The sequence below is a fragment of the Echiichthys vipera genome, assembly GCF_963691815.1.
Source record: "Echiichthys vipera genome assembly, chromosome: 2".
Lineage (NCBI taxonomy): Eukaryota > Metazoa > Chordata > Actinopteri > Perciformes > Trachinidae > Echiichthys > Echiichthys vipera.
Genome location: NC_139827.1, coordinates 24,144,602 through 24,380,193, shown reverse-complemented (window position 1 = coordinate 24,380,193; position 235,592 = coordinate 24,144,602). Strand labels below are relative to the sequence as shown.

Below are 235,592 nucleotides of genomic sequence, written 5' to 3'. Positions count from 1 at the left end.
GTTTTAATAAACTCTGTTTGCTTTGATTTATGTGTAGGGACTGATATCTTGCTACTGCAGGGGCTTAATGCTATTTTGAGCAATATTAGTGGATAAAAAAGCTGTTTAGTTCAGTGCTCTGCCCTGAGCTACTCAGTGTTAGCCATGTCTGGCTGTTAGCAACTGTCCAGGATTTCTCTGTTAATAGCTGATCAACGAAAAAAAACGCCCGATGGCTTATTTGATGTATATTTGTGCTGAAAAAAAACGTGGCATGCAAATATGCCAGAATTACACTTTAATGTATGTCATTATCCAAACACCAGTGGTCGGTTTAATCTTAGGCTGGTGTTTAGTGTAAAACCAGTTTTTACAGTCATTTTGCTGCTAGATTAGTCTCGAAATGTTTGACTATTTTAAACCAAAAAAAAACAGGCTAACTGGACTAAAAGCCATGTTATTGAGGTGACGTTAGACATTGTCTAAAGTCTGATTAGCAGTTAGATCTAAATCAAAGTCTATCTTTGTGAAACCGGCCCCAGAGCAGTGTGACAAGGCAGCGTACTGTATGTTACCATGGTGATGCACCCTGCTTTGGAATAAAAAATCCAAGTGAATTCATTAAGTTAAAGCCTTTTCTCAAGGCTGCAAATGTAGCAACAGACCAGCACGGTGACTAGTGATAAGGCTGAACACTGTGTGCACTGTTTTAATGTCAACATGCGCTCTCACGAAGCCCATGTTTGTCAAGCTTCTATATGAGAAAATAGCTTTTATACAAGATATATGTAAAAAAAAAATACTGATGTTCATTAAATACCACATAATGAGTTGTCTTTAATGAGGTATTTATTTAAATCCTTTGTGGATGTCACTTGTAGCTCGTGCAATGCATTTGCATCTATATATAAGCTTCATAACTGAGGTTTCTATGTGAGACTTATGTCTACAACTCAGTGTCATAACAACCGCAGCAGGGATTATGCATCCAGAGATGCACTACCATATGGAAAACAATCACAAACAAGCTAGTTGTTGAATTAAGTGCTAAAATACATATCAACATATCAAGCAGTACTGATTAATCATCATGTATTTCTAAAGCAGGTTTGTGGTAATTAACTATGTTTAGAAAGCTTTAATGGCCTCCATGCAGTGAGGAGAGCGCAGGAACCTCGGGAAGGAGTCCTTCGCCATCAAATTGAAGATTCCGTGCTGTGCCTTGTTGAATGTATCTGCACACGGAGACTCCATCACACTCAGCAGTGCTTCCCTGGTCTCAGCGTCCAAGTTTACCTGGAGGGGAAACCCATAATCAGAAGGAGCTCTTGACTCTTTATCCTGACTGCACACACCACACAGTCCTCTCCACCAACCTCCTGTGGAGCGTCAGGGTTGATAAACTGGCTGTAGATGCTGCTGGACTTTTTTTGCAGGTTTGAAGCAGAAACCCGATAGTCCTCACAGGCCAGCCAGAATTCGAGGTTCTCCTCACTGAACTCTGAACGCAGGAACCCATGAAACGCCTGCAGAGCGGCTGCGAGATAGAGATGGATGGAGGGCAGAAGAAGAATCCAGCATAATTTGACTATAGAAAAGTTCTTCATAAAACCCAACCTCAAAATATCCAAACTATCTTTTTAACTTTTTAAAAATCAACCCTGACAGCACCTCTTCAATGAGGCGATCTGAGTGAGTGTCAATACTATCAATAATTGGTCAAATGTTGTGTAACAGTAACACAAGTACAGAAGAGTCATAAAGTCAGAGAACTGCCTCAGTAACATCAGCATGGCTTGAGTTTGCTAACATTAGCCACCAAAGCTACTGGGCATAGAATTCTTTCTTTCTTTCTTTATTAGGATCCTTAAATGGCACCCGCGGCAGCATCGGCTATTCTTCCTGGAGTACGACATACACACAACAAACACATAAACATTCACACTTACACATAAGAAACATACATTAATACATGGCACAACAATAACAAACAACGGCAGCTCCCTAAATATAAACAAACCACAGAAAGAAAATCTTACAGACATTTGACAGACATCACCATTTCATTATTTACTTCAGTACCTTAAATAAATTAGTGTAATACACACAAAGTAAATAAATACTTTTTTTTTTTTAAAACAAATTAATAAGAATTAACAGTTTGAAGTGACCACAACCATTCACTTCAACTACTCATACAGATATATCCACTCCAGGAAAAAGAGTAGCCTACAACCACAACTCCATTCAAACTGAAAGCCAGTCCTCTTCATAGACTAAATATGTGAAATCATAACTCATATAAATTCTGAGAGAAACTGTTTTAACAGTGTTTTAAACCAATCTTTGTTACTTTCATCAGCATTATGAACGTGTAGAGGCATTAACATTTGCAAGAAGAATATATATATAGTCCTCCTTTTTCATATTGAATCATAGTTTTGGTCAGTTATTTGTATCAGAACAATTGGGTATGTGTATTTGTACTGAAAAGCTAACCACAGTAATATTCAGTTGCTGTTATTGCATAAAATCATTGCACCCTGCAGAGGATGACATGACGTGCTTGAGGATTAGTGTGGTATTAACAGAGACATAAGTGCTGCAAGATATTAGCATAGAACTACCTGCTGTGCAAGCCTAACAGAGCGTCATTTCTTTTTATTTGCATAGTTATATCAGGAGGATATTTTGACTTGTCACAGTAGGTAAAGCACAGGTGTTACTAATAACATTAACGGTGGCTCTGGTCTATGCAGGTGTCCCAAGAAGTCAAGACAGTGTGACAGTGAGCCAGCATGCAAAGGGCCCTGAAACTGAAGCAGTTATAACTGTAAGAAAATCTACACATCTTCCGCTGCAGGCTAAAAACGCATCTCTTTCGACTGCACATAGGCTCAGAAGATGATTTGACTTTTAAAAAGCAAGCGCTTATATGAAGCCCTCTATAGATCAGCTTATTTGAAGCTACCACACTTACTTAATGACTTGCTCTTCTGGTTTGTTCCCTAACTGTTGAATGCACTTATTGGAAGTTGCTTTGAACAAAAGCGTCAGCTAAATGAAATGTAATGTAATGTAGTGCAATCTATTTAATTGTCATTTTAGTTACAATCAGTCAAAGAGTGATCTAAAACAATGGTGAATTACCATACGACCCATAATTTGCTGCTATGCTGAGAAATTCATTTAAGTGTCTGTAGCAACATTCCCGCTCTATTAGTGACGCGGTTGGTGACTAAAATCGGGAACTTAAAACTTCTGAGTGAGGCTCGCTCTTATGTGTCTGACCCGCGCGGGTCCATTTTATCACAGCTGACTCACAATGGAGGATCAACAGACTGAAGAAGAAGGCCGTTCAACTTCCAGTCCAGAGAAAAAGAAACAAAAAACGAAGTGAAGAAGGGCAAATAAGGATAGCGATGAACTAGGGCTTGGAAAACACAAAAAAGACAGAGGAAAGGAACTCAGGGCGATGAGGTCACAGAGACTCACCTGCAGTAACATCTTACCACCAAAGAGGCCGCTAAAAACAACGTTTCTCAAATCTTACGGATTATAACTTTAAAATCCAAACTTTATTAATTTCATCATTTACACTTGTGATTTTCTTGCTGTCACGTGTCAGACTGTCTTTTGAACAACACACTGACTTGAAACAGTGTAAAAAAGGAATCAAGGGTAAAGCTTTCTTACCTTTGTTGTTAAGCAGAGTTTCCAGGTCTTGGAGAGCTTTTCCATCCTGAACCCTGAGAAGACAGACGCAAACCATAAACATTCAGCTTCAGTGTGATAACTGGTCGATGAGTGGATTTACTTGTTTGAAAAGTGGGATTCAGTAGGTGTACTTGTGCTTTTGGTGCGCCTCAGCCAGATGGCTTAGCATCACCCGCATCCCCTTTGCCCTGAAACACATGTATAGCACTTTATACAAGCAATCAGGGAATCACTGATTCACATAGAAAACATGATGGATGACCCAGTTGTATACTTACTTCTCGAGGCATGAGGAGGGTAGGGAGGAGAGCCCCTTACACATTGGGGTGTGTAGTTTGAGAGAACCTGCAAAGATAAAATGAACAGACCGAGCTGTATTTGATTGTAGTAGTCAGTCACCTCCCAGACTGTGTGCTGCTCTTATATAGCCTACCTGTTTGCTCTCAGATCTGTCAGTCTGCCCGCCCCCCCTGCTTAAAGGCCACGTAGGGCTGTCAACAGGAGATGGAAAACAAGTCAGCACATATAATAGGAAAATTAAAGCGGGGGCGGATGTCATTGTGTTTGTGTGTGTGTGTGGTCAGGCATCATTAGTTGCTTTAAAACTCTGTCCTAAACAAAAGTTAGACTGACCTTTAGAGTGTTTAACACAAGTGAATGCAGTGATGATGGAGGAGCAGGTGGGCTGGTAACATCCCTCATCTCTGGAGAGTCTGAGGACCGCAGGAGGGAGAGTGCTAAATGTTGACACCTGACAAGATCTTTAAATACGGCAACACTGCAACAACGATAACAGCACAGTTTTTATTTTGTTCTTTTACATGTTTTGAAAGCTGCATATGTGGCTCTCTGCACTCAATGCATATATCTGTATGATGTTAAATCTAATAAAAAACAAAAAAATCCTCAAAATTCCCACATCACCTCCGAGCTCACTATTAATGCCAGAATCTGAAACATGTTATAATTAACAATGGTGGAAGAAGTATTTGGATCTTAGTCCCCCTACACTCCTCTTAGAAATGTGTTTTACTTATTGTTCCATCACTGGGACGTTTGACCGCCACTGTGCTTAATGATGTATGTGCTCAGTTCATATTTAAAGTTTTTAATATATGGTTACACTCATCATCATCTGGATGGATCTTTCGAAGGACTTCCCAAAGCAAACTTGAAACAAAACAAAAAAATTGTGCAAGACTAAAAAACACAACAACAAGAATGTTTTATTTATTTAAAAGTCAACAGAATAAAATATATTTAAAGAGAATTGCTCTGGTCAGAATGATGCACATTAAACCCTGTTAACAGCCCTGGTTGAGGATTCTGTGATGTTTATGGAAAATAATAAACAAGAAGTGGCTGAAACAAGACAAGAGCAGTCGCCAGTCACAGACTGTGTACAGTTCATATAGTGTATATGGTCTCCACAGACCAGCCGTACCACACAAACACACACACATCTGACGCTTGGCCGTCTGCAGGATTCACCAGCGGGAGGCGGCTGTGTTTCTCTCGCTTCCTGCTTCCTCAACAAGACCCTTTGAAATCAACAAGAAGGACCGATCACTAGTGGTTGACACAGATACCCCGCGACCTGCTGCGGACTCCAGTCCGGTTCCAGGACGGACTCTCACCCTGTAATCGGAGCTCCGGGACCTCCCGGTTCCGCTTGAGTCCCGATCCTCTGCATCCTGCCATGGGCCGCGGCTCGGTCTGGAGGTAAACACTCTCCGAGTGAGTCACAAAATGGTCTCATGGGTTTTGTTGCGAGACCATAATAACGCTATCAGTGAGAGGATCGAGTTAAACGCGTCCATAATATGGCCTATAAAAGCTAGATTGCTCGTGCATGTGTCGATCCGCGCGAGCTAGAACGGTTTAATATGGCATTATTAAAATAGCCTATCGGTAATAATTTCACCAAACATCAGTTTTTACTCTACTCCACAGTAGTCTATATTTGGTGAATCAAGACATTTTTCTGGCTTTGAAAAATGTGATTTTACCTGTTTGACCAGTGGCTTTCCAACATCTGTATGTCTTAAATGAAGAGGGCTTACACACAGAGAGACATAATGTTATAATAAAAAACAGACCTATATTGCAACCTGACCTTTCAAAGCAAGCTTGTTGATTCAATTGTAATTGCCCTTAGTGCCCTGTCCAGATATGTCCCATGTTATAGGACAAAGTAACACAGGAACACATGTAACCCAACCAAATATAATGGGATCTCTGACATGTCTAGACCTGCGGTTTCTCAAATGGCTTGTTTTAAAGCAAAGCTATGCCAGGAGTCTACTAGTTGTGGTCCTGTTTCAAACAGGGAGGGGGAAATGTCCTTGTCCTATTTGAATAATTGTTGGAGCCTAAACAGGTTAATTAAAGGGAAATTAGTGTAAATAAATTAGAGGGAAATTAAATTGGCATCAGATTCTCTGCCAGTAATTATCCTCATCTCTTCTTGGGGCTTCTCGACAACAGTAGATTAACTCACCCAAATCACCAACTGAACTGTTGGTGGTCGTGTTGCATTGTGGGTAAAAGGTGCCAGGTTTTGACAAGGAGGAAGAGTGAATGTGTGAATAAACAAGACGATACATATCTGTCCTGCTGCATCCATTTTTTATTGATTTTAATAAAACTGTCTGTTGTGCACCTGAAAAAAAAAGACTAAAAATACTTCTGTAGAAGTAAACTCGAGCTTTTTATCAACTTGAGCTTTTTATTCAAGTAAAAGTGTAAAAGTACTTGTTTCAAAACTACTTAAAGTATAAAAGTAAAAGTAATGTAAGGAAAAAATGCCATTTAGTACAAATGTTTAGGCCGGGCCACAGCCCCACCTCCCTAAAAACATTTTTCTAAAGGCCATAATGACCATTAGATTATATTAAAATGTTAATGTTTTGAAAGCCATTAGCTCGTTGAACTTCGGTGCACAGAGCTGGCAGCACATTTGAAAGTTGTTTTTGCGTCCAACCATTTAAAAAAATTCGTCAAGGTACGGCCAGGGCTGTAGAAGGGTTGGCTGGTCTTCCTGGCTGCCCGCCTCTCTGCTGGTGCTTGGTTGGGACATTGCACACAGTTCTCTTGAATATCTGCCACGGAAATCTTCGTACTAGGCTACGTACTGTACGCCTGCTATTTCCTCGCTGGAGTGTACGTGATTTGTGTCATGTGCAGATGGATGTTGATCATATACAACCAATAGGGTGTCGGAGCGACATATGTTTATACTTCTCATCCAACCACAATCAAATTCACTCTATCCAGATGGCACGATTTATCTGGATAGGGTTTTTTTACGTGTGTGTTTTTTGAATATATATAATATATATTCATAACAACATAAAAATACAGTGGTAACATGGGCATCACATTATTACTCATGTGTTTTTATAATGAGTCCATTTACCATTTACATACCAAGGTTGGATTAGATTGATTATACTATATACTATATAGGATTGTTCTGTCTGTCTGTGGGGACTGAAATTATGCCCCTTTATCCGCTCAGCTGACTCTGACTGGCTCCAGTTATGGGACACCAATGGACTTGGTTTCCTTGGGCGCACTGCCAGGACAGCAAATCCCCCGGTCCGGACCAGGAAAGGCTGAAGCGTTGGGCTGAGCTCTTTGATCAGCTGGACCTCAACAAAGATGGACACATCGACATCCTTGAACTGCGGACAGGGCTGGCAGGCAGAGGGCTTTCCAGAGGCACCCTGGAGAGGGTAAGACAGCACGACACCTGGGTCCCCTGCAGTGGCATGTAGGGCATGGGTATAGTTGATTATATCAAGGTATTTAATTAACTTCCCAATGACAGTGTCCTTAGGTCAGATTAAAGTAAATCAATAAATGATCCTTATATTCTCTACTTAAACTGCGTTAACCAACGTGCACACAGGGATAGTGGCCGGTTGACCAGCCGAGGAGGTGGTTTACAGCAGATCCAGAGTCAGCTAGGTTCCGATTTTTTTTAGGATTCCTGTGTGATTGGGTTAAATTTTATCATGTGACTGGGCAAAACCAATCCTATGGTTTAACCTGTTTTATATATATGTGTGTGTGAGAAAGAGAGAGAGGAACCTTCTCTAACAGTAGATCAGAGGACCCAAAGATATTTTCCTTTCCTTTCATTTTTTCATCATGTGGGACCTCCTTTATCCTTCCGATCTGCCATTTCTGTTTGTGCAACAGCAGAAGTCAAAACCATCAACAACATAACTTTATTGTGAAAACACAGTCTGTCTTGCCGGTCAGTCCGTGTTTGACCTTTTTGTCTTGGCAAAAAGTGTACGGGTAGCCAAGAAGACTGTCACTGTCACACTCACACTCCATGCCATGCTGCTAACCCCCCCCCCTCTCTCTCTTTCTCTCTCTCTCTCTCGCTCTCCCTCTCTCTCTCTCTCCCACTCCCTCTCCCTCTCCCTCTCTTTCTCTCTCTTCTCTGTGTGTGTCTATGTGAACTTTTATTACTCATGCTGTGGGGACGTAGACATCTCTTGTGTGTGCTCCTCTTATATAGCCTACCTGTTTGCTCTCAGATCTGTCAGTCTGCCCCCCCCCCCCAGACTGACAGAGTGTGTGTGTGTGTGTGTGTGTGTGTGTGTGTGTGCGCGTGCGTGCGTGCGTGCGTGCGTGCGTATGTGTGTGTGCGTGTGACGTAAAGGGCAGAACGCTGTCTATTTTAGTACGAGGGGCAGAACATTGTAAGATGAGAAGGATAACCTTTCTCCTGGTCCTACACTTGATCCCTTTTCACATATGGATCACTGTCAGCATTTTCTTCTGTACAATTTCTGATTAGTCAATAAGCATGTCTCCTGTTTTACTCCTCATTTATTTTGTGTAGAAGAAAAACAAATCTGCTACACAAAAGTTTCTTAATTTTCATTATTTTCAAAAGTTTTCGTAAGCATTGCTATTTTTCTGTAAATGTTTCTTTTTTGGGACTCCAACAATTATTCAAATAACACCAAAGGACTTTTTTCCTCTGCAGCTTAACACACCACAACCAGTAGACTTAAGCAACTGTGACGGGGGTGACAAATAGACAGCTTTGCTTTAGGGTGTCATAAACCAAGAGAGTTAGGAAACCACTGGTTTAGACTACAGTATTTCAGAGACTATATTATATTTGGCTTGGCACACTTGTTGCTATTAGGAGCAGACAAAGAGAAGCAGCTCAATGTCTAGGCACATTACTTCCTCACAAATCTGTCTCATTGTTTCAAGTTATCAACTTTATCTTTAAATGTTTACACTGTATATAATTAATCACTTTCGCACCTTTGTTTTTCATTGACCTTGCTGTCTGTGTTTTCAGATTGTGGAGGCCGGGGACACGAATCAGGATGGAGTACTGGACTTTGAAGAGTTCACACAGTATCTTCACACCCATGAAAAACAGCTAAAACTCATGTTTAGAAGTCTGGACAGAAATAATGACGGTCTGTAGCAGCCAACAGTACACAGTTGAAATAATAATTGATGACACTCTTCAAAATGTTCATATTGTGGTAATTTGAAAATCTTGACCATGCTCTCATTTCTCTTTCTTTTACTGTGTGTGGCTGGTGGATATTTGCAGGTCGGATAGATGCAGCAGAGATCCAGCACTCACTACAGACCATTGGTGTGGACATTAGCCTTGAGGATGCCACCAGGATTCTGCAAAGGTCCGCTTATAGTAGTTGATATCTGATATTACATCACATTAAGATCTAAAGTCAGAACATTTACGAAACTGGATTGGATATTAACAACTCCCAACACTGAACATTGATGCGTATTACCTTCATTTATTTACACCTGGGCTGTTTTATGATTTGAAACTACAGTGTAGTTTCTTACCTTGCCATAGACTTCAGTGACAGTAAGGGTTTCAATTCAATGTGTTATATATAATGGAGCTTAACGGTATAGCATAGTAGCTCAGAAATCAATTCATAAGAATAGTCACACCAACAGCCAAGGTACTATACAATCAAGACTTCTTCCTAAAGCTGGTCTCTAGGTGTTTTGAGTAAGTGGTTTGTAGTTGGAGTTTAACAGATGACTGTTGACATGACATCAACATTTCACTCTTTATAAATGCAAAAAAGAATGGATGAGTAGGTCAAGAGGTTTTTGTGATGATGGTAGAACATGGCGGTTGCTCAAACAAGCCCAGTATGATTCTTTCCACTGTTTATTCCTCTTTATTAATATTATTATTGTCTGATTGTTGAACTGTATTTTTAGAGCTCAATATTTGTCCTTTGACTTCAAGTAGGTGCTGCGGTTCCAGCTTTAGTGTCTTGTTTTAGTTTTGTACGTTCAGTTACTCTGATTGGTTAAGAGTGTGGCAAACCAATACGTGTCATCTCATACAATGTTATACTGCTGAGAGTTTCCATTGCCATTTCCACATAATTGATCCTATCCTCTGTAACTCAGTGGGTACCTTAACAATTCTAATAAAGTTCATTACTTGTTTATGTGTTTGCCACTCAGAATGGACAAAGACGGCACCATGACCATTGACTGGAATGAGTGGCGAGACTACTTCCTGTTTAACTCTCTCAATAACATGGAGGATGTAGCACGCTGCTGGAAAGGTTCAATGGTGAGGTCACACACCTTGAGCAAGAATAGCACTGTGTATCTCAAAATGATGACATGGTTGGGTTAAGCATCAATTGCTTCAATTTTCTGTGAAGCAATGCTTGGCAAAGAAACACACAATCTCTGCAGTACTTCCTGTCGTATATAGTAAATAATGGAACACTTAATTTAACAATAAATAATACCATTGCTTACTGTTCAACAAAGAAACACATGATTTTAAGAGGAAATTGGTCTCTAGAGTTTGATGTGTGTGACATATTTCACCTCTGACTGACAAACGCCTTTTTTTACAACTCTTTCTTTCTTCCTTTCTCTCTTTTTATTATTATAATATCGGATCCCACTGCATTCGTCACGGTTTCAGTAGATATTGGATATAGGTGAGCAGCTGACAGTCCCACAAGAATTTTCTGAGGAGGAGAAGAAGTCTGGCTATGTCTGGCGGCAACTGATGGCTGGAGCCGTGGCTGGATCTGTAGCGCGGACTGGGACTGCCCCCTTGGACCGCCTCAAAGTCTTCCGACAGGTCAGTCAGCGACAGTTATGATCTTGTCTCTTAGATCAGCCTGAACCACATGACCTTTAAAGCTTTGTGTGAAAGTTTTCTATTTATCTTTGATTGGCAGAGATCTTTGAGATGAACCTTCAGCAGGCCATAACTGCTTTACACAAAGTGTTCCTCTCTGACTCTGTTCCACCAGGTTCATGGTTTCATTGATTTCAAAGGGAATGTGGTGAGCGGTTTTAAACACATGATGAAAGAAGGAGGACTGCAGTCGCTGTGGAGGGGCAATGGAATGAATGTGCTTAAAATTGCCCCAGAAACTGCCATCAAGTTCGCAGCTTATGAGCAGGTGGAGAGAGCTTCCTTTACTGTTTTTATGCACTTCCGAACGTCCATTTTTCTCTGATCTTTCATCTGAATTATTCTCTCTTTCTCTCACCTCTTACTGTCTTCAAGCCTTTTATAACCATTTATCATTCTCTTTCCAATCGTTTGGGTTAGGTTTTTTTTTCCTTATTACTAACTCCATAGTCATTTGCCCAGTTAAATGTTTGTTCATTTTTGGGAAACATGCTAATTTGCATTCTTGTAAAAATTTAGATGAGAAGATCAATACTAGTCTCCTGTGTTAATGCTGAATACGCTATAAAGCTACCTGTGTAGATGCTAGATTGTACCCACTGAATGAAGACACAGGGAAACTGTGCTGGTTTAAACAAAAATACTGTTATTTTAACTTCGAAATTATAATCTTATATGTAACGATATGTAACCTTAACCGTACCAGCACTTACATAGCTTAGCTTAGCTTAGCATAAAGACTATTTGTTTGCCTGTAACTTCCTGGAGTTTCCACTGGTTGCCTGGCGACAACAAAGTTTCCAGGAAGTCACTGCTCCAGGCCAATTAATAACCTGCTGTAAAACCACAAAGTGATGTTTTTTTGTATGGACCAAACAAACTAAATATTATATGCTAATTAATGAGCTTCGGATGTGTTGGTAGGTTGATTCCGGTACCTTTGAACAGAGCCAAGCTAGCTATCTCCAGTCTTTATGCTAAGCTAAGCTAACTGGCTGCTTGCAGTAGCATCATGTTTAATGTACAGAAGAGAGTGGTAACAAGCTCATCCAACTGTCAGCAAGCGGAAAAAGCACATTTGTCCAAATGTCTGACTACGTCCTAGAGCAACAATCCATCTATTTTCCATTAGTTCTATATTATCATTTGTCAAATTATGTTTACTTTAATCTTTTCCTTTGCTCTATAACTCATAGATCAAGAATGTGATGCGTAGCAGAAATGAAACAAGAAATCTGAGGGTTCATGAGAGGTTTGTTGCCGGCTCTATGGCTGGAGCTACGGCTCAGACAGCTATCTACCCAATGGAGGTAATATCAGGGTAATACACACATAAAAACATTCATATAGCGTCAAGAAAACACGTTATGGTTAGCATGACGAATGAAATGATGGCTGTATTTTCTCTTTCTGTTTCTCCTTCTTGTTTCCTTTGCATGTCGTCTCTTTTCCCCACAGGTGCTGAAGACCCGCCTCACACTAAGAAAAACAGGTCAATACTCAGGAATAGCAGACTGTGCCAAACAGATCCTACAGAGAGAGGGTGTCGCAGCCTTCTACAAAGGCTATGTGCCCAACCTGCTGAGTATTGTCCCTTACGCCGGCATCGACCTGGCTGTCTACGAGGTCAGAGAAACATAAAAGCACACAGCTGTCACAGTGTATCTCCTTGGTGTTAACCTTCTTCTCACTCTTTCTATTTCATAGACTCTGAAGTTTTCCTGGCTGAACAGGAACAGAGGTATAGCCGACCCAGGGGTCATGGTGCTGGTCGGCTGTGGTGCTGTTTCCAGCACCTGTGGACAGCTGGCAAGTTACCCTCTGGCACTGATCCGCACTCGAATGCAAGCACAAGGTCAGGATAACTGTGGTCATATGCTAATATACACAGGTCCATGTCAAATTACAGCAAAACTAAGCAAAGCTTGTCTTAGTAAAGTTTTAAGCCACAGTGATGCTCTTCCCTTCAGTGCTCCTTGTCATTGATTCTCAAAGTCCCTTGAAAGCTACTGGAGGAATACATTCAAAAAGATACTCCCTCATTATGCACTGTAAACCAAAATCAGCTCCGACATCACACTTCAAATGTATTAATATTCTAAATTTCTCACAAGAAAATTCAACAAGCATTTGTTTGACTTTGACTTGCTTATCTTCCTACATACCTGTTTGCATACAGGTGTCTTAAGATCAATTTTCTTGTATAAACGGAAAGCAGAGTTAAACACATCAGCCCAAAATCTTCCATAGTTGTTCAGCAGTGTTTAGATCTGATAACTGCAAAGGCCATATTTAATAATATATTAATTATTATTAATTAATATATTTTCCCACTTTTCAAACCATTCATTGACCCTTGACAATGACACCACTTCATTAATGTTTCCCTTTAATTCATTACCCATATATTTATACAAAGGAGCATGCTAATTTTCCAACCCCAACACTGTAAAACTATGAATAAAGGACCCTACCAATCATTTAGTCATATGAACATAGATTGTGTATACCGTTACTTACTGTTTTCAAAGCTACTATAATGACTTTATACCTCCTCTTGAGCCATTGGTTCATATTTATTTCAGCATGCTATGAAAATCTACTTATCTAAGTGTCTTACCAAGCAATATATAAACACAGAGATTGTGAAAGTATGAAAAAACTTGTAATTCAAGGTGGACTTCATAGCTTTTTACAGAAGCTTTCAACCGCCTCCTATGGTCTGCTGCATTGGATAGAGTTTGCTCCAAAGAAATAGAGCAGACATTGAACTGTTTGTGCAGGCATTTGACTAATTCAAGAGAAAATGGCGATTGTTGTTAGTTGTTCTGGTGACAACACACATTCTTGATGACTTATTGACCAGGAATCAGAAGCAATTGAATCCAGTAATCATTAATTACTCTATAGCGGTAAGGCAGTGGACAAAAGACGCCTATCATACTACGCCTTTGCTCGTTTGTCACAAAACCTTACTTCAGTTAGTCCGGCCTAACCCTTACCATCTAACCTTAACCACTGGAGGTCAATGCCTAACGTCACCCATCGAGCGAGAGTTTCACAAATCTTAGGTTAACATCTAGACACAGCCCTACAACAGTCACAGTTCTTTGCGATGGCAGTGGTATACACAGAAATGGCCGCCACTCTGACCATCCTGCTATGTTGAGTTGAATTTGAATATCCGTTCTACTTTCATTCTACTTCTGTGATTTGATCAGTTGTCATCATGTGGCCAAAGTTCAATACGTGGTCAAATGATGACAACTGAGCCTTTTCCATCTGATGAGGAAGACCCTGAAATGCACTTGAAAATGAAAGCTCTGTAAAAAAAAAAATCTAATAGGGGAATCTTTAGGGTTGTTTCTTGCATTATTATAAAATGTTGCTGTTCAGGAACCCAGCTTTTGTCTTGAATATTGGAGCATCACTGAACGCACCACACATACTGTACATACTTACGTTTTTAAGATGGTCCCTGCTCACCACCAGGATGCTCCCATAACTTAGTTATCTACAAACTTACTGTTAGAATCAAGAGCAAACATGACTTCTGTGCAATGGCACCAGATGCCACAGGTTTGCAGAGTCACATGTAGTGAGGTGTCATCTTTTTCTCTCCGCTCAGCTTCAGTGAAGGGAGCCCCTAAACCCTCCATGTTGGCCTTGCTTCACAACATCGTGACCCAGGAGGGTGTGTCCGGACTTTATAGAGGAATTTCCCCAAACCTGTTGAAAGTCATCCCCGCTGTCAGCATGTCCTACGTCGTCTATGAATACACAAGGATAGTCCTGGGAGTGGACATTGAGGGTAGGAGGGGTGGGAAAGGGAAGGGGTAGAAAATGGTTAGATGGTTTGCAGTGGCTTTCAACTACAAGCACGCACAGGCATTGCATGAGGAAATGGGCCTTGACTGTGGATGAATATGTGGTCCTGTGATCGCAAGTTTTGAGTTTTCAGGATGAGGATGATGGGATGGAAAATAAACCATGAAAGGAAAGAGAAAAAAAACAACAGATCCTCATAAATTTTCCTCACATTTGAAGGGCCTCACCTGACCTGGGAGCTGCTGTGATGAGTCTCCCGTGTGATGAATTGCGCTGCAGTTGTGTGAAAGCTAATCCACTAGTCTCCTGCTACTGCATAGACTTGGACAGATGAAGACTTGCATGAACTTGCCTGCGAACGAGCGAGTAAAACCAAACTTGGAAGCCATGTTACATGTCTACATTACAGCATTATTTTATCTCCTAGGTGGAATATAAAGAAGATGCAGAATTAGGATAGGAGGACGGATCTTAATGGAACCTGAGGTCGCTGACCTGAAGAGTCTGGGCTTTGATTGACATACCTTGAATAAATGTTACAAACACTAAAGTACAGAAATAATTGTAGAACAACAACCTGAATCTAACTCTCGAATGACAACTGATACAGAGGATGGAGAAAAAAGGAAGAGACACTATCAATCTGAGTAAAGCACAACAAAGGACTTCAGATTTTAGAGGAGTGGAACTGCCAATGCCATATCAAGAAGCCTAGAGGATTCAACCTCTCATGCAAAATGCTCATGTTTTTTTTTATAAGTGTTCCTATGTTTGAAACACATAACAGGGTCCAGTGCCACACCTTTTTTTTAGAAACTGTATGTGCACAATGTGCAAGTTTAACACTGTAGTATAGTTTATATTTTGTCTCAACAACAAAAGAATAAGAAATGATATTTTAATGACAATGAACATTTGTGATGTCAGTATTTATTATGGAAATGTGCTGATAAGTGCATGTATAGTGCTACTTTTGTTAAATAAGGACTATGAAGAACTGAAATGTTGAGAAGTGGTAGACACAACTAATATTTACCAACATATCTATGAGTACCAATCCTTCTCTATTAATTATCTGCTACTCAGCCCGATTGCCTGCAGTTGCCGTGCAGCTGTAACAAAGGACTTCATGTTCTTAGTGACTGTTACATAGAATAGAATAGAATTACTTTAATGATCCAAGACTGGGAAATTATTTTGTAACAGCAGTAGTGGGTCAGCAAATAAACACTTTGTACATAACATAAATAGAATCCAATATATACATAGTGTATATATACAGTGCACAGTGTGCTATAAACAATAAACAATAATAATATATACAACAAAATATGCAAAATATACTATAACAATAATAACAATAATGATATATACAACAAAACAGTGGAGAGAGCAGAGTTCTCTGTCAGGCAGAGGTGAGAGAGTTATTATATACAGTGATGGATTGTGGCAGGAAAGATTTCCTGTATCTGTTGCTGTGGCTGTGCAGTTTCATAATAATACAAACAAATGCAACTATAATGGCCAAAGGGACAACTCGTATTCAGTTTGACCTTTTGGTCAAACAAATACTATATTTTATATATATATATATTTTTGTTTTGTTTGTTTGTTTGTTTTATTGATGTTTATTAAGTTTCATTTTAAAAGCCTCATTTAAAAAAAATGTTGCCAAAAAGTGTCAAAGAAATAAATGTTGATTGGCTAAAAGGACAAATGAGTTTTATTAATTAATGGACTTTATTACCTATAGGAATGCATATCATTTATTTTATAGACATTTTCATTGCTAGGCAACTGCCTGAGTCCTTGTTAATTCCTGTCAGTTGATGTCATTCACATACAAGAAATAAATGTGAAGTGTTTGTGAAGTGGTTAATATGGACTCAGATGAATCACTTATCTGCTGCCTTTCATACGTTAGTAGGAGTACTATTTTTTTTCTTCCATTGTTAAATGTATTGTTTCTAAATAATAAATGTTATATTTTGTTTTTTCATTATTGAAAATATTCAATATAAACTTGTCTTTTCTTACATGTCCAGAGTTATATACCATGCAAAAAAGTATTTCTAAATGTAGAAACAATAATGACATAAATTAAAATGTACAAAAACAGTAAAACATAAAAAAAGAAATGAACAATAACAAAACCGTATGGGATCTGCTAAACTAAGGGAGTAAATTTGAAATGCCAAAATAATGTAATAGTAGCCAATTTATATTTTTGAGTTGTAAACATAGACTGTGGTTTTAAGTTTCCCATTGTGGTCAAATGTGATTTAAAATCTGAATCTTTAAAAATATAGTTTGTTCAGCTAAATCATTTTATGGATGTATAAACACAGTCCTGTCTGGGCTCCACTGCTCCTCCTGCCCAGGAGGTGGCGGTGTTTCTTCTGTATAACGTTGGACGGCAACACCCAGAAGTGTAATCAAGAAGAAGAAGAAGAAGAAGTCGCGGGGGTTGCAGATTCGTTGATTGGCTATTTTAAGCAGGGAAGTTTGCCGGCGTGGTAAGCAGCCCTACGCACATTGGTTTCTCCTCGTACGCTCTTGTTTAGCCTTCCCGCTTCTGCGCAGCTCGACCCGGCCGAAGCTACCCAGCCTGGCCCCTGTGTCTCTTTGCCCCTTGTGAGCAGCATGTCTGATTACGGCGGTCTACCGACTAACGGAGTCGGCGCTGGGATGAAAAACGACGCTTTTGCTGATGCAGTTCAACGAGCCAGACAGGTAATTGAAGCGTAAGGTCCGAGAGACAACAGGCAGCGAGCTAACGTGAGTTAGCTGGTGAGAAACTGCAGCTAGCTTAACTACCCGTGACGTTCGCTGTGGGTAACTAGCAGGCTAAGCTGTTAGCTGTTAGCTCAGCCATTCATTTGTCTCACACGGTCGCCCGGTTGTGTAACGTTAGTCAGTTGAGATGTTTTGCGGGGTGGACTGAGCAGCGACTGCAACACCGTAGGTCACTCTTTCGTATATACATGTATGAATTTATTTTTATATCGCTAAATAAAACCACTCGTCTCCACCGGTATCATTGAGTTAAATGGACGCACGTTAACGTTAGCTGCTTCAGCTAAGTTAGCTCCGTTAGTGATCGGTACTGTAGTTAACGGCTCCGTTAGTGGACGTTATTGTAGTTAACAGTTTCAGCCTGCTCCATGTGTAAAACACCATTTTAGAACAAATAAACAATACACAACATTGTCACGGTACTAGGATTGCCATGAAATAAGGTTAACTGGCTGGCTGTAGTGGTAATTAGCATTAACGTTTCATGGACAAAAGGATGGTAATCGTTAACGAACTCAGCGACTGAGGTCTTTTTCGCGGTCATGAGTGAGTGTGATGCTCACGTTACCTTGTGGGTCTTTGTCATGATTATAAGCATTACCGATCACCACCCGCAAACTCAACTTTATGTATTGAACAGGTGCATAAAACAGTCAATTTTGATTTTAATGTGAAAAGCTAAAACTAGAACTATTTATCGAGATTAATAACTTATTTGTTTGAGCTTTAATCAAGGTGTTGTGAAAGCACTGTTTGGGAAATGGTTGTATCTATTTTATTTGTACTTGTGTAGAAATGCTAAAGTGGTTCTCCAGCAATTAAGTATTGCACTTTCATAAAGATGAGGCACTTAAGACCGATTCAAAATAGAAGCAGCTATGTCCATACTATCGACCCCCCCCTCCCAAAAAAAAAAAAGAAATAGACCCTGCACTTCCCATAATGCAACTCTTAGACCCTCCGTGCATGGTAAATCCATGTCTTCTAACTTTGTATTCTCCAGGCCAAGATGACTGCTTACGTGTAGTGTTCCTTCTGAGTACATTAATCCTTCTCTCTGTGGAGTTCCACGTTAAATGAGATAATCATTCTTAATATTCACTTTTTTTACGGTGTATTGCAGCCAATTCATAGAACGTCTGTTTTTCTAGATTGCAGCTAAAATCGGTGGAGAAGGTGTTCCCTCAGTGAGCAACAACGGAGGAGCTGAGAACTATCCATTCACAGCACAGAAACGATCCCTGGAAGAAGCAGGTGAAAAATCAGCACAAACGGGCAGTTTGTATGAATTTTAGTCCACATTGTAGACTCACTTTTCCTTTTGTTTTCAGATGAACCTGATGCCAAGAAGGTAGCATCACAGGGTGAAATTGATTCTGCATTGTGTACGTTAAATCACTACTTGACCTTATTACAAACACTCGTGCAGTCCAGTTTCAAACCACTCACCATATTTTCCTTCTCATACAGCTATTGGAGCTCAGCTGGCCGCCCTGTCCCAACAAAGGTATAGAGTTATTTTTTTTATTTTTTTTTACATGAACACTGTTGGTGCTTGTAGTTGTGTCATATATCTGTTTGTTTGTTTTTTAAACTTGACTGCAGTGTCAGGCCCTCCACAATGACAGAAGAGTTCAGGGTGCCTGATGGCATGGTCGGCCTCAGTAAGTACATGCACATATGTTTCCATAGACTGTGGTTGTTACACATGTTCAAACTGAAATCTAAATGTCTTTCCTCTTGTCCGTTAAAGTCATAGGCAGGGGAGGTGAACAGATTAACAAAATACAGCAGGATTCTGGCTGCAAGGTCCAGATTGCGCATGGTGAGATATCTGCTAACCCCACATTTGTGAAGACAACTAAATATAATTGGTTTTCCAGCTTCTCTTTAATTGATACACATTTTCATATTCCTTCACAGACAGTGCTGGTCTTCCAGATAGAAGTGTTTCTCTGACTGGGTCACCAGATGCCATAGGGTAAGTTTGTTTTTTCCATTTAACTATGGTCCTTCCAGGCTTTTTGGGGGTACTACTTGATCTAAATCCGACGCCCAAAAGCATCTGTATCCCTTTGTTTGCATTAATGGGCCAGTAACGAGTCCTTAGTCTCCATCTCTATAGGGCATAGTTTCCATCTCTTAAGCGCGTACACGTATATGCAGCCCCACTAACCATACATGGCTAGATGGCTTATCTGTATGTCTATATATCTATTTTTATATCTATTGTTGGAAAACTTTTTTACACTGCAGTAATAGTCCATAATAGTTGCATAAATCTTGATTAGTTAAGCTTCCTGATGCTATTAAGCAGCGTGAAACATGCTGAAGCACGTAATCAAGTAAACTATAATAAATGGTAAATATAATCCAAAATGACTGCAAATTATTACTTCATTCAACCATCAACACACAACAAAAAAACACATTTGAAAAAAACAACATATTTTTGGTGTGATTACTTTTTGCTTTGATTTCTGATATTTTACAAACAGGATGTTGTAGTGGGACTACATCCCATAGTGTACTTATAAGTGCACGTGATTGAATACGCAAATTAGTTTTTATGTCCCACCATTGTCTCAATGCACTGGGTGGCTGTTATGCGCATCAATTGGCTGGGGAGGAGAATACCAATGTTATTCAAAGCTGCTGGTGCGGCTACTACTACTGCAAGCGGTATTTTCTAGGGCTGGACCCGAATATTCTACTATTTGGGTATTTCTTTGTTGGGTAGGTAAATGGTTTTCATTTTTTGTGATTTAGATTTTTTTCTCTATACTATAGAAAAACATAATCCTTTTGAAACATTTTACTTAAACAATGGTTTTAAGTAAACACAGTGATTCAATTTGTGCTCAGTGTAAGAGCCTTTCCTGCATCATGCTGTCATTTACAGTCACATTTCTCCCCTCATGCTGGGGCTGGGTGCGCGGTGTTCTGAGAGAGGAAGCCTGATAGCCTATTTTATAGGCCTTTACAAAGTTAAACCCCAACTAGGGTTCTTACTCTTATCTTAATTTCTACCCTATGAATAACTGATTAGTGGAAGGTAATGATGGTTGACAGCCTGAGAGGCTTCAGTGAGGGCACAAAGGTGTCTTAACCACTTCACTGTTCGATAAAGACACACACACACAAAAAAATCTAAAGTTTAGAATAGTGTGACCCATTGACTTATTTACTATAATGCTACATTAGCCGTGTGTCCTCCCATGGTTTCATCACCTTTTTGTCATTTACATTTGCTTCCAGGAGAGCCAAGGCACTTATAGATGACATTGTGTCAAGGGGTCACGACACACCCAATGGGCAGTCAGGTTCCATGCAGGAGATGATCATCCCTGCAGGCAAGGCCGGTCTTATTATAGGTAAAGGAGGCGAGACCATCAAACAGCTACAGGTAAGAGTCGCAGGATACCCTGATATAACCTGATTCAGAGTTTTACTACACTGTAAATATCGAAAATAATTATGAAACAAAGTTCTGTGCTGATTTCTAAAACTACACTGCAACCACTCAACTTTATAATGTGTGTGATCAATTTGATATTTCTCTCTTAAATCTTAGGAGCGGGCTGGAGTTAAAATGATTCTTATTCAAGATGGATCCCAGCCACCTAACGTAGATAAACCCCTACGCATCATTGGAGACCCCTACAAAGTGCAGGTACTCTTTAAGCACAGTGGAGATTGTTTTGGCCAAGTGGGAGAGGTTTTATGCCACTATTTACCCTTCAAATAATTGTATTTTGTTGCCTTTTTTTTCTTAGCAAGCAAAGGACATGGTTAATGAGATTCTACGAGACAGGGACCATGCAGGCTTTGGAGACAGGAGCGAATATGGATCAAGGATGGGAGGAGGAGGAGGAGGAGGAGGAGGAGGTGGAGGTGGGGGAGGAGGAGGAGGAGGTGGCGGCGGCGGCGGCGGCGGCGGCATTGATGTAAGTAGTTAGTCGTAACTGGGATTTTTTTCTAATCTAAATTTATCTAAAGACCTTTTTTTCTCAGCTTGGTCATATGAGATATCAAAATTAATTGATTAATACTGTACATTAATAATTGAATGACTGGAATGTCGTGTGTGAACGCATGTTTACCTTAATTTTAATTAATGGGTGAGACTCAACTGCTTTGAGCAGTTATCACAATTTTCTTTATAATTCTACAGATAGCTGTGCCCCGCCACTCTGTGGGAGTTGTAATCGGCCGAAGTGGGGAGATGATCAAGAAGATCCAGAGCGACGCTGGAGTGAAGATACAGTTTAAACCAGGTGAGCTCTCAGACAGTTTCTGAAGTATTAAATAACACATTAAAATCTAACTCTTGGTCGTCCCCTTTGCCTAGTGTTTGTATAGGGGATGGAGAAAACGTATATTTAATAAATAAAAAAATGATAAATGTATTGATTTTGGGGTTATGGAAGTTTTTAACCATTTGGTTGGTAGGAAAAAGATCACTTATAGTTATATTGTCTTGTACTTTTTGTCTTCTTTATTGTGCTGTCATTCAAAGGCCTTAACATTTCCAGTTAAGATGATCCTATTGTTTTCAGTCCCTGCACATCCCCCCACCAATAAACCTGCTTGTCCTTTTGTCATCCCTTACAGATGATGGGTCAGGTCCTGATAAAATAGCCCACATTATGGGTCCACCAGACCAGTGTCAGCATGCTGCATCAATAATCACTGACCTGCTCCAAAGCATCCGTGCACGAGAGGAGGGTGGACAGGGGGTAGGTGTTTAATTTCTTTAAATAGTTGATCTTGTACTGTGTTGATGGCAGAACACAGAAACAGGGCTTTGCTGTGGAAAAATGAAACCTAATGTTAGGTGTGTTTCCTCCACAGGGACCCCCAGGTCCTGGTGGTGGGATGCCACCTGGTGGGCGTGGACGAGGTAGAGGCCAGGGAAACTGGGGTCCTCCGGGAGGAGAGATGACCTTCTCCATTCCTGCGCACAAATGTGGGCTCGTCATTGGCAGAGGAGGAGAGAATGTCAAGGCTATCAACCAACAGACCGGTGCATTTGTGGAGATATCTCGTCAGCCACCACCAAACGGTGACCCCAACTTCAAAATGTTCATCATCCGAGGGTCCCCACAACAGATTGACCATGCGAAGCAGCTTATAGAAGAGAAGATTGAGGTATGTTCGTGACTCACAGCAGGAACACACAGTTCAAACAGCTGTCATAAGATAACACATCCTCTTAACTGATTGAGTTTGAATGTTTTCCCCCTGTTTCCAGGCTCCACTGTGTCCAGTGGGCGGTGGTGGTGGTCCTGGTCCAGGAGGCCCAGCTGGCCCTATGGGTCCCTATAATCCCAACCCTTATAACCCAGGGCCTCCTGGTGGAGCTCCTCAGTAAGTTCACCCCACAAATAACACTTGAATGTTTAATGTCCCTTCACAGGGGACTGATGCAAAAGCAGTTTTATATGTGTTTAAATGGCTATGTCCTTCTCAACAGTGGAGCTGCGCCTGGTGGCCCCCAGTACTGTCCTCAGGGTTGGGGAGGTAACTACCAACAGTGGCAAGCCCCAGGTCAACATGACCCCAGTGAGTACCTTATTTTGTGTAATGACTTCTGTACTTAGCTTGTTTTTCTAACTGTTATAAGGTATTTTGTGATTTGTTTTTGAGTGTATATATGTTTTTATTACTTAATTTATCCTTTTTCACCCTTGCTAGATAAGGCAGCAGCAGACCCAAACGCAGCATGGGCGGCATACTATGCTCAATATTACGGTCAACAGCCAGGGGGCGCCATGGCAGGCCAGACTCCAGGAGCCCCTGCAGCAGCAGCACCAGGGGAGCAGAGCCAAGCACCACAGGCCCCTGGGGGCCAGCCAGACTATACTAAGGCTTGGGAGGAGTACTACAAGAAGATGGGCATGGGTAAGTGAGATCTGAGACTGTTATATGTATTTGAGCAAAGTGTGAGCTTTAAACTACTAGCGGTATTACATTTAGTGTTATTAATATTACAATTAGTATGATTAAAGTAAGTTATCAGTAGTATACTGTGACATGAAGTACATGGCTGTGTGTGTATCCAATACATTGTGTGCCTTGTTCTTCTAGCCCAGCCAGCCGGAGGGGCTGCACCTGCTCCTGGCGCAGCACCAGCACCAGCACCAGCACCAGCCGGAGCTGCAGCAGGAGGCCAGCAGGACTACAGCGCTGCCTGGGCTGAGTACTACAGACAGCAGGCGGCCTACTATGGTCAGCCAGGGCAGGGGCCTGGACAGGCAGCTGCTCCCCAGCAGGGACAACAGGTAGCACATCCATGACCAGTGTTCAAAATTAACTTTGTAGCTGCCATGGTCTAGTAAGCTAAAAATAATTGCCTGCCAAGAATACATTCACTGGCTAAGATATTGAATATCTTTGTATATAAATGTTTCCCCCAACTGTTTTGTGCCTTTTTTGTATTTAGAATGAGACACTGACAGAATATATATATATATATATATATATATAAAAAATGCAAATGTTTGTTTTAATCGCTTGCATTTTTTTCCCTCTTCATCTTTATTTAAAGATCCCCTCCACTCAAATGTGTTTTTGTACTCTAAATGTCTGACTATACTGACTTGTTTCTGTGCAAAGTATGTCACTAGAGAGCCGTTTTCACATTCCTCTACTAAAGGGGGAGATGTACTTCCCTAACCACCTTATAGTTGCTAGGTCACAGATAGGAAAGCCAATTGATGTCTCAATACGCAAAAGCCGGGGGAAAAAACGGGAACTTCCAGCACAGAGCTGACTGTCGTTACAAACAGAAAAGCATGCCATCATCGTAGCTGTCAGCCACAGTCTGTTACAAGCTAACACACTAACTGCATTTACATTCTGATAGTCTTCTAGCTGCTGATTTTGGTGCTCACCAAACTCTTCACCTGAGTCTGAATGACTGTGAAACTATCGCAAGCTGGACAGAGCCAGGTCTCTTTAATCATTCTTGGTGCCAAATAAAGATAAGAGGATTCTAGTGAAATGATTGTAGCTTAGAAAACCAACCATCCAGACAACTGTTATAGAACATGCAAAAACCAAATGCATTTAAAATTTGCTTGTGTGATACCTACTGCAAAAAAAATTTAGCACTATTTGGCACTTTGAAGCTGTTAACCCTGCGTGAAACTGTATATCCATATACTTTACATACACCATATTGAGAGAATTTTTACATTTCCTTACAAAGCAAAGACTGATTATATTTTGTCTGTTTTTGATTTCAGGCCCAGTAAATGATTGGCTCAGTCTATTGGACGGTTGCGATGGCTCTCTGGACTTGTTTGTTTTTTCTATCAAGAAATTTCCTTTTTGGCTTTAACAAGACAAGACCATGGTTTACCCATCCACCCAGACATTTTCTATTCCAACAGTTTGTTTTTTAAAGTCAAAATTGAAGAAAAAGGGAACACATTTTGCCCATGCATTGAACAAAGCACTAAATAATTACTTGGGTTACTATTCAGTTTACCCCTTCACCTCACCCACACCCTGCTCATTTTATATAAAAAAAATGTGAAATAATAAGCGTCTTTGTTTGCAAGCTAGCACAACATCTCACCACTGACTCAGATTAAAGTAGTTTTTCCCCTTCAATTTCCTGAGGGTAAAAAAAACTGTCAAGCAGTATTTTGAATATATTCAGAAATTATGTTTGTAAGGAAAGAAATGCAACATTTTTGCCCTTTTTCTTGTTACTTTTAAAACTTTTTTTTTTTTTAACATTCCCAGTCTTTAAGTTGCAGGTGTATTTCTCCCTGCTATCATGACTTATTTTAATTTTATTCATTGTAATTATTTTCCTAAAGGGGGGGTTGTGTGTGTCTGTATACAGTGTATGCTACTGAACAGAAAAATGTGTGTAAGTTGGGTGTAATAAGACACAAACTGACCGACAGAATATAGGTTGTTTGTTTGTGTGTGCATGTATGCGTCTGTGTGTTTGACTGCCCTCGGTTTAATTTCTCTCTTCGTTGTTCTTTTGTTGGTTCCAGTAGGTTCCGTTACTGTATGCTGATTTTTTTTTTTTTTTTTAGATGTTATTTTTTACAGCTTGTTTTTAAATACTTAAAATAAAACATTCAAATTGCCAGTCTCCTTCTTGTGTGGTCATGAGTAGCATCGCGTGCGTATCAGATAAATTCTGAATCTGATTTTCTCATACTGGAAGTGACCCATCGGACAGACATGCGTGGACCTTCTGTCGTGGTTCCCCGCAGGGTGTCACCTCTGTTGTGCCCCACCTTTGTTTTGGTTTTGATGGATGTGTCCACCGGCGGGTGAGCGCAGTCTCGTGCAGCCTGCGGACCAATCGCGACAGTTCGTGACTGCAGCGAGGGCCGACAGTTGAGAGGGAGATGGCGCCCAGCTCGAAATCAGAGAAAGACGACAGCAAACAGAAAGCCAAAAGGAAACACAAAGACCATGTCGTGAAGCTTCTCATGCGCGGGAAGGTAGGCATGGACACACAAAAGCGTGTGGTATGAAACACGACACGAGTGGTTCGTAAATAATGTGTATTGTTTTCAGGAGCTAGTTAGCTGCTAACTAGCTTGGAAACTACGTTAACATCAGGCAGGTGGCTAATGAGCCGATGCAACTATGAAAACCTGGAGTCCCCCCGTGTTTCCAGCAGTGTTACTCAGTTGTCTCTTTGTGTGGTTTGCTAACATACCCGTACACTCCTGAATGTAAATGAACAGTCTTCGCGTGCTAGACAAGTCAGCTTACATCTTTGTATATTGTAACGTGAAAGCTTTATCGGTGTTAGCTTTAGCTAAACCACAACTGCACAGATCCTAATGTATCATAAACCCTCAGATATAACACAACACGTGAATATTTAACCTTATACACTGCTGATGTATGTATGATGTTTGCGTGCACGCACCTTGTAGAATAGTTAGGAGTGTTACTTTGCATGTTATTGAATAACGCGGAATTTACCGTCTAGTTTGTTCACAATCACCACCGACAAGGCTATCCCACCACTATACTTCAACTTCCGTGTCGTCTCAAACATTTGCATGCTTCATGTTGCACTATGTATGTGTTCATTACGTGGTCTCCCTCTGAACCGACTCTCTCGCCGGTCCTGCAGCTGTCAGGACAGTTTTCTCAGCGCCTGTTCAGGAAGCTGCCACCCCGAGTGTGTGTCCCATTAAAGAACATTGTCAGCGAGGAGTTCCTGAGAGCAGGGTCAGTATGTGTTATAAGTACCTTGCTTTTTACCGTGGACTGTCATTCACCTTGGTGTGTGACTGTGAATCAGGATTGTTGACTTGGGATCCAGCTATCATGTGCACTAATGTAACTTTTCTTCTCCTCAAATGATTATCTTAGAGTGGTACAGGTCCAATACAGATGCTTTCTTTACCACAAATTCAACGTACCTCGCTGTGATCATCATTTTTGTGTAAGACAGCATGAGGCCAGGGATTGCTTCTGTACTACAGTAAAAGCTGCATCAGTAGCCCCCCGCCATGTCAGAATTATGTGCCCGTCTATATTTGTCTCCTATATTTTATATTTGTCCCAATGTATGGTACGCAGCCTTATGTCTGTATATTTATTTAAGTATGCGTATTTAGTGTCTATTCTGTATATGTCTACCTGTCTGAGAGAGGGAATGTCTGTCAAAGTCAAATTCTATCTATATGTGCATACCTGACCATTAAAGCTGGTTCTGATTCTGATGTAACTGATAGTGGAAACACTCATTTTATAATATTTACTAAGAAACTTAATTTGATATGGTACTGTCACCTCATGGCCAATACCTTATTTGGTTTATAGGGGTACAATTGGTGCCAGGACTAATGTGACGCATCAGACAAGTGCATCCTTACCTGCTAGTGAGGATTTATTAGGTGTGATATTGTTCCATCCAAGGCGTGTATTACAGTGGTGTGTCACCTTGGTTCCAGACATGTCTTTCTTGGCTTCACTAAATGCGGACGCTACGTTCTGTCCTACACCAGCGACTATGGAGAAGATGATGATTTCTCTTTCTATACCTACCATCTTTATTGGTGGGAGTTCAACTTGCACAGTAGACTGAAGCAGGTAAAATAAAGAAAGTGTACTCACTAGAACCTTAATGTGTTCAGAAGATTCTTATGATGTGATATCTTGTTCTCTGCCTCATGTCTGCTTTTTTTCTCTTCAGGTCCATCATGTACGTTTGTTTGCAGGAGAGGAAATCTACAGCGACCTGTACCTGACTGTGTGCGAGTGGCCAAATGACCACTCCAAAATTGTCATCTTTGGCTTCAAGTAATACATTAAAATGAATAAACAATATCAATCAACAGCTAGATAGAGGTGATTGAGTTTAAGAAATGTTGTTATTGCATTGTGTAGGTAATGAGTAATTTATGTGTGTCTGTGCCTGTCAGTACACGCAGTTCAAGCTCCGTTCTGATGAATTTGATGATGAGTGATGAAAATAACAGAGACATCTACATCACTATTGCCTCCATGCCTCCTCCTAAACCTTGCTCCTACTGCTGCCCAGTTCCCTCAGCCACTACTATTCGCACAGGTAAACACATAGACACAAAGAGGGACTACTTTGATGTTCTCTCTGCCTCTGTCTCGCATTCTCCTTCATCGGACACCTTTTTTTTTTCTCCAGGAAGTGGTGAGTGTCTAGAGCATGGCTATGTGCTCAACAGCAGGTACCAGGTGGTGTACCCGTTCCCCACCTTCCAGCCAGCGTTCCAGCTGAAGAAGGACCAGGTCATCCTGTTAAACACTAGCTACTCTCTGGTGGCCTGCGGGATCTCACTCTGCCCAGGTAACACACATACACAAATAGCAGCATCAACACAGATCTTTATCCCTTCTGTTTCTTACGCCTAAAATCAGACTATGCATTTAAGACCATCATATGTTAGACTTTGTTTCCATTTACCCCCTGAGAGGGTCAGATTGGGCCATTTTGAGGAGGAACTCAATTTGGTGGGAGGATGGACCAATGTCACACCAGGTCAACAGAGGCCAGACAATTCTGACATGCCAAAGTCTGTTGTTTCCAAAAGGCCAAATTGGTTTTGTTTGGCACACTGATGAAGATAAAATAACTAATTGTTGATGTTGTGTAGCTGGATTTCAGCATCTCTTTGTATGTCTCACGCAGGTAAGCAGGATCAATCATCGCAGATCCTCTACACAAAGAGAGCAGCTCTGTCAGGTCAAGTCTCCACGTCTATTTCCTCCACCTCCTTGGCCTCCTCTTCCTCACAACCTCAGGGATCTCCCGAAAGCCGGCCGCCACCTAGCAGACCTGCTCCAATTCCCTCATCTCCTAGCCAGTCACAAGCAGCTGTGCGAGCCCGGGAGTTTGCAGCTGACCTCTTCAGGCGGGCCCAGGGGGGAGGGAAAGAAAACGAAGGCACAGCAGAAAGGACACCAGCTGGGGGTGGTGAAAAAGAGGTAGTACAGATACCAGAAGACAAAGGGATAAATGTAGAGAGGAAAGAGGAGGAGGATTGTAGAGAGAGGAGGGAGGAGGAGAGTCGGTCTAGTTTACCACAAGCGTCGACATCAAGTGGGAGCCACAGTTTGCCACGGTGCTCTGAACAAGTGATGTCTCCCGCCTCGTCTTCCTCATCCTCTTCATCCCCACCGACCCCATCCTCATCCCAGGAGGTCGGCCCCAGCGAGCCAGGATATGTCAACTATTCACGTCTGCATTACCGCCTCCAACAGCCAGGGGCAGCAGAGCAGAATACAGGAGGTGCAGAAGGTGCAGGAGGTGAGAAAATGAGTGAAAAATAACCCACGTCAGGTCAAGTGAGACACTGCTGAACTACATTCTTCTCTGTTTCTGTCTCCAGGTTATGAAGACGATAAAGTTCAGCTACCTTTTACAGTCACTGACCTTAAAGGACGGAACCTGCAGCTGGTCACCGGGCCCCACAGTGGCCAGGTGCGTGTTTGCGTCAGTGTATCTGTGGCTGTAAATTCAGAAATACTGGAATATATACAGCATATCAAGTTGCCCTACCACAAAATACTGGAATCAATGGTCAATAATCAGCTGAAGGCATTTATATTAGCAAACATCAGTCGGGTTTTACAGGAAATTCTTGCACCATTGCAACTCTTAAATTGGTTTAATTGCTAGTTTAGACATTAAAAAGCTATTTATTTGACAGAAATCAATGTGTGATAATCGAAATGACCCAGTCCCTGTTGTTTTTAATGTGGGTTAAAATGTTACACAGTCTAACAAAATATTCTTGCCTGCGTCCAGACCTTTGAATCTGCCCACTTCACTGACTTATTCTCTGGCATCATGACTTGAAACAGCGGATTCTCGATTGAAAAAGCAATCTACCAAAGAGCTTCAAAGGGGGTCTACGGATTAGCCTATCAGTGCCAGGGGCAGGATTAACACGTTTGTTGTCTTCTCAATATCAACCGGCATTTGTTTTTACTTTGCTCCGCTTCACTTAACGGAGATTGCCGATCCTCAACCAGCTCTGTATCATAACAATGTTGGCGGTACATGCAGGCGTAAAAGTTTGCGTCTTATCACCTTACGTACCCTGCCGGCAGAGGGACAGCGGAGGGACACACACTGCAGTGAACTAAGCTGGTTCAAAATCAGCGAAGATTCCCCTTAAGAGCACAGCAAAACCAGTATGTTGGCATGGCTAAGCATTAGTGTTGAAATTTACTTTAGATTCAAGGGGATACGCTGTTCTCTAGTGATTGGTTAGGGAAAATCAAAATCTCCCTCCCCCATGGAAGTCAGTCAGAGTGGAGGCAATGTCAGAGTGAAGATGAAAACAGAGTCTAACGAGTTGACATTTGTCTGTGATCAGGTGAGAAATATTCTGCAATCTCATCTGAAAATCAGTCTTAATACTTAATAGCGTGTGTTACCTTCCTGTAACGGCGAACAGAGCATTTATGTTCAGTTATCTACAACGAAAAATAATACACATGTGTAAATAGTGAGGGTTTGTTTGTTCTCTCTTGCAGAGTGTGTGTGTGGAGCAGTTGACCCTAGACTTCGAGTATCTTATCAATGAGGTGATCAGGAGTGATGCTGCCTGGGCCCCTCAGTTCTGCTCCTTCAGCGACTATGATGTTGTGATATTAGAGGTCAGTACACACACATGTCTAAGAACAATGTTGAAATTAAACAAAGTTTTCAACCACTGTAGTTGGGATTGCAAATAAGAACTCTCATTAGACCCGCATTGGGTTCACTATGATCTAGGGATGTTAATAATTACCCGTTAAGCGACAATAAAAAAAATAGACCGATTAATGAACGGTTAATGATAGATTAACAAGGATCGGCTATCTGATTCTTACATGATCACTTGAATTGCCCAGGACACAATTGTTGATTTTAGAGCACTTGTTCTCTTTGGCCTTTACATTTATGGATTATATTGACTCTTTTATCAGCAGGTAAAGTCAGGTTATTTAATTAACTCCCAGGTGAATTCAGCCTTTTACATACCGTATTTTTCAGATTATAAGTCGCAGTTTTTTTCATATTTTAGCCGGGGGTGCGACTTATACTCTGGAGCGACTTATGTGTGAAATTATTAACACATTACTGTAAAATATCAAATAATAGCCCGGGCTATTATTTATGTCAGTCACGTAAGAGACTAGGCGTATATCAGCAATTGTCACACACACGTCAACCAATCAAAACTCGGCGGGGGCGGGTCATGGCAGAAGTGCATTGTGAAAAAAAGATGCTGGTCGGCGGTTGAGACTTATACTCCGGAGCGACTTTTAATCCAAAAAATACGGTAGATCACAGAAACATGTTAAAATATAAGCACTTCCTACTTTTACATAGTGTATTTGCTACACTAAATAGATTGTTTCTGAGCAGAAAAGAAGAAGGAAGAATAATAAAAAGAAGAAGAAGATGAATTTTAACCTGTTGTTGTGTATGATGTATCAGGTGTGTCCTGAAACCAACACTGTGATGATCAACATCGGTCTGCTGTTACTGGCCTTTTCCAATTTAGATGAGGAGCACTGCAGGTACTAAATGAACGCAAAGCATTCTTCGGCCCTGCATCTTTTTTCTGGTCCCGCTAAGTTTGCTTTTCATTGTTTTTGTTCCCAGGCCAAACACGTATCATTCCAACCTGCAGGTCAGCTGGGACCTAAACACTGGTGTTTGTTGCACCATGGGTGTTGGTGACCTTACAGAGGTCAAGGGTCAGACCAGGTGAGGAGCTGCCCCACCACCACCACACACACACACACACACACACACACACACACACACACACACACACACACACACACACACAACTTTCTGGCTGTGCTCTCTTTACTTCTGAATTAAAGGTGTCAATCTGTATCTCTCTCGTCAGTGGGAGTGTATGGAGCTCTTACAGGAAGTCCTGTGTAAACACAGTGATGAAGTGGTTGATTCCTGAGAGCAGCTCCCGCTACATTAATCGCATGACCAATGAAGCTCTACACAAAGGTGAGTTGTATTCGCATTTGAGCACACATTCAGTGTCCTGATATTTAACACACACGGATCTAGATGTCTTTCTGATTAGTCTAGATTAATCCATGTCAGAGGTCAACAATACAACACCTCAAGATATCTGAATAAAATAGGGTTCTGTGGGTACCTACAAGTCTCCCCTTTACAAAAACAGACGTTTTTTCTGCCTATTCTAAAACGGTATATTTCAGTGGTTCCCAAACTGGGGGGTGGGACCCTGACAGGGGTCTGGAGTTATAAAAGTGGGGGGCATGTCGAGGTTAAATATATGCGTGATTCTGCACTACTGGCAAAGCGTGGACAAGTTTGTGAAAGGACACACAGATACACAGCTGTTGCAAATACAACCAGATAGAGGTCGCTTTCTGTTGTCCTCAGAGCTAACGTTACCGACAACACAGGACACGCCGCATTTGTTTTAAATCAAGCTGCACAACGGAGACGGTGATAACATATTTTCTGTCCGTTGATTTTCATATGAACATGATAGAGCCGGTCAGGCAGGCTCTCCAGTCACTGGATCCAAGAACCAACTGTAAGTATCCCAGTGGAAGACAGGATTGCAAAGCAAAAGCAGGGCTTACAGGGAACCAATCTAAATGGCAATGCCAGTGGTGTCATTTTTCTATAGCCAACATTGTGCAATCCGCATTTACTTCATAATGATGAGTTCAAACCGAAAAGTTGTCTGTTGTCACTTTAACTTAAGATAAATTTAGGCTCAATCCTATTTCACCTCTCGCCCCTCGGTTTTGCTCGTTCACGTGTAGGGGTGTCTCAATTCCCTTTGGCATTGAGGGGGAGGGCTATATAGCCCTCCAAACAGAGATTTTCCAGACCAATGCTCACAGGGCTATTATCAATAATTGTTATATAGAATCCAAAGAAACTAATGAAACGCATGCGTTAGCTTGTTGTGTAGGTAGGCAAACTACAAAACTTTTTTGCAGTCTTTGTTTCACGGGGGAGGGGTCGGGATAAAAATGCAGCAAATGGCCGCAGGTCAGCTGCTCTAACCGCTCAGCCACCGACCGCCCCTTTTTCGACAATTTTTTAGCATGGAGGCGCTTGAAGAAGCACTCTCATCACTTATTCAAAATAATCGATAATGTCCTTTAGTTTTGTGTGTACTTAATTTTGTGATATCAGGAAGCTAAGTAGGACGCACATGGCGACAGGAAGGTGACAGCAGTGCTTAAATCAAGTCCTTTCACCTCTGATAGAATACGGGGATTTCTTAATCCCCTGTGAATTGGCCATTTACCTGTATATTACAGACATCCTGAGGTAAGAGTTAGACTATTTTACCCCACATTAAACTAATCCCGTCTGAAATGGCTTCAGTAAACCTGTTTTTTGGATTTGTGTTTGTAAATAACTGCATATTGTAATTTACTCACTTGTCTTCTCACTCTAGGCTCGTCCCTGCAAGTGTTGGCAGATAGTGACCGATGTACCTGGATTGTATTATGAAGAAAGAAGCGTGGAAGCAACAGGAACAAAAGCACAACACAGATACAAGTCAACATCGACAGGACGGAGCTCAACTTTAATCCGACCAAAACTGCACACGTTCAGTAATTGTGCTTTGGTAAAATGTAGTTCAACCCGTGTCAAATTTAAGGTGAACAAAGAACGCTCTAAATGCTGTAAAGATGAAGTTTTTGTTCATTTTACAGGTTTCATCTTCTTTTTTTTGCAATTGTGTACTGTATTGCAACCACCAAAACCAAGAGCTGGACTGAACGAAGACTTTTACTTTTTGATTTTTATACATAAACACGTATTGTTATTGTAGTGTGAGTGTTTCTGGTGTGTGTCTCTAACTGAACGCATCTGCACATGTGATGTTCACAAGGGGATTACAATCAGAGAATTAGTGTGTGTATGTATGAGTGTATACATGTTTATTGTGTTTGTAACATTTAAAGGTTCTGCTGCTCCCACGTTTCCTCACCTGGACCAGTTCAGTCCAGCTGTGTTGAATCCTAAAGCTGCAGTATTTAAAATGAGACCAACTGAACCCAGTACTACATCATTTTATTTTTAAAACCTGTCATGGAAGAAGAGGGTTGTTGGTTGCCATGCTGTATGTTTACTGGCATGGAAGTAAGAGTATGTTCTATTGGGATATTTTGTGAAAATAAAACATTTGAAAGTTTGTCAGTCTGTTGTATTAAGAACTGCACAAAAATACTCTAAAAATACTCTTAATGCTGATGGTAAGTTACTAAGCTAAAACAGTAAAAATATGTAATTGTTTTTCCTTGAACTGATTACTGCTAGACAATTGCTGTAGGCTAAATGGCCACTCCAGCACATTTTCACATGAAGTTCAGTTCACAAGTCATGAGATGTAACCCTCAGCCTGTAGAAACAGTCAAAAAATGTCTTCTGAGGCTCAGGAGTAATTTTCTAAAGTTTGAAAAAAATAGAAGTTATCTGTACTTTGTTTTTGTTCCAGCCTTCGTTTCAAACTGAAGGTGTAAGTTTCACATAAGTGGGCAATATAATGGGGATATAATACTTTCATTTTTAGGTTCATACTTACTGTTTCTAAAAGAAAATTACAGTTTTATTTTTCTCATACTGTCTGTCTGAATATACCTGTATTCACCAGATTAAAACATTTGAAGTAAAACTAGAAAATTCCGTAAGAAATTTAAACTGTGGACTAGACTTTTACCCGTTCTGATATTTGGTGCCCATCCAAATGCTACGGTCAAAAGTAGTAAAAGTTGGCTAATAGAAGTAAGAAAGGCTGTAGTAGAACATGATAGACCAGAGGTGTCCAATCCTGTAACTGACAGTTGAGAAACCTGTCCAGACAGAGGATGTGGTAGCATTTGTGGCATCATCAATAATACTCTATTGGCTCAAAATCCGAAAGTTGTATCGAAAAACCCATTTTACTGTGAACGACAGGAGGCTTTACTGAAGATGCTGACTTTAATGTTTCCATCAGCCTGATACAATAGAAAGTCCAAGCAAAAATACAAAGGGCCAATCACAGATCTATTAGATTTGTCCTGTCTTCTGTTTTCATTGGTCTCCGTCTCCGTCAATCAAAGTCACCTGTCAGCCCTGGTTTCCATGGTGACAGGCAAACAGCAATTTGTGTACACGGGTCAGAAAGTTCATTTAATGGAGATTACACCTCTCAAACAACCTCTTTTAATTAAAAAAACGTGAGTCCAATGTCCAAAATATGATTATCACCAGAGAGAAGAGACTCTGCTGAACACATTGATATGATTTTGATGTTTGTGGGGTCAAATATGTGAAAACCAGAGCAGGTTAAAGACCTGGCTGTCTGCTGGAATCAGACAATTTCTTCTCTCAGTTTGTATTGCAGCTCAATGAGCCACTGGTTGGTGCTCCTGTCGCTTGGAGGCTCATAGGGTCAGATGTGTACGCCTGTTTAGTCCCATAGTGACATGTCTGCGACCAGCACATATTTCCCTGTTTTGACTTAAATAGATTTAAGAAGAGTGAAAGTTGTGGGAGACTGAATATTTTTCAGCTCCTCCACTCTAGCTGTGATGTCACTCACACTCTGGGCCTGAACGCTCCACCACACACACAACCATTATAAAATCTGAAAATTGAACCAAACCAAAACTGGGATTTGTGAAAACCATGCTTGACATCAAAATGCCCATTCAGTCCAAAGAAGTTGCAAATCTCCTGACCTGTTTAAACTTTTTATCGGTTTTCTCGGTTAAAGTATGGCGAGTCTGCGTGGCCCCCAAAGAGGGGTGGTTTTCCCATTGTTGTGTATGTGGAAATTAGGCGTTGTTTTTGCGATTTTTGTGAAAACGGCTAGGCAAATCATAGCACACCATTCCCAATTGTTTTGCACATGTGTTGGCAACGCTTTCGAACTTGAATGGAATCAAAGTTTTAGGTGGAAGAAGGAGAATAAGCAGAATAAGCCTGGGCAATAATAGACCGTATGCTTTTTAAAGTCCACATGTTGCATTTAAACTGACCTGACTAGTTGAAGGGGACATATTGTGTTTTCATTTTCAGATTCATAACATGTTTACATGCCTTAATGTTTAAAACACACGTTATTTTTCTCATACTGTCTGTCTGTATATAGCTGTATTCACTCTAAAAGTTCTCACATGTTGCAGCTGCACCAGTGATAAGGTGACTTTTGCAACCAGTAACCAGGATTGTTTTCCATATCACAGTCACAACAGAACATGTAGTGTCGTTCTCACAAAAACAGGACAGTGAAGGTTGAATACAGCCTGAATGTTAGATTCCATTACACATCACAACTGTACAGAAGTCCTGACGGCTCGTTTAAAGACACAGTTTCTGAATACAGGCTGTGTGAATCTCTGTGGATTGAGAGTTTTGATACTTTCAGTATTTATTTATCACCTAGACCTGCTTTATAATAAAAAAAGGAAAAGGAAAGGAAATTTTAGAGCATAAAATCAGGATACCTCAAGCTCTGCTACTTCAATTTTAACCATTATTTAAATACTATGTATACAACAAATATGTCACCGGAGGACCCCTTTAAGGCTAAAAAGGTTGGGAACCTCTGGTGCAGGTGCTGTGGTCGAGCAAAGATCAAGAAAAGAAAAAAACATGAAGTAGAAAAAAATCTGACACAAGTGTTGAGAGCAATCACATCCTTTTAGTAAACAGTTAGAATCAAGCTACAAACGTTGATCACAGATTTAAGAACAAAGGTCTTCAGAATAACATCAAGAGGACCTCATTGAAAAAAGATTCAGCAGCACAAGCTTAGGTCATAATTTTCGATAATGGTGACATCGCAGTTGGCAGTTGGCAGTTGGTTTTATTTTATAGTCTGCTCGTATAGATAAACGTAAATATACCCTTGTTTCCTATTTAGAGCTCTTTGGTGGGATCTCTGTAGTCAGACTATCCTGGAGGAGGACGGTGCAACACCTTATAAAGTCAGCATCTGCTCATGCCACGTGAGGAGCTGCTGGTTGGAAAGGGTCAACATATTCACATGCTCGGTCCATCATCACAATAAAAATATAGTTGAATAATCTGGATGGTGGACATAGCACAACGCATTTCTTAAGGCAATAATGGTTAAACAACATACAAATCATTTGGATATATATGTGCTCACAAAAGGTACATTATATATAGGTTATCTGCAAAATGTTCAACATTGATACCCAGAAAATACACATCTACTTTTACACTACAAAAACTTTGAGATAGCTGGGACATCTAGCTGGTACAAAGGTTGCCATGGATACAGTGTATTAAGTGCTATTGGTTGGGTGGGATAAGCTTTGACCTTGTACTGTGGCCCATTCAATGAAGGTGTGTGGTGGTGTAGCAGTCTGACGTGTGTGTTTAAAAAAAAAGAAAGAATATTAACTTGAAAGAACGAATGGATGATAAATAGATGAAAGGATGGATGAAGAAAAGCAAACCCGGGCAGAATCAACACATCAAAGCATGGCAGTAACCATTACAGGGTTTTCTTTTTGTCACAGCTAGTTAAAGTTCATGACAACACCAAGACTACTTTACAGGACTTTCATTTATTTATCCACCAATACAGAATATATAGAGTACAAGCTTTTTTTTTTCAGGCTAGAAATCTCTCAAAGGCACAAGGTATCCGTTAAATGGTCAAATTAATAAGACATCACATGACGTAAATTATGGCGTCCACATATAGCTATAAACATCCATGTGCCAACAGAAATCCATGGTGCAGTATCATTCCAGATGCTACTCTTTAAAAATATTTGTATTTCACAGACAGTGGCGTTCTTTAAACTCCAGCTCCCCTGCATAGTCGTTGCTTAAAAAGGCATGGTATGTGATATTTTTGAGTTCAGAGTACATCGAAGAGTCTTCTTATCTCTCCACAGCAATCAGGTCAGTGGTTAAGGCGGGGCAGGAGGGAATTAAGAATATACATAGAGGTGACAAATTAAAGGTCCAATATTTTGCCCATGTTTAGGTTCACACTTGTATTTTTGGTTTCTACTAGAACACATTTGCATGCTTTAATGTTCAGAAAACACATTATTGTTCTCATACTGTCTGTCTGAATATACCTGTATTCACCCACTGTCAGAAACGCTCTGTTTTAGCGCCTGTCTCTTTGAGACACCCCCCCCCCCCCCCCCCCCCTGAAAAAGCCCAATCCGCTCTGATTGGTCAGAGTTTCAGGGCGTCTGCACCATCACTGCAGCCAGGAAAATGACTGCAACAGCACTGTAGCAGCACTTTCTACCTATATAAAATATAGTAGTGACATCACACCCGTACAGAAGTCCTGACAGCTTGTTTACAGACAATTTCTGAATACAGGCTGTGTGCATTTCTTTGTGGATTGAGTGTTTAGATACTTCACAGAATTCACATAGCACCTAGACCTGCTTTATAATTTAAAAATCTCATTTTATACAATATGGGACCTTTAAAGAAAAAAACAACATAATGTGTCTTAGTTAGGTGGGCCGCCAGAAAGGCATCAATGCATCTGGGCATTGATTCTACAAGTCATACCACCATGGATATATTTGTACATTGTTTTATATATATAAGATAAAAAAGATTCAATTCAATTTTATTTACAGTGCCAAATCATAACAAAAGTTATCTCAAGACACTTTACATATAGAGTAGGTCTAGACGACACTCTATGACTTATTCATGATTTACAGAGACCCAACAATTCCTCCATGAGCAGCAGCAAGTCGCAATATCTATATATTCATCCAGCAGTATTGCCCCCAGTGGCAACAAGATCCTCCCTTTTAACAGGCAGGAAACGTCAAACAGACCAGGCTCTATGAAGGCCATCTGTCTTGACTGATGATATTCCCTCATGTTGTTTCGATGATGAGCGATGTCTAACCTCTAATCTTAAACTCTGTGTTTATTTCCAGTCAACATTCCCTCTCATGGGACAAATCGACCCAAACCACACCAGCAAAACGCCCCCCCCCCCCCCCCCCCCCCCACACACACACACACACACACCCACACACACAGCATAATAGAGCCCCCGGATCCCCTAGCTGTAGGGGTCAAGCATTTAGGCTGTTACCTTTCTCTTTGTATAAGCCGCACATATGCCACTTGTTGAGACTATGGTGAAGGGTGATGGATGGAAAATCACTTTTTTCCACGGCATCGTAACCACTGTAGACCAGAATCTACTGAGCCTACTCTGCATTTTTATACATGCCAGGGAGCATGATTGGAGGTTAACTGCCTAATTGTAACATGCAGTGAACCTGTGTGGAAGCATCTGCATTTGTTTTGTTCCCCACTCTGGATTTTCCTTTAATTTGTCACCCATATGTGTATATATAATATTCTGTATACAATACAGTTGCATCTGGCCACTGGACAATCAGGGAAGGCACAGGGAACGAGGGAAGGTCTGTAAAATATCAGGTAAAGGCAAAGAGAAAAAAGATGGCAGCACAAAGGTACAAAATTGGCAAAGGGCTATCCCACTTTCTTACACACACTCGACACCAAACAAGCGTAAACAGGATGTCAGAATGGGATGACAGGATGTTGAACTTAAAGCAATGGCGTGATTAAGGTGTGTGTGTGATAGTTATTCAAATGAGTGGCTAAAGTGGTGTTCTGTCGGTCAGGGTGTGCAGACTAAAACTTGTCCTGGGCAGCTTGGCGGGGGGCTCAATCGAGTCCTTCTCGTCGTCGACCGCACTCAGAGAGCTGGACTGCAGCACGAGATCCCCGCCCTCGTCCTCGCTCTCCTCGTCCTCCTCATCCTCTTCTTCTTCTGAAGGAGAAAGGCATTGAGGTGACTTTAAATGACCCGTTCACAGAGGGACTTAAGACTGAACATACTTGTGAGCGCTGAAATTACCTTTCTCTAGATCCGGAGAAATTCTGCTCTTGACAGTGCTGGCAAACTGCAACACAGAGTAAGAACTGGACATTTATAAACATGTATCAAAAAATGCAGAATGCTACTGCATGACTGTATGTGCAGACACGTACTTCTCCCATGACCGCGATGGGTGTCACTCCTTTAGCCTGAGCCACTCTGTGCTCAATCAGGTAGTACATATACTCATCATACAGCAAGCGAATCAGGTGAAAGGAGCCGAAGCTGGCGGCGCTGCGCAGAGTCAGGTCCCGGATTACCATAGAGCTGGTGTGAAAGCAGACAATAAAAAGACGATTATCTTCAACATAAAACACAAATATTTTTGATGTATCACATTTTTCCCTTTACCCCTCACCTGTAGAAGGACCAGTTCAGAAGGAAGACCTTGGCAGCCTTTGGTAAGGCGAGAGGGTTGTGCTCGTAGGGCTTTAGGGCCTCAGAGACAACACTATCCAGCCAGGTAGCCCACTGCTCCAGAGAGTTTTGCTGCTGCAGAGTCATTTTAAAGTCTTGCTCCAGCCGCTGTACCACACGGTCTTCACACTGACATACCCAGGATGCCTGCTCCTGAGAGGGGGGGCACACAGGTGGAGAGCATCAGCGTTCTTCTCTGTTTCACCTCAAAACACCAATGTACAGTAATAGATAGTAATAGATGGGAGGGGGGAGACAGTGGTACGAACCTGTACGTTAGTGAAATCAACCCTGTTGAGGTCTGAGAGCATCTGGTTGATCTGGGCTGAGTTCTGGAGGACGGCACGGGCTGCCTGGGCCAGGTGGTTCAAGCTTGTATAGCGGCGCAGTGTCTGGGAGAAGGAGCCCACACACACCACCTGAATGAAAGAGGGAGGTGAAAGAACGAAGGGAGCCAGAATAAGATGGTGCAGAAAGGAGGTATAATAATGCCCAGTTCACACTTGGAACTTAAGGTACCATATTATGCTCATTTTCAGGTTCATACTAGTATTTTTCTAATAGAACATGTTCAAAAATGTTTCTTTTCTCATACTGCCCATGGCTATCTGAAACAGTGTTACAGTGTCCGTCTCTTTTAAGTGTAATGTCGGCGCAAAATCATCCCATGGTCTTTTTCGGCACTTATATATATCAAATTAACCATCAAGACAGTTTTTTTGGTGTAACGACTATTAACGGAGAAATCTGGGAGAGTCGCTAACAGCCGGACGTGGCTAACACTGTTTAGCTCTGGGCATTATAGTGAAGGCATTAAAACGGCTTTTTCACAACTAATACTGCTCAAAATAACACCAAACCTCTACAGTAGCATGATAAGAGTCCCTACACAGAAAACAAAGCACCAACCACGTAGTTAGTGAACCCAGAGTTTATTAAAAGAGTGTTTTGAAAGACTTAATGGCCCCTGTACCAGCTCCTCTCATAGTAAAGTCCATTCAAGTCGATTACCAAATGCAGTCCAAAAGAAAGGAGCCCATTGGTGCTCTGTTTTATGTGTAATGACTCTGATTATGCTACTGCAGAGGTTTGGTGATATTTTGAGCAGTAGTAATAGTAGTAGTGGTTAAAGAAGCTGTTTAAATGCCTTCACTGTACTGCCCCGAGCACAGTCCTGCTCTGATTGGTCAGCGTTTCTGAGTCTTCTGCATCTTTGTTTTCCCGTCTCTGTACCGTCTGTCATTGCAGCTGAGGAATGACTGTACAGTCATATAGTTGCAGTTTCTACAGTGAGAAAACTGCAGTAACATGCCTGGAACAGATGACCATATAAAGAAATCTGGTACATGTTGACGTGAGCTTGAGCGGGGAGTAAAAAAACAGATATGGGGTGTTCAGGATGGTCTGATATCGGAGGTTTTTGCTCACAAGGATTACTTTTACATGTGTTTACCTCATTATTTGAGGGTTTGGCCATGTTTAATATGAATATCCAACATTGTAAGGAAAAGGCTGCCATTAAGCGCATTCAAGAGACACCAAGGATAGACCATCAAATTTAATAAAAATTGCTCACTTGAGACATATCAGATAAATTGCAATGCCAGGTGTGAACTGTCTAAACTGGATCTACACGTGATCTGGATAGGATCTAAAATTTCTGCGTACATCTGGCCACTTAAGGGTATGAAATAGAAATATCTAAAAAAAAAAAAAAGAGGAAGGATGCTGATCTCTGTCTTGATATCTAATCAGAAGCATACAAATACCTTTATGCGAACCATCTCTTCTGGTATGTTCATCATGGCGCCTGTCAGCCAACTCTCCAGACTCTTGGCAAAGTTGCGGATGGCCTGAGTTAAGGCACCTGATAGAGTGATGGCGGTGATACAGGGAGCAGAAAGAGAGAGGGGGTTTACATTAGCATCTAAACATGCAGGTGTGTACTAGAAGGTGAAACCCCAGATAGACGCCTGCATGCTGTAAATCTGTCATTTAGACTTGATTAGCTCACTGAACCGTTTTACATACAGGCGTCTTACAGGTCTTGCTAACTTACTAGGGATGGGTCTCAGTACATCAGGGATGAGGATCTCCACCAGAGTCTGGTAGAGCAGGTTGTCGCACTCTTTGGTCCAGCCCAGCACTGGCTCATACTTGCACAGCACCACCAGGCACGATTTGGGCAGACGCTTCTCAGACTCGTTGTGCCTGAAGGAGGAGACGGACCAGTAATACTCAGTTACAGCGGTGGATGAGATATATACCGTATGTGCCAGTATTTCTTTCATTAGATGTGTATTAATGACACATACAGGTTGAGTGATTCGGTGTCGATGCTCTGGCTGAACCTCCAGAAGGATTTCCACAGTGTCTCCACGAGAGTGAACTGAAGGTTGACCATCACGTCCAGAATGGCCTGTGGGGGATCACACAGAACACCACAGAGGTGTCTAAACCGTCTTCACACTTCTGGTGCAATGATTACTTGACATTTTCATTGTGACAAATATTTTTATTAGTGCAGGGAGCTTGGCGTATTTTAGCATGCAACACTTATCGCATTGTCCAGAATATAAGATGACATTCCTTTTTTAAGAATCATTTTCAGAAAAAAGACCAAATCTTGTTTAACAAAAAAATTAGTATTTTCTGTCAATCCAATGTCCAATTTCAAACCCACAGTTCCAATGACCAAAACAAAATGAGTCTCTCTTCTCAAACCAGAAATAGTCCTCCTCAGGAACCCAGTAAACAAGCAAAATGATCGGTCAGTTTCAAATTATCTGTTGGTTAACAAAACCAACTTATTCCTTCTGCATCTAATAGATCAGTTACGTAAATCTCAGACATCGGAGTCTCCCGTGTTTCTTGGCTGCTTGACAGCTGTTTGACTCTGCTGCGTTAATCACCATTATCTCCAAATTGGCCTCACAACTCCTCCCAGTTGTGGCTAATTTTGGCCAACTTTTGAGCCACTTTTTTTCTGGGCCATCACTGTGTCTCTCCATGTTTCATTTCGCTGTAAGCTCCTTGTAGCTGTAACCTAGCGTAAGTTGGCTCTGTAAGCCATATCTCTTTAAACTGTGTTGTGATTTATTGCTTGTCATGAAAGGAACTAGTTTTAGAGATTTTTGGAGCCATCTGTTGTTGTGACTGTATACTGACATGTAACGCTCACACTGTGAATCAGTGACAAGCACTTACCTGGCCTTTAAAATCTAGACCTCCAAAATTAGATGACCCCACTTGTTCAGGCAGATTTCCAGGAGAAAAACACAGACTTATATTCAGGACAATACGGTATGTGCTATGCAACAATTGCACTTCAACTTTGACAGCAGATAGCTGTTGTAAAAGCTGGGTTTTAATAGTAACTACATTGAGGGCTAAGACTTATGCAAGTGGACAGAGAACAAAGCAAACATTGGTTGTCCATAACTGCCTACCTCACAGTGTTCTCTGTAGAGAGTCTGAAAGGCCTTGAGGTGTTCTAAAAGGATCCCATCAGGCAGAGTTCGATCTTGCAGATCAATGTCTACAAAGTCCGGCAGCGGCCTTGATGCCTCTGCACAAGAGACAGCAGTTGATTACAGCTTTTTCAAGGGGAGCACCAAGAATACTAAGAACACAAATCAAAAGTATTCATTTCTTATTGTATTGCTAGAAAACAAACTATGAACATTTTGTAGAGTGCAGGCTTTGCTCACCCAGAAACTGCTGATACTGTTGCACCTGCGCTGAGATATCACATAGTGCCCCCCCCTGCTGCTGACACATCCCGCCTGATGTCCCATTGGTGATCCCCTGGGCCTTCTGAAGTGGCTTTATCCTATTGGACAGAACACCCATCAGTTAGAGAGACAGGGTCAAAGGGAAGACACAGCATATGTTGTAATTGGAACACTTTAGACAGGCTGCAGTGACGTCATAAGCAAAGCAACGGTAACATCTTGAGTTATTATGGTTATTTGAATGGATCATCTACTACAAAGATGCACTGATGCCCTGTTCATGTTTTGGCACTATAATGTGTTAGAGTGATCCAATCTCATGTGGACAGCTCTCGATAAATGTGTAAAGTGTTGAAGACACGTTGCAATCCAGAACACCATAACTACAGGAGATGCATTTTTTAAAAGTAGTATTTGCAGTACTTGGACCACATGAGCACGAGTATGCTGCAAGGTGTGGATACCTGTTTTTCTGTGAGAAAGGCTGCTGCCTCATCGCCATGTGCTGCTGTTCATCCATCAGTCTAAGCAGCGGGGAACCAGATTTGATCCTCAGACCATAGTAGTGGTACTTAGAATTCCCTCTGAAACACAAACATTAAGATTTATTACAAACCCCGAGATACTCATCTAGCAAAATCAGTGTGCGTATGTGTGTGTGTTTGTGTACCTGGTTCCTAACCGTCGTGTACGAAGCCCCATGAAGACAGACCTGATGAGTTTGCCGAAGGATGCAGCGTTAACAGGTTCAAGTTTCTGCTCCTGGCAGTGCAGCAGGTAGTGGTAGTAGAGGGTGCAGCGAGGTAAACTCACTCCCTCCGCCCCCTCGTAGTTATCACACAGCCACTGCACCTAGATGGATGATCACAGAATTAAATTTTCTGAACTATCATGTCTGAGATTGTAACCAATACATTGTAACCAATACACTGTTCACTTTGAACTTGAGTACTCACAGTTGCAGGCGGGGCACGAGAGTTAGGGCTGGAGTAACTCTGTCCTCCTCCTCCGCCTGCTGCTGCTCCTCCTCCTGCTAACACATAACCTCCCTGTATGACGTAGCCCCCTCCGACCGCAACAGCTCCCCCGCTATTGGCTCCCGCCATTGCCACGGAAACAGACTGCGAGGTCACAGTGCCGGTGATGTCTGACTCAGAGCTGGGCGTGGCCTCGTAGTAAGAAGAGGAGGAGGGAGGGGTCTGGGAGTAGAGGGGCGAGTCGGAGAAAGGGTAGTTGCTCGATCGACTGGACAAGACAAGACGTATAAATGCAACACAGTTGGGTGACAAAGTTGCACGGTGGGTGTGATCAATCGTGTGTGTGTTTGTGTGTGTGTGTGTGTGTGTGTGTGTGTGTGTGTGTGTGTGTGTGTGTGTGTGTGTGTGTGTCTGTGTGTGTGTGTAAATCTATGTCAGCATGCACACAGAGCAGGCTCCTCTCTACTCACATGGAGGACGTGGTAAAAGTTGCATCGCCTCCCCCGTCCACATACTGCACCTGGCCAGAGTACACATGCTCCACCTGGACACCAAGCAAACAGGAGACTTAAAGCAGCACAACAAGCTGTAAACACAATTATGAAGTAAACACTAACAGTTTTACTTTTTTAAACATCCGGCTTGGGGCAGCATTAGCATTCATTTGGAGTTGTGTTTGTGTTCATCTGATGAAAACAAATCCAATATTCAGTCTCTTTTAGCTCTACTTTTTCTTTAACATAGGGGGTGTATACGTTTTTTATTTTTAGCTTTTTGGCTAGGAACAACTGCCGGCTTCGGCAAGACACATCATCGACCAGAGTGAGGAGCGTGAACCCAAAAAGAGATGTTCTGGGCTGTGATGAAACAATGGAACTACACATTAATACACATCGAGTCTGAAACAAACAACAATGAGAGGGGAAAAATAATAACAAGTATCAACCATTTTCTTTTAATGCTATTCACACCCAACATGTTGTTCTACTGAATAAAGAGTGCTATGCTCCATAACTGGGTCAAGATGGTTTTTGATCAGAGGAAAGTCCTAGTAGGCACACTTGTTTGACAGCTGCTCATCATTATTGTTATACATAAATGGAAGACAAGTGGTTGACAGCATTTCTTGGTAGACTTGATACGTTAAAGACAGGTATTGAAGGGGACATATTACGCAAATTTTAAGGTCCATACTTGTATTTTGGGTTTCAACTAAAACCTGTTTACATTTTTTAATGTTCAAAATAGACCTTATTATTCTCCTCCTCTATATTCACCCTCTGTCTGAAATGCCTGTCTCTTTAAGCCCCGCCGACCTCCTGAAAAAGCCCAGTCTGCTGTGATTGGTCAGTATTTCCGAGTCACGGCATGTGCGCTTTAAGCATCTCTGCGTCATCAATGTAGTAGGGGAATGACTGTAACGACCCAGTAGCAGCCCTTTCTACACATATATATATATATATATATATATATATTATGGTTGTGACATCACAACTGTACAGAAGTCCTAACGGCTCGTTTAAAGACACAGTTTCTTTAGTTCACAGGTTGTTATTATGGCAGCAGACGCCCATATACAGATAGTCTTACACAACCATAGTGTTGGCTGCAGCTATGCAACAGACTGGATCACACAAACACACACAAAATTATTGATTTTGTCAGAGGGGCACTAAGGGCTTTCTCTCCTACATCCGCCACTTTCTACCTGCTTGTAAAAGTGGACAAAGCTATTAAAAAATTAAAAAAAGCCAATAAAATGATCACATTAGGTTTACACCTCAATTGAATGTGTTTATTGTATACTTTCTCACATGGTAAGAGGACATCATTAGTATGTTTGATTACCTCCTGGTTAATGTCCACAGACTGTAGGTTGTTGATGTGGCTGGTCTGAATCCTCTTGGCTGCCTGTGACACCGCTTGCAACACTGACCTCTGCAGGTGAGTAAATCCACTGTGTCAGACAGAACTATGGGTTCTCAACCATTTGTTGTGACTTTCTCCTGGGTCGTCAAATGGCAAATTAATGGTGTGTGTGTGTGTATATGTGTGCATCTTACCTGTTGTGCGGTCTGCACTGGCTGGACCACCTGAGTAGGAACACCAGGGGCAGAAGGGCTGGAGTCTGACAGGCTGTCATTGGAGTGAACGGAGCCTTCTAGAGATGGCAGAGGGAGCGAGGTTTGATCAGATGATTGAAAAAAAATAAAACATCAACAGAAAAGGCTGCCACCATTAGCCCAAGTTTAGTACTCACGACACAGTGCTTCCAAATCGTAATAACAGCCACCACAGAACATACTATAACAAAATATTTATTCTTTTGTTCAGCTGAGGAGAGACTGATAGTGGGGAGGTGAATGAGTGTGTCTGTCCAACTCTGCTTTCATCCTTATATCTTGCATGTAGAAGGACAGCCTTGGACAGCTAATCTCCCCAGATGGAGAGAGAAATCAGTCCATCTTGTAAACATGCAGATCAGATGAGAGGGAAATGAGAGATACACGAGGGATGATGGATTGAGGGAGAAAACAGAGCATGAAGGGTGGGCGGGGGAGAGGGTAACTTCCTTTTATCCTTCAGGTAAAAAAACATTTTTACCTCAACTGTTTTTTCACCAGTCATGCTTCAACCTGGCTTAACCACTGTAAATGTACGTGTAGTACTTGAGCCAGTGTGACCCTGCACAGCACAGCCCAGCCCAGCACACAATTTAATTTTGCGTTATGATAGGTGAGGAAAAGTTTGAACTAAATGTTCCTTCACACCTGGCAGTTTGAAAAGCTATTAACTTTTTAATTAAAACAACTTTAAATTCCTCTCATATCACTAATAAAAATGTTATTAGTTGTTGAGGTTGCATAGTGTTTCCTACAGGCTTAGCTAAATATCTAGTCTGTCCTCTGTTTGGCGGCAACTTTTACACCTACATTTCTGTATTTGAAGGGGGAAAGGCTAATGAGGCTACTGAATGAACAAAATTGTTCTGTTCAAGTCCATGGCTTGATTTAGGTTTACCCAATCGTGGCGATTGCTGCTACTGGCCCAGAATAGTAGGCGTTCCCACATAGCCAACCAAGTCTTGTTGATAAAACAGGCATATTTCATACAGGTATATACATATTTTAAATTTTTTATCACGTTCAAAATTCAACTGTTACTTTTTCGATCGCCTATACATTGATTAAAGGTGCTATATTGTAAAAAGTGTTCATGTCGCCATTTTCCTGGCCAAAATAATTGCCATTCACAATATCATATCCCAACAATCATCAAAATATCCCTTTATACGCCACTAAAATAGACAGGATTTCTACAATTGTATGATGAGAAAGACAGTATGAAAAGATTCATTTAAAAAAAAAAAAAGATATCAAACATTACTTGATTACAGGAGCCAAGAAATGCAGTGTTAAGATTTTATTGAATAAGTAATTAATCGATGACTCGATATGATCAACAGGATAGGTTAATTGATAATGGAAATAGCTGTTGCCCTTACTATATAGTAAACTTCAAACTGAAGATTATTGTTATAATTTCTGCCAGGTTACCAGGTAAAGGCATGACGCTGTAAAGTGTACTCTTTCTTAAAATCGAGTAAGATACCGCCAACAGCAAGACTGTTCTACACAATCCCTGCTGCAAAATGAATTCAGATTAAAAAATACGCTGATATCATGAAGTCCCAGCCGAACAGAATTTTTCTTTTCTGTATGTTACATGATACAGTTTTGTGTGATTCAAAAGACGCAGATTATTACCGTATTACAACTTTGTGTATTGTTATAGTGTATTGAATGTAAAACTTGAAGTTAGATCACAGCCTGCTATCATCAATGTGAAGATATAGAACAAAAAAAGCACAACAGCTAAAGTGCATCGTCTTTATGGAGCATGATTACATAACTGTACTACGTGGAACCCAACTCTTTTTTTATTGCAGTCCATAGCTATATATGAGTAGTGCCAGATTTGAATAAGAACAGTTACGTAGCTAACTTAGTAGTCCTTCATGGGAACCCAAGGCCTGTGAGTCTCACTCCGGGTGAGAGTGCACAGTGTTACTTGATACCAGCAGACTAAAAGATCTACAAATAGAGAGCCCTAAAATATACGCACAGGTAGATACCGGTGTTGGGGTCAATGCTCTCTCATTCCTAATAGGTAACACTATATTTATTGAAAACGCTAACTGATTTCTTTATGACTGAGGTTTCTTTTTATTTATTTTTATTCACGGTATATAGTTAAATTAATTTGAACTAATTTCTAGAATTAGTTCCAAGCCCTGTAAACACACATTACATTCCATAGATACCGGCTTACCTAATTTTATGTACCACTGCAGGAATGGCACACTTAAAGCCATGTTGATGAAAGATAATAAAAAAATAAACAACATTAAATAGGCACTAACTCTCTATAAGAGCAACAGCAGCAGAGTACAAGTGAAGTCAGGTTCAACCATCAGCCATTCAGGCTCCCGCATTTGGGACTATGCTGCCTAGCAACCAAGTCCATCAGCTTATTTTGTCCTCATAATGTATCCACCACCCAACCAGCCAGGCAAACTAAATCAGATGTTTGTTTTTTTTTTATCCTCGTGGGACTTAGATCTCTGCTTATCTTTATTCTAGCCATCTAATCAGACTATTTTAAAACAGGAATAAAACTAGGTAGCGCTAAACACATGTAAGCTACATGACCAAGAAACACTGAGCTACAAACATCTTCATTATAGTCAAATAGTTACTAAAAATGTAACTCATAAATAACTCAATCAATTTGACTTTTTGTCTATAATGTGCAATGAAACAGTAAAAACATTACCATTAACCAGTAACCATTTTAAGTTGCTAGACCCCACAGTGACATTGTCATATTTATTGTCTGATCAACAGTCCAAATATAAAGATATTCGATTTACAATGATGTAAAACAGAGGGAAGCCAAAACAATCGTCAGATTTAAGAGCCTTGAACCGGTAAATATGTGATCTTTATAAATGAGGAGCAATTACTCTATTATCAAAAGTGTTGACAATTAATCTTGTGTCAATTAACTAAGGGACGAACACTGCTTGATTCTACTTTTATTTAACTTTCAAGAGATCATGATGGACCCTGGCATCTAATGCCAAGCATCTGTCGTCAATCTAAAAATGTATAGACAAAGGCAAGTAGGGGCCGTATGTGATTCAATGGTGGTATAGTTTCATGAGGCTGTGGTTATTGTAGAGGTCACAAAAGTTTAAACAGTGGGGTCAAGTTTTAAAAAACATACAATTCGGCTCAATAAATCCACAGGAGTCTCAGCCTTCTAGTCATACCATACAATTTATGCAATTAAAGACCAAAAGCACCCACTTTCATTCAGATAACTTGAGGTGCGAAGGGACCCTTTAAAAAAATGCCCATGCTTTTTTTTCCTTCACGAAAATGAAGCCTAACTTTAAAGTTTTATTTAGCCCACTTACCGAAAAAGCCATGCCATGGATGGTCCTTAGGTCGTCGTGTTTCATATTGTATGATACCAAAAACTTCACTCTAGCTGTAAAACAAAGCCTGCCACAGCCTCTCTAGTCCAGTGAGGGAAGCTAAAGGGGGGGTCGCAGCTTAATATTACATCAGCACTGGCCCCCCCTTCAACCCCACCCCCCCCCGAACTGCCGTTGCTTGCAGGACCAACTGAAGCTTGCTCAGACTACATGCCATATCATGCCCTCCTGCTGCTAGAAAATGTATTTTATGTGTGTATGTGCGCAGTATATTTTATGTCAGTATGTGTCAGTCATTCCTCGTCTCTCACCTGTTACAGTTACTATGATGTACTGGGGCGAGTTGCTCTGACCATTACTTTTTTGGGCCGCAGTGTGCTGGATTTCTGGGGTCACATAGTGCTGCGTAGGAGTCGTCAGAACCACCTTCTGGCTCTGGCTGGTTGGCGGCGCCTGAGAACAAAGTGCATCCTGTCCTGTTTTTGAGGCAGGGGCTGATTGGTTAGCCGATGCAATGGTTCGAGAGGCTGGTGGGATCTCGGACAGGAAGTGTGCCGTCTTTGCGGACGAGGGTGCGGTGGCAGCGGGTGTTGCTATGGTTACTGCATTGGCCTGCTGAGGCTGAAGGTCCTCTGAGTATCCAGAAGTTGCCATGGCAACCAGTGCTTTGAGGCACTAGCACTGTGGATAAAAAGAGGCAGCACTCATTAAGGAAAGTGCTACAAACGTACATAAAAACACACAGCATGTTATTCCACCTCTGTGATTTGGCCACACAGACCTAGTGTGTGTACGCTGACACTTGTGTGCACATGTTCAACATAAACCAGAGGAGGAAGTAGGGCCTTTGTCTGAGACTAACAGTTAGTGTCGAGCTCTTCCTGTTTGGTCCAGTATGAAACACAGATCTTAAACACAGTTAATAACACAATAAATTATATATTTCCCCTAAATGGTTAACTGACTGTGACCACCTAACTGACTGTCTGACTAAAAAATTGAAAACGTGCGACCATGGACAGTAGTGCCAGATATTACCACTCATATTAATCATTGGACCAGCTGTCAGTCAAAACTTTAGGCCATCCCACTGAAAGATAAGCCACTCCTGCGAACACCAACAAGGCAAACAAGACAACCCGATGATCACCCAGCCCACCGTGTACATGGGAGTGACTTGCCAAATACAATGTCAGACCAAAAACTTTTCCAAAGTCACAAAAAGATTATGTAACATACTACACTCATATCTCAGCGTTCAGAACTCAACCGGCTGAGTTCCTGGGCAGTTTCGTGTGCTTTTCTGTGTGTACCTTTCCCGCATAGCTTGCTTGAAAAGTGAGTTGAGAGGGCGAGAGTGATAGCTTCCCCAGCTAGCAGCTCACGTTGAGTTGTGACGTTAAAGGGGAGCAATAGCTAACGTTTGTTGCTATAGTTACTCGTGTTGGATAGACAGTAGCGTTAAATCCGTGACCGCGCAACAGAACACGTCTCATTTTATTTTAATCGCAACCGAAAGTGTAAGGAAAAACATTCTAACAAATGAGCTAGTAAAAAAAGTATGATTGCCACTACAACACACCCGCCATCTTGTGCTCTTATCAAAGATCTGACATCGCCATAACAACGGGCTGCGTTTGGAGAGAAGCTATCAAGCACTTTCATCACCGGCGAGCTCGAGCGATTTCACCTTAACGCTGACGGTTGAATAAACAAGCAAACATATATAATAAGAGAAACTCGAATGATAATTCTGATATAGTTTACTTTTCCACCTCTAGTTTATTTTAATATTGTCCTTTTAAGTCGTTTAAGTTGTTTTCCCCTTACATTTAGGTTGTTGTTGTTGACTCCCGTTGCTTGGTTCTTGTCGCCAGGACTACCGTGACTATGGCGCCTTGCCTTCACCGGGGCAACTGTTGCTAACCTCTTGTCATCGCCCCGCCCTATGCTAAATGCTGATTGGCTGAATTGGGAGGTGGTCTCAGCGTCAGTGAAATAATCTATCGTTCATTGGCTGACAGTCCCTGTCAGTCACTTTCACACCAGCCGAACGTCAAAGGACCACTTTTAATGTTATTTTTTATTGCTCAGAATGTCAAGTGGATAAATGGAAAAGGAAAGAATGGCATTTCGTGCAGTAAACAAATGCCCCTTATCTCTGCCCCCTCTCATATGAATAATGCATATCAGAATTCATTTCAATTCGATTTTATTTACAGTGCCAAATCATAACAACAGTTATCTCAGGACACTTTACAGAGTAGGTATAGGCCACACTCTATGACTTATTTATGATTTACATAGACCCAACAATTCCCCTGTAGAGTACGGTGGCAACGAAAACCTTCTCTATAACAGGCAGGAACGTCAGACAGACCCAGCTCTGTGGAGGACGGACATCTTTCTGCACAGGTTGGGGAAGAAGAAAAGGAGAGAGAAAGAGAGAAAAGACGGACAGATGGACAGAGAGAGACAAAGACAGACACAAAGACAGAGACAGACACACTTCCAGTAACTATAATAATATCTATAGTAATGTGAATATGACTTATATGTTATGTCAGTTAATACAGCAGAATAGTAGAAACAAGCACAGCTATGGTTATAGATTATAATAGCAGCAGGAAGCGTCATGCAGGACCACGGCAGCAGGCACCACTACGATCAGCAGAGAGCTGCAAGACGCTATCAATAAATGGGGTTTATTACCATGTAGGATTTCACACTAAAGGAATTGCCTTGGTGTTTAGTGCATATATACATAAGAACAGGAATAACTAAAAAAAAACAAAGATAAAAAGTACCATCAAAATATGGGTAAATCATACTTGATATTGTAAAACATTTAGGAGTTGACAATTTGGAAGTTTACAATTGATTTGAGTCACTGTAGTATCACCAGTCGGGTTTTGAATCTCTCTGTAGGTTGTGTGTGTGTGTGTGTGTGTGTGTGTGTGTGTGTGTGTGTGTGTGTGTGTGTGCTAGTGGCACTTATTAGTGAACACCAATGTGTAGCACCCTTGCTATCTTGGGGGTGAAAGGATGATTTCCATCCAATGCAGAGCAGAGCAGATAGGGAGATGGAGATTGTGTGGTGTGACACATAGCACAACCCAAATAATGTCAGGGACAGAAAGGCCAACAAAAGGCCATTGGTGATTAGATAGCCAAGAGCTCTGTTCACTGCACCTCTGGCATCATTTGCTACTTTATCGCAGCTTTTCTTTTTCTCTTTGCATTGTTGTTCCTAAAGGTCTCCAGTATTATCTCGAGGCATGACGGAGAATAGAGGTGAGTTAAGGTACTTCTCTGAGATGCTCAGGCCTATATAATGTAGGAGAAGCCCAGAGAGAAACACAAAACCACGCAGACATCTCAAGCAGGATTTGCGCTATCTACAGCGTCTTTTCACTCCCACCATGTGGAGAGCAACACTCTTGACCCTGGGCTTGTTGGTGGCATTGGTAGACATGGTGCGGTCCAATGACGGCCACCCCTCTTTCTATGGGGTGAAACTGTGTGGAAGAGAGTTCATACGAGCTGTCATCTTCACCTGCGGTGGTTCTCGCTGGAAGAGAAGTGTAGGAAACTCAGGTAAGAGTGCGTATTGGAGACTATCAATAAAACTTTATTTTTTATGATGTCATACTATGTTTTCCTAGGGTCAAATGCTTGGGTATGGCGGGGTAAGATGACCCTACCCTTAATTTCTCTTCTGACCAATAGATAGCCACAGATCTACTCCCACCACATGTACTGTATGACTATGCTCCAGGGAATTGTGACTTTTCATCTGGATTGCAGCAATTTTGAGGTTTATTCCACCAGAACTGTTTCAAGCTAAATGGATCTATTTTTTGTCAGTGGATAAAAGCGATCAATGCATTTTTTTAAGTTGTTCATAAAAAGCTTTGGTATTTATATGATTACGGGGGATTTGTGGGGAGAGTCATTGAATTAAGGTAGTTTATCCCCATGGAGCATATTGCCTCAAAATATTATTTTGTCAGATCTTGTATATATAAAACCATGAATTATATGTGCACCTTCATGTGCTATATATCTACATATATTTTATATAGTATTATAGTAAACTCACCATGAAGGAATGTCCTAAAACTTCTAGATGATCCATTAATGGGTTAGGGTTGGGATTTAGGTTTGTTTTAGTCAGTTACATATTTAGTTTTGAGTTCGGGGGGGGGGGGCTTCTGCCTCAGGCAGGGGGCATCTTGCCCCATTATTGAGGTCTTTACAAGATTGTTTTTACAACAAAACTGAATGATCTGCTAATGTATTTCTCCCAACAGTGTGTTGGTTTATGCATTATCATCATCTTGCACATGCTAAACTCATCCAAATATGTTTTAATTTAACCGTAAGTTTACTTCTAAGGGGAGGCATCTTCCTCTATATTAAAGGTCCCATATTTTTTTTCACAATTTCTGACATTTTATGGGAAAAAAAATATTAACCACTATTTCCCATATTGCAGTGATCAATAAGCCTCAGTATCAAATCAATATCTCCGTCCCATTTCGTAAAAAGTGAGATTTCTATGTCTATTTTATTATTATTATAAAGCAGGTCCAGGTCCTAAATTTTGTGAAAGTATCAAAACGCTCAATCCACAGAAAATGCACACAGCCCGTATTGAGAAACTGCCCCTTTAAACAAGTTGTCAGGACTTCTATACGGTTGTGATGTTACAACTTTTTATACAGATGTATAGAGAGAAGAAATATTCTCTATATTAATTATACCACATTTTAGGCTGCATCATAGGAATGAAATGGTCAACATTTCTGTTCTCCTAATTGAGCGCGACCTTGTTTGAAAGTGTAATGAATGTGGATGGATGAAAAGTTATATGCGCATAGATTATTTATATCTTCTTTTGCTAATATTAAAAATGTACACAGCTAACAGCCATATTTAGCATTACAAAAACTAGTTATCTGAGGCGTTATGTAAGTCAAATATTCTTTGATTTGTCAGAGTGAAAAAGGCCATATAAGTGTCAGAAGGCTCAGAAGATATGTGGCTTGTGAAAAATAATGTGTCCAATATTTACTTCCTAGACTATGGGACTAATCGGTCATAATCTGTCTGACCTGCAAACACTGGTCGAGCAGACTGGGCTTTTCAGGAGGGGGGCCTACAGAGCTAGGTGGTAAAACAGAACATTTCGTACAGAGGGGGGAATATAGGTGTATACAGACAGAAAGGAGGAGAAATATATTTGTGTTTTTTGAAAATTAAAGTGTGTAAACAAGTTCTAGGAGAAACCTAAAATACAAGTATGAACCTGAAAATAAGAATAATGTCCCCTTTAAGAGATTTGCCCTTGCTTTTTTTTTTTTTTTTTACCAGATATTATTGGAGAAGAAGATTTTGACCCATGGAAATCAAATCCCATCCCTCAACTGACCGGCAAGCAGGATCCTGCAGAGTCCCAAGTATGGAGAGATCAAACATTGAAGGAGGCATCTGTGGCCGCTGGGTTCAGCCGCTCAGATCGCTCACCAATCTTAGATGAGGTGCTGGAGGCTCTAAGGAGTGCAGATAGGAAAGGACGGGATGTAGTGGTCGGACTGTCCAACGCCTGCTGCAAGTGGGGCTGTAGCAAAAGTGAAATCAGCTCTCTGTGCTGAACCTTGTGTCTTAAATAAACATCTTGTCCTGTCACTAATGCAGAGCTCTACTCGTTTCCTATGTGATTCCTTGATTTCTTCACACAATTTCACATCCCATCCAACTCAGCTGTATTGACTATTATTACGAGAAGGTGAATTCAAAATGTGTTTATTGTAATTATCACATATTGACATGTGTTTAATAAAGCCTTGTGTAGTTGGTAAAAAAAAGTTTCTGTTCCTCTTATAAAAGAGACACGATAATATTTCATGATGTTGGGAAACTTCCACTTTTCTAAAGTTTCACAAATTCCCTTTTGTCAAAAAAAATTGAAATGAAAGGAAGTGGTAGTGGACTGTGAAGTGGCCTCATATTCACTAAATGTGCTGCTTTCTGTGATTTTACAAGGGGTAGACGCCATATGTGACACATAATTACAAACCACTGAAGTCCAGTATATAATGTTGGACTTGGTTGTATATTTTAGTATATTTAGTATAAATATTCTCATCCTCCTATCAGATCTGAAGTATCACAGTCATGTTGAGATATATTGTCATCAAAAGTGTCCATAACCAGCTTCACAATGGTAGCCAATTGTTGTCAGTTTGCAGTGGTGTTTATAGTATTGTGTCAACGCCCTGTAGCAGTTCCTACAGATCTGTGACACAGTAGTTAAGTTAAATGCTGCAGCTAACGCCATCTGGTGGTCAGAAAGGAAACACGACACAAAATGACTCGTAACATATGTTCACAGAATTGACATGTGATGCATGTCACTTAATTAAAAGATTTTTTTGAAAATAGAAAACACTGATACATAGTGTGTACAGCTTATCGTTTTTTCTCTCCAAAACTTTATTCAGAACAATTCAGTACATTACAACTTCTCGTAGGAATATTGAATTTGCATTTCTCAAAAAACATTATAAACATATTCAAAGCGACAAGGCTCTATTGACAATACATTAAGGTGTATACATACAAGTAAAATAAAGTACATACATAATAAAAAAAAGACTGAGGCAAATCATAACCTCTCCTGTCTCCTAGGTTTTTATACAAAAATAAATCAATGTGTGTGTTTGTGTCTCAGAGACGGTACACGCTCCTCGCAGTTACCTCTCCAGACGGTGTCTCCAGTACGGAAGCCGAACGTGATCAAACTGATTACCCGGCTTGATCGCAAGACATGCAATCTCTCTCAAATACCAGTTAGCATAGCAACCACACAGATCCCACAGAGATCAGAAGGTTGTACTTAGCTACACAGATCGCACTCATATATTATTTAATGTTAGTCGTTGCGGCGTAACGGCACTATTATCTATAGAAATATAGATCTACCACATCGGAGTGAGCAGGTAAAAATCTTTCGCGGTACTTTCAAGATGATGCTAGTTAGCCGTGCTAGGTGTATGTATGCGGCTGCTCTGTTATGATTAACAATGCGCTCCTTTTGTCTTCGAGACTTTGGTTACTAATGCCGATTTGACAGCGCAACGTGGCGACCTAATAGTTGACGTAAGATGTCGTTTTCAACCGTGTTTTGTGTGAATCTATGTGAAGTATCGTAGCGACGCTAAGCTAGCTGAATGAGCCCAGACATTAGCGTCCGTGCCGTCTGGGCCTCCTGTGGGAAAAGGGCTGCTCAGATCGCGATTTTTATTATATGTGGCTGCTTATCCATGTATATTTTAACGTTACTAACTTAATTGAAGACTGCGTGGTGGTACTTTCAGATTTCATGTAAGCAGAAGCGGAAACATGTTCATTAACGTTCATTAACGGCAGTGCTACCGTTACAGTGCAGATCGTTATTTTCCTCCAAAATCTAGTGAGATTAACGGTTTTGACAAGTTGTGGCTATTAATAACGGCAGCTATCGTCATCATGCTTACGTAACTTCTACGTGATTTGAGGAGTAACTTGCGTGAGTGATAAGGTCACAGGTGGGGGCAACGGATCATAAGAAAGAGAAAAATAATGTGTTTGTGTGTGCGTGTGCTTGCGCGCACGTCCGTCCTGCAGGATGGAGTGGCAGCCAGATGAACAGGGTCTGCAGCAAGTGCTTCAGCTACTCAAGGACTCCCAGTCCCCAGACACAGCGACACAGAGAGCTGTGCAAGAAGTATCCTTATATCTGTGTGTGTGTGAGATTGTCAGGGTGAGAGAAAAAGGTTTGAGATTCAGCTTCATGCATGAGAGCTTGTGTGTCAAAAGTGGTTGAACTCCTTAACACAGTCTGCAGAAACTGGAGCAACTTAACCAGTTTCCAGATTTCAACAACTATCTCATCTTTGTCCTGACGAGCCTCAAATCTGAGGGTATGTATCTTTAACAAGCTTCTGAACAGGATTGTCAAGTGCTGAATAACTCTTGCTTTTCCCTGCAAATATTTCTGTATCTTTTAAAAAAAATATATATCTTATTATATATGTATGTATATATATGTTCTTCCTCTCTGGCATCCCCCCTCTCCAGACGAGCCCACTCGCTCTCTGAGCGGTCTGATACTGAAGAACAATGTTAAGGCGCACTACCAGAACTTCCCTCCCACTGTGGCTGACTTCATCAAACGAGAATGCCTCAACAACATCGGGGACCCTTCACCGCTTATCAGAGCCACTATTGGTGGGTGTTTGAGTGAAAGAAAAAAAAAAGTAAAGCCAGTGTTGGCTGCATTTTCTAGACCTGTGTGAGTCAGAGTACTATGTAGGTGGTTAGACTTTTGCAGGTAATGTGGCTGTGTGGGAGTGAGCGCTGCATACTCAAGATGTTTTGAATGACAATGCAATGGCGAGTTAAGCCATGTATATGTATACAGTTTGCAGAGTTTCTGCTAAAGAAACTTGATCCTACAATGTAATTTATGAGTGCATGACCAAATGCGCGGCGTGAATCTGTAGGGGAATATTATTTTCAACGCGCACAAACATAGACTGTGATTGAGTGAGACGTACTGATCCATTCAGACAGTGACAGGACCATGCAGGAGCAGAGTCTGCCGTGCGGTGGGCTTCTGTCGCCAGTGGCACTCGCCACTAGAGAAATAGGCTACAAAAAGATGTAGGCTAGTCATCTGTGGCGCATAACAGGGTCAAATAATAACATGAATTTGAGGATTTAAGGAATGGATTATAAGTATTTGTAGTAGCTTTCTACCCAAAGCACAGTCTAATATTGCTATAAATCAGTTACATGAGTGGTTGGCTAATAACTTGAGGAAGTGTGGGTCACTTTTCAACGTGCAGCAGCGACTTAGACTGTCTGTCAATCAGCCAATCCCCCGTCTCTCTCATGATGTATCCTGATCTCAGACTGACTCTGGCTCACTCAGTCCCCCAGTTGACATTTGACGAAACAATTTAACTTGTTGCTGCAAGTTCTATAACTTTTGGCAGCTTATATAGATTTCTTTGTTGTTGTTTGGTTGTAAATATTTCAAGATGTTTTGTGTTTGATGCACTTTCTCATTAAATAGTGAAAAATTTGGGAAGACTCAACTGACTTGAGGGACTCGATCCCCAGCTCCTCTGGTCCACATGTCAAAGTGTCCTTGTGTCATCTGAAATGGACAACCGTTAGCGTGCTTACCGCTCACTGACCCACCAAAGGACTGCTGCTTGTTAATGTTACTTAAAAGTCCCTTTACCCCCGGGTGTTTAACCAACAAGCTAATGAGCAAATACAAGTTTTCAGACAAATTGTTGGAGGACCATAATGACAATAATAATTGAACCACTGGGTTAGTCACTCAATTCATTCTCTTGTGCTTTGTCCGCACCCTGTCTGTCTGAATCATGTTGCATTGATACAGCGGTAGAAAGGGGTTCAACAAACTATGAAGGTTTCGGTTGTGCTGTCTTGGAATGAAAGTTAAAGTGTGTCGCTGATGAAGGGACGATGAGGTCTTAAAATGTTGGTAAAGGGTCTTAAAAGGTATTACATTTAAATTCCTGCATCTACCCCCTACTTTTTGATACTTTTACAGTATATATATAGCACCTCGACCTGCTTTATAATAATAATAAAAAAGGCGTGGTATCTCACTTTTTACAATATGGATGAAAAGCCTGATTTATCCTTGTGTAACCTCTCTATTATCTATCATAAAGGTATCCTGATCACGACCATAGCCTCTAAAGGAGAGCTGCAGACCTGGCCCGAACTGTTGCCCCAGCTCTGTAATCTGCTCAACTCAGACGACTATAACACCTGCGAGGTAAGGCCGCACACAATAATTGCTTTGCGACGGTAATGCGATAATCATATTTATGCCTGCTCCTTTTGTTTGTAACGTTCTTTCTTAACGTTTTTCTCCGTCTTTCAGGGTTCTTTTGGAGCGTTGCAGAAGATCTGCGAGGATTCGTCAGAGTTGTTGGACAGCGATGCTCTGAACAGACCCCTCAACATCATGATCCCCAAATTCCTACAATTTTTCAAGCACTGCAGCCCCAAGATCAGGTCAGTGACACATCAATCTTTTGCTTCCTGACTGCCACATATTTGGACTTTGACTTGAATCATCAATATACATCCCACTTGCTTGTCTTTCTTTCAGGTCCCATGCTATAGCGTGTGTGAACCAGTTCATCATTGGTCGAGCTCAGGCTCTGATGGATAACATTGACACCTTCATTGAGGTGAGCACTACCATAATTCCAGCCATTTAAAAAATGTATTGAAGCTGTAACGGCACAAATCCCTCAATTATGCTCATTCAAAACAATCCTTATGATCACATGATCAATCCCATCTCAGAGTATGGGTGCTCTCATCATGATTTTTGGGGACGATCGGGTCTCTGGAAGCCATGGATACAGATCACATGGTCTATTGAAAGCCTTTTTTATCATGTAGCATTATTTATTTAACTAGTCTAAAAAACTTTGTATATTAGGTATTAATAATAAGAGATGAGAAAGTATCCTTAATTGACAGCAGTTCATTTTAGTGGCAGTCAACATATGCAACATATTCCACTGCCTTTGATAATAATCAATAATAAGAATGTGTCATTGCATTAGAAATGTCCTTTGTGTTTATTTTAGACAGAAAAATCGTATGCATCTTCCACAACAAGGTCCTGCAAATATTTCACAATAAAAGCCTTGTGTTAACAAATGAAGGGGATCGGTACAGACACCGGGGGGCTTTTAATTCGAAAAGGAAGGAAGTGTTAAATTTATTTTATTTTTTTTATCATGCCTGTGACATTAACTGAAACTGTAGTGTCGCTGGTATGATGTCAATACGACTTTCAACAGATCATTTTTACTGTCTGTTTTTGGGATAAAATGAATCTGAATCTGAGTCACGCTGCTCATGTGGGCTGTGAAGCTGCGCTAACTTGTAAACACGGGCGGTGAAATGAAAAGCAAGAGGTTCAGCGACTTAGGCTGTTGAAAAACTCTCTGAGACACCTTTAACCACCAACCAACCAGAATTTGTCTCACGTGTTTTACTCAACTGCTCAGCCTTTATAAAGACCACTGATCAAACTACAAGGTGTCCCAAAGAAATGTATTTAAAATTATTGTTAACTAGGTGTTTATTAAAATTAATGTGTGTCATATATATGTGTGTTATATATATATATATATATACATGACAAAAATGTGAAATATATATATATATATATATATATATATATATATATATATATATATATATATATATATATATATATATATATATATATATAAATAAATAAATAAGCATTTTATTTTTGTCACAGCCTGTTCTCAAACTGATGTCTGTTCTTATCCAGCCACTGCTGACAACGCGAATCAATCGAATCGCACACATCATAAATTGTCTTTGCACATTAACTGCGTTTTCATATTTCTAGTAGCATTTTAGAATGAATTTCCTTTTATCAAAGTGTAGCCATCATCTATTCCAATGGGTTTAATCTCAAAGAAAAAACGAAACATTGAATTATCAGCTGCTAAAGTATGTATACATATTTTTTGGGCCACCCTGTATTTACAATGAATATCGGCTGATAACGAATTTTGGCCGATCGGCCGGAGCACTCTTAATTTAAAGCATCACTTTCTAGTTTCATAGAGTTGAAGTTGGTTTTATCTTGACCAGCTAGATGGGTATTATCAATGGCTATGACACTGTCAAGATTAAATTGCGGCAAAGCATAACCGATTGAAGTGTATGTTTGGAAGTTGCTTCTGTTAACCCTCTGATATCCTTTTCTCACCCCATTTCTTATCTCCCTCCACGTATGTTGGCCATCCACTTCCTTTCTCTCCCTACTCAACTCTTTTTCTTTCCAGAGTCTGTTTGCACTGGCCGGTGACGAGGACAGTGAAGTGCGCAAGAATGTGTGCAGAGCTCTGGTCATGCTGCTGGAAGTCCGCATCGACCGCCTAATCCCACACATGCACAGCATCATCCAGGTGAGGGCGGGACTTGATCTCACACACCACTTTAAACACAGAACGTGTGGCTTTCTCCTCCTCATCATCGTCCTCCTCATCCTCCTAATCCCCTCTTGTTGTCACCAGTACATGCTGCAGAGGACCCAGGACCCAGATGAGAACGTGGCTCTGGAGGCCTGTGAGTTCTGGCTGACTCTGGCTGAACAGCCCATCTGTAAAGAAGCCCTGTCAGGCCACTTGGTCCAGTAAGTGCTAACATGCCAACAGGCCATCAGACAGGGTTAAGTTGATGGCAAGTAAGTGAATGAATTTCAGCTGAGTAACTGTATTGTGGTCTCTTTTTTTTTCAGACTGATCCCCATTCTGGTGAATGGGATGAAATACTCTGAGATTGACATTATTCTTCTAAAGGTGAGATACCACTGGATCATTCAGATGTTTCCCAGCTCCTCATAATTTTTCTCGTCTCTTTCTTTTTTTTCTTTACATCTCTAGTCAGCTTTCTCTCTGTTGTCCTACAGGGCGACGTGGAAGAAGACGAGGCAGTTCCCGACAGCGAGCAAGACATCAAGCCCCGATTCCACAAGTCCCGCACTGTCACTCTGCAGCATGAAGGTGGGGAGGGCGAGGAGGGGGAGGACATCGATGATGACGAGGACGACGACGATGATACTCTGTCTGACTGGAACCTACGTAAGTTACAGACACGCAGCTTTAGTAGTCCTCTCTGGTGACCAATGCTGCACTTGTTTCTCTTAATGTTTTTTTTTTTGTCTTACAGATTTTTTTCCACTGCATATATACACATGTAGATATATTTTATTTATATACTTTTTTTTGTACATAAAGTAACAAAGGAAATGAGTACGTTTACATATGTCTAATGACTGATTTATAATGTTCTCAAAGCAGATAAGCAATTAGAAAAAAACTATATTATTCCAGTGATTCCAAAGATCATCATTACACTTTCAAAGTTATCTTATGCTGATGGTGCTTTCCCCCACCAGGGAAGTGTTCGGCCGCAGCTCTGGACGTTCTTGCCAACGTGTTTCGTGAGGAGTTGCTTCCCCATCTCCTGCCCCTGCTCAAGGGACTGCTATTCCACCCCGACTGGGTCATCAAGGAGTCTGGCATCCTAGTGCTAGGAGCTATCGCCGAGGGTGAGACACAACACAGGCTTGCTATTGAAACGAAAGTGTACTTTAGTCAAATTAATTTACATTGTATCTAGGAATGTCCCAGTTGCCCAGCAACCGTCGGAGACACCAGGAAGTTATTGGTCCACACCAAAAAAGCGTCAGGCACTCAACCAATTGTTAAACTGGGATTTTTTTTTTTTCCCAATGTAGTTTTGTATGGATTAAACAAACAAAATGTACTGTGTAAATGATTGAGCTTTAGAGATGCCGGTATGTGGATTTGATTACTTGACACAAGAGTGACATTCATCTTCTGATCTAACTCTAGGCAAAAAGAGAATAAGCATATTTCCCCAAAATGTTGCACTTTTCCTTTTTAAGGGGAACCTCGCCTAAATTAAGAATTCCAATGTGTTATTTTCATGGCCGAGGAAAGTTCAGTCAATATTTGAGAACATGAGCTACTGAGTCTCAGATCATGAGTCTCTCAAAGCCAGAAACCAGAGAGACAAATGTCAGCAAGTATAAAGTCTGGAGCTGATTCATAGACAATGAATGTTTCTTTTATTTTATTTATACCCAAATTAACTTTAACATTCCCCTGGGGCTTTCAGTGTCATTTATAACATCTTACTTAATTATTTTTCTATGAAGTAGCTCTACACTTTATACTTGATGAAATCACACATTTGAGTCTTAGCACTCTGGTTTTTGGATTTGAGAGAGACTTCATGTTTACTCATATTTTGGACTCTCTCAGACCATAGGAATAACATGCATCTCATCTCATCATGCATTTTGAAAATAATAGTACATTTAATTTATATAGTACTAAAAAAAATAGAAAAAAAATCAATAACATGTATTAAAACATGGCACAGCGAAAGCAATACCAAAGTATATGTAATATAAAAGTGGGATAATACTAGTAATAAAAACTGTTTGTTGGTTGATAATGATGGAAACAATTTTAGAATATATAAAGCCATAAAGAATTATAAGATATATCAGACACATCAAATGACAATAATGTTAGAAATTGTTGGGAATAATCTAAATCAATAATATATTAAAAATGGGCGTAGTTCCCCTTTTTAAGACGTAAAAAAACCAACTCTTTTTTTGTTCTTTCAGGCTGTATGCAAGGCATGGTACCTTACTTGCCGGAGCTCATCCCCCACCTCATCCAATGTTTGTGTGACAAGAAGGCCCTGGTTCGATCCATCGCCTGCTGGACCCTCAGCCGCTACGCCCACTGGGTGGTCAGCCAGCCCCCAGACGCTCACCTCAAACCCCTCATGACTGAGCTGCTCAAACGCATCCTGGATGGTAATAAGAGGGTACAGGAAGCAGCGTGCAGGTGCAGCTCTTAGTTTTCACATATGTTCGAATCTCCTGTACTTTTCTCACTTTTCACTCACACTAACCCATCATCTCCTTTCTTCCTGCAGTGCGTTTGCCACTCTGGAGGAGGAGGCGTGTACAGAGCTGGTGCCTTACCTGAGCTTCATCCTGGACACGCTGGTTTTTGCTTTTGGGAAGTACCAGCACAAGAATCTGCTCATCCTCTATGATGCTATAGGAACACTGGCGGACTCTGTCGGACACCATCTCAACCAGCCTGTGAGCACAAAATGCACACATTCACACATCCTTTTTTTGTGTGTAACGTATTAAAAGTCGTGGTAAAGGACACACACTTGTGTTTTAGGAGTACATACAGAAGCTGATGCCTCCGCTGATAGCCAAGTGGAACGAGCTGAAGGACGAAGACAAAGATCTCTTCCCTCTGCTCGAGTGTCTGTCGTCTGTTGCCACGGCGCTGCAGAGCGGCTTCCTCCCCTACTGCGAGCCCGTCTACCAGCGCTGTGTCACCCTGGTTCAGAAAACACTGGCTCAGGCCATGGTGAGGACATGTTCTTTGCAGAGGAAATCTATGTTTTTGCTGCTGCTTTAAATAAATTACAATTTTATCTCAACGGCCCACTTCTGACCTTTTCTGTCCATGTTCTCTTCTGTATGTGTGTGTCACAGATGTACAGTCAGCAGCCAGACCAGTACGAAGCACCCGACAAGGACTTTATGATCGTGGCGCTGGATCTTTTAAGTGGCTTAGCTGAGGGACTAGGGGGCCACGTGGACACACTTGTAGCCCGCAGTAACATCATGACGCTGCTTTTCCAGTGCATGCAGGTGAGGAGAGCCTGTGTGTCTTAATTTGGTGTGTGTGTGTGTGTGTGTGTGTGTGTGTGTGTGTGTGTGTGTGTGTGTGTGTGTGTGTGTGTGTGTGTGTGTGTGTGTGTGTGTGTGTGTGTGTGTGTGTGTGTGTGTGTGTGTGTGTGTGTGTGTGTGTGTGTGTGTGTGTGTGTGTGTGTGTGTGTGTGTGTGTGTGTGTGTGTGTGTGTGTGTGTGTGTGTGTGTGTGTGTGTGTGTGTGTGTGTGTGTGTGTGTGTGTGTGTGTGTGTGTGTGTGTGTGTGTGTGTGTGTGTGTGTGTGTGTGTGTGTGTGTGTGTGTGTGTGTGTGTGTGTGTGTGTGTGTGTGTGTGTGTGTGTGTGTGTGAGAGAGAATATCAGCTGTGGCTATACCACTGCTGTATTAGCTTCATTCATCTTCAGCCGCTTGTCCCTGTTGGGGTCGCACCCTGGACAGGACGCCAGTCTATCGCAGGGCACATAGAGACAGACAACCATTCACACCTACGGGCAATTTTAGAGTCATCAATTAACATAACACGAGCATAGCATGTTTTTTTTTTTAATAACCAAGGCACTTGGAAAATAGTGAGAAAAATTATAGAACAGTAACCACTTTGTCAGAAGAGAAGATTTAAACAATGTTTTCTTAGAACTATAGGATTCAAAAATGAACAGGAAGTGTAGAGGCCCTTGCTTTGAATGACTTCAGCACATCTGCGCCCACAGGACATCACTAGTTTCTCACTTTCTGCTCTGGTTTGATCTTGGTCCATTCTTCAGTCTCTTCCACAGGTCTTATTATTATTCTTGTCCACCAGTTGTGAGTGGGCAGATTGTAAGTTCTGGACCCAAGAAAGGAAATTCAACCATTCACACTAGATCTTGTATGGTTGAAAAAATTAAAACATTTAAGATTTAAGAACGTCAATATCCTGTCGCACAATTCTTCTGCTCTGTTAACGGCGTGTGTTCACATTTGTCTTTGTTTCTCTGTCTCTTTTGTCCCAGGATACGATGCCGGAAGTAAGACAGAGTTCATTTGCTCTACTTGGTGACTTGACCAAGGCTTGCTTCCCTCACGTCAAACCGTGTATCGGTAATTATCTCACTCACATGCAGTACATGCATAATTTTTCTTCTTTTTTTTGTGATTACATTAAAAAATTTTTCTTATGTGTATTCCCTGCAGCTGAGTTCATGCCAATCCTTGGGACAAATCTGAACCCAGAGTTCATCTCTGTCTGCAACAATGCTACCTGGGCCATAGGAGAGATCTGCATGCAGATGGGTGAGTTGGAGCAAATCTCTTTTACGTGATGCAGTTATGTGCTTGTGAGGTTGAATATGAGATGCAGTGTATCAATGTGTGTCTCTATCAGGAGTGGAGATGCAGCCGTACATCGCTATGGTTTTGAACCAGCTGGTTGAAATTATTAATCGACCAAACACCCCCAAGACCCTGCTGGAGAACACTGGTACATGAATACACAGATATTTTTTTAATTTCAATTTTCAAAGGGAAGTGGACATATTTTACGTTTCTATGTAAGGACTGACAGTGCAGTTAGTGTCATGATACCACACACACACCATTCTAACAGCAGTCTCTCCTCCTCCAGCAATCACCATCGGTCGACTGGGCTACGTGTGTCCTCAGGAAGTTGCGCCCATGCTGCCGCAGTTTATTCGACCCTGGTGAGAGACTGCTTCATCTCTTTTTTTACATACTCTGCAGACATTCGCACTCTCACTCTCCCTGTCATCCTCTGTGGTCTAACGAAAAACACGCTAAAACTAATAGCAAAAATAATTAATGTAATTCAAGAGAGAGAAAGACAACAAAAAAAATCAATAAATAAAGGGGGGGGGTGTCTCTCTCCCTCCAGCAAGAACTGTCCTCAGCATCGTCAGGAATAACAGTAATACTAATGCTAATAAAAGCCAGAAGTGGGTCCCAGGTTTGGTGGAATGCTTCCAAAGATCCCCTCTGTGAAAACCTTAACTGTTGTGAGTTGGTGGAGAAACATGTTTCCATTTAAGGAGAATGTTACGTCCGGCGAGCAGGGTGGTAAAGGCCACGACACGTTGTGTAGTAATGGGCAGATTTTTAGACGGAGGAAGCCCAAAAACAACAGTCAGGGGATTTGGTTCCAAATTTGTGTTCAGAGCCTGTTTCAGGGTTTGAAATATATCGGACCAAAATTCAGCAAGACTCGGTCACGTCCAGAACATGTGTGCGTGGTTGTCTGGGGACTGCTGACAGCGGTTACAAGCATCACTGTGGCTAAGGTATATCTTAGCCAATTTAGCGTTGGTGAAATGGGCTCTATGGAGCACCTTCCACTGTAACAGGCCATGCCTGGCAAAAATCGAGGATGAGTGGACCACGTTTAAAATGTCCCTCCACTGGTCATCAGTAATGTCTACCCCAAAATACTTTTCCCATGCATTTTTAGGTGAGACAGTGGGGACTGGGCTCAGAAGAGCAATCTTATTATAAATGACAGATATCAGTCATTTGTGTTGTATGTTGAGAGACAGGAATTGGTCCATCTCAGCTTCAGGGAGGCCTGACATTCTTAAAATAAATTCTTGAAATGATTGGAATAAGCAAACAGTAAGAGAGAAACACTGAAAGTATAGCTTAAATCTTCTATTCTGGTAAAAGTAGGTCATTTCATATTTTGACAGTGATATACACTCACTGACCACTTTATTAGGTGCACCTGTCCAACTGCTCTTTAACGCAAATTTCTAATCCGCCAATCACATGGCAGCAACTCAATGCATTTAGGCATGTCGACAGGGTCAAGACGATGTGATGCAGTTCAAACCGAGCATCAGAACGGGGAAGAAAGGTGATTTAAGTGACTTTGAACGTGGTTGTTGGTGCCTGACGGGCTGGTCTGAGTATTTCAGAAACTGCTAATCTACTGGGATTTCATGCACAACCATCTCTAGGGTTTACAGAGAATGATCCGAAAAAGAGAAAATATCCAGTTAGCGGCAGTTATGTGGGCGCAAATGCCTTGTTGATGCCAGAGGTCAGAGGAGAATGGTCAGGCTGGTTCGAGCTGATAGAAAGGCAACAGGAACTCAAATATCCACTGGTTACAACAGAGGAGAGCATCTGTGAACACACAACACAACCTACTTTCTAGCAGATACGAAACAACAGCAGACGACCACACTGACACTTTATTAAGCACCAGGTGCACCTAATAAGGTGGCCGGTAAATGTTTCTTGGTAAGTTTGAGTTCATGTGCTTGTTATTGGCAATTTAGACAAAGTCATTGTGATAAAATTATCACCCAGCCTACTCTGAAGTCTAAGTTTTCTCATGTTTAGAAAAAGGACAAATGTCCTTTCACACAGTAAGATGGCATTACTACTACTTCTACTTTTTGAAATTGGTATTAGCCCACTTCTTTTCATTTCCTAAATGTTCTCTCGTGGACAAAATGAGAAAGTTGCATTCTTAGTAGTGACAGTATCAGGCCTAACAGCTAATAATCGGTTAATGATTGCATGCTGCAGGTGTACATCTCTGCGGAATATCAGAGACAACGAAGAGAAAGACTCTGCCTTCCGTGGGATTTGCATGATGATTGGTGTGAACCCAGGAGGTGTCGTGCAGGTGAGACATTGACTGAAAGCATTATGATATGGCCTTCACAGTCTGTATTTGGCTGTTAACCCACATATGTTTAAAGGCTTTATGTTGAGACCTTCTCACCTCATCCTCTGTTGTTTTTTCAGGACTTCATCTTCTTCTGTGACGCAGTGGCCTCCTGGGTGAATCCTAAAGATGATTTGAGAGACATGTTTTATAAGGTGAGGGGTGAGACGCAATAGTGTGTTGATCTTTTTTTCAAATAATACTGTTCCATCCTGCCCAGCCATGAGAAGGATACCTGTCCATAAGCTACCACTCCAGCATACAATGATTTGCAAATGCTTAAAAACCTACTGTATATTCATTTGAATACACTACAAAGACATGATATTTAATGTTCAAACTGATAAAAAATGTTTTGTTTTTCCCCCCCAAATATTCACTCATTTTGAATTTGATGCCTGCAACACGTTTAGAAAAAGGTGGAACGGGCATGTTTACCTCTGTGATAATTTACCTCTCCTTTTAACAACACTCAATGAGCGTTTGGAAACTGTGGACATCGATTGTTGAAGCTTTGTAGGTGTACTTCCTTCCCACTCTTTCTTGATGTACGACTTTAGTAAAGCGCCACACATTTTAATGGGAGACAGGTCTGGAGTGCAGGAAGGCCAGTCTAGTACCCGCACGCTTATACAACGCTGTTGTAACACGTTCAGGATGTGGCTTGGCATTGTCTTGCTGAAATAAGCAGGGGCGTCCGTGAAAAAGACGTTGCTTGGATGGCAGCTTATGTTGCTCCAAAACCTGTATGTACCTTTCAGCATTTATGGTGCCTTTACAATTGTGCAAATTACCCATGATGCAATGGGCACTAACACCCCTCCATACCATCACAGATGCTGGCTTTTGAACTTTGTGCCGATAACAATCTGGATGGTCCTTTTCGTCTTTGGCCAGGACGACAGGATGTCCATGATTTTCAAAAACAAATTTTAAATGTGGACTCTTCAGACCACAGCACACTTCAACTTTACGTCGGGCCAGAGAAGCCAGCGGTGTTTCTTAGTGGTGTTAAAATATGGCTTTCACTTTGTATGGTAAAGTTTTAATTTGCACTTGTAGATGTAGCAATGAACTGTTAACTGACAATGGTCCAGCCCATTAAACTCTGGGTTCACTAACTACGTTGTCGGTGCTTCGTTTTATGTATAGGGATACTTATCACGCTACTGCAGAGGTTTGGTGCTATTTTGAGCAGTATTATTGGTTAAAAAAAGTTTTGGATGGTTCAGCGCTCCACCCAGAGCTACTCGGTGTTAGCCATGTCTGGCTGCTAGTGACTCTTCGGAATTTCTTTAATAGGTTATCCACGGAAAAAATTCTCGATGGCTTATTTCGACGTACAGTATATTCATGCCGGAAAAACGGGGTGTATTTTTGCCGGATTTGCGCTTTAAGCACGGCATGGATCAACTGGGCCAAGTGTTAGTGAGCCCTTAATACATCTATCAATGGCGCTTTAAATAATAAGGGCCATCAGGCACAATAAAAAGTTAAAATATCAAATTAATTGTTATTCTTAACAGTGATCCTGGAGCCCGGGGACTTGTTCCCACTTTGCCCGGTTGATAATTCAGCCTTGTTGTATTCAATCAAAGACTCAAATGCAGGACTGTTGCCTTTATGAGGCCTAAAGGAACGGATGATGGAGCTGTTGAAGGATAACAAAGATAAAGAAAGAAGTATGGAAACTGGCTTTAAAGTGTGTAGTCTAGAGGATGTGTCTGAAGTTGAATTTCCCCCCACCTTCTGCCCCTTCCTGCAGATTCTGCACGGCTTTAAGGAGCAGGTTGGGGAGGAGAACTGGCAGCAGTTCTCAGAGCAGTTCCCCCCACTGCTGAAGGAGAGACTGGCAGCCTGCTACGGCGTTTAGATTCTCTACACCCACCCAAGAGGTAACCACGCAAACATCGTCATCCAAACGCAAATCACAGGTCCATAAATGTTCCTACTGAAGTTAACCTCATTGTTTCCGCTTTGCCTTTTATTTGTTCTCTTAGGTGAGCCAGCAGGAGGAGGGTGAATGGGAAACTCATCCATCTGTGTATTGCACTGCCCTGATCTGGGGGGAGGGAGAGGGACGCTATTGGCCGCTCCCCCTGACGGACGGACCCCACGCCCTATGTGTTTGTCCATAGAGGGAGGGTGGGCGGGTGGGAGGGTGGGACAGAGGGACACCTCTAGATTAACTAGGCAGGGACCCGACACAGAAAAACTAACTGGTAGGGACAGATAGAGAGGCACAGAGAGAAGGACATGGAGGAGAGACGGAGGGATAGACAAGTTAGGAAAGAGGGAGGCAGGGCGAGCGACCAGCAGAGAGGAAGTTCAGGGAAAGAGAGGGACCTGAAATGTGTGTTTGTTTCTGGGAGGACAGGGACAGTTGAGGTTTTAATGGGATTCTTAAACTCAAGAGTAACCGATAGCTTGACTGACAGAGACAGACCAACACAGACTCACACACATACACTTGCAGTACATGGAACTGACTGTGGGTGGCACTATCATTTAGACTTTTTGAGACCTAGAACATGTAGTTAGGGACAGACAGACAGGGGTATAAACTCTGTTCGCTTTCTGGGTGATATCTTTGTTTTCCCGGGGAATAGGATTCAATTTGAATTACTTCATCTGTAGTCACTGAATTCTTCTTAGCTGTAAGATAATCTCGCTATCAATGTTTCCTACCTTTCATTTTGACCAGAGTGCTGCTTCACAGAGCTATCCATCTATCAGAAATATTCCTGTCATATTTTCTACCTGATCAAAAGAGAGGGAGAGAAAGAGAGAAATAAGAGCGTGTCTTTCCTCATGGCTTCACAGAAACCGTTCCTCTAAGAAGAGAGGATTAGGGCTAACATTTGTTTTTCTCACCAGAGGAGAGTAAATCGTAGAAAGCAAAATCACATCCTTAGTTGTCCTCTTTGAGGTTTTGTGCGTGTGTATTTGTGTCTGTGTGTGTGTGTGTGTGTGGGTGTTTGTGTGTGTGTGTGCGTGTGCGCGCACATGTGCAGTTTGTAAATCCTCACTTTGGCATTCTGTGTTAACAGTGTGTGAAATATGTATTGTTTTTGATATGGTACCGAGCTAAAACTTGACTCCCACCGCAATGTCCTTGGCACCTGTTAACTGTGACCGTGTGTGTGTGTGCGTGTGTGTGTGTGTGTGCATGTGTGTGTGTGTGTGCGTGCGTGCGCACATGTATGTGTGTGTATGTTAATGTCTACATTCGTACTGATATCCATTTGATGCCATATTAATATCTTAAGTAAAACAGTGATTGGCAATGTCATTGTGAACTTTATAATGTTTTGAAATGGTCCATATTCTTTTTTTCCTTCCTTTTTTTTTTGCTGCTACTGATAATTTTTGTTTCTACAGTGGACTTAAATTCGCACAATTAACGCAAAAAACATTGTTTTTTTTAATAAATGCTACTTTCAGTGACGGTTAAGTTGTTTTTTTGCACTTTTTATTTTACCTTTTTATTTTTTGTATGGACTTTTTTTTTAACCTCACCCATATGATATGTCTTGACCCTAATGTCAGTGTTTGTCTTACTGTGTTGCACTGTGAAATTAAGTGTCTTTGACTGGCAAAAATTTTCCAATACTAAATGGCAAATAAAAACAACTCTGTGAAACTGGGACTAATCCGCACTTTTACAATCACTAACTTTGCCATATTGCTGAGGTGTGTGTGTACTTTTGTGATATTCTGCACGTGTGAGATTCTGCATGAGTAGGTGCGCATGAATTCCTTTTTGGCCTATGAGCATGTTTTGGATAATAAGATGGCATTCATGTGTCCACAGTAGGGGTGCAACTTAAAGGGATAGTTCTGATTATTTTAAAGTGGGGTTGTATGATGTACTTACCTACTGTAGGTGGCAGTCTGCACGCTCCAAAGTTTGGAGAAGCAGACAGGAGTACCATCACAGAACCTCCAAAATGTGCGACTGTGGACGGGGGCAGCAGCTAAATGTATTTTAGCCACCTAAAAAAAAATCTATTTGTGTATGCTATATTTAGACTACTTTCACAGCATTACCTTGATGTCAGACATCCCTGTTTTAGTTTACATGGGGAGAACTGAAGCGGTTATCTATGCTCTCATTAAAGCCACCAGACTATTGACAAAAACAATTTATTTCTTAGCTGGAAACTATGTTAAGATGCCGCCCCTGTCCACATCAGCAGTACATTTCGTAGCTTTCGTGCTTGTGGATAAAGATATTTGTACCTCATCCAACCCCACTTAAAAAAATCTGAACTATCTCTTTAAGTTTAGTTTGGAAGGGTGTAGCCAGCCCTAGCCTACTTTTGTGTGCATGATCTGTCTGTGTTTTCACTGCGTTTGTGAGTGAATGTGTGTGTTTGACATATATTTCAGAGTAATGTGATTGCCCTTTACACACCAACACACCACCTCAATTCCCAAGAGGAGAGCACAATATATCTAAAAATAAAAAAAAGCGAAGCGCTAGAACGTTGCCAAAGAGCGATAGCTGGTGAAATTTCAAAACACAATAAAATAGAGACAAGCTGCTATTTCAATATTCAATGTGCATAAAGATGATGTGAAAGTACGGAAAACGAAGGGCTTTTCAGGTTAATCGTGGAATATGATTTTGCCTTCAAAATTGACGACAGGGATCTATATTCTTTTCAATGATATTCTGTTTTCTAGCGTGTAGACATTTGGAAACAATCAGACACTGGCACTTGATTAGACCTAGACTGTGACCACTGAGATAATCATGAATCACTTCAAATACCAGACAATCTGAACCCCAGTCTAGTTTTATATCCACAGTCTCCTAGTTCAAAGCTTGTACGAGAAAATGTTTTTGGTTGCTTGTTAATTTTAAAAATGTTTGTGTGTGTAACTGAGTTTCACAAGCAGTTTTTGTATCTGAAGCATCAGTGTACATTTTCTTTGGATGATACTGTAGTAGTCTGCTTCAGTGACCAGATTTTTGAATGCAATGAGTTTGAGGAAAAGGAGTGTGACAGCTTTTTGAATACATGCAAAGACGATGGGAACAAAGGAGGTGAAGACCGAATGATCTTTTTTCTAAATTCTGTTAATATAATAAAGAGCATGATATTGTTGCAGTTTGGCAGACAAACTTTGGTACCTTTTTGGTTTTTCTGCAGGTTACTTTCACGAGTCATCTTCCTCCCTTTTTTTTAGAAGGTGTGAATGGAAATAAAATGCTTTGAGTCTTTTATATTATTTATAGTTTGTGTGTAAAATCTCTGAATTCTTAAAATAAATCATGTCATGCATGCTGAAGGCCAGATGTTATACAAGTCTGGTGTCTTTTGTGAGAAACGGAAGAGTTTGGGTATAGCCTACCTTCTAGAAAATAGCCAGGCCTTTTAGTTAAACGTCCACATGTAGAAACCATTTGATATACCAGTGGTTTAAAAAAATTCCTGAGTGGTGTGTGTGTTTAGGTTTAGGTGTGTACGTGAAAGTAGACACTGTAAATCTCTACACAATCAGGTGCAACTGAGTTATCACCTGCATCTGCATTTTAACAGTTTGTTTTATCCCAAAACTGAGCTACCAGCCGCAGCAAGTCCAGTCATGGGATATCACTGGAACTATGACTGAATCCAGAATGTGCTCGGATCACCTTCACAGGAAATCTGGCTTGACTTTTAGTTTAGACTTATAAGAGTATTAGACTTATAAGTCAAGATGCAAATTACAGCTGTATAGTTGTCTTTTTAAGATAAAGGACATTCACTCGCTAGTCACTATAACTGCAAATGTATGGAAGTTAAAAAAAAATATTAATCAAATCAAAATATTGAGAATAAAACTGTGGGTCTGTCAGAAGTCTCCCACGAACAACAGATCTTCATCTCCAGCACCATACAGTTTAACTACATAACTACAGGCTTCTGTTATTGTTTAGATCATCTTCATCTCTACAATATTAGGCTACTTGTAAATACCATGAGGCTCAGGGTGGAGCTGGGGCATATGAGTTCAGGAAAGACCTCTGTTTACATCCCAATATATCACCAATCATCCCTGTATTCAGGGATGTATAAAGTGAACACCAGTGTAGAGGGAGAGCCTTTGGTCTGGATTGTTTGTGACAGACTCTTGCATATGATATACACATTTTTTTAGTGCAGGCATTGTTTAGAGAGATTTTTAAAATGAGGGCATAGGAGCTGAAGATAACATCTATATGCCTTTATTGTGCATGTCCCTTTTTTATAACTGCTGTATAATCTGATATGAGCCGGCTTTTCCTGTTATGTAGGCGTTTATTTGGCCTTTTGTTCACTTTGGCCTGATTTGCAGTCCGGGAAAGGAGACCCCTCCTAAATGACACTGATGGTGGCCAAAGAGGATAGTTGTGATATGAATTAAAGTTTAATCATTTATACATTTGCAGGTCTCTTGTGTTGACCAGAATAAAAGAGAACCAATAACTTCGATCTCTCCCTCTCTCTTAAAGTAGCAATATCACACTGTAAAAAATGCTCTGTTCTAGGCCCTGCATTCAAAACTTACTACTTAAAAAAGTGTCCAATCAACAAAAATATTTTAAGTATCAAAAGCAAAAGAACAGAATTATTGCAATGCTACATCATGTATTGTAGTTCAACCCATAACAATAAATCATTTTCAAAACTCACAATAGAATTCATATAATAGTAATGTTGAAAGGAGCCAGTTGAGGTGGTTCGGGCATCTAGTAAGGATGCCCCCTGGGCGTCTCCCTAGGGAGGTGTTCCAGGCACGTCCAGCTGGGAGGAGGCCTTGGGGAAGACCCAGAACTAGGTGGAGAGATTATATCTCCACACTGGCCTGGGAACGCCTCGGGATCCCCCAGTTAGAGCTGGTTAATGTGGCCCGAGAAAGGGAAGTTTGGGTTCCCCTGCTAAAGCTGCTGCCCCCGCGACTCAACCCCGGATAAGCGGATGAAGATGAGATGAGATGAGATGAGATGAATTCAAGCAGGAACAAAAAATCACTTGTCTCACAGTAGACTAGCCTACAACAGGCTAGACTTTGCATGTTTCTGTGTACAATTTAAAATTTTGATCTGAGAAGTAATTAGAAACTAAAACAGTCAGATAAATGTGGCCTAGTGGCGTAAAAAGTTCAATATCTTCCTTGTGAAATGTAGTGGAGTAGTCTACTACAAGTGTTAAGTGTCTTAAATCGTACAATAAGTTGTTTTCCAATCAGCAGGATGCTGTCAGTTATAGCAACATGCTAGTTAGCTTAATATCTTGATAGCTTATTGTTATTAGAGGAGCGTACCTATGTTGCCCTGGTCCTATGTTCCCCCGCTTTATATGTGACCGGGGAACATACGGCGCTTTTTAAAAAAATAGAGTCCAATGCTTTGCACCGATAGGGGGCCTATGTTCCCTGGACTGTTTTTTTTCCACATTCAATGCCGAATTCCACGACCGTAACCCCTAACCTTAACAAAATGCCAAATTAAATCAGCGAAGGCAAAGGCTTAAGGAATAGGGATGACCTGCGTTGAAAGCTAGCATGCTGTTAGCTGATGATACAAAAATGGATATAACTTACTTCAGAGGGCAGTGTTGAGTGGAAAGGTGCAGTTAACTCAACTTAGAACCAGTAATTGAAAGGTTTCCAACTTGATGTCCCTGCAGCTTCAGCAAGTGGGGTTAGCCAAAGTAGGTTAGCCTACTATGATACATCAGATATAGACTGGGTCAAGCCGCTGACTTTCTGCTCTTTGCTTGAGTGAGGTAAAAGTCTAGAGGTGGAGGGAATAGAGTCACCTGTCAGATGGTGAAACCCACTCCCCAAGGCCGAATGTCGGGAGCTTCTCAGGGTCCTATATGTTTTTCCCAAGGTCAAATGTTCAAAATTGCCCTGGGTGAATATGTTGAAATCACTCACCTACAGCGTAAAGCCTATTTAACACCCAAAAGAGTCAAAATCAAAACAACATTTCAAATGAGCTGTACTCAACATTCAGAGCATTAATATAGCAGCAGACACTATTTGCTGTGTACAGTTATTGTGGAGTAATGGTCGTCCTGAGCAGATAATGAAGTCACTCTCCCTTTGTGTGTGTTGTAATCTGTTTTGATAGCTGGTCCAGACACATGTGAGTGCCTTATACGTCGGTATCAGACGCCGAGGACCATGAAAAGGCGTCTTTATTTGAATAGTAGATAACTTTTTTCAGTATTTCGAGCACTTCCGAATAATGGCCCACCCAACATATGGCAAATTTCACAATGTATTGATGACATTCAACTGTGGCATTTACACATGTTCAGAACGTTTAATTAACATTGTGAGAAGTTTCCACCGAGCACATTTGAGAGAAAAATCCTCAAAATGCTACAAGAGATCAGAGGGTCTACCATTTCTTTCCTAAGTCATCCATCGGAAACATTTCCCTTTATAGAAATCACTCTAACATTGAAGAGAAGCACTGAGGTGATCCAGCGTTATACATTTCACAACTTAGCCTCAACCATTTCCTCTGTATTTACATTTAAAAGTGATATACTACATTAAATTAACAAATGTTAACATAACCACTCAGCTGTGATGAGCTCATTGTAAATTGAAAAGACATGGAACTATGACTTAAAAAAAATAAAACCTACCCAAGTTACAACAGAAAATCACACAGAGTGCATTTAGGCTGTTCTAGTCACCATGGCTCTGACATGACTATGATTTGATAAAGAGAAACACTGTCTACTGTCCAGGCAATATTTGTACAGATGGTCTGCCGGTCTTTAATTCTATTGTTTAACACAGTGTATTGTAAGAAGACGCATCCACAGAACACGTCTTTGTCCTTATCGATACTATAAAATAAGCAATACTATTTAATATCTTACAATGTAGTTTTACACAGAGCAGAATCTAAGAACATTAGACTACTATGAATGTTACTACATTTTCACATTACTCTTTCTTTTATGTGCCTCTGTGAGATTGAGGTAGACCTACAGTACTAAGAGGGGAACAAATCCTAAATTAATAATTCCAATATGTTATTTCCACGGCCTAGAAAAGGTTATTAACAATATTTGTGAACACGAGCTACCCTCTCTCATAACCAGAAACTAGATAAGTCTCAAACTTGCGATGTCATCAAGTACAAAGTGTCGAGCTGCTTCATAAACAATTAAAGGGAGACTGATGTTTGTTTTGCTTTATTCTATTGTAGTGTTGTCTTAGTGTTATTTAAACATTCTCATATCATCAGAACATTACCCTGGTGCTCTCAGTGTCAGCTATAACATCTTTCAAAATTCACTGTCTATAAAGCAGCTCCACACTTTTTTTTGAGTAGTGCTGTGTCCATTCAGAGCGGGCTTAATGCTTGGTCCCTGGAAGAGCTTCTTGCAGTATTCTTGTTAACCGTTCATCCGATTGAATTCACGGTCGACACTGCACTCTCTTTGGGTCCTCAGCAATACACTTGCTATGTGCCAAGTCAATCGGATGATGTTGTTGATGAGATATGTGAAGGACAGTCATACATGGAAACAGTCAGAGAGGATTTCCTTAATAGTTAAATAATTGCTCCTAAGGTTCCACCTATTGACCAAATGGCACCAAACAGTACTAAGTTGTGCATTAACCCTTACCTGTTGTAGTGTTGTCATTTGTGAAACAGATAATATTCCCATATACTCAGAACATTCCCCTGGGTGCAGCCAACGCCACATTTTATACTGTACATGAGGGTTGCAAATTGTTCCTGTTTACTCATACTTTTGGACTATCTTAAACCATAGAAATAACATGTATGAATTTTGAAAATGGCCGTAGATAACCCCCTTTAATGTTACAATATGAACAGTGAAGAATCACAACATTATTCCTCGTTCCACGTCCCACGCTCTTCTCTTTTTTGTCCTCATGTTCTGAGGTCAGAAGCTGCTGAAGATCTCTTGTTTCTTACCCCAGTCCATAGCAGGGGCTCTCTTCTTGTTGCGGCTGGCAATGACCTTTTGTTTAGCCTCAGCAGCTGTGGGACTCAGACGCAGGCCATTGTCCATGAAAGGGTCCGAAACACGTCTGTCGTCCTCATCGGGGACCTACGATACACACAAACGTACATGTTTTACGCACGCGCTCACAGACGTTACTGTATTTCTCTCACGCCTCCTCTCTTACCTGGAAGCTCATGTCTGAGCTGCTGATCTCTGATTGGGTTGTGGAACTTCTCGAAGACTGGGATGCTGAGCTTCCATTGGCCCGGGGTTTTGGAGATGTACTTGTGATTGGCGAGTCTGGCAGCGTGACGTTTATGATTGGTGGATCTGTGGCGGGGAGTTCAATGGTCGGAGAGGGGGTGAGCGGGACACTTTCTGTGGCTAATTCATCCAGATAGACCTCTGTGAGAGAGTAAACAGACACACGTGACGCATACTGTCTAGAGAGTAAAGTATGTAGAGAGTACTGTAGAGAGTACTGTCTAGAGAGAAAAGTAGACGCATACTGTCTAGAGAGTAAAGTCATTTGTGTATGTGTGTTTAAGTGTACAATTTGACCTTTGATATGGTTGGCGGTGGGTGTGATTCCCAGTCTGTGGAAAAGCTCATCCGTCTCCTGGTCGGCCACAAGGAGGCGCACTTCCTCCCCTCCTACTTTGATGAGTGCCACTACCTCTGAGTGCCTAAGGCCATCTATGTTTACTCCGTTCACCTGACACAGAGAAACGGGAGACGTCAGAGGATACAGAAGCAGTGGAGGAAAGTAGAATCAGGAAGAGATGCAGAAACAATAATTGAGGACCTATTCAGACAGACAGGAGACAGCGCAGCGATTAGGAAGTAGCCCTAACAAAAAGCAGAGGAAGGTACAGTATGTCTTGCCTCAGACCAAAAACAGATAGAATGTGTGATTTGAGTAGAAGTGAATTTATTTGCATGAATTCCCTTCCTGCCTCAACACTCTTCCTCTACAAGCGCACATGTCTGAAAGCCTGTGACTCACATGCAGCCGCGCATACATGTCCACATGAAAAGACACAGCAACACAGCAAGCTCCATTCAAGATTATCCCTTGTGGTCTTTTCTTCCTTTCCACCTTTAATCAACACCTCCTACTCCCATCAACTCTAAACCAGTCCAGCTAATCTACTCTAATCCAATCACACCTCAAAGCATTGTGCAGACCTGATTAATATGGGGAGCGGTGGAATTGGTTTCCCCATCAGTTGCCTTAAATTGACCTCTGACAAGGGCAACGCATGGAGTCTGCATATATACTCTGAAAAAGGTGGTCACCTTATGCCCCATTTATTTCAGTGTGTGTGTGCTTTGGTTGTACCTCCACTAGTCTGTCTCCAGGCCTGATGTCTGCACTCTCAGCAGGTGAGCCGGGGTCCACTGAACGCATAAACTGTCCACCCTTCATCTTATCGCTATGTAAGTTGAAGCCATAGCCGTGTTCCCCCTTCAGCAGGTGACACAGACGGGGAAGGAGCTCAACTGTAGGCTCTGGTGAGGGATGCACCTGCAGCTACAATGGGACATAAATGAGAACTTTACAAAAACAGTGTTAAAGTGACATTATCATTATTTATCAGTGTGCGGTAATGCATTTTAAGTGCAGATTGATCTGAATAGTCCACACTGCTTTATCAGACAGAAATCAATGGCTGCTTGTAATAGTATCACCAATTCAAACCAATCAAGACTAGCATAGCATGTATTTGAAATTGCTTAGCAGTAAAAACTTTAAATATATAATCATTTTTGAGAGTGTTGTATTTGACTGCACTCTATTCAGCAGGCGATTTGTTAATTTTTTAACGGGAGGATGGACCTGGTTCATTTTGTTCACCTGTGACTAACAAACCTCTCTATGAATGAATTACCTGCCCCAAGCCATATAGTTTATAGAATATTATAGATCCAAGATGAAACTGACAGAAAGGCAGGACTCAATACTGCCTTTCAGTACAGTAATGTCACTTCAATATGATCAATCCAAGAAAACTGTTATTTAAAATATACAAAACTACTTAGTACAGTTTTTGTTTTACATCCTTGAGCACGTTTTTATAATGTTCAGCAATGCCCTAGCCTGACATTGCCAGAGCAAATAAAACACGAGTTCACAGATTTGTCCGGTTCACAGGCTAGAAATGCACACAGTCACATATATAATTTTGCATATATTTACCATGTTATGATATAAATTGATATTGGAAAAAAAGATTCTCATTAATATTGTAATATTGATTTCATATTTATCATCCAGCCCTACCACACTGTTAAACAGGTAACAAAGTGTATATTGGTGTGTCTGTATGATGAGGTAAGCAGGAGAAAGTGGCTGCCAGGATAAGCCTGTGGGCTAAGTGGATCTGGTAGAGAGACATTTGGACTAAAGCTGAGTGTAATGACCAACGACAAGAGTTGACACGTCGCATGACTCACCTGCTGACCTGACTCAACTGCTGACCTGACCTCTGCCTCTACTATGTACATGCTGGCTGTGTGTGTGTGTGTGTGTGTGTGTGTGTGTGTGTGTGTGTGTGTGTGTGTACGCGTGCTCTGTGCCTGGTCCAGGATAGTGGTTGTCTAGAGATGCCGTGACTGTGCCTTCATGGGTAAGCTGACCTGACAGATCTCTCTGTCCTTTCTGCTCCATCAACAATAGAAACGCACACAGGGTTGTGAGTGTGTATGAATAATATCAGACTACATCCCTGTCTGAGTTCGAGCCGAATCGATGGAACAGAAAATCTTGTCGACTGATTGCCATGGTGACAGGTTAGGTTGCTGTGGCCACAGGTCACCCTGTCTCCTGCTGGTTTTAAAGATCTCAGTTTAATTTGCTGGCCTGTTTACTATATTTAACAGCCCCAGTGAATTAACACACGCAGATGCACACAGGCTAAACACGCTGACATGGAAATATCTACTAGTTCTTTCTACAGATAATGTGTTTCCATGTTGTGGTCGTGATAATCAAGTATGTTAGTGCAGAAACAAGTCGATTCTTTGATTAGTTGATAGAAAAATTGTATTGCCAACTATTTTATAAATCAGTAATCTTTTAAGTAGTTTTCAAGCAAAACGATGTCAGACAGTCAGTGGTTCCAATGTCTTAAAAGTGAGAATTAGCTGATTATCTTTGTTTTTTTCATGATTGTAAATATATATATATATATATATATATATCTTTGGGTTTTGTCGTTTCTCTCCTTGAACTCTGTGAAGTTGTGACAGGTACTTTTTTACTATTTTCTGAAATTACATATTGCAGTTAACAATAAGCCCCAGTATCAAATCAATATCTCCCATTTATAGGTTCCATATCGTTAAAAAGTTATATTTCCATGTCTTTTCTTATTATAAACAGGTCGAGGTGCTTTTTAAATATACCGTGAAAGAAGCAAAACACTCAATCCAGGGAGAAATGCACACAGCCTGTATTCAGAAACTGTCTCTTTAAACGAGCCGTCAGGACTTTTTTCAGGGGGGCTTAAAGATTAAAATAATGTGTTTTTAACATTAAAATATGTAAAATAACAGTAGAAACCCCAAATACTTTATGGTTGTAATGGCACAGATTGTTTAACAACATCTGGAGCTTGCTTTTACTTAAAATGGAAAATAAAAAAAATTTTTTAGTTCTAAACTTTTTGAGTAATTGAAGTTTAATCAGGGAGGATATTAAAAGTGGTTTATTTGTGTGCGTGTGTGTGTGTTTGTGTGATCCAGTCTGTTGCGTAGCTGCAGCCAACACTGTGGTTGTGTAAGACTATCTGTATATGGGCGTCTGCTGCCATAATAACATCATGCAACAATGCAATTGCGTCTGTATTTACTTGTACAATGTGAATGTCACAAGACGAATGGCATGGGAGCAGAGATAACAGAGAGAGACTATGTGTGTGTTTAAAGACAGTGTGTGTCTTTGGTGAGCACTTGAAAAGCACAGGGCTTGAGTGATGTTGTCCTGCAATGAATATGCCACAGTGGTTTCCTGATCGAACTGCTGATCCTACAAAAAACAATCCCTAACATACATAGCACTCAAACAGTAATTTTACCTTGCAGAACACAAGAGTTTCTGGTCTACCCCTGCCTCCATCAGTTTATGTGTTTGTAAGTTTTGTTAGTTCCTAGCCTTTTAAAACATCAAAGTCACACAGTAACACAAACAAACTGATCGACCTGCAACTCCTGTGTTTTGTGGAGTAAAATTACTGTTTTTGTCAACAAAGTCTTGTGGCTTTGAGGAGATCATATAATGGCTTCAGTTCCCCCTGTCTAAACTTAAACAAGGCTTTCTGGCAGTAAGGTAAAGCAGTGAAAATATTCTAAATGTAGCCACTTAAACTGATTTTTGGTGGTTGAAATATGTGTGTTTAGCGGTTCTCCTCCTCCACAGCAGAGCATTGCTTAGCTTTGTGTTGAGGCTCCTGCCCGCTTCTCCAAACTGGGGGTGTTTGTTCTACTGTACTTACTATGGATAAGTACCTATATACGAATTGTAATCTTCTTATCTGCTCCTTTCCGTTCATGTTATTGTTTAAATGTATTGTAACTATGCATTGAATTTATCATTGTGTGTACAATGTAATGAATAGGCATTTTCATGAAAGGAACAAATAAACACATAAATACCTCATACAACCCTACCTAAATGAATTCTGAACTATTCCTTTAAAGTGCTCTGGCTTATTCTTAGACAATCTTTTTTTTTAGAGCTCAGAGAAAATACCCGTTAAAAGCCTTTATGTTGTGAGGCATATGAATGGATAAACAGTCCACGTGGGCCCTCAACAGGTCATCATAACACTGGAAATTATTTTGAAAATGTCTACCCTTTCCTATCGGTGTATTAAAGGGTCCCATGTTACTCCATGTAGAGAAGGTGGACACAATAACACCTTCACAATATAATGCTATCCATTCATTCATTTACAACAGATGTTTAATAATAATAATAATAATAATAATAATAATAATAATAATAAAACATTCTGGAATTTATTAAGTTATGTTTTGGTTCAAGCTCATATTTGCAGCCAGGCTTGGTTGTGATGTAATATGCTGTAAAGGTGATGCTGTAATTACGTATGATGTTGTTTGATCTGAAACTGTAACCAAAACTGATAAGGAGAGCCAGCCAAGGGGCAGCCTGTATTTACCCTGCCTTCGGCTAAACAGATGGCAGCTTGACGTGGGCCGGTGGTCCTGGGGATCCTGCATGGTTCACTTTGTTTGGAGCCCAAACACTGAGCCCGATCCTTGGCAGACAGCCCCCGGTTATTTCTACAAGTCAGGCTGACATTAAGACGTCACGGGTGATGTCTGGTTGGCACTAGTGGAAATTTTGTTTTTGCTGTGTCGCGCCTGCTGGCACGGCACTGTAGGAATTTAAATGGCTTTGTGTGTATTTTGTGTACATTTACAAAGCTTTGATAGTGTAGCAAAGACTGTTTCTAACCCATAGTAGAGTTTGAGATCGTTTGCCCTGAGCTGAATAAACTACACAAATAGTATGCAAATAGTTTGACTGTGCAACACTGTTATCTTAAAATTTGATCCCTCCTGTGTCTGTTTGGTACTTTCATTCCTCCCTGCAGACACTTAAAGCCTGCTCTGTCAAAACACATTCAAATTAAAGTCGAGCAGACAGGGTGACTGATCAAATCTGAACTCATATTAAACAGTCAAATGCAGTCCCTGCCTGTTACAAAGCCTTCAGTACAGTAGTCAAACTTTGGACAGAAACAAATCTCCTATTCTAACTTCTCTGAGAGAAAAAAGGATCGGATTTTTATGAAATTCCTGCTTAATTTGACTCTTTGGTTAACAATTCCACCTAGTGCCCACTTTATCACACTATTTTCCCAAATGATCATTCATTTTGACTAAACAAAACCTAGAGTTCATTGTGTTTTTGCAGGAAACACAGTCAGGTGAGCAGGGTTTTGTCTCTGCAGTCAGGAAGGAAAAAATCCTACAGCTGTAGGTGTTAGGTGTTTACACTTAGTTTGCACAAAGAGACAGCACTCTTTAAATAGTATATGCATGTGAAATGTTCATGCCGCTCAGAGACAACAGTGGCTCGTAAAGTTTGAATGACAGAGAAAGTTAAACAAAGGACAATAAAACCCACTGTTTCACTGTGGCGGAGAAACCCTTTTAAACCTGCTGTATTTATTCAGTCATTCACCGTTTATAATGGATCTTACTGCCAGCTGAATAAAAATAAAAATGTAATCAAGAACTAGTGATTATGATTGATTATTCTTTCAAGCCAGCCAATCTTGACATAAAGAAATGTCTCCACTTGGATGTTTTCTTTTGTGGCTTCAATTAATCTGCTAGGATTGTCTCTCCTTCTTGATGAACATGTGATTTGTGTTGGAATACCGAAAGCCTGTCCTTTTTAAAGGGCCCATATTGCAAAAACTGTCTAACTATTATTTCAATGTCTTTTATTTTACTGTATTATAGAGAAGGTCGAGGTCCTATTTAAATACTGTGAAAGTATCAAAGCACTCAATCCACCGAGAAATGCACACAGCCTGTATTCAGAAACTGTGCCTTAAAACGAGCCGTCAGGACTTTTGTACGGCTTTGATGTAACAACTATACTTTATATAGGTAGAAAGTTCAGCTGTCTGAGCACCGACTGTGAGAGCGCTGATGCAGAAGACTAGAAACGCCGACCAATCAGAGCAGACTGGGCTTTTTTCTAGAGGGGGGCTCAAAGAGACAGGTGCTAAAACAGAACATTTCAGACAGAGAGTGAATAAAGGTGTTTATGGTGTGAGAAATATAAGGTTTTTTAAAAAAGATTAAAGCATGTGAACATGTTTCAGTAGAAACCCCAAATTCATAAAATAAATTAGCATAATATGGGACCTTTAAAGTTTTCGGTCCCACCTGCTTTGCACTTCTTTGAGAATCCAGCCAGCAGGACAGCCAAGTGCTCAAATCCAGATTAGTGCTAGACAGACATCAGGTTAAAGAGTGTACTTTCAATGTCACACGCACTCTTAACACAGTAACACACTGGCTCTCTGCAGCCAACCGGGGACGCCAACAAGCAACCGCAACTTCAGAACTTGGACTCTTTCCTCCCTTTTCTTCTCATAAAAACTAGGCAGACAATCTATAAAAGCCCTCTACATTTATGTCATCTGACTATGTTTTTCTAGTGTGTGTGACAGGGTCTGTTGTATTGCTGTTCACCCTTACCTCTGTGTCCGTCGCTGTACTGGATGTCACTGAGGATCTCTTGACCTTGGCTTGTATGATTGTGGTTGTTGGAGAGTCTGCAGCTGGAGGGTAAAATGAGTGTGTGTAGTTGAGTTTGGGTGACAGGGGTGAGTTCTCTCTGGGTAAGGGAGATGTAGAAGGGGTGGGTCCGGGCGAAGGTGAAGGCCGAAGGGAGAGGGTTCCCATCTCAATGGCCAGGTCCTCGGTGCAGGCCAGACCAATGCTGCGGAGGTAGTCATCCGTTTCTCTGTCCACCACCAGCAGCCTGGTGCGGTGGGCAACTTCACGAATACGGCCTACCACCTGCATGGAGGAGAGAGGAGTGACAGACAAAAGGGAATAGTGTGGCGTCATCCAGTGCTTGTTGTTCACCCTAAACTGGCTTGCACATAGCATAGTTTTAGCATGACAGTGACACCCAGTCATTCCCATTACACAAGGCTCACACTGACCCATTTTAGTACCCCCCCCCCCCCCCCCCCCCCCCCCCATCTCCTCAGGCAAATGAAAAAGTGGTCTAACAGGTATAATACTCATTGTTTGTACCTCAGAGAGTATATGCACCCTTCCTGGCTTCTGTGGTATGTGATTTCTAAACACTGATTTTATTGAGCCATATCACTCACTTGATGGTGGGCTTCGTTCTCCACATTCTCCCCGTTCACCTCCACCACCCGGTCCCCCGGTCTCAGCCCGGCCAGGTCGGAAGAGGAGCCGGGCTCCACTTTGCGGATGAACTGTCCGCCTCTGTTCCTCTCCCCGTGCAGGTGAAACCCATAACCGCGCTCTCCTTTGGTTAGGAAACAGAGCCTGGGTCTGAGCTCGCTCTCCATCCCAGTGCGTCAATAGGGGGAAAACAGGTCAAAGTGTCTCAGGGGAATAAACAGGTGCTTGTCCCAAGAGTTGCGGGGGAAAGTCTCTGGCTCTTAATCCAACGTACGACTGCGCGCTGCAGTGCCCAAAAGATCATCATCATCTGGCATGATGTGAGTCCATTAATAATCCACAACTGTTTACGGAGCACAAATCAAAAACTAATGAGTGTTTTATCCATCATGCGAATTACAGGGGCGCAATTATGTACGCGCAAAAATGGTGCACGGTGTGCGTAAAACAGTCGCCAAAACCACGCGGACATGGGCTAAATCCCGTCGGTCGGAGGAATAATCCAGGAGATCGGAGATTAGAAAGATTTCCTCGCACGTAACACTTAATTCACCTCGTCAGCTGGGTGTGTATCCTCATTTCCGACCTGGTGCGAGTGAAGAGGCGTCAACAACAGATGCCGCTACGCCCCCTGCGGCGCACACCTGACGACGCAGCTGCAGCGCAGCCGCGATGTGCTGGCAGATGATTGTAGCCTGAGGCAACGAGGCTGTTGGTTAGGAGTTACACTAAAGGCATTATTTGTTTAGGGATGAAATTAGTTAGCAGCCAAGATACGTTTTTAAATGCGGCCAAGTATATTTGATCCTGTTACAGCTCCTCCAGAGAGGCAGACCCTGTGCGCCGGAGGTGGACCTGTGGCCTGGGAACGGATATCGTCCTTATCCGCCCTCTACTCCTGTCCCCACAGGAGATCGGTTATGTAAAAGGGGATTTAATGGTTCGTGAAATACGCTCAGGCTTACTTGCTTTTACGCATTTAAAAATAATGAGTCTCTCAGGTAATTCAGGACAGGTTTGAGGTTTGACATACGAGGCAAATATTAGTGAGGAGTTCAGCTACCCTCTGGTGGAAGAACTATTTAATTTTTTTTACCTGAGTGATGCAATGCCACAGCATAAAAAACTAAGCTATACGCTACAAAAATACAGTACAGAAATTTTGCATTTCAAGTCCTCCTCAACCCTGCTGATGTGCCTTTGAGCAACATATCAGATCCATATTTAAGAGGTGAAATACTGAAGGTCCCATATTATGATAATTTTCAGGTTAATATCTATTTTTACATACTTTAATGTTCAAAAACATACTTTTCTGCTGTCCTGCTGGTCTGATTTTCAAAGAAGTGCAAAGCAGGTGGGACTGAAAACTTTAAAGGTCACATATTATGCTCATTTTTCAAGTTCATACCGTATTTTATGGATTTTGGGTTTCTACTAAAACACGTTCACATGCTTTAATATTGAAAAAAACAAAAACTTATATTTCTCATACTGTCTGTCTAAAAATACCTGTATTCACCCTCTGTCTGAAATGCTCCTTTTTAGAGCCTGTCTCTTTAAAGCCCCCTCCCAATATCCCACTCTTGGCATCTCTGCCCCGTCATTGCAGCCGGGAAATGACTGTAAGGCACTGTAGCAGAACTTTTTACCCATAGTATAGTTGCCACATCACAACTGTAGAGAAGTCCTGACGGCTCGTTCAAAGACACAGATTCTGCATTTCAGTGTTTTCGGTTTTGATACTTTCAGTATTTTAAATATATTTTTATTTACATAGCCTCTCAACCTGCTTTACGATTAAAAAAAGACATCTTACATGTTACAATACAGGGCCTTTAAATGGTTGTCACTGGATCACTCCTGTCAAGTTGCCCTGAAGCAAGGCACTCATTCAGCTGCCAACAATATACTTCCAAGCTTCGTGCAAATGTGGATAGCAATAAATGTGAGTGCTCAGTCATCACCAAACAAAGCTACAGTCCAGTGTCTTAATATCTCTAATAGTCCTTTACCAAAGGCGACAGCTGACTTGTAGCAAGACAAACACGGGTGTAACTAATAACATTAGTATAGGCTTTGTTCCATTTAAATGTCCCAGTAATCCATGACAGTCAGGCAACACCAATGACACACCTAATGACCTAGTCATCATTGCCATTAACTACACCTGTGGTTGTCCTGCGATTACACGCCCATTACTTTATAGGGAAGTAGTATAGTTTAATAGTATTGTATAGGTCCAAACACGTTTTACTAGCTCTGAGTAAAGGATCTGTTATAATGTGCTTACTCTGCTGTTAAAGTGTACATAAATATTATGTAACATAATTACTTTCAGTTTAGGCAATGTTGCTGGGTAACATTATATTTACCAGCACTTTGCACATCATTTATTAGGTATTAGGTGTCAAGTTGGGATACATTTTAAGCAGTAACCAAGACTGGCTGCACAAATTAAATATTGTTTTTATAAATAGAGGCTGAGGTTGAACTTTCACTTTGGTTCTTTTTAATGTTTATATCAGCCCTTTTTAGTTCAATGACTAATTTGGACTAAGTTGTGACCAGCCAAGTTCCTCATTTGATACCACCAGCTTTTATGAATAACTAATTGAGCATACTTACTGCCTTTCAGTATTATCTTTATATTGTGTATTTAGGTCATGTTCTTGATCATTAAGCACACCCAGGTACAGTATTTAGGGGGGACTTAAACATTTAAATGCTTTAAATGAGTTTAATGTTGTTGTAACAAACAAGTTATGTGCTGGAATAAGCCAAACCTCAAGACATACTTTTTTTATTTGGTAATTACAAAATTAAGCACAAGAAGTACAAAAAAATTTGATCTCATATAAAGTGTAAACAGTGTAGTTATAGTGTCAAAATAAAATACTAAATAATATGTATATCTTGAACCAAAGTCAAGGTTTAGCTTAGATGCACGTTTTCAGTGTGTGCATGTATTGAAGTTTTCTTGTCCAACATTTGGCCACGCTCAGTGATAAACGTCGCTTTTTTTTCTCCTCTGTGTGGTGCGGGAAACAGGTGCGGGCAGCGGCTCCTTCTTTGTCCTCTCATATTTAACAGCAGATCCTTGTTCGGGCTCGGTTTTTGTTGTAGAGGAAGAGGTTGTGTTTGAAGACTGTGGGGATCCAGCTTTAGGCCTCTTTGTGGGAGAGATCTTGTGTGCGGATGGACAGCTGTGCTGGTTCAGACACACAGAGCAGAGAGGGTTGACGGGGACACAAACCTGCTGTCCGAAACCCACAAGCAGCCAGTTGATTTCACTCCACAGCTCCCTGGGACAGAGAGAGAGGGACATAACCATCTTATCTAAAACCTGTATGCATTGATTTAGAGTTCCTATCAGTCACCAGAGTCAATGATGTGTTGTATGTACCTAGGTCAGTTTGGGTGACTCTGATATTTATAGATTTGCTGATCCGTGTTAATCAGGTTGTACGGCTCAATAGTGAATTAGTTAAACTACATGGGGAACGAAAGTGCAATACAGCTGGTTCTGCCTCACATCGCAGACAGCAAGGTATGTATCTTAGTCATTGTTAAACAGATTGTACTCGTACTTTACTCAGTTCTATGAAGTTTTTACCTGTTGAAGGGCTGCTTAGCTGTGCAAAGAGGGAGAAAGAGAAGTGTGTGTGGCATAAAGAGAGGAGGTAGGTAAATGGTCAAGACGACCTGGCGAACTGTTAGGTCAGGGTGAGACTTGTTACCTGAGAACTTGACAACCCCCCCCCCCATTTCCTGTAAGTTGTTTTTGTCAAATGTACCTTGGGAAAGGTTCTGGGAAGCAGCATAAAACTAGAGCTGAGCTGTGCGGCATCCTTGCCCATGTAGCTGTTTAATTTGGATATAATGGACGCGCTGTGCTGCAGGCATCTGACGACGCGACCCATGGAGTTTGGCCGTTAGTCATGCTGTTACCTGGGTAACCACTCCTCCAGGGCTTTGCGTGTTTCCTCCGGGTTCTTGGTGGGTTTCTTGAGCCAGCCCAGTCGATTAGAGATACGATGCACATGTGTGTCCACGCCTAAACAAAAAAATAAAATTTAACACTATGAACAAACACAGTTTTGCATTTATTGCTTAATTATTGCAGATACCGTATACAGTATGTTATTTTTATTTTTCAATGCTGCAACTTTATCAACCTGAGATCAACACAAACACTGTGGTACAATGGCATGCGGGGATTGAGGTGGGATATGTTAAAGCTAAAGTCATATTTGCTTAAACTGTCACTATATCCTGACAGCACAATGAGACAGACAATGTGTAAAAAGTAATGTATCTTTAGCTCCATCTGCTGTTCCTGTCTGGTCCCAGAGCCCTCTCTGTGTGCTGCTAATCTGATATCTTCCTCCGCACCTGACCTACAAAAGCCACTCAGAGCCGAGGAGTCTCTGACGCAGCGTCAATGACTGCTCTGAACTCAACTGAGTTCAAACTGTGTCAGATCAGGGCAGTGCTGATCAAGATTGCGGCAGACTGGCGCTTGCATTTCAGTTTCCAACTAAGTGAATTCACATCGCTGTTTAATATAAGTGTTCTGTTTTATTTCATTAGATCTGTAAGTGGTCTACATGCTTCAGGAGTGTGCCCCCACCAATGCCAGAAACCTGGTCCCAGGCGATGTCCATAGCCAAGTGAGCCATCTTAGGTCCGACTCCTGGCAGGCTGACCAGCCCCTCCACGCTGTCTGGGATGTCCCCTCCAAACTGTTTCTGCAGCATGGCCGATGTCAGCTTCAGATACTTCACCTTAGTCTACAGAAGGGTAGAGGGGGAAACCATTCAAATAAGGTGCAAAACCCAACAAAGGAGGGTGAGAAGATGGAAGAACGGCTCCTGTTATACATAAAAAGAAGTGTGCATTACCCTCCAGAAACCGACAGGGTAGATGAGTTTTCCCAGTGCTTCATCATCAGTAGTGAGGATATTTTCTACAGTGCAACCGTGAGCTCGGAGCTTCTGCATCGCCGCTGCTGTCACCTGGTCCTTGGTCTGACTAGACAGCATGAGTGAAACCAACACCTGGAAACGTCTCACCTGTGCCGATAGAGACAACAACAGAGGGAACAGGATGAAACATTTTGAATTATGTAGGCTTAAAAAAAAAATCTAAACCACACCTACATGTGCCGGAGCCTCCGCGTCGTAGCATTTCTCTGCTCCCATGTTATCTACAGGTGCGTCACGGCCGCTCCTCATCTCACGGATGAATCCCAATTGTTTCTTCCAGTTGGGAGGTTCCCAGTGCTCTGTCTTCACCGCTGGAACACCATCATCGTTGTCATATTCCACTTTGAGCTGTCTCCTCCTGCGGCTGTGTGAAGACAACGGTAAAGTGTCCGTCTCTGTTTTTGGATGGCAACCACCTGAATGAGTACAGAGGAGAGAGAATGAGAACTATATGATCCAGCGTGGCAATACAGCAAGAAATAAACTACATTCCTCTCTTTAGGGAAGGCTTTAGGAGCTTGGCTGATTTAGGAGCTTGGCTGCAGAGGTTGGCCACATGCGCACAGTTTGGTCGGCCAATGTTTGAATGATGAGGCATGGCTCGCTGTATTTTTTCCAGTTCGTCCCAAAGGTGTTGGATGAGGTTGAAGGCAGAGCTCTGTGTAGGCCAGTAAAGTTCATCCAAAACAAACTCTGAATACCAACATTTCTTTATGGACTTTGCGTCGCGTATGCGGCAATGTCATGTTGCAACAAGACACTATCATCCCCAAACTCACTCCAAACCTGGAATAGTTTGTAACATTTTTAGCTTGCGGGTCAATGTTAAACAGTAGTCTGCAATGGGAAAAACAACAATAAGAAGATAGTCTGAAAAAAACATATAATTTGGTGCAGGGGGGAAACTTTTACTACACTGTTGTGTTGTTGCAATGTTACATGTGAATTGGGTAGCGCAATCGCATACAAAGTCAATGCAAAGACACAAATCGATGTGGATTCACAGCGGGTAATGTGAGCAACGAGAATCTAACGGTGCGACACTGATGATGCGAAATTTTCTCTGCAAAGCAAATTTTCTCGGCCAGTCTGACCACATTTCTCATCCCATGACTCGTCATTCATTTGGTGTTATTCTTATCACACTATCTGCATCAGGGCTTTCGCCTCTGCACCTTCATTACACCCGGGGAATGACTGTAGCAGCCCTCTCTACTTGTATAGTTGTGACATCACAACCGTACCTGGCGGCTCGTTTAAACACACAGTTTCTGAATACAGACTGTGGGCATTTCTCTGTGGCTCGAGCGTTGTGATACTTTCACAGTACTGAAGCACCTCGACCTGATTTATAATACTAAAGACATCTCACTTGTTTCAATATGGGAACTCAAAGTGACTGTTACTGCAGGACCCTTTAAGCATGTATGTCCTCTGAAATGTGATGCTGTTAGGTGAGATAAAGTCTGCAGCAGCCTTGCCCAGATCTACTTTTCTCGTGTATAGACCTTTTCAACGGACTTCCATTGCTAGGAAACAGCCTTGGTCCTTGTTAACTTCCTGTCAGTTGATGTCATTCACAATCTCTGCAACAGGAAATAAACGAGGGCAATTTTAAAATGTTTATGTTTACATCTTTGAAAAGGTCTATATACGTATATCTGTAGACGCAATGTGCTGATCACTTTGATTGTTGCAGCCATGGCAACTTCCCCGGCCTCTATGCAGAAACAATAGTGTCAGAGGTCGATAACTGAACTGTGGTGTGTTCACGTGTCTCTGTTCAGCTAGTAGCCTAATGTAAACATTACCCGTTGATAAGGGGGCCGAGGAGGGTCTTTGCTCGAAGATCCTCGCCTCCTCCTCCTCCTCCTTCACCTTCACAGAGGAAACTGGATCCACGTCGCTCCGTCTGTGGGTAAGTTTGGACCCGACAGAGGATGCGTGTGCGCGGCCAGCATTTCGATCACCACTCCGAGTGACAACAGACCTGCGCTGGGTGAAATAAGGAGAGTTCATAGTCAAACACTGGGCTACATCACACACTCTCGTGCGGTAGGGGACGCGAAGCATTTAGATTGAAGTTAGTTTTTCATTCGTAGTTTCTGGTCACGCGCATAGACCGAATGGTCACGAGCGGACAAGAAAAGTTCAAACCATTAAAAAAAAAGAAAATGCATGAAGGAAATATAATAATAATAATAATAATAATAATAATAATAATAATAATAATAAATACATCGATACAAAATGTGTTTATTTTAATACCATGATTCAAGTTTAACCTTATCAAAATAATGATGCAAGAGAATCAATGCAAAACTAAAAATCAATGCTATTAGTGGTTCATAACATTGTAACATGTTTCATGAATATATAAAACTAAATTATACATATGACTTGCTAAGGTAGGCCAATGTATTTGATCAATACAATTATGAGATTAGGTGTGGGCATTATGACAAAATACATCAGTGTACTCTTATGCATTTATAGTAATAACTTTAGATTTACGAAATAGTATTTTAAATACGATTAATAAAAAACTACTACGAGGGTTACAGGTCTGTGTTTTATAATTCAATTATAAAAATGTGCCAAATTAAGAAGGTGACAGCAGTGGAGTTCATGTGCTGCATATGTTTGACACGAGGAAGAGATGTAGCTGTGAAATATAAAGATGAAATAACCCAGATCTGGCAACAGGCATTCAGTGTGAATTGGTATTTTTAATCTACAAAAATCATATTGAAACAGAAGTAAATAACACTAAATAATAAGCACCCTTATCTTGGAATAAACTACAGGATCATTTCAAACTGGAATCCCTCATCAGCATGGACCATTTCAAAAGCAGGATTAAGGACTTTTTGAATACAATTTGCACATTTACTGTCTCTGAGCACTGATCTGTTTCTTTATTTGTAATGTTGTTTTATCATGTTTAGTTGTGTTTTGTTTTTGTTTTTAAATGTGAAACTTGTACGTGTTATGCTGCTGTCTTGGCCAAGACCATCTTGGAAAAGAGATTTTAAATCTAAATGGGACTATCCTGGTTAAAAACAGGTTAATACAAAGTACAAAAAAATAATTTAGCTAAATGACTATCTATCGGATGATGATGATGACTATCTATGACTCGTACCATTTAATATCTAGGACAGTGAAGCACAACATGGTCTTGTTGCCTCTTCTTGATCACAAAAATCACATGATGCTCAGCTTGTTTATGTTGAGTTTAGTTAAACAGTACAGAAAATCAGTCAGCATTTTTGTTGATTTTTGTTTCTTAGCATCTAAAACAGAGATATTCAACAGGGGGTCCGGGAGCCTTGGGGTCACTTTTGGAATATTTTTGAAATTCAAAACATGAAAATATGCATAACATTAATCCTAAACATATTATTAGAGAAAATAAATTGGCCTATTTGTGAAATTAAGAAACATTTCATTTAAACAACATTGATGAAAGGCTTACTGGCCTTTAGGTAAGGTATTAACTGTGCCTTCCACATGTTTAACATACAAACATGATGTTTAAACATATGAATATGTCAGATATTATTATTTTAATAGGCTATCTTCAGAATCAGAATCAGAAATACTTTAATAATCCCAGGGGGATATTGTTTTTGTTTCAACCTCTAGCTATACAAACAACATATTTAACAACAACAATATTATACAGATAACACATTTGTAAAAACAAAGTAGTGTTGTATGCAGGTTTGTGTATATATTTCCACAGCAAGACTCTAATGTATCTTGATTGGGGTGATCTTGACCATGCAACCCAACAAAATAACAAAATAAAATAATCAAGAGCTTGTTGTGTAACAGCGCCGCTCACAGGCAGCCTGGCGACAGTGCGGCCTCTGACTCCAATGACGAACGCACTTCAGCGTTAGCATGTTTAGCTGGCTGCTAGGTAGCGTAGGCTAACCGTTGGGTGGCGTTTAACGTTACGTTTTAGAAACACGCGTAACGTGCTACTATTCGACGATTAAACCGATTTACGATCCCACTGGGAAACAGAAAAGTGTAAAGGTAGATGTTTCGCCATTCATTTGTCATATTTTAGGGGTTAGCTTGCTCAGAACTACATTTCCCATAAAGCAACAGTAAAAACGTGTTTTTGTAGGAAGTGCCCCTGTCACAGCTTTAGTGTGTCATCCGGTTGTGGAGTGGGGGACCGAGGCTAGACAAGAACAAGCGTCCAGCAACAAATGCAGAGTTATATATTAATGCACAGTCGGAGACGGCCCTGTTGGCTGCGGATGTAGACGAAGCTGCTGAATGACACCGACAGCGACTCATCTCGGGAAAGGTGAGAGAGAGGGGGGTGTCTTTTGGAAAGCTACCAGACCTTGAGTGCCACAGAGGAATGCTAGCTCATGACAGGAAAGTAAAGCTAACGGTTCAGTAGCGCCATTATGCATTTCTTATGGTTATATACCATGTCCGTGTTGTCTGATGTCCACAGATCTAGTTAGCTGTGGTCAGGGGCTACCTTGCATCGGTGTTGTTGTTGTTAAGCTGAAACAGAGCAGTCGTTGTCTCAATGCTCCCCTCCCCTCCTCTCTCTCTGTCAAGTCCACGTGACAGAAAATTGTCCAAACCTGTTTACGCATTTGCAAGCTGGGACTCCAAACTTTATTCGCAGTCCAGTTACATAAAAAGACCATATTATTTACTCCTTTACCTCCATAAACAAATTCATTCATTTGCCCTTATCTATGGGGTTTAGTTCAATTGATTTGGGTCTGATGGGTTTGGCGTCAGACTGGGAATGATTGAAAAGTGTCTAAAGAAGTCAGTTAAATTTGGAAGAGGAGGTGTACTAGCCCAGATATAAACCCCATAGAGAATCTCTGGAAAATCCTTGGCGGCAAAGAAATGTCTAAGAAACCCACTACAGTTACCAAACTGTGGAAGAGACTGAAGAAGAACGGACCAAGATCAAACCAGAGCAGTGTGAGAAACTAGTGATGTCCTGTCAAAGCAACAGCCTCTACACTTCCTGTTCATTTTTGGATCCTATAGCCCTAAGAAAACATTGTTTAAATCTTCTCTTTTGAGAGAATGGTTACTGTCCTCTAGTTTTGCTAAGGTTTTGCTAATTGCCTTGGTTATTTATAAAAAAAAAACCATGCCTGTAAAACAGTGGTATAGCCACATCTGATATTCTATCAAATTCTGAACAATAAATATAGTTGAATTTTAGAATAAATCAAGTATTAATAATTTGTTAGCTAATTGTCATCTTCAGTGTTAATACATCACAGCCGTACAGAAGTCCTGGTTGCTTGTTTTCAGGCTCAGTTTCTGAATATGGGCTGTGAGCGTTTCTCTGTGGATTGAGCGTTTGGATAAAGTATTTATATAGCACCTCTACCTGCTTTATATAACCATCATAAAAGACATGGAAATCAGAAACCACACTTTTTACAATATGGGACCTTTTACAGTTTGGTTGTTACTGTAACTCCATCTAAATAAAAGCTACATCTGTGATGCAAAATTCTCAAATGTGTTTTGCTCTTTCTCCAGGTAGCTGCCAGTCCCAGCTGTGTAACCCATCTCCTCACAAGGTCGGGCCATGAATAAGCAACCAAGCAAGGAGAGTCTCAAGGACAAGGTGAAGGGGATCTTTGGGCTGGGACCCCCGCGGCCAGCGAGCAAACAGAGTGATTCCAGACCATCGGAATTTATCATTACGACGGACATCATCAAGGTGTGAAGAAACTGAGCATATGTGCATGTTCAAACTCACTGTGCTTTCAAAAAGTTTTATTTTGTTTATTATTTTATTTTGCATTTTAATTATAATAATTCATTTTATTTATATAGCGCTTTTCAGTGACCCAAAGTTGCTTACAGTGACATGAAAACAAAAAACAAAGGCAAGAAAGGGGTAATGACAGTCAGTGTGGGACAAGCAAAAGGCAGCACAAAAGGAAACCGAAGCAATAGTGGAATGTGGCGTAGATAATTATAATAACAGTACAAAAACAGAGCGAGTACAGAGACAGTTACAACGAGGGGCATGATGGCGATGAGGGATAGGAGAATGTAGGTGGTCTGCGGGTCTGATGGGGAGAGATGGAGGGGATGGCTGTGGAGAGTAGAGAGGGGAAAGGCGAGGGGAGAAGACGGGTGAAGGTGGTTAGGGGAAGGGGAGGTCAAAAGCTTGGGCAAAGAGGATTTTTTTTTGGCAGAATTTGAATATGGGGAGTGAGGGAGAGTTGTGGACAGGTTGGGGGAGAGAGTTCCATAGTCGGGGTGCTGATGTGGAGAACGCTCTGTCACTGAAGCTTTTCAGTCTGGAGAGTGGAACGGTCAGGGTGAGAGTGGAGGAGGGTTGTAGGGCCCGGGAGAGGCAATGGGGGATGAGGAGGTCAGATAGGGGGAGCTTTTGAAGTTGAGGAAGAGTATCTTAAAATTGATGCGTTGTTTGATGGGGAGCCAGTGGAGAGTGCGGAGAACAGGAGTGATGTGTTCAATGAACCGGGTGTGAGCGCGGAGGCGGGCTGCTGAGTTTTGGACCATTTGCCGTATGTGGATGGAACAGGAGGAGATGCCAGTGATGAGGAAAAGAAAAACCATGACAAAATCCCTCACTGTTTTTCAGGAGCTCCACCCGGACTGCGGTCTGAGCACCCGTGTTCGCATGATGAACCACGTCTGTGATCTTGCCAAAACAAAGAAATTTGAGGAGGCAAGTCTGATCTGGCTTTGCTATTTTGATAAATTCGTACATGTAATGTTTGTCAAAATCTCATGCATATGTTTTTTTTAGCATGCAGTGGAGGCTCTATGGAAAGCTGTGGAGGATATGCTGACTCCAGAGCAGCCACCTGAGGCTAGACATGCTGTCCTGCAGCTGCTGAGGGCCATTATACAGGGACAGGTATATAGACAGAAGACACACACAAGCAAATACGAAATGTGTTTATAGTTTCTGTCATTTCTCATTTCAAGTCCTGTTTGCTGTATATGTGAAGGGTGAGCGACTCGGTCCTCTGAGAGCCTACTTTTTCAAGGTGATCAGAGACTACCAGCCATGCAACGAGGACCTCTCTGATAGGCTGGAAGTCTTCAAGGCCTTAACTGAGAATGGGAAAGACATCACTTATCTGGAGGAGGACATAGGTAAAAAAAAAAAAAAAAAGACTTTGAAATGCTATGGAAAAGGTGGGTTGTATTAAATTGCATATTAGTTAGTTGTATTTTTTTTGAAGCTAATATGAACCACCTTTGTAGTAATGTTTTAATTGTAACTTGTAAAGGGCATAACTGGTCATTTACACACTTTATTCATCGGCAATACTTTTTCCGCTCTCGCCCTATTTTCGCCTCTCCCCCAGCGCGCTTTGTCCTCCTGTGGATGGACATAGGTCTCACTTCCGACTTTCTCCACGTTCTCGTAAATCTAGTGAAGTTCAACAGCTGCTACCTGGATCAAAACGTCTCCATCATGGTCCAGTAAGTCAGAGATACAGACAGATCTACACACTTCTGTTTTTTTGATCCAGAAAATGTTCTTAATCCTTTTTTTATGTTGCGCTCTCTGTAGGAAAATCTGTCTCCTGTGCAATAGAACAACATCTTCAACAGATATTGAGGTGGATATTTTTTTTTTCTTCTTGTTTTCTCCTTTTAGCTCCTTGCAGCAACTATAACTGCAGTTTGCAGAACAATCAGCGCATTCTTTGTTAAACCAGCTTGTTAGCATCCAACAGTAGTGACTGTTGTTTTCTGCTGGTGATAAGACACATTACTTGGTCTACTGTGTAAGACATGCAGTGGCTCATGGGCTCACAGGTTCAACAAATAATGTGGGAACTTTCTACATTTTTATCAAATGTGCAGTCACCTGTCGAAAGCTATTATATACCGTAAATCAGGTAAATACAAAAAAATATGGTAATAGCCATTCTTTTCACCAGTGGGAAAAATAAAACATTTGATCTTGCTATAAAGTATTTGTGTGTGTGTGTGTGCTTCCATGCGTTTGTCCAGGTGGCACTACAAGTGCTGGATGCGGTGGTGTGTTACAACTGCCTGCCCTCAGACTCTCTCACTGTCTTCATCATCACACTCTGTCGTACTGTCAACGTGAAGGAGTTTTGTGAATCCTGCTGGAAGGTGAGAGAGCACTCACACTTTTTCTTGTATGTGCCCTGATGTAAAAAGGCAGTATTTATAGCTGCCTCCTCTGATCTTCTCTCCTCTATTGTTTGTTGTCTGTGCTTATGCAGTTGATGAGGAAGGTGTTGGGAACTCACCTCGGCCACAGTGCCATTTACACCATGTGCCGCATAATGGAGGAGAGGTATTATTCCCAGTTTAAGCATATTTCCGAGCCTGCGGTGCATTACCAACCGTTCACTAGTGCTACGTTCACACTGCATGTTTTAATGCACAATTCCGATTTAATGCTAAAATTTGGTTGTTCATATTACGTCTTTAGATGTGGCCTGTGTGTGTGAACAGCTCACGCTCTTGAAGTGACCCGCATGCGCAGTTGATCGTTGATGATGTCACGCCGGTGATTCTGTGTTTACCGAAGCGAACATAGCAACTGCAACCAGACTTTATGGCTTAATGCTAAAAACTGTGTGTGGCGGCACCGCCTGCTTCACTGCTTCCTGGCTCCTGCCTGTGGCACACTTTTTTTTTTTTTACAAAACAGTGCAGAGCGGGTCAGAATGATGTCGAAGTCGCAGTAAATGCAACCTGGCTGTTCAGATTGCGGTCGCATTAAAAAAAATCTGATACTTATCGAATTCAGTAGCACATTTAAAAGCGGCCTAGTACTGATTTGAAAATGTCAGATTCAATGTGACTTGTGCTGTTCACACTGTCAAAAGCGAATCAGATAAGGGTCACATGAGTGAAAAAATTAGATTCAGGTCATTTGGAACTGCAGTGTGAACGTAGCCAAATGTGTTGAGGGGGTGTGGTTCTCCTGTTATGTGTGTCTCTCTAACTACATGCAACCTCCACCAGAGTGTACATGGAGGATGCACCATTGTTAAGAGGAGCTGTATTCTTTGTTGGGATGGCCTTGTGGGGAGCACACAGACTCCCCGCCCTCAAGAACACACCTACACTGGTTCTACCATCTTTCTACAAGGTAACAAACTTACACATATGGTACATGTGTTCTTTCCCAGTGTGTTGTGACAGTAAAAGTTACTGTTATTTTGGCCAAAATGATCTAATTGCTTAAATTCTGTGAAAATCTAATGCATACTTTTATTATAAAACATATTGTCCAGGGTTCAACTAATGATTATTTTCATTATTGAATAATCTGAAGCTTTTTCCTGTTTAATCTATTAATCTTTGGGTCTACAAAATGTCACAAAGCAGAGAGAAATGCACAATTTCCTGAAGTCGAAGATGAAACATTAAATCTTTTGTCCAAACCCAAAGATCATCACAGAAAAAATATTTTGGCTTAAAATATGATCAATTAATTAATCAGTTAACAAAGTTGTTGTAGATTCATTTTCTGTGCACAGACATATCGCTTAATTGTTTCGCCTCTAATATGGTCAATGAAAAATGTATTTTTTTCTGTCCAAACATTAAACTGTGACTTTGTGCTGTGAAATGTATATATTTACACGCATACTGCTGTGCCAAGTACAAAAGTGTGTGCCATAGGCTCAATCTTTCTTTGTGTTATTCATACTACAGAAATTTTCTATGAAGCAGTATACAGTGTGACTTTATCAGTTTATTCTAAGGATTTACAGAAGAGCAGAGATTGAACAAGTTAAGATAATTAGGAGGTATTCTTAAAAAACAAGATTATATTTTACACCATGACTGTAATAAATGAGTTGCTGTCTGTCCCCTGCCTCTCAGGCCATGTTGTGTGCCAATGAGGTGGTGTCCTATGAAATCGTCCTCTCCATCACCAGACTGATCAAGAAGTACGGCAAAGAGCTCCAGGTGGTCACGTGGGACATCCTGCTAGGAATCATAGAGCGACTGCTGCAGCAGATCCAGGTACACACACACACACACACACACACACACACACACACACACACACACACACACACACACACACACACACACACACACACACACACACACACACACACACACACACACACACACACACACACACACACACACACACACACACACACACACAGATTAAAATACCAGTTCTGTTTTAAACCACTGGCCTGTCTTACCTGTCTTCACAGACAATAGGCAGTGCGGAGTTGAAGGCCATCGTGTATGAACTGTTGACCACAGTGGAGGAGCTATACGAGCAGAACGGTTACCACGGCTCCACAGAGAAGTTCTTCAGTCTGGTGGAGAAGTGTGCTGACAAGAGACCCGTTAGTGCTTTTTAGTTTCCATCCCCTGGTGTCATCCTGTGTTCTCATTTGGCCCCCTAAAAAACTACTGCTACTCTTCTAATCTGAATCGTGTGTGTGTGTGTGTGTGTGTGTGTGTGTGTGTGTGTGTGTGTGTGTGTGTGTGTGTGTGTGTGTGTGTGTGTGTGTGTGTGTGTGTGTGTGTGTGTGTGTGTGTGTGTGTGTGTGTGTGTGTGTGTGTGTGTGTGTGTGTGTGTGTGTGTGTGTGTGTGTGTGTGTGTGTGTGTGTGTGTGTGTGTGTGTATGTGTGTATGTGTGTATGTGTGTGTGTGTGTGTGTGAGACAGGATGCGTCAGTGCTGACCCTTATCTCGTACAGAGCTCAGTCTATCCAGCCAGCCAAGGACGGCTGGATTCAGGGCCTTCACCGCCTCATGGAGAAATTCTTCAGGTAGGACGACACACAAAGAGGACAGTGATGATATCCAGCGCCTCTGTGACGAGATTGTGATATTTTATTTGTCACCTTGATCCCTGTCTCATCTTATCTCTGATGTGCCATGATCTTCCCCGCCCTTCTGTTATATCTCTTTCTCTCCGAAAGGAACGAGAGTCGCAGTGTGATCAGAATCAAAGTGCTTCATATCCTGTCCTTCGTTCTGAGTACCAACCGACAGCTCTACGAGGTCTGTATGCTCACGCATCCTTACCAACTGTCCAGTCCACTGTCACAGTTTTGCTGTTGTACACTGATGTGTTGCAAACTCTGACGTATATACCATTAACATTTTAATACATAAAACTCTTTGCTCTTATTTTCTTCTTATACTTTTTTGACAATTCCAGGATGAGTTGATTGAAATGGTGGTGATCCCCCAGCTCAGTGGGATAGCTGAAGACCGGGACCTGGCTGTCCGAAAACAGGCCACCCAGCTACTGGTGGACCTCGCTGAGAGCTGCAACACGCACCACTTCACCAGCCTGCTGGACATCATTGAGCGGGTACACATACACATTCACATAAGCACACACACAATAACAGATGTTCATGTTGTTTGTTGTTTGACATCCATGAGATAATTTAGTTCTGTCCCTACCAGCCACGATGAGGTATTCTGATTTTCTGTAGGTGGCAAGTCGCTCTCTGGTTTGCTCAGGGCCCCTGGAGGTTTCTGAGAGAGACCCCACAGCAGAGTCTCCTATGGAGGATGTCAGGACTGCAATACTGGGCCTACTGGAAATCCTGCAGGTACACACGTGGTGGCTGGATTCCCAAAAGTGACATTAAGAGTTATTTCGGAAAAAGGTCAAGCTTAAAGGATCTGAAATTTGAATATTCACTTTTGGGCCTCATGCAATAACCACTTCACATATTTGTTCTTAAGCGGCCTGTACGAGTGAATGAGTCCAGACCTGTCGTAGGAGTTATGTGCAGTTATCCAAACCTAAGTTTTTGTCAATAGATTGTATATGTCATTAGTTTGAAGCAATTTGGAATTTGAAAATCCTGTATAAATTGCACTTCATAATTATGTTGACATGACATTGTTTGATTGCGATTATAATGAAAATTTTAAATGTATTAACGATATCATCATTATGTAAATTGGCTGTTGATATTATTTTCTAACTCTACAATCTGAATATGAACATCTCAAACTGCAAAGCAGCTCAAAATATTTGATCTCCTCCCGTAGCAGTCATCGGTCGACTTGCTGTGAGGAGATATGTTTTTAAAAGAAAAGACCATTGGACCAGTTCTTCTTTATTCCAGTATTAGAGTGACAGTACGACTCTCAGGTGAAACGGCATAAAAAGCACTTTAGCAGGTCCCTTAACTCTTATGGATCTCTGAAAGCAGGACCTCAATGTTGAAAGGAAAATGTATTTTCACTTCAGTGATTTTAGATAATCATATTAAAATATATTAATGTAGTCTGCCTGATAGCCATCATATGTTTGTAAACGTAGCAGAGGATCTATTACCTATTGATTCAACTTTTGTATCTTTTTACCTAAGGTGATCAAGTAAAAGACATTTTTCCTATGTTGCAGTTGAAAAAGACATTTATCTATGCTTTATTTGTAAATCTGGTGATTAACCTGCATCTTTTCTCTCCTGGCAGAGCAAGCTTTACAGCCTACCCGCCAGTCACGCTAGTCGCGTGTACGAGTTGCTTATCAGCCACCTGCAGCTTCACTACAAGAACAAGTCCTGTTCAACTATCGCTTCCAGTATTAGACTACAGGTGGATGGGCGGGGGGCCACTATTTGTGTTTCCCTTACTCCATTTTTAACATGCATGCATGTTGACTTCTTTTTATTTTAACTTCTATTCTCTCATTCAGGTGTTCGACTTCTTCCTGATGATGCGAGCCGACTCTCTTCACCGTCTCGGAGTCCCCAACAAAGATGGGGCCATGAGGTTCAGCCCTTACTGTTACTGTGACACCGGGTGAGGATGCACACATACCACATTTGCAACAGATTTGACTGCTTCTGTTTTGCTCATTATAATCCAGTTAAAAAAATGTTAGCAGTACTGTTAATTGTGCCCTTTTGTTTTAGAGATCCAGAGAAGCGTGTCAGTGAAAAGAAGCCTGCAGGTTCAACATCTCCTCCTGCTGGCAGCCCCGCTCCCCCCACTGCTCCTTCTGCTTCAACAGCCTCAATACGCTCAGCGTGCCTGCCCTACGCACCTGCCTTCAGTGTCCTCCTGCAGTGCCTCAAGATGGTACACACAAAAATATTGTAACCAACTCACAGAAAAATGGTGTAAAAAACTTTGTGGAGAAAATAACTATCGCTAAATCCTGTAGCTTTATCCTCCTTTGTAGCAGGTTGCTTTGCTCTGCACACAGATGTACACTTGTAACAGATGGTTAAAGCGATTTCACTGCTCATTTAAAAATATAATTTAGACTTTTTTTTTTTCTCTTGTAGGAGACCGATTGGAAGGTGCTGAAGCTTGTTCTTGACAAGCTGCCGTGGACACTGCAGTACAAAGTGCTGCTGCTCACGTCCCCATGCAGCTTGGACCAGCTCTGTTCTACACTCTGCTGCATGGTAGGGCAAATAAGGACACATGAATGCAAATCTGTACTTCCAAGCCTGTACACAGTTGACTGTGCGTGCGCACACAGGACCAAATGTCACTAAACACTGAGGGTGTCCCCGGCTAAGAATTTACATGGTTGAATCTTAATTAGTTAACTGATTATTGAATCGTGTTTTTTTGCCTTCTCATTTGCAACACTGGCTTACGTTTTTCCACACAAACAAAAGACCCTGAATTGTGCCCAATGTGCCATGAGTGGTCAGTTATATTTTTACCCCCTTTAACTTTATGTAGAAAAATAGCAAAAACAACAACATTATTGGCCAAGATACATGATGTGACTATTGCTTAGCTGTTGTTTCAGACTAATTGTACAGCTGTTTGGTCACAGAATTGTTCATAAATTGAGAAAATACTTAGCGCTCTGCTTGTGCTATGTTCTTATGTTAGTGCTCTGATTAATAACTGTATTTCAATATAGACTGTATATCATGATTTATTAGGAGAAATTAACTCAAGCAGTTCTTTGTAAATCAGATATTCCTACCCCTGTAGAGTCCAAATGGACAATTTAACTGTAAGATTGGCAGTCAGGCTGCTTAGATCAAATTTTTAAATCGTCAACTATTCGGTGACACCCTTACTACTCGTTGCTCATTCCTTCGTCTGTGTGTTCGTAGGTGACAGATCGGGTGATCTCAGAGCGCTTGAAGAAGACCCCAGAGGGGTTTTCTCGCACTGATGTTCAGCTGGCGGTGGTTCCTGTCCTCACAGCGATCACCTCCTACCATAACTACCTGGAGCAGTCGAGACAGGTACGAACACACGTCCGTATAAAGTAATAGTTGACATCCCCAACAGGTTTCTAGGATGTTCTGAAACTTTTATGTTGGGTTTACTAAATCCAGATTTGGGCAGCAGCATCCCATTATGGCTGGTGTCAGTATACCAAACATATTTAACAGCCCCTTATGCACACATACATGGAGGCAGTTATTTCCAATGGAATGACGTTGTTAATTTCCTTTCTCCTCTACAGAGAGAACTGGTTCAGTGCCTCGAGACCGGCCTCATATACCGCTGTGCCAAGCAGTGTGTGGTGGCTCTGACAATGTGCACAGTGGAGATGCCTGATATCATGATCAAGCTTCTCCCCGCTCTTATCGTCAAGCTCACCCACATCTCTGCAACTGTTGCCATGGCATCTCCTATGCTCGAGTTTCTCTCCAGTGAGCACTGAAAGCTTTGTTCTTTTTCTTAAAAGTTGCTTTAGAATTACTGGGTGTTCAATGGCAGTTAGTCACATAAAGTTTTTCTGTGAACAGCGCGTATGATGTTTTCTTTCCTCTCTTTCATAGCTCTGGTGCGTCTGCCCCATCTGTATGCCAACTTTGTAGCTGAGCAGTATGTCAGCGTGTTTGCCATCTCTCTACCCTACACTAATCCTTCCAAGTAAGTGCTTGCATACACATTCATGCGTGTGTATTCTCAAACGCACAGATACACTCTGACCTGTTTGCTTCTTGCATTCACATCAGGTTCAACCAGTACATCGTGTCCCTGGCCCACCATGTGATTGCCATGTGGTTCATACGCTGCAGACTCCCCTTCCGCAAGGACTTTGTTCAGTACATCACAAAGGTCTGTGTTGGTTTATCTTCCTACATTTACTGACTTATTTATGACTTCCGATTTTTATTTGTAAATCTTAAATCAGGCACATATAAACACGTACAAATACATATGTAAATACGTAGAAAAAGAGGAGAAATATGAAGAGAAGGTACACGAGCATAACTCCTCGGTCATCAATGACATCAATGTGCTCTCACTTCATCCTAGTGCTTACTCATTTGTAAAATGCTTTCTTTTATATGCAGCAGCCTTTCTTAACTCTCTCACCGAATACTGTAAAGGAAACTCTCCAGGCGTCTTTCAGTTCCTGAGAAAAATTTGTTCTCCAGTCATTTTCAGATAATACCTCAAAGAAGTAGTTTGACATTTTGGGAAATATGCTTATTTGTTTTTTTGCTGAGTGTTAGATTAGGAATCCTACTTCTTGCCTGTGGGTTTAATATGAAGCTAAAGTCAGCAGGTAGTTTAATTTAGGATAAAGTGTGGACCCAGGAGTCCTGTGAAGTCCAAAAATCTCTCTGCCCGGCCGAGAAATTGTCTGGCACATAACATTAAAAAACAAAACAAAAAAACAACTTTAACATACTCAGGATCTCTTTTGGATATCTGGCTTCACTAACTCTAACACCCACGGTCGCGATAAGCCGTCACACGATGGTGGTTATCAACTCAATAAATCAACCTAGGCGTTCGCAATCTAGACATGAGTGCGTTCACTTGAAAGGGGCGGGCTTACGACATATGACCAGTCACAAACATCTAATACATCTATACTGTCTAAGTATAATTCATTTGACCAATACGAAGGAGTTAGATACATAGTCCAGGTGATGTGAAACTCTGTTACAGCTGCTAAATGCTAAATGAAAAACAGCTAACAAAAAAATGACAGACTGTTAAACAAATAGATTTATAATATCACTGTATAAGGGAAAGTAGAAGATTGCAAATAGGGCAGTGTATTAGTTGTACTTTAAAGTAAGAAGACACCCAAACCATTATAGATGTACATTGTCTTGTAATAAGTTCAGCTATTATTATTGATTATTATTGTGCACGTCAAACAAGAAAACTGTTTATCTTTTTTTTTAGTTTTCTCATTAATATTGCACTTATTTATTGCAGGCGGGTAAAAACAAACGTGTTTCAGATGAAAATGTTTGTTACAGTAAATATGACTATTTATTATTTCTATTATTATTTTGTTCCTTTTATTATATCACTGCCCCATCTGAAATTAAATGAAATGAATGTGTCACTTGTATAACGGGGGGTTTATACTTGCCAAAATCCATTTAAATTGAAAAATGTTGCTTCTTGTGTCAAATATTGATATGCGATTAATTAATTAATTATTTACAAAGCCCATAATACATTTTTTTAAGCGTGTCCCACCAATACTTTATATATTGTATATTTTGATACTATTTACAGTTGTAGCAGACCATGTATTGACTTTAACTACATTTCAGTTTTGCATCTCTATATCTTTCTGTTCACACCTTCTGTCTTTGCCTTCAGGGTTTGCGTTCCAACGCCCTGCTGCCCTTCGATGATGGTCATGAGCAAAGTTCATTTCGCGCCCGGAGCACCAGCCTCAATGAAAGGCCCAAGAGGTAAAACACACACACAGACACACACACACACACACACACAGACACACACACACACAGACACAGACACACACACACACACACACACACACACACACACACACACACACACACACACACACACACACACACACACACACACACACACACACACACACACACACACACACACACACACACACACACACACACACACGGAGCTGCAAGAGTTGGCGTACAAACCAGTTGCACAGCACAGCCCATGTGGCCATTGTTGGGTAAGAGGGTTGGGGTTCCCAGGGTAAAAGGGGACTGAGCATGACATGTACTGTGGCGTGATGGTTGCAGTGACTCCTCTCAGGTTGCCATGGTGATCATTAGTTAATTTTATTTTATTGTCTGTGCTTTTTACATTTTGAAATTATTTTTCTCCCACAATTTCTTTTTCTTTAAAATTCCAAATTCACTTATTATTCACTCACTTCTCATATTAAAGACATAGAGGGGTGGACAAAATAACAAGAACGCCTGTATAATATAATGCACTCTAAAGCAATAGCCCGACCGTTGATGGTGAGTTTTTGAGGGCAATCAGAGGTCGAAGCTTAGTGTTTGTGTGTTGTAGTGGATTGTATTATATTGTCCAGATGTTTATGTTACTTTGTCCACCACCTGTAGCATATAAAATGACCTACAGAGCGATAGCACAGGGAGAGATCTGTTTTACTTTCTCTTGCTGTCACATCTAATTGTCTGACTGTTGTTCATGACCACAGTAAATATGGACTCTACATGTACAGAAAGAGAAATACAAAATTCCTTTTCCCACACAGAGGTGTAAGTAAGCTTTTCTCAGCAACGCGTCATTCTCATCTGTACTTGGTGTTAATGTTGGTCGGCCGTTTGTGTCGCCCCAACAACCTGCGATTTAAAAACATCGAAAGTAACTCATTTCAACACAGTATAGAGGTTCACACAGAGAGAACAGGAGGGGGCTGACATTTAACCAGCTGAGACTCAGCCGACTAACTGGGCTGTGTCTGTACCACTCTGTAACAGTGTGCTGCTGTGCAGTTCTGCCAATTGAAAAAAAAAAGGATAAAGATAAAAATTTTGACATTTTCTTTTTGTTTCGGTGTTTCAGCGTGGGCAGAGATCTCTATGGAAATGACCATGAATGAAAAGTTTCGATGCACGTCTTTTTCACATGAAAACAGTATTTTGAAAAACTGAAGTCTTTCTGTAAAAACAGTATTTCCTCAGTGCACTTTTCGAAGACCTAAAGGAACTTTAAAAAGTACCCAATATAGTTTGAGACTACACTACACTCTCTGGATGGGCCATTCCCTAAATAATCTGTTACACTGCTTTCCCACATTGCTTCTTATTTTTGAGCTTTTTATCACTGTAGCTTTTTTAAATGGTTGAATCCCTTCTCCTACTCTGTTGTGCAATTACAAATATTTCAGGAAAACGTGAGCCACTCAGCCCCTTTTTCTCTTCACACGCCACACCTATTGGTAAACTCCTAACACCCTTATTGTCATTGCAATCGAACACACTCCCTGTTACAGCTTTTCATAGTGAATACAATGCGCCTATACTAACATCAGTTTCTACTGATCTGATAAGCCCACTTTCAGTGTTCCACATTGTGTTATCATTCTTCCAGTTATTTGCCGCTGTGCTGTTCATTGCTCACTGTTGGGTTGGAGGGCTGCATGTCAGATTTCATATGAACAATTTAACAATGGCCTCTTCTCAAACTTTGAGGCTAAATTTGGGGTTTCCAAAATCATTTGAAATAAGTGTAATGATTAGAGTATTTAGTCTAGAGTTGCTGTGCTCCAACCCTCAGGTTTAACCTATCATTTTCAGTTGGATGTGATGTTTTTCTTTTAACTTTCATTGTGTCAGGCCTCATCCCTACTACTTAACTTCTCCTCTACTAGTCCTTGGCTTCACTATGTACCTGCTGTGTCAAATACTGTTTATTTTGTTGCTCTCCTGAATACTTTGTGTGTATTTTGTTTTTCTGAGTAGCAGAAGTTGTTTTACCCGCTGCTAGCTTATCTGTTTTTCTTTTCAGTTTTGTTTAAATCCTTTCCCTCCGCTCTCCTATAATCTGATTCATAGTGTTCACTGCTGTTAATTTTCACCTTGTTTTGTTTTTCTTTCAATTCTTCATTTGACCCCCCTCCCCTGCCTCCTGCGATTGGGTGCTGCGTTGTGGTTTTGGGGGGTGGTCGTGTCATCCCGGATCCTTCCCACATTGCTCCTGGCCCTTCCCTTCTCCTGTTACCTTTTCCCCATTGTGCCTCCTACCCTGTGTACCCTGCCGCCCCTTCCTTCTGCGTGGCGTGTGCTCGGGTGACGATTCCTGCTGTCTCCTGATATACCTCCATGCACCCCCCCTCCCAAACCACCTCCACCCACACGATGACCAACCCCCTTACTGCCCACTGCCACCGTATCACCACCCTGGCCCGTCCCCTTCACCGTACGCCGTGGGTACTCATCACCGCCCAGTCTGCGGGCAGCGAAAGTGGCGAAGGCTGCTGCAACGGTAGCCAATAGCAGCAGCTCTCCAGTTAAAGAGCTGAGGGACCTGTCAGCCATGGATGCTTTCCGATCCCGCAGCATCAGTGTCTCCGAACACGCGGTCCGCAGGTTAGAGAAGAGCCTTCTGGGTAACCAAACAAAAAAACAACAACAACCTAAACACTTGTTGCTTCTTCCATGGGATGGGTGATGGGGGGTGTAGGGTCATGTCATGCGGGTCCGTTGGGCGGACGTTGGGTGGTTTGTTGCCAGGGACACCTGGAGCGGGTGGTGCATGCTGGAGGAAGGTTTGTGTGTCAATGTTTTGGTTTGTTTTGGGCTGCGATCATACACATGCTGTTTTTAGATTTAGGTTTTTGTGATTTGATTTTGCATGCAGTGTCTTCAGAAGACATCGGAACACATTTTTTTAATATTTGGTTTTACTCTAACACAGATTTTGCTTTTATTTTCATTCAATTCTTTGTCTTTGTTTTTTTTTGCTGGGTGTATTGCTGACTGGTTTTGATTGGCCTAACAACAAATTAATGGCAGGAGGGACTGGTGCAAAGCATGTGTATCCAAAGTGGTTGGAACTTATCCTGATTGACAACAAGTGCAACCTGCAACTTTGCCTCCCCTTTCCTGATGGGAGGACATTTTTGCTTCCTCGTCCAGTGACGGGGACCACAGCAACACAACAGCTTTGTTTGTTTGTTTGTTTGCTTGCTTGTTTTTCTCCAACATACACTCTGCTGCTATGACCATGGCAATCTCTTAGAGTTAGATTTTAAGACCAGCTGGGCTGATGTGAACTTTGAAATGTTGATTACAGACTCATCATCATTCATATCACAACACACATACACACAGCCTCTCTGCCTGACTATTCTTTATGCTTATCTCTGCTTGGCTGACTTGCTCAGTGACAGGTGTATGATCCAACATTACAGTTGTCAGACATGGTGCCTCAAATATGCCCTACCCTCCTGCCCAACAGATGGCAGCAAAAGCCCAGTACTTTTATGCTTGAAAGTACACTGTATTTAATTTCCGAGTGACACATGGTACTTGTCATACTAAACAACTGCAGTGTGGATCTGTTTAACCTGTTTCAACTGCTATATGGCTGCAAATCTACTATTTTCTCAAACAGTTTGGGGCTCTTGAATGATACCAATTAAGTGACCAGTGAGATTGAAGCCTGTTTTATGGTGGACACTTTTTTCCCCTCAGACAACATGAACATGTTTTAAGTTTTTAGACTTTTAAGTTTTTTTCTAAACGTAACTTGTGTTGTGACGTGCCTACATCCATACTGGCAGTTGCAATATAAAACACAAAACTTTGAATTCTTATAAATGCCATACCATTCAGCTTTAGTTTGAAATGCAATGAAATAAAGCATGATATTTATCAATGTCATAGACAATAGTAGAAAGCAGTGAACACACTCTATTTCAGTCATGAGTGTTTCATGGTCATGTTGTTTGAAGGGCATATCCACTATATTGAAGTGAAACAAATGAATCCTTGTAAGTAGAAGAATGGTAAGTACAAAATGCTTGGAATAGTTGTTTATTCACACGCTGGGGCTTGGTTTGAGTGAGAGATTTTTTTCTTTTGTTTTTCTGACAGAACTAATGGATCTGCAGCTGTGTAAAAACAAATCTATCCGTCGTCCGTTTCTTAGGATGTGCACATAATAATATGATGGTGGTCTTTCAACAAACCCAAGGCTCACTGACCTATCCGAGCAGAATGGGTTTTTTTAGGAGGGGGAGTTAAAAAGTCCGGTGCTAGAATGTAGAGTTTCAGATGTGCACATATACAGATTGACAGACAGTATTAGAAAAACAAGATGTTTTTTGAGCATTAAAGCGTGTGAACATGTTCTAGTAGAGACCCAAAAACCATGTTATAAAATATGGGACCTTTAATATCGGTTCCTTTTAATTTTTCTTCCTGGCGCATGGAAATAAATATAAATTCCCCCCAACCGTGATGAACAGAAACATCACAGTAGGAACAAGTCATCCCCAGAGTGTTGTTGGAAATTGCTAATTTTTAGTGTATTTACTTCTGAGAAGCGAGCCAACATGGCCTTCATTTTGACTGAAGTATCTCTTGAGCCCTGATTGAGATTGCTGTTAACATCTGTAAATGTGCTTTTAACCTGATTTTCACCACACACACCTAATGGTTGTCGTGGATACAAAGAGGTGCTACTCACTCTACAGTTAATTCTAATAAAGAGGTTTGGCTGCAGTGGAGACATTTAACACGTTCACTCACACACAGTTTCTACCTGCTGGCTCCTCTGCAGTCCTGTGGCTTACTTGGCATCAAAACATGTTGCACCACAGATCCCTTTTGCGTCTTATAAAGACCTTATCTGCATCTAGGGAAATAACCAGTGTGGCATGATAGCTTATGAGGCCGCTTATACCATGTCCCAGTGTGTGTCAATGTTTATGTGCTTGAGGAAATTTATTTATTGGTTGGTGTATTTTCTTTAACATTTTGTGTGCATGCAAATGTGTTGCATGTGATATTGACAAAAGCTGTTTTTGTGTGATTTTCTTGACGTTCTGCATTTCTCTGTCTGTGTCTGTATATCTGAATTTTCATTTCTCTGTGTGCACTGACGAAATGTAAAAATTGATCTGCATCCTGGGTGCCTCCCTCTCCATCCTCTGCCCTTCTCGCTATTGTTTACCTTACTCTCTCATATTTCCTTCTTCAGGATGCACACCTCAACCACCACCTGCAGCCTGGGCTCCGCTGATGAAAATGCGGTGACTCAGGCAGACGAGGGGCTGAAGACTGTCCACCTGGAGCTCACAGAGACCTGTCTGGACATGATGGCACGATATGTCTTTTCCAACTTCTCCGCCCTACCCAAGAGGTGGGCAAGGACTTGTTTTTTAAGCAGTTGTAGTGCAGTGCCTGTTTAGAGCGGGCCAATTGCTAGGCCCCCGGAAGTGCTGCTTGCAGCGTTCTCGCGAACCGCTTATCCAATCAACTTCACATTAGACACTGCACCCTCCTGGGTCCTCAGCAATACACTAAGATTCAAGTCGGAAGAACGGTTCTTGAATCATATCTGCTACATACACAGACAGATGGAGATTCCTATACTTTATAGTTAGATGATGCTGTTGTAGCACCACATATTTCTTTTTTAATATAAGCCCTACCTACAGCATTTGTGCAAACTTTGAGAGCTCTATAGCGAAACTGTATGGAACATCAAAAAAACAAAAAGGTACCTTTTCTGGGTTGATCTGGAAATGCTCTGAATCAAATTCGGTGATGATTGCTCAAAATTTGTAAGAGGTGTAGTGAAGAAAAACATTTGGACACAATTTAATATGGCAGTGTAGGCGCAGATGGCCGTGGCTTATATGGATATAGATTTGTATAGATTTGTCCAGACCCACAGAATCCAGGATAATTTTCAGAAGTTACAGCCCGCAACATACATTTTGTTGCTATAGCACCACTGTCTGGCCAAATTACACCAAATTCTACACAAAGCACGACATTGATAGCCTGTAAACCAGACGAATCTGCTGAACTCATGTTTCATTAGCTCTGGCAGATTTGTCTGGCCCTTCTCCCATCCAGACAGATTTACAGCAGCTTGAGACCTGATGGACCAATCACAACCGTTTATCTCATGTGGATTGGATTTAACACCATGGCTCACTGGAGTGTCACTGTCCAGTCTTCAGCTCCATTCAGTGCAGTTTTTTAGGCTCAAGAAACTCTGATCAAACTGTCAAATTAGGCAGTGCTGATCAAATATATAAATCAAGATTCTGTTACGGTTTCGCCTACTTCTCCCCAAAGATGTTTTCAGAAACACATTTTAGTTACTGTTTAGCTAGAAGTTTGTGACCTGGTCGCTTCATTGCTGTGATTTGTTGTAGGTCACGTTTTGTTTCTGTGATTGGTTATAGGTCTATCGAATTGCATCCATCCATGGCATTTAGTTCTCCAACGTTGATCACATGTCTTGGAAAATAACAATTAACTCAGAGGTTCCAGACTACTACGCATTTGCAATTAGTCTGATGATGCCAGGCTACGTCATTGGGTCCCCAGCAATACACCCGCCGAGTGCGAGGTAGATTGGATGAATGGTTCTTGAGATATGCAAAGGACACACTGGCACAGAGCTGATTTATAGTTAAATTATTGGTATTTGGCGCCTCACGGTGGTGATGATTGGTTGAAAAAGAATTGAGAGTTTGTAGCAGTCATGATATGAACCTCTTGTTTTCTTAGGTCTCCCATTGCAGAGTTTCTTTTGGCGGGAGGTCGCAGTATGACCTGGCTGGTGGGCAACAAGTTGGTGACCATAACTACCAGCGGAGGGGTCAGAACGCAAGCACTGCTAGGCCTGGACATGGCTGAAAGACTGGGAGGAGGAGGGGAAATGACGAGGTGAAGTGCGCAAAAAAAAGACAACAAATGTCTTATTTTTAAGTTACCCTAGTTGTGGCTCTAGGGATGTCAAATTTATTTATAAAGCACATTTAAAAACAACCCACGATGATGAAAGTGCTGTTCAGACCAGGGAAGGTATCTAATACCGCAAAAAAAAACCCCAGACATACACAGGAATGCACACAGCACACATACAAATAATCAGCTCAAGAACACATAACAAAGATCAGCCACGTCAGGGGGATTCAAATGCTAATGAATAATACATTTTGAGCTTTAAATTAAAAGAGTCGATGGAGGCGGCAGATCTGATGGGAAGGGGAATGCTGTTCCACAGTCTAGAGGCAGCAACAGCAAGGCACGGTCGTACAGACAAACAGGAGAACCCTAGAAATGGCTGAGGTCTGTTGGTCGGTCAGTTGGTCGGTCCACCACTGTGGTCCAGAATGAAATGTCTCAACAGCTATTGGATGGGTTGCCATGACATTTAAAACGGACATTCATGTTTGCTATTTCTTACACTTGGTCCTGCAGGTCAGATCCATCACTACACACCAGAATCACCAAAGAGGCTCCAGCCAAACTGGAGTCACAGTCGAGCCAGCAGCACAACAGAGCCACGCGCATACGTGTCCGCTCCATGTCAGGTAATAAATATTCAGCTGCTTAGCACGCAACACTTAGCTTCAGGACATAGAGCTTCCCGTGATACACCATTTGTTCTCATTATTTTAGACTACAGCTATGGTTTTGATCTTGAAGAGAACTTCCTGTTTGTTGGACAATACTAATATACTGAGGGATGATATGATGATATATATTGTCAAAAATGCCTATTTATTTCTTCGTTTCAATCATAGTGACGAAAACCAGCGACCGAACTGCATCGTGTTATGTTCTTTCATTTATAAGACTATTTATTTATTGAATTACCTAAAAACATGCTGTATCGTGATACAGAAGATTTTTGCCATATTGCCTATTCCTACTAAAAACTTCCAAACGCTATTTGCATAATAACTGCAGACAAAATCTAACAGCATTTGGCTGTCAGTACTTTTCTCATTAAAGCAATTTCGAAACATCTTTTGAAGAACAGACAAAATGAGCTGAAACAAGAGATAGTTAGGTAGCTTTTATCCACACATTTGTAGTCATGCTTTTATCTCTGCCTGCCTGTTATCTCATTGCTTTTTGACTGCCACCCACTCTACTCCTGCCTACTCCTGATACACGTCATGTACTGTAACTGAAGATTAGTGCCATTATTTATAATTACTCATTACATTATGGAATATTGGATGCATAATTAGACTTAATAGCTATGATCTTCCACACATTGTCTGTCTTTGTGTGCTTTGGATTTTGTGTCGGTAGGTCTGGATGACATATGAAATTATAACCAGACCTGCATATTTTATTAATGTCAATCTTTTTGGCCTTGTCAGTCTTCTTTAGCGTGAACAGTACATTTTGTTCGATCTGTCTGATGTACCTTTAAAGCCAGTCAGAATATCTTACAACTGCATATAATGTGAGGAATATGTGAGAGTTGGGGGAAGACAAATAATGATGTTGATGACCTTCCTTTTCTCATTCCAGGTGGCCACGCTCTACGTGCAGGTCCTGCTCAGAGCCTCAGTCCTCTGGTGTCCCCCTCTGAGGGCGAGTTAGCTGCTCCACTCTCTCCCGCCTCTGCCTCCACCCTGGATGGTCTGGGTCCTCCCTCCTCCACGAATGCCACCTCATCTGCTCCGCCGCCTCTCAAAGACAACCCCAGCCTGGCTGAGTTTGTCCCCATGCTTACACAGGGCTGGGCAGAGATCTTCATACGGAGACCATCTGGTATGCAAACGGCACTTAACAGAAACAACAGCAGCAAATGAATGAACACCAAATCTATTGATTTAACAGTTTGTATTCTACTGAGGAAAACAGTTAGTACAGTACATACAATCTGCATTTATCTTTCGTGTATATAGTAGGAGATTTTGAATATAGCCCTAGTCTTAGAGGATTGTTGTTTTGTTATTCAAAAACTGTGTGATAAATTTTGGTTAATGTTTGTTTTTTTATTACTCCGTGATATCTTTTCATTTGTTTTCTGCTATATTAATGTTCTGAATGTCAAGAACAGCTTCTATAACTACAAACTGAGTATTGGTAACACCATGATAGACCATTTTCTAAAGCATACTTTTCAGGCTGTCCTTGGTTTTGGTGTTTGACAAGATAAAAAATTAACTTGCAGTCACTTGAAACTTTCACAGGGTTATTAACAATGAGCATGTACTCTGCTTTAGTTTGTGCAATAATCTGACAAAAATTCAAAGTTACCTTAATGTTCTCTATGGTGTATCGTGTATATCAACCACATTTCATGCCTTTGCAAATTAATTTTCATACTATTCTGACGGTAATGTGAGTGGGTGCCTGGAGTTAAAGGATCTCAAAATCACTAACATGCTATGGTAAAGTCTCTCTTTGTCTGTTGTCACAGGTAACACGAGCTGGCTGATGTGTCTGGAGAACCCACCCAGTCCCTTCTCCTCAGAGCTTGGCAACATGCCGCTGCAGGAGCTCTCCACTGTTCTCATGGCCATGGAGGGAGTGAAGGAGCCTCCTACCCAAACAGCCAGCGCTCCCGCCAGCACTGCTGCTCCAGCACCAGCCCTCGTCTCAGAGCCGCTAACCCAAACACACAGTAGCGTCGGAGGGAAGGCCAACCTGATCCAGCGCTCCAACACTGGTGAGTAACAGTCCGAGGAGAGAAACATGGAAAGATCAGAAACTCGCTGGTGTTTGTTGGTGGCTGTTATTGATCAGTGCAGGTTATTTTTCCCCCAACAATCAGAAAAATAAAGACACGGCACTCCCATTAGACTTTTTATTGTCACATGGACGTTGAGGGGGCCATAAGTTCAGAAAAATGGCACTGTGTTATCAGTCGAATAAACACAACAGCACAGCTAGAATTTTTAGCTACATGACAGAAAATCATAATGGACTTATAAATGTAATGTTACGCATGAACGCATCCCTCCTTCCCGCCTGACTGCCTGTCTCTGGTCCCATTTATTCAACTGAGCTAAGTGCCTAATTGCCTGTACATACTTTATTTGAACCTATGGTGATCAATAGGCCAGCTTGGATTTGCTCAGGTCATTGATCGTCAAAGTTCACTGCTTTGACATATTTTTTGTCTATCAGTGAAATCTCTTTTTTTTTGCAGAAGCCTCCTGTCAGTGAAGTCTTGTGCTTTTGTTCTTTTTATTCATCTTCACGTTTTCTCTTTATTTACCTCAACTCATTTAATTTCTTTCAACATTTCTTCTTTTTGTCACTGCCTTGGAGATTTTTTCCTTGTTCTGATTGGTTCGTTGTCATGTTTTTTCATCCTCACCACCGTGCTGGTTTGTGATTGGCTACGGTGTGTTACTGTATGTGGCGTCACGTGCCACTCACCTGTCCCCTGGCGTCTCACCTGCAGTGGGTGGCTCTCTGTGGTCTCTGGGTTTGGGCTCTGCCTCTCAAGGCCCTCCAGCCCCCGGCAGGTTGCACAGGAGCATTTCCTGGGCAGGTACTGTCTACCACATGTGTGCCCCCCCCCCCCCCCCCCCCCCCTCCAGAAAACTCCTGGTGTAGTGTATTTCTTCTCACTTGCACTATACAGCGGTCTGCCATTACAAACTGGAAGTGACAATCATCACATGACTTTCATATATCGCATTTACTGGAAGTTCAAAATGTTGGATAAGGAAGTCATACTTGCTATTAACCATGTGAGATCCATAAACTACAATATTGCTCGCCCAATTAAATTAGGTTCAATAATTAATTTAATGTTTAAAAGGAATTTGACATTTTGGGAAATATGCCTATTTGCTTTTTTGACGACAGAAGACATCACTGTCACATCTGTCTATTCGATATGAAGCTGGAGCCAGTAGCCGGTTAGCTTAACTTTGCATAAAGATTTGAAACGGGGAGAAACAGCGAGCCTGAATCTGTCCAAGGGTAATAAAACCCAGCACATCTAAAACTCACTAATTATCACATTATATCTATGTTTATGTAATAAACAGAGTTTATACGGGTGCTGGAAACTTGAATTTTAGTGTGGTGTTTTCAAGAAGAAAAGTTGCTTGGATTTTTAATTAAAGTGCTTGAAGCTGCTTGGAATGTTATGTTATATGGGATGGCATCTATGATATAACAGAGAAGAGAAGATCTCAGAGACACTTAAAACAGCCTTTTCAGACATTTTTGGCTCAAAACAGCAGACTTGTTGTTTATAAGACAATAACATAATTTAATATGAACAAGTGCAATAATAAGTATGCTGAGTATTGTACTTTATACAAATATATAGTTTTCTGCAGATGTAAGCTGCTGGAAAAGCATGAAAGTGCAACTTGAAATGCTTGAAAAGTGCTTGAATTTGATTTTGGAAAAGGTGTAGGAACACTGATAAAAATAACTTTTGGGTTGCTATGCTATGCTATGGTAACCGTCTCCGTATCAATTACGTCTATTTCCCGAAATGTCAATTTTTTTCTTTCAGACAGATATGATGTGTCATATCACACAGATAACTCTGAGTAAAAAGCGGCGGGTCTTTTACACTACTAACTGTGCAAGTGAAGGAATTCAGCGTTTCTGCTTCACTCATCAGTCTTCTATTAACACAAGGAGGGAAGGTCCTCGACGAGAGATGCTGTAAACTTCCCTGCACTCGGATCGATGAGTCCAAGTTTTTTTTGTTATTTTAAATCTCCTTCCATGATTTTTTTTCTCTCCTAATAATGTTCTCTAAGTCTGTCACTGAAATATACTCCCAGGTTGACCTTTTAACCTTTGACCCTCTGATGTTGTCAACAGGAAAGCCCAGACCTAATCCAACTAATTCGCTCCTCCTTGCCTTATTGGTAGACCAGTAGGACGATGAGACATTTCAGTTTTGAGGGCCAACACTCAAGTGACCCAATTGCGTTGGCTTCTGCTCCTACTTTGAGTGTAAGGAGAGTTTGGAGGTACAGGACTTGGTCTGGGCTGCTGTTGTAGTAGCTGCAGTGTGTTTGGGCCGAGATAACCAACCAACCAAACAGATGCATGCGTCTTGATGGTGGAAAAATCAAGTAGATGAACCAGTGATGGATAGATGCTGCCTGCTGCATTGATCTTTTATCTCTGATCTCACTGTTTGTAGGATGTTCTGTATGTCATGATGTTAATGTTCGTTTATGTGCACACTTGTTTGTCTGCCTTTGGGGTTGTTTGGTCAACATCTGATTCTGTTTCATGTTTCCGTGATGTTTTCCATGATTCATTTCACTCATCTACTAGAATTTAGATTTTAAAAAGAATGTGCGAGAGGTGTCCAAATTGCTACTGACAGCTGTGATGAAATCAATCTGTGATGTTTGTTGTTATAGGATATCTCCCTGATATTGTGTGTGTGTGTGTGTGTGTGTGTGTGTGTGTGTGTGTGTGTGTGTGTGTGTGTGTGTGTGTGTGTGTGTGTGTGTGTGTGTGTGTGTGTGTGTGTGTGTGTGTGTGTGTGTGTGTGTGTGTGTGTGTGTGTGTGTGTGTGTGTGTGTGTGTGTGTGTGTGTGTGTGTGTGTGTGTGTGTGTGTGTGTGTGTGTGTGTGTGTGTGTGTGTGTGTGTGTGTGTGTGTGTGTGTGTGTGTGTGTGTGTTGTAGACTCTGTGGTGGTGCTGGAGGAGGGGTCAGGGGTCACCACAGCACCAACCCCATCTGATTGGCTCGAGAGTGAAGAGTTTGAGCCAATGACCTCTGATCCCATCTTCATGTCTGCGGACAAGTTCACAAAGACCCCGCCGCCTGGAATGCTCAGCAGGGTAGGTCGTTTGCGCTCTCTTGTTTTTAATTCTGCACACCAGATGCCTCATGCATCTAATGCTTGACTTAAACCTACAGCGAGTTATCAAAATACCATGTGTGCTACAGCATTGTTAGCAATACAGGCAGGAATTCATGTGGCTTTTTGTGGCTGTACTGTCTCTTCTAACACTAACAAGCTATGAAAAGATGAAATAATGGTTTACCACAGCTTCTCCACCACCTGTTGTTTATTTTTCAGCTGTTTACAGATTCAATGTCGCCTACACTCTTTAAGTAGGTTTCGGCATGCCATCACAGCCAAATGGAGCACAGCCAGCATTTCTATTCTACACCTAAAGGTCTCATACTGTACAAAGGGAGATTTCCATTTTTTTAAATTTATAATGAAGCAGGTCGAGGTGCTGCTTTATAGAAATACTATGAAAGTACCAACACGTTCAATCCAAAGAGAAATGCACAGAGCCCGTATTCAGAAACTGTGCCTTTTAAAACGAGCCATCAGGACTTTTCTACAGTTGGGTAGAAAGGTAGGTAGATAAGTAGAACGTGACACTAGAGGCCCTTGTTTTGAACGACTTCAGCACATCTGCGCCCACAGGACATCACTAGTTTCTCACACTGCTCTGGTTTGATCTTGGTCCATTCTTCTTCACTCTCTTCCACAGTTCAGTAACTGTAGTGTAGTTTCTTAGTCATTACTTTGTCGCCAAGGATTTTCCAGAGATTCTCAATGTGGTTTAGATCTGGACTCTGGGCTGGCCTTTTCATTGTTTCAGTATTCTTAACTTAAAGGAATTGCTGAACCTGTTTTGCAGTGTGACAGGGGGCATTGTCTTGCAGGAAAATTGCAGGCTGATGGGGTGACAATTGCAGTGGAGGTACTGCATCTTGCCGAAGCAGGTTCACATAAACATTTGCATTCACCCTGTCATGTAGCTGTACAAGAGGCCCACTCCTGCTGCAGAAAACATCCCCCAAACTATGACATGATATTGCTAAAGTTCAATTATTTGGGTCTGATGGGAAATATTATGTTGTCAAACTGGGAATGACTGAACACAATGTGGGTAAAGAAGTCAGTTAAATTTGGAGGAGGAAGGGTCCAGATCTAAACCCCATAGAGAATCTCTGGAAAATCCTTGGCAACAAAGTAGTGGCTAAAAAGCCCAAGAATGCCTAAGAACGGACCAAGATCAAACCAGAGCAGTGTGAGAAACTAGTGCTGTCCTGTGTGCGCAGACCTGCTGAAATCATATGTAGCAAGGGCCTCTACACTTCCTATTCATGTTGTTTAAATCTTCTCTTCTGACACAATAATTACTTGTGTGCCTTGGTTATTTAAAAAACATGCCTGTACAACAGTGGTATAGCCACAGCTGATATTCTATCGAATTCTGAACAATAAAAAAATAACAATATTTCAGAATAAATCAAGTATTTGTTCTCTAATTTTGATCCCTATTGTAGTCCTTTTTAAAGTCTCCCTCAGCCGTTTTTTTTTTTTAAAATCAGCTCCTCTAATCCTTCTCCTCCAGTCCTCCTCAACCTCCAGTCAAGATGATGAAAAGTCGACACTGGAGGAAGTGAGTGAGGGAGCGATTCCCATCGATCAGCCCACTATGGGTCCCTCCACCCCAGGCAGCCAGGGGCCCGAACTTCCCTTTCAGACCCACACTCAGTCCCAGGGTCATGGACTTAACAAGTCCAGCTCCTCTCCCGAGCTCCAAACCTTACCTGAAGCCTTCTCCAAGGCTGCTATGGAGTCAGAGACTCCGCCCGGAGACATATCGTGGCCCAGAGCACCGTCAGACGTCAAGCCCCAGCCCCAGCCGCCTCATTTTGAGAAAGAGAAGGTAGAAGGAAGCACAGGAGGGGACATCAATGGACTGGGAGGTCCGAGTCAGTCCGGGGAAGGCCCAGGTGTTGTGTCATCTCAAAGTGGAGGACCAAGAATGAGGTTGGAGTTTCCAGCAGCAGTGGCACAACCTGGGCCCATCTCCCCCAGCGGGGGCCACAGACCACGGGGTCACACCATCTCAGTATCTGCCCCCTCCTCCAGAAGGGAGAGGAGGACGGAGAGGGACTCGTACCACAGTCGACCTGGACCCAGCAGCACAGAGAAGATCTCTGGACTGAGCCCCAGGTACTCCAACGCTTGCATAAAAACAAACCGTAGCCTCTGTCGCCTGTTTCTGCCAAATAACTGATGCAGTTCAGTAAGCTGATCTCTAAAGTGGCAGCCTGCCAGTGACGAAAATTATCATGTTGTATAACCCACTTTTAAACTGAAGGATTGTTTGAGATAATGAAAAATTCAGAAATTGCATGTTTGAGTCCGTTACAGCACTTGAAAATGAAGAGATTATTAAACTGCTCCCTCAAAGCTGGAATGGAATATAGTCTATACATTGCTGTACATTGGTTCATATTTTATTACATTTCTTTATTTTTATGTTCATGCCATGTGAAAATAAATTCTTGTTCTTTTTTTTTTGCCTCCTCTAGCTTTGTCTTCCTGCAGCTGTACCACTCTCCCTTCTTTGGGAACGAAGCCAACAAGCCGCTGCTGCTGCCCAAAACTCAGGTTAGTTGATCTCTCTGGCTGACCTGGAATCTGCTCAGGCGTGTTTTACACAGTGTCATTTACAATGTTCACTCTATGGTAGGTGATTGACCGCGCTGTGAAGGTCCTGGACCAGATGCCTCCTTACGACACCCATAAGATCGGAGTAGTGTTTGTCGGAGCTGGTCAGGTGAGTACACTAGAACACTGACTGACTGTCTGGATTTAATATTTCTATCAGATAATTCTGACTTTACACCTTCATCCTCTCCACTCTATTCAGGTTAACAATGAGGTCGCCATCCTGTCAAACGAGTACGGCTCGAACCGTTATGCTGCCTTCCTAACAGGCCTGGGCAAATTAATCCACCTGAAAGACTGTGACCCAGACCAGATCTTCCTCGGAGGGCTTGATCAGTATGGAGATGATGGAGAGTTCACCTATTGCTGGCATGACGACATCATGCAGGGTGAGCATGTGTGTGTGGCAGGGAAAAGACTACATTCATAGAAATATAGCAATTATTTGTTCTCCACAGCCAGACTGCTTGTTATTAATGAAATCCTGTCTCTGCAGCTATCTTCCACATAGCAACACTGATGCCAAACAAGGAGAGTGACAAGGGCTGCTGCAACAAAAAGCGTCACATTGGCAACGATTTTGTCATGGTGGTGTACAATGACTCTGGAGAGGAGTACAAACTGGGCACCATTAAGGTACAGTACATGGGCACACACATGCTTATGTGTCTGAAATCTTCACTATATACTGTATTTAGTACTTCAACTCCAACCTTTTGTCATTTTTTTCTGCTAATAGGGTCAGTTTAACTTTGTAGAAGTCATTATTAAACCACTGGATTATGAATGTAACCTGGTGACCCTCCAGTGCCGCAAAGGTGAGCTGGTTACTGATTTTTTTCTCCGGTCTTGTTCTTTTCCACCCTGAGTTTTGTTGATCTTTTATTCCTCCTCATGCTCTCTCTTTCAGACCTGGAGGGCTTAGTTGACACAACGGTGGCAAAAATTGTTTCAGACCGCAACCTTCCGCTCTTGGTCAGACAAATGGCTCTGCATGCAAATGTAAGTCTTCCACTTATCTCTTCCTTTCTCACTTAATCACACCCCCCCACACAAACACATTCGCTCTTTGTCTTCCTGCAGATGGCCTCTTTGGTGCATCAATACAGAGCCAACCCCTCTGATGCTTACGCATCTAAGTGGCTGGCCAGGTTGCGGCACATTAAGAGGATCAGAACCAGGGTAAGAATATACACAAAGACGTGGTTCTCCATCACTGTCACTGCTTTTACTTCATGGTATTTAACATATCCCCCTTTTGCCGTCTCTCTGCTCTGGCTCAGGCCCAAGAAGATGCACAGTCTCGCTCGACTCCTGGCATCTCTCTCACCCAGGGACACTCACAGAAGGCTTTTCAGCAGAGTGTGGCATCCACTACAGAAGCCGCCGGACAGAGAAAAAGGCTTGTGTCCACGGTTGATGATTTCACAGATTTTGTTTAACATCTCTTGTCCTAACACACACCCACACACAACGACTGCAGACATGAACACACCTGACTTAGAGCGGAGTTGGGCTTACTTTGTATGGAAGAACTCAGCGACAGCGATTTTGACTTAAACCAATCGGGACTTTGTATTGGAAAACTTATGAGCTTCATGGTATCATAAAGGCATATTTTGTGATGAAGTATTGATATGTGAAGACAGTAATTTCTGCACATTTTTCCAAATGCTAACGCTTTGCACTTTTTAGGTCTAATCATGATGTTTCTAATGTGCTGTTGTTTAAGAACACTACGTTTGAGAGGTGTGTTTGTGAGTAAATGTGTGTAATAAAAAAAGTGACACGTGAATAAGGTGTGGAGTTTTGATTTGTGACCGCTTGATCGCACCATAAACTTGTGGCAAGGGGTGGGGAAATAACTACTAAATCTCTGATTTTAGTGTTCGACACCAAAACCATTTCGATATGCACAGTTCAGCTGTCAAACCCTTTATTCGACTTTGTCAAGTGCAAAAGCAAGAGAAGTGCTACAACTGCAAAATACAGATATGAGATACAAAGAAGAACATAGACAAATGTTTTCAAAGACAAATTTGTAACGTTTAAAAATGGAAATGCATTGTACGACATAAAGAGACAGAAGACAAGAAGGTGGGCTTTGGAGCTATGTTGTTACACGCTGTACACAGAGCAGGAATAAGAAGGCGTTAAGTTTTCACTGCTGAGCTTCCTGTGGTTCGTAGCTGGCATATTGTGAACAAAGACTTATATTAGTTAGATAGTTTTGGCTAGTGCTTCTGTTAGATTAGAGAAATGTAAAACTTTGGGGTTTGCAACACCAGTGCTTGACCTAATGCATATGCCACTGCAGCACAAAAACAATACTGATAATGAAAAGCAAAAATATATACACCACAAAGCACTGATATACAGAAATGTACACACACAGAAGAAGCAGGGTCTCTTTTGTACCTTTAGTGAGAGCCTGAAACCTGTGATTTTTTAAATGCAACTTCTTGGGCAGGAAAAAGGTGAAATGTTTCAAAATAAAAATAATTTAGGGTGCTAGCACTTTTGCTTCATGCTGCGTAACTGTGGGGTGTGATTGGTAAAGAGGCTGGTAGGCTTGTTAGTACCCTTTTTAAGATCCCTTTTAAAAAAGTCCCATATGCTTATTTTCAGGTTCATACTTGTATTTTGGGTTTTTACTAGAACATGTTTACAATCTTTAAGTAAAAAAAACCACATGTTTTTCATCCTGTCGGTCTGACTAAATCTGTATTCACCCTCCGTTTAAACGCTCCGTTTTAGCACTGCTCTGAGTGGTCAGCATCTGTGGCATCTCTGATTGTTGCCGGCTCATTTAGAGACACAGTTTCTGAATACAGGCTGTGCACATTTCTCTGTGGATCGAGTGTTTTGATACTTTCAAATACATGAAAATCTATCTTTTTACATTATGTGACCTTTAAAAACCCTTACGGACAAAACACATACCTCCCCACTTTTTGGCTGAGAGAAGAAATACAATGAAATCGGAAACCGACTGGTATGATTCAACCACAAAATATATAATTTCCTAAATAGGTTATTGAACACCTATTTCACCCCCAGTTTTGGTTTCCCTGTTTGTCTTTCTGGGTGAAGGGTGGGTTCCCTGAGATCTGCCCATTGGACACAGGAAGTATGTATGTTAATCAAAATAAGACATGAAAAACAGGAATGTTAACAAAACTACCAAGAGACCACAAATGTACACATACACACATGTGATTTGTGGCTTTAACACATTGATAATACTTGCTAGGATGTTTCTGTAATGTGTTAAGATATGCAATGAAAACTTGACACATTAGATTGACACGAGTTAAATATGGTATTCGATATCAGCTCCATTAGAAAATAAAGTGCTAAGTACAAAATCAATGAATGAATTACTTGGTAAAACTCAGAATACATACATAAGCTTTGGCAACGTTTATAGTTAAGATACAGAATGAGTGAAGCTTTCTCTTTTGGTTTGGACACCAAGCTTATTACTTTACACCACAACTCATCAAAAAAACAAAAACAACAATCTACATCTGAACAAAAGTGCTTTTACATCACAAGCATATTGAACACAACATTTTAAAAAAGATAATCCGACTGGGAGTCATTATAGCTTTATGATGGGAGAACTTGTGTAATTGTCAGTACTGTATAAGTGAAGGCAACTCCTTCCTCAACTTTTATCTTCAACACACGTCTGCAATGAGCATCATCTTATCCTTCTTCTCTTCTATCAGACTACTTGCTAACGCTCCTGCGCTACTTTGTTCTGCGCTACCGTCACCTGCTACACCTCATTCTTGTCACCACTTGTGGCTTCCCTTTATCTTTGTATCCTTTTTAATTTATCTGTACTTTTCCAGTATGGAGAGGACAGTTATATGTATGCACCCTGAAGAACTGGCTGCTGGGATCCCAGCAACCTTGTGTGTGTGTGTGTATGCTTTTTTCTTGTACCTCAGTGGGCTGAGGTGTACGGCACATTACAATTAGCACGTCCGTGCCTACAGTGTTATTTCTATGCATGTGTATACCTGCACGTCCATATCTGTGTGCCTGCATGCAAATTTGGGTTCATAAAACATGACTACTTTCAAACAGGCCACAAGTACCCATGGTGACCAAAATATACATTATAAAAATATCTAGACAGACAACATAACTGAGAAATCAACACAATTTCTTTCTGAGATACACACAATAAAAGGACTGCTTTCATTTGACTAAATCCTCAGGTGAGCACGCTCGTGCTCCTGTCAGTGACCCCGTGTGACCAGCAGGGTTGCGTGGGATCAATTTTTAGTCCGGGAAAATGAGGAATAGGAGTATTTCTGGGTTTCAATGTTGACCTTTGCTTTGCTGACTAAACCAGCTCAGTTAGCATCTGGTGACCTGCACCTTGTTTCTGAGAGAATTGAACTGGGATTTGGACAGATCACTTCAGTCTTATTTTATAGCTTTCAGTTCATCTTTCATCGCCCCGAACTGCTTGTCTCTGTGATTTTTCTTGTTTCCTTTCCTTCTCTCCTTGCTCTGGGTTTAGAGAGGGGCACCTAGGGGACAAAACCTGCTGTCCCCCTATTGTCCTCTCACCCTTAACCTTACATTTACTTTTCTTTTACTTCTGGTTGCACCCTCTATCCAGAGTCCTCAGGATTTGGGGTGTCCGGGGCCGTGCCTGTCTAGGTTGGGGTGCACCTTGTTTTTGAGGGGCGGGGGTTTGCGTTTTCGCTTGCGTGTAGGAATGGTGGTAGTGTGAGCTGGGTGGTTGAACAGGCTGGAGGAGGGGAGGGTCTCTCTCTCTGTGGGGGGGTCCCAGTCCCGGCTACTGGGCGTAGGGGCAGGGGTGGATGGCAAGGACGGGGTAGCTGCAGGGGTACATGGAGGTGCGGAGGGTGTTTTGGGCAGTGGGGCTTGAGAAGGGGGAGCGTTTGCTGATAAGACACAGAGAGAGGAGGTGTCAGCGGCAGATTTATCTGTGACTGGAGGAGGTGGAAATGCCATGACTGAAGGTTTGGCTGACTGCTGAGGAGCGGTTGTGTGTGTCGTGGCAGAGGCTGGTCTGGGCTTTAAAAAGGAAACAGGTGTGGCTACTGGAGTCTTTCTGGGATTGGCAGAAGTGTTTCCACAGTCCTTGAGAAGTTCACTTTTATCCGTCTTTTTCCCCTTTTTACTCCCTTTGTGTTTTTCTTTGCCACTCTTTCGTTCTCTCCATCCAGCAGAGTCCTTGTCCTCACCCTTCCTTCTCTGTCCTGCCTCGCTCTTCAGTCTCTGACCACCACTACCACCATCTCCTCCTCTCTCTTTCCCTCTACGCCTCCTTTTTCTCTGGGTTCGCTCCAGTCTACACTCGATGTTGTACAGATCCTCTGTTGCCATGGTGACGCGGTCAAGCTGTTGCAGCAGGGCGTCCAGGGTGGGGAGGAGCCTCCTCAGGGAGGCTTCGGTCTCCGCTCTCTCCCTCCAGCTGGTACTTCCCATCACCACTCCCGGACCGAGCCCCAAACCCAGGCCCAGGCCGAGTCCCAGGCCGATCCCCGGGGCTTCTGTCAGGCTGCAGGGGCTTGAGGAGGCTGGCCGCCACGAGGACTCGGAGCCTGCATCAACGCTGTCTGGGGTGGGAGGGGAGTCAGGACCGTCCAGCGGTGGCAAGCACAGGGACTTGCAGTCGCTGGTAGAGGACGAACGGGATGGTGGCAGCTCCATGCCCTCAAAACGCACCTTATGACGAAACTAAGAAGAGGTTGAAAGAGGAAAAAAGAGAAGATGGATTTGGGGACAGGTATGAGGATTAATGTATATCTTTCTAGATGGTACCACAGACAAAGCCACTAATGAAGCGTCTGTACCATTAATCTTAAAATAAAATCCTTCTGAAAATAGGTCAAACTAAATAATAGTTGTAGATATGAAAGAGGAAACGTACCTCCTTGGCCCTGCTGAGTCCCATCCACATTTTGAGCCGTCTGAGAAACAGCTCAACCATCTCGTAGTCCTGGAGATCCACAGCTGGACGGTACAGCTCTGCTCGTGCACGCCGGTAGTTCCTCAGTAACACTGCAGTGACCAACCACAGCAACATCAGCCGGAGCACGCCGAAGCTTGCGTGGAACACCAGTGCAGAGACGGTGCTAGAGGGGCCGGTAATTGTCCAGCTAGGACGCCATGATAGCAGACCCCGTCCGCCAGCTCCCAACAAAGTCAAACAAGCGGAGCTCACACTGCCGTAGCCGTCAAATACAGAGTTAAGGAGCTGGAGTGGAGGAGACAGCGGAAGGCAAAGTTTAACAGCTGATTCCTCGCAGTACTTCACAGGGAATCATACAAAACAAAGGCCAATAAATAAATATGTCTTAATCTGGACAGGGCACGGTTATTCTCATTTTTTAGTTCAAGCTAAAATCTGCTTCCAATGCTCATTTTATGAACCAATAACTCAGAAATATAGTCAGGTGCTTAAATGTGCACTTCACTCTCAACAAAAACAAATTCAAAACCAGTAAATGTCAAATTTCAATTTGTGGAGAGAGACAAATGCCAGAGTTATGTGAGGCATTTCAGACCATTTGGAGTTGAGCCAGTGTCTCGGTTCAAGCAAGTAAAGAAAACACTGTGGTATTTCAGGCAAGAGGAAAGGACTGCGTGAACACACTTAAAAGTCAAAACATTCAGTAGCACAAACATAGTTAGAGATGATCAAAATGTCTGAATTCTGGATTTTTAACATCTAGATTGAATTTAAAATGTTCTTAGTGTCAAAATATTTTGTAATTTTTAAATGGAAGAAAGTCAAAGACATTCAATTTGATATATATATTATGGCCTATTTATCTAAATGGCATTCAGAATGGGGCAAAGCTTTGACGGAGGAGGACCTAAAGCACCCCCATGTGTACTTTAGTAATTTAACAGACACTAATGAAAGAGCCTACAGCAATGTTAGCAGCTCTATGGTAACAAAACGTTGCTTTGAGTGAAATGCTAAGGTCAGCATGCTAACATGACATTATTAACATGCTGATGTTTAGTAGGCAGGCCTATTATGTTAACAGTGTTTATATTCTTAGTTTAGCGTGTTAGCAGGCTTACATTTGATAATTAGCATCAAAGACAAAGTATAGCTGATGGGAGTGTCATTTGTTTTGAAAGTATTTTACATCACATTTATATTACATTATATTTGGCAGAATGTGTTCGTCCAAAGTATCAACAAACGAGGTTGTACATAAGGACACGATGCTACATTGTAAAGCTATAATATTTGTTCTCTTTTAAAGCTTCTGTTGTAAAGTTACAATCAGAAATTGGTCTGTTACAGATGTGGATTGATAGATTAATTGATCATCTGTTCATTTATGTTAAAATAATTGTACTTCCACATTTGCAGGGCTGTCCTAAATATATAACATGCTGGTCACATAAAGGTCATATAAAAGTAAAAGAATTAGCTGTTGGGTAACTGCTTTTCCTCTGTCATTAATATATTACAGACAGATATTGGACATGTTTCCCTATTGTCCTCTTGACTGCTGTTTAGCAGTTTGGCAGCAGTCAAGACAGCAAGGCTGCTATTATAGTTGTTAGATAACATTTAGTTGTTATTGTATGTAGAAGAAGCTATGATGTACAGTTTAGGCTAAAGTGAAGGATCATTTTCTGTCAACTGGCATTGCAAAGAAAGTGTAAGCAATGAACAGTTTTCTGAATAGACTACACATAACCATGCATGCAAGGTAAACAAACGTGTGGGGGCTAGATTTTGGATAAGTAACTGTAATGTACTTGTATATTGTCTATTATTAAAGTTAATAATACTTCATATTATTCTCTATTAAGTTCCCACTATGTTCTCTCTGTGTGTGGGAGAGGATCAGCGAGAGAGAAACAGAAGGGTGGTTAGCTGAGGGAAGAGAAAAAGTCTGACCAGGTGTCCTGTGTGTGAGCAAGCCAGCACCAACAGCAGTAATGCCAGGGCGACTCCCAGGAGCTCCCAGACCGAGCGCCGCAGAGCCCTGCCAAACACGGCCCACTCTCTGAGAAACCGCAACTGGTGGGATGCCTGGAGGATCACACACACACACAGACACACACACACGCACACGCACACGCTCACACGCACACAAACAAACACACACACACACACACACACACACAGACACACACATGAAAACATTGAAGTCGAATGTATTTGGCAGATGCTCCTACAGCAGCAAGTGCAGCAGGCCAATACTGAACCAGGAAGTCAGTCTTTATAAGGACAAGGCTGCCATTATTCTATATTTTCCTTATTGTCACCAAATCCCATGAAAATAAACCTGCAAAATGTCAGCCAGTTTTTCAGTACTTAATGACATCTCTTGTGTCCCATGTATTTCTACTGAAGATGTACATCTTTAATCCTGGTACCACATTATTCTAGTCCTAAAAGAACTACACTGGCCTCCTGTCTCCCACCAGATTTACTTCACAATCCTGGTCCTCACCTTCAAAGCCCTCCACCAGCTTGCTCCCCCATAGCTCACTGACCTCCTCTCCCCCTACCAGATCCACCTCAGCCGGTCTCCTCTCCACCCATAAAACCAACCTCCGCAGTTCTGAGGACAGAGCCTTCTCCAGGAGAGATCAGTGACTCCGAGTCCCTCATCGTCTTTCAGTCTTGACTGAAGACCTTTCTTTTCTTTCTTGCCTATCACTAGCCCTTAAAGGTTCCCTGTGGAGTTTTTGACCTCAGTTTTTCTATGAGTGGGTCTCGTTTGGTTTGTCTCACGAAGGATACATCTGCCCTACATCCAAGCCATTGTTTTCACACTATTCCACTGATCTACAGGCAACGTCATGTGCCAAGATATGCAGCGATGCCCCAGGAATCCATTTTCACTCATGGTGTTCCTCAAGGGTCAATCTTGGGTCTGTTGCTGTTCTACATCTTTATGTAATATAAAGTATTATTGTTACAGTATGCTGCTAGAATCCAGCTATGTGCTCCCTTCAAATACAAAAATCATAACCCAACTAACCACTTGCCTTTCTGATATCACTATCTGGACTTAACAATGACAAAATTGAGATCTTGTTTGCCACACCCAGTTCTGACAGTCAGCCCGAGCCCTATCACATAGCATGAAGCCAATTTGGGTTTTATTTGACTTTTGCTTTAATGACCAGGTAAATAAGTTTGTTCAGTCATGTTCTTTTCAACTTTTCCTTCTTCTTCTTTTCTTTTCCTTTCAACTTTTTTGAACATCACATCCTTCTTATCCTTTAGGGATTTACACATTTAAGGCTTTTTTTTCTTGTGTTCTTTCTGCAATGGTCTTTACACAGGTACATATACCTTTGGCTTCCCCCAATCACCTAAACTTGGTTCGAAATGCTGCTCATTATCACAGGTTCAGAAAAACAAGGTTATATAATTCCAATTCTGTCTTTTTGGCTCCCCATTAATTATCACATTGATTTTAAAATGTGCGCCATCTTCAGCTGACAGTGGTCATTCCCAGAGCCCCACTGGTGATCTCTTTTATTTTATTTTCATGTATCTTTAGTCGTAATTTATTAGTCTTTCTTACCTTGAGCACCAATATGAACAACAGTAGGGCAGATATGGCTGTGAACATCTGACTCTGTCTGGCCAGGGGGTAGAAGTCTGTGAAGGCGTCTCTCTGGTGCCTTTTGTACGATGCCCACTGCTGTGTGGCCATGATGCAGCGGCTAAGGTGCAGCCCGCACACAGATGCTGCCAGAGCCAGTTTACAGATGCCCAAGAGTCTCCAGGTTGACAGTAAGTACACATAACCTTCTCTGAGGAAGCCCAAGACGCCTCGCATCAGGAAATACAACACCAGAGCGAGGAGGACAATCTGGAAAAAAAGAAACATTAACTGTGTCACCAAAATAACAAAGACAGGGGAAATAGTTCAGGTGGAGCTTGGAGGTAGGTAGTTTTTCTTATTATTGTCTGAGAGGTTGCCAGGGGTTACCATGAGAAGAAGCTGCAGGTCCAGGCCTGTGATTGGCCACAGAGTGATGACGAGGAGGTCAAGGCTGGACTGGGCCCGCTCAGAAACTGGAAACTCAAACAGGAAGGAGAAGACAGCCAGGAGGTTTGTGTTGATGTTGTAGAGTGAGAACTCCACAAACACAGCACGGGTCCTATGAACGAACACACGCACACACATACACATGATAAGATCAAGAGTCAAGATAGTTCAGAGACACTTCCTGTTTTGGAACTGACTTTAATGTTGTATTCATCTTATTTAAGCTGGAAGTTTTATTACACAGGAGGAAAAAGCACAAACTCAGTTTTGTTCAAAAGACAGTTTCATGTGCATTTAGAGACCTCCGGGCCACCACCCACTTCTTATGGACTCTGAATATTCGCAACCTAATACCAAATGTGGTATTTACAGGATTTAGTTTTAGTTCATGCCACAAGTTATTGTCAGAACAATTGTTGAAAGCCAGCCCACATTCCCCTCAGCACATTCTTCATCGGATTCTTTTATATGTTTCATTTGAATGTTTTTATGTGCAATTTTTTTAATGACTACAGGCTGTCAAAAAAAAGAACTCCAATCCAGATTTATAAAACCATGTGTACATATGTTTCTGTTTTTTATTCCAATTGTTGTGAAATTGAAAAAAAAAGTGTGCACAAGCTCGATTTCTACTCCCTTATATCTGGCCCCTGGACTTCGGAACAACCTGACCAGTGAGATCATCTCCTCTTTTAACAAACATACATAAACATTTTATTAATCTTATTGCCTTGGCCTATGTATTTAAAGTCGAACACCACCTAAATTAAGAATTCCAATATGTTATTTCCATGGCCTAGTCAACATTTGTAACCAGAACCAGAAAACTAATAGGAGACTGATTTTCTTTATTAATCCCACACAAGCTCTATTCTGTTGTAGTGTTGTCAGAAAATGTTCCCATATACTCAGAACATTCCCCTGGGTGCTCAGTGTCATCTTTCACAAATGACTTTTTTTTGGAGTTGTTCATGTTTACTAATATTTCTTGACTTTCTTAGATCATAGGAATAACATGTTCACATCTTGAAAATGGACATAGTTCCCCTTTAATATCTAGTGCAGTGCAGTAGGATGTTATTATACTATAATACTTTTGAAAAAAATCTTTGACAAAATTTCTGCATTTTGTATTATTTCCAGTCTTGTTCTTCTGCATTCACTACCTGTAGTCGAGCCAGTGCAGCTGCTGCAGCTGCTGTAGTGAGGAAGAGGCCTCCTCCAGGCTTCTGTTCAGCTGGTGGACCAAACCTCCACCATTAGACACCCTCATCTGACCCAAACGCCACGCCCTACAAAGACAAGTAAGAAGAGACACAGAGGAGAAAAAAAACAGACATATTTAAGAAGACCAGATGTTAAATAGATACTGAATCCGAACTACAAGTTAACTTAACGCCTGCCTTTGTTAAAGCCGGGCTTTCAATCCTTTCCTTACCAGTTTGTATCACTTGCTCCGAAAACAGTGAAATTCTCAGCATCTGTGGTATCAACCCAGCCCTTCCCCCAAACACCGTCTCCTGCCCTGGAACCACCTGCAACAGGAAGAAAAACCAGAGTTTCAACAACAGCAGTACTTTCAAACATGAAAGAGAATGCCTTCAGAAAATAGATGTTCAGAAATGGTTATAATGATGTCTGCTGGAGTACCTGTGATGCCAAACACTAAAAATTTCATGTAGTCCACTCAGTATTATCAAAAGAAAGACAGCTATGTCCAAAAATATATATCTTTCATGTGCACAGACTCGATAAGTCAGCAAGTTGTGCTGTCAGACCAGTGGAGCATCAGTTCGTGTCAAGCTTTAACTCCCACCAAGTTCACAACAAAAGTAAAGACAGTGAGCATATTTCATATCTCACCCTGCGTGTCACGGATTTGACGGAGCCTCAGCGTGCCGAGTAACACGCTTCCGGTGTCCCTCAAGAGGACTGAGTCATCCAGGAGCCGTGGCAACAGTGACACATTCAGCCACATCAGAACATCAGCTCGTCTACAAAAAAGAAGAGAAAAGTTAAAGAATTGTCATGCTACATTACAGAGTTGTCAAAATGTTGTATCAATGTGCACATCGTAGAGAGACACTCTGGATGTGCTTTATGTTAATAAAAGCACATTATGGACACCAGCTGCGTTCACATGGACCCTTATATTCCACTGATAACCAGGATAATGGTAAGAATATATAATAAGAATAAAAAATACCCGTCTCTCTCTGGTTGTAATAAATATATTCTTTCCGCGCATAGCTGCCTCATGTGGGGGTAACATTAGGTGACGTTGCTGGTCAAAAACATGGCGGTAACAAAACCAAACTGGTCTGTGGCTGATACAACTTTTTTGTTGTAGAGCTTAAAAGATTTAAAGTTCAACAATCCTCAAAGGGAAACTTTGCAGATTTTCAAATGACTCTATTCATCCATTGGACAGTGAAGCGGCGACATGGCAGTGACACAGAGTCGGTTGGAAATCGGCAAATTTTCCTTTTACCGATTGTTGAACTGTTGATGGTTGAAAGACACGAAACAACAAGATGAATTAAGCCAGAGTCCACTGAACCATCTCAATAGACTTCTTCTTCTGTTAAATTTCAGACAGATTAGATGCTTCACAGTGGGCGGAACCACTTTGTACAAGTCAAAAAAGTTATATTCTGATTATATTCTTTGGGGAATGTAAACGCACATCTTATCTGATCACCTTATTCAGCATCCATGTAAACAGTTCAGCTCTACTCAGAATGATTTCAATTGGGTTGAAGAAATATTGTCCATGTAACCACAGCTCTGGGCTGTCATCAAGACCAGCCTAATCGGGTCCAAGACCAGTTCATGTCGAGTCCGAAGCAAAAGACTGAGTCCAGAAAAAAATTGAGTCTTGGTCAAGACTGTAATCGGCATCAGGGTCTTTCCAAGGCTAAAGGAGTGATTAAGTTTAGGAGGGATCTATAAACAAGATTGATACATCAAAACTAATCAATGCATAGAATCTAGGCAACGCTGAGTAAAACTGATCCTGAATCAGCAGCCAGGAACCACTTTTTCAGTCTTCAATAGCAGAGTCCAAGAGATCGAAACAAGTGCCATTTTTCTTAAGACTTTACATAAGTCACCCTTAAAAAACGAAACATCATTCTTAACTTAACAAAATAATAAATAGAATTTTTTAACCTAAAAAAGGCTAAAAGGCTTTTTGACAAATGATTCCCCTTTTTTCTAGTTAGTTTGTGTACCTGCTGATGTTGTGGTACTCAGGTGTGTGCAGTGCTCGTTGGAGCTGCGTGCGCAGTCTCAGGCTGTGTGTGTCTTTGGCCGAGTCAGAGTAGTTGAGAAGCAAAACCACCAACAGGAAAAACATGTAAACCAGGAAATTCTGAAAAATGAGAACCAATAATTCTGTTAACAGTCAAGAAAAAGAGCGCTACAGTTCTACAGTCTCTCTCTCTCTCTCTCTCTCTCTCTCTCTCTCTCTCTCTCTCTCTCTCTCTCTCTCTCTCTCTCTCTCTCTCTCTCTCTCTCTCTCTCTCTCTCTCTCTCTCTCTCTCTCTCTCTCTCTCTCTCTTACCTTCAGCATTGTGTGTAGCATGTGGACTTTGCGGGCCTGGTGTCGAGCCTGAGACAGAGCGAAGCCCTGTGGCGGTCTCACCCTGGGGACGCGTTGGACCACTCTCTCCACCCGGGGGAACTCCACCAGCACATCCTGGTCCTCCGGGCGCAGGCGAAGCACACACACTGAATAGTAAACTGCCTCACACAACACCTGTGGGACAGAGGGGGGGACGAGGACAATGAAGCTGTGAAAGTCTTTCAAAAGGCAAGAGGTGCCCCTAAATGTCAATCTAAACAGCAGGGTTTCCAGGGACAGGATAAATGCTGGAGACAATGTGGACAGACAATGGCAGACCACATTTATATATTCTGGGCCTGCCCCTTTATTCAACCATATTGGCAAGAACTTGCTGGAGAAATCAGTCAATCTTTGGTTTGAAAATTGATTTTCCTTTCTTACACTGTATTTGGGTACAATCTCAGTTGGACTCATGACCCCACAACAGCTATCTTTATAAAGTGATCTTGGCAAGCAAGAAGGTCATTACACAGAAGTGGATGCAGACAATTTTGCCATCAAGGAATGACTGGATCACCAGGGAAAATAAGATCTGAAAACTTATATAAAAAGAAAGTTTCAAAACAAAAGACAAGAGGTCGTTGAATTAACTCAAACCAAAAGGTAAACTAGGAAAACCTCAGTTGAAATGCCAAATTGCGTGTGTGCAGGATATATACAACAATCCAGCTTTTCAGGAACAAGGAAAAACAGCCTGTTTTTCAGCTCAAAGTGCATTTTGAATTCATCGTAAGTGTCTCCTCTGTGTTGCATCAATAGATTTTTGGGCCACATTGAGGCAGCACAACAAGCCGTAAACACAACACTTTAATATGAACTAATAAAGTTGTTATTGGGAAGAAAAGATTATGTTTATGTGAGGTAAACTAGCATCTAGGAGAATAAATGTGTGTCTACCTTAATCGGCTCCAACAGCAGGCAGGAACACAGGAAACTGGCAAAACAGGAGATGAGCCACATCATGGCCACGCTCTGATTGAACCCGTGACCCGCCCAAATGGAAATGCCGCTCGCAAGAGCGATCCCCGCCCAGCTTCCCCATAGGGCAGCACGACCACACCAGGGAGGTAACCGTCTTGGACGACACACGTCTGCCACAACTATGGACGGAAAGAAAATGTAAAAGGATGAACTGACCAAGCAAAGTGAAAGGCAAAGACCTAAGAAGATATGAAGGTACAAGAGATCAAACAAACCAGAAAGGAGATGTAGAGAAAGAGACTTATTTAATTTTTTTCAAGATCAAAGTACTGACAATTTAAATGTAAGAAGTTTTCATTTGAGTAATCTTGGATTTGAAGGTCTTTTACACGTTCTTACAAAAATTCTTAACCCACAAGGACTCCAAAGTCTATTCAACTAATACACCTACTCTAGTCAAGTTCCCCACAGAAGAATAAATGAAGCCTTAAGACCTTTGGACTTGTTTTTTGTCTGATAACAAAAGGACTTGTATTAAAGTAGTAGTGCACGTGTATTAAACATTCAGGCAGCAAGATTAAAGCATTATGGACTGTATATACTCTGGTTTCTCATCAAAACATTTACTATATGACCCTGGACACTCAGATCACTCTCGAGGAGCTCATAATTCAATAAAGGCAACAACAGTGAACAAAAACAGTCTTACTCATTACTCGTCTCTTTTCCCTTTGAATGACTCATCAAACTTTGCTCTTTACCTAATGAGCGTTACAAATCTTGTCCTGAAAACCCCGGGATGATTTATGTGTCCTGTGTGTCCATGTGTCCAGAGCAAAGCATGCAGAGCAACAGCAGAACATTTGGTAGACAACTCATCTATGAGGAAAACAACTTTCAGATGCCCTTTTAAAGTGTAATTTGAAAATCTTTTACAATTACTGTGTTGTTGCGAGAAAGATTCTTTTGCACCTGCATTCAATTTACAATTGACAACAAGGACCTCGCTGTCATTCTTTGATGAAAAATAACCCTGAACCAAAGTCGCAGGATGACTATCACAAGGGGGAAAAAGACTTATTTGCCATTTTCTGGTCAATTTTGATAGACACAATGCAGACAATACAGTGTTTCTCAAACAGCCAAAAAGGAAATTTTGGACTTAAGTTAAAGGTAAAAGCAAAAATCACAGATTTTTACTTGTAGAATAAGTTTTTCCATATTTTCTTCTGTAAGATTTCCATCAAGTTTGATTGTGAGTTAAGTCACTATCTTTCAAAGAGTTAAAACAATGTTAACTGATCATATTCTAATGAATACGCTTGTATTTGCAGTATTGACTACCTGAGCGCGCGCACACACACACACACACACACACACACACACACACACACACACACACACACACACACACACACACACACACACACACACACACACACACACACACACACACACACACACACACACACACACACACACACACACACACACACACACACACACACACACACACACCTGTATTTGAGGTGAAAGCAGTTTTCGGTGGATCTCTTCTCATAGATTCTAGAAGAGGAGGCTCATTCAGCTTCTGGAGGAGAATCACTTCAGTCTTATCTCCAAAAATGCTCGACCTGAGACACACGAAAAATATAAAATATATAAAGTAATAATAAACTCAAACAAATCCACAAATCTAAGCAAAGCTAATGAATCCATCATAAATAAAAGGTGCATTAAATTAAAAAAATGATCAAACTCACAGGTCTGCCATCTCACTTTCATCTGCCTGAGGAAAGAAGTTCTGTCCATCTGCCAGGATGTGTTTGATCAGATCCTCGTCTGAGAGGGAAAAAGTCACAGCTTGGACTTCAGTACGCTCATTTCACGCAGTAAAAAGAAACCAAATGCTTCATGGACTCAATGAACTGAGTAAAAAGTGATTTGTGTTTTAAACCGATTTAAAAGACTTTCTGTTTCTTTACCTGAGGAGGTGAAATATTTGTTGCGTTGATCGGTTCCCTCCTCGTCATCAGGGTTAAGGGTCATGTCGACACCGAGGTGCCTGCTGCCCTGAGCCCTCTTCAGTCTGGGCAGCCCTGCCCCGTGCCCTACTGCTCCCACCACAGACTCATCACTCAACAGCTCTGGCCAATCCCTGTCCTCTAGCTCTTCCTCTGCCATGCCCCAACTCTCCCCACTGAAATAAACAGCAAGCAATGTTTTTTAAGTAGTGTGACTTCAACAAATAATTCACTTACTCTGAGAGTTTCTGAAGTAAAAAAAACAATAACCTCTGACCGAGCAGAATTATAAATCAATTAAAAACAGAAAAAGAGAACACATCACACCCGTACTAACATCATTAAACTGGCTACCTGTAGCGTTGAGGATTGATTTAAAAAAAATAAATAAAAAATTCTACTTGTTTTCAAGGCCCTAAATAGTTTAGCTCCTTCGTACGTTAAGTCCTCTGGTGCCGGCTTGCTCAATGTACCTCTGTTGAACTTCTGTTGATAGTTTTAAGAAACAGCTAAAAACACATTTTAATGCTTTAAATTAATTTACATTTATTAATCGATCAAGTTTCCACAGATAACAAAGATATTATATTTATATATCTATTTTCAGTAGGCTATTGTAGGCCTGTTTATTATAAGCCACTATAAAAATATTTTTTCTTTTCCATCTATTTTATCTTTTCATTTATTTCTGCTCTTTATTTCTTTATTCTCCTGCATCCTCCCTTTGTCTGACAGCTGCAATTACATTTGGCATTTCTACCAACGAGTTCAGTCATGACAAATCTCGATGCATTGTCATGGCAACAGATTATCTCACCTTTTGGTTGATGGAGTGGGAAAATCCACATTGGTTTCCTCTGAGTTGGTCTGAGAGACAGAGAAGGAAGGATGATGAAAGGATGGACAGATGACAGTTAAAGACAAAGAGAGAGACCTACTCTAATGATCACACAAGAGGAAAGCAGAACACTTTTTTCCGTGCATGACTGCACTGTTCCTATTATATCGATTCTACATCCAGTAAAAAATACATGAAGGCAACCGAGCCAGGCATGATTCAATTTTTACATGCCGTCTTTCCCTATGAGACTCTACCTCGCCGTTATAAAAGAGGAAAGAACTTCCAGCCATGGAGTCGTCCAGGAAGTCATCAATCTCCACCGACTCCTGATCCACTTGTGGTGGCACCTGCTCCACAGACACACACTGATGTTCACACACACACACACACACACACACACACACACACACACACACACACACACACACACACACACACACACACACACACACACACACACACACACACACACACACACACACACACACACACACACACACACACACACACACACACACACACACACACACACAAGAAATTATTCAGCTTCGTGTTCGGCTTATGGGAGATAATCAAAACCTTGATTGCATTCCAGCTTCGGGCACATTTGTGTTACCTTGCTGCGGCTCATTCTGAAGAGCGTGAAGACGAGCAGGTAGAGAGGATAGACGATCAGACAGGTCACCACACCTGCTGCCACTGTCTCCCCGTTTAATGAAGACAACCTTGACACTGCCCGCGGGCTGCAAACACAGGATGGCATTAAAAATGTAAGAACAAATCGAGTGCACAGGAAAAAGAAATGTCATTTTCCTCCTATACCTGTATCTCATGTCCACCACAATGCTGTACCACAGTGTGTTTGCCAATACAAAGAGCTGCAGTAACACAGCGCAGCACGTGGCTCTCTGCAGGCGAGTGAATGGGCTGCGAGGGGGCCTCTCCCACAGCGACAGCCACAGGTGACTCTCACACAGCGCCCTCTGCAGCTCGCACCTCAGACGGCGCGGCAGCCGGCGAAGCAGGGCCTCCTCTGAAGGAAACGGGGAGAAACATGAGGGAGTGAACAAAGCAGAATCAACCAAGAGGACGCTTACGACAAATGATTCGGTTGTAGTTTCTCACCCGAGGCTTCCACCTCAATCTCCACCCGTCCGTCCGTTTTCTCATTGTCGACCGACAGCCACTCCTCAACCAAGAAGTAGTAGCTGCTGCCTGTCTGCAAGTCTTTGACCAAGACGTACTGTAGCATCCACGCTGGTGACAGACCTGAGGGTGATGGCCAAAAGAAATGTGTTCAAATATCTGCTGGGTAAAGTTTGTGTGTTTACAGGTCTCTTGTTTTATATGCACATGTGAATCGGTACCCTTATTGTCGTGCCAAATTCTGATTTTCCAGATGCTGCCCAGGCTGGTATCTGTGGCAACATGAAAGATGTCGAGAGTGTTGCGCGTGAAAGCTCCTCTGCTGTCGAGGTGGCGGTGTCCACTGCGGCTCTCACGTCCGTACAAACTGATTCCCACATGAGCCGTGGTGCCTGCAGGGACAGAGAGAGGCTCCTCACTATCTCGAGTCACATACTTTATCATATCATATATTAGTCTGGTGTGAATACTGTTTACATAGACCTGCTGACTCTGCTACCATTAATCACACCACTGACACTTTTTCCAGCCTTACTCACTTAACGTAATCTTGTCATTCGATTACTCGCGTATAGTTTGTATTTTTATTCCATTCTGTTTAGCTAATCTATTAGTTATTATTTATTTCTTCTATACTGTCTTCTTATATCTGTATTTACCTCTGTTGCTTCTACTGTACTGCTGTAACCACCACATTTCCCCAGTGGGGATCAATAAAGGTGTATCATTCATCTTTTTCCACAAATTCTGCACTCTGCAGACACTCAACTTTTGACCAACATGTTTAACTTGCAGCAATGCATTTTTTGCTTTTCAAATAATTAAGGCCCGAATCAGTTTTGTTACAGAAACTACACTTTATAAAGGAGGGTTGTTCAAACACAGGCTACACAAAAATGTCAGAGCACGTGTCTAAAATGCTCTCTTTATCTCCCTCTACGTCTCTCTAGATTATAATTTTTTCTAAACTTGAAATATGTTTTATTATATTATCTATCTACTTTGTTTAATTCAGAGAGCTTCTTTTCTTTAAAGGTCCCATATTGTCAAAAGTGAGATTACCATGTCTTTTTAGATTATAAAGCAGGTCACAGTGTTAAATAAATACAGCGAAAGTATCAAAACGCTCAATCCACAGAAAAATGCACACAGTCTGTATTCAGAAATTGTGATTTTAAACAGGCCGTCAGGACCTTTGTACAGTTGTGATGCCACAACTATACTATATTTAGGTAGAAAGTGCTGCTACAGTCATTCACAGACTGCAATAAGGGTGCAGAGATGCAGAAAGTACAGAAGCAAAAGTACTAGAAACGCTGACCAATCAGAGCAGACTGGGCTTTTGTGCGAGGAGTTCTTAAAGAGACAGGCGCTAAAATAGAGCGTTTCAGACAGAGGATGAATACAGGTATATTCAGACAGTATGAGAAAAAGATTGTCTTTTTTTTTAACCTTCATGCTGAAACTCAACGTATACGTAAGTATGAATATGAAAACTAGTTTATATGGGCCCTTCATAACATATTACGTATGTAAAAAACTACAACAAGGGTTGTCTTTTTTATCCAGTACAATAGTAAGGAAGTATTTATATTGCACTGTAAATACTCATTGAGCTCTTCAATAACACCTACAGTATGTCCACTCTGTACCATCCTGACAAGTGTCCCCCTCCCTGACTCACCTGCCCCTCGGCTCCAGCCAGTCTTGACTTGGACCTCGTACTTGAAGAGTCCGTCTTGGCCGCAGAGTGGGACAATACCAGCCCGGCGTAGATCCAGTTGGTCCAGCTTGTGCAGGATGGCTGCTGCCACAACATAGCTAAGTAAGCCCAACACACACACCAACAGCACAACCAAGCTTGGTGCACCAGAACGCTCCTGAGGGACAAGAAAAATGCTTGTGAAAAAAGTGTGTGTTTATCTGGTGCATGTGCAGAAAAAAAAGTGTTTTTTGTGATACTGACTGGCAGTTTAAAGCTGATGGCATTGGCCGGGACGAACAGGCCCGCGGCAAAGGCTGTGAGGTGCCTGGTGCGACAAACAGCTCTGCTGGCGTTGGTTTCTGCTAGGGGAACCATGCCATCTGTCCGCCACTGCTTCTCCCTCTCACTGAAGTACTGACACAGAGAGGCAAACACCCCGACCTCCAGGCGAACACCCACAGGCCGAGAGGTGGAACTGCAGGCTGTGCTCACATTGATGAAGTAGTCCTGAGTAGTGTCGTACGACCTGAGCAACACAGCATGGAGGTGTTTGTTTATGATGGAATTGAACTAAAACAAAATCCCAAATTAACTGCTTGGTTAGTAGTAGTATACATCACATTACACAGCAGTGGATGAACAAGAGCTCTTACTCTGGCGACAGGAAGAAGGTGTATTTCCTGTGGTCGAGATCTTGCCCCCTGGTCATACTGAGTGAGATGCGTTTTTTGTCTGTGCAGTTGAACTCATTGGGTCTTTCATGTGAGTGAAGGTAGGCTGTGACGTATGGCTCCTCCATATCCTCTTCTCTTTTATACTTCTCTGTGGCATCTGGAGAGGGAAAGATAAAAAAAAATAAACTCACAAAGTAAAAATAATAATTTATCAAACCGCTTCTAGGAAGCATGTTGTGTCACCAAATGACTGAACCGTAGACTGTATAAAATATGGACACAGTCTAAGTGCAACACCCCATACACCAATAGGTTTCTTCGTCACCAACATCTTGACTCTGCTTCGCTCCCCAAATGGGCAGAGAAGTTGAACGTGGATGAAGCTGAGGTGGGTTGAATGAAGCCTACAGCTTTAAGCCTTAATACGTACAATTTAAACAGGTCAGCTATATATGAAAATCCCCTCTCGGTACAGTTGTCATGAAAGGGGAAATTACCTATAGAGACCAAAACAGGCTGTGGTGTTTATTTCTGCTGTAAAGTTGGACATTTTAATATGAGCCTCTAGGTCCAATGACTCGTGTTGGAGCCAGCCTTAAGTGGTGGTTCGAGGAACTGCAGTTTTTGGCACTTCTGTGTTGGCTTAATTTTGCAGTCACTGCTTGGACAAAACCAGGCAGTTATATGAGTCACAAACTGAGTTCATGGAGTTCTGTTTAACCTCTAGAGGGATATTATATAATAATCTCGCTATTTGGCCCATATAACAGCTAAATGTTGGCAAGCCCATTCAAACCGTCCACAGCCTCTCTCATGCAGAGAGGGGTGCCAAAACAACACAGAATTACTCTTTATTGCAACATCACATTTGCATCAAAGTGAGAAAAATAAAAATGAGGAGGAAACGAGTGTCTTTAATAATGCAATCCAGCACAATACTACTGCTATTACAGCTTCAAAAAACCTTCCTCGCACAGTTTCAACAAACACTGAACATTGAAAGCTTCACCAATGTGAGTTTATTGTATTGAATACACCACATAATGTATGTATGCAGGAACTCACCCTCCAGAGAGGTGAAATTGAGCTGTACGAACAGCCCTGCCTGTCGGTTGGTGTTTCCTGTGCTGACCCTGACGATGACTGACTCACAGTGGCTGATGTTGACAGCTGCAGCTGTGAGGACCCCTCCGGCAGCAGAGCCCTCAGGACCCACTTCAGCTCCGCTACTTCCATTGTTTACAGCAACGGTGATGGCTAGACTGTCGTCCAGTCCGGAGATGGGAATCTGGGTGCCATTTTCAGTGCGGAACTCCATGGATGCCACCTCGGTAGAGACGGTGTAGTTTGCCACATAGTTGAAGGGGAAGGGGTTGGACTCCACCTGGTGAGGAAAAGAAGGAGGGAGAGAAAATGATAGGAGGGGGTCTGATGAAGTGATGGTAAAACCGAAAAAGGCTGAAAGACATGCAATACAGAAAACAAATACTTGCTATTTAAAGATATAGAGGAGTAAGGGGGTCACTCTCCCTCTGTGTGCATCAAGTTTCTCTGTTCATTTTGACAGGCGGTCCGGTTGCGCATGCATGTTAGTTGGCTGCGAAAATGAGGATACTTCACGTATTGGGGAACAGTCTGTGAGAGCTGTGTGGAGGCAATGTCACCCCACTTTTTTTTTCAGTATATCAAGTACAGCTCTGTGTGCACTGATGAGAAACTTTAGCCCCTTTTTGACTGCAGGAAATTTCCCCAGGGACTAGAAACCTTTTTAGGAACTTATTTTCAACTGCAGGGACCAGGATCTAAATTCATTTCCGTTTACTTTTTCCGGGGACAAGTTCAGGCGGGGTTTGCAGGGATGACCATCACTGGTTGGTCAGACACACAGCGCTGCTACTTCAAGTAGTGTACTGCTTCATTCATAAAACAAGGACGTAATCTTGTGTCTATTTAGGACTATTTTAGGATGAGGGGAGGACATTTGTCTTTTTCTAATAACATTAAAAGTAAAATTAGGCTTTTTTTTTTTTTTAGATGAAACAGACTTCAGAGGCTGTAGAGTGTATTTACCTGCAACCAGCAGCAGGGTGGAAACACAGATAGCAATGGGCTGTAGGAAAACTTTTAGTTTATGTAAAGTTGTCGTTTTGAATAAAAGTTCCAAGTACTTTGGGTGGGAATGCAGCATTTGGCACCAGCAGATTTTTTACGCTGCCAAGTTCTTTAACAGCGATCCAAAGAAAAAGTTTAACACAGAAGTTTATCCTTGCCTGAATGATTTCCATCATGTTACCTGAAACAGTAGCTGCATGATGCTGTTTCCTGCAGCAGCTCTGCCAAGACTGTAGTTGAATGCTCGGGGGATGGAGAAACGCTGGCACTCTAGAAATATGAAAGAGGAGATTGAGCCATGAAATAAATCATTATGATGCATGTCTTTCTTCCCTTTTTTATGAACAAAACCTTCTTAAAGATATAGGGGATGGACTTTTCCAACTACAGAAACAGAACTTTCATAAGCTCATGAGAAACTAATTACACAAGGCTACCTGGACTGTCGTTGCCATGGTAGCAGAGCAGGCTCTGGGGGTCCGCCAGTTTTCCTGTGGCGGCGATCTCGGCTCCCCTCAGCACCAGTGGCTCCTCATTGAGCACGCGGGCGTGCATGAGGATCCGCATGAGGACAGAGGACAGGCTGTAAGCCTTGGCCGCCACTCGCAGAGGTTGCAGCTCCACTGAGGAGGGAGAGGGGTCTAACGGGGGCTCACCTTGCTCCTCACCAGTGGAGGAAAAAGAGGAGGTGGAGTGGAGTGAGGGGGAATCCAAGTAGGCAGGCTGGAGGTAAGACTTGTAAGTTGACTGGCTGACCTGGTGGATCAGATCACCTGGAGGGAGGGAGAGGATACGAAATCGGGAAAGAAGATATGGTGAGGAAAAGAAGTTTCACTGGAGTTTTTTTTTTTTCAGGATACCAACTTTATAAATTTTCCAAATATCTACCGAAGATGGATGAAAGAGTAACATAAATACATAAATATTAAGATCAAGAGTAGCAGTTTTACAGCACATCTACTCGTATGTGCACATAACACTAGTTAAATATAGCCACACTGTCTACATATCATGGCAGCCATTGTTTCTTGGTCATTACCCTTCACTTAGCAATAATCATGCATGATTTAAAGACTTGTTAATAGCTCCTGATTAATGTTACATATCACTTCCGATCAGACACAGCAACAATGAGATGACGGACTTACAGAGACATAGACAACCGTCTCTCTTACCCATGATGTTCAGGATGTTGTCAGCTATCTCAGTAGGGGTGACGGTGCCCTGCCTGGTGTCAGTTTGCAGTATCTTAAGCATGGACTCCAGCTTGTTCAGAGTGCTGTTTTGACACTCCTCACAGATGAACTCTCGGCTCACCTGGAAAACACACACCTCATCATTCATTTGCTCTTCATGGCTGTTTCCTTCTTTTTCTAGCTTTATTCTTTTTCGATGACACTCCTTTCTTTCCTTCCCCTCCACACCTCGACTCACTCTCATCCTGCTCACCGTGCACTGAGCCAAAGCAGCAGAGGTCTGCTGGATGTCATTGACAGTGGTCAGGTCTAGAGCGGTCAGCGCTCTGGTGATGTTGCTGCGGATTCGGACTCGGTAATTGCGCTCTCCGCGGGACATCTGCACCGACTCCCTGGTCTGCTCATACTGGAGGAAGGTAAATACAGTACGCATCATGTGTTATCGAATGATAAATAATTGGACGTATAAATGCATTAATTGGATTCTACCTCATTTAGGACTGTAATAAGAGCCAACGATAACTCTCGGACCCTCTGGGAGTCTCCCTGCTCCAACAGCTTTTTAAGTTTGCTGTCAGTCAGCTCAGACAGCCAATGGGGAAGGCTGTTGTACTCAGGGGGCGGATCTGGCATCACGACTTCGATGGACCTGGACACAAACACAAAACAAAAAGCACTTTAAACTGAATATAGTGTTTTAGTGTTAAGTGTTTGCTATATTTGTGTGGACTTGGGTGTGTTTCTACAGTACTGATGGTTATAAATTGTGATAGTCAACCTAGAGCTAACACATACTTACAACAACAGTATTTCAAATTTTAAATTTGTACAGTAAAATTATATACCCTTTTCCACTCAAATTAGCATGTACATGCAAGTTTTTTTTAAACGCAGGAAAACACGCTAAAAAAGGCAATGGACTCCTTTCCTTTTCCAATAGACAACTAGCCCTTCTGTGTTTTTTCTGGCTTGTTACATTCAGCATCAAGAACGCTCAGCAGAGTTAATAAAAACTAGAAAGCGGCTTGGTAATGTTATGGGGGTTACTTCTTTTGTGCATCGATAAAGGCTGAGGAAAAGAGATGAGGAGATGAGGTCACACAGGCACGCCTGCAGTAACTTCTTACCGCCAAAGAGGCCGCTAAAAACAATATATCTCAAATCTTACAGATTATAACTTTAATTGGTTTGGAATAAACTGTAGTTACTCGTTCAGTGCGGTGATGGCAGCTCCCTGGTGGTCCTCCACTGTGATGCATACAGAAACAAGGTGGCGCGCTGAGCTGAAGCCTGGGGGCAGGAAGGCCGAATGCTCTGGGCTGCTTCCTTTGTACACACAGAAGTCCTCGCAGTAGTCTTCTCTGCAGCGCGTCACCAGTAAACTGTAGAGCAAAGGAGTCTCTGACACCCCTAGATCACTGTAACCTGGAGGCAAGAAAGTGAGAAAAACAAACAAGATAAGAAAAGAGGAGGATGTTGGTAAATACGTGATGAGTAAAGGAGGGAGAAAACCGCTGACTAGACAGGACAGATTTGACGAAATCAAAAAATTGGAAATAATGAGAACAAAGTAAGTGTGTTGAGGCCACCTCTTCCCGTCTGCCTACCAGAGCAGTTGAAGTGCACCCGGTCCAACAGTGTGCGTATCCTCCAACCCTCGCCATCCCCCACGCTGTACTCTACCCCCGCTTCCCCTCCCCCTTTCAGGTGACACTGCCCGCCAGCTGGGGGCATGTTGTGGTGCAGAGTGATGGAGGCGGCGCCCTCGCCATCCAGACTGCCATCGGTAACGTGCAGGGTGAAGTTGTAGGAGTGTTTGTGGCGCAGGACGCCCTTCCGCAGCACCAGATTCATGCCGTCACTTCCTGTGGTGGTAGAAGAAGAGTCTAGGACCAGAGTCTCGTTCTGCAGCGTCATGGCAGTCCAGCGCTGAGAAGCAGAGAGAGAAAGATTTTATCAAAGGCAAGCTACCATTGGTGATTATATAGAAATATAAAGGCATTAATACATTAAATTAGTGGTGATATCCAGACTGAAAGCTTTCATTAAAGGTAAGGACAAAAAAACAAAAAACAGCTTATTGCTTTAAGCATGTTTCCTGTGCAGCAGTTTGTGAAAAGGAGTAGTTGGGTTGAGGATGAGGCCCATAAACCAAGCCCCCACCACAGAGACTTCCTGGTTGATCCAATAAGGAAGTGTCAAAATCTGAGTGGCCACTAGGGGCAGGTTTCATAAAAGAGCAGTTTCTCATTGACCCCCATGTTAAACAGGCCGTTTTCAGCATAAGTAAAACTATTTAAGGCCTGGTACAAAAAAACATTCTTGTCTGTTTAGGTCATATCTCTATGTCAACACTAATGGGACGAATGTTGTACTAGGCTAGTTTCTATTTTAATGAGGTTAAAGTTTATGAATAATTAGGGGCACTGCCTCTTGAGTGACAGCTTTCTACAGTGTCATTGTAAAAAAGTGACCTATGTTAGACAAGAGCTGAACGCAGTCAGCTGGTATTTGCAATTTAAGGCTCAGTGACTCAACAAGTATTTTGTCTTTCAAAATGTTGCCCTGCATTAGTAATCACCAAACATTCGCTCTGGCTCCAGTTGAACAAATTACCTCATTCTGTTACCCACACACACACATAACTGCCTGCATCACAAATCCCAGGGAAAGTCTGAATAAAGGAGAGAGCAGGAGGGGCAGGAGGAGGGAAAGGATCTGGAAATGCTGATTTCACTGTTGTCTCTGTGGTGCAGTGAACTCATTTAGTTGCGCATGCTTGTGCCACTGCGTGTATGTGTGTGTTTACCCCACGGTGAAAGCCCTGGCAGTTGGTGCAGGTTCCTCTGAGGTAGACATATGAGTTCTGGCTGACCTCGTAGATGGACTGGGCCTTACAGGACACACACTCCAGCGATACCATGGGGATATGGCCACTCTGGACCAGCACCTTTCTCACACACACACACACACACACACACACACACACACACACACACACACACACACACACACACACACACACACACACACACACACACACACACACACACACACACACACACACACACACACACACACACACACACACACACACACACACACACACACAAATTCACTTAGTGGATAGGATACAATCACTCCCATCAGTACCACAGAGGAACTCAAAATGTTTAGGTAGAGCACATTTACCTTCCTCCAATTTCCAACTTTTCCTATACCCTTCATTTTATCTCATCAAATAGAGCTGGCATCAACTTACCCTGTTTGTTGAGCTGCTGATCAATGAAGGAGATAGGAAAGCAAAGGCTTTGAAGGAAGGAATAGAGAGCACTGACAACTTGACATTCTTGAAAATACTGTGAATACTGTGATTGATAAGTATGACATGAGTAAAAGAAATACAGTACAAGTCTATCCTTCAGTAAGCATGGCCAAATAGAAGCTGAAAATATTGAACATCATCACTGTGACTCATCGCTACATTGATACTGCAGCAAAAGCCAAAGCAAACACTACCACTGCATCTTCCACTGTGTTCCACCGGAGACACTTCTTGACCGCCATGTGTCACAAATTGCAAAGAGAGCCACTGCTCTGACAGCAGAGCTCCTTCTAGCCTTTAAGGGCAGAGTGAGTGAAAGGTCGATGACAAATCATTTCTCACATGCTTGACATGTTAATGTTACAGTAAGAAATGATAGCACCATGACAAATGTCTCACTTGTCTATAGTCATTATAATAAGGTGTGTTTATTAGCATTAGATAGATAAATCAGCTAGGCTGATATATCACCCCATATTAACTAATTGTAGATGTATCGTATTGGTGTATGTGTCTGTCTATAATGTAAGTACAGAAATGTCAAAGTAAATTTGTGGTAAATTTAGCATGATAGCATGATTAGTGATTGATCGGCTGGGAGGATTACGGCTTGTATGAAGTTAGCAGCTGTGAATGTAGCAGTGCAGTGTGTGCACAGTTTATTTGTGGGTGAATAAACACTTTCAAGTTCCACCCACTGATTAAAGTGGATCAGCAATTCTCATTTTAGTCACAGGCTGCTCCTCCGAGTTTTGCTCATTTAAATTTAGTGTAAGCCCTCCTGGCAACCACATGTAGCTATTACTTTTTGTTGTTAGACCAGACTTTTGTTGCGATTGCTTTTTCCTCATTAGAACTACAGAAAACAATTTAACTGGCTATTTCTGCAAAAAAGGTAAAAATGAAATTCGTGTTACATCTTTTCATGGCTTTGTTTTTAGTATTACTTTATGGAGAGTTTTATCGCTAAGTATTGGAATTGATAAGCAGTATCAATATTGGTACTGATAAAATCCTTGTGATACCCATCACTAGAACAATGGGCCTTGTTCACCAACCATTCTTAAGAACAAATTTAAGAAAAATTAAGATTTTGGGGAATGTCTGTGAGGCCCAGTGTCCTCTTATCAATGCCATTTTATCATTTTTGTGACCCGTAGCAAGGGTCACAAAAATGAATGAGAATGAGTGCACTTACAGTCTGCGTGGTGGACTCTGGTGCCATGCCGTCTTTGCTGATGGTCAGTCTGAAAGTGTATTCGACGCCCGCTTCCAGCTCAGACCCAGAGATTCCCAGCACCGGATCGCTGGTGCCCAGGCCGAAGTTAAGACTGGAGCAGTGCTCTGCACCCTGCAGGCAGAAATTGGGAGGGGGAAATTGGGCCAAGTTGCTTTGCAATTCTCTCTTTACTGGATTACCTTAAAAAATCTTTAAGAAAAGCAGAGTTATTTCAGAGGGCTGCCGCCAGGATCTAACGCCACAGAAGAGATCAAATCACCCCGCTACTCATGAACTGACTTTAAGTCCTCTTGTTTGTAAAGCCCTACATACCCAAGTCAAATATAAAAAATAATGTGATATTAGACTTTGTCTACTTCAGAGAAAAGTTAAAGAGTCAACTCCGTGTAAAATTGAATGAAACCAACTCTCTCCTTCGATGATATTTGTGTGTGTGACAGAGTAGAACATTAAATCAACTTGTGTCCCTGTCGACTCCTTTTATCCATGTGTCACTCCTACCAGACTGCGAAGCTGTTTCACTCTTTGTGGTCAGAGTGTCCCCTCTTTTTTCTTTATCATCAGCTGTGAGTGTGTGTGTGTGTTATGTGTGCATGTTGTCTACGTGTGTACTGTAAATGTTAGGGCGGGGAGCAAAGCAGCAGCTGTGGAATGCTGAATTTATCTCTAAACGGTTACATAACCCTTTAAATGCCTGTCTGCTTAGATGTAGACACACACACACACACACACACACACACACACACACACACACACACACACACACACACACACACACACACACACACACACACACACACACACACACACACACACACACACACACACACACACACACACACACACACACACACACACACACACACACACACACGACACACCCATCCCACTGGGTCTTATATTGTGGTACAGACAGAATGTGTTCCTACCCAGCCAAGAAAATGGTGACTGTGAAAAACACTAAATGAATTCACACACAGGATTCAAAAGAAACACTCACAAACTGTCCTGAACTGAGTTCTCCTCTCCACATTGATGCCTCTCTGAAGGCAGCTAAAGTACTCAGGACCAGATGACCATTACGCAACTTTTCCACAGTCTCTTTTGAAGAATCAAATCTGTCTTCCAAACTCTGTCATATGACTTCATCATTAAAAAAAAGGCCCAATAAGATGCATGAGAGTAGAGTTTGGTTTGGCAATTCAACACTCTTTTTTCTATTCGACTAAAGCCAAATATTGAGAATAAAGTGGGAGAGAATTCTGTCTAACCACACGAGGAAAAGCAGCAAAAAACAGCAAAAATCTCTACTGAGTCCTCCCGTACTTGAAAACATCTAAAACATCATTTGTTCCCTCATCATTTACTATTCTACCAGATACATCGGGACAGAATGTACTAATAAACAATAGATATAATTTAAAGCTATTCTTACCTTTATGGCATTTTTACTCTTTTCTTTTGTAATCTTAAAATGATCCTAATCAGCGTATGGCACACTAAGACTTAAAGAAATCCACTTGGTGTGAAACTCAAATATATTCAATTCTCATTTATTCCTGATAAAAGCCTGACCAATCATTTTATTCGGTCCGAATAAATAGCTTCCCGTCTGTCATCTGTCGCTCCGTTTAACTTGCCCTGCTCATGCTGTGTTAGAGCGCCATGGGAAGTCGAAGTTTCGGATCTTCCCATGGCACGCGAACGCAGCATGTGTCGAGGGAGCGTCAGAGGTCAGGCAGGGGGAAGAGGGTGGGACTTTGGAGGGAAGCGCTTTGATATATGCAAGAAAGGTAAGAATTCCTTTAATATGTATGGACCTTTTTAAAGATGTAAACAAAAACATACTAAATGTGTCCTAGTTTATTTCCTGTTGCAGTGTGTGTGACGGCAGGATTTTAAAGGACCAAGGCTGTTGCCTAGCAATGGAATTCCATTGAAAAGGTCCATATGACTACATTCATTTTTTTCCAAGTGACTAATATCCACTATATTTAAATGAGTCTGGCTCACTGGATGTACACCACTGAGCTTAAGCGCATTGGAGACAATGCAAGAATACATTTAGATAGACACCAGCATTTTTTTGCACTTTTTGTGGTTCGTTTTATTTTAAGCTGCCATGTTGTTAATGTGAAGCATCTCTTATGTTTTAAGATGTCATGTTTTTATTGTAGTGTTAAGCAACTGACTATTGCACTGTGACCAAGGACACATTCAGCTCCGGGACACTAAGGATTTTTTTCATCTATTGAATCTAAATACTGCCAGAATTTCAAGCTTGCAATGTATGAGAACCTTGGAGAAGGGGTAGGACCATATAAGTGAAAATTTCTTCCTGTTACTCCTTTACCAACATGTAATCCACTTAAGTAGTTCATTTATGTTGTTTATACAAATTTGTATATTGAGAGTGAGTTCTACTTTTTCTCATATTTTATTCTTACATTGTTTTTGCTTTTTGGTCGTTACGTGTTCACAGCTGCAGGTCTTGAGCAAATACATTTTTCTCCTTTCTCCTGCACTGAACAGCTCCCTTCCATTTTTACTACGTGGTTCTCCAATTTGATACCAACGTGTGGCTCAAAATCTGACACATAGTTTTTACAAGTAGCTCTTCATATGCCTGCCCTTACCTTCGAAGTGCTTTGACACTCCCAGTGGTAGTGGAGTAGTGACTGGCTGTCTGGGTCCATGTTCGGATCGTAGGACTGAACCGCACTGAGCTTCAGGTCCTGTGTCCTTGACCAGACCCTGTAGGTGCCCCCTTCTATGATGGGCATCATCCTGACAGGAAAAATAGTTATAATGAACATAAAAAAAGATCAAAGAGTGCAACATTCACATTTAACTTGTTAACCCCCAAGTAGTTATCAAGGTATTGCTCTACAGATCAACGCAGTTAAATTAGAGTTGCACTTCTGTGGAGATTTGCTTAAACATCTTTGCAAACCTACGCAAAGAGGAAACCTCCTGATTGGTTGATTTGACTTCCCGTTAGAACATATTCATCATTTTTACGCACATCACATACACAACTTTTTCACACATTATGGTTTGCTGAATGCGTTTCTTCTTCCTTGTGGATGCCCGAGCTGTTTGTTTATTTGTTTTTTCAGAAAATCTATTATAACTGGCATTCATTTAGCAAACAACTGATTCAAGATTCAAGAAGGTTATTGTCACTCTGGTTATAATACAAATGTGTGAAACGCTTGTGTTGGGAGGCTATATTACAGAAAAAAATTAAAGGATTTTAGGTGGATTCATTTCATACTGTAAAATGTTGTGTTTCTCCACTCACCTGGTAGCCATTACACTGAGCTGCAGACAGGCAGCCTTTCTCAGCGGCACACCTTCATAGGACATAGAAAACACCAATGTGTAGTTTCCTGCTGCCAAAGTCATCCTAGGCAACGACAGCTGCAGCCGCCGCACATCCACCTCCACCGGGAGGCGAATTGCCGGGACAAGCAAAGACTGAGAGGGCTGATTCACCATCCCGGAGTTAACACGGTGATCTTTGTCATTATCACAGGAGGGTGTCGAGAGTATCTGCCAGAGGTACTGAGCTCCGTAGCGTAGGCAACCTTTCAGGTCCACGCTGGCCTCCACCAAAGTGGGCTGGTAGCGCCAGATGGCCAGACGGGGGGCTTGAACCACCTGCACTTCTGGCTCTTCACACTCTAACACACTGATGTTTACCTCCACCTGGGCCAACACCCAGCTCACTAGGTTACTGCAGTTTACCTGGCAAAAAGGAAAACAAGCTGGTGAAATCTCAAAACTGGGAAGATGTCACAGATCAACAAATAAATAACCGATCTGTAGAGTACATGGAAAAACGTAGTTCAAAGAAACATACTTGGACCAGGTAGTGTCCTGGGTGTCTGTACTCATAACCCACAGCTGTGGTGTTTGTGTGAGTCGGAGAAGAGCCGTCGCCAAAGTCCCACAAGCACTCCACAGGATTAGATCTGGGTGTGACACTGGCCGTCAGGGTCACCGTCTTATTGATGAAAGTGTCCCGAGGTGCTGCGTACAAGACGGCCGATGTCAGCAGGTTCTGCACCAGGATGTGCTTGGTGACGTTCTGATTGCTCAGGGAGTTGAAGGCCTTCAGGTAGATGGTCAGTACACCTGGTTCTTCCGGCGTGTAGAACACCTGTGTGGTTTCATGAAGGCAACATCACTATTTTTAACAGCAGTTTGCAATATTGTGATATTTATTCGTCATTATTATTCATAAGCTGAGTGATCTGACCTCTTTGCCCATATGTGGGGCCTTGTGGAGGTGGTGGAGATCAAAAGTCCACAGGAAGTGAACAGGTTTGCCTGTCTGGATGTTGGCCACAAACAATCTCTTCACACCTACAGGGATTGCTGCACAGGTTCCCAGGATGGAAAGTCCAAACACCGGCTCCATCACCTTTACCTGGAGGTTGAACCTCTTGGAACTCACCTGGATTGTCAAATTGCAGGAGAATGTGTTCACTGCAGTTAGCTTGATCAAATCATCTTGATAGCTTTGTGATCAGAGTTAATGCCCAAAAGAAAAATGTAGCGATAATTACAGTGATTAATACACTTAAAAAAACACTCAACATACTGACTTTTAGTGACGCTTTGATGTTACCTTATATCTTTTATATATTATCTTAATGTATCCATCTCCTTGGACTTTACCTGGTTGTGAGCAGTGAGATTCACCATGTAAGTATCCACCCTGCTGAACGTGTGGACATAGATTTGGTTTGGTTGAGGGATAACCGTGGCGTCTCCGCTGATGCTGAGGATGAGGTGAACATCCGAGCCCGCTGCCATGGATACGGTGAACTCCACCTTCTCGCCGACTGCTGCAATGTTTTTACTCGCCTTCAACTCCAGCCCCTGAATCTTGTCCTGAACAAAGAACTCCCTGGAAACAACTTTCCCGCTGACGTCATTGGTCGCATTCAGAGTAACGATGGCTGGTTTTGCCTCCTGGAAAATCAGAGAAATTTTCCTTCCCGTTTCAGTTCTTCCTTTCAAAAGCCATGTCCAGGTCACATTGGTTCCTGTCACTATCCCCCCCTGGAGCGAGACAATGACGCCTGTTGCAACGTAACTCTGCTCTGTCACATTGGTTGCTGTGAATCCTAGCCCGGAAATGACTTCCTGGACACTGATAATCTTCGACTCGACCTCTGAGCTAACTTCATTGTAGACCTCCACAGTAATCAGCTTGAGGCCAGGACTGATGAAGGTGTGGGTCTTCCAGTGTTTGTTCCACTGCAGAGGGTCCCCATCCACAGACCAGCGGTACTGCAGGTCCGAGCCTTCTACGCTCATAACTGTCAGGTTAATTGGAGCATTGACTGCAACTGGGTTGCCGCTGATCTGCAGATCTATCCCTCCGGCTGGTTCCAGAAAGTGGATGGTCCTGTTGACGGTCAGCTGGCCCAGGAGGTTGGCTGCCCGGAGAAAGACGTCACATGGGCCCGGCAAGGAGAAATTCACCTCCACCGTCTTCCCGCTTATGTTGAAGCTTGAGTTGAGGGGGTCTAGCTCTTTGATAAGGTTCCAAGTGAATGTCATGTTGGTTCCTTCTTTTAACCCTGCTTGAAGGTGGAGAACGCGGTTTGTAGCGAAGCAGCAACCACCCAATCCTTGGCCTCCACCTCCTCCGATCTCCTCCTCTGCTAAAATCTGCAGCCCCTCCAGCTCACGTTGGACGTACAGGAAGATGCTCGCTTGTGTCGTTCCCACGTCGTTCTCCGCCGTCACGATGATGTTGAAAGTGCCGACGGAGCGGAAGGTGTAGAACATGGTGTGGGTCCCTGGGATCGGGGTGCAGCGGTCGCACAAGATCCAAGAGAACCGGACACCGTCCCCCTGCTCCATTTGAGCCTCAAAGTGGACTGAGGCATTGAGAGGGACATTTACCAAGCTGGCGTTGACAGTCAACCCGCGGACCGGTGCAAGCACCGCAACAGGTAAAGTAGTTTGATTCCTGCTGACTGTGTTGGCTGCTGTCAGAGTAATATTGAAGTTTCCGGATATGTTATAGGTGTGGAGGATATTCTGACCTGTGAGCACATTTCCATCTCCAAAGTTCCAGATGTAAGTGACGTTGGAAGCCAGGGAAGATGTTGTGAAAGTGTACGGTGCTCTAAGTGTCAGGTTATTGTACTTAGTGCCATTATGTTGAATAACAATAGGACCTACGGGCATCAAAACCTCAATCATGACACTGGTGTCACTGGTGGAAATGTTATTGAAGGCAATGACTGACACCCTGTAATGACCTGGGTTTTTATACGATGTCAGGATAGTCCCAGAACCACCGATGAGCACAGGGTCTTCCCCTCTACCAAAGTCCCACTGATAGCTGTAGTTAAATTCTGGCTCAGCTCTGGCCCGCAGCAGGATCTCCTCCCTAACAGCGTAGTGCGATTTCTCAAGGGTGAGGCTGATGTTGGTTAAGGCCGGCTGCACACACACCCAGTTGAAGAAGTTGGCCTTGGTGGCTTTGTTTACCCCGCTGGAGAGAAGCAGAGACAGATGGAAGTCCCCGCTTGTCCGGTAGGTGTGAGAGACTCCGGGGTTGCCGTGGTGTGTCTCGTTTGGGCTTCCGTCGCCGAAGCTCCATTCATAAAGATGAGCTGATGCGTTACCGGACACCCAGGCCTGAAAATTGACGGGGGTCCGCTCTTGGACACACCCGGACGGCTCCATCCTCACGACTTGGAAGACAAAAACCTGCACTGGTAGGATTGTCCAGCCAGAGCTCACACCGTTCGCTGCTGTCACATTCACTGTGTAGTTGCCATCTTTGACATAGCTGTGTGATACGTGAGGTTCGGACTTTGTGTAGATGGACCCATCTCCCATGGAGAATGTCCATGTGATGTTGTTACCTGATGCGAGCCGTGCCCATACTGTAGTAGGACTGTGAAGCTCTGTGGGAGAGGAGGTTTCAGCTGTTAAATCTTCGATCTCCTCGTATACAAACATCTCGACACAAGTCTCCATAGAACTGATGGTGTTGTTTACCAATACACAGACATTAAAAAGGCCGCTCTGGGCAAAGGTGTATGCCACGCGGCGACCTTGCAGTGGGGCAGAACCATCTCCAAAGTGCCAGTCATAGTGAATGCCATAGGGCGAGGGCAGAGGGTGAGCCTCGAAATCGGCTGATTTGCCAGTTAGGAGGAGCTGCGGCTCTGTTTGTATATCAACACGAGTTAGGATGCTGTAGACGCTCATGTTGATGCTCTGACTGATGTTCTCATAACGATTTGACACTGACACCAGTGCTGTGTATATTCCTGTACAGAAGAAGAAGAAAAGGGAAGTTAGCTTTATGTCATTATGTGGCAGCTTAAAACATTTCATGATGATAGTCAAACTAAATTTGTTGCTGCACTGCTCCAATAGTCATCCTAGTACTGCTCACAGGTTGATGGGAAAGGGTTTACCTGGCTGAGAGTAAATATAGGTGACGTTGTTGCTCAAAAGGACCTGATTTGGGGAGTCTGGGCAGAGGAGGGAGGGGTCATAGGGAGGCTTGTATTCAAATTCCTTATATCCACCGTCACCAAAAGACCATCTGCAGCGTAACAGAGACCATGTAAAAATCATTACATGAGAACTTTCTGAGAAACACACGGAACTTAGATGGATAATGCACTGATAACCACACACACACACACACACACACACACACACACACACACACACACACACACACACACACACACACACACACACACACACACACACACACACACACACACACACACACACACACACACACACACACACACACACACACACACACACACACACACACACACACACACACACACACACACACCTAGCTGGAAAGTGGGAATCTTCTCTGACGAGGCAATGGAGTGTTTTTGGACGAAGAGAAGTGGAAACTGAGAGTGGAGGGAAACTAAGTGAAAGAGTGAGCCATAGTTGGGAGGGTGGGAATGTGAAAGAGGGAGGGAGAGAAAAGAGTAAAAGAAAAAGAATGGAAGAAAGGGGGGGGGGGGGTAAAAGGGAAACAGCCGAGCAGAAGGGAAAATTCTTGTCAGCAATCTGCTCTAACCACACAGTTATAAATCCAAGGCTCTTCGTGGTATGACGGCTGCAGTGCCATTACAGCAAACAGGCGGACAAAAACAGAGAAAGGAACAAAGAGAACAACAGAGAGATCGATAAAGGAGAAGAAAGAAGCAGTCAGACAGATACACTGTGTTTTCACTCGGCCTCAAAAATAACAAGAATTTATGCTTTAAAAAACACCACCATCTACCTATAAAACTTTCTATCTATCTTTCAAACTTTCTGTCTATGAATCTATCTATCTATCTATCTATCTATCTATGATTCTGTCCATCTGTTTATACCTGAAGGTGGCAGCCACAGACATGTCGACGAGCACAGAGGTGGTGAGAGTTTGCGTGGAGCCCTGAGGGACCACATCTGGCACTCCCTTTACTGTGAGGTTGGCCATGGCCTGCAGCCGGTCCACGGTCACGTTGAAGTGCTCTGTGAGGGTGCTGACATGGTTCATGGCCGTCACCTGGAAGAGATGACACATGACCCAATAAAACCACTGGTTAGTAAAAGCTTTCAGCTTTCATTAATACACAACACGATGTGACCTATCTAGCAGAGCTGATACCATTAGTCTTTTAATCAATACTTCTACATAAAATTAATCTGCAACTACTTTGATAATCAGTTAATCCTTTCAGTCATTTTTTATGCTAAAATGTGAAAAATGCACTGGTTTCAACTGTCTTAAATGTGAATATATGCTATGATTAGAATAGAATAGAAATACTTTATTGATTGCAAGCTGGGAAATTACATTTTTTTTTCTTTTTAGAATAAAGATTGTCTCCATTTAAATTAGTTTAATATCTTGAGCATATTGGACTTCCGACAGAAGCTGCTGTTCGGAGCTCTGGGAAACAGTAAAGTGCATTTTTAAGGATGTTTAAAAAGATATTTTTCGATGGTGAAAAACATTGTTAGTTGCAGACCTACTGTAGTCTCTAGATACGAAAAAAAATCATGTTCCAAGATGGTCTTCAAGAAAACGTTGGTGATTTTATGGTAATACAGGCAATGTTGTGTTGAATGACTGTGACTGCATACAAAAGCATTGATTCAGATTTCTTTCTTTAACAGCCCAGACACACCGTTTTGACATCAAAGAACTAGTGGCAACTAGTGCCTCTGCCAAAAAGTTGCACTTCAACACAACGTAAAGACTACAGCCAGCGGCCAACCAGCACAGATGTTCTGCACCTGCATGAGAGGAAATAACTGTCCGTAACAGCGCCGGACAGAGCAAGTTAGCATATTGACAAACTTGATGTCGAAAGAACAAATAATACTAAGCGCAAAAAACGAAACCGTTTGTTACAGAGCTAAATCCCTCAAGTTGTTTGTTTACTTCCCTCACTTCTGTTTCTCTTCTAAACTGCCAATCAAAAGTGATTTCTCTCACCAACAGGAGACGTGGCAAATTCAACATGCTGAATTGGCCGAAAAGCCTCTGACAAGGACCAACTAGCGCCAACAGTGCGGGACACAAGCCAAAAACTAGGGCGACAGACACTCAACAATGGCTCCGTTGGGTCTAAGATGTAATTAACAGAAACACATTTATTTCAAATCTATTAAAAAATGGTAAATCTCTGTGCTTTCTGATGCTGATGGGATTCAAGCTGTTTTATAGTTTTCCCATGTTGATTGTGTGAAGCTGTTTGTGAAACTGTCTTGTCACTAACTTTCCAGTTAAACCTTATTGTCTAAACTTAAGGCACAAAATCAAAAATTTGCTTCGGTTTAATAGATGGATTTGATTGCATTTTTGTCAGGTGCCCCATTCAAGAGCTGGATACCAGAAACAAACTTCATTCTAACTGAAATACAACTGTTAATATTCCAGCATGTATGGTAACAGAAAAGCATGATTGATATTGGATGTGAACAGAAACTCACTGTGAGCTTGTAGATGGCAGCGTGCTGGTAGATGACATTGAGGACAGTGTTGTAATAGGTGAAGTATGGTTTGTCATCCACTGTCCATTTAAACGTGGGATTGGAGCCTTTAAGCACTGATGCTGTGTAGCTCTAAAACACACACACAGTAATATCAAATCAAATATCAACTCTTAATACAACTACCAGTGCAGTAAACACGTAAGCACGAACGTACTAACCACAACTGACTCCATCAGCACCCTGTGCGTAGGGTGCGGCTGCACCATCAGTCCTCTGAGCGGCTCTTCCAGGCGGACGACCACAGACAGGCTGGCCTCCGTCACATTATTATGGGCCTCCAATTCCACCTGCACTGGACTCCTCTGCTCCTCCGCCTCCAGGCTCAGATACATTACTGCATACAGGCTGGGTTCTGTGACCTCGACCCCGGACCCCGAGCTCGGCCCGGGCTGACAGAGTGCTGGGCTGGAAGAAAACTCTTCAGGACAGCTGGGTTGGAAGGTCACACTGTGATTACTGCCACGGCAAGAAGCCTTTGTTAAGTAGCGCGACTGGACGCGGAGCAGCAGCTTGGTGTTGTTGGGCTGCATGTAGAGGGTGCCATTCTGGGGGGGAGGATGGAGGATCGTCAAGCCCAGAGGAGGCACCACACGGAACGGGCAGGATGTTGAGGCTGGGTATGACGGCTCAGCTGAAGTCACCTGGAATTTGTCAGATAAAATTTTGTCTAAATTATTTTGGTAATATAACTGAATAACCGATGTAGGGCAAAAAGGGAGTACAGGCAAATAAATACTTTATAAATACTTAATGGATATAGATTTATTAGCCTGTGTTAACTTTAAAAAAACATGCAAAATTATAAGCAAATCTTAAAAGAAAATAGAGACATTTAAATCTGTCAGATGCATGCTGGGATCTCACAGCGCCTTGATGTCTTACCAGCAGGCTGTAGAGTCCGGGCTGGGGTAGACCGGCAGACAGCTGTGCTCCCTGCAGCTGCGTCTCACTGTGTCCCACATAGAGCACTCTGACGGGGCAAACTACTTCCTCTAGCCAGCCTCCCTCCCCATCCTCCACCAGCGCCTTCACATCCAGCTCCGGATCAGGCATAGGGTCGGCGTCATGTTCAGCCGAGGTGTCTGTTAACTGCACGGTGTTGTTGATCCAGAACCAATCTGATTGGTTAAGGGCTAAGACAGGTTGTCGCCACAGCGAGTGCGGGGAAGATTGGCAGCGGAGAAGGGAGGTGGGGCCGGCATCGTGCTGCAGGGCGATGACATCACCGCGGGAAACCAGGAGGTCCTCCAGATGTTCTTGTACCTAAGAGAAACAGGGATCAGGAGGGTGTACATATCATCAGCAATCACTTAAAGGTCCCATCTTGTAAAAAGTGAGAATTCCACGTTTTTTTATTTTATTATAAAGCAGCTTTAAATGCTATCGTAGTATCACATAGTATCAATACGCTCAATGCAGAGAAAATAACTGCTTAATCAATCTGGCTGTAAACACACTCAAAGCTGGCAGACATCAAATATTTGTCCTGGTATTACTGCATTTCAAAAGCAAAAACCCCTAACATTCTGTTTGGAGGCAAAAGTAAATCCTCGCACCAGTATGTGTGCAGCTGGTCCTGCTGGTAGAGTGAAGACCACCTCATTCTGTAGAGTGTATCTGGGCCTAAGCGCCCCAGGGGGCAGGTGGTGAGCCTGGGTGCAGTTAGGGCAGGAAGATGGCTGACAGGGACTAGAGAGGGGCAGGCACCGGCGCTGGAAGGGACACCACTGCTCAAGTTGGGGGCAAGAAGGTGGATCACTGCTCCTGGTATCATTGGGGACACAGACAGCCACCGGGGCACACGCTGCACCTCCACAACCTGAGAAACAAGATGGATAGAATTGTATCATTTACATTAACTTGAGTTAAATAATTTTAGGCAAATTAAAAAAAAAAAAAATCTTTCATATTCTCCTTAACTGCATTGTATTATACAAAGCTGATCATATGTTTTGGAGACCAATCTGAAACTGACAAGTAACTATAGCGGTCAGATACAGTATATGCAGTGAAATGAAGGGTACAATACTTTTCTCTGAAAGTACACAGTTGGCCAGATTTCATTGCTGCGATAGCATTGCAACCGCACAAGATACAAAATTTACAGGTGTGTAGTTAAGATCCCTTTAGAGAGCCCTTTGTTGCGTGTCGCCCCCTCTCTCTCTTCCCTAATTCCTGTCAATCTTCAGCTGTTATTACCATTAAAGGCATAATCTTAAAAATAAATAAATAAATAAAAAGTTCCTTCAAGAGCGTGATTAGAAATACATCCATAGCAGCGGTCTGCTATTCAGAAATAAAATGTAATTGACCAATCACAATCAAGTTTTCAATTAAACTGTGCAATAAAAACAACACAAACAAATCAGAACCTAAAGCTGTCACTTTACATCAAAACTAGTGTCACTCCAAAAAGTCTACACACGTGTAATCTGTGTGTGTGTGTGTGTGTGTGTTTGGTTTAAGTGGGAACATCATTCTGTGTCATTGATAATCCATTTGCATTATCACATTATCTCCATTCTCTCTGAGGCTGCATTCACAAATCGACCTGAAAGTTTGACAGAAAATGTTCACTCATGTCTTTGTCGCTCGTCTCTCTGGGGACTTGTTTTTTTCACATCTTTCCTGTGCATCCGCTCTTTGCTCTTGTTTCTATTGCATGGCTCTGCTGCTTCGTCTCAGTGGAGACGTACAGAAAACAACAACACAGAAAGCATCTCAATTTACTGTGCTTTGTGCCACGCAAGTGTTGCAGTTTTATGTCATGCGTCTGTACTAGGACAGGAAGCGCTCAGAAGGGAGGTGACCTTGATTGGTCTTGTTTCCCTCCTCTCCTGTTTTGCCCTACTTTCCGTCTTCATTCAAACTTTACTTTCATGCTGACCTACATAACAATAACTTCGGACAAGGCTGGTCAGTGTGTGTATGCGTGGATGTTTTTGTCTCACTGCAGAATCTGGCCCCAGGTGGCTTATGGGGTTTCTAACACCTGTTGATACAAACCAGCAATGTGTGGATGGATTCACGTGTCAAATGTGTGTGTGTGTGTGTGTGTGTGTGTGTGTGTGTGTGTGTGTGTGTGTGTGTGTGTGTGTGTGTGTGTGTGTGTGCGTGTGTGTGTTTGTGTGTGTGTGAGAGAGTGTTTATGTGTTTGACTCACTGGGTAGCAGCAGGTGCAGGCCGGGATAATGACAGCGAGGTCTGTAGGTCTGGAATCGGACGTGGACCTGTGAGCGGAGCTCCTGAGTGACAAACTCAAGTGAGGACAGACGACCTGCCTGAACAAAGCTCAGAGACGGAAACAACAGCACCTGAGAAAAACAGGCAGAAGATTTAATGAGAAGAAGGCTTGGGGAAAACAGCAGGATGATTAAACAAGCTTGCCCCTAACCTCTATGCCGCCGCTGGGAGGTTGAAGAGCAGAGAGCGGAGCGGCCGTGGCACGGTGCAAAGGATTATGGGAGGGAAACACAGCCAGGCCCACAGTGTAAATACCTGCATCCGGAACACGCACTGTAGAGGCAGAAACAGTATGAAGCCAAGGGAATAAAAGGGGAGGGAGGATTGTAGCTATTAGAGCTCTTTTCCCTCCAGATACAGATTTAGATATCTTAACATGCGTAGAGGCCAAGTACTGATTGAATACCAGTGTGTAAGAAAAAAACAACCCACAAACATATATATATATATATATATGTTTTTTTTTCATCAGCTGTATATTACTAACCCTGTATGGATGTGATATGATTGTTTTATGGCCTGGCTCAGGTTATATACAGTATACAGAGAATAAATGACATAGAACTTTCTTTTGACTGTCAGTCATAAAGGAAAAAGAATATAAACTTTAAAGTCAATTTTCTTGCAGAGCTAAATTGTGTGCTATCGGATTGGTGCATAGACTTGTGTACTTGTAGATGGAGATACCAGCATTAAAACATACAGCAGGAAGTATTAGAGGCATTTCAGGTATTGCTGTCGGAAAAAGGAAATAATAAAAATAATAAGAAGATGAAAAAATTGTATTTATAAAGCACTTTGCTGAAATTCAAAGTGACTTTACACAAAAAAAAAACAAGAACCAAACAAATAAAACAAAACAAAAGAGAGGTAGAGATGTGTGAGTCTCAATCGAGTCTGATCTATGAGCTGTCTCCTTAAAGTGAACAATCTGAGAACTGATTTCTTTTTTTTAGTACATTAATACAAGGCAGAATAAAAGGATGATCCTAATGTATAATATATTTGTTAAATAGCTGATGCAGGAACATCTTACTTTGGTAATAACATTAAAAGCCCCCCAAAAATTCAAATATACAGTAAGTAAGTCTCTATAGAATTGTGTACTTGTATGTATTCTGAAAAAGCAAGACTAAGACAGTACTTTATTTTTTATACTCATTAAGGATCCAGCAGTTACCCTTAAGTCTTATTGTAAATTGAGCATATTATGTTTTTAAGTAATTATTTATTGACCATGCTATTCCAATAGCAGTGTGTTATTCTTGACATAACCTGCCTTTAAACCATCGGTATGACAAAATATTTCAATGTATTGCAGATGAACAATATGCATATGTATTTCTTGCAACAAATGAGGAACTAACACTATAATGTTTGATATTTTTGCATTCTATTTGTTTCCTTTTTATCCTTTATTTAGTCAGGTGATATCATTGAAACACAGGGTCTTCTCACAAGAGGCCTCTCCATTATCTTCACATTATTCAAGGTTTTATATCAAACACACACGCAAAATTAAATGAAATCTTTGAAATCTTTTCGAACCATTATCCTAGAGTTTTTTGTAGATAAACCAAGTAACCCCCCACGGCTTTCGGCGAAGAACAGAGACATAAGATCCAGCTCCCTTCAAAGAATTGTAATTCCAATCACTGATTGAATGATTTTAAAAGAGGAGAGAGGTAGTTGGGGCAATTTAAAACAAATGATGGCATAACAACTGCAGCCCACAATTTAACAAATTGCTTTGAGAAACAGAGAGAGGTGAGAACAAACCTCTGAAGACATAAGACCAAACAAAGCTACTCTCAAAGATATAATAGGCAGAACACTTGAGAGCACAATGTGTCTGCTCACTGCAGATCCGACACAGAATCAAAGACAGACTGGACCAAAGAAACACAGACACACACAAACTACGGCCCGCCTCACACACACTTCCTTTTCAGATCAGTTTTGAAGGCATTTTTAGACTGTGCTGGTTTCTCTGAAGCCTCTTGTACATTTCTGTAGAGGAAAACAGCCTCATTAAAACTCTTCCTGTGGAGCGAACGTAAATCCAGCTTAACTCCTGCTCGAGCTACGTCTGCACCAAGTGACATGCTAAGTTATGTGTTACTCTGTGTTTACACTTCATAATAACAAAATCAGAAGGCCTTCTATTGAATGACTTCACAATGGGTGCAACTGAAATGAAAGACTGCCAGTTGAAGAGGTTTTTTTTAATTACTCTTCAAAATGGCAGCTATTTTGCTTCAGCAATCATTGTGTTCCATTTTTAGTTGAGAAATAAATATATCCAGCTGCCACATATAAACTGCAATACATTTATGAAACTTTTAATAAGTATAATGCTTTATTCTTCGACAAATGCTATACAGATAGTAATTATGACGAATGGGAATTTACATTATAATTATGTATGTCGGTAACAAAAATATTACATTTATCATGTAGAACTGTTACCATTCTTCCCCATCCACAAGAACTGAAAACGCTATTCCCTATCAGAAAGAAATCCTCATCAGCCATTAAAAAAATTGTATGGAGAAGCTTTGCCATAATATTATAATGTAACCATAATGCTGAAAACAGTGGAGCACAGTTTCTTGATGCTTCTCACACAAGGAGCAATTTGTATAACTGCCAAGTGCCTTCCAATTATAAACGGTGCTTCAGGAAGCCAGAATGGTGCTTATGATTAGTTATGAAGGAGGCTGTTTGCTTTGCCTTTCTGCACTTGTTTGTGCCATAACTTAATTCACATAAAACTGATGGTGTACAACGTTGGAATTCTTGACGTATAACGTGCAGAGGGATTTGGCAATCTGCGCCTCAGTTTTTCTTCCTCAGCATTTTTGTGTCTGTGTCTGTGTGAATGTCCTGAGCCTACCTTGGGGGCTGTACTGGCAGACATAGGCCCGCTTGGCGCTGCACGGGTGTGAACTGGTCTGAGCGCGCTGATCAAGGGACACGCACACGTTTCCGCGGGGGATCGGAGTACGAGGCGGAGGGCCCTCCTCTCCCTCCTGCGCCTCAGAGCCGTTAACCCAGCGCAGCTTCCCTGGAGAGTCAACGTCACTCAAGCCCAGCCACACGCCTCGCTCCCTAGGACAGGAATAGACAGGTAACACATAGATTAACACAGCGCCTGCTTGACATCTGGCTACATGGCTGATGACAGCTGAAAAATTGTCTCCATCACTTGCAACTTAAACAAAACACTTAGACACACACATACACAATCTCAAAAAAATCATAAGTGCAGTTCAAGACTGAATGATGAAAAGAGTGAAAAATGTATTTTTCACGCGTCCATGTGAATGTGATGTGCAGTCAGCACACTGCACTTATGTAACATCAGGACTTGAGTCAATATGTTTTAAAAAAGTGAAATGAGAGTCTGTGAATTACAAACCAGCTTGCCTTCAACAATCAATGATTGCAGGGCAGAGAAAGCATGGAAATGAGATTTGATTGAACCTCAGTGGGGTGTTAGAGAGGGGATGTCAGATACTTAGTACATCTCTGTGATTACAAGACAAAAATTGGATTTTCCCTCCATGAGTCCACTTAAAGGACTGCACGTGTTCATTGGTGATTTTAAATGGAAGCAAGGTCAAACATTTAAGACCTTTTGTTTGATGATGGTCTTAGTCGTTTTTCTGACATGTTCAAATAATCACCCAGGTAAAAGAAATTGCTCTACCTCTCTCTTTTTTTCTTTCTTTCTTTTTAGTCAAACTTTTGTATACTCAATTCAATTCAATTCAATTCAAAAAACTTTATTTGTCCCCGGGGGGCAATTCAGGGCACACAGAGCAGCAAATAACGACAGTGCAACTATACAAAAACATTTGAACCAACACAAGAATAAAGTGTAAAAGAAGAGTAAGTGTCAGGATGTTAGTGTGTTAGTACAGGTTAGATACGGAGAACATCTTCGGCGTGAGATGTAGAAAGACATGTGTGTGTCAGATGTAAGCAGAAATGTGAACGGGTGTATAAGATGTAAACAATGTAAACCTGCAGTAGACTGTTGGAACAGGTATGAACAGAACTGTAGTGCAGAAAAGATATAAGTGGACAGCGATCGGATTCAGATGGGGTCAGACATGATACATGTGTGTAATGAGCAGACGTAAACAGAACTATAGTGCAGTAATAGAGTATAAATATAATATATAACTATAAGCTAGATAATTAAGTGATAGTGGTGCATGGCAGGAAAACAGCAGTCTAAATATATGCTAGCTCTGTGTATACTGGCTGAATACTGACAATATCTGTGAAAACAACACCTGAAGGAGTTAACATAGGTTAAAAAAACACAAGCAGGAAAGAGAGGGCAAGGACAGTTTTTTTGTGGCAACAAACAAGACCTGATAAAAAACAAAAAAGGGGCTGCTTATATAAGCCAGGGGGTGGAGGGACACATGAGAGGAGGAGGAGAGAGGGGATAAGCTCCATCTGCAGCAGGTTTTTTCTTCTCTCCTCCACTCCGGTCTACAAGGGCAGGGCCTCTACCCTCACATTAGCGCGCACACACACACACACACACACACACACACACACACACACACACACACACACACACACACACACACACACACACACACACACACACACACACACACACACACACACACACACACACACACACACACACACACACACACCATGAACTGTTGACTCCTCCCAGGTTGTTAAAGTTACAATGCAGCTGTGCTTTTACAGATGTGTTTTTTGCGATACTCTCTGACCTAAGCACCAAAAAAAAAAAAAAAACTAGGGGCCAGACCAGCACAAGTCTAGAAACTTTCTCAACGAAGCAAAGCCAAATCCAGAGCTAATCACACAGTACATACAGCAGCAGCATTAACGAAATCTGTCGACACTTTTCCCAAGAAGATACTGTCGGGGCCAGACTTTCAAATGAAAAAAAACAAAACATTTACAAACAAAACAATCGTTGTCTAATATTTTCACGTTTTCACTTGACAATTATTTTTACTAGACCCTATCATATTAATGTTAAATGCTCTCACTAAAATGAAATGGCTAATATGGGAACTAACATCATGTGTGGTCGGGCACATTGTTGCTGCATTACAGAAAGTGATTGCACCATTGACCAACAAAACTTGGTCTAACGTTAAAGCTGCAGCATTTATTGCATTTTTAGTTATTTAAGGCTGCAATATTATTATGATATCAGGATTGGTGATAAGTGTACTGCCGTTATAGCAGTTCCATACAATACCAATATCTTTACTCTAGCTTTGAAGCTGAGCCCTCTGCAGCTTCTTTAAAGCCCTACTCATACAGGATTAGTTTAATGTTGGGACGTGGGGTGAGGTCATTTTTACCAGAGGTTTTAGCTCGGCGATTTTTACCTTTTGTAAAACGGCCCAGAAAATTAACTCAGGTAAAACTAGTCTCGTCCAAATACGACCCTCTGTAAAACACATTTTAATATAATATATATTATATTTTGAGCATGGAGGTGCTTTAAGAAGCACTCTTATCACTTTAACATAATCAATACTGTCCTTTATTTTTGTGTTTACTTCATTTTGTGATATCAGGAAGCTACGTAGCACGCACATGGCGACAAGGGGATGACGTAGTGCGTTAATCAGTAACCCCTCCCACTCCTGCTAGAATGCAGGGATTTCTAAATACCATGTAAAAAAAATTTCAGACGTCCTGAGGTAAAAATTATTTTACCCCACATTCCCACATTAAACTAATGCCGTCCGAATAGGGCTATAGACAGTCCAGTGGGCCGTATGTGGCCGCCAGTTGACGATACCTGACACACACTAAAGAAGTATCACTATTGTTGTGGAAAAAGGGAACAATGTTACCATGACTAAGCCCGAGGTCACAATCTGTTCACATCTGAATAGACACAATGGCTACTATGGCTACTGTCAGTATTTCACGCAGCCAGAGAAATATATAAATTAATAAATGACAGAAAAACAAAGGACAAATAAACCAGATAACTCAAAGCAGTAAGCTGCAAGGCATGGAGTTCATAAACTGTAAACAATGAAAAATGAAAAGTATTGCCCTTGAATAGCCTCAAGTGAGAACTGAACATGTGCACATGCATACAAAGAATCACATTCAGTCAAGAAAGCATTCACACAGACAAGAGGAGAGGAAGAAAGAGAAACACACTTTTCATACTCTCATTCAAACCATGTACTTTGGGACTGTCAGTGATAGAAGATCTGTTTTGAGTATCTGATAGCTGCTGTAATGTTTCTGTGTTATTGTGATGCAGAGCTGGCAGGTTATCTATTTAGTACCTAAAGTAACATAAAGTAGTATTGTTAAAAACACACACACAGAAACGCTAAGAACCCATATCTGCATCCCATACAGACAGAAACACTCACTGTGTGACTTTAGGTGCCAGCAGGTTACGCAGCATGTCACTCCCGACTATTGCCAGATCCCCGCCACGGTCTGAACACTGCTGTCGAGCGTCTGTCCAGCTCAACTCCCCCGGAACGATCTGGAAACAGCGTGAGGACTCGACGTGGTGCACCCCGTCCTTTGGACAGTGAGGGGAGGCTGGCGGAGGACAGAAACATTCATGTGATTTCTCAGATCCTTTGAATTCACACTTGCAACATCATGGAAAGACACTGTCATTATGTTTTACTAAAAAGACGATCTTGCGAGGGGGAAAAAAATGTATCCACAGTTTTACAGACGTCTCTTTCTTTTTGGCATAATCTGACGAAGAAGTTTAAATTCCACTGTTTGGCCACTATTATAAATTATCATTGTTCTTTCTTATCATTGTTGCTATAAAACATATTTTGTTATAAGTTAACCATCACTTCTATTATTTTCTGCATTTTGTGTGTGAGTTGTGTGAGAGTTTGTAAACTGATGTTTTAATAAAGTTTTGCTGTTAAGCGTGGGCCCCTATTACTTCAGTGCATTAAGACTTTTCTCAGTTTTTTGATTCTCTGTTCAGCCATGCGACAATAACACGATTTTCTTCATAAACTCAAGGCAACACTCTGTGGAAATCAATTTACAAATCATTTTGAGGGTAAAGTATTCCTTTAAAATGCACAATATTGATTTATGTGGGTGGAGAAAAGATCAGCTGTTAGTATCAGCAATAAAAAGTACATCTATTATTTCTACTTTCCAATGTTCAGTTTTTTATAACACCCTGAATGGTGGTCCAGTGCGAGAACTTTTCAAAGGCTGAGGTGGACATCGATGAGACGAGGAGATACCAAAGATGCTGATAAATGGAACAAGGAAGAAAACATTAAAGACTATAAAAGACGGATAGGCCTATCTCACATACAAGGATACCCTCACACTCCGGCTTTCTTTTACTTTCTTTTACACACTTTGTCCTCTAGTGAATCACAGTCAAAACTCTCGCCCTGGTGGCAGATGTGGCTCAGAGGTAGAGCGAGCCTTGTTTAAGTCGAAAGATCGGCGGTTTGATCCCCAGTTCCTCCAGTTGTGTGTCGAAGTGTCCTTAGGCAAACCCAAATTGCTCCCTGGGCTGTGTATGGGTGTGTGAATGTGGTTTAAATGATTAGAATAAATGATGAGAAGGTAGCCTCTGCCATCAGTGTATGAAAGAGTCTCTTTCTTCTTATGCTACGTCGGCCACTTTGTAGAAACCAGGCCTACACTATCTCAAAGAGACAGACTTGGCGCACAGAACAAATAATAGTAAAAGATGAAATCACAAAAATTAACACGTGGAAGAAATCTTATGGACTGGAGACATCAGTTGATGTGTAACTGCAATTGCTTTCAAGGTATCTTGCAGGCTAAATATCTGGACCTGTCGGGGAGTCCAATAGTCGATGTGAACCACGGGACACGGATTGAAGGGGAAACAAGGAGAAGGGTTTGCCTGTAACAACAGAAGATTGACTGTATGTGCTGCATTTGCAACATGGACCAAAGCTTTTCTTGCACCTAGAAAAAACAGGCTATAAATAGTAAAGCAACAGAAAAACTGTCAGTCTTTTTCTGTTGCATATCAGCCTCTAACAGTTTGGAGTGCTTGTTTCTGGGGAACATCCATTTTTGGAACAAAAAAAATCTTTCTTGGACATGGTATAATTGCGTCACGACCTGTGTAACTCCTCACGTGTATTTTCATTACAAAACATAGTTTGGAGACCAGACATACTCATGAGTAATCAGGGATTCCTCCTAGCAAAAGATCTTGTAGAGTGTGAACCCCTGTCGCCTGTTATGTAGTGTGAAAACCACAAGGACTTCAAGACTCCCGTCACAAGACAGAAAGTTGTGTTGTGTGAACTGTACAGCGATCTGGTGACTAAGGAGAGTCATGCAGTGTGGAAAGGGCATTACCTTTGGCAACTTGGAGACCGTCCTTTGAAATCTTCCAGTCTACATCCACACCAACAGCACCCCAGCTGACAAGTGTGAAATCTAGGCTCCTATTGGCAACAGCAAGAGGTGGACACCGCAGCTCCAGCTTAGGAGGAAGTGTCAAGGTCACTTCTCCACGTGTAGAGACCTGAACACATGCAAATATGAAAAAATAAAATTGTGTTATCATACTGAAATAACTCAAACAAATACTTGTTATTTTACTAGATTGCATACATTGTTTTATATATTTTTAATATTTTCTTTCTCTCACCTCCTTTTGTCCAGCCCAGGCCATCAAACTGATCGCATAATGTCCCGGAAGTCCGAATTTGTGAGTTGTTGTGGTGACTTTTTCTGTAGTGTTGACCCGAGGCGAAAGGTCACCAAAGTCCCAGGACATTGTCACCTTAGTGACAGAGGACATGGCGGAGAAACTGATGCGGTCATGGACACTTTGTAGTGGGAGAGGCCTCAGTGAGACGGCAAAGTCCACCGCAAAGACGTCATGAGCCAGAGTCCATTCACATTTCTGTGCAAAGAGGGAACCATGTGAAGAAAAGAGGGCTTTTGAGTTAATACGCAAATATTTAAAAGCCAAATAAAACTGTCCTTCCTGTTAGTGTTAAGATGTGTTGTTTTCTTATTAGTTTTATGGTTATGAATAAAAATGTGGTTTTGATGGAACTTATGAACTGCTCTGATATAAAATAAACAAATTTTGATATTCAATTGGAGTTTTGAATAACTTCTCTTGAGTTGCTCTGTATAGCAGCCTTGAGGGTAACTGAATCTGAGTGGAAGTCATTCAAGCTGCAGAGGGAAGTTGTTGGTAGATTACGGTATACAAAGATTTAGAGGAAATCCTGAATGTTGTGTTTACAAAAGACGAAACAAAGCAAGAAGTGGAAGTTTGACATCTGAAGATGTTAGAGTGCAAAAGTTACTCTCTGGGACCGCTGTGTGCTGCCTACCTTCATTACGTGGGGGTTTGTACAGGCAGCAGAACACTGAGATTCGCTGATGAAGTTTGGCTCCGAGTTTGTGCTGCATAGGCACTCATGCCTCTCTCCCAAGCCCCCGTAGCGGTGTGATGCAGCGAAACAAACATTGTTACACTCTTCTCGTGTGAAGTTTCCTGCTGTTGAGGAAGAGAAGATAACAAGCTCGCTCCGCCCTCCTCCACTGCTGTCCTCCAGACAAGCTGCATAGTTCAGACCTGGAGAAGAAAGAAAGGTTTTCAGTCGACGCAGAGCAATCTCTCATTTTAATCAGCATCTGACCTTCTATCTCCAAACCAGCAAAAGAGATCATCATGAGCAGTTTATCCTCTTATGGCTGTATTTGTCACCACAAGGACTGCATAATATTCATTTTAGCCTTGAATTAATTTTGGATTTGAGTTTAAAACCCCAACAGACAATACTAAGTAGTTCACATATGTTGCACATTTTTATGGATTTTTCAGATCATTTTTGGCCTCTTTACTTATCATCAAGTACACTTGTTTGATGCATTAGCGCCTATTTTTTAGCATACCACAGGTGAGCAGGCTGACGTTGAGCAGGGGTTGGTGGCGCAGCTCAGGAGGGTGGTTGCAGAGCATGGCGTCTGGGTGCCGAACTCGCACCCCTCTCTCCTGGAGCCAGCTGACCAGCCGGAACAGCTTACAGTCACAATCAAATGGGTTACTGCTCAGGTCACTGGAGGAGAAGAGAACATGGAGCAAGAGGATCGGTAATGGTGAAACATGACGACACAGAGATCGGGAGCAGGGTGGAGGGGTAATAAAACTGTACAGTATGTGCTGATGGCGCTGTGATAATCCATAACTGTCTCGGTAGATGCTAGATTGTAGCCGCAGAACTCAAAGCCGCAGCACAATAGCTAGCTAATGTTAGCTATGAAGGGTTAAGGTTAGAGTTGGGTTAAAAGACTGGGTGATGGTTACATCTTGTTACTTATAAGGTAATAACTTGTATTCTACTGCTTTTCCCCACTTGCTTACAGACCTTTTAAATGGTAGATATCTTGGCTTTTCATAGAAGAAATAGCACAGGTGTTAGCCCACACAAAAGGTGATGGGAAAGACAGATGAAAAGGATAGAGTGTGAATACATTAAGATTATATGACATGTATCTATTACTGACTAAGCTTAGCGTGTTTCCGGGTACAGTCTCCGTTTTCAGTGACTTGTCTCCGGCTACTGCTGTCCCCAGATATGTCCCCGGGTTTTCACTGTGACTAAAAGGTCCGAAATGGAATAAACGAAAAAATTAATTCTCTGACAAAATGTCTTCGTCCAGTTGCGTTAGCATGGTTAAAATGCTTAAAGCTAATCTTTAGAATAATATTCCAACAGCAGCAGGATGTACCAAAAGTTTAAAAAGCCCTCCGCTCAAAATGGGTAGGCTACATATTATATCCAGTTTAATTAGGCTGTGACAAAGACAGGTAAACTTGAAAGCAGATGATGATGACTTTAAAACCATATCTTTTCTAGAACCATATACCCCAAGTTGTCATTCAACATGAACTGTGGCATTTTCCGTTTAAAACCATACCCCAAATCTTGTGAAAATCATCCGGTCTAAGGAGGAGGCCTTAGTTTGGGTGAAGTGTATGGCTAATACCTGTTTATTACACCTGATTTTACGGATGTTCTTGATCTCAGCTACTTTGATCAGAGGGAAAAAAAACCTCATTGTTAATCAATTCCTTTGAAATGTAGGAGAAATAGGGTGAGAAATTGCTTTATGAATGGTAAGGGCAATATCCTCATTTGAATTTTTCAAAGACAAAATCACTGCATGTTTCTGAGGTTTTTACGCCTCTGAACTGAAAATGTCCCAGGATTATGTCTCAGAAATCTGGTCACCTTAACTAAGCTTCGCCTAATTACACGCTGCACAAGAAGAAAACTTACATCTCATCTCTGGTGAAGAATAATTACTACTCACAACCCACTTCAGTCTGAAATAGAACTTCATTCATCTTCATCTTGTGTGTAGGCGAGGCAACTGGAAACGTGCCGCTTGTTTAAGCATGTGTGATCAGATGTATGTGATCGTACATATGTTCCTATATGCATGCGTGTATAAACAGTCTCCAAAAACATTTGATTTATCATTACTTATTTCTATTTTTATTGGAGAGACAAAGAGATACGGAGAGGAGAAAAAAAAACAATGAATTGTGAATACTTACATTTGAGTTAAATTGCAGAGGTTGTCGCATACTCTTTCTTCTATGGTGGTGATTAGGTTGTTACACATATCGCTGATGGAAAAAGGACACACAAATCACTATTGACAAGTTCAACGTCACTCTTTCGACTGCACTGATTTGTGGCAACTACTATGATACTGTCACTGTGTTTAATGTGGTGTTGGTTTGACTAAACAAACTGAAGCCAATAATCAAGTAATTGGATGAACAGAGAAGTGTAACTTCTTCTCCATTATTATACTCTTATGTTTGGGTTGATCAAATAAGAAGATATTCTCACATCCTCTTTTACAAAAAATTACTTGTGCAATGCAGATACATACAAAAGCACAAAACTGAGTGATTCAAGAATAATCTAAATCCCGAAACAACTGTAGTGCTGCTGAGTAAGAGATATAGCATTCAGAATTTAATGTTTCCATGCTTCTCTCTTTCTTTTTCTTGACTCCTCTTCTCCCTTTTCCTTCTACACTCATGATCTCTTTCTCCCTCCCTCTCTCCTCTATCCAGTAGGCAACATAATGGAGTCGTTGTGTGGTGGTTTTGGAAGGAACTGATGGAAACCACCAGAGTCCTCTCTGAACACGCACGCACGCATGCATGCACACTTAAACCTCTATTGAAAGAAACAAGGTACTGGATGGAGGAAGGGAGCGGTGAGGGGGAGGGAGGTATAGCAGGAGCCTGGAGCTGTAAGCTGTAATTGAACTTAATCGCGCTTGGATTGGTGTGTGTGCGTGCACGTGTGGGTCTGTGTGTGCAGTATATATTTTGTGTGTTTCTTTGTGTGAATGCTCTCTGGTCCAGCTAGCTTACTCTCGGGATTTCTGCCTACTTAAATCCAGACTAAACCAAGCCTTTCTCCCTTCTGCTTTCTTCTTTTTAATCGTCTTCATTCTCTTCCTCTTGACCTTGGGTTTGCCAGGTCCTCATCTTCTCTAGACTTTGTACTCACAGGATTGATAGCGGCCCACAGCAGAACACTCCTCTCGGGAGAACACTGATCCTATTCCCTTGAAGATACCTTTAAGGAGAGATATAGTTAGATAGATCCACAGAGGTGCAGATAGATTGGGAGCAGGTCCAATGAGCACACAAACACATAATGCTGAGCGAACCCACAGCTCTCGGAGGCCAGTGAGACGATCTAGCAGGCTGGTATCAAGGGAGGAGATGTGGTTCTTGGAAAGATCTCTGCGGGAACAAACCAACATGGCCACATTTAAAATGCATGACAGGGCAAGATGATTGCAGGCACACGCACGCACGCACGCACGCACGCACGCACGCACGCACGCACGCACGCACGCACGCACGCACGCACGCACACACACACACACACACACACACACACACACACACACACACACACACACACACACACACACACACACACACACACACACACACACACACACACACACACACACACACACACACACACACACACACACAAAATATCATCAGACGTTACATGCATGAAAAACATATAATGCGGTTGTGACAGTGCTAGGAAATGAAAGGTAACGATAGCCAAGAGATAGAAATCAGAGACACATTTATCTCATACCAACAGAGGTGGAGATAAATAATCTGATATACTTATTTATGACAGATTTATGACCCTTTTTTTTCAGTTCATTCAGTCAATGTTTTCACCAGATCTTGGGTCAGTAAACCTACAATCGTACTAGGGCAGGACGATATGGCCATCATCTTCTAATAAAGTTTAGCATGTTTTCTGGTAATGATGGTACGATTGGAAGATGATAAACTATGATGTTGAATTATCGCCCAACCCTACTTCTTGCTTACTCCTAATACATAAGGTAGCATATATTGTAAAACATGTAATTCCTTTATCAAAATAAATAATGAAAATCACTGAAATTAAAAGGGGCACTCCTTTATACAATTTGGAGCTCACACGAGACAGATTTGAAAAAGAATGATTGAAAACAAAGAGACAGAAGCTGAGATATCCTGACTTTTAGGCCCAAGCATGGGACAAGCTCCAAAAACACAAGATCCTACATTTCCCATAATGCAACTAAAACATCAAACGTTTGAATGACTCTCTATGACTCTTGTAAATGGATACAAACATCTTTCAAACCCCATGCACCCAGTTTGTAACTTTTTTTGGTAAAAAATGTTAAGTCTACAAGCCCACGCTGATGGCATCACTATGACATCATCAGGGTTATTTTCTCGGGCTTCAGAAATAAAAAAACCTCCAGAAGCACAGCGTACTGTTCTCAAAAGCTAAGAAGTACTCCCCATGACTAATCTGACTTCACGTTCAAATCACACATGCTGAGTCCAGTTTACTTCTGCAAGCTTAAATCATAGCTTCAAAGCTTTGAGAGTTACTTAATAAGTTGATTAGTGGTTTAATTTGGATAGTTGTGTTTGTGAGTTACTGGAAATCATTTTCAATTTGAACCCCTGCGAGTCAGGAAGTGAATGAAAGGAGGAAGGAGACGTACGGCTAATGAGGAAACGACTGTAAATGTCACTCGGGCACATTCATGTATTCATGTATTGCACTTCATTAACTCATAGACCTCCGTTTAGAGTCTATGTGCACACGTCAAGCCTGTTGCAGGTTTCTTTTTCTTTCATATCCCCCTCAGTTCTGTTGTGACACACAGTGGGGATACATAATCACTTGCACACAAGCTTCATCATTAACCATTAATGAGAAGGTCTGTGTACTGACAAGAATGATATAGGTGTTACGATTCAAAATACTGCGATATATACTTTTACATAGCTCACACAGTCAGGAATTCAAACAACACAAAATGAAAACCTGTCTTCCACAAATTTTGGCATGTAAACTATTAATAAAAATTATTAATTACATTAATTAATACAGTATCACAATACAAAACAAAATATTGCGATATTGGTGTGTATTGATGTCTTCCCACACCACTAACAGGAACGGGAAAGCGGAGGTGAGAGATGAGTAGAGCAGAGAACCAGCGGACAGGGTTCACTTTGGAGAAATTACTCCAAACATTTTTCTGTATTACTTTTAGTGACTTTCAAATGGCCAGATTTGTGGAAGCTAGATGCCGATGAGACATAGTAAAAAAATTATTTCAGGATGATTGCAACTGGACACACTTTTTTGTACTATGCTAATGACCATTTCATTTTCTTAGTTTCATCTAAAAGTACTTTATTATTATCATTCTCACAATAACACAAATGCACAAACCTGACCAATAATCAGAGACAGAAATACTTTAATAATCCCCGGGGGAAAATTATTTTTGTTACAAAACTCCAGATATACAAATAACAAATATTATACAGACTAAAAATAGATGAGAAAAAACTCAAATGTGAATTTACAGAAATACAGAATACTAGAGTTTTGAGGCCAACTTTAACCAACTTTTTTTTTGTCCCATGTAAAGAGGCTGAAGGTCCTTGAAGCAGCGGCCACGGGTTCAACTCCGACCTTTGCTGCATGTCTCCCCCTCTCTCTCTCATCCCATTTCCTTTCTGTTCAATATAATAAAGGCCAAAAAATAATCTTTAAAGTGTGACTCTGTGAACATGGATCCAATGGTCTTCTTAGGCATGAATAAACATTAAATAAGCCATCGAGACAGTTTTTTTTGTTGATCACCTATTAACAGAGGAATCCTGGAGAGACGCTAGCAGCCAGATATGGCTAACACTGAGTTCAGTTTAAGGAGGAAAGTATTGAACTGAACTTCAGTGCATTCGTTAATCGACTTGTTTGGACTGCCTCTCAATAAAGACGTAGTTGGCGACTAAGGCTTGCAGCATTGTAAAACAGTCTTTTTTAATAAACCCCGGGTTCGCTATCTACGTGGGACTCTTATCATGCTACTGCAGAGGTTTGGTGCTATTCTGAGCAATATTAGAGGTTAAAAAAAGCCGTTTTGGATGGTCCAGCGCTCCGCCCTGAGCTAATCAGTGTTAGCCATGTCTGGCTGCTAGCGACTGTCCAGGATTTCTCTGTTGATAGGTGATTAACAAAAAAAACGATCTTGATGGCTTATATGATGTATATTCATGCCGAAAAAGCCCATTGGGTCCATTTTAGTTACACTTACACACAAGAATTGTGACCAACTGAGTGAAACATTTTACAGTTGAAAAGTAAATTTGTCAAAGTCACTCTAATGGACAAATTATGAAATGTCTAAATTAACACTGTCTAAATTAACCTCAAATATATCTTTGACATTTCTGTGCAACAATTCCATGTTACTAATCAGCCAAAACATGTGACATAAACATGTTAAACCTGAAACAAACAGATACCAGCCGACATATAAGCCTGGTTGATTTATTGGTCCAGCTCTAATGAGAATATAGTATACATGCACACATATTACTGCTGTGCAGTACACAGAACGTAAACACTACCATACTGATCACCTCTTTCAGTGAGAAACCAGCAGATAAATAAGTCAGACAATGAGAAAACTGAACTGTGTGCTGCTGAGACAAGGAGAGCAGAGAAAGGGAAGCAGGAGTCGAGCTAACTTAAGTGGCTTCACGTCTCCTGTGTGTGCTTTTGCTGGAAAGCCTCAGCTGCACGTGAGCACAAGACAAAACGGAGAGGAAAAAACAAAACAAAATAAGGAGCCAGGAGACAAGAAGCCAGAGGTTGTGGGAGGACAAAACGTATTGTGCGTGTGTATGCGTGTGTGTGTGTGTGTGTATGTGTGTGTGAGTGTGTGTGTGTGTGTGTGTAAGAGAGAGAGAGATAGATGACAAAATACTAATGGCCTTAAGAGTTTTCCGCTACAATTCAAAATCAAAGTCCATGACAGAAAAATGTGTGTTTGAAAGAGTATGGGAATGTACACCCCTTTCTCCTCTCTCATTTTCTGTGGGTGAGTGTGAACAGAGCAGGACGCCCATTCCCAAAAGGAAACATCTGTACATTCCAGACAAGCTGTGTAAGAAAGATGGAGACAGAGAGAGAGCAAGAGCAAGAGGGAGAGAGAGAGGGAGAGAGAGAGAGAGAGAGCGAGAGAGAGAGAGAGAGGGAGAGAGAGAGAGAGAGAGAGAGAGAGGGAGAGAGAGGGAGAGAGAGAGAAAGAGAGAGAGATCTCCTCTGCTAAGTCCATCAGCAGATGAAACAGGACAACATTTAAGACGCTCCGCCCCCAATCTGATCATTCACACATGAGGCTGATCATTCGCCTTATGTATGTAATGCTCTAAACATCAATACCAGGTGTGTGTGTGTGTGTGTGTGTGTGTGTGTGTGTGTGTGTGTGTGTGTGTGTGTGTGTGTGTGCATGCGTGTACAACTCAACTGTATACAGAAACATTTTTTCTGACCTTATGGGTGACGCTGCATAGATGATAGATTAAGTAGAGAGAAAGTCTGTGTGTGTGCTTAACATGACCATATAATGTGACCTTCACCATGTCTATTAGCAACAGGCTCCCGTTCTCCCAGCTACCTAGGACACACATGGTTTTACTTACACACACACACATATGGTTCTGTTTTACTAACGGTGTGGCCAATGATCTAACCACTCCTTATAAGGCCTGTCTGGTGCCACTTATTCTGGGCTGGAGAATGAATGAACACACACACACACACACACACACACACACACACACACACACACACACACACACACTGCTTGGGCTGAGGGAATGACAGAGGAGTGGGTATGGGCCCCGGAGAGGAAAAAATAAATCTGAGGAGACGGAGAGATGGAGGAAATGAAAGAGACAAAAAAGCCGCTAAAGTAGATTTATATCTGTTTGACTAAATTTGCCTCCACTCTGCACAAAAAAACAGAACAAAAAAAGGTTTTGAGTTTGGTGATGAAAACTGTGATGTAGGTCTGATCGTACAGATTGGTATCTGCTGCATTGTGGTGGTGAAGTGCTCCAAGTCCCCGTAAGTTAAGGCCGGCGCTCCACTAACCCACTAAACACAGATTGCTCTGTGGTCTCTTTTATCCCCCTCAGCCTCCCTGCCTGATCCCTCTGCTGCTCCCTTCCTCCCCCGTCACTTCTCCCAATTTCTAGGGCGAAGTAAGGGTTAAAGGAAAAAGGAAGGTTTAAAGATGATGGAGTTAGAGGAGGAGAAGGCAGGTGGGAAGGGAAAGCAGTGAGCATCACAGGCCAGGTGTGGAGAACAATCGCCCCACTGTGGGCTGCCGGTCCCATGGGCATGTGTCACACTGCTTAATGTGAGAGCCGACAGCCGGCTCCTCATGCCTGGGCCATAGGTTGGGGGTTGTTGGGTACTTTCCCCACTGAAGGAAGAGAGGGAGCATGAAATTAGGGGAACGGGTAGAGGAGTTCAGGGAGACGGGGATGTTGATTGAAGAGGTTCGGTCTAAAAAGTCTCACATTTTGCTTCACGGTCTGTTTTGCTGGGTCACAAGCAATCTCCTCTCTTTTCCTCTCTAGAACATTCTGTCCATTTTTCCAGCTGCTTCTGCCTGGATCGTCTGGTGTCCAGCTGGCAAGTGAAGGGCAGCTGTGTGCAGCGGTTTAATACACTCTCTCAAAGTCTGACACACACACACACACACACACACACGCACGCGCGCGCACACACACACACACACACACACACACACACACACACACACACACACCCCTGTAACACTGTCTTGCGCTCATTGCTCACTCCTTTTCTGGTACCTAGTTATAATTTTAATTACGCACAATTTCAATAAAAATGGAAATTGGTGATTATTTTTTATAAACAAAAAAACTCATACCATAGCTCAAAGTCAAATACAAAAATCCTGTTTGAATTTTTTAATTGTTTTTTTATGAATTTGCACACAAAAAAATTAATGGCAATGCAGAATTAGAAATTCTACTTCTATTTCTAACAAAAGTGTCTATCAAATAAACGCAAGCACCTGTCATCAGCACCGATTACTCTATCATCAATGTTGAAAAATCAACCATAATATTAAGTCACAACAAAGCAAACAACAAATGAGAGGACAGAAAGAAATCAAATACAAAACACCAAACACTGGCTCGAATAAAATGCATAGTAAAATTGAGCACACAAAAGTAATCAATTAAAGTTACGTTTACACTGAAATTGGCTAACACCGTTAAAATAAAAAGCCTCTTTTTGTCATATTACTGTGTACACCTGGTCTGTGTGTTGTGCAATGAGCTGCACTCATTCACACCCTGCATGCTGTTTCTATATATTCCAGTTATAGCATATGCTTCGATTTTGTGTGTTTGCATGGTTTATAAATTTGGCCCCCTGGTCTTTTGAAATCTAAACAAATAAATCTAGAGCGCTTCAATTTGTATTTGACCTTTGGCAGAGTGACACTATCGACAGAAACCTGCTAATTAAATGTGGTGCCAAGGGGCTCTCTGGTTTAGTGGAGGCCTACAGCGCAATCTCATTCAAACTCAATAGGAACAGATAGTACAGTACGTGTCATAAGACATGCCATGTCTGACCTTAGAAAAGAGTACATTAGAGTCTACAGCCATACTAGCAGCTCTGTGAGGCTCATGACTATACTATCGCTATGCTAACATTCTGATGCTAAGAAGCTATAACGTTTTACAACAAGCATTGCATTGTGGGATTAGGCTACTAGTAAAAGGTTAGTACAATGGTTTTTTTTCCCATTGTGGAATATTTGAAGACACTACAGTATATAATGCATAAATGTACTATAGGAGTTCAGACACTTTGGACATAAAATGGTGGAGGGTAAATGTATGACAACACCCATCTAAGTTGAGTGTGTTACTTTTGCTTACTAGCAACTAACCAACTAACAAAAGTACAGCCTCAGCTCTACTTTCTGTATTTTGTCATTAATCAGTCGAGCTGAAATTCAAAATGGTAAATGAACTTGTAGCGCCTTTCTAGTCGTCCGACCGCTCAAGGAGCTTTATACCCTTTTAGCAACATTCTCATATTCACACAGGTATTAATAGTCTGAGGGCAGAAGCTACCTGCCCATCATCTAATCAAGGGATCCTTGAGAGCTGCTGCCCTGCATGTTTCCTCCCTACTATAACACACCTGATTCTAAGGATCATTGACCCTCCGTCACGCTCAGCTGATTGATAACAAGCATATCATTAGAATCAGGTGTGTTGGAGAATGGAGAAACTTAAAACATGCAGGGCAGCAACTCTCCAGGAGCAGGGTTGTCTATCCCTGATCTAATCTAATCATTCAAACACTGATGTTACAGCCTTCAGGAGGAGTTTGGGGTTTGGTGTCTGGCCCAAGGACACTTGACACACAAACCCGAGGACATGCGGACCAGAGGAGGTGGGGCTTGAACCGCTGATTTTCCAATAATTGTCTTAATATTTTAGTGTGAGCCAAAATGACGGACCAACATTAGGCGTGTTTCCACCAGCCCTATAGAGTGGCCGCTCAGAAAGTTTAAAGGCGCGCAATCTCAAATGGCCGTTCGATCGCCGTGTTTCCATTACACAAAAAGGCCCGACAGGGATTTACGAGATTCTGGAGGTGACGTATCACTCTGAATGGGTTTAGATCGCCGGTGATGCCAATCAGTGATACAGCGCTGCGCCCCACTTCCTCAAAGTGAGAAATACAGAATAGTTAGATTTAAGGTGGCCCGTATGATTCACAATGTTAACTTATGTACAAGTGACTTGAAAGCAAACATTTCATCTTATAGATTCAAGGCGCTGTGAAAGTGTGTGTTGACAGACAGGCCCTCACCTCGCTTGCAGTACTAACGTTACGGTGTATGTGTCTGTGTGTAAATGGGAGAGAGAGAGGAAGAGGGAGCACGCAGCAAAGTGACGTGCCAGTGCATGCACATATCCTTTTCTATGTTGTGTTCTTCTACACCACTGGATAAAACTGTCTACTCTACTTCACCGTGTTGTTGTGGCATCTGTACTACCACACGCCACACCCCGCTTAGCGTTATCCAATCAGCAATCGGGTATATCTCAGAGGACAAAAGAGGGCCCTGCTCTCCGACAGGGCCATTTTCTACCCGGTCAAACGGCCTCCTGAGCAACTCACAAGCAAATTAGGGCCGTTTTTGGCAAGATAGAACCACCTCATTCCGGGTAGTCAACCAAAGTGGAAACACACCTATTACCATTTTAAAGAACCATGTCGGTAGCATGCAAACAATTGAAAATGTATCTAAAACCAAGCCCTAAAAGCCTTTTCAGTATGTTTGTATGAATGACTGATGTTTGGATGACCCTGCCAATGCCACACAGACGTGGTGATGATGTCACTCTTTCTTTGCTGTTCTTTTCATTGAAAGATCTAAAAGACTGGGGGAGCAGGGGTGGTTACATGCAAACAACGGATTAAGGACATCTGCATCCTGTGTACACAGTGGGTGGAAATCAGGCTTCTGCACATGGACATGGTTAAATAATGTTTCATATTCCTAAAACATAATCATGTAAGCATTGCTGTGTAAACTGACATAAAGAGTGCATGCATATTTTCAAGTCTTGAATCTGCACAGGGCTTTGTATGCATTTGGCCCCAGGAAATCAGTCTGTGTGTGCAGCACTGCTATTTCATATTTGTAAAAGCAGGACACGCCACATAAACTGATGCAACAAGTGGAACAGAAATAGCAGAGAGTGCACGATAATCACGTATGTCAGGCACCCAACAGCTCAGAGGTTGGCTGCTGCAGGCACAAAGAAAGATCAGGTGAAACTGACTTCAGCCCTGTCCTCCACTTCATGAGCTGGGTGACAGTCTGCACCACTTCATCTTTTGCTCCCTATATTGGCTCTTTTCACTGCATCAGTTTCATGTGTGGCTTTCAGGTTCACTGGGATGAAATAAATGAGACTCAAATGCCAAGGATTTCTGATGTGCCGCCCACACAGATCCACAGATATGGATCCTCTGTGTACTTAACAAATCGGAGGATGCATTTGCATTATTTCCTGATTCACATGAACATCATGTTTCCGTTGCATTTTTCTTTTTAACTGTGACACCATGGGGCATTTAATAATGGCAGATGTTTCCTTTACTTACTTACTTACTGTTTCCTAAACAAGCTTTTTGTGCTGAATTTTAATTTATGTCAGGACATTGAATGAAAGTATGAAAATGAAAACGCACTGCTGACTTGCAGTATCTCATTAGAATTTTTGCAGGGTTGTGATTCCAACTTCAGCCTCAAAGAAGCTTGTTGGCATTTAGCTCAATCAGTGTTATTCTGAGATACCGTTATGTCTTTGAATCTCTGCGCTCAGTGTGAACAGACACACACACACACACACACACACACACACACACACACACACACATATATCTATATAGATAGATAGATCTGAAGCAAAAGTCAAATGTCTCCTCTGCGATGAACACTTGCTTTAGTGTTTTGCACTCTCGCTGCCGAGCATAACCCAGAGTAAAGGGTACCATTTGAATTAGCTGCATGCAAAACATACAGTAAAATGACGTGCAGGAAATTGATTATTAAGAGAAGTAACGTGTGAAAAATGGTGTGGGTTTATATAACCAAGATTGAATCTCTCGAGGTTTATCCCCTTTTGCTTAATCTTTCATTTCTGTTCTACTTTTGTCTTCACATTAAAATGCAATGCAGAGATTAAACGCCACACAGGGGCATTAAGAAAAGCTCCTTTAAAAACAGACAGCCTTTGTAACTGCAAGCATACTTGTTTGTGTTTTCCTCAGGAGTATCCTATCACCAGCCTTGCTTGGCAGTATGCTAAATTAATCTTCATTACCATAAAGCCGAGAAGACACGCATTACTTGTACTGAGCACAGCTACATACGTTCCTTAAAGCTGCCATAACAAATGCCTTTAATGAAAGGAAACTCTAAAAGAAGAAGCGGCCATGACGTCATTGGTGGCCAGCGGTAAAATTCTGACCAACCATAAATATCTTCGATTTTAAATAATACTCAGGATGGCGAACGTTATATGCCATGATGCAGCAGATGTCTTGGACCTTGGGTTAGAGACAGGTTCTGTTTGGAGACCAATATCACTTACATGGCTAAATAGATACAAATTTAGATTTAAAAAAAGCATTAGTCAAAACCACGTAATGTGTTTCATTTTATTTATGGAAGCATTTTGCAGTCAAAGGTGAAAAAGCACAGATATGATGAGTTAAAGTAGGCTTGCCATGGTCTCCCCATTTACATAGAACTGGCATCAAAGCAACATTCTTCAAGGCCTTTACACACCAAACTATTGTTTTTGTCATGAACACTTTCACACAGAGCGCAAATATTACACGGTGATAAAGTGACGTCATTTTTTCCCCAGAAAAATTAGGCTCTTGCTTTGGCACTGCGAAATACATGCATGGGGATTATAAAACATCACAGAAGCTCTATATCCCGAATAAATACTGAAAACTTTACTTCGTTTAACCTCGACAAAGGCAGTGCATACCAGATCCATTCTTTTGTTCCTACATTTCACAATAAAAACCCTAAACTGCTTAATTGTTGAAGACAATTGATCTTGTATGAATTTTCACAGGCAAGCCCTTTGTATTTTCAAGCAATTTATTCGTCACGCCCCCAGTGTGTAATGTCCGTAATGAGTAACGGCTTTTCCTTCTTTTAGAGTTTCCTTGCTTTAATAAAGAGATCAGAGTGTTACTGGTATTTTAGAGAATTTATGGAGTAAGTTTCCCTTTCCCCAATTCTCAACAACATACCTCTGAACATAACTTGTGTCTCTCTGCTCTATTTATTATTACTCCAAGTATGTTTCTCTGTTGCACAGCAAGACTCACCAGCTGCAATCCACTTCTTTAAAAATGCCCGAATGCACTCAGTGATTCGATGGCTTTCATATTACACTATATGAGTGATATGTAGTGTCCATTCTACATGTAGGCCATTTATCTTCATAAGTGCCAGTATTTTCTTGAAGTGATACTCAAAAAAAGCTACCCTTTGGAGGATGTTGTAAACAGTGGCTGTGGTTATATATATATATATATATATATATATATATATATATATATATATATATATATATAAATCAGAGCAGACTGGGCTTTTTCTGGAGGGGTCTTAAAGAGACAGGCGCTAAAACAGAGCATTTCAGACCGAGGGTGGATAGAGGTATATTCAGACAGACAAGTAAAATAATGTGTTTTTTGAACATTAAAGCATGCAACATGTTCAAGTAAAAACGCAAAATACAAGTGAGAACCTGCTAATACTTGTGTATTTAGCCATATCCGTGTGGCTGTTTGCAACATACTGAGCAATAGGATGGAGTTGTGGGTTATGCTACAAAAGTGATCGAAGAAGATTTTGTGGATATTCTTACTGTCACTTTTTGAATCCACTGAAACAAAACAAATTCTATCTTCTAGTTACAGCTACTGTTCTCGCGATGACCAAATCTAAATCTAAGTTTTGAGTAGACCATCACTTTAAAGAACGTCAGCATCATTTTTTTTTTAGCTCAGTTATCGCTGTCGAACAATTTAACATAATCCATTTTTCGCTGTCAAACCTGATGGCATGTAGTATAGCCTAATTGGAGGACAGATCTGAAAACTAAATTACTGTCAACTAAATAAAGACAAGACACTTAATACATTAATTTGATGGAACATCTAGTTCAGGCACTTTTCTTGCACAAAATAACTCTTTCTTATTCTCTGTTACTCTGTTAGTTACCAGTCTGTATATGTGTATCTTTTTCTGGCTATTCTGCCTGTGAACACAACACATCTGGCAAAGCTTCGGCAGGAAGAATCACAGCCAACTATGAGGAATGCCCACGTGTCTATGACAGAGCAGTGGATTTTGCATCAGCCTGCAGTTGTGTAAGTGTTCGAAGAAGAAAAGAGAAGAGTTTCAGTGCTACAAACTTACAAAGGCAAAGGCCCAACACACACACACATGCGCGCCATTCTTGTGAAAATTATTTTTTCTTCAGTCTTATGTGTAACCACCACCCCTTAAACAAGTTAATAATGAACCAAGACCTTTCTGTTACCAGTTAAAGATTATCTCACACACACACACACACACACACACACACACACACACACACACACACACACACACACACACACACACACACACACACACACACACACACACACACACACACACACACACACACACACACACACACACACACACACACACACACACACACACACACACACACACGAAGAAGAGAGCATTGGAGCTGTCTCGTCTTCTCCGTCTTGTTTCTTCCCTTTGGAATGTCTGTGCTTCTTAGAGTGATGTCATTGGTTACTATTGCCATGGTAACACAACAAATTCTCCCTCGCATATGGCCAGTAGATCCTTAAGCTTTCCTTTCCCACTTCATTAGAGCCGGTGTGAGTGTTTGAGTGTGTGTATAGGTGGCTGTATGGATGATAACCACCAGGAGGAGAGGAGCAGAGATAGAAAACGCACAGAAAACTGGGAGAATCTGAGATTTAGTCTTGTCTCTGTGACAGCTGTGAAGCCTCAGGGCCCAGTGCAAATCCAAAACTTCCCTCTGTACAGTAAATAGACTTGTCTCAAAAGTGCATCGCCACACCTGCAGTGTGTGTGTCTGTGTGTGTGTCTGTATGCATCTCACCGTCATTGAAACAACACAAAACTCGCCTAAGCAGGGCAGATATGACCATGAGCGTGTGTGAGACCATGAGTGTGTTTACAGCTCAGGTACAGGCTGCACTTCCCCAGACAAAAACAGTCTTCAACAGCATAAGGAAAGTGTTTGGAAACTAAATAGGTACATGACTATTACTTTTCCTACATACAGTTTCTTGCATAAGTTCTTATACTTCTTCATTTACATTATCTATTGCAATTAGAAAAAAAATGCTCATAAACAGCATAGGATATCAGTACACATGAAAATACTGCCACAACGGTAGGATACAAACTTTTAAAGTTGGGATATGTTAAATTGAGATTTCTCTATAGCCATACAAGCAGCATGGCTCTGATATCTACCTAATCCAATCAGCTAGCCTAGCCTACTTACCAGCACATAGTCAGACGTTTTTGACTTAGAAAAGCCTGGATGAACTGTTATCACTGAAGATGGCGATGGAATAAGCAATTAGTGATTTAACTTTAAGATTTATAGTCACTGCCCTTGTCCACATTACTTATGTTAATATTGTGCACTTGATGTTTTTTTTATATTGATAGTTTTAGGTTTTACAGTATTTGTGTGCCTGACTACCAATACGCAATATTTAATCTTACTGTAGCTGTATTTTTAGTTTCTTTCAATGGGTGAAATGACAATTACTCTGAACTGAGTACTGTTTAAATATTAACCACATAGTAATTTGGCAGAAATAGCACAGCAAACTGTGCTAACACTATTAGCATTGTAAAATGCTAAGATGTTAAAATGCTGTACAGGAAACGTCAGTGATTAACTTTGAGAGCCCTAAACATTTGTGGCACTAGGTTTGCAAGATTCCGGTAAATTTCAAACTTGGAAACTTTCCATTTTATGGGACCATTTATGGGAATAAATCTGGAATTTAGAAAATTGAAGGTTGACTCTTGACAGGGATTTTAAATATAGTTGGGGGAAATATATTTTAGCACAATCTTGACTAAAACAACCATATTTCATGCAAGTACACTTGAGAATATCTATACTATTCCTCCTACAGTGTAGGACTAAGGCTGTTGGTCTGTGGAGCAACTGAGATGATGAGATGAAAGAATGTGCAAATATATCAAAACTAAAAAACTCTTCAAAGACAAAACATTGAATTCTTATGAGCTGCAGCACTGAATTTCTGTTTTTTTTGTTTGTTTTTCTCCTCTATCTCGTTGTTCTCTTTGTAATTGTTTTGCTTTGATTTGTTTCAACCCACCAGCCAAATATCAGACAGCGACTGATTTGTATTGAATTTTTAAATGTTTTTAAATTATAAAAATGAGATTGGGTAGGATCAGAAAAGCTTTTGACTTCTTCCTAGCCCTTTTGAACATGAACTATATTATTTGAGTATGTGTTGCTTAGAATTCTGAAAATCCCATTTGCTTGTTTTTCTTTTTTTTGCTTTCCTTTTTTACTGCTGGCTTTATTTAGTTTGTATTATCTTTTTTAACTTGTTCAAAAAGATTGAAAAAAGAAAATCACATGTACAGATGATTTCTAGAACCTGACTATTGAAGCCACACATTTGAGCCTGTGGTCTACATAAAGTGAAGTAAGTTTTGATGATATTATAGGGTAAATATATTTAATATATGCTATTAATGATGAAAGTGAAGAAGTTTTATTTCCCTGATTCACTGCTTCGATCTTGATTACAGCGCTCCCTCTTGCTCTTAAGTGTATAGCTCCCTCGACCCTAAGTCTCTCTCTTTTTCTCTCTCTCTCTCTCTCTCACGCGGATGCTGGTTGAGCCTCCGTCCAAAACTGCCATTTCAACCAACTGACAGTTTGTAAGTGACTTGACCAAAGGCCTTTGCTAGAAACTGATTGGCTGTTGAAACAGGTGACGTGCGTTCTAAAACCAGCTGCTGAAGACTTGACAAGCAGACTCGCAGGCAACAACATCGGGACTTCTATCACCAGCAGCACAGCTTTTATGTTTTTTTGTTTGTTTTTTACACAAATTCCATCATGTACTGAATATACCTGGGGAATGTCAGGAAGATATGAAAAAAAAAGATAACGCCAAAGCCAATCAGAGAATTTAAAAACCTGAGCGCAATCCACAAACGTTTCCTAAAAGTGACTTAAGAGTTGCATGAAACGTCTGGCACTGGATGATTTTTTTAATTGCGTTTTTTACCAGTTGTGTCTAAAACATTTTGATTTGAGGCCAGGTAGGCACAGAGAGGAGATGAGAAGAAACAGCATTGCTACCGTCTAACCTTTCAGCTCAGCAGATGAGAATCTGTTGACTTTCAATGAAAGCCAAACAGTGTAACATATCATTTGGTAACAAGTAAACTAGCCTGGAATCCCATCCAGCATTTAGGCATATTTAAGACCAGACATCATACGACCAAATAAGTAAGAGTAGTAACATCTCAATGTTTCAAAGCCTCGATGAAATAATGGAGATATTTATTATAGGAAACATTATTTAGAGTTGAATTTAACCTCTAATAAATGCAATTGGATTTCCAGTGAAAACAAGAAAATGAGAGAAAAGTACCACTGTGCTAATCTAAATGTCTTCATCCACGTGCCTGAAAAATAAAGGAAATTCAGCAATAAATCCATCATGCCTCATCTTCTCTCTCACTCTCTACCTCTCATACACACATTGACAACCAGCTGAGGCACTTGAAGGTCACATTGCATCATTATTTTGTTGGAAAAGATTTGAGTTCAGCCTTTATCATTTCACCACAGACAATTCCTCTGAAATGCCCTGTGACAAAAAGGCACTCAACATGCGCCTGCCTCTGCTGAAACTGTGAACTCCGTCTTAAACTAAAGGTTTTTATCATTTCTCACACGAATGCACACACAGTGAGGTGCATACAAGTGTGAGCTTCAGTGCAAGTCCACCTTATTATAAAACACATCGCACAACTCCTCCTCCAGCACACTGTTCTTTATTCACTAAATGTTTCGACTATCTTGCCTTCAACTGGGAATAAGCGGCTTCCCTCCATACAATACATCAACCTGTCATGTTGCTGAACTAATGTGTAGAAAAGCATTCAAAATCCCTGTGATACTGACAACAGTTATAGGGTTTCCTGCAGTGTTTTATGGTAGATATGGTGTTTTATTTAGCTTCAGGCAAAATGAGCATGAGGCAGCTGCCATCTAGTAACTATGTTGATAGTGAGGTAAGAAAGAAGTGTCAGGATCTGATGCCTATGCTTAATTGAACATCTGCAAAAGAGACGGAACAATTGGTTTCAATCGATTAATCAATCAACGGAAATGAATCAGCAACTGTTTTGATAATCAGTGTATCGTTAAAGTCCTTTTTCCAAGCAAAAATGCCAAACCAATTGCTGTAGCAGCAACTCAAATGTGTGATTCTTTTTTTTTTTTTTAGTAAAATGCTTATCTTTGGGTTTGGATGGTTGGTAAGACAAAACAAACTTTTTTAATATGTCACTTTAGAAAATTGTGATGGGCATTTCCGCTACTTATGAGCATTTTTGACTAATCGTGTGAATAGTCAACAGATTAAAGGGATAGCTTGGATTACAGGTGTACACTATATTCACCACCTTACCTTGATGTCAAATAAGCCTTTATGATAACGAACTGATGCTGTTATCCATCTATGCTCTGTCAAAGCTACCAGACTCCTTTGATAAAAAAAACTTTTTATCCTGCAGAACACAGGAGTTGCCGGTCTACTGCTGTCTCTGTCAGGTAGTTTGTTCATGTTATTGTGTGAATTTTGTGGATACGTACCTCGTACAACCCCACTTCAGAACTCCAAACTATCCCTTTAATTACAGTGAAAATATAACACACACACACACACACACACACACACACACACTCACTCACTCACTCACTCACTCACTCACTCACTCACTCACTCACTCACTCACTCACTCACTCACTCACTCACTCACTCACTCACTCACTCACTCACTCACTCACTCACTCACTCACTCACTCACTCACTCACTCACTCACTCACTCACTCACTCACACACACACACACACACTCACTCACTCACTCACTCACTCACTCACTCACTCACTCACTCACACACACACACACACACACACACACACACACACACACACACACACACACACACACACACACACACACACACACACACACACACACACACACACACACACACACACACACACACACACACACACACACAAACACACACACACACACACACACACTGCTGTTAACCTATTATTCATTTACAGCAACCCTCTGGTCTAGTTCACATCTAGTTGATGTGTAAAGGACAAACCAAATGCAGACCCACAGCTTGTTTACTCCCACAAGGTCTCAGATTCACATACACAAAAGTGCCAATAACAAACTGGACTGAAACCACATGGAAAGAAAACAGTCTAACCTGTCATCCACTATTCATATTTGTGGCCATAAATAACAAATGACCTTTCTTTTCAAGTTACAGGCCATGTTGCTAAACCTACTCTCAAAGCTCATACACCAGTTTGACACTATTTACTGGAAGGCATGCAGTGAATGCGCCTTGTAAAGATTTGTGGTAGCCTTGATGAGCAGAAAAACTGTACTGTAACAAGAGACAGTGAGAAAGGTGACTTTAGGAAGGGTTTACTATCTAAATCATTACATTTTGAGTCCTGCATTCTCATCTCTCTGCCTTAAACATTGTGGCCATTACCCCAAAGTCCCTATCTTTTTATTTTTCTAATTCTTTAAATAATAATCCAGACCCACAACTGCCTGCAGCGTTATAAATTAAATTATTGGTTAAGCTCTCCACTGGATCTTGGCCCGATGTCTCTTCCTGTCACGGTCGGCACTGAAGTCAGACCTAATTAAAATATCTGATTGTAATTCCATGCTTCTGCCGAACTGGTGGGAGCAGCAGACAAGAAGCCAAATTAGTGAGGACAGTAATGTTCACAGTGAGTCACCTCCACATATGGCTTCTGCTGGTACAGTAGGATCAAGGAGGTTTATCTAGACTGATGCAATTAGCGGTCCAATAGAGTCTGGCGTGATTACAGACAGATCCTGCTGCACGGTCTGCCTCTAATTAACACGGTGGCACCTAATAGAGCACTCTTCCTCTTTTATGCAAATACTATTACTAAATGTCAAGTGCTATTAGGGAAGCTCGTTGAGATGAGGGAAGAGGATTAAATCCATTCAAAAATAATAGCAAATATGCACACTGCTTTTAGTTTTGAAGAGTATCTCTTGGCTTACTTGCTCACAAAACCTAATTTAAACAATATTCATATTTTGTTTATTTAAGCAAGTCTTTTGAAGTTCCGAAATAATGTGCATTGACCTCAGCGCCGGGGAAAGATCTCTAACTTAAATAAAAGAAGGTAGTGTGAGGGGAAATAAATAATTGATAACATATGTCTTCCGTCAGCGCAGAACAGAATGTTCTCGCTGCAGCAGCACCAGAGGCTGAAGACTGATCTGCACCACACACACCAGATTCATTTCTCCGGTGACCAACTGCATTTAAATTACCAATATAAGAGACACACACATCAACACACACAGCGTCACTTGCAGTCCGGCCTTTAATAGAAGCCTTCCCCACACAAAAAGGGTGACCTTTAAAGATAGTATATCCCACTCTTTTTAAAATATATACAGTATAAATATATTATTAATATATTATAAATATTAATATATATATATAAAATTCAGTGTATCAAAGTGTTGATTGTTTTTCTTGAAATACAGTGTATATATTTTTCTGTCTACACTGGTGCACAGTGCAGGTTATGTGCACGTTTTTTAAAGGCAATATAATTCAGTCACCACATCTGTCAGAGTGCATGGCTCCGGCTGCAACAAATTATTCTTTGCATTATCGTCTAATCTGACAATTATTTTCTGGGTTAATCGATGAATGATTATGTGTTATGCCAGACAATTGGGGGAAAAATGCAGTACAAAACAGAAAGAAGGCCAATTTTCAATTATACAAAATGCAGAAAATCAGTAATTACACAAAATGGAAAAAATAAAACTAGAATGAGCATGTTTTGTTTTTGCCTAGTGACTTAAATGATTATCAAAATAGATGCTGATGTATTTTCTGTCAATCGACCAGATCATCGATTGATCGACCATTTGTTTTAGCAAGACAACAACAAAAACAAAAAGCCCCAAAAACCTGACACTTATACACAGATAATTATCATCATCTTAATCGTGGATGATTCAAAATAGTGATGTGGTGTCAATAAAAAATATGGTGACTCTAAATTAATGGTCGACACATTCAAACCCCCCATCACAACAATATAGGCTATTCAAAAATACAAAAATAAAAATATCGCCATGTTATGAAACTCATGTGTGAATGTGCAACCAGGACTTTTTTCATAGGTTTAAAGTATTCCAACCATTAAACCATTAAACCCTTTTAGATTGAGTTCATGAGCCCTCCACTGTACATCCCTGTCCGGGAACTTTACTCACAGCACGTTGGTGGCCAGCGGGATGTCTGCCGCTGCTGGGGCCCTCTCCAGCCCGATGTTGGAGCAGTTGACGACGCAGGACTGCTGGGGCCCCGCCAGCGCGCAGCTGCAGTTAACGGGACAGGGGCTGCAACTCCTGCCGCCGTCCCCCTGCGGCCCGGAGCCCCATACCTCCAGGCAGCAGAGCGCCACAAGCAGACTGGAAAAGAAGCTAAACCTCGGGACACAGACGCCATGTTTTCGCTTGGATAAAGTCTGTCCATTTCCACAAGGCATAGCTCACTCACATCTCATCGCCTCTGATGGTGTAAGTCCTCTCAGTCTGGGAAGGAACTAACTCCACAGGACAAAGCCAAACACGCGTCCTTTTTCCTTTCCCCCCAAGGCTTTCATGTGAGGAGACAAAAAGAGAAGAAGGGATGGACTTTTTGACACCGTTATTTCCCCCTGCGGTTTCTTCTATTCTTCTGGTCGGATCCCCTTCTTCTGAGAATGTAACGGGGCTTCTCCAGAATCCTTTCAGGGGGAAAAAAAGTTTTGGAGAACTTCCTCTCTCCTCCTCTTTCCACTTGATGCAGTCCCCTCAGCCGCCGCTGAGACCTGCAGGCGCGCTGCTTCATGTCCCCTCGCTCCTTTCCCCATTTTCCTCTCAGTCTAATTGAACACAACGTAACAACAAGTAAAGATAAGTATATAATTAGTGTTCAGGATTTAATCAAGTACTTTTGTGGTGTTATTTATATGATCATGGTCATTATTAGAGTAAGCTGCAAAAACGGAAAGACTAGTCCTTATGGGCCCCTGGTTAATCACCTATTTATTAAGGAATATGTTACATGTAAATTTGACACAGGCCTGGTGATACAGGTAATTAGAGAAAGGCTCTTTGACACTTCATCTGACATTCCACAGTAGTGGTAGCTGCATGTTCCCCAAAAATAATTGTTCTTCAGTTAGCAAAACCCACTGACATCCAGTGAATATGGATATAATCTATGGGGCCTTCAGGAGCCCCAGGGGCCTGGGGTCTGGTGAATTCGCCTGCTCTGCCAAGTTAATAATCCAGTTTCGCTCAAGATGCAAGGTTCAGTCTATTCATTCATAAATCATATCCCATCCTAATCAATCACTGATAAAAGAGAGTGGGAAATAAACAGCTATCTAATAATTAAAAACAAAACAAAAACAATACATGAAATTAAAAAGGCACATTATGTTCTGGACTCAAATTTGAAGTTTAACTGTATATCACAATGCATCATGGGACCAAATTACAGTAGCTGACAGCATTTTTCCACATTTACATATTATTGAAAGAAGAGCTTAACATGAGAGCACTTCAGAGAAGCAACAGCAACAAGTACAGTGTGTATATAACAGTGTATATAATGCAATGCAACTAGACATCTTTTGCAGGCCCATTTCATATTTCTCAATCGTAACTGAGGGTATAAATTAAAGTATATGTGTTGTAACATCAGACAGAAAGCAGACACCAGCAGAGGCGGATTAATGCAAAGGTTGGCCTAGGCTGAGGCCTAGGGGCCCCAGGTGTGCAGGGGCCCCGGATTGGCCGGACTATTTAAAAAAAAAAATGAATTTACTACACTGGGAAAAAAGACCTCACCTCTTATTGGGGCCCTTAGAAACATTCTAAAAAAATAAGTGGCTGATTGGATAGATATGGGACACATTAAGCTGCAGTGACACCATCTACTAAAGAAAATTCCTAAATTGACAGGATTTTTCGGACTGCGGACTGTTCTTCTGTTGTAGCAGGTTTTTTTTCCTGATAAAGCATGATTAATAATGTAGTGGGGGGGCCCAAACGAACAGTAGCCAAGGGGCACATGACAACCTCAATCCGCCACTGGACACCAGAACACCTCAATGAGCACCAGCTAACGCCACAAAGTCATTTCTTTGGTGAGAACATGGTTGTTTAATTTGTGAGTGACTCATTTCCAATTATTTTAGTCGCATTTTGAACTTTTGAATCCAGCATATTTAGGATTCAGGATGAGCTCAAATACCGTTTCTCTATTCTGGGCTTCAGCTCTTTATATTCATGGCCTGTTTCCAATAGTAACTGAGGCTGTACAATGTCAATGTGTGATTTTTCCTCTTTTCCATAATAACCAGATACTGATAGATATCTGGCAATTCACAATTCAGTTAACAATAGCACTTTGTGTCATATATTTTGACAATGTTCAGTTTTATCTTTCTTCCTTTGCTGTCCTCAGGCTTGCTTCTGGAAGTTTTCCAGCTGGCAGGTCTCTCTTGATGTTTTTCAAAAGTCTTTAGGGGTTAACTCTGCATGAGGTTGGAGATAGATGCTTTTGTGGAACAACAACCGATTCATAATTGTGCGAAAGCAGCACAAGCTATCAGTACGTGTATGTGTGTGCGTGTTTCATTATCTCTGAAGAAGAACAGCTATAAAGTGTTACCCCCTAACCACAACCTCCACTTTGAATGAATAATACATAATAATTCAAAAGATTAAAGAAAAAACGAAGTACAAAAAAGCATGATTTTTTTAGGTGAAAAGAAAGAGACGATCACTATGATCAGGCATTCCTTTGTCTTGAGTCCGTGGTATGACAGCTGCTGATATGGGCTCCTTCACTGACAGATGTGAAGTTCTTTATCCCACTGAAGTGTAGAAATTACAACCCTCTGCTGTGATTTGATTGTGAAATGACAGTTAAAACTTCTTTCACATTTTCTAAACACGTCGCCCCACCCTCCCTCCTCTCTCTGCATTCCCTGAAGCAGTACAGGGCACATGTTAGAGGTGTTTCCTGGGTATTTCATTTGGTTAATGCCCAGCCATCCTCCCGGAAGACATCTAGTGCTCTGCACAAAGAAAAGAAGAGTCCCACAATAGCTTTCTGTTATCCTCATTGGCAGTAGTTCATTGCAGAGTTCAAACTTGAAAAGCAAAACGTGTGAATGAAAGAGCAGATGGACTTAATGTTTTTAGGCAAAGTATAAAAACCCTCAATCCACAGAAAAATGCACACAGCCTGTATTCAGAAACTGTGTCTTTAAACGAGCCGTCAGGACTTCTGTACATTTGTGATGTCACAACTATACTATTTAAACCGTAGGTAGAAATTGCTGCTACAGTGTCGGTAACATTATTCCCCAGCTGCAATGATGGTGCAGAGATGCCAAGAGCTCAGATGCGGAAGACCCAGAAACACTGTCCAATCGGTTCAGTCTGAGCTTTTCCTGTAGTGGGGGTCTTTTTTCAGACAGAGGGTGAATACAGACAGACATTATGAGAAAAAAAACAACTTTTGAACAAACATGTAAAAATGTTGTAGTAGAAACCCAAAATACGTATGACCATGAAAATGTTCCCTTTAAGGAAATTACACAGTTCAACAGGGGCAATGAGTTTTACCTTGATGCCAGTACGGATTTAATCTAAATCCTTGTGTCCTGTACAGTGGACATTTCATTTTGTGATGACGCTTGACTCATACGGGAGCAGTTGTTTGAGAATGAAGCTTTAGATCATTTCTCATCAGAGAATCTACATCTTATCTTGAGTGTATCTTGAAGCTAAAGCCCCAGGCTCAGTTGAAGTGCAGCCTCTCTGAGAGACACAGAGCCAGTTTCTATGGGGGTTTTTTTGTGCTGTTACAGTGAAGGCGGACAAGAAGGAAGGGAATTGACACAAAGGTCGCAACAATAGACGTCAAGTTTAATTGCATGACCCATAATTACAGAGGCTTAGGGCTTCACAAGCCCACACTATAAAGACACAAATTGATCTTCACTGTCAGGGAAAGAGAAAATAAGGGTGTTGCCACTAAGCCACCAGAGCGTTCCCCATTTAATTATGTTCAGGTTGGTTAGTTTTTGTTAAAATAAATCAAATAACCTGGTGTTCTGGCAACCATGTTATTAAAGTGGCACTTCCATCCAATGTATTCAATATATTTCACCCAAAACCACAAATGTGAACATTATGGTGAAACTGTATGGATCAGCAAAGTCATCAGGATTCATCATCTGGGGACCATGAATGTCTGTACAAAATGAAATGGCAATGCATCCTTTAGTTGTAGAGCTGTTTCAGTGTAGTCCAAAGGGGTTTTGGCTTGCGTGGCAAATCACAAGACAAAAGTTATTGTTGTTTTAATTTTACATGTGTATATTTTCGCCAAATTCTATCGATTCCAGAAACATATTCTTCATAGTATCAACCTGTATACTTATTATTTCATCCTGATCTAACTCCTAATAGAACAGTGATTCCTGTTGATGCGATGGAGCTGCTTTGCTGAACCACTTTATGATGCAGTATTTTGTATTTGTCTGGCCTGGACTGGTCCAGTTTGGGCCGGGTGAAGGTAAAATGAGCAAGGCTCCTGTTTGGTTATGGGGAGGGTCCTCCAGCCTGGCCAGGAAAACAGCACTTACTGAGGCCTCTGTCTGTGTTATTGTAGGGCTACAGGAAGAAAGGGGGGAGAGGAGGGCAGGGTCTGGAGAGAGTGAGAGAGATGGAGGCACGTCATAGAGAGGAATTGTTGCTGAAGGCTGAAGGACAGGGGATTGAGGATGTGGCAAAGAGAGATGATGAGTGATAGTGATAGAAACCCAGTGAGGGTAAAAAGAAGAAAACATCTCCTTAAGCATCAAGCACAACACATCCTGAACCGGTGGAAGAAGTCCTCAGATCTTAACAACAACAAGTCCTGCATTCAGAATTTACTTATTACTATACTTCAGTAAAAGTACAAAATTGTTATAAAGTAAAATATACTTAAAGTATAAAAAAGTATGCTTTATGCAGAACGACCCTTTCAGAATCAGAATCAGAAATCATTTTATAATCTCAGGGGGAAATTATGTTTCAAAATAATGTATATTATTGTTTTAAAGTGTAAATAATAAAGTAACGTTGCAGCTGGTAAACATGGGACAGCCCATAGAAGAAGAATTACTTTTATTTATCCGCAAGAGAAATTCAATATTTTCACTCTGTTATTATTATTCAGGTTACACACACACATAGGCCCGAAATACACACATGCACAAACAGGACCTATATACATGCAATTGATGGAGTGATGTCAGAGCGAGGGGGCTGCCAATGGCTCAGCGCCCCTAGCAGATCATTAAAGTCTTATCTTCATCCATAATTATCCATCCAATTTATTTCTTTATTATATTTTGTAAAATGAATCTGAATCTGCAAAGTAACTAAACTTTTCAAATAAATGTAAGGGAGCAAAAAGTACAGTATTTCATATTTCGGAATTGGAGTGGAGTAGATGTATAAAGTAGAATGTGTATCTCAAAATTGTACTTAAGTACTGTCCTTGAATAAATACACCACTTTCTACCACTGGTGCTGAATGTATTATATTCTAGGCTTTAAGTATGAACTAACAATGAGCATATGTCTATCTACAAATAGCAACAAGTGGAGTGAATATAATGAGAAATAGATCCCTGCATCACTGCCAACATGCTAAAGCTCCCATTATTTAATCAGCTGCATCTTCACCTCAGCATCCACCTGTAGGTTTATTTCCTTATTTGGCTTATACAGTCTGTACAATCTGTGATGAGCTAAATATACACAATGTATACCTTATATGTACCGAGTGTTCATGTTATTGTGGAGTCTGCTTTTCTGCTTCACCTGTCGTAACAAGAGCAAACAACAGGAAGTATATTTCTTCACCAGAGGTCATGACCTTGGACTATTCTTATACCTCCAACATGAGACTTCAAGCCCACTTTGGACCAATTAAAGGATAATAAGCACAAACCACTCAAATACAGCCATGAGAAATATATCGACTCAAATCGAATAGACCCGGCCAGAGAGCACCCAGAGAGCACAAACCTCTGCATAAAGTCACCTAAATTCATGATAGAAAATAATAAAAGAAACGTAACATGCATGAAAATACTCAAAGTGAATGATAGATAACGACACTGATTGGTTGATGACCAATTATATCAACATGTTTTCTTGGGGTTTTTGTTTTTTTCTGGAAAAAGAGAAACAGAGACATTTTATTTATTTATTTATTTTTAAGTATATGACACAGTGGCTTCTCTGACACATTAATTAACACCATGAGACAAACGCAGCCATGATCCTCTCTTTGTAGCCTACTACTCTTGCCATGGTGTGTTTTGATGAGGTCTCGCTTGTTTATCCACATCTAAAGTTCTCTCAACTTGCCCATTGTGTGGGTTAGTGTGTGTGTGTGTGTGTGTGTGTGTGTGTGTGTGTGTGTGTGTGTGTGTGTGTGTGTGTGTGTGTGTGTGTGTGTGTGTGTGTGTGTGTGAGCGTTCTCCAAGCAAGTCAATCCGCATAGACCACATTGTTAAAAATATCTACAAAAGATAAGGTATTTTGGTATGAGAACCCACATTTTTTAATTTGACCAAGTATCCCGTATCATAGATACCTGTCTGGCATTTGTAGAAAACCAAACTCCCTGAAAATTAGTTGACAATTCAATGGTAAATGATGATTTTAAGAGTGGATGGACCTCCTACCTCTAGAGACATACATTGACTGCATTGTCGTATCGCTCTGATAGGCAGCACTGGCCAATTTGGTATCTATGTATATATCTGTGCTTACTAACTGTGACTTCACAACTGTTCTCTGACCAGGTAATAGGCTCTTAAGAAAAAAATACCCTGCGGTTGCCTATTTAAATAATATGTTCTTATTCTGAGCAAGAGAGAGAGCCCTTTGTGTTCTAACTAACAATATTATCATTCTCTTCTTTTTTTTTCTCTGGGCAGCCATGTTTTCCTGTTTTTCTTTTATCTGCCTACAGGACAATAATGTCCTGTGACAGGCTGGTAAGGTCAACCCTTGGGCTGTGTGATAGCTTCACTCCAGGGGATTGTTGTGGAGATGGGCATAAACCTTCCACTCTTAACCCACCTGACACTCAGATATTGTGTGTGTGTGTGTGTGTGTGTGTGTGTGTGTGTGTGTGTGTGTGTGTGTGTGTGTGTGTGTGTGTGTGTGTGTGTGTGTGTGTGTGTAAAAATAGTTAACATTGGAGGCTACAAAGAGGTGGACATGAAGGATAAATGTTATGATCACAGAAGCGTATGAGCATTGTGATGTATATGTATAGTCTGCTGCTTCTTTTCTGATGTATTGTATGTGTGTGTCTAGAGGGAGAGAGAGAGAGAGAGAAAGAGAGAGAGAGAGAGAGAGAGACACACACACACACACACACACACACACACACACACACACACACACAAACACACTCACAGATAGAAAACAAATGAACAGTGCATAAGGAAAATTAAAATGTAAAAGCAATGCATCACCACTGGATACATTCCATTCCATTATATGTTGTAGAAAGGGTGATGTGAGCGCTCCACATGAATTGGGTTATGTGACATTATGTCAAACTGGAACATAATGTACTATTTTGTGTATGAATGAGTTACATTTGAGTTCTTTACCTTGCAAAAGTAGTTTGATGACTGACACATCCACCTGTTTCTGTGCTTGGAAAACATACAGACTGCATGATTGCATTGGGAATCTGCAACTGCAGTTGCAAAAGGCTTTAGGTGCCAACATTACAGGACAAAAAGGGAGGAAAACTGTCATCAACATGTTCCACTGTGCTCATCTCTATCATAGGGGGTGGGCATTTGCAGTTTTAGAACCTCGCAGTGGGAGTCTTATTGTGTGTCAGAGCAGATATATATGAGACCTTGGTTTCAGTACACCAAAATGCTTATGTCTGGGACAGAAAGCATGCTCTAAGTTAGGTCCAAGCACTTACTGCTGGATTGCTTTTGCTCTCGCTTGAAGTGAAAAGTCTGGCACCATGTCATGTCCACAAACATTCCAATAGGTGTAATAGACTGGATCCAACCGTCAACACAGTCCTCAACCATATTTAATGGAACTTTCCTACGAATTAGCAACACCTGCACTTCACTGGACTCTTTATTACTGTAACCGTTTTCTTCCTTTTATATTTCAAATCAATGGTCCCTCTTTAGAGGTCCCTGCAGTCTCTTGTCAGCCAGCCCGGATGGTGTTCAACCAATTTTCAGATGGTCAATCCTTCTTGAGGAAATACATCCAAGACTGCTCAAAGCCTCTAAATAATCATTGTCTCTCTCAGGTAAGGGTGTAGTCTAAATAAAGCTAACATTAACCAGTAATGACTTCAGCCAACAACCTTTATTGCATGCCGTGTCCTGCGTATATCTCTATTGTGCTGTCTCATTAATACACAAAATATACATGAAAACACATTGACACCCTACTTTTAACTACTGATGTGTTTTAAGCCAAAAATCATTTCGAAAATGAGTACTATAGTACATACATTCATGATAAACATGGTTAAATGTTATCGCACACTATATCGTACATCATTCAGCCCTGAGATTTATTACATCATTCATCGACCTGTATTCTAAAGTTGAATGGCCCTTGCTATATAACAGGCGAGATAGACACTGTATTTCTTTATTTTTAAAGCTCTCACTGGTCGCTTACAATCCTATATAAACTCTTCAGTATCTTTTAATGAAGGTCTCCATTATACATGCTCTATGGACTGGCTCACACTGCAGGTTCGCTCTGTTAACACTGAATTTGAAAAGTCCGGTTTTTCTTACTGTGCATCTGCGACCTGAAACACTCTGCAAAACCACCTGAAACTTATCACAATTTTATCATTAGGACAATTTAAATCCATAACTGCATCTTATTTTTAACAAGATTTCTCTGCTTTCACTTGATTTTTGTCACTTTTAGTTTTTGGTATTTCGGATATGCTTATTTCAAACGTTTTGTTTTGTCTTGTCTTCAAATGTTTTGTGTTTTGTCTCGGCTAAAGTTATAATAATAATATAATAATAATAATAATAATAATAATAATAATAATAATAATAATAATACTGCAGATGACTGCATTCATTCAAATACAGACTGCTGGCATACATCTTTCCCTGGCAACAACACCGACCAATCACAGTAGGGATGTAGACATGCAGGGAAACAAATTAATGATCAATTTCTCTGTCACAGAGAAAATGTATGACTTATTGCACAGAAACTGCTTTCTGCTTTTTGGTCTGGATTTGGGAGCAGCTGGAGTGGCAGTTTCAGTTATATCCAGGTTTATTGGTGTTTGTCCTGGATCAGTTGTCATTTACTTTTATGTCTTCTGAAAAAAATACCTTCTATTCTGGGCACTATAAGCACATGCGTCTTCTGCAAAACACACATTAAGTAAGGTAGGTACCCTGTGTAGTTTGTGACTAACGCTGTGGAGCAATGATTTTATGAGTGAGTCCCTGATTGTATGTGCTTTATCTTCCTTCTCCTCCTCACCATACTCCTTCTCGCCCAACACCCGCCATGGCCGACCACTGGCCGCTATAAAACTCAGTAAGCTCCTCGTGTTGAGAGATACCGTCATCTGAGGGGCCTCCAGGTATGCCAGAGGGAGGGAAGGTTGGAAAGTCAGCCTCCCGCCACAGGCTAACAGACTCGGTGTGAGCTGTGCTGACCGTGGCGGGAATGAAGAATGGAGCTCGAGAGTGGAGCGTTGGGAGAGGGAGCCGAGAGCATGAAAGGCAGAAAAAGTCGCAAAGGGACATCTCTGCCTGCTCCCAACATAGGACACAGATCTCATAGAGGTTCTTGTCGTACATGCACCTCCCGCACTGGGAGCAACGCGTCTTCTAGTCTCCGACCTGTCTGTCGTAGGCTATAAGGTTAGCTGGTGGAGTGGCTAAGGCGCTAGCTAACTCTGACCAACCCCTTGTTCGGAATCCTGGTTGAATTTTCGTCGCTCAAACGAAGGCAAGGCCGTCCGTACAGGAACAGATGAAACGTGGAATTTTTCTTTTGCTAGCAAATTAACCAATGGGTTGGAAAGGTGTTGGGACAAGATGTCTGTAGCGGCCTGAATAAAGCTTGAATGAAAATGGCAGGTGCTCGGGGTCTGTAATGGCCTCAGGGATAGGCGTGTCATGACGTGGTAGCCATCCAGGCCAAGATGTGACTTGGATGTGTGTTATGGTGTGATGGTGTTAAAATTTTATAAATAAAATGTATTCAGCAGAGCTGGGGATGACAGCTTGGTACTATGAGTAAGAGCTTGAGTACAAAATGAAGTAAAACCCAAGTTTCTGCTGGTTTACAAGAATTCTAGTGAAAGAGCACCTTTAACTCACTGAGCCCATTGATATAAAGACTTTTTAGTGGCTAAAGCATAATGTATACAATAAGAGAGTACAATTATACAATAGCAGAAAATGAAAATAAAATGGGCCAACTAAATAATGAATTAATTAATTAAGATCTAAAAGTATACATACCAGTACTCTTTTTTCTCCGTCTGAAGAGCAGGCAGCCCCCCTCCCCTCTCTCTCTCTCTCTCTCTCTTCCTATCTCTCTTTCGCTCTCTCTCTCTCTCTCTCTCTCTCTCTCTCTCTCTCTCTCTCTCTCTCTCTCTCTCTCTCCCTCTCTCTCTCTCTCTCTCTCTCTCTCTCTCTCTCTCTCTCTCAACAAATAAAATAAACCAGCAGAGCCTTGGGAAGAAAGTTGAAGGAACAAGGAGAAGCGGGGATCTGCTGCTGACACACTCCGCTCAGCACCACGGACAGCGAACGATTGGGAGCTCGGACACAAGCTGTCCATTGATACCGGGGATTTTTTTTTCATCACAAGACTGAACTGACAATGAGGAGTTTGGTTTTGGGGGATCTATAAATTTTGATCAAATAAAGGCTTGGACTTTTCCCGCTGCTCGCTAAAGTAAGCATGTTCTCGTCTTGATCTCTGAATAAATAATAGTGTATGAGTGACTTAGCTTTGCATTCTGCGTACAGTAAATAATTAAGCAAAGAGTTGAGTCACCACAAGTGCATACATAAGTTACATATACAGAATTGCTTATATTCATGTTGCAGGCAGTGGTATAGAGCGCACAGTAGACGGCAGACCTGCCGTGCGTAAAAGCCGTGACACGGTTCCCAGCCATACCGCCGCTTGTCGCGCGACAGAGCGGTGAATTGCGCAGAGACTTTTATAATAACTGCTATTATAAACGCCAATGACACCGGATAAGTGAGTGCAACTATATACTTGGTGGTTCATTGACTTACATCCTTGTTAAACCATTGTTAGAGTGTTTGATACAGGGCAACACATCTTTGACACACACACACACACACACACACACACACACACACACACACACACACACACACACACACACACACACACACACACACACACACACACTCTAGATATTAGAGTACCTGTTCTCAGCAGTGGTCAGAGCGCAAAAACACACACTTAAATTTGAGACACACTAGAATAGAATAGATACAGATCAGATTGGTCAAAGTCCTTTTTCTTTGTTTTTATCTGATACCTTCGAGTGTGTAGTGGCTGCTGATTCCCATCCTGTCTCTGTTCCAAAGTAAGCATGCAAACTAACTTGGCTAAAGTATTTCCCTTAAATCAGTGAGGACATAAATCTACATTGAGACTCTGTTGCACCACCTTCCTCTCTGAAACCCACAATGGAGCCCCTAGACCAGACCTTCTGGTTTCCCCTCGCATCAGACCTAAACTCCTCCTCTGCAGTCATTCCCTCACAGTTACCCTTTTCCTACCCCCGCTTCTCCAACATCTCCTCCAACCTGTCCACTCAAAGTGTCCCCTTTCAGGGCAGCAGCACTCTGATGACAGCGGTCATCTCCCTCACAGTCTTCATGGTAGGTCTGACTGGCAACACTCTGGCCATCTATGTGGTCCTGCGCTATGCCAAAATGAAGACAGTCACCAACATCTACATCCTGAATCTGGCTGTGGCAGATGAGCTCTACATCATCGGGCTCCCTTTCCTCACCACACAGAACGTGCTCTCTTATTGGCCATTTGGCTCCTTCCTGTGCCGCGTGGTCATGACAGCAGACTCGATGAATCAGTTCACGTCTATTTTCTGCCTGACGGTCATGTCCATTGATCGTTACCTGGCTGTGGTTCATCCGATCCGCAGCACCAAATGGAGACACCCCCGCGTCGCCAAGGTGGTGAGCGCAGCCGTGTGGGCTGTGTCCTTTGTGGTGGTCCTGCCTGTGGTCATCTTCTCTGATGTTCAGGTATAAACTCAGTAACTCAGTAACTTTTCTATGAAAAATATGTATTTTTCATATTTTCTAAAATTGTCACTATAGCCTGACAGCACAATGAGAGAGACAATCTTTGAAAGAGTAATGTATCTTTACCTCCATCTGCTGCTCTTGTCTACTCCCAGAGCCCTCTCTGTGTGCTCCTAATGGCATCTGCTAGTTTCCCACGTGCCCAAAGAAAAACAACCACTCAGAGCGGATGAGTCTCTGTGACGCAGTGTCAAAGCTGCTCTGAACTCTGATCAAACTGACTAGGCAGCGGTGTTTAGATATGAATCAAGATTCTGTTGCTGTAATGCTTATTTTTTGGATAAAGTATTTTCTGAAACATATTTTAGTGCACTGTTTGTAAAATAAAGTTTGTGACCAGGTCGAGCCAAAACCAAGCAGCCTCCCAATGTCTGACTGGCCAGACAAACACAAAAATATTTTCTGAAAACATTCTATGAGAGAAATATGCAATACAGCAACATAATCTTGATTATATTATATTTATCTATTATTAATATTATTATTATTATTATTATTATTATTATTATTATTATTATATAATTATACTATATATTACATACTTGATCAGTGCAATCAGTCAGGCGCAGTGGATCTAGCAGATTACGAGACAGTGATACAAGACTTTTTCACAGATCGTCTGTCTCAATGAGCTGTTAGGATATAGTGAAAATGCCAGCAAAAATTAAATAAAAAACATATATTTTACAGAAAGTAAAAGGTTTTAAGTGAAAATTAGTTTTAGTGAGCTGCCCCTGATTAAAAGTAATTTTCAGTCCAGTCAAAAGCTCATAGAATCACCAAACACAGTGAGCTCATCCCTGTAGTTCCTTGCCAAATTGATAGTAATAAGGCAATTATTTAAACAGCCATGGCTTAGTAGTCATATTACTTCCACCCAGCAAATGAATACATGATTTTAAACTGATCATTTTTTAAAAGCCAGCAGACAGTTAGCTTAGCAAAAGAACTGGAAACGGTTCCGTTCATGTAGGATATACCAGTAAATAAACCAACTGAGGCTGACTTTCATTTGCTTGAAGTAGCCTACTCCAGCACATGTTCATAATTATCTGTTGATATGTTGTCAAAGTTGCGTATGTGGTCTCATTGTTTTGGTTTTATATCTAAGAAAATTACTGTTTTTGACTTACTTTTGCTGCTCTCTACAACCTGCTGGCAAGTGTTACAGTGAAAAGCCCTGATGAATCCACTGCACTCTACCCGTTAAGCACTTAACGGCAGTTAGCAGGTAACATTTAGCTATTTATCCAGTTAAATGTATTTCGTATTTACCGACTAGTTGTCGAACATAGTAGAGCATCTAACAACTAAATAGCACGATATCTCCATCAGGAGCTGGTGGAGACCAAAATCAGAGCTAAATCCAGGGTGACAATTAGACACATTTTTTAGTCTTTCTTTTAGAAGAAAGATATACTGACAATGTAGCTTTTTCAGCAGGTAAAGTAGCTTTGATACATGCCGTGCTGTACAATAATATACTGCTGAAGGCCATTGGTGTGAAAACAACAGGACAAGTTACTTTTTACTTGCTGGTTTGACAGTTAGTGCACAATTAAAACAGTAATGTCAGGAAATGTATTCCACAATGAAAAAAAATGCTTCTTCAAACACCACAAAAGCAGAATGTGAAAATTGCATTTCTCCAAACATCCATTCCTGCATAATTTAAGAGCTTTGCCACTCATCCTGTGGGCCCCAAAGTCCAATGTTTACCTCCTATACTCACCGTCTGACTGAGCAGATAATGGTTGAATTTTTCATCTGTTTCACTGGTGATTTCATTTCTCTTTAGGACACGTTTAACTCCTGTAACATGAACTGGCCAGAGCCAAAGAATGTGTGGTCAACAGCCTTCATTCTTTACACTGCCACAGTGGGGTTCTTTGGACCACTGCTCATCATTTGCCTCTGCTACCTACTTATTGTTATCAAGGTGTGTATCTGTGTGTATGTGTGTGTGTGTGTGTGTGTGTGTGTGTGTGTGTGTGTGTGTGTGTGTGTGTGTGTGTGTGTGTGTGTGTGTGTGTGTGTGTGTGTGTGTGTGTGTGTGTGTGGCTGATTGAAAAAGCTGATGTATAAAGCAGAAATGGGAATTGTGGCTTCAACAAGTCATTTCCATACCGTGTATTTGTTCTGCTCAGTCACTGGCATGGAGATGACTAGTTGAAGCCACAATTCCCATCAGTCATACTGTAATCAACATGATGATTTCCGTCCTCCTCAACATCCTCTCCCTCATTTTCATCATTATCACTCTCATATTCATCTTCACTGCATCTAATGGTACAGATGAAGTCATCAGGGGCACGGGCAGGCTTTACCAAGCGCCGGCGTTCGGAGCGCAAAGTGACACGGATGGTGGTGGTGATCGTGGTGGTGTTTGTGCTCTGCTGGCTGCCGTTCTTCATCATCAACATGGTCAATCTGGTGGTCATCATTCCAGAGTCCAGTGCCACCGCAGGCATCTACTTCTTTGCTGTCATCCTGTCCTACGCCAACTCCTGTGCCAACCCGGTGCTCTACGGCTTCCTGTCGGACAACTTCAGGCAGAGCTTCAGAAAAGTAGGTTTAATATCCTCTGGGTATAAAAACCAGGGTCAAGGTTCCAGAAGTAGTTTGACATTTGGGGATATATGCCTCTTTGCCAAGAGTTGGATGAGAATATCAATTCCACTGTCAATGATGTTGTTCATCCATAGCAACGCTCAAAGCTGGTCTAACACTATACTGTCATCAGTGGGAGTCTGGTGAGTCTGGCAAGTCTAGCGTTGAACCTTTACCTTTTGACGAGAGTTCAGCGGAGTGGAGACGCTGTGCAGAAGTCAACTGATTCATAACTTCATAATGTATAATTGTTTGCCAACAACACAACCACAAAAATGTTATTTTAGGTTGTTGTTCGTAGAGATTTCTGATGTAATATCTACAGCTAATTGTTGTTGTGTCCCTGCAGGTGCTGTGTGTGAGGAGTGTGAGGTGCAAGGCCAATGGTGTGGATGACGGTGACCCCAGCGCTCCGCGCACTGAGAAAACCACGGCACATGACTGCGTTCTTCTCTCCTCTCGTAACCAGGCCTACAATGATCCAGGGAGCAGCCAGGTACTGCACATGTCTGTGTTTGCTGTTGTGTGTACTGTAGGCATTGGGTTTTTGGGAAGAGATGTAATAAAAATAAATGTTTAGTGCACCACTGCCTCAAATTGAAGATATGCATTATTTTTGGATTTTCTAATATTTTCAGGATGAATCTGATGCATCAAGTGTGACAGTCCTACTGATGAACACACACTAAATTATTGAGCAGGCAAGTGTGTCTATGTGTGTTCGTGAGTAGAAAATTGAAGAAGGATGATAAATGAATGCTGCTGTGAAGGCAAACTCTGAAGGCGGTAGTGAAAGGTTATGAGATTAGTTTCATGGTTGTGTGTGTGTGTTTCAGAAAGAGGAGGGCGTTTAGGGAAAGAAAAAGTTTCCAATCTCTTGAGCGTGGGGCACTGGGGCCTCACAGTGTCCAATTAGATGACTTGTACAAGAACGGAGAGGGGCATTGGACTGGCAGAGTGGCTCTGATGAGACTCTCTAAAATCTCCTTCAACTGGTTCAAGGTGGTCACAACTACAACTTCCTCTATAAATCCATACAGAGTGTATGTTAGTGAATCCAAGTGCTCAATTATTGATGTCCGGAGCTCTGTCTTTTCTCAGAGCGTAACTTGATGTCATGTATCTCATCATCACAAACAGCAAATAATGCGCACCGAACGCACGCACGCACGCACACACACACACACACACACACACACACACACACGCACACACACACACACGCACGCATGCACGCGCACGCACGCACGCACGCACACACACACACACACACACACACACGCACACACACGCACGCACGCACGCACGCACGCACGCACGCACGCACGCACGCACGCACGCACGCACGCACACACACACGCACACACACACATTCAGGAACAGTAGTCGTACCGTTTAATACCACTGGTCTGGATAATTCTGTATTCCTTAGCAGTACTTAATATTAGGCTCAGTATCTATTTTTTCATACCTTCCTGATAATTTATATTATTTTATACCTGAGTATATGACAGTATAAAATGTAAAATAGAACACCTAAGAACATAAAGGATGAGCTGCTGGTAATAGAAGTCATGTTGGCAGTGTTTCCCATACATTGATTTATTTGTGGCAGCCTGCCAGAATATCAACATTGACGGCCTCATGTTGATTTCCTTTTTCTTTTTTTTTCTATTTAAAATGGGTCAAATCTTAATTCATCATAGAGCTGCACAGATTGATTCAATCAGCCCCTCTCTCTGAGACAAGAATTAGCTAGCTGCTACCACACTCCGCAGCCCCACTGCTGTTTGAAGAGACGGACCTTCACTTAGCAACTGTAGCAACTTGAATTCAGCCAGTGCCAGGGTAGGCTGGGAGCCAGCAGCAGCACTGGGTCAAACCTGTAACGGGGCGCTCTTGGGTCACATTGAACTAAAGGGGGGCCAGGGGGAGCTTGGTTACTCTTAAAAATACATGAGCTTTCTTGAAAACATCACCTGGTCTCTATTTTTCTGGATTGTCATCATCATGAATGATGTGTGAAATTAGGGTTTTATTGATGTATGATTAATGCAAGAGGGTGATTAATCACTAATTCAACGCGCACTATTACAAAGTTAACTCACTATACTATACTGTGCTGTGTCATACTCTGATGTTTGGTTTTAATCCCTGTGTCGAGGTTTGATGTTGTCATTAACTGATTATTATATATCAGATGTGCTGAAATAAAGCATGCTTGTGTTAATGTTTCTTTGAAACAAGAGTCATATTTGAGGCTCACGGATCAGATGGTTGTGCACGCAGCTTTGCCCGTTGTCTGGCTCACCCAAACATACTTCCGAACAGGGGCAGAGGGATTTTTCTTTTTTATGATAGGCTGTAACGTTATCTCTACCACTCACAGTCAGCATCTTCCTCACCTCAGTGGAGACTCACTTCTGGTTTACTTTAATACCTTGCTACCACCCAATCCTACTGGATTACATGCTTTATCATTTCCTTCCACGTTCTCATGTGTGTGAAGGCAATTTAAATCCTGTGCAGGAATGGCAGACTCTGCCACTAAAAATGAACACATATATTATATGCATATGTATTATCATGAATGGGGGTTTATTTCATGAAAATCAGAAGGATTCTAATTTGAGGATTAATTAATGAATTAAGAAATACAGATTGACCTCGCAAAGGCTGTGGGAATTCCGGGTAATTAATACAAAAAGCTTAAAATTGACTTGTTATTATTCACCTTTTTAGCAGAATCCTATTGTTTATTTGCAGCCTGGTATCAAATATTCTGAAGCCCCACAGTCCACATGTTTACAACCTCTGCTTTAAACATAATGAAAATTTATCAAAGGAACCCAGGGATTAATTTTCTTTCCTTTCTCTTTCCACTTTCCCCTCCCTCTTGCTTTCATCAAAATGCCACCGCTCATTTTTTTTTATCCTACCACTGCCTTTTCTGCCTTCCTCCATTGCCCTCTTCTTCCTCTCTCTTAAGATCTCTCCTCACCCTCCAGGCTCGCCTATCTCCCACACAGCAGCTGACCTGCACCGCTTCACCCCAACATGTCAACCTCCCTCCACTTGTCCAGGTATGGGATCCACCACTACACCGGTAACCTCCATGGTAACCCCGGCTGATCTTCCCACCGTCACTGCCCTGACTACGCCCTCCTCCTACGCTGCATCGACTGCTCCGCAGGAACAGTAGCCAACGAACCGTGGACATCAGCAGAGGGGCTGGATTAGCTGATCAAAATAGCAAAAACTGATGCTTTCCTGCAGTTCAGTTTAAAAATCTATTTCTAGGACAACTTTCTGACACACACGTGAACACTCATTTCAAATGCATTGCATCATTTATAACCCCTTTTGGTGAAACAACCCCATGAATACTCCTGTTCATGTCCTGTATGACTCATCCAGCTGTTCATCAAGCCTCATTTTTCTTTCCATCCAGCCATCAGACTTAAGTGCCTTTTAGTCGCTCTCAGCAATCAATATGGCTCCTTAACACAAGACATAGGAACATTCACACCTTTCTTCTCTCACTTTCTGTTTATCACTTGCACAAACGTATAAGAATGTATTTACTTTTCAGAACCAAAAACATGTCATTGAGAACACATTTAAAGCCAGTGAAGATTTTTCCTGCAGGTATATGTGAAGTTTATGTGGGTAAAATGGGCACTACAGGGCTGTCTTTTGCAACCCCACGGTGTGATTTAAGCTGAAAAGATGAAAGGTTCAGATAAAATGTATCACCTACTACGGCTTTCATTAAATAGCTAAACAGCACAATGCACTTATTCAGTTTCAAGCTTTTTTCTGTATAGAAAAAAATGTAAAAAACGCATTTTCCGTCTCAAAGTCCCGCTCACTTCTTTTCCTTTCACTTAATTCAAATAGGACTATTGTAATGAATTAAGTACTCCGTAAGGCTTTATGAAAAATGTCTGCTGTAGTCCTTTTTGTATAGTGTTTTTTTAGCTTCTCAGTCACAGGAAATGTGTCTCTATTCCCGATCAGTGTTTGTCTGTAAACATGTAGCCAGCATTGAACACAAAACCTCTCACCTCTTTGTATATTGCAACATTATGCCTCTTGATCCGGGTCTTTTTGCATTTGTGTGTGTGTGTGTGCGTGTGGTGTGTGTGTGTGTGTGTGTGTGTGTGTGTGTGTGTGTGTGTGTGTGTCTGTCTGTGTGTGTGTGTGTGTTTGGCTGTATTGCACATATGTGGACTTGAGACTTTGTGACTAGGATCTCAGTTGACTCAAGTCACTGTTTTGGTGACTTGCAACTTGATTTGGCAGAAAATAAATGACTTGAGACTCGACTTGTAAGTTAAACACTCGTGACTTGACTTGAGACATGTTGACTTGAATGGCTTGAATGACTTGGCCATGTTAATTTTATGTTTTCAGTTTAAACATTAAATATAGAGCATTAAAATGTTCAACATTGTCAGTGTTGACATTACAAGTGTCTGTGTAACATTAGCTGGTGTCTGTGAGGGCTAATCTTAGCTAATGGTAACCAGATACAATCTATTCCTTTGCAACGCCATAGCTAGTTACCATTAGCCTGACAATGATTGATATGGCTGCAATAAAACTCTGGCATTTTGAAGAAATTAAAAAATAAACAAGCAGATTTTTTTTGATTACTTTGTAACCTGGCTGTCAGTGTTTCACTGTTTGAAAATTGATGGATAGGGGATATTGCAGGTAAGTAACATGACTTGGGACTTGACTTGATTTGATATAACCTGTGACTCGACTTGACTTGCCTACTAAAAAATGACATGGGACTCGCTTGAGACTTAGACCAAATGACTTGAGTCACATGTCTGGGGTATTCAGTACAGGTTTCTCTCTGCAGCATATGTGATGCTGTTAATCCAGGGTTTATAGCAGCTTGGTTTCTAGTGTTATTTTGTGCACCTTGTTTACTGTAAAATATAAGACATTTACATATAGACCACATACCCTGTATACATATACATATAGCATGGCAATTTCAGATCAGACTGGTAGCACAGCAGGAACGTCCCATAAGCCTTTTGAGATGCTTATATTGCAAACATGTCCACCCTTAAGCTTTTATTATGAAAAATCCTTTGTTGTTTTTGGGGCCAGATGTGAGAGGATTATAACATGGCCACAGAAAATACTTGTTTCTGATTGGCTGGTAGGTGCCCTTTAAAATAGCATAAAATACACTTAAAATAGCAGGTAACCATAGCAACAATATTTCTGCTTTGTGCCACCCCTTTGTTTAGCGATGGCTGGTCAAACAGACCTAAACATGATTAAATCTGACTAAAAATAAATTAACACAGCTTCTCTTTTTGCCAGTGGTATGAGACTATTGTACGAGCACAAAAACGTGCTCATCTAGCGTTATAGTATGTTAGGATATCGTGGTCTTTATATTACATCACCACACAACCAATCCCAACCAATTTATCAATAAAAGCTCATTTGAATCAAATAATTAATGGAATGGGTTTATTGTACTAAGACATATAGGGGTAAGAATGAGTTGAATATCATTGTTGGATGTTTATGTTTTTTTTAGCTATTTTCCCTCTATGTAAAGAAAAAGAAATGTATTCAGAGACGCACAGTAAAAAAAATAAGATGTCTAGTGATCGAGGGGAGGTGATCATAGAATAACTAATACTTGCTGTCCCTGCAAGAATAAAAACAAAAGTCAAGGCTGTTCATAATGAAGGCTTTCACGTGCAAATGCAGATAAATGATTGTATATTTGACCAGATTATATAATATAGTTGTCAAGATGCTTCAGTGCTGTATGTTTGTCGGATTTCTTTGGAATAAAATGTTGTGATCGAAAACCTTTGACCTTTTGAACCTGGCATGTCTGTTCATTCCCACAAGTTTATATTTATACAGCAGATGATGATATAACCTTAGCAGTTTTCACATATGAACCCTGTACAGTGTCAGGAGACTCATGTCCAGAGATAGAGATAAATAATGTAGCACACAGCAGGAGATTCTCAGTGTCAGATGTCTCCAGTTAGATATCTTCATTGCCGTTGTTGTGCAAATCCCCCTTCTTCTTCACCGTCGGAAGTTAGTTTTCTTCCGCTGGGTGTAGGCTTCAGTATAATATATGTCATTAACACACACATAAACACATGCAATGGTGCAGCTGTATTCACATATGAGCCCACTCCGAGGTTAAATAGTGAGAGAGCTGGGAGGGTAAAGTCTGTTTGATGTCTAGTCCGATTGATTCAGACATTTTTGTTCTCACATACAGCCCCCGAAGTGCAGTACAGGCTCCTGTCTTTAACTCTCATGTTATCCTGTCATATCTTGCTATATGGTGTGAGGTGCAAAGTAAACAGTTGCAAGGTGTGAATATGAGATTGAGTCTCGTTTTAATGTGTGATATCTACTGAATGATTGAATCACACATACAACAGCTCGTTAAAGACACAGAAAAACACACCAGTCTTAATTAAACTCTATATGTGTGGGAAAATACCCCTAAAGCTTTGCTTATAGGGCCTAAAAAAAGCTCAACCACTATCTTTGTATGGTTATTTCTTCTTTCAAGCCTTTATTATATAAGACAGATGACAGCAAATGGGGTGAGAGAGAGAGAGAGAGAGAGAGAGAGAGAGAGAGAGAGAGAGAGAGACATGCAGCAAAGGACCACAGTTCGGAGTCAAACCCGAGGCCATTGCCTTGGGGACCTTTAGCCTCTTTACATGGGGCTGCTGCTCTAACCACTCAGCCACCGGCCACCCCTTCCACCACTATCCTCACAATGATTGATGGAGCCCTACATGAACATTAAATTGCCTTCCAAAGTTAGAACAGTTCTGATATTTTAATTGAGCGATTTTAGTATTTTTGAATTTATTTTTCCTCTATGCTCTTCTCAACGGTTTGAAGTGGGTGGGGCTTAGTTAGAAAGAGGTGATGTCATGTATTTCTGCGCACCATTCAGGAATTAGCAACATTTAATTTTAAATGTGATCACTGTAGGTGGCTTGTTTGCTTATTTTGTCAGTCAAATCTGATCACAGATCACAGTCCCGATGAAGCAGATTCAGTAGCCGTGTTTCCATTCACATATTTTTATGAGCATTTTAAAGTTTTGCATTAGAAAAGATGTATGGAAGCGGGAAAATTCAATACAGCTTTTTCAAACATGCACATTTTTTTCCACTTGCTTGAGGATGTTTTTGCCTTTATCAGAAAAGGAATGCCTTTGCTGGATAAGTTCTGACGTAGCAAACATTAACACATAGACTATATTAATTTGTCTCCGGACAGCATCAAACATGACATGAAAGAACCATTAAAACTAGACAAATTGAAACAAATCCCTGAAGACGTCTCTCCATTTATCTCCTTTGTTGATGGGTGAGATGGCCATTATAACTTGTTTTGTTTCTGGTTGGTAACCGCTACTTCTTCTACTTTTTTACTTTACATTTTTACTGGTGGATGCGGCGCCTGTAATGCCAGCTTCTGACTAAACTACACTGTAGCCTTGTTTATTCTCTCTAAATCCAAATTGATGGAAATGCACATAATGTAATTTATTAATTAATAATTTATCATTAATGTAAATTATGTAATTAGCATGTCTTTTTTGAAAAAGTTTCGGTAACATAACAACTAACCTACAGCTCACTTTCCGCATAGGTTGCCCCTTATTTCACACAAGTACTGAGTAACTCCCGCTCATCACCCCCCCGTTCCCCCCGTGCATTTACAGTGTAACTAGGCTGAGTCTTAACACGTAACTCCAGTTAACTTACATTCTGCTTTACACCAACTTCCACAGAAGTACAGAGTAGCTCCCGCTTACTTCCCCCACTAATTTCCCCATGTTTTACAGTAGAACTAGGCTGTGTCTTATAGCGTAACTCCCGTACAATTACGTGCTACTTTTCCCGGACTTACAGTGTTGCCCCTGGTCATTTCCCAAACAATTGTGCACATATTGTGCAGTAGTCTATTTTATTTCTAATATACCTGGTAGTTAAATGATTGGTGGGGTCATTTAGTGAGTAAGTAAGAGAACCTTGAGCTAAGATTATTTTATCACATTGATATATTCCCAACTGTAAATAGTGATTCTCCATACTCAAGCTTTAGTGCTGTGTAGACTGGTATTTGTTGCACCATCATCTTAACTTTATGAATGAATAATTTACTTTAGAGAAGGAGAGGAATGGCAGAAATCATATCCTTGTGTGTGCTTGTGTTTTCTTTTCCAGAAAGGTCTTTAGAGACGGCCCATCTTAGTAATGACCACAGACTAGATGTCAGGTTGACTCTCCTTCATTACTTATGTAGCCTCTAACACAGAAACAGGCAAATGTGGACGCTCTTAATAGAATTGTGCAATTAATTATACATTATTGCATGAAATGATTTATATTATTTAATATTTTAAGACTGTTATCACAGACATGCATATGTGTAAGTACTTTCAACGCAGAACATTGATTTTTTTTTTAATCAGTTCATCTCAAGAGATAAAGGGAAGAAACACATCAGGCAACAGTTTTCATTCATAAAGCTTCCATCTTGGTTCATTTATTTATTTATTCATTTGTTGAAAATGATTAAATAAAACATTTTTTTTATAGAAATAACAGAAATGCAGATATTATGCTGAATAATTTTCCATCATTTTACAAACCAATTCTTTCAAGACATTGAATAATTTTAATAAATTGTAATTCTTTTTTAAACCAATGTCCAACTGTAGGAGTCACAGTGTTTTTCAAGGCATCTTAAATACAGTAAGCATGAGGATAATATATAGGAATCTTTTTATTTGCACCTGACAGCCTTAAATCAAGTGGAAGTAGTCCAAGGATAAATGCCAAAGGGTCAACACATCCTCATACTTAAATGACAGATGGGGCAGATTGACAAAAACTCTGCACGGTGGAAGTTTGAAATACATGACTGTGGTGGGCGTGTGACCGTACCCATGTGACGCTGTGAAACAGAACTACATAGTTTAGACAACAAAACCCGCAAAACTATGAACCAAGTAGTTTTGCTAAACTAAGTTTAATTTTCAATCAAGTTCTATTTATAGTGTCACAACAAACGTTATCTCTTGACACTTTCCATATAGAAAAGGTCTAGATTAGAGACCCAACAATTCACACATTAGCAACAGTTGCAACGAAAATCTTCCTTTTAACAGGCAGGAATGTCAGAAAGACTCTATAGGCTCACTGTGCCATCTTTCTTGACTGGCTGGGGAGTTACCAAGTCACGACGTCACATAAAATCGTCATATATGCTGTTTTGGGAGTCACTGGCACACAAGGCTATTGTATGAGGATGTGTTGTTCCTATTATGACCCAGGGGATTGTGGAATTGTCTAACAGCCATTGCAGGGCTGCTCCATAATACCAGAGAAAGTTTGGAACTTGGCATCTTGGTTTATTAGTTTGTCATATTTTAATCAGATTTTGATGGTGGGGCTGGGTCCAGTGTTAAACTGGACTACATGGACCTGCAGATTGGTGATGCTGTCAGTCATCGTCTTAAACCCGCCCCAAATTAGATAAATGGTTGTGATTGGTCCACCCAGGGCCAGGTTGGCTGGAGCTCTGCATGTAAGGAAGAGGGGCCAGACCTATCTGTTAGACCAAATGAAACATGAGTTTGGCAGATTTGTCTTGTTCCCAGGATAAATCCTATGACTGTTCCAATTTGGACTAAAAAATGAAGAGAAAGAAATTGTGAACGGCAGCAAGTTTAAGCACTAATCCATGTTGGCGGATGTCTTTTTGCAGTGGAAAAAGTGACTAATTGTAGCCTCCAGCTACACAATTACAACTGCTGATTGTTAACACAATTAACACTTGTGAATTGATGCATTCACTTTTTGTTTTAGAGACTACATTCATGAGATGCTAGATCTCCACCTGCACAAACTCAAACAGCAAATCAACAAGCAAAACTGTGAACTTTCAGCTCAAATAAATCATGTTGCCGTAACTCGCTTTTACACTGTTCCATTTTTGCACACGTTCAATGCTCTCATTTCTTCTCTGTAGGATTATGATTGACATAAAAGACATGCCAGACAAGTGGCCCTCAAAGCTTGTTCCCCCTGCAGAAAGCTTTCTTTCTGGATTAAGACTTGACGTTAATCACTTGGGGTTTGACTGTCACTATAGTACATCTGTCTACAGACTCACCACCGGCACTGCATGCTCCATTAAATAGAAGAATGGGATGTAGAATAAATAGAAAGCAGGACAGGTAAAAAAAATTGCACACTTTATTTTAAATACTACAAAACTAAAAGCACTGGTTTTGCAGTTACTACATATTGTCAATAATTTCTGCATTTTAAAAGATTATTTTGATATTCATGGGTAGTTTGAAAAATAATCTAAACAAAAACTTCATTTAGTACCGTAGCTGTTTCTGGAGCTTTAAGTCATATCACACAATCATCATGAGCATATGGAGTGGGCCCAGAATTGTAATTGTTCTAATTCTCTCTTTTTTATGAGCACAAGGACATTAAGTCCTTGGTGGCTTCAGAGTTGAGGTTGAAGGATCAGTCTAGACCTTGAAAACAACAACAAATGAAACTAGAAACCGTCTTGTGATGGGATTGATTCAACATTTATGGGAAATTATTTATAATTTAATAAAATAAACTCACATATTGTATATCATAAATTACTTTCATTGATCAGTGTGTACTTTCATATTGAGTCTTAAATTGTACGAAAATGGGAAAGTATTTTGATGTTCCACTTTTCTAGGACAAATGGGATTTTTTCAGATTTTTTTTTTTGGTTAATGAAATGTTGATTGCTGTATCTTTTAAAGTCCCTCAATGGTAGTGTGAAAAATTATACCTATGCTTAAGATGCAACCGAGAAAAAAAAACAATGAGCTCCTCAGAGACTTTTTTAACACATAGCATTGTGTGCATATGGCTTCACACAGAGAACAATACTGATGTAGGGGAGGATCCACCTGGGCCTTCTATAATGTATGTGCCAGTCTATTAATAACTTCCATCCACCATTGCTATTGATAAACACTAATGCACCAATGTCTGCTGTGCTTCTTCTCTCATCTCTTCAATATATATTTTTAAGGCAGCACCTTAATGTGTCAAAGCGTCAGTTTGCAAGCTCACACAAGAAATTGCATACTGTAGCTTGAAAATCGATTTGAAAAATAATAGTAGTTATTATATATATTAGTAATAATACAAAGTTTTTCCTTAGTCAAGTTCAAAAGCGAAAGGTCTGCCCTGTTGTTGTTGTTTGATGAGTTGTTTTGTAGGCTCAATTTGCTTTATTTACACCCATCCATGCATGCAAGGCAATTTAAAGAACTTTAAAAGGACTTTTAGAAACAATCATATGGACATGCCCAAAATGAAATTTGGGGTTTAAGTTAATCACAGAGCTGTATAGGTTTTATTATTGCAATTCAATATTATGATGATGACTGGGCTGAATACCAGGCAGCAGAGCCAAAGCTCATTGCTATATTTAATTAAATATTCTTCATTTTATATTTTCTACAGTGTCTTATTTATGTTAAAGAGGACCTATCATGCGTTTCCGTCTTTTCTGACCTACATTGCAGTTATAATGTTTTATAGTCATGTTAAATGATAGCAGAGTGTCAAATAATAAAGCACTTGCATTTAGACATGAGCCCTGCTGACTGTCTGGGTTGGCTGTGCTCAGCTCTGAACGCTAGGGTGTCGGGCGCTATTAGTGTTTTCTTCTAATTTCCAGAATTTGTCTACGTAGAAGAATCCTGAATTCCCTATTGGTCGTGCTGCTACACACAGGCTCAAACTGTAAGCTGTGAGTTCGGCCACTTTTATGCTTTTGGTGTTTATTTTGGAAGTTAACCTGTTAAAGCTGACGTTAGCATGTTGCGCAGCTAACTTGGCTAGCTTCCATATAGTCGGTGTTTTCAGCTGCTGATGTAACTGATTCCATATATGGTAGGGGCATAACATTTTACGGTACGCAGAATAAACAGTTGACCAATCACATCAGAGCAGACCAGCCGACCAATCAGAACAGACCAATCAGTGACTGTGTGGCAGTAGGTAAATGGTTTAAATGGCTCACCGGTCAGGTAATTTTGCTTAGGGCCCTAGGGTGGTCTGGACTGGCTCTGAATATTATTGTTTTTGCCTTCCATTTCATTCATCTTCACCGGCTTGTCCCTGTCGGGGTCGCGGGGGGGGGGGGGGGGGGGGCTGGATCCGATCCCAGCTGACATCGGGCGTGAGGCGGGCCCTGGACAGGACGCCAGTCTATCACAGGGCACAAAGAGACATAGACAGACAAACCATTCACACCTGCGGGCAACTTAGAGTCATCAATTAACCTAACCCGGAAGAGAAGTTAAATTATCTTCAAACTCATTGACTGAGACCCAAGAGAGGGCAGGAGTGGAAAATAAAATTTGAATAAAAATGATACTGGGTTTTAGTGATATACTGTTTTTTTCTATTTATACACCAGTTAGTTCTGGAATAAAGTAATGTGATCGGACAAGAGGCACTCCGTGAGTGCTGATATACAGTACAACAACACTGGGACTTTTAACTTTTAAAAGGTCGCTGGGGATCGGTAAAGTCTCCGGATCAGTTCAAAACAACGGAATGAAAAACATGGAAAATGCTCCGGTGGATGTTTATTCTTCAAGATCGCTGATTCGCTCATTTAGCTGTCAATCAAAAAAGGATTCTGCCTCAGACAGCATATCCAATCATCATGCAGAAGCAGAGCGTCCGGGCCAGCCCACTGTCCCATAGACCCCCAGAGACGTTGAGCGTCCGATGGGCCGGACAAAGCCCAGCATTTGTCCAATGACGCTTCCCCATTGAAGTCAGTAGAAGCTGAGCGTTCGATTGTGTAAAACGCTGTGGTGCTGTGGGGATGAATGAGAAGGAAGTTGCGCCGGTTACCTGTGATAAGTAGCTGAACTTGTGAACAAACGATGAACTGCGGTCAAGTACCGCACCAGCTGACATCAGCCGACCTTACATCAGACAGATAAAAGATGAGCAAAAATGACGCTAAGACTGTAAGGCGAACAACATCGGCGTTGAACTGCTTTCAGACTCAAGACTCAATCTGTTAAGCTAGTTGAATACAGTCTAGAGAGCAGTAATGTTACTGTCTGATGGCATGACATGCAGTGACAGATGGCGTAAAAGAGAAAATGTGTGGGAGAGGCAGAGAAATGTAAACGATAAAGAGGCTGCATGAATTTCAATATAAAAAGCAACAAGACTAATCTATATTCATATTGTGCCTGGAGGCGAAAAGCTGGGTCAAACAACAGACTGAGACAAAGAACTGATACTGCAACCATTTGTCCTCGGCTCATTGCTGGCAGATAAGCCATTGATGAGCACCATCAAAGGTAAACACTGTGCGTGCGCGCACACAAGCATGCGCACACACGCACACACACACACACAGTTTCACATCCTTTTTCACACTTTAATGATCTTCAAAGTCCCCCTCCACTCAAAAATGTGTTTTTTCTTATGTTCTTGTGTAAACACACACACACACACACACACACACACACACACACACACACACACACACACACACACACACACACACACACACACACACACACACACACACACACACACACACACACACACACACACACACACACACACACACACACACACACACACACACACACACAAAGATTAACAAAGGCAGACAGGTGCAAGCTCCCATGTGTGTCTGTATGTATTCATGGTCATGCTGATACCCATCATTGACTATCCAAGGTGTATATAATAAAAGTCATGAAATGGTTGTCTTAAAATAACTTTATTTTGGTGATAAAATGTATTATAGAAGGCCAAGATTACCATGCAAAGCGGGACGTTTAGGTAACTAGACAGGCTATCCATCATGATGCTGACACGAGAGGTGACCGCTCGTCCAAAACAACAATGGCGGCTACTTTCCAAATCCTCCCGCCGACTTGTTTTTCTCAAAAGTGATTAGTACAATCCTTTGGCAGCCACTGCTGTTTTCGTCCCGATGTTTCTGAACTTTCCATTTACTTATGTTTTTATGTTTTCAGTTGTGTCATGCTATCTGGGAGGCTTGGCTTTGTCATTTCTTCCTACTGAATCTGTTTCTTCTCTTAGTTACAAAAACATTTTCCAACCAACATTGATCAGCTACTCGTACACCATTTGCTTTTCCTTTCTCCATTTCCTGTGCTAGCCACCTCTTCACTTGGACTTCTTATTCATGCAAGGGGAGTTCTTTCGTCACTGAAAGAATAATCATGAAACAGGGAAGGGATACTGTGTGTAGAGAGGGGCACACAGAAACTAAGAGAGTGCTCAGTTGTCACAGAGGAGCCAAATTTGAAAAATATATTCCAGTCATCTCCTGTGGCCTAATTTGTCTTTGCTTTATGACACTAAATCCCTCTATAAATGATGAAGTCAATCAATAACAGGTCAATAACTTTCTGTCTAACCTCTAATGGTTAAGTGCCTGTTCAGGCAATCACTGTCATTTTGAAAGAGCTCAGCTGCACTGATGAGATGTATAAGGTCAGAGATATTGACTGGTTCTCGTGGTCTAATGGAAAAACATCACCTGGATCTATCAGAAACAACAAATAAATGAGATGCATCATTCATTTCTTCAGGTTTCATCAAAATACACTCAGAAATATCACTTAAGGGACAGAAAAAGTCCTCCCTGTCATTACAGCTTTTATTAACGCCTTGCCATGCCAGCATTTAAAACTGAAGATCTTGTGGCCAAATCAATTCATATCATTAAAAATTAAAATTAGATTAAAAATTAAAATAAAAACATGGATGAATATGCAGGAATATATTGTGTCAGTTCTACTTTGTGCTGAACTTTGAGACACAAACAAGAAGGATCCTCGACAAGGATGCAGAATGGAGATCTAGCTCTAGGGTCAAAAATGGAGTGAGCTATTAAAGCTTATTACCTTTGTTCCATACACTTTTATTTGACCTCCTTGACTGGAGTAAAAACAGGCCCACAAAAAAAGAGGAATTTTTGCAGAGTCCAGAGGCCATGGTATGAATACGTCTTTGAATAAAGTGTGAAATGTCCTGTTAATGACAACCGCTTGCTAACCAGCATTGCCAGATGTTGCTAATTGCATTGCTAATGTGTTAAAACTATTGCTTGCAATTAGTAGTTGGTTTTAGTCTTTGCTGTTCCAACTAATTTCCCGACAGGAAAAGGATAGCAAACTATGGATCCTAAATCTGATTATGCATCTTTTATCACATGACCTCATTCCAGCCAATCATAACATCAGCTTGCTTGTACATGGGTAGATTTGGGTGCAAAACGTTGTTTGTAAAATTGCACATTTGCACCTACTTGTTCTCGTGGTTATGGCTAGTGCTCAATAATTTTACTCAAAATACAATAATTTTAAGCGTTTGGTACAATAGTTTAACATTTCCCATCTGGCAACGCTGTTGCTGACTGTCCGTTAGTTTGCAAACTCTGAGAGGAACTGTTAGCAACTACCTGTCAGTTAACAAGCTTTCATTATCCCACTTCAAAATTGTCAGAATAAAATGCCAGGGGGAGTAAATGGCACAGAGAGGAAAAATGGAAAGCCTTTAAATCTGTATCTTGAGAGAGAATGAGGGATTAAAGAGCAGAAGAGGAGCTTCAAAGCAGAGCCAGTGGAGAGTGAGAAGTGCAAAGTAGGTAAAGCGAGGAGTGTGACAGTGACACCCACTATCGTTAATTGCGGGTATTTTCTGATCGAACAGTGGCAGTTATACGTAACCACCAGCCATCATGCCATTTTTACTTAATGAGTGCAGTCTTCTCTGTCTGGAGGAGCAAGAGAGTGGACCGGTAGTTTCTACCAAAATCCTGTGTATGTGTGTGTGTGTGTGTGTGTGTGTGTGTGTGTGTGTATGTGTGTCTAGGCAGAGTCATATCTTTGTTTAAAAGGCTGGAGACCCCCTGGTGACATTATGAGACTTTTGGGCTGGACAGCTAGTTCTGCCTGGAAACAAAATGAAGAGCAGAGGTGTGGAAATATGAAAGGTCACGCTGTCAGCGGTCTGCATTTATCGCAGCTTCTCTCTCTCCTCTTAACACTATCTGCTCATCCCCTCTCATCTCTCCACAGCTTTTCTCAGCCCTCTCGACTGCTATCAGCATCAATCTGTTGCTCCTTTCCTCTGCTAATCCACATTTTCTTCCTCAATTCAACCATGTAAAAATATCTTAATGGAAATATGACATATTGAATGGTAACTCATAGAGAGACACACAAACACAGATGACTATGCTTATTAACAGTTCAGAGGAAGTGCATTTTCTCGCACCTTTGTCCCTCTTTTCCCGACACACGCACACACACACACACACACACACACACACACACACACACACACACACACACACACACACACACACACACACACACACACACACACACACACACACACACACACACACACACACACACACACACACACACACACACACACACACACACCTGCAGCAGGGACTTTCACGTCCGTCGATACGTTTCACATCCTTTTTCACACTTTAATGATCTTCAAAGTCCCCCTCCACTCAAAAATGTATTTTTTCTTATGTTCATGTCCTCTAAAATGTCTGACATTGACTTTAATGACTTGTATCTGAGTTTGTCTAATAATTTGTCTGATATGGGAAACTCTAACGGCTACGATATGCAAAGAAAACTGAAACCTTCAGTGCCGAGTAGACTGTCAGTACGGAGCAAAAACAGAGTGATCAAAGCTGCAAGCCACTGTCAGTTACAAACTAACAAACTAACAAACAACATAAACATCTGCTAGTCGCCAATTGTCGTTAGTGCACAATTCAGCGGACAGTGAGACCTATCTGAGTCTAGTTCTGACTGACATTGGGTTCAGGACGCCAAAACTATAGTAGTAGATCACCTGTCGATGGGAGGCCGTCCATTAGCGGGGCTCCCTGAATCCGCCATCCATCCTCAAGGATCTGTGAGATGGCTCCACTGCCCCACCGCAGCTGTATGAAATTGTCCTGACATCATCTTCAACACCACACTCAAAATCCTTTCATTGGCAACCAAACAGGGTAATGTCTGGTGGTTTTCTCTATTTTAACTTCACCCTGTATCGGCTCAGCCAAGAAGGGTGGGTGTCAAGATCTGTTTCTATCAGTACCCTCCTCTCTTCCGTTTTGTGTGAGTTTGTCTCCCTCTGTCTGTGTTTCCCTGCATGTGTCTTCCCTTGTCTCTGTCTAGGTCCGGCAGGTGTTCCCCCAAGCTGCAGTCTGTTATGCTGATTACCTCACCACCTTAAATACCTCAAGCTGACAGGCATGCAGCGCCGGACCGTCGTCGACCCTGTATTGGTAAAACCATTCCCCCCGGACTGGCATCCCCTTTCTCGTTGCACTTGTGCGCCGGATAACTCTGTGGAGTTCCGCACGTTAGCAGGAGAGTTAGGATGGGATGATCGGGCTCTTCAGAGCATTTTCTATAAGGGGCTTAATGAGGAGGTTAAGGACAGTTTAGTGGGCAGATCTGAGACTGCTAACCTCCAGGAGCTCATTAACCTAGCTATCAAGATTGACAACCGTCTGCGTGAGAGACGCCGTGAGAGATGGTCAGTGTTTCCCATGACTCCTGGTCCTCCTATTTGTCTTCCCGAGCAGATCCCTGTTGTACCCGTGAGTAGTCGGGTTCCTCTGTCCTCCGCTCCTGACCAGGAGGAACCCATGCAGCTAGGTCGTAGCCATTTGACTCCCGCTGAACCTGAGCGGTGTTTTCGGAACAGGCTATGTATTTATTGTGGTAGTCCAGATCACCAGATAGCTCATTGTCGGAGACGGTTAAACTGTCAGACTCACCAGTCTACAGGCGGGGTTCTGGTGAGTCGTTCAGTGGTCCCAAATAATCCCCGTCAGCACATAAATCTGGAGGTTGTTTTGACTTGTGAGGGCAGGGAATATTCCCTTCAGGCACTGATTGACTCAGGGGCCAACACTAATATAATCGATTGTGAGTTTGTTGCCGCTAACGCCTTCCCGTGAACCAGCTGGAGACTCCCTTAAGTGTTAACAGTCTCAGTGGGAGCGAACTCGCTCAGATCTCCGCTGAGACCTTACCCTTAAATATGTCTCTGGCTGGTAATCACTCTGATTCTATAGCGTTTCATGTTATGCCTTCCACCAATGCCCCAGTAGTTTTTGGTCTTCCTTGGCTTATCACTCACAACCCGGTCATTGACTGGATAACGGGTTGGATTGTGAGTTGGAGTAGCCATTGTCAGTCTTCCTGTCTCCGCTCAGCTCCTCCTAGTTGTCCTAGTGCTCTTCGTTCCGCTGTACCTGATCCGCCTGATTTGTCTTCCGTACCTCCCGTGTATCACGATCTCGCCAAGGTTTTCAGCAAAACTAAGGCTCTATCTTTACCTCCTAGCCGTCCTTACGACTGCCCCATTGAGCTTTTGACCGGATCTACTTTTCCCACTAGTCGTCTCTACAATCTGTCAGGTCCCGAACGATAAACGACTCACTCAAGTCAGGGATTATTCGCCCTTCCTCTTCCCCACTGGGAGCGGGGTTTTTCAAGAAGAATAAATCCCTGCGTCCCTGCATAGATTACCGGGGACTTAATAACATCACCATCAAGAATAAGTACCCTCTACCGTTGATTAATTCTGCATTCGAGCGGTTGCATGGCGCAACCGTCTTCTCGAAGCTCGACCTCCGCAACGCATATCACCTCGTGAGGGTGAGGGAGGGGGACGAGTGGAAGACAGCCTTTAATACGTCACTCGGACACTTTGAGTACCTGGTCATGCCTTTCGGGTTAACCAATGCTCCGGCTGTGTTTCAGGCTCTAGTAAATGACGTGCTTCGGGATATGCTCAAGCGCTCCGTATTTGTGTACCTAGACGACATCCTGATATTCTCTAAAGACTTGAACGAACATGTGGTGCACGTTCGTCAGGTTCTTCAGCGTCTCCAGGAGAATCGGTTATTTGTGAAAGCCGAGAATTGCGAATTTCATGTGTCGTCGGCTGCCTTCTTGGGGTATATTGTTGAGAGCGGACAGGTTAGGGCTGACCCTGCGAAAGTCACGGCTGTGACGGAATGGCCCACACCTACTTCTCGCAAACAACTTCAGAGATTTTTGGGTTTCGCAAATTTCTACCGTCGATTTATCCGCAACTACAGTCACGTAGTTTCTCCGATGACCAGGTTGACCTCTCCCGCTAATTCGTTTAACTGGTCCCCTGCCGCCAACAGTGCCTTTCTGACCCTGAAGAAGAGTTTTTCATCCGCTCCTGTGCTCGTGCAGCCTGACACTGGTCTTCAGTTCATCGTTGAGGTGGACGCTTCGGATCTGGGAGTAGGGGCGTTTTTTTTCTCAGCGAGCCAAGTCCGACAATAAGGTTCACCCTTGTGCTTTCTTCTCTATGAAGCTGTCTCCTGCAGAGAGAAATTACGATGTCGCAAAACCGTGAGTTGTTGGCTGTCAAGCTAGTGTTGGAGGAGTGGCGACATTGGCTGGAGGGGTCAGAGGTTCCATTTGTGGTCTGGACGGACCACAAAAATCTGGCCTATATCCAGACGGCCAAGAGGCTTAATTCCTGCCATGGGCTTTGCTCTTTGGTCGTTTTAATTTCACTTTGACCAGGAAGTAAGAACATTAAGCCTGACGCACTTGACAGTGTGGACCTACCGAGGAGGAGGAGTTTGGTATGGAGAACATCGTCCCTTTATCTTGTGTCATGGCAGCATTGACCTGGGAGATCGAGGCCACGGTCAGGCAGGCGCAGCGCTCGCATCCCGACCCTGGTGGTGGACCACCGGGACGCCTGTTTGTTCCTGCAAGTGTTCGCTCTCAGGTACTCCAGTGGGGACACTCGTCTCGTCTCTCCTGCCATCCCAGAATCATCAGAACCCCCAAACTTCTTCGTCTCCACTTCTGGTGGAAATCCATGGTGCCGGATACTAAAGAATTTGTCCTGGCCTGCACCGTCTGCGCTCGAGGGAAGGCATCTCATCGACCTCCAGCTGGTCTTCTTCGTCCTCTCCCGGTCCCCGGACGACCATGGTCCTACATCGCACTGGATTTTGTTACCGGACTCCCTGTGTCACAAGGTAAAGACACCACCGTGACGATTGTAGATCATTTTTCTAAAATGGTGCATTTTGTTCCTCTCCCGAAGCTGTCGTCGGCCATGGAGACGGCACAAACCCCCGTGGCCCTCAATTCACCTCCTGAGTCTGGAAGGCTTTCTGCCAGGCCTTACGGGCCAAGGTCAGCTTATCCTTGGGGTTCCACCCCCAGTCGAATGGCCAAACAGAGAGAGCTAATCAAGATTTGGAGACTGCTCTTCGTTGCATCTGTGCCCGCAACCCTTCTTCGTGGTCTTCGCAGCTCTCCTGGGTTGAGTACTCCCACAACTCCCTGACCAGCACCGCTACAGGTATGTCGCCCTTCGAAGCTTCTTTGGGCTACTTACCCCCTCTGTTTCCGGCCCAGGAAGCCGAGATTGCCGTGCCATCCGTTCAACACCATCTCCAAAGAGTGTGTCGGATTTGGGGGGGGCGTTGCTCCGAACGGCGGAGCAGAACCGTAAGATGGCAGATCGTCATCGCATCCCTGCACCCAAATACAGACCTGGACAAAGGATGTGGCTTAATTCTCACGACATCCCCCTGAGTGTCTCGTCTAAGAAACTCGCCCCTCCATTTATTGGGCCCTTCCAGATCGAGGCCATTGTGAACCCCAGTGCTGTCCGCCTGAAGCTCCCTGCGTCCCTCAGGATCCAACCAACCTTCCATGCTTCCCAAGTTAAACCTGTAACCACCAGCACGTTGTGCCTGCCTGCCGTCACCCCCACCACCCCCCCGTACCGTTGACGGCCATCCGGTGTACACAGTCAGTTCCATCTTAGACGTGCGACTTGGTGGCAGGGGTTTTCAGAACCTGGTGGATTAGGAGGGCTACGGCCCCGAGGAGAGGAGTTGGGTTTCCAGATCCCTTATCCTGGATCCGTCACTGATCCGGGATTTCGCCTAGAGGCCCTCGTTGAGGGGGGGGGGGGGGGGGGGGGGGGGGGGGGGTACTGTCAAGATCTGTTTCTATCAGTACCCTCCTCTCTTTCGTTTTGTGTGAGTTTGTCTCCCTCTGTCTGTGTTTCCCTGCATGTGTCTTCCCTTGTCTCTGTCTAGGTCCGGTAGGTGTTCCCCCAAGCTGCAGCCTTTTATACTGATTACCTCACCACCTTAAATACCTCAAGCTGACAGGCATGCAGCGCCGGACTGTCGTCGACCCTGTATTGGTAAAACTATTCCCCCCGGACTGGCATCCCCTTTCTCGTTGTGATTTTCACGCTCCCCGTAGTAAGTTGATTAATCGTGTTTGTTTTCAGTTTTTCTCCGTAGTTTCCCATGTTCCCGTTTCCCGTCCGTCTCCCTGATCTTCCGTCGTCTTCTTGTTCCTGTTGTTCCCGTGTTCGTCTAGTTAGTCATTGTATTTGTATTCTTTGTAGTGTTTTGCGTTTGTCCGTTTATTGTATTAAACATTTGATTTGTTACTTTACTTTTTGTCCGTGTCTGCATTGGGTCCACCTTTTGTGCTATCCCCGTAACGTTCCTGACAGTGGGATCTAGACGCAGCATGAAGTGGAAAAACAGCCTTTGCGAGCTATATCATTATCCCCCATTATCCACAGGGGAGCACCAACAGAGTGGGCGGCTGTGGAGCTGAAGAAGCAGGTTTTCTTTATACTCCTGACATACCTGAGAGGTAGAGGTATGCCTTTAAAGCTGCAACTGCTGTTAATAAAGTGATGAAAACCCAGGTGTGGGAAGACATTTAATTTGGGGAATTGTTCATCTGAAAGCCAACTGCATCACTAGTGTAGCGGGATGAATTAAAGCCAATCCAAGTATTCACTCACATGTAAGAATAATTATAAAAGTCAGAGCCATGACTGGCTGAAAGCTTGTGTGAGGTCCCTGTTCTGTAGAGATAACACGACAAAAGGCTGCAACCTTGAAGACATTTACAGTAAGAAAATACAGAGCTGTCGAATTTGAAGTAAA

General features: G+C 41.7%; 12 protein-coding genes across 19 annotated transcripts; 7 read left to right on the top strand and 5 right to left on the bottom strand.

Moving 5' to 3' along the window:
• Nucleotides 1-1,019: 1,019 nt before the first annotated feature.
• Nucleotides 1,020-5,401, bottom strand: LOC310959009 (regulator of G-protein signaling 5). 4 transcript variants are annotated; one of them, XM_083930185.1, is made up of 9 exons: nucleotides 5,334-5,401; nucleotides 5,141-5,237; nucleotides 4,330-4,474; nucleotides 4,130-4,187; nucleotides 3,975-4,041; nucleotides 3,828-3,884; nucleotides 3,676-3,728; nucleotides 1,356-1,516; nucleotides 1,020-1,275 (listed from the first exon to the last, which is right to left on the bottom strand). In XM_083930185.1, the coding sequence occupies exons 5-9, from the start codon at nucleotides 4,016-4,018 to the stop codon at nucleotides 1,108-1,110; spliced, it is 483 nt and encodes a 160-aa protein (XP_083786311.1). In that variant the 5' UTR covers nucleotides 4,019-4,041; nucleotides 4,130-4,187; nucleotides 4,330-4,474; nucleotides 5,141-5,237; nucleotides 5,334-5,401; the 3' UTR covers nucleotides 1,020-1,107. The 4 variants fall into 4 exon arrangements, with proteins under 4 accessions (XP_083786311.1, XP_083786312.1, XP_083786313.1 ...); XM_083930186.1 differs by having other exon boundaries at nucleotides 4,330-4,409; XM_083930187.1 differs by having other exon boundaries at nucleotides 4,330-4,409; nucleotides 5,158-5,237; nucleotides 5,334-5,343.
• On the top strand, nucleotides 5,171-16,438 carry LOC310958990 (mitochondrial adenyl nucleotide antiporter SLC25A23-like; the record flags this gene model as incomplete). Of its 3 annotated transcripts, XM_083930155.1 has the most annotated exons (12): nucleotides 5,174-5,433; nucleotides 7,217-7,433; nucleotides 9,032-9,155; nucleotides 9,296-9,383; nucleotides 10,201-10,312; nucleotides 10,682-10,840; nucleotides 11,016-11,168; nucleotides 12,097-12,210; nucleotides 12,359-12,526; nucleotides 12,608-12,755; nucleotides 14,529-14,711; nucleotides 15,156-16,438. In XM_083930155.1, the coding sequence occupies exons 2-12, from the start codon at nucleotides 7,239-7,241 to the stop codon at nucleotides 15,164-15,166; spliced, it is 1,455 nt and encodes a 484-aa protein (XP_083786281.1). In that variant the 5' UTR covers nucleotides 5,174-5,433; nucleotides 7,217-7,238. The 3 variants fall into 3 exon arrangements, with proteins under 3 accessions (XP_083786279.1, XP_083786280.1, XP_083786281.1); XM_083930153.1 differs by lacking the exon at nucleotides 15,156-16,438 and having other exon boundaries at nucleotides 5,171-5,433; nucleotides 14,529-14,740; XM_083930154.1 differs by lacking the exon at nucleotides 15,156-16,438 and having other exon boundaries at nucleotides 5,172-5,418; nucleotides 14,529-14,740.
• An 893-nt stretch (nucleotides 16,439-17,331) lies between these two features.
• khsrp (KH-type splicing regulatory protein) lies at nucleotides 17,332-25,640 on the top strand. The gene is made up of 18 exons (XM_083929604.1): nucleotides 17,332-17,461; nucleotides 18,676-18,778; nucleotides 18,856-18,909; nucleotides 18,995-19,031; nucleotides 19,130-19,188; nucleotides 19,278-19,349; nucleotides 19,448-19,505; nucleotides 20,783-20,930; nucleotides 21,099-21,197; nucleotides 21,301-21,471; nucleotides 21,699-21,801; nucleotides 22,139-22,263; nucleotides 22,379-22,675; nucleotides 22,779-22,894; nucleotides 23,001-23,089; nucleotides 23,222-23,428; nucleotides 23,615-23,808; nucleotides 24,775-25,640. Exons 1-18 carry the CDS (start codon nucleotides 17,372-17,374, stop codon nucleotides 24,781-24,783), a joined length of 2,031 nt encoding a protein of 676 aa, XP_083785730.1. The 5' UTR covers nucleotides 17,332-17,371; the 3' UTR covers nucleotides 24,784-25,640.
• A 236-nt stretch (nucleotides 25,641-25,876) lies between these two features.
• dcaf15 (DDB1 and CUL4 associated factor 15) lies at nucleotides 25,877-34,135 on the top strand. Its single transcript, XM_083923797.1, has 13 exons — nucleotides 25,877-26,001; nucleotides 26,649-26,746; nucleotides 27,475-27,613; nucleotides 27,717-27,823; nucleotides 27,946-28,091; nucleotides 28,185-28,346; nucleotides 28,689-29,306; nucleotides 29,389-29,480; nucleotides 30,542-30,664; nucleotides 31,491-31,573; nucleotides 31,659-31,763; nucleotides 31,912-32,027; nucleotides 33,472-34,135. The coding sequence occupies exons 1-13, from the start codon at nucleotides 25,906-25,908 to the stop codon at nucleotides 33,525-33,527; spliced, it is 1,941 nt and encodes a 646-aa protein (XP_083779923.1). The 5' UTR covers nucleotides 25,877-25,905; the 3' UTR covers nucleotides 33,528-34,135.
• Nucleotides 34,136-39,068: 4,933 nt separating this feature from the next.
• On the bottom strand, nucleotides 39,069-52,483 carry rfx1b (regulatory factor X, 1b (influences HLA class II expression)). Its single transcript, XM_083931539.1, has 18 exons — nucleotides 52,410-52,483; nucleotides 50,891-51,260; nucleotides 47,140-47,237; nucleotides 46,925-47,014; nucleotides 45,547-45,620; nucleotides 45,056-45,344; nucleotides 44,770-44,951; nucleotides 44,564-44,683; nucleotides 44,076-44,197; nucleotides 43,815-43,933; nucleotides 42,681-42,784; nucleotides 42,425-42,576; nucleotides 42,135-42,232; nucleotides 40,635-40,784; nucleotides 40,307-40,518; nucleotides 40,062-40,215; nucleotides 39,928-39,973; nucleotides 39,069-39,840 (listed from the first exon to the last, which is right to left on the bottom strand). Exons 2-18 carry the CDS (start codon nucleotides 51,231-51,233, stop codon nucleotides 39,668-39,670), a joined length of 2,526 nt encoding a protein of 841 aa, XP_083787665.1. The 5' UTR covers nucleotides 51,234-51,260; nucleotides 52,410-52,483; the 3' UTR covers nucleotides 39,069-39,667.
• A 1,518-nt stretch (nucleotides 52,484-54,001) lies between these two features.
• On the top strand, nucleotides 54,002-56,236 carry rln3b (relaxin 3b; the record flags this gene model as incomplete). Its single annotated transcript, XM_083934706.1, has 2 exons — nucleotides 54,002-54,176; nucleotides 55,956-56,236. The coding sequence occupies 2 exons, from the start codon at nucleotides 54,002-54,004 to the stop codon at nucleotides 56,234-56,236; spliced, it is 456 nt and encodes a 151-aa protein (XP_083790832.1).
• A 1,202-nt stretch (nucleotides 56,237-57,438) lies between these two features.
• On the top strand, nucleotides 57,439-71,774 carry tnpo2b (transportin 2b). The gene is made up of 24 exons (XM_083924944.1): nucleotides 57,439-57,583; nucleotides 58,251-58,350; nucleotides 58,471-58,546; nucleotides 58,704-58,853; nucleotides 60,338-60,444; nucleotides 60,553-60,686; nucleotides 60,784-60,865; nucleotides 62,516-62,638; nucleotides 62,747-62,865; nucleotides 62,971-63,031; nucleotides 63,142-63,313; nucleotides 63,631-63,783; nucleotides 64,897-65,122; nucleotides 65,214-65,385; nucleotides 65,474-65,668; nucleotides 65,797-65,955; nucleotides 66,967-67,054; nucleotides 67,148-67,246; nucleotides 67,338-67,433; nucleotides 67,578-67,653; nucleotides 69,497-69,596; nucleotides 69,719-69,793; nucleotides 71,404-71,533; nucleotides 71,639-71,774. The coding sequence occupies exons 2-23, from the start codon at nucleotides 58,252-58,254 to the stop codon at nucleotides 71,509-71,511; spliced, it is 2,670 nt and encodes an 889-aa protein (XP_083781070.1). The 5' UTR covers nucleotides 57,439-57,583; nucleotide 58,251; the 3' UTR covers nucleotides 71,512-71,533; nucleotides 71,639-71,774.
• A 6,204-nt stretch (nucleotides 71,775-77,978) lies between these two features.
• nherf2 (NHERF family PDZ scaffold protein 2) lies at nucleotides 77,979-88,090 on the bottom strand. Its single transcript, XM_083929955.1, has 6 exons — nucleotides 87,511-88,090; nucleotides 86,864-87,187; nucleotides 80,961-81,152; nucleotides 80,180-80,333; nucleotides 79,803-80,023; nucleotides 77,979-79,723 (listed from the first exon to the last, which is right to left on the bottom strand). Exons 1-6 carry the CDS (start codon nucleotides 87,715-87,717, stop codon nucleotides 79,556-79,558), a joined length of 1,266 nt encoding a protein of 421 aa, XP_083786081.1. The 5' UTR covers nucleotides 87,718-88,090; the 3' UTR covers nucleotides 77,979-79,555.
• A 2,304-nt stretch (nucleotides 88,091-90,394) lies between these two features.
• On the bottom strand, nucleotides 90,395-94,586 carry nthl1 (nth-like DNA glycosylase 1). The gene is made up of 6 exons (XM_083922153.1): nucleotides 94,350-94,586; nucleotides 92,713-92,954; nucleotides 92,455-92,625; nucleotides 92,184-92,343; nucleotides 91,502-91,607; nucleotides 90,395-90,855 (listed from the first exon to the last, which is right to left on the bottom strand). Exons 1-6 carry the CDS (start codon nucleotides 94,555-94,557, stop codon nucleotides 90,552-90,554), a joined length of 1,191 nt encoding a protein of 396 aa, XP_083778279.1. The 5' UTR covers nucleotides 94,558-94,586; the 3' UTR covers nucleotides 90,395-90,551.
• Nucleotides 94,587-96,722: 2,136 nt separating this feature from the next.
• On the top strand, nucleotides 96,723-126,458 carry tsc2 (TSC complex subunit 2). Of its 3 annotated transcripts, XM_083923437.1 has the most exons (42): nucleotides 96,723-96,865; nucleotides 98,089-98,272; nucleotides 99,170-99,256; nucleotides 99,338-99,448; nucleotides 99,543-99,690; nucleotides 99,906-100,023; nucleotides 100,115-100,163; nucleotides 100,561-100,686; nucleotides 100,800-100,873; nucleotides 101,551-101,677; nucleotides 102,418-102,561; nucleotides 102,768-102,905; nucleotides 103,231-103,334; nucleotides 103,488-103,569; nucleotides 103,730-103,885; nucleotides 104,013-104,132; nucleotides 105,010-105,132; nucleotides 105,233-105,339; nucleotides 105,453-105,618; nucleotides 105,828-105,950; nucleotides 106,623-106,757; nucleotides 106,982-107,171; nucleotides 107,301-107,394; nucleotides 107,481-107,583; nucleotides 109,099-109,193; nucleotides 111,699-111,839; nucleotides 114,457-114,618; nucleotides 116,004-116,162; nucleotides 116,700-116,812; nucleotides 117,768-118,010; nucleotides 118,666-118,914; nucleotides 119,656-119,745; nucleotides 121,869-122,026; nucleotides 123,566-124,173; nucleotides 124,536-124,614; nucleotides 124,697-124,783; nucleotides 124,877-125,063; nucleotides 125,171-125,310; nucleotides 125,414-125,492; nucleotides 125,585-125,676; nucleotides 125,758-125,856; nucleotides 125,958-126,458. In XM_083923437.1, exons 2-42 carry the CDS (start codon nucleotides 98,138-98,140, stop codon nucleotides 126,114-126,116), a joined length of 5,700 nt encoding a protein of 1,899 aa, XP_083779563.1. In that variant the 5' UTR covers nucleotides 96,723-96,865; nucleotides 98,089-98,137; the 3' UTR covers nucleotides 126,117-126,458. The 3 variants fall into 3 exon arrangements, with proteins under 3 accessions (XP_083779563.1, XP_083779564.1, XP_083779565.1); XM_083923438.1 differs by lacking the exon at nucleotides 119,656-119,745; XM_083923439.1 differs by lacking the exons at nucleotides 111,699-111,839; nucleotides 119,656-119,745.
• A 146-nt stretch (nucleotides 126,459-126,604) lies between these two features.
• Nucleotides 126,605-199,061, bottom strand: pkd1a (polycystic kidney disease 1a). The gene is made up of 56 exons (XM_083930715.1): nucleotides 198,598-199,061; nucleotides 179,592-179,663; nucleotides 179,425-179,493; nucleotides 178,449-178,520; nucleotides 176,780-176,943; nucleotides 176,215-176,459; nucleotides 175,515-175,772; nucleotides 175,220-175,388; nucleotides 173,251-173,428; nucleotides 169,734-169,948; nucleotides 166,989-167,110; nucleotides 166,758-166,908; nucleotides 165,151-165,413; nucleotides 164,477-164,857; nucleotides 163,753-164,235; nucleotides 163,532-163,663; nucleotides 161,923-162,098; nucleotides 160,984-161,114; nucleotides 158,210-160,833; nucleotides 157,788-157,985; nucleotides 157,389-157,688; nucleotides 156,828-157,273; nucleotides 156,160-156,310; nucleotides 153,482-153,634; nucleotides 151,768-151,908; nucleotides 150,566-150,887; nucleotides 150,167-150,383; nucleotides 149,448-149,607; nucleotides 149,212-149,364; nucleotides 148,938-149,079; nucleotides 148,200-148,535; nucleotides 147,944-148,032; nucleotides 146,716-147,034; nucleotides 145,630-145,807; nucleotides 145,238-145,502; nucleotides 144,956-145,151; nucleotides 143,493-143,663; nucleotides 143,251-143,394; nucleotides 142,948-143,158; nucleotides 142,742-142,868; nucleotides 142,380-142,490; nucleotides 142,102-142,151; nucleotides 141,246-141,460; nucleotides 141,024-141,102; nucleotides 140,779-140,894; nucleotides 139,237-139,439; nucleotides 138,277-138,471; nucleotides 137,945-138,084; nucleotides 136,575-136,705; nucleotides 136,150-136,246; nucleotides 135,878-136,003; nucleotides 134,652-134,823; nucleotides 134,241-134,531; nucleotides 132,596-132,730; nucleotides 130,598-130,924; nucleotides 126,605-130,404 (listed from the first exon to the last, which is right to left on the bottom strand). Exons 1-56 carry the CDS (start codon nucleotides 198,870-198,872, stop codon nucleotides 129,322-129,324), a joined length of 14,070 nt encoding a protein of 4,689 aa, XP_083786841.1. The 5' UTR covers nucleotides 198,873-199,061; the 3' UTR covers nucleotides 126,605-129,321.
• Nucleotides 199,062-210,179: 11,118 nt separating this feature from the next.
• Nucleotides 210,180-216,633, top strand: LOC310962628 (somatostatin-like receptor.1; the record flags this gene model as incomplete). The annotated part of the gene is made up of 5 exons (XM_083935135.1): nucleotides 210,180-210,761; nucleotides 212,620-212,760; nucleotides 213,117-213,389; nucleotides 213,781-213,927; nucleotides 216,421-216,633. The coding sequence occupies 5 exons, from the start codon at nucleotides 210,180-210,182 to the stop codon at nucleotides 216,631-216,633; spliced, it is 1,356 nt and encodes a 451-aa protein (XP_083791261.1).
• Nucleotides 216,634-235,592: the final 18,959 nt, after the last annotated feature.

What these genes read in the sequence shown, in the direction of transcription:
- tsc2 (XM_083923437.1), top strand. Translation starts at nt 98,138, where the DNA reads ATGAATAAGCAACCAAGCAAGGAGAGTCTCAAGGACAAGGTGAAGGGG. An exon ending in TTATCTGGAGGAGGACATAG is followed by an intron (nt 99,691 to 99,905) that starts GTAAAAAAAAAA and finishes CCTCTCCCCCAG; the next exon opens with CGCGCTTTGTCCTCCTGTGG. An exon ending in GCCTACTGGAAATCCTGCAG is followed by an intron (nt 104,133 to 105,009) that starts GTACACACGTGG and finishes CTCTCCTGGCAG; the next exon opens with AGCAAGCTTTACAGCCTACC.
- LOC310959009 (XM_083930185.1), bottom strand. Translation starts at nt 4,018, where the DNA reads ATGTGTAAGGGGCTCTCCTCCCTACCCTCCTCATGCCTCGAGAA. An exon ending in CCCTCCTCATGCCTCGAGAA is followed by an intron (nt 3,885 to 3,974) that starts GTAAGTATACAA and finishes CATGTGTTTCAG; the next exon opens with GGCAAAGGGGATGCGGGTGA. An exon ending in AACTCTGCTTAACAACAAAG is followed by an intron (nt 1,517 to 3,675) that starts GTAAGAAAGCTT and finishes TCTATCTCGCAG; the next exon opens with CCGCTCTGCAGGCGTTTCAT.
- nthl1 (XM_083922153.1), bottom strand. Translation starts at nt 94,557, where the DNA reads ATGAACTCTCCTTATTTCACCCAGCGCAGGTCTGTTGTCACTCGGAGT. An exon ending in CTCGGCCCCCTTATCAACGG is followed by an intron (nt 92,955 to 94,349) that starts GTAATGTTTACA and finishes GTACTCATTCAG; the next exon opens with GTGGTTGCCATCCAAAAACA. An exon ending in CTGGAGGAGTGGTTACCCAG is followed by an intron (nt 90,856 to 91,501) that starts GTAACAGCATGA and finishes TCTCTGTCCCAG; the next exon opens with GGAGCTGTGGAGTGAAATCA.
- dcaf15 (XM_083923797.1), top strand. Translation starts at nt 25,906, where the DNA reads ATGGCGCCCAGCTCGAAATCAGAGAAAGACGACAGCAAACAGAAAGCC. An exon ending in TTAGATGAGGAGCACTGCAG is followed by an intron (nt 31,574 to 31,658) that starts GTACTAAATGAA and finishes TTTTGTTCCCAG; the next exon opens with GCCAAACACGTATCATTCCA. An exon ending in CAATGAAGCTCTACACAAAG is followed by an intron (nt 32,028 to 33,471) that starts GTGAGTTGTATT and finishes TTCTCACTCTAG; the next exon opens with GCTCGTCCCTGCAAGTGTTG.
- khsrp (XM_083929604.1), top strand. Translation starts at nt 17,372, where the DNA reads ATGTCTGATTACGGCGGTCTACCGACTAACGGAGTCGGCGCTGGGATG. An exon ending in CAGTTCAACGAGCCAGACAG is followed by an intron (nt 17,462 to 18,675) that starts GTAATTGAAGCG and finishes CTGTTTTTCTAG; the next exon opens with ATTGCAGCTAAAATCGGTGG. An exon ending in ACGATCCCTGGAAGAAGCAG is followed by an intron (nt 18,779 to 18,855) that starts GTGAAAAATCAG and finishes TTTTGTTTTCAG; the next exon opens with ATGAACCTGATGCCAAGAAG.
- rfx1b (XM_083931539.1), bottom strand. Translation starts at nt 51,233, where the DNA reads ATGGCAACTTCTGGATACTCAGAGGACCTTCAGCCTCAGCAGGCCAAT. An exon ending in CCTTTCTCACAGAAAAACAG is followed by an intron (nt 44,198 to 44,563) that starts GTATCCACACCT and finishes TCTGTCCAATAG; the next exon opens with GATAAAGCCACTTCAGAAGG. An exon ending in CCATCGCGGTCATGGGAGAA is followed by an intron (nt 39,974 to 40,061) that starts GTACGTGTCTGC and finishes TCTGTGTTGCAG; the next exon opens with TTTGCCAGCACTGTCAAGAG.
- nherf2 (XM_083929955.1), bottom strand. Translation starts at nt 87,717, where the DNA reads ATGGAGAGCGAGCTCAGACCCAGGCTCTGTTTCCTAACCAAAGGAGAG. An exon ending in GTACAGCGACGGACACAGAG is followed by an intron (nt 81,153 to 86,863) that starts GTAAGGGTGAAC and finishes GTCCCATTGTAG; the next exon opens with CTGCAGGTGCATCCCTCACC. An exon ending in CACCGCCAACCATATCAAAG is followed by an intron (nt 80,024 to 80,179) that starts GTCAAATTGTAC and finishes ACTCTCTCACAG; the next exon opens with AGGTCTATCTGGATGAATTA.
- tnpo2b (XM_083924944.1), top strand. Translation starts at nt 58,252, where the DNA reads ATGGAGTGGCAGCCAGATGAACAGGGTCTGCAGCAAGTGCTTCAGCTA. An exon ending in CACAGAGAGCTGTGCAAGAA is followed by an intron (nt 58,351 to 58,470) that starts GTATCCTTATAT and finishes CACAGTCTGCAG; the next exon opens with AAACTGGAGCAACTTAACCA. An exon ending in TGCTTTTCCAGTGCATGCAG is followed by an intron (nt 65,956 to 66,966) that starts GTGAGGAGAGCC and finishes CTTTTGTCCCAG; the next exon opens with GATACGATGCCGGAAGTAAG.
- pkd1a (XM_083930715.1), bottom strand. Translation starts at nt 198,872, where the DNA reads ATGCCTTGTGGAAATGGACAGACTTTATCCAAGCGAAAACATGGCGTC. An exon ending in CCTGCACCTGCTGCTACCCA is followed by an intron (nt 165,414 to 166,757) that starts GTGAGTCAAACA and finishes CTTGTTTCTCAG; the next exon opens with GTTGTGGAGGTGCAGCGTGT. An exon ending in ACCTTCTTCCTGTCGCCAGA is followed by an intron (nt 145,503 to 145,629) that starts GTAAGAGCTCTT and finishes TGTGTTGCTCAG; the next exon opens with GTCGTACGACACTACTCAGG.